The sequence below is a fragment of the Thunnus thynnus genome, chromosome 10 (genome assembly GCF_963924715.1).
Source record: "Thunnus thynnus chromosome 10, fThuThy2.1, whole genome shotgun sequence".
NCBI classification, from domain to species: Eukaryota; Metazoa; Chordata; class Actinopteri; order Scombriformes; family Scombridae; genus Thunnus; species Thunnus thynnus.
In genome coordinates, this window is record NC_089526.1 from 8,026,642 (window position 1) to 8,314,999 (window position 288,358).

At 39.7% G+C, this 288,358-nt stretch overlaps 9 protein-coding genes across 15 annotated transcripts; 8 read left to right on the forward strand and 1 right to left on the reverse strand.

Moving 5' to 3' along the window:
- Positions 1–8,982: 8,982 nt before the first annotated feature.
- On the reverse strand, positions 8,983–20,068 carry LOC137190959 (type-4 ice-structuring protein LS-12-like). Of its 2 annotated transcripts, none has more exons than XM_067600712.1 (2): positions 10,814–11,469; positions 8,983–10,096 (listed from the first exon to the last, which is right to left on the reverse strand). In XM_067600712.1, the coding sequence occupies exons 1-2, from the start codon at positions 10,882–10,884 to the stop codon at positions 9,925–9,927; spliced, it is 243 nt and encodes an 80-aa protein (XP_067456813.1). In that variant the 5' UTR covers positions 10,885–11,469; the 3' UTR covers positions 8,983–9,924. The 2 variants fall into 2 exon arrangements, 1 of the variants encoding a protein (XP_067456813.1); XR_010930328.1 differs by lacking the exon at positions 10,814–11,469 and adding an exon at positions 19,931–20,068 and having other exon boundaries at positions 9,949–10,096.
- rbm8a (RNA binding motif protein 8A) lies at positions 14,440–21,158 on the forward strand. Of its 2 annotated transcripts, none has more exons than XM_067600711.1 (6): positions 14,440–14,557; positions 16,080–16,139; positions 16,238–16,315; positions 18,099–18,235; positions 19,956–20,092; positions 20,348–21,158. In XM_067600711.1, exons 1-6 carry the CDS (start codon positions 14,497–14,499, stop codon positions 20,394–20,396), a joined length of 522 nt encoding a protein of 173 aa, XP_067456812.1. In that variant the 5' UTR covers positions 14,440–14,496; the 3' UTR covers positions 20,397–21,158. The 2 variants fall into 2 exon arrangements, with proteins under 2 accessions (XP_067456812.1, XP_067456811.1); XM_067600710.1 differs by having other exon boundaries at positions 14,443–14,563.
- Positions 21,159–21,491: 333 nt separating this feature from the next.
- Positions 21,492–53,533, forward strand: otud7b (OTU deubiquitinase 7B). 3 transcript variants are annotated; one of them, XM_067600707.1, is made up of 12 exons: positions 21,495–21,708; positions 39,924–40,148; positions 42,278–42,448; positions 43,247–43,474; positions 44,147–44,248; positions 44,624–44,751; positions 46,081–46,187; positions 46,701–46,828; positions 47,471–47,620; positions 48,419–48,536; positions 49,537–49,615; positions 50,634–53,533. In XM_067600707.1, exons 2-12 carry the CDS (start codon positions 40,064–40,066, stop codon positions 52,122–52,124), a joined length of 2,787 nt encoding a protein of 928 aa, XP_067456808.1. In that variant the 5' UTR covers positions 21,495–21,708; positions 39,924–40,063; the 3' UTR covers positions 52,125–53,533. The 3 variants fall into 3 exon arrangements, with proteins under 3 accessions (XP_067456810.1, XP_067456808.1, XP_067456809.1); XM_067600708.1 differs by having other exon boundaries at positions 48,422–48,536; XM_067600709.1 differs by lacking the exon at positions 42,278–42,448 and having other exon boundaries at positions 21,492–21,708.
- A 4,976-nt stretch (positions 53,534–58,509) lies between these two features.
- Positions 58,510–89,403, forward strand: mtmr11 (myotubularin related protein 11). The gene is made up of 17 exons (XM_067600713.1): positions 58,510–59,047; positions 66,601–66,670; positions 74,822–74,958; positions 75,093–75,162; positions 75,735–75,874; positions 76,268–76,352; positions 78,278–78,425; positions 78,885–78,972; positions 79,170–79,258; positions 80,235–80,362; positions 81,163–81,241; positions 81,809–81,879; positions 84,288–84,460; positions 84,744–84,914; positions 85,173–85,391; positions 85,911–86,228; positions 87,811–89,403. The coding sequence occupies exons 1-17, from the start codon at positions 58,991–58,993 to the stop codon at positions 88,261–88,263; spliced, it is 2,496 nt and encodes an 831-aa protein (XP_067456814.1). The 5' UTR covers positions 58,510–58,990; the 3' UTR covers positions 88,264–89,403.
- A 10,548-nt stretch (positions 89,404–99,951) lies between these two features.
- sv2a (synaptic vesicle glycoprotein 2A) lies at positions 99,952–159,223 on the forward strand. Its single transcript, XM_067600715.1, has 13 exons — positions 99,952–100,088; positions 121,554–122,344; positions 132,679–132,859; positions 135,051–135,202; positions 136,891–137,024; positions 138,945–139,034; positions 140,177–140,284; positions 141,019–141,107; positions 143,211–143,375; positions 143,820–143,953; positions 152,910–153,116; positions 154,251–154,410; positions 155,128–159,223. Exons 2-13 carry the CDS (start codon positions 121,735–121,737, stop codon positions 155,309–155,311), a joined length of 2,214 nt encoding a protein of 737 aa, XP_067456816.1. The 5' UTR covers positions 99,952–100,088; positions 121,554–121,734; the 3' UTR covers positions 155,312–159,223.
- Positions 159,224–159,848: 625 nt separating this feature from the next.
- Positions 159,849–161,954, forward strand: bola1 (bolA family member 1). Its single transcript, XM_067600716.1, has 2 exons — positions 159,849–159,955; positions 160,981–161,954. The coding sequence occupies exon 2, from the start codon at positions 161,004–161,006 to the stop codon at positions 161,454–161,456; it is 453 nt and encodes a 150-aa protein (XP_067456817.1). The 5' UTR covers positions 159,849–159,955; positions 160,981–161,003; the 3' UTR covers positions 161,457–161,954.
- A 38,731-nt stretch (positions 161,955–200,685) lies between these two features.
- Positions 200,686–223,713, forward strand: nr2f5 (nuclear receptor subfamily 2, group F, member 5). Its single transcript, XM_067600717.1, has 4 exons — positions 200,686–201,919; positions 213,365–213,645; positions 215,690–215,936; positions 221,502–223,713. The coding sequence occupies exons 1-4, from the start codon at positions 201,553–201,555 to the stop codon at positions 221,819–221,821; spliced, it is 1,215 nt and encodes a 404-aa protein (XP_067456818.1). The 5' UTR covers positions 200,686–201,552; the 3' UTR covers positions 221,822–223,713.
- A 37,252-nt stretch (positions 223,714–260,965) lies between these two features.
- On the forward strand, positions 260,966–275,500 carry il21r.1 (interleukin 21 receptor, tandem duplicate 1). Of its 2 annotated transcripts, none has more exons than XM_067600718.1 (11): positions 260,966–261,139; positions 261,770–261,993; positions 263,701–263,909; positions 264,288–264,367; positions 264,638–264,746; positions 265,581–265,762; positions 266,372–266,508; positions 266,626–266,815; positions 266,935–267,013; positions 268,523–268,616; positions 272,844–275,500. In XM_067600718.1, the coding sequence occupies exons 4-11, from the start codon at positions 264,313–264,315 to the stop codon at positions 273,606–273,608; spliced, it is 1,611 nt and encodes a 536-aa protein (XP_067456819.1). In that variant the 5' UTR covers positions 260,966–261,139; positions 261,770–261,993; positions 263,701–263,909; positions 264,288–264,312; the 3' UTR covers positions 273,609–275,500. The 2 variants fall into 2 exon arrangements, with proteins under 2 accessions (XP_067456819.1, XP_067456820.1); XM_067600719.1 differs by having other exon boundaries at positions 263,842–263,909.
- Positions 275,501–277,871: 2,371 nt separating this feature from the next.
- il21r.2 (interleukin 21 receptor, tandem duplicate 2) lies at positions 277,872–285,316 on the forward strand. Of its 2 annotated transcripts, none has more exons than XM_067600720.1 (9): positions 277,872–279,910; positions 280,138–280,231; positions 281,186–281,333; positions 281,441–281,598; positions 281,889–282,034; positions 282,139–282,301; positions 282,636–282,732; positions 282,826–282,910; positions 284,109–285,316. In XM_067600720.1, the coding sequence occupies exons 2-9, from the start codon at positions 280,162–280,164 to the stop codon at positions 284,658–284,660; spliced, it is 1,419 nt and encodes a 472-aa protein (XP_067456821.1). In that variant the 5' UTR covers positions 277,872–279,910; positions 280,138–280,161; the 3' UTR covers positions 284,661–285,316. The 2 variants fall into 2 exon arrangements, with proteins under 2 accessions (XP_067456821.1, XP_067456822.1); XM_067600721.1 differs by having other exon boundaries at positions 281,186–281,306.
- Positions 285,317–288,358: the final 3,042 nt, after the last annotated feature.

Here is a 288,358-nt window from a genome sequence, read left to right on the forward strand (position 1 = left end):
AATCCCTTGTTAAAATCCTCAAAATAACATCTACTTTATTAAAAAATCCAGAATCTAGGCCTATCTATCATGTGTAGTTGTCCGGCAGATGAAGATATCAGCCGCAAAAATGTCAGTTGGGAAATATGTTGATTGCCATTGTCGAATAAATTAATTAATAGCATATTAAAAAAGCCTAATATTGTGTGACCTAGAGTATGTTGCCAAGACAACTTAAATATATACTTATACAAAAGTTTGTTTTGCTTCCACTGTCAAGACATTAAAAGATTCACTGAGTGTTTGGTGATGTGACTAAGAGTGGCATGAGTGCCAGTGCACACCATAGCATCAGCCCTGCACCTTGGCTCGACAGCAGTTAACATGGCTTGGAAAAGTCTTACCATTTTCTCTCAAGTAACATTACATCTAGCATTGGCACAGTGAAACAATGGATCAGCCCAGAGCTCCATGGTTAAATAACGTGAAATTGATCAGTAACAGGTTTAAAGTGGGCTCGGGGAGACTGCAACAGGTGGAGGTGGTGGCAGAGCTGCAGGCTGCCTGTGTGGCTGCATTAAATTAACAAGGCTATTTGTTTTATTTTATTGTTGTAACCTATATGCTCAGTTCGCAAAGTTTGTGAAGAGTTCATTGTGCTGACCACTTTTAATAAAATACATTTGTTGGCTCATAGTGTTTGTGCTTTTTGTGTTTCATTGCTGTTTAAATGTAGGCTATCATATGTCCAGTAGATGTTCTGTATGGCTGAAATTCTGGGATATTAATGGCCATATTGGCCGCAAAAGTCTAGCGTAAACCTTGTTTGGGACAAAATAAGACATTTTAGTTTGCATCTTGGCTTTCAGAAATTTCAACATTTTTCACCATTTTCAGAAATTTTATGGACCAAATAATTTATTGATTAAATAATCAACAGACTAATCAGTAATAATAAAAAAAAGTTCCAGTCCTACATACATCTTTCTGCACAGTGAAGCTCAAACATCCAACTGAAGGAACATGAAGAAAAGCACATTTTTGAGTGGAGGAGGACTTTAAAAAATGAATTGAATAAAAACTTTTTCAGTTGTCTATATGGACAGACTAAATTTTTCTGCAAGTTTAAAATAACTATATATAACTATATATAAAACTGTATAGCTCTATAAATGAACAAAACTGATAATAGCTTCACTGTGCTGCACCATCAGCTTGTGCCTTGTTGTTACACATAGGGTGAGGGTCAGCGGTGGCCGTAACACTTGTATTGAGTGATTTTTCCAAAAGGAGAACAAACAGAAGGGACCAGCAGCAGTAGCAGAAGCTCTGGACAGCCAGCAGATTTCCACAAGCAGACGGCTCTCAGTCATAAGTGGAAGAGCAGCAGCCTCTTCTATTTAGGATAGTGAGCTATTTAGCCTGACAGCCATTAAATATGAATTAAAAACCACACAGGCCTCTTTGCCTTCGAAAATGTCATTACATATCTTTATGGCAGCTGATTGTTGAATAAGCAGTTTGCAGGGCTCCCCTGAGGGCAAGACTGGGGATGTGGAGTGGAGTGAAGTGGATGGAGGGAGGGGAGGGAGGAAGAAACAGGGGTGGTCAGATGAGTGCTGGAGTGGAGAGATGGATGGAGGAGCAAGGGGGAAAGAGAGGATGAGTGAAGGGATGGCACAACGAAAACAAATGGGGGGAGAGGGAGGTAGGGGTGGATGGCCACGTGTGGAAGAGAGGCATGGAGGATGGAAAGAGCACAGTGAGGGAATAATGAAAAGGCAGGTCTGCCATAACGGATGAGGCCTAATTGCAGCTGAAATGGAATCTACATTACAGGTCCTAACTGAGTGCAGTACTTCAGGGGCCGGGCCCTGAAAGGAGCAAATAATAGCGCTGGCTTGAAGTGGTGCTTCAGGTTCTCTCCAGCAGATGAGGGAGATGTGTAGGGGGTAAATGAGATTGAAGGGGAAGGGGAGTACTTCAGAGAGATACTGTCCTTCTTAATATTTTCAGGGTTGTTAAAAATGTCTCAAAAGGTCAGCGTGTGCCTGGCCACTCATTTTATTGTGCAGTGTTTATGGCGCGGCCAGGAAGCCCCAACCGCTGGGCTGTAATTATCCAAGCTTCACCTCGAAATTGAGACGGCTATTGTTAAAGAAATCGAGACATTACAGTTGGTCTTGTTGTGTTCTTGAATACGCCTTTTGTCTTTGTTGCGCTAATACAGCTAATTTCATTTTTCACTCTTGACAAAGGACATTCAATGAGGTTATTTTCACTAATGCACTCAAGTTTGAATCAGGTAATGAATCAGGCTGTCAAGAGGACCACAAAATGAGAGAAAAAATACATTTACTGTAAATTATTCTTTATATTTTGCATAATTATTTTCAGTCAGTCAAACACCTCCTTGTCCAATGTAGCTGCAACAAAAAAACAGTGCAAAACTATTTGCCATTATTGTCCCCCAAGAATCTGTAATTTGGCCTCATTTTGCAGCTGAACTTTCATTGTTTCACATAAAATGTGGCGGAAGAAGATCAGTCAACAAACCTCTCTCAATATTTTCAGCATCGTCACAAGAATTGGGGATGTAATTGATTGCAAAGACAGAAATTACATACATTTCCTATTCAAATTATACTTTTACTGCTATAATTGTGGGTTGTGCACAGAGTATGTGCTGTGCAAGTGTCAGGTTGTAGCCTAGGGTTAGTGTATGTGTATGGGGGGGGCAATATGTTTGTGAAGTGTGTGTGGAGGGGGATATTTGACGTCAATGAAGGATGACAAATGCTGAAAGAGGATTTAATGTTACCGCTTTGTGCACAATGAATACTGCAGGGCAGTTTGTTCCTCCGATGTTTATCTTTCCAAGATAGAAAATGACCAAGATCCTGATGAGAGGGACACTTCCTGAATCTGTGGGAAGAGTTTCAGATTCGGGTTGGATTGACGGCAGCCTGTTTGTGGAGTGGCTCACCCACTTTGCAAAGAATGTAAATGTCAGCAAGAATGATCCACGCATCCTCATCCTTGATGGACGCCACTTATATAAAACCTAAGAGGCTGTTAATCTGGCAAGAGATTTTGGCATCATCATGATTTCACTACCGCCCCACTGCAGCCATAAAATGCAGCCACTCGACAGGACCTTTTTCAGAAGCCTAAAGATGAGCTACAACAAAGGGGCCGGCCAATGGATGACCAAAAACCCTGGGAAGAGTATGGTTGGGTACAACTGGTCTGGTTTGGTCTGGTCTGGACTGACTAACACTGCAGATTTTGGTGCCACTTAAATGCCTGAGCTGAGCTGAACTGACACTAATCAGCCAGACATTTCTTTATTCTCTGTTAAAGAGCAGCTGTGACTGATAATAAATTGACTCATTTTTAATTGACCTATTTTAGCAACAGCTTAAATTATTTGTCAAAAAATATTTGCTGAACGGTACACTGGAGGGAAGCTTAAAGGACTTGGTTTCAGAAGAGGCAGTTGTGTTTCCTCCATTGCCTAGCAACTATCACCAAGGCCAGGACTCCATTGTTGCTGAGGCTGAGCACCTGAATTGTCTGTTGCCTTTTTTTACTTTTCAAAATTGTAGTGGAATTTCAAGTGGTGTTTCAGCATTAGAGAGAGAGAGAGAGATGGCCTTACTCCCAATTGGAGGGCTATGAAAATTGGGGGAAGCTTCATTTAGTGGTTTCACATCAGGAGCTACGTGCATTTGCAAAAGCCACGCAAACAGCGGAGAAGCGAAGACGATCAGCGCAGTGGCATAGGCAGAAAATGTATTTTTTGGTGGGCCAATACAAAAGTGGGTGTGGCTGTCTTTTCCCATAAAAACTGACTTGGTTAGAAGAAAAAAACAAACATAGACAAACTGAAAAACCATCAGTTCATCCCTCGGGTGCTCTAAAATCTGTTTTTTATTGAAAAAACATCATCAAACAGTTACATAAAATAACATGAATAACAACAGTTCAGATAACTACAGAACGCAAAGACAATCGTTCAAACAACATACAACTATGTGGTTTCAGCAATGCGATGTTATATGTAAAAATAAATAAGTCAGTTGTTTGAGTTCAATTTCAAATGCAAATGGAAAGCTTGTGTTTGTGCAATATGTAGTTTGTAGTGTTAACGTTACAAAAGCCAGCTAGTTGGTGGCAGACAGCTCAGGAAGGTCTGAGTGTCAGAACCAGAGCAACCAATTACATTATGGAGACTTCCTACAACTTTGTCAACAGTTCAGTTTTAATCAGAAGACATATTCAACACATACATCAAATATTGTTACAAAATGTATTTTGATCAAACTTGGCTGGGTCGGCCACTGAGTAATGTAGGTGGGCCAATGCCACCCAGGCCCATTACTGGCTTTGCACCTGGTTCAGGACATTGTGTGTTCAACTGGCGATGGCAAACACTGAACAATTTATATTTCAACCTATACTATATGTGTGTCTGCATGTTTGTGTGTGAGAGAAAGTTGGAGTACAGAGAGAGTGCTAAAGACAGGAACAGAAACTGAGATAAAGAGATGCCTGTAAGGGTTTTTGTGAATTTACAGCAGATCTGTATTTATAGCTTCAGAGTCTGTTGAAATGTACTTTATAAACTGACAGATCGATACAGAGAGATAGAAAGCCACAAACAGAAACAGACAAAGACTGAAGAAAGAGAAAGAGGGAGAGAGAAGTGGAGATACAGAGAGGGGGAAAATGGAGAAAATGTGAATAATATAAACAGAGCAACATGTAGTGGGCAGGACTTCAGTGCTAAAAAGGTTTGTGGGCTAGATTTTTCTCAGTGATGTCACTTTTACACAGTTTCCTTGAATAGCACCTGTGTGCATGGGGGCTGTCTGTCTGTCAGTTCTGAGTAAAAACATAACCCATGCCAGCAAAAACATTTCTATCAGTGTTCTCCACTGGCCAACAGAGGCCAACATCGACTCTGTCGACTTGAACGCTAGGTGTTAGAGATCGGCCCCCTCAAGCCCTGTATTGTCTTAGCCCCAAAAGCAATTTAGGTTTTAGCATATTTTCTGTGAGCCTACCTTTTTTTTTCAAACACTCTTTTTGTGAATTCAAGTGAGTTTATTTTTTTTTTGACAAAGACTGCACTTTCTCTTTGTGCAGTGAAAATTTATCTTTTTTGTGCGTGTGCAATCAACGCCCTTGTGGATGACCCCAGGTGCCTAATTCAGTAATGGTAAGTGCAAATAATTTTACCATCAGATAAATCTGTGTCTCTCATACTGGTTATCTTCGTATTGTTTTGCCTGACACATATTGAGGATATTTGTACCGCCTTTTGAATATTTACTGGGGTTTTTTTCTGTTTATTGCGACAATTTACCTGTAAAACATTTTTCCCCATTATTTTTGACTGTCTGTCAATGTCACCGACTTTCTCTTATTGATTTTCAATTGTACAACTGGTCCATTCTGTCTCAGAATCCCTGTATTTAACATCAAACTGCTGCACATTGATGTGACATCCACACAAATCTGGTTGCTCTTGATCATTCCCATAAAAAGCAATTAAAATACATCAGACTGACACACTGTAGGTCTCTGCACACACAAATACATGCAAAAGCATACACACACACATGCAGATCAGGTTTCATTGTGTCTGCGCAGTCCATACGCACACACACACACAGGGTTGCCTGTGTAGAGGGTCCGGTGAGATAGCAGCACTTTTGGCCGAAGTGCTATCAAGTTTCAGTAAATATTCACATCATTCTGTGCATTTATGTTCAGTAGGAATCAATTTCACACAATGAAATAGTACACAAAGCATAAGTGCAGAGTGGAAAATGCAGAACTAATTGGACACTTTTTTAGGGCAAAAATTGAAAAATAGATTTATTTTATGACAATACAATCCCACTGCTAATAGCTATTTCTTACTCTTAATTCCTTGAATATGAGTTATTATCACATACTTATGTACTGAATGAGTTCAGTACATAAGTATGTGATAATTCAAATATATAGGGTGACTTGGTGGTATAACACCTAAAATTAAAGTGTCTCATCTTATATAAATCATGCATTTAATGTGTTGGTATAATTTGTTCATTGCAATTTGTCCTTCACTGTAATATATGTCCCTCACTGCAATATGTCTCTAGCTAAGCATTAAGATAAGATGGAAGATAGCGCACAGATAAGACACTTTCTCATTGTAGTCATACAACAAAATTATGTTTGGTAACTCTCAGATACCAGCAGCAATAGAAAACAAGATTAAAACAAGATAATAAAAAGGTACTGCACAACAACTTGGTAATATTTACAGTCTTCAATCCTCATTCCTCAACAGCTATGGATGGGAGGGTAGGTGGTGATGGAGACTACAGCTCTGGGGAAGAAGCTGTTCTTAATTCTATTAATTCGGGCTTTGCCACCTGGACCAAGTCCTTCCGGTTCTCGACAGTGCAGCTGGCATACCACACCATGGCACAGTAGCAGGAGATACTCTCTATGGTGCTTTTGTAAAAGCTTAGGAGCTGAGAGGGAAGTTTGGCCTGCTTGAGTTTTCTTAGGAAGAAAAGCTTCTGTTGAACGTTCTTCACCAGGTGGGAGGTGTTAAGGGACCATGAGACCAGGGACCATCTTTTGTTATATGGATTCCTTGGAATTAGATGTTGTTGACATTCAAATTCCACAATGATCTCCTTGGTTTTGTGGTGCTCAGAACCAGAGTATTGTCCGAACACCATTTGACCAGATGTTGGACCTCCTCTCTGTAGTGTGTTCTCTTATTGTCAGATATAAGTCCCACTATAGGGGTGTCATCAGCAAACTTCACTGTAGTGTTAGAAGAGTGGATGGTGGTGCAATCATGGTTGAAGAGAGTGAAGAGGGTTGGACTAAGCACACAGCCCTGCAGTGCACCCATGTCCAAGATTAGAGTCGAGGATTTGTGGTTGCCCATTCTGACATTTTGTGGTCTGTTAATGAGGAAGTCCATAATCCATAAACAGGGTGAAGTGACTAATTCCAGGTTGTTGAGTTTGTCTACCAGTTTATGTGGGATTATAGCATTGAGAGCAGAGCCTAAGTCGACGAATAGCATCCTTACATATGTGTTTGGATGCTCCAGGTGGGACAGGTCTGTGCAATTGAGACTGCATCTGTCGTAGATCTGTTTCCTTGATAAGAAAACTGGTGGCTGTCCAGATCAGTGAGGGTGATGGCCTTAATATGAGATAGTATAAGCCTCTCAAAGCACTTAATAATAACTGGTGTTATGGCAACTAGGTGATAGTCATTAAAGCTTTTAACTGCTGCCTTTTTGGGCACAGGGACGATGGTGGTGGATTTAAGATAGGTGGGGAATACAGCCTGTTGTAGGGAGAGCTTAAAGATGCTGGTGAACACCCCTGCTAATTGGTCAGCATATGACTTCAGTGTGGCCTGACACCCTGTCTGGTCCTACTGCTATGGTGATGTCTGTTTTCATCAGAATGTATCTCACCTGGTGTGACTGTTGGACGAGTACATGCTCCTCCTTAGGTGGGTCTTTTGAGCTCTCATTCTGCTGTTTTGATTGTTCTGTCATTAACCAAATGGCAAAGTGCCAGTGGGAAACAACTGGCTTTAAGTCTTCCCTCAAAAGCTGACTTGAGATGTCCAAAACGCTACTATTAATGTTAGATTATTGATCATTATTAACAACATAAAAACCGTACCTGGAACCTAAAAATTTAATTCACTTTCTTTGCATGTGGAAGAAATGGTGAATTAATGAAGCAGTTTTCAGCTAGGGGGGTTGAGGCACCACAGGGATTTCACTGGAGACGATTGGAGGTGATGAATTCATAGATAAAAAATGCAAAACTTAAATACTTTTATATGTAAAATAATTAGTTTTTGAAGCCCCCTATAGGTTCTTTCTATAAGTAATCAATTAAAACTGCTGGGAAATGAGAGAAAAATCAATATTTGATGAAAAAAATCCACCAATCTGCTTCAAAAATATATGATACAGTTTCAGTAGAGGTTTTAAATTTTTCCCTCATTGCTGCATGAAGTGTAAAGGGAATTAATGTGCTCACAGCATCTTTTCTCTTCACCTTCACCTGATTTATTTCAGCAGCATCACTGATTGACACTGAACTGATTAACACTGACGTCAGCATATAAAAAACACAGTGCAGTGACTGAAAGACAACTCGTCAGTGGCTGCTCTCTCTGTTCAAGCGTGCAGGGTTGTACTGAGCCTTGGATCATATAGTTTGTCCTGGCAGATAACCCTAATGCTGATCCCTGGCCCTGCTTCAAGCCTCTCTGCCTTTACTCAGTCCTTCAGCCTCAGACTTCCTCGAACCCTCCAAAGGTTCACACAAAAATGTTCGTTCCATTTGTCAAGTATAGTACATAGATGACAGTTTATGCTGTTTACACCACGTGGAGGCAAAAGCAAACAAAACATTCAAATGTGATGCACATACACAGATGAAACAGATGATAATTTTATGTTTTATGTTTTATGTTCTGTTTTTAAATATGAAAAATGGTAGATGACAGATAATGAAGCAGTCACATAGAGATAATTGAGGTATTTAAGTGTGTTTCTTTCGAGCATGTCTTCAAGCGCATTTACAGATTGTTTCTTGACAGGCTGCCAACTCTTGTTTCATTTTATCTGTGAGCACAAACAGAAGGCCGCTCAGGACTGCCAGTTCTGCTATGAAAAACATACTCCGGCCTTTAACTGAGAGGTTTGAGGGTATAGAAGTTTGGTTTGAACTATGGGGGTTTTGTTAGAACGCTCCTTCAGTCCTCCCTCGGCTCCACAGGAGGATTTATATCATACATTAGCTCAAGGAGGCCACCTTGAGTATGGCTTGTGTGCTTGGCAACAGAACAGGAAGGAGTATGCAGTGATAAATTAACACTGGAGAAAAGAATGATGCATTTATTGAGAGAGTTTATATATATATGTTCACCTGCCTGAAGAATTTTGTATTTATTTATTTATTTATTTATTTTTTTAGAAAAAGCTCAGTTATTTGACAAAACAGATAAATCTTACATGGCCTTCACTGTCTGGATGAGTCCATGGCAGCATGGGAGACTAGTGATTTTGTTGTTTTGTGTTTAAACTGACAAGTCATTGTCTCCCTCACTGCTTTGAGATACAGCCTTGAACTCAATCATTTTTGTAAAATTTCTCTCAAAATCTGACACTGAGCTCTAATTTCCTAGTTGCATATTAAAATAATCCTTTTGAAAAATCAAATGCTCCAGCTGCCTTCCAAGAAGAGTAAAACCCCCTGATGCTTTACTCTTCTGCACAACAGACATACTGGACTAAACTGGACCAAATAAAGATGTATCCCCATGGAGACAATTTTGGGTGAAAATCAAATGTTAAAGGCATGGTAACTGTTCTTTCAAATACAAGATATATTTTTTATAAATATTTGAACTTACAGTCATTGGCTCAGATAGGATAGCATGCAAAAATACTACCAATCAATATAGCTGAATTTTAGCTGATTTACTGATAGAAAAGTAATAGGTTATTTTTAACTACGTGTATAAAAGATTTTCAACTGGCAGGGTCTGTAGTTAGTGATGTTTTTTCTTTCCCTCCTGTCTGGATGAGACGACAGCATATAGAAAGAAGTCGAATTTGACTGGTAAGAAACACAAATTTGTTGTGAGGTAATTTCTTAAAATTACAGAGCATTTTGGAGCAAATCCCAATAACCCAATGGCCCAGGTAAGAGGTAATGAAATAAATACAATTTATTTCATTTCAACCTTATTACTTGCCCTTTTGCTTTCCATAAATGGATCCCTGTACTCAGAATGCAAATAAAATATAGAAATACTCATACAAGCCAAAATAAAGAATAAGTCAACTCAAACTGATGACTTTCAACCCCTTTAATGATGGCATTTTAAGCATCACATCTCAGATGACTTAAAGACTTGGGCATTGAAGTTGTCGGTCAGTGGCTTGATCTGATCCTCAGTGTTGGTAATGAAGGGCTTGACCTGCTCCTGCAGCTTGGCAGCCTCAGCCTGGACCCTTTCAACCAGAGGCTGGATCTGGGCCCTGCTGTCTTCCATGTAAGTCCTATGATTGTGGAAGGTGGAAAAAGTGAAAAAACAAACAAAAAAAACAATCACTGCTACTGACTCCGACTTGCATTTTAATAAAGAAAGATGAACTAAAACTGTCTTAACTCCATAAAAAACTGCTGTTGGTGACGACTAATTACATGTGGCACTACATCAGACCAATCAGGGTATATGCCGTATGTTTTTATAGTACAAAAACAACCCTCTTACTATCCTAAGCCCATAATGGTGATTGAACTTTAGCCTTATGTTTTACATGTAATTTATCATCGTAATTATGACTCGTTTATCTTGAAAATTGACTTAAAAGTGACACATTTATTGCTTCTAAAGCCACTTTTGTCAGTGGTGGGATTTATCAATTACATGAGATTTTCAGTATTTTTTAATTTCAAATAATATATGTATTTATATGTATATAGCCAGTGAACTTAAGTAAAAAATAAAGGAATAAAGTCAAATTTTCTGTCACTCTCTGCAATTCATCTTAACACACTGTCCATGTATGTTTAGAGTTTATGATTGAATAATTTCACAAGTGTCTTATTCAACTTGCAGCTTACATTGAGAGGAGTTTAGATTCAATTACTAGTTCATGAAACAATGATGGAAGACTAACGGAGTGCAGTTAGTGTAGGTTGGAGGTCAAGCAGTAGATAATGAGGACAGAGCAAGAGAGTAAAGGTAGATGTTTCTGTTGGTTGTTACTTACTGGGCAGTCTTGATCACCTCAAGAACCTTCTCCACCATGTCCTGGGTTGCGCTGGTGATGCTGGTTGACATGTCATTGATGAGCTTAGTAATCCTGTCCACCTCAGCCTGGACATCATGCTTCACCAGTGTCACAATTCCTGCCTCAGTCCTATATCTCCATACCCATTGTCACTTCCCCAGTGGCTCTCTCCCTCTCTCTCCCTGTGTGTGTGATTGTATGAATGGAGACCAAGCCTCAGCCCCAGGTTTCCAATCTACCAGTACTAGTTTCCCCAGGCCTGCTTTCATAAATTGTTCTACTGTCTCCTTACCTCTGTGTGTCTGCACCTGGGTTCACCTGCTCTATCCCCACGTATCTGGCCAGAGACATGAACTTAGCAGACGTTCACCTGCTCAGCGGGCTGAATATTTGGGAGGCTTTTGGTGTGCCCAAAGACATTCTCCTCGATGGAGAGCCAGAATTTTTTAAGCCCCTCACTGCCATCTGGAAGAAGGATCCTGAGTTTGCCTTAGAATTGGTTTCTTTCAGGTGGAAAATCCATTTAAAGCCTGTTTCTGACCCGGTTTCTCCCAGACTCACCATTCCAGCCTCCCATGTTTCCCTGGAGTTGCAGCTCACCAGCCAGCTCCAAGCCTGTGGCCTGTAGCCTGTATATATCATCTGAAAGAAAAAAAAATGTTTACATTCGGATTTAATTTTGTATTTGTATCTGTTTATATTGTTTTTTTTTTTTTAAATTTGTATTTGTATTTTGTATTTTTAGCTTGTAAATTTGCATATACTGTATATTGTGCTTATAGTTTCAATTCTAATAGTTTTGTGTTTTAGTATTATAAAATTTGTATAAACTGTGCTTATAATTTAAATTTTCATAGTTTTATATTTAATTGTTTAATTCTATTTAACAGCTTTATAAAGATTGAATGTTCAACTCGTGTTTTTTGGTCATTCTCAGCAAAATAATGTGTACATACATACAGTATGTAATGTATGAGCCCTGAGTTTATTTTTATTTGCCTTATTTTCTTTTGGTGATGTCAGTGGTTAATCCATGATTGTTTGTCTACTTATCACAGGGTCAGCTCATGAGACAGAGTTACTCACTTGTGCTGACAGAGCCTTGGACCTATATGTACTCTGTCCTATCAGCAGTTGCTCCATACTGTATCTACAATCTACAGCAGGCTGTGAGACGAACATCTGATAAACTCATCACAAACAATAGAATAGTAGATACTGTAGTTCCCATATGTGTCATCATGTGTTTAACTGCCTGTTACTTCATATTTTTAAAACCACCACACTTAATGTCACCGAACAATGTTTCTACACATTTTTAAATGGTTAAAATTCTTGTATTTTATTTGTAATCCTTCTAGTTTTTAAGCACATACTGGTTTCTGTAGACGGGCAGTAGACAAGGTTGGATATTTTGTGTCAGTAATGTCACTCTGGCAACCTACTTAGCCATCTGTTTTTGTACCTCTTGATATTGTACTCCTTGTTCTGGAACAACGAGTACAATAAACTGATTACAGGAAATTCTCATATCTTTAACAGACGTCATGCAAAGTTTAAGTGTCATTAACAAAAATGGCATGATATACTTTTCAGTGTTTAGAATTCTGCTGTGCTGTTATTTTTAGTAGTAATTCCTTTAAAATGACATCTTGAATTCTGCCTTTCAAATCATATTTGAACAGTGAAAGTTGTCTGTACAACAGCTTCAAATAGCTAAAGTCGGTGTGTTTTGTCTGGGCTTCATTATAGCTCCTGTTAAGTCATGATCTTTCTCTAAACCTAACCAGACCTTAAGCACAGTGTTGTCACACCATAAAAGAAAATTATTTTTAACAGTGATTTGTAATGGTTTTGGAAAGCGGCATATTAATGTTACATGCCTATGGGTCATTCTGAAAACACCATCCATCCTATGGGGCGCACTGAAAACACTCATATCATTTTGGGAGTCATTTTAAATAGACCTGTTGTTTTGGTATGAGGATGTGTTGGCTTGCATGCTAGTTCAACATCCATAAGATTAAAGTTCAGGTCAACTCTTATCTTTCCTTAGTGTGCTTTACACTGACTTCAGGCCTAAATAGCATACTTTTGTGTTTAAAAATGGAGATAGTCTTCACACATACATCTAAATGAACTATTTGAGATTTATGACATATGGGGGAATTACAACAAAGATTTTTTTTATGTTGTCATCATCTTCAAGTAATGCAGTTATCTAGAGTTCACTTGAGCTGAACTTTAGTGAACCCATCATATGACAAATCGTGCATACCTACTGATTCTACAGCGTGTGCCCCACTGAAATAAATGCTCAAAGCCTCCAACTCAAGATAAACCGAACCACTGGCTCTCTCTCTGGAAATGGAAGGATGGACATCTTTTTCTTTCTTTTCAATCTATGTTTCTGCATATATTGTTGTTGTTTTTTATTTCAATGGCAATGGGACAAGCAGAGCAGCCTTCTTCCCCAGAAGTTCTGTGGATTCCTCTGCTCAGCTCTGAGATGCAGTCCTACTCACACCGGCCACTAGGCACCAACGTTGTCACGCACCACTATAAGATTCTCAGAAATAGTTGAGTGGAAAGTGAGCCCTGCCATCCAGTGGTGAAACCATTTAAATGTGTGATTTCAAACTGTTGTTCACTGCCTTGAAGGATAGGTTCACATTTTTTTTACATTTTTCCTCCTGTTAATACTGACCGTTAGAAGATCCCCTCTAAAACCTCGTACAATGTAAGTGATGGGGGACAAAATCCACAGCATTCATTTTCAGCAAAAGTGTATTTAACGGTTTATCTGAAGATAATACGTGGCTTCAGCCGTCTGAGTTAGTCAAATAAAGTGGATATCTTCAACAGTCACACCACTCTGGATTTTGTTTGCCCTATCATTGAAAGTGCATTATGAGGGGATCTCTTACTGGCCCGTATGAACAAGAGGAATTATTACAGCAGGAAAAACATGTGTCAATGTTCATCTGGGTGCCTGACTACTGTTTTAGGACAGACTTGAAAAATTGTGAACCCGCCCTTTGATGACAAACAAATCATAATGTGGTGACAAGTATAGTAACAAAAAGAGGGACTTTAGCACTAAAAACACTGTAATGTTGAAAGATATCTAATTGATCTGGTTAATTTGGATGCTAATTTGAAGCTTCATTTCAACTCCATATTAAACTTTTTACATTTTCATACATTTTTGCAAAGAAAGAGGATTTATAGAGGATATTTTTGAGGATTTTGTCCCCCACCACTTACATTGTAAGTACATTATGAAAGGATCTTCTGATGGCCACTATGAACAGGAGGAATGATTATGGCAAGAAAAAACAATTTCAATGTTCATTTTGGGCACCTGACTTTTGTTTTAAGACAGACTTGAAAAATTGTGAACCCATCCTTTGATATTGAAATCATCCTTAGATAATGAGTGACAAGAAAATAAAACACCTAAATGACTAACAGGAGCCTATTTAACATCATAAAAACAGAGTGAAACTATTTGAAACAATCTACAAATCTAAACTGGTTCGTACATAAATGTGATTTATTGTAGTTACTTAATTTTACGCAACCTGGCAACATCCGCCAACCCGGGGCTCTTTTTGCGTACGCACGTTGCGTCGGTCAGCACAGACACACGCAGAGACATCATGGCGGACGTGTTGGATCTTCATGAAGCGGGAGGCGAGGACTTTCCTATGGATGAGGATGGTGATGGTAATAATATTACTTGTGCACATTAGTGGAATATGATTCCTAACCCCGGCTTTCAATTATGTTTAAATATTGAGGTTTACAGCAAACTGGCATTGGCTGAAAATACACCAAACGCCGGACTGCGTGGAACAGGCCTTCGAGATGCTAACATGCTAATGTTAAGCTAACAAACGCTAGCGATTCATTCAAACGCTCTCTCGCTCATGGTTATTAAAAACCTTAAAACTTACTTAAATAAAACATTTCCAGCTTTCATCGGTTAAGGGTTTTCGGATTTATAGTTAAGAACGCTAACGTAATCTGTCAATACAAACATGAGGAAACTGACAAAACAATTAGCGTGTGATTAGCCGCCGTTAGCGCGTTAGTTGAGTGTCCGTAGCTAGTTGTAAGATGCCTTAATGTAATTGCAGAGGACTAATAACTTGTAACTTAGCCATTTCAACATCTATATAGTGTGTTTTAGTGTCGGTTTCATGTCAGCGGCATGGCATGAAATTTATCCATCGAGTTTTAATTGGAGAACAGCAATGCTGGAAGAAATACTCAGATGCTTTACTTAGGAAAAAGTGCCAATAATTTAAAAATACTTCATCGCAGGTAAAAGTCCTGCATGCAAATTTCTATTTAAGTAAAATACATACGTATCAGTAGCTAAATATACTTAAACTATTACAGTGAAAGTATTGGTTTGGTCCCTCTGGCTGATATATTATTATTATATATGACATCATTAGATTATTAATACTGAAGCATCAGTGTGTAAGCAGCATGTTACTGTTTTAGCTGCTGGAGGTGGAGCTAGTTTCAACCACTTTATATACAGTTAGGTAGTTTAGTCCAGTGGTTCCCAACCTAGGGTTTGGGTCCCTCCAAAGGGTCACCAGATAAATCTGAGGGGTCGTGAGATGATTAATGGGAGAGGAAAGAAGAAAAAACAAAATTCTGATACACAAATCTGTTTTTGGACTTTCTCTCTATCTTTGGTTTTATGTGAAATATTTGATCATTTGAACATTGACTGAAATGAAAGCATGTGAGGAGTTTAGAGGGGAAAAAATCAGTATTTGGTGGAGCTGTTAACAACTCAGACATCTGAAATGTGACCCTGACTACACACTGCTTTTTATAAGACGTCAAAAGCCGAAAAGGTTGGAAACCACTGGTTTCATCTTTAACAATGTGTTGAATTTTAAAAGCTTGTTATATTATCCATTGTGTTAAATTGTCATCTGAAAAGTAACTAAAGCTGTAAAATAGATGTTGTTGAGTAGAAAGTACAGTATTTCTCTCAGAAATGTTCTGGAGTGGAAGTATAAAGTAGTATAAAATGGAAATACTCAAAGTACAAGTTCCTCAAAACTGCACTTCAGTACAGTACTTGAGTAAATGTACTCAGTTACTTTTCACCACTGGATAATAGTAGAATAATGTCAGCGATAGCAACCTCTTGGAGTGCAGAGAAGGATGTAATGGCATGTATAGATTCTGACTTCTTCAACTTTCTTTCCCTCAGAGAGCATCCACAAGTTGAAAGAGAAAGCAAAGAAGAGGAAAGGACGAGGCTTTGGCTCAGGTGAGTTACAGATCTTGTGATATTGACTTAGATAATAATTCTGGGTCAATCAGAATTTTTCAGCAGTGCTGAGTATTCTTCTGTTTTGCTGTTTCCAGAGGAAGGAGCCAGATCCAGAATCAAAGAGGACTATGACACTGTGGAGCAGGATGGGGATGAGCCAGGACCTCAGAGATGTAAGTGCTGCTGTTCGTGTTAAAGATGGGATTAAGTTCAATTGGAAACTTATAGAATAAAGTTTAAAGGATATGTTCACAATTTTTCAAGTCTGTAATAAAACAATAGTCTGGTGCCCAAATGAACATTGAAATTGTTTTTTCTTGCCATAATCATTCCTCCTGCTCATAATGATGGAGGCCAAAATCCACACGCATCCTTCTGTGCAAACATGTATTTGTATCTGAAGCTTATATGAAGCTTCAGTCATCCAAATTAGTCAAACCAGATATCTTTCAATGTGTCTTTTTAGTGCAAAGTCCCTCTTTTGGTTACTATACTTTCACCGCAGCTGTACAGGGAAACACAAAGAGGGAATTTGATGCTAAATAGACTGTAAATGTAGCAGATATCCACTTGAGGGATCTTTTAGTAGCCAGTATGAACAGGAGGAATGGATTACAGCGAGGAAAACCTCTGTCAGTGTTCATATGGGCACCTGACTGTTGTTTTAAGACAGACTGGAAAAATTGTGAACCCGTCCTTTAATGACAAACAGGAACCAAGCAAACATGAAAAACAAATCACAATGTGGTGCCATTTCTCCCTTTATCTTGCTTTCTCTGAGTCTCATCACCTGTATTATTAATTAGTTGACTCTTTACAGTAACGTATCTGTCTTGTCACCATTTATTGTTTTTTACCACCATTACTTTCTCAACAATGTTTTAAACCTGGTGTACACAAATAGGGCTCCAACTAACCATTATTGTCATTATCAATTAATCTGTCAATTGTTTTCTTGATTAATCCATTAGCTGTTTGGTCAATAAAATGTCAGAAAATGGTGAGAAATGTTGACCACTGTTTCCCAAAGCTTGAGATTACTTCCTCAAATTTCAAAGTTTGTTCCAACCAACAGTTCACAACCCAAAGACATTTAGTTTACTAACATACAGGACTAGACATTTGAGAATATGGGGGGGGGGGTTCTTAAAAAATGGCTCAAAACAATTAATCAATTATCAAAATCATTGGCAATTAATGTAAAAGTTGGCAACTAATCGATTGATCAACTAATCGTTGCAGCTCTATACATGAACAACCATATCAGTGGTGTTATGAATGATAATGAGATATGTATTGTACCATATTGGCACTATGTCAACACAGCTGCACTAATTCAAAAATTAAATTATATCTGGATAATACAGTTGCTTGAGATTTGCCAGTGATTACTTTTCCATCTGCAGTGCAACGGGGTTCAACCCAAATAACTTTTGGAACAAGCATTTATGTATTGTCACAAAATAATGTGCTTTATATATAAATGATAAAAGGAGAGAATAAGAAACATCCCCAGCAATCAATATAGCGATGCGCTGCTGCCACAGAATATAAGCATCTGTATCCGTGTCAGTGCAGCTCTGAAGCACCAGCAATCTTTGATATTGGCGAATAATTTGTGTGTGTCAGATACCATGAAGGTACGGTACCATGACGGCTTTGCTCTTTTGTTTAGTGTAGCTTTTCAGCGGGCTCCGTAACAGTGCTATGATTATGATATGAATAAATGTAATTGACTTGCATATCAACGCAACAGTTTGATTTCAAGGTATATTACTGACAGCATCAATTGCTATGAATTGCTCGTGTTGATTCTGAAAATGTGTACTGTTGCACTTATACCAAAGAGGAGGCTGTATCTTACTTATCATAATTCTGCTTGGGCTCATTAGACGACGTAGTTGAAATTTCCGCTCGTTTATGACGTATTTGACACCCTGGTGCCTTTCCTTGTAGCTGTGGAGGGCTGGATCCTGTTTGTGACAGGCGTACATGAAGAGGCCACAGAGGAAGACATCCATGACAAGTTCTCAGAGTTTGGAGAAATCAAGAACCTGCATCTCAACCTTGACCGCAGAACAGGCTACCTCAAGGTGAGACAAATAACCATGTGCCAGTTAGCATGTCTGTCAGTTTCACTGTTTCCTTAAGTTCATGGAAGTCACTGTTTCTTAACATTTTTTACTGACTCAGCCTCTGGTTCATTTACTTGCTCTAATAGGTTACTCATGAGGTTTTTTTTAAATACATAAAATAGATATAACCAGTCAAAGTACACCTCATTTTTCAAATAATCCAATGGATGACCCCTTGTATGTTAAAATGTGTGAGCAGCTCTTGTGTTATTTAAAAGTCCAGGTCAAAGAGCCTTTTGATTGAATATCAAATTGCTCTAATCACAAACAACTAGCTTTCTTGTAGGGCTGAACCGTATATTACAGCATCAACATTGCAATGTAGCTGATAAATGATAAACTGGAACACCATTTGTACACTTGATTGGAAAATTAACTTAATTTATGCACATAATTGTTAAACAAATGAAGTAGAAAGAAGCAATTATTTAGTTTTCTAGAAAGAAACCCGAATGGTTACTCTGTTACTAAGTGTGCCCTGCAATTGTTTGTACAACACTTGGCAGCTAGACTAATTTATTTGACCATTTATGGCGACACCACAAAGCCATGTACAAGTTCAAAGCCAGAGAAAAATGCCGTTAATGAGCCAAATGTCTTTTTTTTTTTTAAATGCTTTGGCTGAAACTATGCTGAGACAAGCTCCCAACATCATGTTGTCTCAACCAGAAAATTAAACTGCCCCAGTTTCTCTGAATCACTCTAATTGTTTCTTGAATGATAAATTATTTCCAAATAGAGAAGCAAAATCTCCACATACCCAGTTGAATAATGGAACTTATGTAAGAAGGATAAATATAAAGAATTACATTACAAAAACAGTATTGTTTCATTCTCATCCTTCCTGTCTGGTGGAACGAGTCGTTTGTTGATGTGTGCAAAGCCAGACTGCTTCTAAATTGTGAAAAAGGTCTTTGCTTTGTCATCACGAGTAAACCTTGCTGTTGTTCCTACTTGCTAATGGCTGTTAAACCATAATAAGATGTCTTCATATTTGAACTGCAGTCTCATTGTAACAGACTGTGTTGAAAGTGGAAGAGATGGTTACATGCCAAGAGAGACAGAATGAAACTAATCTGATGTTTTGCAAACATTTGCAGTGTTCAGAATGTATCAGATTTTTTTTAACCCCCCCTATGCTTCGGGCAAGTTGACATTTACATTGACCCTTTTTTTTTTGTTGTAGTTTTTTGCCGCCTAAACATTTGCCTCCACTTTGTTTTAGCCACAAGGTGGCAGCATTGTTTTGATTATGAAGTAAGAACAAAGCCTCTTCAACCCTGAAACTCTTTCTCCAGTCATTTCAGCCGCACACACACATTGATTTTCATCACAGACTGTTTGAAGATTAACGTGATGCAGCAACAATCTCATACATTTAATTGATCGTCTTTTTAACATCTCACATTCACAGACATAAAATGTATTTTGTTGGTTAAGCTTTTAAGCTATGGTTCAAAATATGTTTGCCCAGTAATCTCACACTGTGGTTTCAGAGGGCACATTTATACCAGTCAGCCTAAAGACTATTATTAGGTTATTGAGTGATCACTAGCTATGTTTTGTGTGCTGTGTTTGTTTTTTTGTTTTTTTAAATTGTGAAATACTGCCAAACTTCCAATGCAGTGTTGCCATAGATGTGTAATAACTCACACGGTGTCCTGATAACTGTCCCCAGGGGTATGCTCTTGTGGAGTATGAGACATACAAAGAGGCCCAGGCAGCCATGGAAGGGCTCAACGGTCAGGACATGATGGGCCAGCCTATCAGTGTCGACTGGGGATTTGTCAGAGGCCCCCCCAAGAACAAGAGGAGGTGAGGGTGATGTGTTATCTGTGGAGACAGTGACTCGCTGGTAAAACAGTGTTAATATTTTACATGTCGCACTTTGTCAAACTGCATATTGACTGGACGGACTGTATATTCTGTCAGTACACCTAGTTAGAGATTATTATAATACAGATTGGTGTAGCAATTTGCAGTTTGAGTGTAAGTAAGTGATATATATTTTTCTCAACAACCAAAACAGTATTTTTTTTTTTGGTTAATCCGATGGGTGGTTTTTCACAGGACTGGCGGACGGAGACGCAGCAGAAGTCCAGACAGGAGGCGGCGTTGAGTTTGGCGGTTGCCATTGGACGGAGGTGTCAGTCACTTTGACAGGCGCTTTATAATCTTATCTTCTCATACGAAGATAAATTCAGATTTCTTTTTTTGTACAATATTTTTCAGTAACAGTTGTATGGCATCTAGTTGTACAATTTCAAATATTGAGATGAGGAATAACAAAATAATAAATTAGCTGAACACCAGCTTTAGAATTTTTTTTCTAGTCGTGTCTAGATGGTAACCCTAGATCTGCAAAACACTCGTGAGATTGGCTCTGACCCTGATATTTTACAAGTAGGTCTATCTGCGGACTCACAGTACTCTTCACGACACGGTTGCCGTGTAGTGAAGTGGGTGTGTCTTGTAGTGAAGTGGATGTGTCGTCTGAGTCTGCAAGACTGCAATTAGACCCCTCTCATATTTTTTGTACTGTAACCCTAACCATCTCACTTCTCATGCCTAAACCCAACCAACCGAAGGCAAACGAGTTCTAGCCAATCAGAGGCAGAGTAGGGTGGGTCTTTGCGGAATGCGCGAGAGTTTCGCAAATCGAGGGTTACCACCCAGACATGACCGTTTTTTTTCTCAACGCAACAGACAGTGAAACTGTTTTTACTTTCAACACCAGCTTGTAGGTAGTACATGTTCATGATTTTCATTTTCCCTAAAAATGTTGTTTCAGTTTGCATACTGTTATGTGTATTTTATTGTGCCTGAGTATGTTGTTTTGTTTTATATAACTTGGGGAATATTAAACTTTTTAAAAGGAAAATGTGTGCTCTGTTGTGTGTTTTATTTAGCACTGCTAATGACGTAGGGTTTACATCATCCTGGATGACCTCACCCAGGCATTGGTGCCGCCCCAGCTATTTTGTCAACTCCAAAGCACCTGTCACTCTGGACACAGTGCTACACTCATAGGCTATCTGGGAGAAAAGACCTAACCCTTTTTTTTCTACAGCCAATTGGCAGGCGAATGTTTTGTACTCTGTCATCCTCATTTGTTTAGGGGGACATCAGTCAAAGTCTCTGTGGATGACCATTGGTGCTTATTAAGGTCAATAAAATAGAATCTTCTCTCTGGTTGGCTGCTTCTTTGTGGGGGGCGGGCTTAAAGCTTCGGTTGACGTTGTTGTTGTAAGTGGTGGAGAAATTACTTTGTCGGTGGTGGTCCGGTTTGGGATTTTACATTTAGTTCCACCTACGGAGATGCTGAAAAGTTAGGAATTGCAGGTCTGGGAAACGTATATGCTGTTCGCAAGTTCATACTTGTCGGGAAACTAAATGGGACGATGAAAACAACATCTGCTAGGCCGTTCAAGGTAAGCAGTAAAGGGATAGCCTACTCTAGCGTTAGCGTTAACGTTAGCTCACGTTAGCTGCTGATTAGCCAAGCTTGAAGTAGCCACTTGCTCGCCAAACGTTAATGTTCGGTCTACATACCGAAAAAACAACACTTCTCTGCAATGAGCATTCATGCACACGTTTGACAGTTTGCCAAAGAGATGATTAAATTGTCTATTGCTTGTGAATAAAGTTCCTGGGCTGTGTGTAAACGGTGCGTGTATCCCATGCGTTTGAACGCATCAAATGCGTTTATGTAAGCATGCGTATTGTTCGCTGATATTTTGCCTCAAATCCATAGTAGCAGGCTTAAAGTTAGCATTTAAGACAAGACATCATCAGTAGCATTGAGCTGCATCTACTTGGTCATGGTAAGCAGGTTGGCGAATAGAAATGGTCGCTGAACATGACATTAGCTTTATGAGATGCCAGCCATAGTTGTGCAGTTTAAACGCTAGATTTTAAAGTTTTGCTGAATGGGATGTCATTTCTGTATTTTCCAATTACAAGATATGTTTTTATCATTTATAATTAATTATAAACTTGCTTTCTGAGAGCTGGCCGTCACGATCCAGATTTTATTTAAGGTGCACAAGTGATGTAACATTTGCTTCAAACACCCCGACTTGGAGAAAATTGCCTGTTAACTGTTTGCACTCACTCATGTTTATTTTATAACTTGTATCCAAAACGATTGGTTTCATGTACTGAGTCAAGTCAGAAGCACTTGGCAGTTCTTCCCAAACCTTGCTGCCAGATATGTGTGATTACTGCCAGAGCTGGCTGGTCATTAGGTTCAGTGTTCCTTGCTCGTTTTGAAACTAGGACTTGGGGTTATTTGCCGACATTTCCAACATCACCACTATGAGAGAGGGTTGCGTTACACTTTGCCTTGAATTATTCAGGGCTTGTATTTATGGGCTCTTTTGTTTGCTGGGACACCAGGAGAGACAGTCAACATGAAAAGTAGGACGTAGGTACAAGTTCTTTACTGCACTTGGTGTACAAGGAATGTTTGTTGTCAGCCTGTTGTTAACACATGCAGCAGTAATTAGAAACCTCATCTTACAAGGTTGATGGAATTTCAAGAAGCGAGGTATATTTTAATAAGAACGAGATATGGATCCAGCCCTCCCACCTGTACTCGTTCCTTGCGGTAGCTGTGCAGGGTGATATTTGAAATGCGGTACACACAAGCGACTGCCTCACTAGTTGCAAAGAAGACTGCTGATCAGCAGCAGTGTGGAAAGTTAGGACGAACTACCAGCTTAATCCCACTACAGCTGGTAGGTTTGTCTGTTCTACCACTCATTTTGGCAAGTAATCAGCCATATGCACCTCTGTATAAGGAATTTATTTAAATTGCCCATCAGTTCTCAGGATCTACACTGTGGCTAGAAGATGAAAACGATGTCTATACTCTGATGAACAGTCTCTGTGAGGTTGCACTGTCAGGCTTCATTATGCAAGTCCTCAACACTTCAAGGAACATATTGATGCATACAGCAGCACAGAGAGCACCTCGGGCAAGTATTTTAAGTAGGGTGTAGCATCCTTTCCCATGCAATTCAGACTTCAAACTGGCAGGGTGTAAAAGGAAAAAAAAATCATTTCACAAAATGTTTGGTTTCTTACCACTCAATGCAAGAAAAACACAGTTCAGCCAACATGAGATAGATGATAGGTGCTCGTTTATAAACGCCTGAGTGGATCAGTGGGTGCAAAAAGACCAGCCCATAGATCAATCCATTCACAGCCTGCCTTCAATGACACAGAGCAAGGCAGAGAAGTTATTGCGATTTGATTTTCTTTGGACAATTTGATTTTCGTTGATCCAAATTAAAATTTGCGGCTCGCGCTTTGCAACTTATCGTCCAGAGATCTCGAACAGTATTCAAATGGGCTGCGGTAAACATTTCACAGGAGCCTCGGTTGAAAATGAGATTACACAGGTGACGATCGCTGTAAAATGTTCTCACTGTTTGAAACGGCCTGTGAAATGCAGACTTTTTAATGCCCGTGTAAAGGTTTTGTCATGGAGCGATCATCTTGAAGTTGCAAACTTGGAAGTCCCTGTGGCGATGGGACGATTGCTACATTTTATGTTATGACACATAGCAAATTCATATGATTACACAATGGAGGGTAGAGGAGCAATAAAGTATTATAAGTCTTGGTTTATTGTTTTACAAAGCAGGCAGTTAAACTAGCTTGTCTTTGTGGTGGGAAACATGTTTAGTCTGGCATATTACGTCATTTAAAGGTTTTGTGTTACTATCTTAACTATCTTTCATATCCTTGAAATCCTTAACAGCTATCATACTAACAGCAGTGGCTGTTATGACCGCCCTGGTGTATATAGTGTTTCACTGGGTAACCATGCTGCTTCAGCAGAGCAGAGGGTATGGAAATTTAAATTCGTCTCTCGCCGGGCTCCCCCCAAAACAGCTGCTCACTAGCGTGTATGTGTGTGCATCAGGGATCCAGTGTCAGTTTCATAGCCAGGCCCGTTTGGCTGTGGAGGTATTCCCATAGGATCCCTCAAACACGGTCAGATTAATAAGTAAGCAGATGAGTGCTTCTTCAGGTTAGTAGGACAAACGCATGACTTTTGTGTCAAGTGTACATGTTCCACTCAGTTACGCAGCATATACGCCCAGCTTAGAATAGGCAATAAGGCTCGAGTGAAGTCTAGCACCTGCTTCTGTGAAGATATTTTGCTGTTTTCATTGTTTTCAAGAGGAAGAAGGAGGAAAAAAATGACAGCCATGCATCTGTACTCTAAATGAAACACAGGAGCAAATGAGATTCAAAAGAGAAAACTACCTTCATACCCACACTGCCACAGTGAGACGGGGATCAATAGGTGGCTTGTCTCCGAGAGGCCTCTGTGTCCAGACAGCAACTCATAAAACTCTCTGGAGCCCCACCCTCCCCAGCATGGCTGGTTGCCTGCCAGTCTTGTGACACAGCAACTTAGCCAGTGCCCAGGGCTGTTTGTGTCAGGGTGGAGAGACTTAGAATCGAGGCATCTACCTGGGTGCCAGCAGCTGCTTGTCTTGGAACAGTACGTTGTGGATATTTGGCCGAAGCTGAATGCTTTGGGATTATATTTAGATCATTTACATAGTTTTTTTATACAGTATAAGTGACTGTGAAGTTGGGTGGAACGGCTATATGTGAAAGCATATTGCTTTATGGTATCAACTGAGCAGTCATAATCCCATACAGCATGAGACGCCACTCCCACTAGAGAAGCTATGGTAATGAGAGCTCGCTGTATCAGTTACTTTATGCTCCTCACCCTTTTCTGCTCCACATACAGGGTGGGAAATTACCAAAGATTGTACGTGCTATGTGCTGTCAAGTTTTGTCTGCTTTGTCAGAAATTTTGAATCCAGTAAGCTGTTTATATACAGCTGTTAATATAACATAATAACTTTATTCTAAAAAAAAAAAGACAAGCATTTTTAAATGAATAAACACCATACAAAGGTTTCATGTCAGCAAATGGTATTTTTCAGCTTCCTATATACATTTGTGGCCACTTGTGTGAGTTGCTTTTACTCAGTGCTGTTTTGGCATTTATTGTCATGAATAGTGACTAATGTTGAAGTAATTTCCCTATATTTGATACAGTCTGTTTATTTATGTCTTTTTGAAAATTCCCATCAGTGTACTCTTTACAAAACATCTCTCATAGCTGACAAATTAATTGCATTCAACGTAATATGGGCCAACCCGATTTTGTAATTAAATTACACCAGTCATTTTCCCATAAAGCAGGAAACTGCAGAAAACAACTGTTAGTTGGTGGATTTGAAAGCTAACAGAGGAGGGTTAGTTCGGCTTGTGCGGTTGTCAAAGTGTCTGGCGGATTTGATGAATCCACCAGCTACAGCCAAAGTCGGCCAACGTTTGTTTATGGGGAGATATTTATTACAAAGCATACTAGCAGGTGAATAATGAGATTTCGACACTACTTTCGCCTGCGGACAAAAGTGTAGTTTCCTGTCCAGACTAGAAGACATCAGCCTCTCCCGCCCTGCCCTGTTGATCCAGGACAGCAGGAGTAATCCCACACACAGCCCTGATCAGAAGCCTGTCACCCAGGATGACATCACACAGGGAGTGACGTGAAGTCGCCCTGCTGTGTACAGGGCCTGGCCTGCAGCACGTGGGGATTCACATGAGCATTAGTGCTGCCCGCCTGCAGAGGAGGGTGCTTGTTTAGCCACCGGGCTTTAGATCTATCTGGACTTGGTTGGCTTCACATTCAGGCTGACTTAGCGATAGTAATTCTTGAACATTTGAATTCGTTCTGTCTTGTTACATGCTAGCTGCAAGTCATAGATCTGTTTTGTTTGTAACATTTAAACCTTTTTTTTTTTTTGAAGCTACTTTGTCTCTTACAGCAGTCTTATTTTGTTTTTCGCAGGAGTGGCACAAATGTAGTTAATTCTAAAACAGCACAGCCTAACATCAAGTCTGAGAAATGTCTCGCATTCCTCAAGGGTATAAAATATGCTAATTAAAGCGGTAGTCATCTCGCTTGCCTTCTAAATGTGAATTATGTAATACAAGCACATTGTTTGTACACTAAGCAAAAAGGATATTATGGCATCATTGGCAACACTGAGACAGTATTTATTTCTAGTGTATAGTCAAATCTGTGAAAACGCCTAAGAACAAGGAGAGGTAATATTTGGAAGAATTAGATTTTATGTGTTTTTTGACTCACATTTTGATTCGACTGTCTAGTCTCGCTTGCACAACATTGATAAAAAACTATCAGGAAACTTCTGTGTGTGTTTATGATATTAACTGCGTTATTACATTTTGATGAATACTTATTCAAGGATCAAGTTGCTGATGCTTGTAGTTTTTTTTTTTTTTAAATGTACTTTTTTAGGACAAATTCTGCACAACGACTGCAAGAAAAAAAGCTTTCTGAAACTAAATTGAAGTCTTGTGGTTGTGGTCTCTTGCTTCCATCGCACATCACTTTGTAGATCCTCTTAAACAAAGTGTCCAGCTTTAATGTCTTAGTATACTCTATTCCCTCTCTATTTTACAACACATTTTAATTATATGAATCATCTTAATAACTGTATATTATATTATTATATACGTTGTAATTCACTGTTGAATTTCCCCACTCTTTGCTAATAAATAAGTGGGCAGTGTTCAGATGGATGCAGAGGCTTGCATTTCTTCACAAAGGCCAAAAAATCAATGAAGAGGCCGCCGGGGCAGAATGAGGACTTCTCACCCACAGAGTCTGGAGTTTAGGTTGGCAGCTTTCCGGAATACTGAAACCAACGCATAATGTTCACCAAGCGAAGCAATTTATCCTTCTACCTCCTGAGCTTACTGTTTCTTCAGAGGCAGAACAACACTTTCCCAGTAGCGACTCTTCATGTCTTGTTTTGGGTTTTTTGCACATTACTAAAAACAATAATGCATTGATAGCAGATGAGCTTCCACTTCCCTCACTCAGTTTGAGGATCATGATATATTCATTAAACTTTTCTGCTTTTGGGCTAGTTGTTTCAGGTGTCCACCGCACTTTGTGACACTTTGCACAATGTAAATGTGGTCTCTCTGTGTGTGTGGAATGTGGGAATGCCACTTATGGTCCCCTATAGCCTTCTCCACAGCAGCCTGCTTCATGTGGCTGTTAATTAGCACTCCTTGACTGGTGATTACTGGGCCTGACTGCGGTGACATGCCCCGGGCACAGACTAGGAAACTCTGAGGCCAGCTTTAATAGACTGCCTAATAAACCGTCCCAACAGACTGAGAGAAAGGACTCACAGCTACGCATTATCACAGCATTTTCCTCCTAAAGTGTTACGATATCTATTACTTGTGTGTTTTACTAGAATAAAGTCCTCTAATTTAAAAAAAAAATGCTCTTAAATTTTCAAGACTGAATTAAAGCGGTGTCAGATTTGGGTAAAAGTAGTTTATTTCGTGATTTAGACCCGTGAACTGACATGTCAATGAGAGTTTTGTCACTTCTGAAGAGACAGCATATTATTGAAATATTGTTCAGCCTTGTTTACAGTTATCTCAAGCCAAATTATAGGGATTATGGACCAGTTGCTCTCAAATAAGAGAGTTATTGTTTGGCATTTTTGTCTTTATTTGATAGTCAAAAGATCAGAGAGATGGGAAACATAGGTAGAGAGAGGGGTATGATATGCAGCAAACGTCAAATCTAACGGTTATGTGGTATGCTTCTTAAACAGTAGGCTACCGATGTGCTGCAGAAACATCCTTTTTAAGAGGAAAATGTGTGGGTAGGCCTAGTTATTTTTTAACAAAAAGTTACAGTCATTACTTTATTTATATGGAGAAGAAGATCTGTTTCTGGATAAAGTTTTGTTGTTGAATTCAATTTTGAACAAGCTTTTGTCCACTAATATGTGAGTTTGACATTTTAGGCCGTGGCGTGCTGTGTGTGTGCAGCGTTTTAGGGAACAGTAGACTCAGTGAATTTAAAGATCTCCGCTACATGCACTGCTGCACCATGACATCAGCTATCAGACACTTTAATAAACACTTGTGCTCAGAAGCTAACACTGTCCCATTTCCACAACCAAATTTACACCTTGTCACCCAAGTTTTATGTATCAAATAATTTTTTTTTTGCTGCTCTGTTGAAACTGTACATGTGAACGATTGTGCACTATACTGTGTATAAAATTGTATGAACGTGCACTGGTGACATTTAAGTGCTTATGACAATAAAATTCTTGACTTGTGGGCAAACTGGAAGATGAGTTATCAATGAGCCATCTCAAAACCTGACTGGAGCCTGTCCTGTCTGTAAATGATGACCAGCCCTGACTCTGTATGCTATGTTGTGTTCAGGTCTACTTAACAACCAGAGGTTTTTTGCTTAGCCCATAAGAGAAGTGCAGCCTCAGGAATAAAAATTAGTCTTAAATTGGGCGGTACAGATGACATCACTAATATATGATCTATGGTGAGCTATGAGGCGTTCACCAGGGCGTTTTGTGTCTAAATGTCAGTTGTTAGCTGTTTTGGAACTCTGCACAGTGCAGAGTTTCTATGTTTAAACTCTGATTATGAGCAGATTATTTTTAGACTATCTGAAACAGGAGGTTGCTCTAATTCTGGCAACATAGAGATTAGGTGGTGATTTTCTGTATGCATTGATAGCTGTGCTTACACAGTTGTTACCGCTCTGGTTTAGATGCAGGGATAGATACTCAGAGCAAGTAGTCTAGGGGGAAGGGTCCTTATGAACAATACTAATAATAGATCAAAACCACTTTGTGAATGTCTTTTTGTCTTATCTCTCATGTGAAACATCGACTCCGTGAACTGTTTTCAGATTAGAGGAACTTTAGTCAGCCGCAGTAGCTCTGTCGTAAAGTTCAAACTCACTGTAATCCGAGGTCGACACGTCTTTTGGCTCTAGTACACTCCAAACAATAAAACTGAGGTCAAATTCATTATCTGTGATTAGATCTTGTTTTTCTCCTCTCCTTATTTTGCCTTGAGCTCTCATAGAGAAAAACACTGGCTGCTGAGCTCACATGTATCAGGTTTGGATGTGTCTGAGCCAGCAAGAGGGATAGGGAGGCCGAGAGAGGGAAGTTAGACTTGGCAAATTTTTGTGTGATGACTGGACAGCATTTGGACTAGACCAGCTTCAGTGGCATGGCCTCTGAGAGGGCAGGCATGGTGTGGAATCTCTGACATCAGCTGTGTATGCATTCACGCTGGTGTTTTGTTACGCATTACACACACAAACGCCCACAGCTGGTGGTCAAGCCTTCATCAGGGTTGGAATGTGCATGCTACGTTTCACACTGCAGAAATGTGATCCATCTGAATAAGTGCCATATTCAGTCATATCTCAAAAACATTAAGTCGTATTATAGAGTGAAGTCGAAAACATTTCTGCTTGTTTCTGCAGTTCTTAAAAGCATTTAGGTAGGCTTGACACTTTTTACAGTGTAGGCCGAGGCAAGTTGTGAGAGATAATTAATGCCCTTATTTGGGGAAGATAACCAGTCCTTGCTGCAGCTACATCAGGGTTCTCTGCTCCACTAAAGACAGAAGTTTACTTGGATACATGAATAACAGCTTTTTTTTTTCCTTTTGGCTTGTTTTGATTGGCTTTTTACTCACAAAGCACTTACAGTAATGTAACGAGTGTAGTTTGCTGCAACTTGAGTACTTCACCTGGTTCACTGCCTCTCCTCTGCTCCACCGCACACAAGGAGGGCTCAGCCCCGCCCTCACTGAACCACAGGGAGCAGAGGAGAGTAGCACGACCATAAATGACGGCGAAACGCATCAGAGACACTGAGCTGCAATGAAATGAGTGCACGTAAATTAGGTAAATAACATAAATAAACATAGTATCTACTACGTTTTGCTGTCATTTATGGTTGCGCCTCTCTCTGCTCTCTGTGGTTCAGCGAGGGCGGGGCTTAGCCCTCCGTGTGTGTGTGCTGCACACGCAGTGGAGCAGAGGAGAGACAGTGAACCAGGGGAAGTACTTTAGTTGACAAAAGCTACACCTGTTACATTACTGTAAGTGCAATAAAAGCTTCAGGAGTAAAAAGCCAATAAGAATAATTTATTAATGTGATCCATGCAAACAATAGACAGACCCCAAATATTGCCATAAAGAGTGTGATTTGTGACACAACAAAATAAACGATAGATCATAATATGAAATGATGGAGATTTTTCTATCATCACACGATATATATCGTCATATCGCACAGCCCTAGCAGAGAATAATTCTGCTTCGTACATCACAGAAGTGCCGTCGTTCAGCTTAGGGGAAAGTTTGGGAGAACTGGTTAAAGGGCTTGGTTTTCCACAGCCTTCTTCCCAGCTATAGCTCTCATGTTATGTAATGAGTCAGTGTAGGCTGACTGGGCTCAGTCAGTAACCAGATTACAGCACTACACAGATAAAGACAGCTGAAGGACAGCCATCTCACCACACCTTTGTTTTTCTTCCTCTTTCTGGTCTGGTCTGGTCTGGTCTCTCCTTAAGTCATAAGGTGTTTACAGTGATTGATTGTTCACAGCGGACCCAACCCTATTTCTAGAGCAAAAAAAAAAAAAAAAACTGGCCTCCGACTCACTAACAAGCGCATTAACAAGAAAGAATTTGCTCTGTGTACACAGTTTTTCTGCATGCATCTGTGGTTTTAAGGACAATAAGCTACGCCTATCGCAGACATTCAAAGCACTCACTTACAACACTGACAATATAAGACTGATTGACATTTAAGTGCATCAATCTTGTGACGATTTAAGTATTTCCTGTCTCTCCAAATTCCCCTTAATAGCGGCCAGCTGTGTCCGAAAACGCTGGAAGGTTCTGCTCTCTGTCCCACCACCACTCTGGACCAGAGATGCAGTACTGGAACACTTATCACACCAGCCACATTTCCTTGCCCTGTTTGCTTACCTTATGCACTTTATCTCATTACTCATATGGTTTCGCGAGGCTGAGAGGGTGTGTTACATTCGCTGAGATCACAGGAAAGGTTTATGTGATTGAACTAAAATAGAACCGACACATTTATAGACCTTATCATTCATTATGTCCTGACCATTAAAGGGAAACAGAACAAGTCGGTCGTCCTCATTTGGTGAAGTAGGAGGCGTTTTTTAGTTTTTTCCATCTTGTGCGTGTCTGACAGAACAGATACGTTTCTATTTTAATCTATACAACTGGCCACCTCATCTTGCTTTTCACTGGTGCTATACATTTGTAACTGTGACCTAAAGCGTATTTTTACTCCTCAGGTCTATTTTCTTTCATTTCACGCACTTAACTACAGCAATTGTGTGTTGGGCCAAACCGTAAATCCTTGAGCCTGGCCGCTACAGAATTTTTTGAAGCCAATACTGATATTGGCAGTTGAGAGTTAAAAAAAAATCTGCAAATCTTCATGCAAAAGTTCAGGCACCCCTTGACAAATAACATATTTGGTGATTTTTTTTTTATTTTTTGAAAAGATGTAAACACAGTCTCTTTAAGATATGGAAAAAAAACCCACAATATTTTCAGCAAACATTAATGCAAATTTACTTTTTATGTCATAAACTGAACAAAAATAAAAACATTGTCGTGGCATGTGCAGAAGTTTTGGCACCCTAAGAGTTACGAAGAATCTTTTTTACAAGGTCTCAGACCTTAATCAGCTTGTTAGGCCTGAGGCACGTCAACAATTATCATTAGGAAGTGTCGGCAGGTGCCAGTTTCAAAGCTTTACAACTACTCTGACTGTTCAAACCTTGTACGAGCACTCAGCAACCGTGGGCTCCTCTAACCGGTCGTGTGAGACTCTGAAAATGAACGTTATTGATGCCCACAATGCAGGGGAAGGCTACAAGGAGATGACAAAACGTTGTCAGCTTGCATTTTCCACAGTGCAAAATGTAATTAAAAGATGGCGGTTTAGGGGAACTGTTTAGGTTAAGATGAGATCTGAAAGACCAAGAAAACTCTCAGAGAGAACTGCTCATATGCTGATCAGAAAGGCAAATCAAAACCCCCATTTGACTGCAAAAAAACCTGCAGGAAGATTTAGCAGACTCAGGAGTAGTGATGCACCGTTCCACTGTGCAGCGATGCTTGCACAAACAAGACCTTCATGGAAGAGTCAGTAGAAGAAAACCTTGCGTCCTCATCGTAAACGTCAGACGTATTTTGGAAACAAGTGCTGTGGACGGATGAAGTTAAAATAGAACTCTTTTGCCATAATCAGCAAAGGTATGTTTGGAGAAAAAAAAGGAGCAGCATTTCATGAGAAGAACACCTTGCCAACTGTTAAGCATGGGGGTAGATTTATCATGCTTTGAGGTTGTTTTGCAGTCAGTGGTACAGGAAACATCGCACGGCTGAAGGGAATAATAGATTCCACTAAATACCAGCAAATTTAAGCCAACCGCGATGGGTGGCAAGCAACTGCCCCAACTGCACTATGTTTATGTTTTTTCTTTTTTTTTTTCACGAGGCAAGGCCCTTCTTGTTTTACACTTCAATGCGTAGGTATTGAATGTTTGGCGGCTCGCCTGGTCTGGTCCGTCCGGTCCGGCGGCTCCAGAGGATCCCGTCTGTGCACACAATGTCTCACATGCTGAGTTGTAGCTGGTGGGGCTCTAAGGAGCCTCGTGCAAGCTTCCCGCAGACCTCCTGCAAGCCTCCTGCGGCTAGCGTCCAGGTTAACAAGCTAACCTGGCGCCCAGGCCTCATAACAGAGCTGGGCTCGGGGTGCCGGGGGTTGATGCTGATGCCCTGTAGTTAAAAACACACCTGTATGAATACTTTGTCTCATGTTTAAACACTCCCGGGTCACCGTGCAGCTGAACAGACTGCTGTTTAACCTGCAAGGTAAAGTAGTTTTCCACCAATCATAGAAACTGAAGGCATGTCCAGCCAGACTCCATTCATAAATCCTAGATTTAAGGGGACTCGGCTGTAGGCCAGCGTTGTTTCCTGCCACAACACGATCTAAAGTGTTTTCCGTGTTTGTCAGGTATTGTTGCTTCATTCGGCTGACACTTAATCAGACTAACATACCTTTTCTCACACACACACACACACACACACAAACACACACACACACACACACACACACACACACACACAAAAAGAAAAGTGCTAATACCGCATATGACCGTATACCGTGCTGTTGAGCCACCTAAAATCACCGCAGGGGAAATTCCTTCACTGCAAGCCCAACATGCAAAACAGCCCGAATTAGAATATTGCAGAACTAAAAGCCTTTTGCGAGGAAGAATGGGAGAAAATCCAAAATACAAGAACTGAAAGACTTTTAGCTGGCTGCAAAAAGCGTTTGTGTTATGTGATATCTACCAGAGCGGGTGTTACTAAGTACTGATTATGTAGGGTGCCCAAACTTTTGCACATGCCAAAAAGTAACTATGCATTAATATTTGCTGGCAATATTGTGTTTTTTATATCCCAGAGAGGCTGCTTTTACATCTTTTCAATTAAAAAATCTCCAAAATATTATATATATTATTCGTCAAGGGGTTCCCAAACTTTTGCATACAACTGTAAATATTTTTTACACAACCCATAATGCAAATAAACATTTTTGATGAATAATTGCGACCAAGAAATGTACTGGGTAGTAAGAGATCTTACAATGTCAGCACTGTTTTAAAACATATCTTTAGTATTAGTATTGATATTTATTGGCTGACAGGTGCCTGTAGATACAGACGGATGACTGAAGCGGCTGCTGCTACTCTGCTAACATGCTGCTTTCACCACACAGGTCATTGTTAAGTATCTATTCAGGTGTAGTGTCTTCCTCTTGTTCTTTGACCCAAGCTCCTTTCCCTCTTAATTCTAAAGCAAAGCTCATGTTTCACACCATGAATATAACAACCTTTTAGTGAGCCAACCATGAAGTGCATCCTCCAGTGTAGACAGGTTACAGTTCACGACTGTGTTTTCCTTTTTCATAGAGACCTACTGGTATATTTAGCCTAGTTTACAAGCATGTGGAGAAGCCGGTTCTGCGAAGGTACAACCCTTGACCTGTTAATGTAAATAAAAGTGTAACCTCATCATTACCAAAAAAATCAAAACACAGGACTGGGACCTGCTTTCACTCCTAAATTGACTGACATGTCCTCAAATGCACATAAAACTAAATTGATTTATGATGTTAACTGCTTCCATCTGTAATCTCTGCAAACACAGGAATAAAAAAAGATGCACAGGTTACTTATATAACTCAAACTCTTTCATAATACATGTGGATTTTTACTTACAATTCCCAAACAAATTGCGTAATGAATCTTTAAATTAATTGTCTCATGTTGTTAAATAGTAGCTTCCTTTCAGCACGGTGAAAAGATGTACATAGTCTGAGGTGTTCTCATGATGTAGGTCATACCATATTGAGTGACCTTGCATGAGTAACCTACACAACGAAGCATGACAAAGCATTAAAAGCACTAGCATCTTTTGCACACACAGTAGACTAAAAGGCATACTCTTGCCTTTTTGTGTGTTATACATTTTTATTGTCTGTCTGTCTCCTAATTTTACTTATTTTGGCTTGCTCAGTAGTTGTTAATGGCCTCAATCCAGGTTGATAACAACGCAATGTACTAACACTGCTAAATCCTGTCTGGACTTTATATCAACAAAGATAATGACAACAACAAATTCTTTTCATACGGCACTTTTCATACAAGAAATTCAGTTTAAAATGCTTCACATAAAAAGATTGTAGTGATGAGCTATAGCATGTTTACAATAAAGAATTGGACTAATAGAAATAGGTAAGTAAACTAGTATTAGAGTAGTAATGATGGCAGCCACTCTAGCGTCTTTGCAGACCATATTTAAAAAGGTCTTATTGGTGTATTACTGCTTGGTTATGCAGCTGTTTGACCAAACGGCCAATTGTTTGTTTGTTTTTTACACTTTTCCTCTCTGATCAGCGTTATCTCCTGTGCTACATCTTTAGGAAGTCATTGGCATTCTTGGCTAAGCCGCTGAGTCTGTGCTTGTCTTTTCAGTCAGGGTGGAGAATCTGGTTTGTTGAATCTCCCCCCCAGGAGAGAACGATGCACTTAAACTCCCAACAGCTCAGCTTCTCATTGGTCAACAGTAAAAAGAACAGCGGCCGTACTCAGCTGTTTCTCCCGGTGTGGCCGTAGGTAACATAAGAAGAAGAGTATAAACATGTTTTCTTCATAAATAATCTAAAAGCTGCCAGAGCAAACTTGTGTTCCCAATCCTAGCGGTGAATTGACCCTTTTCGCTCCACCGAGGGCTGATGCAGTGGGCTGTGGTGACCTCTCTGTCTCCCTCAGTGATCCAGGCCATTCTCCCAGCCCTCAGCTCAGCACCCACGTGTTGTCAGCAGCTCCTGTTACGTAAGCCCTCCTGCCAGACAAAAGCTCAGCCATCCCAGACACAAATCACTGACTGCCCCATGTTGGCAGCACCGCCGTTCACGTTAGCCAGTAAAACCACACATAGTCTTACTTTTATCATATCATAGAATTTTCATCTGGCTGCTTAATTGAACATTTTGGCCACCGAACAAAAAAACTCATATTTTGAGGCAATAAAATGTATTTTGACAATACGCATCATCTCCACACGTCATTGCTATTTAGAGGTGGACATCCCCTGCTACTTAATGTGTGTGTTACAGAGTGTATATAGAGATTTTTTTTCTTTCTTCTTCTGTGTAAAGGGTCTTTGAATGCTGTGAAAAGCACTCTATAAATAAAACGTATTATTGTTGTCGTTATTATTATCAGCTTAACTGTAGTTTCCATGCACATTTTTGTATAAAACACATTTCTGAGCTCTGGCTTTTGCTAACATGTGAAATATGTTGAAATTAAATAGCAAGGTACAATATCAGACTTTTTGGTAGAGTTTCCAAATAAAGGAAAGGAACTAACCCTAACCAAGACGTAGAAACAGACTTCCTCAATCTCGTGTAATCTGACTTGTTATTACTCAAATCTTATCTAAAAATAAATAAATACATTCCACTGTGCATACAAATCAATTAAAGCAATTTATAAAGAAGATAAGTGATTTTTTTATGATGATATAGGTTAACCACATACGCTTCATGGGAGCGAGGATACTGGCTTGTTCTTAAAAATAAGCATTTTTTTGAAGGAGAGTCATGTGACGTTGCATCAAATGCATCCGAGTGGGCTCACAGGAATGGCTGATGTTACAGGCTCAGAGTGACAACAGCCAGCCTTTTGTTGGTCTGTGTCGGTACATTCTGTCCACAGCCCTTCACTTTTATCACCCTTTTCATCGTTTTCTGGCTGTAAGTTGATGCGCCCAGGATTTGTCGCCAACAAGCCATTTAATAGTGTTTCTTAGAATAATCAGACCGTTAAATTACCTTTTTATGGGACGCTCTAAAGTAAACAAACGAGGCTTTACATACTAGACCTACATGTGTGAGGAAGGTCTACTGTCACACTCGCCTCTTGCATTTGGATTCACTCATAGAAGACCAGTGTCACAAGTTTTAACGTCTTGTCATCAGCGTTCAGAGCCTCGAGCCTGCAGTTTTGTTCAGTGCTCGTCACTGTTATATCGGACGACATTCTGCAGCCGTGCTTTCTGCTCGCTCTTAATCTTTGTCGCTCGCCCATCTGTGTACTTGTTTTTTTTTTTCAAAGCGGGGGTAAACGTGTTAAAATGTCAATAATGTTATATTTCTATCCTTAACATTAGCGATCCCTTTCACCTGTCCACCAAAACCAGGCAGCATCCAACCTGCCTCCAACCCAGGTCAGGATGAGGGTCAAGAAGGTCATATGACTCACGCTGATGTAACAATAGCTCTGTGACAGCAAAACTCCGGGTTTCTCATTCATTTCAATTAGACGGCTGCACTGGTGTTCTTTGGTGTATGTCAGTCTGATACAGCGGTTGACGCTGGCTTAGCTTTCCTCATGTAGTGCACCGTAAACAAACACAGCGCATTGCTGTGAGTGCACGTATTAGACATGATATCTTGTAGTCCCCTCATAGCTATGTGCTAATTCTACAGTTTACCTTGTAAGCATTGAGACTTACAGTCCTTTTTATTTTTTTAGGATGTCTGGTTTTCTGGTTCCAGTCTCTGAAATGTGAATATTTTCTGGTTTCTTTAGTCCTTTATGATAATAAACTGAATATCTTTGGGTTGTGGATTGTTGGTCAGGACAAAACAAGACATTTTAGGTTGCACCTTGGGCTTTGGGAAACAGTGCTCAACATTTTTCACGATGTTCTGACGTTTTATAGACCAAACAACTCATAGATTAATTTAGAAAATAATCAACAGATTAATGGGTAATGAAAATAATTGTTAGCTGCGGCCCTACTCGAGACAGAAGAGGAAATCATTGCTGCCTTGATAACTTTGTACTTTAGTACTTTGAGTTGTTAAATCCAGCTTCTATGGAGTAGCGTCTGATATCAAACTGGTTCATATTACATCTTACTGGTCCAACACAACCCCTGGTTTTTTTTGAAGCAGTGCTATTGTTGGTCTGAACAAACCGCATCTGTGTCAATCTAAGTCTGTTTAGACACACAGTGGTATTAAACGGTTAAGTGGCCTCAGTTTCACTTCTCTAAGTTGGCGTGTGTGATCAGTAGACCCGAATATCAGAGAATTGACTAACTGCAAGAATGTTAGGAGATCCTGCAGGGGAGACTGCCGAATGCCTGACTTTGCAGAGAACGCTCTAGAAATACTCTGCTGGCTGAGAAAGGCCTTTTGTACTGTTCCTCCCCCCTGTGTGCCTGTGTGGCTTTTAATAATGATGGAGAAACCGAGGGAGGTAGGGGAGAGCGTGAAGCAAGAGAACGATGGAGAGGTGTAAGAAGAGTAGACTCGTGACTCATCAGGCGCAGTGGAAAAGGGTTCACTGAGTCAGAGATGAGGCAGGAACATTGGGTGGTGGATGAGCCATGGGACGGATGGGAATAGATGACTGTAGGTAGATGAAAAAAAAGTCAGTTAAGACCGGATTAGGCAGTTTCTAAAACTTCAAGGTAACATAATGACTGGATGGTTTTACAATCGTGTAATTTAAGCACACACAACACTTTCATCCTTCCTGTGTTGAGTACATTTGGATGTTGTATTTTAGTCAGTATGGGATGAGATTAAGGAAGTACAATATATTCTTCTTCTTCTATTCTAATAGTAGTGATTAATATTCATGGTCATGATATCAAGTAAAAATAGCAGAACTGAGATTTGCATACAGTTTTGCAGCCCTAAGATGTAAGATTATATTTGCCTTTTTGACCAAAGCTCAGTCATAAAGAATATCTGAAAGAGTCCTTCATCATTATCATGTTTGACAATAAACTAACAAAGCAAAAGGGCTGTTGAAGGAAAAAACGTTACAGAACAAGGTTTGGAACTGACTGAATGCGGTTCAAAGCACTGCTGAAAAAGTGAAGTGACGCTTAGAATATCTTTCCTGGTAAAATAAAGGCTTTTAGCTGTAGCTCGGCCTCTATAGGTACGTGTTTTTTTTAGCCAGGGCTACTTTGATTCATGCCTTTTGTCTGGCTGCGTATCGATCGCCCTCTACATCCTTTGTGTCAACAACCCATCGATGCTGACTCTTTTTTTTTTCTCTCGGTCTTGATAATGTTTCTCTATTGATTTCGGTGCTCGACTGATGCCGGTCTTTCGGATCTGCCATTGAAATTTGAAGAGTGAAACTGTCTAATTGATTTCAAAGAGGCATACTTTTCCCTCATCACACTGCTTAAAAATTGACTTTTTAAATGGTCTGTTTAATTACTTTTCCCCATTTTAAATATGTATTTTTTATATTTTATTCTTTTATCTAAGTCTAAAATTGTTCAGTATGATGATATGAACCAAAATCTCAATTCAGCCGCCACAAAAACAGTCAAATATTGTATAAAATCAATTGGAGATAGTCGTATTAGTATCCTGATATGACTATCTCCAATTGATTTAGAATGAAAGCAGCTTTATCTTCGCTGTTTGCTGAAAACTTCACACAAATGACTTACTTTCTTTCATGCCTGGTTTAAGAGTGATATGGTGTCTGCTCAGAACCTTCATGACCTTTTTTTCTGGTGGAAAAAATCTTTTTTTTTTATTTTTTACATATTCATCAGGTCACATCTGAAGGCGGCATTGAACTCTCATTGGTCATGAGTCATCACTGAAATGATGGATCCTGACAGCTTCTCTGAATTTATAACAGATAATTGAAAAGTAGTCACCAAAACAGGATGGAAAGAAACCACACAGTAAAGTTTCCCACAGGACAAACATCGAGACTCAGCCGCAGCTTCCCTGCATGTGTTGTCATTTGACTTTTATCGTGATTCAGTGCAAACCCGAGCAAATACTTTTGTGAAACCAGCTCACTTTGTGTACCACAGCTGTTGTCATGGGTGGGACAAGTGACTGCAAAGGTGTCAAGTTCAAAAGCAACCAGGTCACAACAGGGTAGCTTTTGAAAAGGGGGTTGAGCAAGGTCATTATGTATGTGTGCCTCTCATTCAATGTCTCATTCAAGCTCTAACACTTCCTTTCATCTGTTGTCTTGGGATGTTGATGAGTTTATGCAGGTTTAGTCTTATTTTGTCTGTGTTGTCTTTTCAGGTGTGGCTGGTAGAGTAGTGCGAGGTAGAGGACTGTTACCCCTTGCCCCTTCCCTCGCTGTCCATCTGGGGAGAGCAGAGTCCTTGTTTTTCTTTTTCTCTGCCCGGACGCAACCCGACAACTTGTGAATTCATGATCACATGACTGTGGATATGGACGCAGTCCTGTCCGACTTTGTCCGTTCCACTGGAGCTGAACCAGGATTGGCCAGAGATCTGCTAGAGGGTGAGTTACAGAGTATCTCCTAATACAATTACTATTATCTTTCCAGAATCCTGTCATATGACGGGGTTTTTAACAGGTTCTGTTACACGTTAAATCTCAATATCACCTTTCAATTGTATGGGGAGGTAACTCAGTGAAATGAAATAATAGAGACAGGAAGTTGTATTTAAAGGCCTTTCACATCCTCACGTGGAGGAACACACGTGTCATGTAAATAGTTGTAAAACACTCTATTAAATAATATCTAATTGGATATTAAAAACAGAAATTAATAGAAATATTTAACAAATTATCTAATATGAAAAAATGACAAAATTATATAGTATTTCATTAATTTATATTTAAATGGACAGTATTTTTTAAAAAAATAATTTACAAATGAATATATCAATCCACCAATGAATAGATCAAATAAAAAATAGTCTAAAAATAGATTAATGAATAAATTGAATGAAGAGTGCAGATTTTAATCAGACAACTGGAAGGGCAGCTCCTTTCCTGTTTGCTTTTCCTCTCTCAGCTTTTTCTTTTTCATTTACCATTTCTGTGACACTTTGAGTGTTTGCTCTGGTAAAATGAGGTTCCTCACCTGACGTTTCCACAGCAAAGCTCTTTTGTGTCCATTTAAATATAAATTAATGAAATACTTTTTAATTTTGTCTATTTAGATATGATTAATTCATTTGCAATTGTTTTTATTAATTCTTGTTTTTTATTAACCAGTTAGATATCAATTAATGGAATGCTTTATAATTATTTATATGGCGCCTGCAGTCCTCCAGGATGATTTCACTTAATTAGATCTCTGCTCAAGTTGAAGTTGGGTGGAACTCTTTAAGTTTATGTGAGGTCACCAAACTTAATGAACCAATAAGAATGGAGGAAAAAAGGTCTAACCTCTTCCACCCTAACAGGTACAACAAAACTAATCAGAGGATCCAACAGATGTCAATCAAACACAGTCTGCAAGTGTACGTGTGTACAGACACACTTGCTGGGTTGCTGGGTGAAATTTACTCTGCCCTCACCCCACCCCCTCCCCCAAGGGTAGGGATGGAAACATAAACCGGGGCTAATAAAAGCAGTCCACAAAATTGTAAATTATCCAGTTTTATCAAGCATCGTAACATTAACAAACATTAACCTCTGTCACTGTCCTTGGACAGACTGCAGTCCAACGGCATAATGTGTTATTTTTCTGTGCAGTTACAAGAATATTAACAAAAATCATTTCCTGAATAAGATGTCAGTCCAACCTCCTCTCTCGAACTGGCTTAACATAGGAGCCCTGCGATTTTGTGAGTCAAAATTCAGTCAGATTGAACTCCGTGTGAAGGCGAAAGAGGCAAGTGCGTCTCGCCTCGTTCCACATAGGAATTAATGGGAGGCGAAATCTGGTCTGACTGTGCCATCGGAAGAAATCCAATGAGGCAAATAAGTGAAAACACCTGTGTGTGTGTGGACTATGGGTGATGTGTGTAGAGTCTTTAAATACAGCCGAGAGTGACACATACAGAATATAGAGTAATGATTAATGACATTCATTCATTCACAAGTTAAACTTCAATAGCAAACTTGTTATTTCTTTATGAAATCAACTCATTTCAGTTTTGAGTAAATTTGATCAGCTATTTTTTTAATTAAATCTTTGATAGTTCTGCTCCATAAATAACCCACTAACTAAAATACGAGTGTTTTTTTGTGTGACAGCGGGTGATTTTATGAGCAGCAGCTAAAGTGACCACTGTCTCTGTCAGTGCTTCTTGCTTGTTACTGTTACAGACTATCACTAACAGAGGGAAGGTATAGCTGGACTCAACAGGGCTGCTGTTGCCTAGCAGCAACACAAGTTGCAGATAAGAATATCAGTTAAAAATGTAATGCAATTCAGTGACCGGTCAATGCAGTGTGAGTGAGATGTGCTCCAAATTCAGATATTTACTCAAGCACAGGAATGTGCCAGCGGCCTTTACATACGTAAGATAAGACAGCTTATGGTCGAGTTGACTTATGGTAAATATTTAAACTCATTAAGGATGTGTCATTTACTCGACATAGAAACAAGGTTCAGGTTGTCATGCTGGACTTGTTGGCTCAGATAGATGTTGTTACCATCCTTCTCTCTGTAGGCAAGAACTGGGACTTCACTGCTGCCCTCAGTGACTTTGAGCAGCTACGACAGGTGCATGCTGGGAACCTGACATATTCGTTCACAGAGGAGAGGACATATCTGCCTCCCGAAAAGGAGATGGCCAGAGTAGGACGGCCTATACTCCACCGCCAAGATGAGGTGGTGCAAGGTGAGGCCACCAGCAAGATGTTTTTATGTTGTATAATATAATTTGACAGGTGCTGGGCTCAGTAAGTGATGTTAAATAAGGACACACACTGATGCGAAGCACCGGAAGGCAGGTCCAGACTATTATCATCCAGTAATAGAAGTAACAGTTCACGCATGCAGATATGCTTCATACAGACAAGGAAAGTTAATAGCTCATGTAGTTTTGACACATATGCCACCTGCAGGCAGTAACTACTAACCATTGTAACATTCCCTTTTTTTTTATTTCCCAGATTTCCTTAATATCTGAGTTTGCTTAGATATCAAAGTCTCTTCACAGGTCTTGGGGTGCACATGTGTTGTATAAAACCTGTTGTGGCTCCAGAGGGAGCTGTGCCAAATCTGATTAATTGCCTCAAGTAATGTCACTTGAGTGAGCATCGGTTGGGTTTGAAGACTTCAAGTTTGAAAATGAAAAAAATATTTAGGGTGCGGAGTTAAAAAGAAGTGAGGTTACCAGACCTCTGTAGCCCGCTCTTCATCTCTGCTTTAGGCCGGCAGCACAAAGCTACATTAGCCGCTACCAGCATAACACACCTGAATCTTAGACATCGGCAGTTGAGTTGCATTGTGGGTAATGTAGTGGCCAGGTTTTGACAAGAAAGAAGAACGCGTGGAATACAAAAGGAGATACCTCTGGTTCGGCTGCATTGAAGTGCAATGCTAAATCAGCGGAGCACTCTTTTAACTACAGTTACCTTTATAAAAATGATATACGTAACACCGTTTCTCCACATCCTTTGCAATTGTCTTGCAGCTACAGAAAAGCGTCTGTCAAGGGGCATTTCCCACGCCAGTTCAACCATCGTCTCCCTGGCCCGCTCTCACGTCTCAAGCACTGGAGGTAGCAGTAGTGAGCCACTTCTGGACACACCCCTCTGCACTTTCCAACTACCAGACCTCACCATGTACCGAGATGACTTCCGCGGGTTCATTGAGAGGGACCTCATCGAGCAGTCGATGATGGTGGCCTTGGAGCATGCAGGTAAAAGGAAATGAACACCAACCCCACATAGAGTTTCAAGGTTTTACACCCAGAGGTTGCTGGCAAGAGTGCTGTTTTTATTACAGGACCTCATAGACCTTCTCTGTGTTTGTAGATACGGAGCTACTACATACAGTAGTAGAAAGCACAGTCTGCAACCACTCAGCATATCATCACAATACGCAAACCACAGACATCGTCCCCAGACTTGTTGTCATACATACCAGTGTAGTGAGTCACATATGAAATCACATCACTGGAAAGCATCAACCTCATCACAGAGCAGATAATTCAGTTTTATACGCATAACAGAGAATTTCACAATCACTCATATTGTTAACACACATGCAGATATGTAAAGTGCAGATGTTTGTGCACATCCATATTGTAGTATAAAACAAGGTGGCAATTTGCTTCATTTAAAAAAAAAATGTTATTTGACTGCTAATATAAAAACAAACCTTGATGGGGAATTATATTTACTTACTTTCTATAATAACACTGAATCATGTGACTATTTTCCAACATGGAAATCTAGTGTTGATACAATTGTGTTCCAAACCGCTCTTCATGTTTCCATATGGGAAGTACTACAGTAATTGTTTTGGATTGATACCACGCCATATTTGTAATGTAAACAGGTGAGTAAAAAATGTTCCTATTTACTTGCAGGGCGACTGAACTGGTGGACAAAAGTAGTTCCAAACTGTCAGAGTCTGCTGCCTCTGGCAACAAGCGGAGACGGAAATTGCCTGTTACACGCAGCCTCGCTCGGTGAGTATCACAGACCTTTCAAACAAGACCCCGATACTGTGCAGGTTCACACTCCATTAGCATTCATTAAGAGAGCTTCATTGTTAGCTCAAGCACTAATTGCATTTTACAATGTTGCAGTGCACATTCACTTAGCCTCTGTGGCCCACTTAGGAGCCCTAGCCTAGAAAATGAATAATGCCCTTACTGATGTGCAGGGATTGTTCCAGACGTTGTAGTGAATCACCTGAACGGTAATATTCATGTGATTAATCTGTTAAAAAAGCCTCTGCAACGCGCGCCGTTCTTCCATATTTTATCATTTTCAAGTGCAGTTGTACTCAAGGTTTTGTTAATGTGTGTTAAATGCCCTCAATTTTGTTTTTCTAATTGCAGGTATGTGGGGCTTTCATGACCGGGACCTGATGCTGCGGAAATCCTTGTATGCGCTAATGGATCACGGGTTGGAGAGAGAGGCACTGAAGCGCAGGTGGAGGTGGCAGCAGACCCAGCAGAACAAAGAGGTCTGTTATAGAGGCTGCACATTTCTCTAGGTCATCTTTGTTACTCTGCGATAGCTGTACGAGGGCGGTGGTAGTCTGAGCGTAGCAAAGCTTGTGAACTTGTGATCAATTTGTTGTTGGGTTTGATTCCTTTTAACCGCATGGGAAAACATACAGCGATAATTTTTCAAGTTAATGCCTTTACATGCTTTCTATGCTGCACAACTTCAAAATGTCAAACACACACAGCTCACTATTGTTGATAAGTGTGATACATGCAAATCCAGCTCCTTCAAAGGGGGGGAAACAACAGCAGAGACAGGAAGGACATCACTGGGACAATGTAAACGTTTCTGAATGTGAAACAGTCTCCAGTCATCATAGGCTAGACCCATGGAGATATGATACTATACTTTTCTATACTGTCCTATGAAGAACATTAATTTGCATTGCAGGTTTTGCAGGTTTTAGATATCAAAACCACTTCCATATAGTGTTTACCCTCTTTTGGCATAGCATTAGTTGATTTTGTAGTTTTTCTCTCTTATTTCATACTGGATATTCTGCTTTATTTAACAGTTGATAGTCATTTTTGTCATTTTGTGCATCCTTGATAACAGGCTGATGACCGCATCAAATAGAAACAGTGGTTTAAAGATTGTTTTATCATTACCCTGCAGTTTAAAGTATATTATCTCTAAATCCTGGTATCTCCTCCTCCACCACTAATACTGTTTTGCTGTTGGAGTTGTTTATGCACTATACTTTGCTTTCCGGCAATCTGCAAAGGCAAAATCTTTTATCCCTTTTTTTTTTACAGAACACAATGACATTTCTCTCCGTGAAAGCAAGTGTAACAGCACACTAAGTATGTTAGCTAAAGTGGTTGCAGACACCCACAGAGGAGATGCCACACGAATGACTGCCTAATGTTCACCCGTTCTCCAGCAGCCACCACAGAGGTGTCCTTAAGCAAATCACTTAAACCAGAATCTCTTCAGCAGAGCCGATCAGTGGCCGGCAGCAGACGACTGTGGCTCCACATTTTTTTTATTTTGTGTGTGTGAATGTGTGTAACTGTATGTGAATAGGGTCATTGATTCTGAGGAAAAAAACATGTTAATGAGCGGTTTCTTTCTGTCCATATACGGAGGTTAAGAACATGATATTAATGAGGGTTCTGTTGCTACTGTGCGAACGACACAGGTGTTTGTACAGGCTCTAGTTAAATTTCTTTCCTCAGTTGTCGGCATTTAACCTTGTGGTAAGATGCCATAACGTCAGTGCATGCTTTTGTGACATTTGACACGGCCTCTCTAAATGGCAAATGTGTGTGTCCTTTCTCCTCAGTCTGGTCTGGTGTACACGGAGGAGGAGTGGCAAAAAGAGTGGAATGAACTGTTGAAGCTTGCCTCCAGTGAGCCGAGAATACACTACAGCACCAACGGCACCAACGGGTAAGGTCTGGCTCTGACAATGCGGGGACTGTTAAGCCGACACACTTAGTCACATTCATGTTTTCATTCACAATCAAACAACTGAGCTCACAATCAGAACTAAGTGTCTGAGCACATTTTAGTCAATCTGCCACTTATTGTAACGTATGAGCAAAGGTGCTTCAGTGTTTATTTGTTGGCCGAGCATAAAATCTCAATGGATTTAATATATAAACAAAGCTACTGTACAGTATATAATCCAAACCCTCAAAGTTTGATGTGGTTTTGATTTTTTTTTTGTGCAAAACCACTTTAAATGCAATTGTTTCTCAATACTCTTACCTTCATGTTTATACGAATATTTGTGTTTGTGGTTCACCAAGAAATATATAATCCACAGTTTTTAATAAGTCATAAAGAATCACTTAATAAGACATTAAATTTACACTCTACTTGAAATTTTGATAATCTCTGGTTTGCAACAGCTTAAACAATTGTGTCTCTGTTAACCAAAAGCCGTGTTGTTGTCTTCAGGGGAGAGTCCTCTGACGAACCAGTTTATGAGAGTTTAGAGGAGTTTCACGTCTTCGTCCTGGCTCACGTCCTCAGGAGGCCCATAGTGGTGGTGGCCGACACCATGCTGAGGGACTCTGGAGGAGAGGGTAAATTTTGCCTTAAGTCTCACATTGCTAATTAATCATCGTTCTATTCTATTCAACATAATTTCATCATATATTTCGTCCTCCTTGTGTTTCGCATTGATAAGCTTTTCATATACAGAATTAACACTGCACTTGGCAGAAGATTGATACAATCACTAGAAAGAAATTAAAAGAAAACACTTTTGACTTGTCAGTGATTGATGACTTGCACTAATGAATTAAATACCACACATCAGGTATGTTAAGTAGGTTAAAGCAAACAATATGAACTACTGTGTTTGTCGCATACTGTAACTCTTCAAACACATACATTTTCCCCATAGAAATCTACCTACAGCTTTCCTGAAAGTAAACAGAAACAAATGCCTTAATAGTTTGATAATTATAGTAGCTGTTAATTTTATTTGCACTACTGATACCCTCAAAGGTTGATTTAATGATATCTGAGGAGACAGCACTCTTGGTATAGAATAATTGGCTGGAAATTGATGCAAATGAACTACCAACATTTGATTTATTTATACAGGTGAAAGCCCATTTTTATTTTTTGGCTTAAATCCTCCCAGTGTGCTTTATCAGCTATGGAAACAGTGCTGAGGTCATGCTTTTCAGATGTTTAATGTCCTTTTTACTCTTCTCTAGCTTTTGCTCCCATCCCATTCGGAGGCATCTACCTACCACTGGAAGTGCCAGCTGCCAAGTGCCATCGCTCGCCCCTGGTCCTGGCATATGACCAGGCACACTTTTCTGCACTGGTCTCCATGGAACAGAAGGACAGCTCCAAAGAGCAAGGTAATACCCTGCATCATCCATCACTGTTTTCATCTGAGTATTGATTTTTATTTAGCAGCTTCCTAGTAAGCAGCTAAATTTTACAGTCATATATCACAGTACATCAACTGTGGGTATAATGCTATGCTGATGAGATGTCTTAAAAAAATAATAGTCCTTAATTGAGCTAAATATATTAATGTGTGTAAGGTGCAAAGCCAGAGTTTTCTAGCAAGCACTAGAACCCACTTTCTCACTTCGCAGCTTGCTGCCTTTGCTTGGTGGGGAAGTTCTTTTTTTAATATTGACCTTAGTGGTTTATTTAAGAATGGTGACTAATGGCCGTTGGGCTTTTGAGTATATCCAGTGATCTCTTTAGCTCAGCATTAAGCAAGCAAGCAACTGACCAACATCCAGTATTAAAGTTGAATGATATTTTGATGAAAGTTAAAGTCAAATGTTTGGCATTTCATCAAGAGCTGTTTTTAAATGAGAGTATAATGGATTTAAATAGTAACTCTTTTGAAAAAAAAACACTGAATACTTATGCTCAATCTGATTTTGTTTTTGTTGCTCAAATTACAAGTTTATCCTTGTAAGTCAAGTAACAGTCAGTACCGACATTTACAATCTAAAAATATCAGATGGGACCATCCAAAAACAATACTGGGCAGACACAACAGGCAAAATGTTAAAATAGAAAGTGAGAGAATTGATTGCACTTTGAAATATTTCTGTCTCCAGACAATCCACAGCGCTTGGTTAAAACAATTGGTCTTTTTTTCTAAGAATTTTTTTTTTTTTTTCCATCTCTACCAGCAGTTGTGATTCCTCTCACTGACTCGGAGCACAAAATGCTGCCTCTGCACTTTGCTGTGGACCCTGGGAAAGATTGGGAATGGGGCAAGGATGACACAGACAACGTGATGCTGGCAAGGTATGATCTCCTAAAAAAAAAAAAAAATTTTTTTTACAGATAACATAAATTGAATGTAAATATTAAAGATTTACATCCAGTTTGTCGGGTCAGATGTAGTCATACAACAAACTTAGAAATGCTTTTAAGGGTCGCAAAGAACACTGACTAAAACAAGATTGGCACATGTTCACTACCATGTATATACCCTTATAGACAGCTGTCCCTTTAGGACGTAGTGTCGGTGTGTAGGGATTGACCCCTGACTCCAGATTAGCGACACTCACCGCCAGTGACAATAAGATTAGCTCTAAATACCTTCTATGAATGGACCAAGGGAAGGAACACCAAAATAGCAGTTCAGTAAAAATAACCTTCCACTCTGTTTACCTCAGTTGTTGACACTATGGATGTCTCATTCAGATGAAATGGTGGACAGAGATATTATTACACGGAGTGGCTTTTAACATTGTTTGGAAAAGGTCATTGAGTTCATTCTTTATCCATCATGTCATTTGTTGAGCTTAAAGATATTCAGTTTAAAACAAGATACTGTTGGTGCATTTGCCATTCAGAGCCAAATTACCAGCTACAGCATGTAAATCTACGTTCAGTTTTATTATCGGCCCGTATCAAAGAAGAGGGCCGACATTATACGGTATATCAAGTTAATAACATTTGCCATTATCTCTGGAAACAGCTTAGTTTATTTATAACAGAATACTTGTCTGTATATATGAGTTCAAAGTATGTTAACTTGGTGTAACTCTGCATAGATTTCTGGCATCCTCCGCATATTATTTTGGATACGCATTTTCCTCTCGTATCATGGTTTAGTATCCAGCTCATGACCAGTACCGTCTAACATCACTATTACATTTTAACATGAAATAATAACATCATTCACCCAAACTAAAGCAATTACATTTATACAAGCATGACACTGGTGGGCCTTAGCAGAAAGCAATGGTCCCCTCCCACTAAACTTTGTCTTGTTCCTCTCTTTCCTTCTTCTTCCCAGTGTCGCACTTTCTTTGGAGGCCAAGCTACAGATGCTACACAGCTACATGACGGTCAGCTGGCTGCCCCTGCCCTGTGAGGTAAAGATGGACGTCCACACAGACGTGCTTAGTGATGTTTGCTACTCATTTTGCATGTGACAGATGAAAATTTTAATGACACAACAGGATCCATGTACAAATTTATTGTACATTTTGTTTTTTTAACAATTACAGGCAACATAAGTAAGTGATAAATAGAAAAGGGATTTTTTTTCCAACTTATTTTGAAGGCTGATTGAGTATTTTGAAGTATTTTACAAGCCAAATAGAGTTTTGGAATGAAAAAGAATCTCCAGTGTGTAACATGCGTTTATCAGATTGATGATTAAGTGGTTTGTAAACTATATAACAGCCACTAGTAGTTGGTGTTAATTTCCCACATTGGTTACAGACAAGGGCAAGACCAGCTGTCCCCAGACTGCTGTACAAATTGTAAGTGAAAACAAACTACAGTGGGCCATTCAGGTCATACAGTCACGCCAAGCAAACACTATGACAAAGGTGCTCTTGTATGCCACATGCTAACGCCAGACAGCTTGGAAGGACAAGTTCATGGCTGTTTCATGGTTACGCTGCAGGGAATAGAGGCAATACAGGAATCCCTCTATTAAGATATAATTTAAGGGGATTGTTCAGTTCACCATTGTGCCCAAAGGATAGCTCTATGATGGTGTGTGATTGCTGAAAGATGGAGCATTCTGTAACTGCTCCTTGTCTGAGATCAGAATACTGCGTCATCATGTACGCCATGCCATTTCCAAATACAGTATTCTTTATTTTACAGCTCCTTTAAAGTGTTTGTAGATGAGAAAGCATCTGGAAACTGAGTCATTATGTTTTTCTGCAGTGGTCTACAAAAAATAGCTCTATGAATCACCCTTTTTTCACATCCTCTATATCATTTGCTGTTTTTTTTTGTTTTTTTTTCCCCAATTCCTGAGGGGCATGTACCTTCACTGTTAGAATTTAGTCAGAATGTGAATATATATTTATATATATATTTATATATCTGCATTGTTTTCCCTCTAGCCTGTATTTCTGCTTTGTTTCCTTTCAGCAAGCCCCTTTGGCCCAGCCCGAGTCACCTACTGCGTCGGCAGGAGAGGATGCCCGCACCCCTCCTGACTCAGGAGAGTCAGATAAAGAGTCAGTCAGCAGCAGCTCAAATGGCAACGGAGACACCACCACAGGATCAACGGTCAACGGAGGAGGTTCCTTGGCAAAGAACAGCTCCTCTTCATCATCGAGTTCCTCCAGCAGTGGATCAGCAGGGGCGGGTACAGGAACAGCAGGAAAAGACAAAACCAAGAAGGAGAAGGAGAAGGATAAAGACAAGAAGAGGGCAGACTCCGTGGCCAATAAGCTCGGCAGTTTTGGCAAGAGCCTCGGCAGCAAGCTGAAGAAAAATGTGGGCGGACTGATGACAGGAAAGAACGCTGGAGCTGGAGGTGCCAAGCAGGAGGGTGGGGAGAAGAAGAAGGGCTCATTTAGGGGGAGGAAGGGCAGCAAGGATAGCTCACCTTCAGCCCATGCCTCAGAGGATTCTGGGAAAGGCTCCCCCTCCTCAGGTAGTGAGCGTCTCAATGGAACAGGGAGCAGTATGAGCAGCAGTGGTGGAAGCAGTATTGAGAGTGATACCTACAAATACAGCGCTGATGTCAAGGTCAGCCTTGGCATCATGCGAGCCGCCATGCAAGGTGAGAGGAAATTCATCTTTGCCAGTCTTCTCACTACCAGCAACCGGCAGCCCTTCCAGGAGGAGATGATCCAGCGCTACCTTGCTGATGCAGAGGAGCGCTTCCGGGCTGAGCAAGACCAACAGCGTCGTGAAGCAGAGAGGAAGGGTATCACCAATGGCATCCAGCCACCCAAGAAGGAGACGGTCGGTGGTACAGAGCTGACCTACCGGCCTTACGAGGCCAAAGAGGAGCTCTCAGAGAATCTGTCACCTTCATTTAACCAACTTAAGTCCTCTCCTTTAAGCCCCTCTATGTACTCTGGTGTTGTGCCCATCCCCCGGCCCTCCTTTATAGACCAGCCTCCTGCTACAGCACCCCTCACCCAGCACCTTCATATGCACGGCTACATGGATACTCGGCGCCAGCTCGCTGGTGGCTCTCCAGCGACGTCATACCCTGGCCTCCCCTCGTACGCTACCCTTCCCCGGCACTGCCCCACAACGCAGGGTCCCTCCCATCCTCAATACAATAACTCACAAGGCCCCGCTTCCCTGAGTCCCTCTCGCCTCACACCCTCATATCCCCCTGAGTTCGACCCACCAGACTACCCCGTGTCTGAACCCAGTGGTGGGAGCTACACTAACGGCTTCCGGGACATGCGCTCCAACCTAGACTCTCGGAGTGGACTACCCCCAGTCAGACACTACTCACTGGGCAGTGCCGGCGGTTTGGCCAGCCTTCAGTCTAGCCGCTGTCGGACACCCAGCTGCACCTACTACGGACACCCCGAGACGGGCCACTACTGCTCCTACTGCTACCGGGAAGAGCTGAAGAAGAGGGAGACAGAACCAGCCATCCACAAGTTCTGAATGGACCTTGCCATGGTTTAAATTTGATGAGTGGCCTTTTTCAGCTAAAAAAAAAAACAATAACGGTTGGGGTGAATCAGCCTCGGAACGGACAAGAGAAAGGCACAAGCAGCTCTCTCCCTTTTTAAGCTGTGTCACTTCCTGTTGGAATAAACAACCTCAGAAAGTGGCGCAGAGTCAACACGACACCAGAATAAACAGGGTGGTTTCTGACTGCTGGGGTCACGTTTGACCATAGAATTAACTAACTGCACTTCTGTTACATTTTGCTGTGGCTCTTATGCAGGCGTTGTATATGAGTGTATGTGTGTGTGTGCGTGCGTGCGTGCGTGTGTGTGCGTGTGTGTGTGAGCTGCAGGCTCTCCCCCCCTTATCAGAGTTTAACGCCTAGCTACTGTCTCCTCCTAGTGGAGAGAATGTATATGGCAGGCGCCTTTCATAACACTCATTCACACACATACAGTACATATACATTTATACACTAAGTCAGACTCACACTACTACATACACAGTGATGCAAGCATAAACAAAAAAAAAGGCACGAGTGTCTCCACTCCTTTTGTGGTATGTGATAATGTTTGGATTGGTTAATTAAGGGATGTTTGAGCATTTTGAAATCACACCCGGCTAGGGTGATTTCAGTGTTATACAGATTTTACACTACTGTTACTAAATGCTTGCGTCATATGTACCTCGGGAAACAGCAGAATTAATCCTTGTCAAACTGCTTTTTTTTTTCGTCAGCCACCATTTGCATATTGCAAAATGAAACTACCATGCAATGCTAATGATTAAGCGTTCTGTGGGCTGCCGTGGTGCTAACGTTCAGAATGCAAACACATAAAAAGTCCATGCATTTAAGACAACTGCTCTGCACTGTTAGTAGTTTCTCTCTGGCAAAACAAATAGCACCTAAAAATTCTACATTTTTATCCAATTCATTTAATCTATAAATTGGATTATGAAGATGTCATCCTTTTTTGAAGATAAAGCGCAATCGGTCACATTATCGACCAGGCATTGTTGAACAAAGACGACACTACGATACAATCACACTATGGTATGATAATATTCCCAGAGCCTAATCCAGAGTTTTTCCATATGTTTGTTGGAATGTTTCTGATTCTTAGTTGGGTCTTCCTCTTTCTGTAACAATGGTTGGTGCTGCAGCATTTGATTACTGGCCAAACCAAGCATGCAATACTATACACTACAAACTCAAAATGACTCATCCAGCACAACTGATTTTTTGGAGACAGCTGTCATTTGTGTGTCATGTTGTTAAGTTAAATTATTGAAATGTTACTAAACGCATTTTTTGATATCAGACAGGTGAAGAGTTAGTCACTAAGAGCAAATTAACAGATGTGTTATTAAACGAGTGACATAAAGTTGTTCTAAAGCAGCGACAGTGTCTCCGGTCGTGACATTTGTCTCTTAATTTCTGTTTGCATGATGCAATACGACACATGCACTTCTGTTGCATGTTGATACTCAAAAATAACATTTTGTTGACAAAATCTGGTTTAAGGTATGATTCTTATACTCACTGTTTTGAAATGACAAACCCTATGCGCTCTGATGGTTGAGAAATGTGAAACATATTTCATACAATCTCATGATCACAAAAAAAGGTTAACTTCAAAGTCACACGTTCATTGAGTCGTAACAGATAGGATACTTTAATGCGTACTGGTTTGGTCGCCCATTGCAAATTCTGAAGTTTGAAGTTCTACTGAAGGCAGTTTTATTTGTTTCTGGCATTCGAAACCACCAAAACCAGTTGCTTAAACTCTTTTTTGCACAAATTCAAGCACTTTCCTGATGTCCGTAGATACATAATGTTTTACTGTTTTTTGAAGTGGCCTGACTGTTGTCCTTTGTTCATCTCTGCAGACACTGCCACCTCTGTTCATGGGAAATCAGAGGCACAGGCCAGAAGGGTTTCTCTAAAGGATTCATTTACTGTAGAGCTACATTTTGGTGCCAGTGTCACCATCTAACTCAGTTTCCTAGTTGCCTTTTTTTAGTATTTGTCCTCATGGCATCATAATCCTGTCTGTGTGTTGTGCAAGACGTACATCAAGTACCCACTGCTTGCCTCGTTGCCTGCAGTTTCTACTATTACTACTGCCCCCCAAGATTTAACAAATTATTGTTCTTAAAATTTGTGTTAAAGCTATTTAGATTTCTTTTTTTTAGTAAGGCATATCAACTAGTTGATACTGGCTAATATTCAGTTTGAGTCTTACTTATTATGATCTCATTTCATGTCAAAAATGACTACTTAAACACTTAAATTTGTTATTGAGTCCCTTAAAATGAGCAGTGGTGAGAATTTCTTGTTTTGATTCCTTCTTTTCATTTGTGGTAGCGTGACATCCGTTGCTCTACTCTTGTTGATTTGAATCTGTTCTTTGGCCTAAGTCTATCAGAGAAGCACAATTTTAGTATGCAATTCACTGCCTTGCCCAGTTGAGGGCACTCTTGTTTTGTTTTTCTTTTTACTCAGTGTTACAGTAGGAACTTGCCCTTGTGCCCTACATCCTAAACTACAAACAAAAAGTAACCAAAATGTTGGGGAATCATTTTCAGTAGTGCTAGTTTAACACTATATCGCAATATTATCCACATCACAAAAGCCGATCAAGGAAGGAAGGAGTCTTCTTGATGTGCATTTAAAGTGACACTAGAGTTTTAATGACAATAAAACACTTAAATAACGCTATTTCCCAAAAAAAAAAAAACATTAGCATTTGCTGTGTTTATGTGTGTTGACAGTGTTCATGCACTAGCATTGTAATTCAGATGAGACCTATGAAGTGTTCCCTTACTGTGGGAAGGTGATGCCTGTTTTTAATAATGTGTGTGTGTGTGTGCATACTCTCTTTCCCTCCCTCCAAAGTACGTAATAATTAGCTTACAATTAGCTGACAGGGATGCCTCAGAAACATGTAAAACATCAGACTTAGGCTACAAACACTTTTTTGTATTTAAGAAAAAAACAATGAGAGGTTGTATAAATATGTTCCAAGTTATTTTTGTAAGCCCAAAGTTTTACAGTGTTTTTAAAAGGGTAAGAATGTATATTGTTGGATCTAAAAACAGGTGTGGATGATAAGCTTGTAAGAGACTGGATTTGGGGTAGAATCGGTGTTTACCAGAAAGTGACATTTTGGCTGTCGAAAGCGACTCCCAGACGAGCCTCTCGATACTCGAGGCTGTCTCACTGCAAACTAATTTCCTTAATGCTGACCTAACAAGATACCATTTGAGAATATATATTTATAGTGAGATTTTTTTAATAGGTTTCCTTGTGGAATGTTTAGTTGAGACGATTTTAGGATGTTCTTTCTGACATGGCTAGTTGTCCAGCAGTCTGGCTTTTAGTTGTTTGTTGCTTTTTTTTTTTTTTGATTTGTAAATTTCGTTTACTTTTTTTCTACAGCCACCAATCCGTGCTATGCTAAAACATGACAGTAATGTTCTTGTTGACCCAGCTCGTTTCCTCCAGACCAGAAGAGAAATGGCTCAGAATTTGTTTTGCAACACAACTGACCCGATATATATTTTTATATCTTGTACAATACTGTCATTTCTGTGGGAACAGAATATTCATCATCAGTGACATTAACATGGAATACTTCGAGTTGCATGGGACTGGAACTGTTGCATGTAAATGGCAATCCATTTTACCAAATTTGTGCATTATTTTAACTTGATTTCAGTTGTCCTGGTATTTTGATCTGTTTTTATTTTTTATTGTTTTAATGTTTTGATTTTTTTTTTTTTTTTTTTTTGAGAGGAGAGCCCTAAGGCTGTGTGACAGTGCAATCTGGATAGAAAGAACATCAGATTTTATGTTAGGTTATTATTATTATAATTATTAATTTTTTTTGCACCGTTTGAATAAATTCTCATTGTATTTCAAGAACGCTATGCTTCCTCTGTTCTCTATTTCCTATGAAAACACCTCTTGTTATCTACAGAGTCCTGGATCATTAAAGCAATAACCACATTATCACAGAACTGGGATTTATTCCTTAAAATATATAATGGAAGGTATTCTTGAATAAATTTCTGTAGTGTAATTCTTTTTCAACAAAATGCATATAATAATAATAAAAAGCTGGTTTTACGCACTTTATATTTTTATCCATACATTAAGTATAAGGACTAGCTGGTAGCTTGGATTGGTCAACATTTATTTTACATTTTCTTTATAATTAAAACCCCAAACTCAGCTTGTATAAGGTTTTAGGATGATGGTGTCAGTCATATGTCCTGCCGAAATTATCATCATCACTATTATAGAAAACCTGAGCAGTAGAGACATAAAAAACACTCAGAAACATTTCAATGGCACAGAAATAAATGGAAAGAAAGCTTATCCTTATATTATACTGTTAATACTAGTTATCTGTCATTCTGTATTACCCTAACCTTGTTGCATTATACATTGTTGAATACCTCCAGCTCAGATGATGCAAGGTCCTGTGTCTGGGACTGTTTTATGTATTAGAGAAATCGGAGACCCTTATGTAATATTGAACAGTTTCCCATGTGGTCAAAAATCCAGACCTCTCTATTATAGTTCACAAGGACACTGGCTCCCCACCTGTTCAGCAGGACAGACTGCCGCTCAGGATTATTCAGACTTTCCCTGTTCTAGCTGGAAAGGAATTTTTTTTTTCTGAATTGGTCTCCTGTACTGGTCTTAAAGAGAACCATTGGTGGTTTCTTGCCACGAGTTTGGATGAAGAGAGAAGAGGAGCCAGTCCCCACACAGACTTGCTGAAGGATCATCAAAAGGTACTGCTGAGCCAAAAGAGGCTGTAGATGGTAAATTAACTAGAATATTTTATTTTTCTGGACGGGTTTTGAATGCTGGAAACACCAGAAGGTCAAGAGTTTAACGTGTTTTATGGATGTTGGCTGACTGGATCAGATACTTCCTCAATTTAGACCCTTAAAATTAAGTTTCCTGAGTACAAAGCCAAAGTCATTTCATAATCACCGATTGTGAAAAGCAAAATTGACTCATTCATAAGTGTGTGCATCACAAAAAGCTGTTTCCATGGATGTCATTAAAGGCCAAACAGATCATGCAGGCAACACCGTTGGAGACCAAAGTCAAACGTGAACCACTTTAAACAGATTTGTCAGGTGCGTCAACAAACGACACAGTTATATCAAACGGTAATTTTATATCAGAACAAGACCAGACCAGATAAATGAGCTTGGACACCATAAATCATAAGTTTAAGGAATTTGAAAATAATTATACAGTTTAATATGACTTGCAGTGGTGAAAAATAACCAGTGTTTTCCACAACAACCAGGAAGAAGTATTCAAATCCTTCAGTAAAAGTACCAATACAGCAATGTAAAAATATTCTTATTACAAGTAAAAATAATGCATAAAAATCCTACTTAAGTAAAAGTACATAAGTATTAACAGCAAAATGTACTTATTAGTATTGGTTTGGTCCCTCTGGCTGATATATTATTATATATGACATCATTAGATTATTAATACTGAAGCATGAGTGTGTAAACAGCATGTGACTGCTTACATTACTGTTGTAGCCGCTGGAGGTGGAGCTAGTTTCAACTACTTTATATACAGTTTAGTTTAGTTTAGTCCAGTGGTTCCAAACCTAGGGGTCGGGCCCCTCCAAAGAGTCACCAGATAAATCTGAGGGGTAGTGGGATGATTAATGGGAGAGGGAAAGAAGAAAAAACAAAATTCTGCAACACAAATCTGTTTTCAATTATTTGGACTTTTACTTTCATCTTTGATATTTGTTGAAATATTTGATCATTTGAACATTTATTGAAATGAAACCATGTGAGAAGTTTAAAAGGAAAAATCACTATTTGGTGGAGCTGTTAACACCTCACAGACATCTGAAATGTGACCCCGACTACACACTGCTTTTTTTTATAAGACATCAAAAGCCAAAAAAGACTGGAAACCACTGGTTTCATCTTTAAACTATGTGTTGTATTTTAAAAGCTTGTTATATTATCCGTTGTGTCAAATCTTCATCTGAAAAATAACCAAAGCTGTCAAATAAATGTAGTGGAGTAGAAAGTACAATATGTCCCTCTGAGATGTAGTGGAGTGGAAGTAGAAAGTAGCAGACTCAAGCAAAGTACAAGTACCTCAAAATTATACTGAAATACAACACTTGAGTAAATGTGCTTTCCACCTCTGCTCATAACGAGGGTTTTTACTTTTTAATACTGTAAGTGCATTTTTGCTGAGATTTGCTGACTCTTACTGTCAGTTTGGGGCTTTCAGTGCACTTTTTGATGATCCAGATGTACTGGCCCTTTAAGGAGCTCCACTGCTGCACTTAGCTTTTTTTTTTTTTTTTTTTTTCCACCAGTATGTGTTTCACTATGGCGAACGAATAAACAAATAGAAAGCAATGGGTAGCAAAGCGTCAGTAACGGTGAACACATCTCTCCGCGAGTGACTAACACTAACAGTATTAATAGTCCAGTGACTGATGGTACATTTCAGCTGGGTGTGCTGTTGTTTTTCGTGCGGTCAGGACACAGAGGCTGTCAGTGCGAATAGCGATGAAAAGAGCGAAAATAGTTTGCTTGTCCACACTGAACACCTCTGTTGTTGCAGCCGGTGATACAGGCTAGCCGTTACTGGACTCCGGACCTGTTTTTTTTTTTTTTTTAACGGTTTTTCTTGGATAAAAATGGAAAGAGGAGAACGCTAACAACACGACCGTTACCTGATAATATCACACATTTTTTTTAAAAAAATATTTTCTTTCAGTGGGCTTTATTTCGCTCGTATTTTCTTTTTTTTTTAATTAACTCGAGTTGACCTGTCGTTAAAAATGTTGACTGGATCTAAAACAACGTTCAAAGTCAGACAAATGCTCCCAGATATCAAGGTAAGGTCATGACGATATTTGGCAGGCGTATCATTAAGTTAGGTTAGCTAACTGACGCTAACTAGTTAGCCCTGTTGAGTGTAAGCCTAACCCTAACACTAACTAATTGTATCCCGTTTATACTGCTAAAGACTGAGCTACTAACTTAATTTAGAAATAACAAACTCAGTCTGAGTAATGGCGCTTTAAATTCTATTAGTGGTAATTGTCTTTTGATACGCAGCAGATGTCATTTTCTAAGCTTTTGATGATGAAAATGCAGCTCACGCTAAAGCCAGTTTTCCTTTTATTTGTATAGCTTCCTTTTTTTACATCTGTTGTGGGAGTTTACACTATATTAAAAGCATCAGTGTGTAGAGTGTATGTATTCCAGTTGAGTAATGATTTTCAAGTCATTCAGATGGAAGTTTGTCACATCACATCTTACTGCTTTGCTTTGTAGTACATAACTCAACACTCCTCATGTGATTGAAAACCAAAAGGGTCAGGATGCAGGCAATGTCACAATGCAGGAAACACCAGCCATCATTCATCATGCTGTGCTATAAATGAGTAGTCAGGTAGTTTGCAGTCTGGCTAGATTAGAAACCTGCTGCCCCTGAATGTAGTTATTTCTGTTCACAACTAAGGATGGCAGCTTTGCAGGAGGAAACTAGGCTTTATATGGCTGCTGTTTCCTTTTGTCCGCACAACAGGGAGATACATCATTACTGTAAGAATACATAGCATAATATCATCAGTCTTTGATCCTTCATATGGGATTACATTGTTGTACACTAAGACTAATGGTATTCACACTCATCATCTCTAGAGAACTGTGCATCCAAAAGCTATAGCCAGTTTCAGCTGCTGTAATTTGCCAAAGCTTGAAAAGGTCACATGATACGACAGCTTTGAGAAGCTGACGGTGAAATCCTTGCACTACTGCATCTCAAATGATCAGTAAGATGTTCTTGTTAAGGAGCATCTGAGAGGATAGAGTAGGTGGACTCATTAGTTTGATAGACAGCACAAAGCAATGTGTACGCACAGTATGAATGTGTTCAGAGTAGCCTGTTCCTTTGGGAGCAGTCTCTTGGCACCGTCTTTTTTTGTTGCCTGGCTTTTTGTTTCTCCCTGGTTATTTTCAGCAGCCGCAGGGGGAAAACAAGAACAGATGCCCCTTTACTCTGCCCTGGGGCGAGGCTCGCATGTGGAGTGGGGGTGGGGGGGGTGATGTGCACTACACAACATCTGTCTGTCGCCATGGAGACAGCAGTTGGGTGGTGGAGGAGTTTTGAATTTGATTACCTCAAAACGAGAGGCGCCGAAATCATCACAACCCCCCCTACCAGTGCGTTCCACCACTGTCCAAGTATGAGAATGTGGCTGAACCAAAGATATGGTAATGTAGAGTGGTAAGCTGTGTAGATTATATGCACAGGCCACCCACACACTCATATGGGTTTCCTCTCCATGAGCATGTGTTAAGACTGCTTTGGAAAACTGAATCCAATCAGAGGCTGAATTTGGACCAGATGGTGTTGCAGTCTCCATGTGCTGGTGAATCTTCTCCTCTGTTATCAGAGCGTTGTGCTTAAGCCGTTTTGGCTGATAGAAACTATGAACCTGAGAGGTATGAAGAAAACAACAGCGATTATTTGTTATTTTCATTATCGAAGTATCTACCAATTATTTTCTGGATTCATTGTTTCGGCTATGAAAAGAATGATGCTCACAATTTCCCAGAGGCCACGGTGATGTCTTCAGTTTCCTTGTTTTGTCTAACTTACAGTCTAAAACCTAAAAATATTTAATTCAGTGTCATATGACAAAGAAAAACAGGAAATCATCCCGTTTTGAGAAGCTTGATCCAGAGAATGTTTGGCATTTTTCTTGAAAAATGATTAAAATAGTTGCAGTCCTAAACGCTACATGAGGAAGCTCAGGCCTGCATCTTGACAGGATGGCCGGCATATCCAGGCTTATTTTGGCTGCGTCTATCCCCTTGTGTTCACTCTATCTGCATCTCCCAGCCAGCTTTGAAGCAGTCAGCAGGAAAGGCACACAGCACAAAGCTCCACAGAAGCAAAAAATGCCAGAGGAGGGATCATCTGAGCTCTATTCAGAGTGGCTGAAGATGCAAGCCTGATAGGAGTGGGTCAAAGCAGTACAGACACACCCACACCCATTCCCATAGGACTCAGACATCACATTCGCTACCGGCCCCTGAGTTGCTAGAGCTTCCACCGCTTAAACAGAGCACAACAACAGCTTCTTCTTAATGTCAGAGCAGATTTATGGTCCCATCAGAGGGTGTATCGATCCGGCGTTGGGTGATAATTAACCAGCAGTGTTATTCACTCGCAAAAGAGCCTGGTCTGAAGAGGCTGGGTCGTTTGTCTGTTGTGATAAGTGATAATCTCACTTCTGGGATCTTAGCAGTCAGAGTAAGTGCCTGTCAAATTCATACAAGAGACGATTATGAGGCACTGAGAATGTTCAATATTCAGCATTAGGTTTTCACTTAAGCCATTGAGCTGACACTCATCTGCAGTGATGAGCTGTTAGTGATGGGTTTAGAGACACAAGTGCGCTCCAGAGACCATGAGGCATAAATGCTGCTGTTGTTGATGGACACGCCGGCTGTTGTTGTCGGCATCAGACGTGTTAACTTTGTAGTCGCAGAATGGTCTGTGTAGCCAAAAGAAGAATCCCAGAATATAGCTAATGCAGTACGGTATGAGTTTGGTATGTCAGGGCTCCACTGACAGGCATTACAGTGACTGATGAAAAGCTGATGAAAATGCTGTCAAATCAAATAGTGTGTGGATTTGTACACGCTGGCTGCCCAGACGATGATTCCTACTGACTTTGGCGATCCACTGACTTCTCCTCTAGTGCCACCAGCACGTTGACATATGTGGTTTTGAGTGAAATGTCTCAAAAACTATGAAATTTGGCTCAGACATTCGTGCCCCCTCAGTATGAGTTGTAATAACTTTTAATATCGCACCATCATCAGGTCAAAATTTTCGTTTTTTCGATATTTGGGTTTTTAACAAATGCCCATCAGCCTAGCTGTACTTTGTGTGTATTGATGATTAACCTGATCATCAATCATTAGCATGATAGCATTTTCATTGAGCACATATTTGCATGCTGACACTAGCTTTGCCTATTATCAGCCTCACAGAGTGGCTAGCAAGACTATATACTTTTAATCTTGTTGAATAACTATCGTCATGTAATAATCAAGGCCTCAAACACTGTTTTATTTGGCTTTAAATGACCTTTGAGCCTTCCCTTACCAATGTCACAGTGCATCAGCAACCGCAACAAGCCTGGCTTTACTCTCTGTCAGCACTGCACACTGCATCCGCAAAAATAAAAGGAAGAGATAATGAGGATGCAAACGTTATGAGACAATGATTCACAAATCGTTAAGCAGGGATACCGTGAAAAAGAGCCAGTAATTATCCATTTGTTTTGCGTCTAGAAGTCTGACTGATGGTGTTATAATGAACAACTGAGAGTTTGGGCACTGATGTGAATATTCCCCCGTGTTGCCAAGTGTTTATAATGGAAGGTTTCAGAATGAGAAGTTACAACAGGGAAAGTTATGCTAATTGCTGCAGGCTTTTGCAATAGAACGGGGTTAAAAGCTGGATATAGTGCCATGCAGAAATCCTCGTATTAAATATTAACCACAAGAATTCCCAGTTCATGAAACATTGATTTATTATTTTACTCTATATGTCAAGATCTGTCTGTGGTATTTCTGTGTTTTCTCATATCGAGGCTAAAATGCAGCTTGTGCTGGAATCCACCACACTGCACTAGAAAATAGATTTCCACTGAGGACCTCATTCTGCTGTGAACTGCTGATTACATTCAAGGCAGTTTTTTTTCTTTTGTTTTGCCCTTGGGGGGTTTTTCTTTTCAGCGCATGAATATATTTGATATGAGGTCTTCTGTTTCGACTGTAGCAAATACAGTATTTCTTTACAGATCTGCCGGCTATCCAGAAACGATGAGACGACTCAGTTGATTTTATTTCTCTAGACAAAAAAAAAAAAATCTCAGAATTTATTCTGAATGGAAAAAAGGGGAAACACTTTAAAGCGTGCCACATTTAGCAAAACTGCGTCACGTCCTAAGTTTCCTTCCAAGCCAAATCACAATGTCATATGACTGTCCCCTTTCATGTGAGGAAGTGGAGATCACAATACAAATAAATGGGCTTTGATCCTTCACAGTTCAGTGAACAGTGGCTAAAAGCGAATGTATATTTTAGAAGCCACAAGCAGAGCGTTTCTCAGTAAGAGTAGCTTTCAAAACAGACTCAGTAATTCAGTCTTGTTTGGAATTGAAAATCAAATGCTTGAGACCGTTCTTCTTTTTTTTTTTTAATGCTTTTTTAATGTTAGATTTTTGTCAAAAGAAGTGGCGGCCTCAGATGAAAATAAACTTTCCCTCCAGAAGGTTGTTTGGAAACTGAATTGTAGTGAAGCAACTGTCTAATTATCTTACTAACTAAATATATCAAATTATCTACTCATCTAATCGCGTTGTCAACTGTTCCACGTCAAATCAGATTCTAAGACATGATAGAAGATTCAAATTTTTAGAGATTAAGATGCTATAGAAGATTGCTATTCCTCCATCGTCCCTTCAAAATTCCCATCTCTTTTCCTTGTGAGTTTTGCATGTTGTTTAGGGAGAGAGAAGTATGTTCCAGACCCAGGAACACGCACGCTTACTGCTGAAGTCTGGCCGCAGTAGCAAGGGGAAGCCATGAGCAATGGAAACTGCAATAAGCCTTGGCCACTGTCCCTGAGGATGAAGGGAGGGAAGCAGGGGAGGGCAAAAGTGGGGCAGAGAGGCGGCACAGGGGAGGAAGAGGCAGTTATACAGCGGGGATGCCGAAGCCACACAATGAAAGGCAAATAAGTGAAATGTCAGCAAAAAGCACACACACAGCCCTGGAAATGTGTTTCTTTTTGCGTGATATGTGACTCAGAGACTTCTGAGCAGACTTACTTTGTAAATGTTGTGTTTTAAGTTTATGCCTAGATGTTATCTCATTCCTCTTTTCCTTATCTGTGTCGCCTGGTTTACCTCTGTATTGCAAAACATATAAGTGGAGGAGAACAGCTCAAATCTCAAATGCATTTGCTGTAGCTATTTTTAAACTGTCACATTCACTGAGTCCAGAAATCTTTTTTTTTTTTTTTTTTTTTGCTAGAAGCAGCTCTCTTCTTACCACATTTATCACATTATGTACATAGGCTAGCCTACAGTTGAGTGCCACTGCTACTTGTGCATTGCAGTGTTATCTGTTGAGTTCATTTGACCCTGAGGCACAAGTCTGTCAGTCTTATCGACCTTCAGAGGACAGAGCTAAGGCCCAAGACTTATGAAAGGAATGACAAAACAAGATCTGAATAGCCTCTGATGTTCTTAAAAGAGTATGAGGAATTCAGCTGTGGGTTTTCTGTGGGTGTTGATGGAGAGACAGAGGGAAAGCAAAATACATTTAAAAGCCAGATGTAAAAAAAAAATGAACAATGCTCTGGCAAGCTTAAAGTAAGTCTTGTAAAATGTTTAGTGTCCTGCCTTATAATTAAAAAAGTCTTGTTTTTCTCCAGCGGTTTTTGCCAACACATAGCTTTGGCCTTTAAATATGGTCAGTAAAGTTGTTGGAAGTGTAACCATATTTCAAATGTCTTAGAATAAACACAGCCTAGAAATCAATGTCAGGAAGAAGTCCATGATGTTGGCTAATTCCCTACAGACTTTGGAGTTGGATGTATAGAACCATTTTATTGCAAAATATTGCAGCAAAAAGTATGAAAATACTGAAAAAATGTATAGCTGCAATTATGAGTCGATTAGTTGACCGAAAGAAAATTAATCGTCAACTAATGAGTCCGTTTTTCAGAAAAAAAAATTCCAAATGCTCTGATTCCAGTTTCTTAAATGTGAATATTTCCTGGTTTCCTTAGTCCTCTATGATAATAAACTGAATATCTTTGGTTAGTTTGGTTGGACTGTTAGTTGGGACAAAACATTTTAGGACTTTGGCTTTGGGAAATACTTTTTTTCACAATTTTACAGACCAAATGACTAATTGATCAATCAGAAAAATAAGCAACAGATTAATCGATAATGAAAATAATTGTTAGTTGCAGCCCTAAAAAAATGTTCCATCGAGATAGCATCAGCATCAAAGTGAAAGTCTGTGAGTTTCTCTTTGATGTAGCCACATGTTCTCCAACCCCAGTCTCACATTAAAATGTGTAAAAAATTACTTTTTTGTTTTGCTTTCGCAGACAGAAACTTGACAGTCACATGATGTGGACACAGGCCGCTAGAAAAGAATAGGCCAAAAAAAAAAAAAAGTAGGCATCTCACAATTTTACAGCTGTTATTGTGAAACTAATATGTTTTTCACTGTGGACCAACATAGCTGTTATTATGTGAGACTGAGGCGTGTTCTCACATGCAAAGAAAACAACCATCCATGAAAGTGAGATTTTACTATCTTTTCAAGGAGCAAAGTTCCTCTTTGTTAAACGTTCCTTGTTTTTTTTTTTTATAGAGGGCTTACAACCTTAGAGTCTCAGGTTTTTATGAGCAGGCTGCTAACACAGAATTCACCACCCTGCAAAACTGTTGGCATAACATTAGTGACTTGAGTGGATTCATTGTTATCGCTCACATGTACTTGCTGACTCAAAGAAATAGCTGCTGTGTTGTCGTGATAAAGCCGGTGCCTTAAATGAAACCATGATAAATAGTTTCACTGTGAGCAAAACTCAACCAGAATCGCTGAGGGAGTAGTTTGAAACTGTACAATGTATAGTTTTCTTGGATGTCAACTCAGGGCCTTTTCCTCTATTTCTGTACTACTCTAAAGCTTGTCCGCCACCTGTATAATCATATCGTCCTCTCACATTACAGGCCTCGGCATATTATGGGATTTCTAGCCGATAAATGTAAATGGTCTTCACAAAGGGGGGTTAGTAGCAAAGTTAAGTGGATCCATATGTGCTAGTAAGCACGTCGTCTGATTATAGTAACCCTTGTTGCTCTGTGGGGCTGGATGTTTCTTGTAGAATAGTCTCAAATACACAAGATCTCATGAGTTCCATAGAGGAAAGCAGGAACAAACAGCAACATGGAAACTTCGAATCATGAAGCATTGTGCGGTGGCTTTGTTTCTTTGTCTTTGGAAATGGGTCCACTGAGGCGAGCGAGGCTTTGATGAGAGAAGCAGGCAGCGCCTTGATTAAATATGATCAGGAACAAAGGTGACATAAGGCTCTCTGTGTGTGTGTGCTGTTTAGTCTGTTTCTTTGGGTAAACAATTTGATGATTCTGCGGCATAGGGTTAAAAATAGAACAGTATTCCATTTAAATGAACACTGCTCACATAGTTTTCTGAGTTCTTATGAGACGTGTTTAACAAAATGTTGCATTGTGAAATACTGTGTTTGAATAAACAGCAGCCACTTCTGCAAATAGAGGGATTACATGGTGTTAATGTCAGCTCTGTTTTCCCTTCACAGGAGAGGATGCTGAGTCAGAGCGGGACGAACGCGAGGAGTCGAGATGTGTTTGGATTACGCTGCCTACCAGGTAAGATTGTGCTTTTATGAGCTGATGTATGTGGTCATCTATGAAAGCTTTTTAAATATGAGGGGATGTCGGTGGCATAGTTCTTACTATAATGAAAATATAAATTCTTACCAAAGCTGCCTTATTATAACTTGTTTTTATTGTACTTCTTAAACTTCTACTTTTGACAAAACTATCCATCTTGCAATTAGAAAATAAATAAAAAGTCTACTGTAACAAACAGTTTGCAGCTTAACACAACAAACATGTGAAGGCACTAAATGATATAACACATGGCAGCACAAATTTAAATGGACAACTGCCACTGTTGCTACTGCACTGCTGAAATATCAACACTCAATAACATTTGGCAGAAAAGTGCTACTGCATTCATTGTTCTCTGTGGTTTGACATGCCCATATTGAACTTGTAGCCACACCTGGACCAGGAATGTCACAGCAGGTGCTTTTCCTTGAGATGGTAAAAGATCTGCTGTTGAAAAGCTAACGCGCTGAGCAAAAGTCACATATTTATATCACACAGCCACATATTTCTCCGTTCTCTATTTCTGTGTTTAGCGTCTTCAGGTTAGGCTAACCCATTGTTGCTAACTTTTGAACTCCTTCACTTTTCCAGCACTCGGGGAAACAATACACGTGACTTTTCTTGGTCTTGACAAGCTGCAACATTTTTTAACTGACTCACTGCAGTCTGTACTGTACATTTAGCACCAGATTGACAACTTACTGCTAACCTTTTCCTCTGCTCCACTCGCATTCACCGTCACTTTTCTGCCACTCGCTCTCTCACTCAACCACTCACTCACCCGCGACACACACATATTACGTACTGCCCTATTCCTTAACAGAGCTACGCTACCAAGAGTTTCTTAGGCAACGACACAGACGTTAACTCATGTTTCGGAACAGCGCTGCACAGAGGCTCCCAAATGCTATTGGTTTCCGAGTGAATGGATATTTGATGTTATTTTTGGCATTAAAAAAATATTTTCTTGGCCTGGCGGGGGTTCTCGTTGGCCTGGTGGCCCGCCAGGCCTGTACAATTACAGTGGAAGCACTGGTAGATGCTTACAAAGTGATTACTCAGTTTTAGGCAGTAATTCATTACTTTGTAACAGTAATGTGATTACCTTTTTCAATAACAAGTAGTGTAAGGGATTACAATTTGTAATTCAGTAATTAAATTACAGTTAGGGTCCTCACTACTTTCGACCTTGATATATTTGTTGTCTTTCTGGTAGTTTAATGGAGAGCTGATATGGTGGACAGACTGGTCCAGTATGTGCTAGCTTGGTGTGGAGACACAGTTTGTGGCCACCAAAGACTTGGGAACTGCAATGTTGTCTTCTTTGCATGTTCTGCAACATCTGTAGCTGGCTTGCTAACGTTGAAGAATCACCAACTGGTTTAGTTCAGAGTTTGAGGCTGTGAGACCAATGCAGCTTCACTGACAGGACAGGATTTCGTGCAGTCACTGGGGCTAACATAAGCTAGCTCAGTGTTTCCCACAGAATTAATTGTGGTGAAAAAAAAAAAGATTATTAAATAACTAGCTAACTTAACGTCAACACACACACACACACTGTCTGGAGTTGGACTTGTTCAGTTTTTACACACTTTGTCCTTTTTTTTCAACTTGATTTAATGTTACATCCTTCCTGGGACAACAGGAGGTCCGCTCAAGCCCTGCATGCTTGCTCATAACTTATTTGAAGAGTTCAGTCTCTGACATTGTGTTTAGTACATAGACAGACTAACTTGTCAGAGTCTTCTCTGCGGAGAAAACCGGGGAAAAGCCAACAACCATATATAGCCTACCTCTCCTCTTCTTCTTTTACTGGTGGACTACAAACCAGCCTTAAGGTGCACACCTACTGTACTGGAGTGTATAACATCAGGCTATTCACAGACAAAACCATTGTCATGTGTTTGAGAGAGAGAGAGAGAGAGAGAGAGAGAGAGAGAGAGAGAGAGAGAGCAATGTTGATATTGTGGCAGGCCGCCACAAATAAATGAATGTATGGGAAATCCTGCAGCTGTTGATGGTCAATAAATACCTCCAAACTGTTGGCTGGCTGCTTGTTGAACTACAATGTCATGTTTTCTTTTACGTATTAAAGGGTGTGAAGAACAATTTTATTATTGTATTTATTATGAGAATTGTTCTTAATACTGCAAGTGTTGCTCTCTTGTCTTGATACCCTCAGACTTCTTTCCTTCTCCACGTACCTTGGAAGTAGGTGAATTTATACCATAAATCCTTACTCTCCTTCTACGCGTGTTAAACATAAAAGACGATCCTCCGACTGTGTCTTAACCTGATGCCCCAGATGGTTTGTAACACAGAACCATTTAAGACGTCGTCCTTGGAAACTGTTTGGAAAAGGGCAGCCGCTTTCAAAAAATATTTGGCAGGTAATTGGACGAACCATCTTATCTCGCAAGGCAGCTGGATTCGCAAGATCACGGCCCGACAAGCTGGATTCGCACGTCATGTTGTGATCTCGCAAATCCAGCTGCCTCACAAAAAGTTGTGTCTACCAGAATCCTTCATGGACCACCCTAACCTCAACTGTTCTAACCCCTGCTCCAGAGAGCGTTTTTTTTTTTTTTTTTTCAGCTACATCTACAAAAGGTCAACCCTCTTAATACCAGTGATAATCTGCTGGATAGTAGAGAGCTACAGAAACTCTCTTCTGCTGCTGCTGCTGCAGTAGCGTAGGTTATTTCCTGAGCCTGGCTCATATTCTTGTGTCAGCAACCCCCTACAGTACAGGAGCTTTTAATAAGAATGGCAGCAGACCAGAGGGCCGTGATCTGAGACAGGCTAGTTTTTTTTAACACTGCACATCAATAGTGACTTTCAGCACTCTTCACTAAAGCAGATTATGTGTAAATGAGTGAGTGAGTGTGTTTTAGAGATGGGTTTATGTTTATGAGACGCTCCCTTGATGTTTTCCAGGTTCAGCTCACATCCACCTTATGATTTTCCTTCTTGTTTTTTTTTTTACTTTATCCTTTTTATATATATATATAAATTCTATTTATTTTGTCTTTCTTCTCTAGCTTTCTTTTTAATGAAGCTGGATTTTTTTATTGTCTCAGTAATGTTTTGTTATGACACAGGACGTTGTGGGCTTACACTGAGCTTTCACACATGCAAACATATTCATATACAAACTAAAGTCACACACGTTCATGCATTGCACACATGACTCTTTACACACACACACATACACACACACACACACTTCCTTCCTTATTTCATTCACTTACCCAGCTAATTTGTTTTCCAGCAGTTTTGATCAAATACTTTCCAGACTCTGACTGCTGGTCCTTCACAACACACACAGGGATCCTATTCTTAGCTGTTAACATTTCACTGTGAAATGTCGTCTGCCTTTACTTTTTTTTTTTTTTCCTCCCTGCCAGCTTTCAACTTCATCTCCCATTTCCAACTCCTTCATACTGTTCTCTTACGTCTCTCCTCCTTCACTTTCTTGCTATTTCCCTCTCACTCCATCTTCATTCCAGGCAGATTAGAAACACAGCTGTCCATGAAAACCTGTTTTATATTAAGCAAGAGAAGAAGACAGATGAGCACTGGCAGAAATGCCATGCTTTTTTAAAAAACCGTTATTCTCTTTTTCCATTGAGGTCAATATTAGCTACTCTGTGAGCTAAAATTACTTACTTTTAGTCTGCTGTAAATGTGGCATTTAATCATATTTTGGGCATTTTGTATTTTTAAACAGATTCAGATTTACAGGCAGGGAAATCTGTCCTTTTGGCTCCGTGTACACTCTGCAGAATAAGTGTTGAGACAATTTGTGAGAACAAGTTCACTTTCAGACACAAAGGAGTGGCGAGTCAGTGTTACCGGCTCAAAGGGCTCACGTTGCACCTGTGGACTGTCTCCCTCTCTCTTTTTCCCTTTCTCTCACTCCAACACACACACACTCTACAAAGGGATGGGTCATTTGTCAACCCTGCATAAAAAAAACGTATCAATAACAACAAAGCGATGATGTTGTCGCATGTCAGGGTTATGTCACCGTTAACTTAGATTGCATTAAAAAAACTAGTTGCACCGACAAGTTGAGAACTACCGTGTGGACGACAGAATCCAAAAATACGTTTGCAAAAGTCGTCCAGTTCTCCCAGTAGTTAACGGGCGGTGTTCGGCGTCCCAGCGTTCTCATGTGACACCGGGACACAGGACCGCAGAAACCGAGCCGGTCTGCGGGAGGGCGAACAGGTCAGGACAGCTCAAACAGCCATAGGTAGATCATGTACCTTTTCAATGCTGCGAGGAGGGGGGAGGGGGTATACTGTCCGTGCACACACAATGCCAAGAGGCCAGGACCCCCTTTAGAGCAACTTCACAATCCCCTTTCTCCACAGTCTTATGTTACCGTAGGATTTAAAGCTTGTCAATCAGCTTTATTCCTCGCTGATTGATGGACAAGAGACCGGGGCCTTGATATACTTGGGTTTCAACTTTGATATTGAAAGAGAGATACCTGTTACTTTGAATGGAGGTTTTTGTAGTGTATAGTCCATGACTGGGCAACACAGATAAGACACAGGATTTTATGTGAAATTTACATGGACATATAGTGCACAATATTGTTATTTTTTTCATATATACATGTCTTGTTTGAAATCAAATAGGCCCTATATTAAATGATGAATGTTTTGGTTTGCTGGATAGCAATGGCAGTGTAAGCAGTTTATGGACATGCTAGTGAAAGGGAAAGCAGGACAAGTTTTTGCTTTTGTTCCATCACATTACAAGCTAACCTAACTCGGTTGTCATTTTGAAAATGTAGTCAAACTCGGTGGATGTTGCATCACATGGTGGTTGGTGGTTTTGGGTTGTGCGTACTGTAAACAGAACGACAGAGCAGACTCCTGGACATTTTGTGCTGTGTCAGATTATTAGGAAGGCCCCAGACATCCAGGGCTTTTCTCATCCTCATTTCTACGGAAAATATCCAGCTGACGGTTTGTGGATATAAACACATCTGTACCCTTAGATTTAACCCAACATAAACCATTCCTGGTCTTTACTCATCTCTCTAGTACGTTGAGAAGGGCAGAAAACCTTTTGCTCTGCACGCATCCCAGCTGAAAATGAGGAACAAATGTGGATAAAAACAAATAAAAATGGGCCGAGAGCATGTGGTTCACATCTTCCTCAGCTGTATTTTCTCAGGCTGATCCTTCAGGTCGCTCTCGCCTCATATCCAAGTCAGGGACCACAACATCAATAGAAACAGCTGAAACATTAAAGGGGGAATCAAAATTAAGCTTAATGTGGAAAAAAAAACTGTGTTTACGCCTGGCAGCATATAAGAAATGCCAGAACGTTACAACTGCTTTCACATCGTGTACATTTAAAACATAACGACTACAGTCGGACTGCAAAGAAGCACCTGATTAAACTTCCTCCCGGCACCTCCACTTAACCACTTCTTCAGTATTTAAGTTTAAATTATTTCCTCTACTCTGAAGCAATATCTCAAGTGGGGCTGATGCTTTCTGTCAGTCACATCCTGCATCGTTGCTGCATGTGAGACTCTTCAAATACAGATAAGAAATGCCAGTAAACGCTGGGTTTCAGTGTAATAAAACTATGTTATTCAGCATTTTGCCTCGAGGCACATAGTCTCTTGTTATTTTCGCCCCTCTGCTCCTCAGTTGGTCAAAGCTCCAACCCGACATTCAGTTTTGGCCCGCTGTCCATAACGCTGTCAGAGGGGGGATGTAAGTCATAAAACAATTGAAGAATCTACAGCAAAATCCAGGAATCTGAAATCAAACATTGTGTTTTGTGAGTTTGGTTTTTCTGCATAACTTTTCTTTTGTGTCTTATTATTGTCTACCATATTTGTTATTGCTGTGGAGTTCTTGCGCTCAATAAAAATAATATTTAATCCAAGCTGACTGTGGGGCACACCCAGAGCAAAAGGCGTACCAAAAAAATATCCCAGGCTGACCCAAACATCGCTGGCATATTCACACAAGCAGGAGACAGACCAATAATACATATAACCTAGTTTATAATGTATTAAAATAGTAAAATAGTGCGGCTTTAATCAATACAAAAGTAGCTACAAGTGCAATAATGCTGTGCTAGTAATCTTTCTGGAGATTTCCATGAAGAACATAAAAAAACGTTTTATTTGATTAAGGGACAACTGTCTCGTAAACACTTTCACTTGTTCAACTGACTCATGCTGGGGCTGAACCAGCCACTAGCACAAACTTCTTAACTCTCACTAAAGAGTGCAAAGAGGACCACAACCCTCTGTCCCCTGTCTTTATCTTCATTTCAACTCTCAAATTTTCAGGCCTGCAGGAATGTTTTAGGCTCTGTTGGACCCCGGGGAGACATTGAAACGAGGCATGCAAAGCCATAGATTGTCTTTTTGAAAGACAAGCTCCCAACAAGGGTTTAGTTGTGTTCACTGTGCTAAGCATCTTAAAATCTCTGTAGCTAGTTCATGTGTGGTCGGGTTTAATTGATAAGTCCAGCCAAGGGTTTTCATGCATGGTTTTGGAGACTGAAGGGCATAAGCATAATCATAGAGCACGCCCAAAGACTAAAACTCCTCTTGTGCAATCAGCAAATTATGGTGTTGGAAGCAAAGGCTCCTCTTCCTCTTTCTCTCCCAGCATAAACAAGTGTTTCATGTGTAAAAATGGCTCTTTCCTGTTTGTGCTTTGGTATCCTCCAAAACATTCATTAAGCTAAGAGCAAGGAGCAAGCGTTCTGCAATCCAACATCTCTACTGTCATTTTCTACGTAAGGTCTGTGCTAGTTCCTTCCACATGTGCAGTGAAGGAATTTTGTGTTTCCGAATGTTCAGAATGTGTTGTTTTTTTTTCAGTTTCGAGGAACCAGCAGTCTTTCTCTGTCTTTTTCATGGTATTTTGAGCGACTATGAAAACATTTGCCTCGCCACGTGTCTTGCCAAACTCTTCTCATCACGGACAAAAAGGCCATTTTCTCCACATATACCCCTATCCTGGACTCTGTTGCCATGGAAACCCACAGTCTGGCTGGCAAAGGCTTTGTATTCCTGCAGGAGACTGTTATAAATGTGCCGCCTCACTGCCGTGTTTGTGTGCGTTTTGGTGAAATTGTTTTCCGTTTTTATTTCTTTGAGAGTGTTTATGATCGTCTGTGTTTGTAGGTAAAGAGAATTTTAAGAGTGAAAAAGTTTTGTTTGGAAGCTATTTTCCTGGAATTTAAGACGACTCTTCAACTTTCCTCTCCATTTAACCAAAGATAAGGATCTACCACTCTCAACAATATCAGTAGATTACTAATAAAAGTCCTGCACAGTATGTCAGCCTGTCAAATATTGATAACATTGCAAATTGCCCAGGACAAGGGCTCTGAAAATAGATTTCCAACTGGTTGTGTCTCTGCACATTTCTGAAAATCCAGATGTACAGTTTCAAGATCATCTCAAGTAGCCTATACAGTGGACAATGCTCTCCTTCACTGAGACACTGAGACTTCATTGAGGCCTTCCTACACCCCTCCTACACATAACTGCATCAACAAACTTTGCTTTTAATTGTCACATTTCAAAAACATGGTTAATCATCTGTACATGTTAGATTTCTACTAAAGTATCCACTTAATTCAATTTCTAAAGCCATGCAGTTCATGCTAAATTTTATACTTGTGACACCTACTGTTCCTGAGGTTTAAATTGTCAGTTTTGTGAGTTTTGAAATTCAGCACATGTACTTAATTTTGGTGCTTCACTCGTGTAAGTTAGACAGCATTTACCAGCAAACCAAATGAGCGCCCCTCTACTCTGGCCTGAGGACTTGTAACATAAGCGACGATCGAGGACATACCTTTTTGTGTAAGGGTGTTTGTTACACCCACTCCCAGTAGCCTGCTCCTGAACTTTCAAGCTGTTGTTTCTCCATCAATGCGCTTCCTGTTTTGTATCCTCACCGGAAGCCCCCCCCCCTCTATACACACAGTTATGCAATTTTACACAGATTAGTGGTCAACAATCTTCATAACTAGATATGTACAAAGTTAAAACCCATCGCCTGACATTTACTTAGTTTATTCCATCCAGTAACCTCTGAAATACATCTCTCATGTTTTCCCTTCTAGGTGAGTGTGTACTTCAGAGAGCTGTTATGGTGAGGAAGAAGTTGACCGCCAGGGAAGGAAGAGGTTGGCTGTCTGGGACCCTCTTCTGTACACACTTCAGAGTTGCATTTGTGCCCCAGGACAGTCCCAAACCTGACGTGAGTCCCTCAGAACAGTTGTACTTATTAAAATATATCATATTCTATTACGGTATAAAGGATGACATTGTAAAAATGTTTTATGTAAATTTAATTTGTCCCACATTTGTTTTCTTTTTTTATTCATGATGCAGGACAATGCAGACCCAGTGCTTTTAGGAGATCATGATGTGGCTTTGGCGTCCATAGAGAAGGTTGTGGTTGGTGAGTGAAACTTTATGCACACCTTTTTACTTGCAACCAATAAAGCATATTTTAATTCATACTATGACAGGAGATTTACTGACTAGTAGTACTTTTAGATAGCACTCCTGTTTGGGTCCAATCACAGACTAGTAAACAGTAAGTGATGCCTTTTGCTGAGATACTGTTGAAGCTGCAGCTAATGAGGAACTGATAGTGTACTTACTGTACACCATGTGCTTGACAGTGGAATGAATTCAGAGAACTTCCTGCTTGGTTAACAAGTTTATTTCAAGTTGTACAACTCTATCAGATATCATTTTATTAATAATCTCATTATAATAAATATATGAGGAAGCTGACATGTTGTACAGTTAAAAATGGATCCAGAAGTGACATGGTAGCCCAAACGTGGTGTGATAAATCAAGTAATGAAAGCACACGACTTAGATTTTTGCTATAAGATTAAGATTAAATGGCGTGTCTAATAGAACGTACAGGTTTTTGGCTTCTCTGTAAAGTTAATTAAAACCTACATATTCGAGGTCTCTTTGGTCCCTGACTCATTTGTCTTCCCCCCACCTGTGCTGCAGTGGGCCCAAACAGGACCAAGCTTGTGACCCCAAACTCCTCGCTGAAGTTCACCCCAGAGGAGCTCGTGCTTTACTGTAGGGACCTGCGAGTCGTCTGCTTCCTGTTCGACCGCCTCACTCCTGACGCACAGGTCATAGAGGTGTGTGGCCGTCGTCTCGTTTCTAGGAATTTATTGATCTCATTTAAGCAGGACTAGGTCTGACACAAGGTAAAATACAGATCTTATTAGTGCACAGCTCCAAACACAGTCGCTGTTTTATACCTTCTTATAAGAAATTTCCAAATTCTGCTGCTAGAGAATTGTGTGGTAGGATTAGTGAATATTTGCATGCAATCTCTCAGTATGTGTATTGGCTTAGATTAAAGGCTCTTGTTACTGTTGTACTGTACATCTGTCATGTCAGAGCCTAAAGATATCTCCTAGAGAGGCCAATCTGTACCATAGACCATTGATCTGATGCTGCAGGGCCTCAGTGTTGAAAGCTGATGACCTTTGTCATGTTGATGGGCTCACTGTGGTTTCCCTCCTCAGATGACCTACACCATTGCCAAGACCTACCAGCCTCTCAAACCAGGCTCAGTTTTGTCTTTCCAGAACGCTGCCCTCGGGAGTGTAGGTGAGTAGCTTTAATCTATGCACCCTCATGTATACAACCATCCCTCCCTGCCTGGCACTGATACAGTACCTCATCAGTCTGTCAGTCAGCAGTTTGTCTATCATCCCACAGTCGTGGTTTTACTGTGTGGCCAAGAACATACAGGAATAGTTTAAGAAACGTGGCTCATGTAATTTTGGCTTTATATGTAATTAAGTCCTAAACCAAATAATCTTAACATATGGAGATATCTCAGAAAAGTAATTAAAAAGTTATTTTGGTCAGTATGGCCTTATCTGTTTGTCTGAGTGGATGTTAGTGAAAATGATTGCGACACTGTTATTTAATGTATTTATCTTTTTTTTCTGTGCCTATTTCACTGTAATAAATATTCAAATAAATAACAGCTCAGTGACAGTGAGAAGCCACATGAATCAGAACTGCAGTATGACTTTGTTAGTCATCTGCTGTAGTTGCTCTGTAAAGACTTACAGATTTTCTCCTGGTATGCTTTCGACAAGTCTGTTCTCACTTTGATTGTACACCCAGTCCAGCTCCAGAGACAAAATGTACCCAAAACTGTGATCACTGTTTGTCATTTCCGCATGAATTCAACTCTTGTTTCATCTATTTTTGCATCTGTCTATTTCTGCTTCCTGCTGTTGCATCAATATGTGATGTTACCGTTCAGCTTTTAATACTGGGGAAACTAATAAACAGGAAACTTCATGGTTTCTAAACAGACCATGATGACATATAGAGCTCAAACCCCCTCTGGTTGGCAAGATTAGAAATATTCTCCTCTGTGATGATGGAATAAAAATGCTGTCTTTTAAACCATGTCCAGATGTGTGGAAATCTCTCAGCGGTTTGAAAGTGAGGCTCAGTAAAAGTTTCAAGGGCTGATCTTGACAGCAAATGAAAAGTTCAGTTAATGAAAGATTAAGCCACCATAATTAAGTGTAATATTATGCTTTCAGAGGGTAGGAATTCAACCCTTTTGTTTTTTAATGAAACTCTTTTAAGTTTTAAGAAGTAGGACACACTTTACATCTCACTAATGAAAGTTCTAAACAAGCTGGACCATATAGGGAAATATGAGACTGTCTGTTTGATACATTATGACATGTTAAAGCTATGCTAGACTGACCAGGCCGTGGCTGACTGTCAGCTGTTGGATAAATAATGCAAGCCCCCCCTCTGAACCAAGTCTCTAGATGACCTAAAGCTCAACTCTGCCCAAGGGGTCAAGTGTGTCCGTTGTGTGGTCAGCGCTCTGAAGACGTCACTGCACCACCGTAACCTTTCAAAACATTTCATAACATATTAAGACAAGCAAGCAGATGTGATTTGAAATGTCACAGTCAGTCATGAACATTCATTATATTCACACACATTTTTCTAAAACTGTCGAGGTACAGCTTTGGCTCAGGCGGTAGAACGGGTCGTCCACTAATCGGAAGATCGGCGGTTCAATTCCCAGCTCCTCCAGTCCACGTGTCGAAGTGTCCTTGGGCAAGATATTGAACCCCAAATGTGTGTGAATGATTGGATTCCCTCTGATGGGCAGGTTGGGACCTTGCATGGTAGCCCCTGTACCCATTCAGCGTATGAATGTGTGTCAATGGGTGAATGTAACTCGTAGCGTAAAAAGCCGTTTGAGTGGTCGGAAGACTAGAAAGGCGCTATACAAGTACAGTCCATTTACCATTAACCATTTACCATTTGTATTTAGTAGTTTGAATCACTCTAAAAGTGAATTGGTGTGATTTTACCTTTTTTTAATCTCCCTCTAAACTTAGTTCAGTTCATTACAATGAATAAAAAATCTAATGAAGTGTCTTAAGTGTCAAACATCAAAGCAGCATCCTCACTCAGATATTTTATGCAACTTAAAAACAAACCTCAGCTGAAGTGTGAAAGTGTGAATCACTTTCCTCCACCAGAAATGAAGCAGTTTCTAAGCAACCGTCGCAGAGATGCCCACATGAACTGGTTCGAGTCTGTCTCAGACTGGGAGCAAGAGCTGGAGAGGTGTGGAGCCACCGGCTGGAGAGTCAGCTCAGTTAACGACCGCTTCGAAATGTCCACCAGGTAAATTCACATCTGCATTGAATAGTAACCAAATATGAAATGTTGTAAACATACAACAAGTCTTTTTGTCTGTTCTTTAAATACAAGTTTAAATGTGAAGTACGGTGGTATATCATTTTCTCCAGTATCCTCTCCTCAACATTACCTCCTGACCAGTACATGAAACCATGTGCTTAATTATATCCATCAACAACAAAACTTTTTTTTTTAAGAATGTGTGAACATTTTGTTTGCAGGTCTTTGACAAGAGAAACTGACTGTCAGGAAAGCTAAGCCAAGGCTAAACTCCTATAAAACCACACAAAAGAGACCAGTCAGTATAATCAAAAAATGTGTTCTGAAAGGTGAAAGTTGTTGGCGTATTGAATACAAAAAAAAAATCTCATCCGTCTTTCATGGCTCTGTCATTTTCCTCTTTTTATTCTCTCAATAAAAGCAGCATTTTCTGTTTCCTGTTAGCCTGCCCAGGTTCATCGCGGTTCCGCAGAAGGTTTTAGACACTGAGCTGAAGAAAAGCTTCGCCCACTTCAACGAAGGACGCATCCCAGTGAGTGCACTTAGTATTCACACGCATTTTAATTTACGTGACCTACTATACCACTGCTCCATTTCCAAATAATTCAAAAAAGTGACAGAAAAAGAATACACAAGATATGTACATTTCAGTATCCCTGTCAAGAAGTAGTCCAGCACATTAACCATCCGCAAAATCGTGAGACCGTGTTTTGGTTGTTTTTGTTCCAGCGCTGGTGTTGGCGACACCCCAGAGGCAGCGATCTACTTCGAATGGCCAGCTTCCAGAATAACATCTATCATGAGAAAGACGACATCAGGTGTGTGTGTGTGTTTGATGTTTTTCCAAAAGGAGGTGCATGTGTACCCATCAGTGAAAGCATTTGATTGATGATGATTTATTTCAGTCATTAAGAATAAGTGGTGTTTCTTTCTGCCAGCTGACAGAGCGTTCACAGACCAGCCAAGTTGTCTGTGTGCTCTTTATTAGATCAGTTTACACTTTTGCTTTAATTTAGGCTACCAGAGTGTGAAGTCGCCCATTACAGGTTTAACTGTAGCTTGCTCAAACCACCAGCTGTTTGTGGAAAAATGTTTAGCTCATCTGATGCTGTGACTGCTGTGTGAGAGATCGGAGAGATTACCTATCAGCCATTGAGTCGCTGCATCTGAGTCACCTTTTGCATTCCATAACCTTTCCATACAGAGGATGCAGTGATGTGTTTTATAGTCGTCTGAACACTGGAAACCTAACATCCAAAATAGCCTTTACTAAAACAGCAGCTGGCCACAGACTAAATACAGCAAGACTGTACAGGAGCTTGAGGCTGCAGTTTAAAAAAAAAGCAGCCTAATACAGCGTTAAGCAGACTCGACTTGCTCTAATGAGTTTCTGCTCTTCTTTTTTTTTTTTTTTTTTAATATTGAAAGGGAAACATTAATGCAGATTTAATATAGATAATTAAGATTTTTGTAAAAATCAGTCACTATCAATGAGCATTTTACAGCTTTGCTTTTTTTTTTTTCTCTCCCAACTGAAGCTGAAGATTTAAACCAATTAATTCTGCGGAACCATTACAGTGTGCTCTGGGAAATCCACTCTGATAGATTTTTAAAGGCATTTGACTCCAAACTTTTAAGTCTTGGGAGATTATATCTACTGCCCACAGACGTCATGATTTAAAAATCTACTAAAAGCATCTAAGGCAACTTGATACTTGTACTATTATATACTAGTAATACAAGTTTGTTGCTGGTGTAGAAGTGTATCAACAGCAGGATTTGTTGTTCCCGTAGAAACCTCGAGCTGATCCTGTTCGGTTGCCAGTCCTCTTTGTGTGTGGTGGTGGAGCTGGGCGAGGAACTGCCCTCACCTGCTGACATCCAGCTGGCACACAGCCGCCTGCGCGCCCTCTGTCTGGGAGGTGGGGATAAGACATAAACACACATATTCACACACACGACAACTGAGCAAACATATATTCACATACAGCACAAAACCTTTTGTCATGCATGCGGTCTGATCGATCTATGACTCAGCTTTCTTTACTGCACCTTGGTGTATATTTTAAAATGTATGATTAAATGACTGTTTTGCAGGGGTTTAGTTGAGTCTTCCCACTCATATAGTGGCAGGTTAAAAACAGGCTTTTGTGAGATGGTCTTTATTGTTGTTTTTGTCATTCAGGCACACACAGCACATTCCACGGTTGAGCAAGAACAGAAATGACAAAACCCACGGTCATCTACATCTGCTGACCCATCTCAGACTCAAACGCACGCACAGTTTTACTCTCTACTCTGCCACTCTCTCCTGCACACGAACAATGTTTAAAGGTCACCGATTATCACGGTTCACACATTTGTCAGCTCAGTGTTTTGTCTTTTGTGGGTGAGTGCTTCACGGCTCAGAGGATTGTCCTGTAATAACAGCCACTCAGATGTATTTGGTCAGCTTACAGGCAGTGGGCTTTGAGTCTTCACAACAGCTCGATAGAAAATGAAAATAGACGTCGCAGATTGTATTAAAGGCTAATCCACCCGAGATTATGTGGGTTTTATATTTAGTGTTTGAATTTGTTCAGTTTAGGAGGTAGCTTTTCTTATTTAATAAACATGAATAAGGAGACCGTAGACAGCAGTTTGCTCGACATACTGAAACCTCTTCAGGCTTTCAGACATTTGTAGTGATCGTATCTGACATGTTTTCTCTTTTGGCTTGTAGATATCTCCACATCTGTGACGGTGCCTGATGACAAATGGTTATCTACCCTGGAAGGCACCCACTGGCTAGACTACACCAGGTAACCACTCTGACTAGGCAGTCTTGCAATCCATATCATCCATAACAAAAAAAAAACACCAGGTTCTTCCTAGTCATGGCCTTTCAATGTTGAGTATCTTAAGTCTTTTACAAGTCTGCTGGGGGGAAGGGTTCGGCATTTTTGTGGTTTATTTTTCAGATAGCACACAGATGACAGGAAATTAAGAGGAGAGAGATGCAACGTCAAAGTCTCCGGTTGATCTTAACACCTAAACCACAGTGTGGCCCCATGTATAACACAAGAACTGTGATCACACAGCTTAAAAATCTTTATCAAGTGTTAGATGCAAGAAAAGTCAGTAAACAACTTTAAAGTTTGTAGAAGTGAATGGATGAAAATTAAAGTACTAGATTTATATTGAATTACAGTACACAGATTCATCAGTACTCTTCAGTGTTCTAGTCATGGGGGATCAACATACATACAATTGAGGAATTTTCTCCAGTATTTGCAATATTGTAGTAGTTGCCTGTGTTTGTAATTCATATTTGTAATCAGTGTTATGTGATTCCATTACATATAATCATCCTCACTCTCTGTCTTCAGGTCCTGTCTGAAGAAAGCTTCGGAGGTAGCCTGCCTGCTTCGCGGCGGTCACCTGACTGTGGCACTGCAGGGTGAGTCACGTGACCTCAGCCACCCTGGATCGTATTATTCGATCCATTCATTATTCACAGCACCTCCCTCTCATTAATGCCACATTAGGGCTTGCCCTGAACTAGCTATATATCAGGGACAAGCACACTCCACTGAGCCTACATGCACACTGTCAATAGGCCTTCATACAACATGCTTTTAAGGACACGGTTACACCTGCTGCAGCTGTCGGTTCATTCCAGAGATTAGACGGACTCCATATTAGATATATGAAATGACCTCACGTAAATGATTATAACATGACAATAAAAATGAAAATCATTTGAATATTATTGAAAACTTGTCCATTTTTAACTTTTAATTCAAATCAAACAGCGCTCAGGTATGTAGTTCAGAAGTCCTTATAATGACAAAACTATAATAAAGATACTTACACCTACACAAACAGTATGTGCAACAAAAGTTCACTTTACAAGCATTTAGCATTTACTTACATGATTTCAAAAGAATTATTTGTATCCATACCTGTCCAGGAGAGATGCAGTGATTTTACTCTTTGCCTGGTAGTTTATTGTTCAGCAGACCTGTTTAAAATTCAGTATTGTGATTTGTGATATTGGACTATACAAGTAAAATTGACTTGACAGTAAAGATGTTGAAACATGCAGGTCAATTACTGCTACAGGTACATGGTCCCATCTCCCACAAGGCCAGCTGTAGGGTTGTATTATTAGGTGAAGGCAGGGGTCTTGGTAAAAGGATGGCCGGCTATGAAAACACGATCTTTGGATATGGAACGACACCTATCTGGTGGCAAAGGAGATGTAACTAGCGAGTAAAGTAGGGCAGAACCAATTGTGGATGTAGCTTGGCTCATATCTTCAACAGAACTGTCCCCTCTTGGACCAAATATCCTGATAGTTGCTAGCCGCTCCTTCTCTGGTGTCGCCTGTGATAAGAGGTGCTGAGAGGGTATGGGGATACTCAAAAGCCCCCAGCCTAGCATCACTGTTCGTAGGGGGAGTTTCCCCCTACGAACAAGAGGATCACCTCTATGCAAAGAGGAAGACACTGACTGTTGTGTATTGTGGAGCAGAGGTGTCAATTGATCGCCACCCGGCAGTGAGTTGGATCAGGTGGCGGGAAACGCTGGTAGACAGACAAGGTAAACCCAAACGTGCAGCGAGGGTGACCTTAGAGTGTCTGACTGAGGCTCATGTCCGTAAAGTCTTCAGCTTTCACCTGCAAAGGTCATTGCAGACAGATTAGTTGTGGTGTTGTAGTTCAGACCTCCTGACATTAACATTACTTAGGCTATCAAGAAACGGTAAGTGATGTAAACCAGAAAAAAGGATACAAAAGAAGGGTCATATATAAACAACATTTTGCAATACTCCTTAGATACCATTTTATGACTCATTTCATACACAATAAGCTGTTGTTTGCTTTTAATCATCTGCTCTGTCTGCCTGTCGTGCCTTCATTGACACCCAGAGAGACGGTTCCCAGCACTGCATCACTCAAACAAAGGCTGTTCTGAGTTAAGGTTGTTTCCTGCTCTCTTACTGGTGATTGAATTTCTCTGGAAGTCTGCAGCTGTAAGCGACTTAACATTATACCAGCCCTTATATCGACTGTTCAGCTGAGAGGATCATATATCAGTCGTGTTCTCCTTGTTGCAGCAGCTCTGCCGTTGGCTGGATCAGCAGTAAACATCCCACTGCAGCAATGACTCACTACACTAGCCCAAAAAAAAACTTTGTTGCTCAGTTTTCCTCTCCCTCTCTTTTATCCTGTCTGGCTCTGGGTCTGTGTCTTTTGTCTCCATCATCATGTTTCAGTCTGGCTTATTGTATCATTTTTTTTTCTCTCTCTCACTCTTCTCTATCATAAGAGAAAAGGTGAAAGCATTAGGAGGAATAAGAGCACAATTAAATGGTGATCGTCAGGTAAAAGGTTGTGTATCCCTAAAGTGCCCTAAATTGAAAATCCAATACACAAGTGAAGAACATGTCTCTCTTATTGATAGGGGAGTTATTCATTACACTTTGCAAGAGAAATCAATACCTTAACCCCCTCCAAATGCTAAAATTATTAACTAACATGACTAAGTATTTTTTCTTTCAGAACAATTAGAAAAGTATTCATAATAAGGTCACAACAACAGTGCATTGCATGTAATGTCATATGAGGAAAATGTGTCTAGAACAGCTTTTATACTCACTCACTGTCAACAATGTGCATTTTATATTTCATTTTATACGTAAGCGTGTCTACATAAACCTGACGTTGATGAGTCAAACCAGAGCAACCAGACAAAATAAACAACAGTGATTACCACATCTCCAGCAGTTTGTTGTGAAATACGCTTCAGGTAACGACATATAAATATTGAAGAACTTGTGCTCTCCCTGTTTCGATGTTACAGAAGCGGAGGACCGGGACATGAGCTGCATGGTGTCCAGCCTGGTGCAGGTGATGTGTGACCCCCACTGTCGGACCCAGCACGGTTTCCAGAGCCTGGTGCAGAAGGAGTGGGTGATGTCCGGCCACCGCTTTCACAGCCGCATCAACTACCACCGTGACAACGATAAGGAGGAGGTGAGAAGTCAAGCTTCACACTAAAACCGCACTGTCGCCTTGGATTGCAAGTGAATCTCCTTTCGCTGTGGTGCACAACAGTTCACCAAAAATCATCTTCCTCCTCTATCTCTCTACTCTCCTCTCTGTCTTCTCTTTCCCTCCCATCATATTCTCATCCTCCCTTATACTTCCCTCCTTCTTCATTCCTTCCCTCTCTTACTCATTAAATCACCCCTACCTCTCTCTTAACTTTCTCTTCTTTGCTCCCTACACCCATCCCTCCCTCTCTGCCTTCCTCCAGGCTCCGGTCTTCCTGCTCTTCCTGGACTGTGTTTGGCAGCTGTGGTCCCAGTATCCCTCTCGCTTTCAGCTGACAGATGACTTCCTGTTGGCCCTGCACGACAGCATCCACCTGCCACTCTTCTCCAGCTTCCTGGCCAACTGCCAGCGAGAGAGATGCAAACGCTCCCAGGTACTGGACACCTGAGAGGGACTTTAGTATCTTCTGCTTCTGATTATAAAACTGAAAACATCCACTCTCCTGTGAAATATATTGTTTATTATGACTATCATGCAACTTAACTGTGTCATATTTATAGTAATACTGTATCCAAGCTATTAAAAGTGACATTTTATTACATATTCAAGCCATTACTTTATCATTTACCGCAGACATACAGGTTTAGGGGTATTTCTGGATCTATCTAACCTTGTGTCCTGCTCTGCCCAGAACCTCGGGCAGTCCTACACCCCGGTAAACGGCTGGAGAGATATGCTTCATCCAGATTCTTCCTCAGATCCATCTGACCCTCCTCTGCCCCCTGTTTGGGACTGGGCCCTACAGTACAGCAAGCAGAGACAAGCGCATTTCACCCAACCCGTCCCCCCGACCCCTCCGCTCCAGCCTCTGCTCAATGGAAACCTCAACACCAACCCAGACACACACAGAGTAAGACTGCTGACTCTTTATGTGATGCATCACACCCTCTAGTGGCCATTTCAGCAGTGATATCTTCACGTTAGTATGTTGACACAGTGGAACAGCATCAGGGTGTATGAGGAATAGTTACAGATTCTGTTGTTTACTGAACTGACATCCTTAAATGTCCTGAGTATATGCAACAGTTCACCGCACCCTCTTGTGGTAGTCATAAAACATGCATCTGACTGAAATGGACTTCTTGGAATAGGTTGACAGTAATGCCAGTCAAACTAACCATCAGCTGATATCACTAATTATTAATCTTCCCTTAATTGAAAAGCACAAATCAGTAAAATAATGTAGTTTGATTATTTTTAAATAAAAATCTACATAATCTTTACACTTCATAGAACATGTTTGGGACCCACAGTACAGAACAATAGGTTTTCATTCAGTTCAGTTCCCAAATTACTTTTGCAGGTATCTTTGCCTTAAATTAAACTAACGGTAACTTTTCGCTTTCATCTTCCCTCATCTGCCCACCAGCTGACCGACACCATCCCCGGCTCAGTCTTCCTCCTCTCTCGAGGCACCTTCACCTGTCCTGCTAACCTGCTTCCCTGGCGCAGCAGCAGTTTGGGCGTTTACAAAAAGAGCCACCGGAGGGCGCCGTCCTCCGAGAACGTGCCTGGCCTGGAGAGGCTACTGAAAGCCTGGTCCCTGACTGAGCTTCCCCAGGGCCTCGCTTCCAACTCCGGACCTCAAGGACCACTTGACCCCTACGAGCCTTTACTGCCGCTCCTCATGGGGCCCTGCATGGGCCTGTGGAGGGAGTGCTACCTCCGGGGGGCGCTCCATGCACAGGTATGTGGGAACTTCTTTATACTTCTTATATCATAGATTTTTCTTTATTAGAATTTGTTGTCAATCAGGCATCACATGAACGCTATGGTCAGTTTTTAACTTTTTTGTTAGTAGATACATTGATCTTAAAATGCATTCCAAGATCTCTGAAATGCTTGAAGTTTTTTTTCTTAATGATAGGGCTTATGTTATTTTATGTTTTCATGCTGTCTCCTGAAGAGACTAAACATATAATTAATTCATCCTGTTAACAAGCAGTGTGTAGCCCGCAGCCTGATATAGCTTTTGCCTGGGTGCCACAGAAGTCTATTGTTATCCAATGTTCATTATGAACAACTCCACAACTGCATTTTAGGTTTTTAGAGTCAAGCGATTTCTTCCCAGTTCATACAGTACAGGGTAAAAGTTTCCACGTGACCTAGAGAGCCAGTAAAATGTGAGATTATTTGTCAGTCAAAGTAATAAATGTAAGATATTCATTCAGTATAGATCAGAAAAAATTTGATGCTAATATGTAGGGTTCACTGTAATCAGTCTACAGACTCATCCGACAGACATTAGCTAATTTTAACATTGAAGGGTTATGTGTCTAAGTGGAGATGTGCCATCTAGTTATTGAGTGGGCACCACCCTGCACGAATGTTTTGTTAAATTTGGCCCACAACACTTCCAGAAGGCTCCACATATCCGCTGTGTACAGCCTCATCATGTCCTCTGTGTTACATCCTGTCACATCACGACCGCTCGCTCAATAGATGACGTCGTCTCTTTGATGTGCAGATTAGTCGGAGCCGTTGATCGACAACTCCCAATATGGACATGGGACAGCCTTTGTGATGTTAGCACAACAGCGCATGTAGCAGTGTCCCCATGGAGATGTTGAGAATAGTGAAGGGGTGTGTGGGTGGGTGCAGTCATCTATTTTAAGGGAGCGGTAGAGGAACAAGTAAAACCAAAATCAAACCGCTAAAACAGAACTTCTGGTGGAGCGATTACGGTCAATTCTGTGTTATGTTCTTTTATGTAGTTTTAAAGTGTTTCTCCTACAATTTCACACACCATTCAACTAACCCCTACAGGCCAACAAATCATTTTTTATTCCTTTTTATTCTTAGCAGCATTGACACAAGATACCTATTCATTCAGAAATCACTGACCATTTGTGTTTTGGATCCTCTGCACAAACACCAGTTAGCCTCGGTGTCAGTACCTGGGGACTATTTTTAACTGTGGTTTAACACACCTTTGTTGTTTATTGTAATGAAGGAATATGTCACTCAGTGCGACAGTGTGGCTCACTGATGTGTTTTTTAATAGTTTTTGGACAACAGTGGAGCACTTCAGTACTGTAAAAAGGAATAAGTTATTTCAGACTTTGGCTACACAGACAGTACTTGTTAGTCAGATCAATTCATTGATGGTTTTGGTCTTTTTTTTATGTGATTTGTTGACAATAAGAAAAATACAGAACATAATACATTTTAATGAGGATTTGAGTGATAATTCTTTGATGAGTGCAGTGAGGTTGAATAAGTTAAGTCAGTGACCTCCAAAGAAAAACCGTGTTGCTTTCCATCCTCAGGCGTTCTCGCACCCCATCTCTGCCAACCACCCCCACCCCGTGGAGCGACTAGCCCGGGAGGTGCAGCAGCTCAAAGACAAACTAGAACAAGTGTCCACCGGCACGGATCCTCACCCACCCGCCAAGACAGCTGAGCCCCGGCGGACTGACACCAACATGAACCAGAACACCAACAACGGCACCTTCCTCTTTCCAGCGTCGAGGCCTCAGAGCGCAGGTGCGCCCAGAGCAGCACCCCCCACTACCTCCACCAACCACCAGACCACCAGGGGCCCTCCACCCGCCTCAGCTCCGACATCCAGGCCCAGCCACAAAGACAACGGTGGAAGCAACAAACACACCTTCCTCTTTGGGCACTCCTCAGTAACAGAGGCCCGTCCTGATCAGCGCTACTATCCAGCACCCAATAACGCCAAGCTGCCTAAGAGCAACGGGCCCTCGATAGCTTCCTGAGATCTGATACAGACCTTTCTATCCTATAACTGGGTACTATAACCAAATCACCTGCCTGCACATTATGAAACTGACCATTCCCTGGCTGGTATCATGTACTGAGGAGACCCAGATGTGTTTCCTGTCATTTGATTGACTGTAAGGTGATAAGAAACATGAGACACATTTGGGTGGAGCACAGTTAACTGCAGTAGTATGAAATAATGAGTGCTCTTGACTCTGCTACGTATCATCAGTACTGTATAAAAAAAATGTGACAACAGTTTTGTATATTTGTAAATGTAACAAACTCCTGAATATTCAATATTCCTCTAATGAAATATATCTAACTGCAGTGAAGCAAAGACTTATAAAGAATAAGGGCTGAAGATGCTTAATAATGAAAGGCTCATAAGCACATCTTACAATATATGACAATGCAGTAGAAACTGTCATGACACATTTTTGTAAGTGTCATGTCGCTCTTCAAGGAAGCTGCTAGATTCCATTTTTAGCTTTTTAGAAGGCGTTCTTATCCGAAATGGGTAACAGTGACTGGGCAGGATGTAGATAGTGGTGTCATGCTTTAAGGGCACTTTGACAGGACACAAAGCAGTGAATAGACACGTCAGCTTCCATCGTGTGACCATTCGATCTTTATTATATGTGCAAAAAAGACACATTCATTTCCAGATTTTTATATCTGAGCGTCAAATAGAAAAGTAGAATTTTGTTTAGCACGTGATAATATTCGAAAACCTTCATTTTTTGAACTCCAGGCATCGTGACCAGTGACTTAAATGTGGAATTTAGGGCATGAGAGCTATTTTGGTACTGCTCTCATATCGCCACACTTGCATGAATGCGTGGGGGCAGCAAGAGGCCCAGATTCAGCTCAGTGTTACGTTAGCCATCATGTGTCAGAATACGACCACTGAATATTATTGTAGTATAATTCATTTCCTGCATGACTGAGATCATTTCAGGGCTTTAGTAATATAATCTTACCTAAATGTTTATCTTTTTTCTCATGTTTAAGAATTTTTGACCATTATCGGTCAACTTCTGATGTCATACGTGTAGATGTAGTGTGATTTCTGAATAGTTTTTTTTTTTGACCAAATTAAGTATTATTTTTGAAAATGCCTCCATCATTTTGTGGTGGAATTGGAAAAACACAGATGTTATTCTGCCTTTTGATTAACATTACCTTGAGAAGGTACCAGTGTTGGAAGCAAAGGGAAGCTTATTTCTTCCTGTGTTTACTTTTCATTTGTCAGTTTTTTTTTTCCCCTTTAGTGATGTATCAGTATGCAGCCAGCATTTAGGTCAAGGACTTGGAAGTGTCTGACTGTATTTAAAGCACAGAGGGAAGCGTCTGGTCCCTGCGCCTTTAAGTCCAAACAGGTTGTTCGCATGATGTGGGTGTCAAGTAGATGCACTGGCGTCATTCCCACGGACGAATGAATTTGCACGGATATGTGTTTGAAAAAAAGCATGTTTTTCTAGATTTTTTTTTTTTTTTTAGGTGGGATAACAGTTGACGGATGTATGCCTGATGCTGATCATCTCTCATGTCAAAAAGGTACCTCACTTGATAGCACTATGAATTATTAACTTGTTGTAAATATTCATTACATCAATATCAAGGCACATTGATATCAGCTACAATTTCAGAGCTTTCCAGGTGTGATGCCAATGCATTTGCTTGTCTTCCATGGAAAAACACAAGGTCATCATCGTCCTGTTGCATGGAAGATTCAAATATGATCTTCTGCTACACCTGTTGGTCTGCATCATTGTATAATTTAATGTTTTTTTGGTACGAACTTTACGAACTTAAATTTGCCAGATGTACATATTTTTTTGTATCAGCATGTTTTGATCCTGATAAATAAAAAGTGTTATCAGTTAATAAACTCAACAAATGTGTTTATAATCTGAATGTGTACCACAAAAATTCTCATACACAGCTCACAAACTTTATTTTTTAACAAAATAAATATTTACAATATGATCTGGAACACTTAGAAAGTAGCATGGCACTGTACATTAGAATTAAAATTTAAAATCCAACCATGTCGCATGATATGTACAGTCAGAATAAAACAATTTAAGAATAATGTGCAAAAATGCTCAATACTTTCACAATAAATGTACAAAGTAAGAACTCGCCTGACAGGAAATGTTAAATATACAAAATATCTACTGCACAGTTAAGTCATGTCAAGCTCTGGTTTGTCTCTCCAACTTTCCAACATTATTTTAACTGATCTGTGTTTTTATACAGACGTAGGTAAAAAACCTGCATGCTAATAAAAAAATATGAATGAGGTGCTTTTCTTGATCATTATGTTGTTTCACTACACTTTGGGATAAAATGGACCAAAATATGAGAGACCCCCTCTTCCACATTTTTTATGATGACGTACAAGTTTTCAACCATTTATTGAGATGCATTCTGGCACTTTAAATCTATGGATGTTAGTGTCATGCATTCTCACATTTCACCTGTTTTACCAGACAACAGAGCAAGAGAGACAGAATAAAGTAAGATGGTCATTTTCTATAGTCCAAAAGTCACCACCTAGCTGTCATGGCAGTTCAATAAAACTCAACCAGGTCGTAGTTGAAAAAGCAAATGATTTAAGTCCGACATCATCCCTCCCATGCCGGAGCTTCGAGTTTACCCCCACCGACTCCCGTGCTCCTTCCCCGTAAACTGCTGCTGCTGCAGGATGCTGTAGGGCCCGTTGAAGTACCCGGAGGAGGACGGGCCCAGGCCTCCGAGCTGGCTGAGGGACTTGCACATGGGGCAGGGGTAGTCGGACAGGCCCTCGATGTCCTCGAAGGCCAGGTTGACGATCTGGTCGCAGCAGGGATCGCAGTAAAGGTGGCCGCAGGAGAGGCGCTTCAGACGGGCCTCGAAGGTGATGCAACACTGGCAGTGCGGCAGGTCAGGGCCCAGTGACAGGGAGCCAGTCAGGGAGCTGCTCTCCAAGCTCCCGGCTTGGCTGGAGCTCAGTTTGGTGGGAGACCTGAGAAGGAGGGAAACAGTTACAGTAGGATCCGAGGGCAGAAGTCAGACAAAAGATTATCCTGATAGCTCCCAAAATATTTCATTAAATACAGTACAATGACGTGTACAGGGGTGTAAAGGTGGTAATTAAAGCTACAGTGATAAACTGGCCACTATATCAGCTGATTCCTTATCACAGATTTATTAGTATCTGTGTATGTTGGCCAATAAGTAACAAAGAATTTGTACAGATATGCCAAAGATAGTTTTTTTTAAATGTTTTTTAGAAACTGTGTCTCCATCCATTGCATAGTTTGTCCACCAGAGAGCAGTGGTAAGTTTGTTTTTCAGCTGTAACACTTCCCGCTCAGTACAAATCATGGTCACAATTTAAAGTAATAGAACATTTTGGGGTATCACCCTCAAATATTCAGTAGATTATCTGTTTGCGGTAGAATAATCTGTCAGTTATGTTATTTATTTTAATTGTTTGATCTCTAAAGTATCAGAAAATGTTGAAAAAACCACCACAATGTCCATAAGCCAAAGGAGACATCTTTAGCTTTTCAAAAACGTTATTATTCATTCTACATTTAAATACAACAGGTAAATCAGCAAATCTTCACTTCTGAGAAGCTAAAAACTTGCAAATGTTTAGTGTTTTTGCCTGACAAATGTTCTGAAAATGAACTTTTATATTTTTTATAGTATCATTTTATAGTTTTTATAGTATCATTTTATTCCATGCTGCTCTCCTTTAAAGCATGTTTTGCTTGAAATTCATAGCCAACAAACTCAACTTTCTCAAAAATATGTAGAGCTCAATCAACAATTTTGATAATAAATTAACCTTTTTGTCATTTTCTGAGCAAAAATGCCAAACATGATTTCTGTTGGTAGAATAAAACAAGCATTTTGAATACATCTTCTTAAGCTGTGGTGAATTACAACTGGCATTTTTCACCATTTTCTGACATTTTAATCGATTAATCGAGAAAATACTCAGCTGATTAATAATAATGAGAACATATTTCAAGCCCAAAAACATGATACATCAGCTGTGGGAGACAAACAGAAACAAGCTGCGTGAAAGCTTTTCTGGTGCACGCTTACACAGATTTGATCTTGGTGTAGAGATGTGTTACAGGGAATAACCGGTAAAACAAGACCTAAAAATCACAGTTAGGGTGGATTTGGGTTCTTGCGCCATAGTCAATTGTTAGGTGTTATGTGTCATGCTGACATTCATCTGTCTTTAGATTTAGACTGTATGTTCTGGATTAGATTTTGATACAGGTACAAGCTGTTGATTGGACGTTGGACCCTCCTCATTAATAGCTGCAGTGGACACCTGCTGGAGCAGAACCTTACAGAATACTGTCTGAAGATGAATTAGACATGAAAATCAATTATGTGATTGCATAAAACCTGTACATGTTGATGCTTGCTGCACATTTTCATGAGCAAGAAAATCGTATGTTAATATTCCTGTTCTGTATTCCCATTGGACGCATAATTATACATGACTGTGGTTATAACCTTTGTGGGATTTAAGATACACTGTTTCCATGTTGTGTAACATAAATTGACAACAATGAGGAGAAAATGAATGCAAATAATGACTCAGAAAACCTGTTGTCATAACAACTGTGAGGTGAAGGATGATATTTCCCCTTAATATTAAAAAAAAAAATCTATTGTAGCGGTGTGTTATCACAGCCTGGACTGTAATTTAATCATCTCATGGCCCATTTCAAAAAATGTCCTCAGTGAAACAAAAAAGGATTACACAATTAAGGATTAATAGATTAAAAGCAAGTATGACAGAAAAATAAAGTGGTAAAGCATGAGAATATCATCATAGTAGATTGTGAAAATTGGTTTAAGGTACCTTATAAACTAATTGATTGTCGCCACAGACACTAGGGGAATATTCCAGGAATATATTGGGAATTTTCAGTAGGTGTTAAAAACAGGTTGACAGCCTCCACTCACCTCGTCGACGATGAATCTTTAAAACAGTCGAAGCTGAAAGCTGCTAGGATCCTCCATAGCAGATCCATGCCGGTTCCTCTCATGATAGAATCCAGATTTCATCGACCTGGTTTCTAACGAGCGTCATATTTTAGAAAGCACGACACCACTGAGTCTCTGTTGCCTTTAAATTAAGCACAAAACAAACCCCCCAGCCCCCCCAAAAAAGAAAAAAATCCTGCACCTCCCCCTCCCACGCTGTTTTTTTTTTTTTTTTAAATATGCGAATGAAAAGGATGCGCCGTCATCATCCGCAGGCGTTTGACGGAGGTAAACAAAGCGCTACTTTCATTTCGTGCCGCTGTGCATGTTTGAATCGCTCGGTGTGGTTTCTCTCCGCAGCAACAGCAGCAGAAAGTGGACGCAGAGAGGCGCAGCTGAGCTGTTTCATTTGCATCAATCAGCGAGAGACACACACACGCCTGACCAGACCTCGCCAATGAGCTCAAAGTGGAGCAGGAGGCTGAAATGGCCTCGAAATACATCAAATACTGCTGAGGGTTAAAACATAAAAATGTCTTTTTTTTGTGCCAATATTTCATAACAGAAAAATGATCATAATTATCACACCCATGAGATTTGTATCCTATAATATCCATTTAATTTCTGGTTTTACTGTTATTTTTTAAATCATAAATTAAATTAATTGTTTTTAAATGTATATTTGATTCTGTCCTCTTGTTATTTACCCTTAATCGTTTTATTCTACTGCTGTAGTATTTCTATAGGCATTTACACTCACCGAGCACTTTATTAGGAACACCTGTGAAATCTGGTGCAGTTCAATACAACAGCTCTGCCATAAATTCTACTTTATGAAGCTTAAACATTTTCAGTTTTTGTTGACGCTGTCAGAAAGGTTATCATTCTACTTAAGTGTTCCTAATATTTTTTTCCACGCCATCAATATACATGAGTGGGGCAAAATATTAGGAACGCTTTTCAATATAACGCACTCCAGTACACCACCACCACCACCGACAACAACCTCAATAATAAGCATGAAGTAGAATTATTACCTTTCTGACAATGTCAACAAAAACTGGAAATGTATAAGCTTCGTAAAAGTAGAATTTATAGCAGAGCTGTTGTATTGGATTGCGTTAGATTGCACAGGTGATAATAAAGTATTGGTGAGTTCATTGTTCAATAGTGATTGATATTTGACCTTTGCCAAAACATGTTTCAGTTTCTTTCAAACCACTGTGCAGCTATCATGTCTCAATGTCAATTTATAATGTAGGAAAACTAGAAAAGCAAAGTTTTCTGAAGACAACCTGAGCGTGCTCCTTGAACTGAAAAATAGCGCTTCAATAACAAAGAGTCTAAATGTCTTCAATCAACCAGCTCCAGCTGAAAGGTCAGCGTCTTGGTAATGTCAGCCAGCCATGAAAACTGATGTGCACAAGGATACAGTTTCCTGGATTTTTTTGTGAGATAGTAAACACATTGTTTAGGAAATGACAGCCCTCATTCAGACAATAATATCCCAAAAGGTAAAAAGGTAAAAATCTCTGGTCTGGTTGGATGCATTTTATAGTTCTGGTGCCTCCTTTGTACAATGACAATAAATTTGAATCTAATCTAATCTGATCTAATTGTACCTCTTAGATTTTTATAGTGGCTGGCAGCAGGAGTAGCTGGACATGATGATATTTGTGCACACGGGGTTTGAACTGAGGGAGAATCTGTAAACTGAAAATAGTGAACCAACGTGTCCCAGTTTGTGCCTCTCATGCATTACGAATCACAGAGCATCCCTTTGTGTTAAAAATAAATACTCATCGATGTTTGAAAAACCCAGAAGGTCTTTTAACAACGCTTACTGATGTTCTGAAGGAATTTCCAGAATCCTCAGCGACTCTTACAACCATCTAGATGAAAAAATATTCTGTCTGATGCACAAAAAAAGATTTTTAACCCATTTCTCAAGCGTCTACTCTGTTTCCTATCGAGGTAAACACCTGCTTCTGCTTCTGGAGAAACTGTTAAAAATATTTTTCAAACACAGATGAGTATTTATCTTTTAGCTCAGGTCAATGATTTGTATGTGATGCCAATGCATGAGTGACACAAACTGAGGCTGAGTCTCCCCATCAATTAAGACTTAGAGCTCCAATACATCACTCCTCTGGGTTTTATTTCTACATTTTGAGACAAAGGAAGCTTGTACTTTGCACACTTACTAAACTGATCCCTTATAAAATTGTAGTTTTGGAGTCCTTTGACAGCTGCAGCTAGATATTACTTTTTGCAAACATGACCTGAAGTGACCACCAGGTGGCAACAAAAACCTTCAGTTTGACACAGAAGCTGAAGAGTCACTAATATTTATCATCCATCATTTTGCTCCTTTTAAAACAAGAACTGCACATCTGCCATTAAGGAAAAGAAGACCAAATTTAATCCAACTGTGTATCTGCTGATTATCATTAACACTAGCCAACACATTAAATCCTTACAGTTCCAACAGGAATACCATATGAATACATTATTGTTTGTCAGGGGAACTGATATTAAATGCCACATGGAGGTTGATGAGTCATATTGCATCATGGTTAATACAGAGGAATTAAGGTCAATTATATTGACTTGGCTACGATCTTAATTGAGCTGCTAAACACAAGTACTTGTGTAATTTTATATAAAGCCTCGGTTTTCTCCCGTGATTCATTGAAGCATTTACAACTGCAGATAAGAGCTGGCAGGGGAACATCATTAAATTGGCCCTGACTATGTTATTGTGCCCAGTAAATTTCATCCTGCTTGGAAATTAAACTGTGTGACAACCAGGTGCGACCTTGCTTTTATGAGAAGATGCTGTTTAAAAAAAACAATTAGAGTCAACAGCTGTAGATGCACACACTCTGTAGAGCTGCACTTTGTCTCTGGAGGTATATTTTGGTTTGTTAAGATGATAATGTGGTGTGTCAGGACTTCAGCCGGGCCAGCTGCCGGCTGCTGCAGGGGGAACGTGTGCAGCTGTGTTCATCTGCTCTGTCAGTGGACCAACAGGTTCCTCTGCAGGGCCGAGGATGGAGAGGTGTTGCTTATCTTCCTCTCTCTTTCCTGTCTGTGTGAAATGTCACATGATGATTCAGGATGGTTCATTCATGTCAAAAAAAGTGTGGCAGCCCGAGTCAGTTTATTAAACTGCTGAGGAACTGTGGCAGTAGAGGTTGCTAACGAGCAACAGATTGTTCAGCTGAAACTAACTGCAGGTCGTAGAATATCAATCGAGTCACAGGTCCTCATTTTTGTGACTTACAGTAGGTCTGATTTAACGATCCATAGTGAGCCAAGACCTTTTCTTGCCAACCTCGAATGCCTCAGATGGGAACTTGGCTGAAGAACAAACAAGCGAAACAGTATATTGCATCTAAAACAGCGTCCTTGTAAATCATACAGGTCTAAATAATAAACAAATTAAAAGAATAAATGAGGTTTATCACCTTGGGATAGTTGTTGCTTGTAACACAGGCATCAGTTTGGTTTTCTCATGTCTGACATGATGACTGTCAAAGGCACTGACCTTGTGACCCCAATTTATGGAACCGTCTCTGTCTTCACCACACGCATTGAAAATTATAACACAAAGTAATTTAGCCTTTTAATTAGCCATTTAATGAAAGCTTTTACATCTCTTGTTTGTTACACCTGGTGTCAGGTACTGGGATAAATCCTCTGGTGGTAAGAGTGCGCTGACGCTTCTCCTCCAGCCAACAAAGTGCTCAAGTATAGAGCTGCAATGATTACTTGACTGACAGAAAATTAATTGCCAACTATTTTGATAATTGATCAATCATTTTGAGGCAGTTTTTAGATGAAAGAGCTTCTTAAATGTGAATATTTTCTGGTTTCTTTGATCCTTTATGATAATAAACTGAATATGTTTGTGTTGTGGACTGTTGGTCAGGACAAACCAAGACGTTTGGGCTCTGGGAAAGGGTGATCAGCATTTCTCACCATTTCATGACATTTTATAGGCCAAACAACAAATTGATTAATCGAGAACATAATAAACAGATTAATCAATAATGAAAACACTAGATGTTTACGTTTTTTTCACATAAATCCCACACAGGTGTGCAGAAAGTGACAGAATTTACAATTCATGCAACAATAACAGTAAAAGACTTTTCACAATAACATAACCATGATCATGAAAATACAGAGGAAGATGTCTGTAAAAATGAAAATTAATTAAATTCTGGTCGTTATCAGTGATCAGTTTTCTCATTTCTAGCCGTTGCAGCGGAAATAAAATATATGATGAACAGAGAGAAGCCATCGCTCTTTGATTCCTGTGATCTGGTGCTAAAACCTGACATTTATCTGACATTTTATCTTTTAGATTTCCCAAATATACTCTATACAATCCACACTTCCCTTAACAAAACAGAAAGCCATAATCCTAACAACAAACGCAACACGAGACAAAATCTGACATTTATCATCGATGTAGACTGCCAAAACCCCCCTCGGCTGCTGTTATAGCTGCAGGAAATAAGTGGAAACCACATTAGTGTCCACATGAATATGAAGAATACGCCATCAAACCGGAAAGAGAAAATGCACCCTAGAAATTCATATTAAAAGCTGCTCAAATGAACTGTAATGTACTGCCAACAGAAACCTCAGTTAGTAATATAATTGTAGGCATTTTGTGTCCCATATATACACATCTATAGGCCATTACATCATTAAAGAGCTGTACTGTCTGCAATATGCTTTCAGTCCATATTCCAGTAAAAACCCTGATAAAACATTACAGCCAGACTTTCCATGACAAATAATCTTTCACTTTGTCACTCTAATGCTCTGTTTCATCCCTCTTCATTATCAGACTGAGCAGGACGGAGGATGTCGGCGCTGCTGCCTGCAGATAGCAGCCCCTTCGTCCAGCTGATCAATAGATGACCCAAACAGACAATAGCAGCTGAAAGCCTCGAGCAAGATGAAAGGCCTCATCTGATCTGACTGCTCCTGATGACAATCAGACAGCTGGTGTGTTAGTGGAAATCTGACTGAAAGACCGAAATGCTGAAGGCACACTGGAGGTGTAACACACATATGAATGAGGTCATGTGATTTCAGACCAATCAGAGGCGGTGATATTAATATCCTAAGAGAAAAGAGGGAAGCATACTGTTACTTCCAGGAGGAATGAATGAGTTAGTGTTTATACTGCTGTTTTACCAGTTCTTAATTATTTTCAAATCCTCATTAATGTGCTTTTATGGCTTGTTCTGAGTTTTTTTTTTTGTTTTATTGTTTAGAAATTCTCTGTGAGCATTTATTGCGACACATTTGGAAACAGACCTCTTCTGTACCAGCTGATATATTTCTCCATAGATGCACTTCTCCTGTCATTAGTTTTGCATGTTTTATACATAAACCAAAGTATTGGACGAATTACAACCTTGTCCTGATGATGGTGCTACATGAAAAGTCAGATCCGATCAGAATTATTACAGTTCAGAAAGGAACATGCATTTCTGTACCAAATTTCATGGCAATCCATCTTATAGTTGTTGAGACATTTCACTCAAAACCAAAAGATCTGAACCTGCTGGTGGCACTAGAGGAAAATCGGGGAACATGAAAGTCAACAAATCTTTGAACCAATCCATTTAGATGTGGAGATGTTTTACAGGAAAAGGCAGGGAATCCCCAAAGTTAGTAAAATTCATCCTCTGGGCACCATGAATGTCTGTAGAAAATTTCATGACAATCCATTCAAGAGTTTTTGAAGCATTTCGGTAAAAAAATACAAAACATTCAACCTGCTCGTGATGCTAGAGGAAAAGTCGGGAATATCAAAATCATTAGGATTCATCCTCTGGGGACCATAAATGTACAAAATTTTATGGTAACCCATCTAATAGTTGTAGAGAAATTTCAGTCTGGTGGACCGACAGACTGATTTGACAGTTACCATCCCAACAGAAATGAAAAAATAAATATATAAAATAGTATAAAATAAATATGTCCTGCAATAGTTTGGATAGATAGGTAGATATACTTTTAAAAAAATAGGTATACTTTGCAGATTAATTAATGTGTGTGTGACATGAGAAATCATTAACTCTGCTGACAGGCTTTATTGAAGGCATATATGTTACTTTTATCTTATACTGTCAGTCTATCACATTTCTATTGAAATATAATTTCATCACATCCTTAATAAAATTAATAAGATATGATTCCAGTTGTTTTCCAGGAGAGGCATCATTGTGATATTTTTTTTTCCTTTTTAACATGGACAATTACAGGCACGAGCCTAAGCACGTGCAGTGTGAGGCACGTCTTGCACAGTTCATTGCACCAACCATTTGGTGCATATGGAGCAAATGACAGTCAAACCGAGACACACTCGACACGAGCGTGGAAAGCGCGTTTCCCACCTGGTTGTGTGCACCTTGTAATACATAGTGACCTTGGAATATTTAGACTCACCAATGTCTCAATCACTCAGGAGAAAAACGAATCACCTTCACCGATTTTGGTTTCATACAAACCAGCAAACCCCCCCCCCTCTTCTCTCTGAGGGGAATGGTGTCTGCTGGAAGAGAGGGATGGGAGTGGAGTAGGAGGGGAGGGGGGCGGTGTCTCCATCCAAGAAGGATGCTGTGTAGTAGGTAAAGGGGGCGGAGGGGGGAGGAGGGTGCAGCTCTCTCTCTGCTACTACGTCAGTGTACATCACAGGGGCACACTGGACCTTTTTGCTTTAAGTACTCGGGGTGACTCCCTGCACAGCAAAAAAAGCATATCCTGACCTTCCAACCAAAAGGTAAGGAAATAAATAACACTCTTTAAATGCGTAAATTTATTCTAACCTTCCATTTCAGTGCACGAATTAGCTCTTTATACTCTGCTGCGGCCGTTATTAACCGTGCATGCACGAGCAGGATTACAGAGAGTAATATTTCCGTGTGTTTATGACACAATTCGACATTTATTAATCATTAAAAACATGTTTACAGGAATTTGGTGCGCAACGCGATGACCCCTAAACCTGTACCCAAAGGAAACCAAGGCTTAACTCGGATTATGGATAAGAAAATATAGCTTATTAATTAGAAATATTACAGTCAGATAAGATTTTAAAGACATCTCTGATTGCGTATTTGGGGAAAATGCTCTCGTCGTTCTTGTACTTGTGAGGAGGTTTGTGCGTTAAATAGTGAACATCATCCATCCATCCATCCATCTCAGCGCAGAGGTCTTCTCTGAGGAGGAGGCAGGGAGGGAAGGGTGGGAGGTTACGAGTGTTATGTTTGAATGTCGTTAAACAGCAAAAATGAGCAGCTTGCCATTATCGAGCCAGTTTTGTCTAACTGGCGACGGTTTTGGCATCGATGCCCTTGTCCCTCTTTGTCGTCTGTGTCGCCTTTCCTCATTAGCGCACGGTTATAAATTTGTAGTTCTGTCTTAACCACACTTTTTTTTCTCCTACTATTATAAAAAGTTGTCTTGCTTATGTGCTGTTGCATTGAATATGTGTAAATTTCAGGCTGGATTAACAGTGTCAGTGTGGCTGGGGTGGCCTGTCCTGCGTCGTGCGCCAAAATGACCTTGTAGAAACCCAGCGGGGAGAATGTGACGGAGAAAGAGTGATGAGCAATTTTTTTCCCCTTGATTTCCTCTGTGGTTTGGCGTTGCTTTGCGGTGGTTTATGTCAGTGGTGCTAAAACGACTTTGCCTTGAGAGGGATGTTGTTTGATATCGTGAGAATATCCTATGAATGTTGTGAAATATGGTTTAAAAGGGGAAAATGGTTTTGGAAAATGACTCTGCAGGGATTTATGATCTATTCCCTGTTTGGAGGTAATGCGTTTTACAACTTTGCATGCTAATGTCTTGTCCCCGTGGCAGCCATCATCACAGCTCAGTCAGTTTCTGAGCTATTTGTGCATCCAGCCCTGCATGAAGGGAGCAGCTCCAGTTTCAAACCTGCAGGACAATGTTTTCTTTCATTTTTTTTTCTTTTTTTAAATTTTATTTGACTTATAATTTGCCTCCTAATTAGTCTGTATTAGGCTGCAACATCTTTACCCTGACATTACCTTGTAAAACAGAGGTGTATACTGTATTAAAGGCATCCTGTTTTCATCCAAAAATGCCTACACACCTTTATTTCACATGGCAATAATAGATAAAAAGAATTTCTCTAGTGTATTTAGGACAGGTCTTGCCCTCATCAGGGATCCAGAAGGGATATTTGTAATGAAACAGAGAACCAACAGTAGGTTTTTTTCTTTTTGGTGTAAACTAAAGGTCATGATTGGATCCTAAATAGACTGCAGAGGCATTTCACGCACAACAATTAGTTGTCAGTTTTTAACAAGCTTCCATTTCTGTTGTGTGGTGGTAACTGAGTGCTGGTTGTAATATTTAAATGCAATCCATCCATCAATCCATTTTCTACACTTGTACAGTGTTGTGCTGCAGCTGGAGAAGGTTCAGATGCTTCCTCTGAAGCATCAGGGGGAGAACTTCACGTAAAACCTCAGACCCTCTTAACAGTGATAATCATTGTCATGAAGTTTTCACAGTTTTCAATATAGATTGTAGTTGAACCGTCATTCAACATACAACACTCAAAGCTGTAATTATTGGTGATGGTGTTTGCTCCAACTTTGCAGTGATTCAGTGACTAACAAAGATAGCTGAAAATGGTAAAACCCAAATCTGAGCATCAAAACATGCGCTTTGATGGATTTTGTCTGTGGCTAAAGTTAGAAAAGAATTAGCAACATGTTCACTAATCGAAGACAAGATGAAAGACACATGTGTTAGCTATGTTCTACCCTTCAAAGTTAGTTCACTCAGTTAATGCCCTTGACTTGACATCTTGTTGCTGGTGATGCTGACATTCCCATTTAAATGACTGTTCACACAGCTTATCACACAGGAGCTCCACTTAAAACCAGGAGGAGCTAAGGGAGCTGCTCTGTTTGGTGTTCTCATTTTCTGCCTACTACCCCTGCTGATTGGGCCGTGCTCTGGTCTGCCCGCAGAGATTAGCCCTGTCACAAGTTACAACTCGCCTCTGCCGCGGCTGGGAGAAATGCAATGGTGCCGGATACATTAGCATATTGGATAAAAAAAGCAGGCTGTGCTGCAGTAGAGCACAGCTATCCACCTCAGCTACCCCATCCGGGTGTGGTCATCAGCTGTTTCAATATTTAGATCAATGCTTCAAGGAAACACAGGTTCATTTGTGCTGCATTGTTTTTTTAGAAGATCTGGTTTTGGTTCGTATTGCTGCTGAAACATTCCTCTCTGCTAAAGATTTACTGTGAGACTGAGAGATAATCGATGGCCTTTCCCTTCCCTTCTCCAGATTTGGGGGGGGTTGAAGCACGATTAGTGTCAAGCACATAACTCTCCATTAACAACAGTACTTTTTTTTAGCTGAGAGAAGAGGTGTTGCTCTACTTCTTTTGCGTTTACACACAATTGAATATGATTAATATATGTTGGTTCTGTTTTTTGCCTGTTTTATATTTGTTGATTAATTAACTGCTACTGTAATTATGCAACAAATCATCAGAGATTTTATAGGTCCCATAGCTTCCTAATAAAGGAACTCATAAATAACTGTAAACTCTTAAGATTTCTGAAAAAAAACGACGTAATCTGCCACCAATAAAAAGGCAAATGCAGTGTTCAGGTGGTACACTTGAAAATACTAATTAATTGGTAGCATAATCTTGTAACATTCAGGTAACCGCCCTTTAGCCGGGGCACAGCAGGTCAGCTGAACATTCAAAAATGTAAAATTGTTTTTCTGTGTAGATGTAAATTAAAGTATACAATCTGACAATTAAGCAATAGGCATAGTAAGATTTCCAAAAAAAAAATGTTAGTTTTCCCAGTCATCAATCATTAAGATTTCTGCAGTTCTTTCAAGGAAATTCTACCTTTGCGGGTTCGTTATTAAAAACCGAATAAATTAGTGGATACTTGAAAGAACTGTTTGACATTTTCTTTGTTTGACATTCACTGTCTTGTTGAAAATTAGATGAGATGATCGATACCACTCTCATGTCTGTGCGTTAAGTGAGGAGCTGGTGCCAGGAGGCAGTTAGCCTAGCTTAGCATAAAAACTGGAGGCAGAACACAACTGTGTGTAAAACCACAACATGTCTTATTTGCATTTCAGTTTGCATACAGATTAATTAAACAAGATACAATCTTTTAGTTAATGAGCTTTACAGGTGTATGTAGGTATATTTTGTAACATTGGACAGAGCTAGATTAGCTGTTTGCCCTACTTTTACACTTTATGCTGAGCTAAGCTAACTGCCTCCTGGGTTCAGCTCCATACTGAACACACAAACATGAGAGTGGTATCATCTTATCTCACTCTCAGCAAGAAGTGGCAAGAAAGTGTATTTCTGAAAATGTTGAACTACTCCTTTAATATGTGTAACATCTCAGAATGTTATTGTCTCTCTTTTCCCTGTAATTAGTATTTATTTTGTTAGTCCTTTCAGGAAACTTCCTGAAAAATTATCAAGAAATTGTGAAGCCTGTAAAGTGTTACCAGCTCTACTCTGTTCTAAAACACACTGTTCAGTGGACTGAACTGAATGCAGTAATGAGATAAAACACACTGCAGCTCCAGCAAGGAAACACAAATAGCTTTGATGCACAGAGAAGCAAGAGCAAAGCTTGTAGTGACAACAATTTAATTCAAGCAACCATAAAAAACATTACACTGATTGTTCACTGAGAGAGACGAGCAGCAGCGAAGCATCTGCAGTGGTAATGATATCTGCATAGTGGGTTCTGTAATCTCCCTGTATAATCCCTGCAGCATATTCTTGGGTGTCTGGAAAGAATTCACTTCCTCCATGGAGGAAATGGTGTTGCTCTTCAGTTAATAATTCACTATTATAAAGAACATGTTAACCAAAGTGTATCTGTATCCTCTCAGGCCTCTTTTCTTTTTTCACATCGGTCCACCTCTTTGATTTAGACTGAAATATCTCAACATCTATTGGATGGATTGGCATAAAATTTGGTATAGACGTTCATGGTTCCCCTGATTTTTCCTCAAGTGCCACCATGAGGCTGACATTGTGGTTTTGAGTGAAATGTCTCAACACGTTCATCTTCCTCTCAGGATGAATTGTAATCATTTTGGTGTCCTTTAATTTTTCAATGGTACCATAAAGTCAAAATTTTAATCTATCTTATATTTTGGTTTATTACTAATCAGCCTTCAGCCACAGCTGTACTTCCTGTTGAGTGCTGAAATGTTAGCATGCTAACACGCTAAAGTAAGATGGTGAACATTATACATGCAAATACAGCTTGTTTCTCAAGGGGAAATTTGAGGCAAATTACAAAAACATAAAAAAACAAATAAAAGTACTCATATACAATTAATTTACACATGTAAAGACAATCTAAAAATACAAATATGACAATGTTAGAGAGAGTTAAAATACATAAAGATTAATGGCACATATGCCTTTGTGGTATTGGATATTGTTGGTCGCAGTTTGTTTTTTCATGGGGTTGCCAAAGTTTGAAGACAAAGGAGACACCTTTTGCATGCTAATGTTGGCATGGTGACATTAGTATGTAGCCAAAATACAGCCTCATAATCTTATTAGTCTCAAAACACAGACAAAAGACAAAGTCTAATTATATTTCATTACCTGGGGTTAGTAATGAGCAGTTTGTCAGCTTTCACTTAAATTAATTTAGTCTGCTTCATATTTGTGGATTCTCAGCAGGTCTTTTTCAAACAAACACCTTCAGCTATAGAAATAAATTTTGGCATTTTGCTGCTCACAAACATTTAATTTAACAAAATTAAATTATACAGGAATTACACTCGTGGTGAATGCGAATTAACTAAACAAGAGAAAATGACACCAATGTGAGCTGCTGTGAAAAACTCACGCCGTGCACACAGCTGTGTGTGGTGTTAAGCAAACAGTTTTTATCTACCCTGCTGCAGGTTTTGAACTGCACCTCTCAGCTGCCCTCAGTCTGACTCCTCGTCAGTCCATTTTGCAGTGAGCAAAGCCAAAATGGATGCAGAGAGCTGACGTCACAGTGTTTGACATGGTGTTGCTAGCCGCCGTGGTGCCACCAGGGTGACGGTGCACACTGAGAGCCCAAGCAGGGGAACAATGACGTGACTCATGTTAGGCTGCAAATTTCTCCCAAAGGGGACTTGTGCATGCACAGACCAGCGTTGGGGAGGAGCTATGACCCAGTAAGCCTAACAACCAATCATCACACCCTCCTCTCTGGCTGCTGTTATGTCCTTTAGTCTGGATGAGCCTGAAGCCATGCAGGAACATGGTGCAGCTGAATAAAACTGTCACTTCCTGTGCGACTCTGTTCAGATGTCACACTGTGGTTGGTGCAGATCAGGAGCGACTGGACCCAGGCTGCTGTGAGCAGAGGTTTTATTGCCCCGATACATCACTGCTGAGGGGGACGTGTCAGCTCTGGCACCTCTGTCCTTGTGGCCAGAAAACAAGTGAATAATTGATGCATCCTCCACACGGCCTCAGCAGGACTCCCCTCGAAGCTCAGACCAGAGTAGCTGATAGAAAAGTGATAGATGAGGATGGGTGAAAAATGCCGGTGGATGGGTGAAATAGTAAACACAAGGCAGGAAGATAAGTATAAGCCAGTGCTGAATGTGTATGTGTGTGTGCTTGTACGACAAAAGAATACTAAATATTCCACCTCGCCCTGCTGTCAGAAATAGTCTAGAGGGTATTTCAATTACTTTACCAGGGAGGAAAACCAACTCACACAGGGAGTTGATGTTATTTTGATTAGTGTCGGAAGATAGTATTGATTTAACCTTTAACCCCTCAGACCCAAGGGTTCTTGTTGAAAATGAGCCAATATAAATCATTTTAACAAGAAAATAATTTTTTTCAGAACTGATATCTATTTTCAAAATGTCAGCATCCACAAACATTTAAAGCAATAATATATTTGAAGTCCCACTCAAACTCAAAAATATGTGTGCACAATGATGTATATGCAGAGTTTGACACTGGAAGGCTGTTTTCACATTCATCTGCTGAAAGTTTTCTCTGTGTTCATTGAAAATCAGATATTATGGTGCGGGCTTATAAGCATGATTTGTGACATCACAACTAGTTTAGAAGCCAATCGTGGTCCAATATTCAATTTACACAAGTGTGATGTGGAAACTCGAAGCCTCCAGTTCACAAACACTGAGAATGGACTTTACAGTGAAGTAGGAGACATCTTGTGTCAAACAGTTTAACTTCTGAAATGAAATATATTTTTTAATATTTTAGGCAGATTGCTGAGTTTGTAATTTAGTAAATTGATTGAAATGGATAATTATGGCTTGACAAATATCTTTGTCATGTAATTACCATATAGCCCACTACATTTAACAGATCAACACTCTAATGAATTTGAATGCAAGAATAATAAGTTATTATAATATTTACATCCACAAGAGCTTCCTAAGCTCCCTATAATACATTATTCTTGGATTTTTATGTACTGTAGTTTGAGTTTTTATGCCAGTGACACAGCACTTTAGTGGCATAAAGCACAACATTTCTACCATTAAGAAGAAGTATGCTGGTCTGGTTATGAATGTTTTTTTTGTTCTCAGGTCTCTCTTGAAAAAGAGATCTCAATCTCAATAAGACTACCTGATTAAATAGAAATTAATTAAGAAATTTAAATACTAGGCACGAGGTATATATATGTATATATATATATATATATATATATATATATATATATATATATATATAAACAGTCCACAGGGAACATTCGCTGCCTTGTCTCTCTTTTCCTTTTTGGCAAGCTGATATGAAATGAACATACGGTTGAATGTAATCTCCTCCTGTTGTCTGAGCCCATCATGGCAGCAGACAGTGTGCTTTATTATGAGCGTCGGTGTTTGTTGACTGAGTCTTGTGGGGGGAAATCTTCAAACAGAACAGGCGCGTGGGCTGTGTTGACCCTACCCACAATGCAATGCTTCTGGTGCACTCATGAGAGCAGAAAAGACTCTCCAACTGAGGATATAAGAGGCTGTCTATTGGACAGAGCACGGATTCAGATTTTATTGATGTCTGTGTGCATCAGGAGTATTTTATGTACATCTCATGAGGAATAACATACAGTAGATAAATAGACATCTTTTCCCTTGTTCTCCAGTGGCGAAGGAGTGATCATTTGGAATAGTTAGCAACAGAGAAAGATTTGGATGATTACAATCCATCAATGTGACGCATCTTCATGAAAGGATAAGGCTGGTGATTTTCTATATTTTTCTTATTGTCAACAAATCTGACATGCAGAGCCCGAACAACAATGAAGTGATCTACTTACAAGTATTGTGCATGTGTGCATGCATCCAAAGCCTGATTTATGTTATTCCTCTCTGCCGTAGACCTCCATTGTTGTCTAAAAATGACTAAAAATATGTCAGTGAGCCACAGCGTTGCCCTGGGTGACATGTTCCTTCCCCACAAAGATTTATGGTGACGGTTGTTTGTTTAGAAATGGCTCCAAAGACTAATAACAGCGATCACATTTTCAGTTTCTGGAGAGTAGACCTCTTAACTTTACTCTACAACTTCAGTGCAAAGTACTGTAAAAAGAACTGCATTCCCACGCATGCACATGTGCCGTCTGCCTTACACAGAACTACTGTCTAGATTCTGAAAATATGATCGCTGTTTTTAGTCTCTGTAGCCGTTTCTTAACAAATTTCTGTGACCGTAATCTTTGGGGTGAAGGAACATGTCATCCAGGGAAATGATCTGCTGCTCTGCACATGAGATTTGTTGACAATGAGAAAAATTTTGAAAATCGCCAGCCTTATCCTTTAAACCATATGAGGATAGGAGATAGGATAGGATTTAGAGGCTGGTGGGGTGGAGAAGAGTCAGCAAGTGGTTGATGGAAACTTTCAGTTGAGTCTTCCTGGAAATCTGTGAGGTCAAGGTGGTGATGGGGAGGAGATGGGTTTTGCAATAGTAGTTATAATGATATTTAAAAAACAGCAGCCAGGGACTGATTGATTGACAGAAATACCATCTGTCAGGTAAAGTGATATCAGAATTGTGAACGTAGGGATTTTGACGGCATGGGAAAGCGGAGGTGACGGAGAAAAATACAGCAGGAAATAGCAGACGTTCAGTCACAGAGGATAAAGGCAGATTGTGAGGGAAGAAGTCTTCCTTGCTGAACAAAGCTTCACTGGTGAGACAACACTGCTGCTAAGCAATTAGCATGCATGAGTCACACCGATGTTGTGGCCGAGCTGAAGTGCCCAACTTTTACTTTTGTTGACTTCAGAAGGGACGTCAACCACAACTTTTTCTCTCACCGTCATGATCGCAGCGCTCGGTGTTGCTAAGAAACTGAAAGAGTTTTGTTCTGAATTGACATATAAACAATGAGTCCGAAAAGAAAAAACCTGCCACCCATTCAACCCCAAAAAAAAACACAGATTGAGAATGTAATTTGTAATTCGAAGACCAGCCTGTATTTTGGAATGATATTGAATGTTAGACTTAATTATTTGTTTTTAGTCAAAATGGAAATTAAGTGTTTCAGGAATATTAAATTCAGCATTCATGCTTTCTCTTCAGATCTTTTTTTTTTTTTTTTTTCTATCTATCAGCACGTTGTCTTGATCAGGATTGTGCTGAGCCTCAAGGACAATATATCAGAGGAGAAAATATATATACTGCATGCATCACTGTGAGAAATCAAAGATGTCAGGAGAAATGAATTCGGCACTGCATGACATTACCAGCCATTTGACCACCACTCCCTCTCTCTCTCTTCCTCTCACTCACATGCTGCATTCATCTTTTACCTTTGCATGCATGCATTTCTTTTTCATTCATTCGCTCTCTAGCACACACACTTCTTTGTACACACACACAGATTTAATAATAATACAAGCTATAAATGGTTTGGAGCACACTTAATGTTCTTGAACATCAGTTTGATTATAGTTAAATTTAATAATTTTGCCTCATTATGAAATATGTCGATATCTGTTAAACATTCTTATTCATTCACGTTGCACAGCTTTACTTTACTGTATGTTCCTGTGTCACGGAGAGTGATGCTTTATGCATGAAGTCGTGTGTCTGTGTGTGAGTGTGCATGTGTGAAGGTGTGTTAAACCGCGTGTTGATGAAAGCTGAGGTTATATTTGGAGATAGGAATGACTCATCCTAGCAGCAAACGCAGGGCTGTTAATTGGATGCAACTTTTAATGAATGCGTTTACCCCTGTTTGATCCTGGTTTTCGTTTCCGTAAACTGTTCAACTCGCGCTGCTGCTCCCCCAGCTGTGGTCTAACCTGCTCGCATGTTCACAACAGGAATTTCATCTCTCTGTGACGTGAGAAATTCATATGGAAAAAAAAAAATCTACCTCAAGGCACAGAGAGCTACAGTAATAGAAACATTTCAGAGGCTGTTTCACCCTTTCTGAAGCATGACATAGAGATGAAATGTTTGTTCATATCAGCTCTGATAGTTCATCCTGTATTATGTATGGAGTTATCCACTGAATTACAGTAAATACATAGATCATAGTCAAGATGCCCCTAATCTCTTTTTAGACCAGTATTTTGTTGCACATTTAAGTGTTTCTAAAGATTAATACCAGATTTTTATAAAATCCCAGATTGTTCCTTGTTTGAAAAAGGCCTTTAAACAGTTTTGAGGTTGTTTTTTTCATGCAGTCTTTTACTCATTACAGTATCTGACAGCTCTTATAGCTATTTTTAACATCAGCTGTTTCTGTTTGTACTCTAAAGCAACTTCCCCTCACACCAACCCAGTTGATGAATGTGAAAATAATTTATCGGTTAGTAAAGACGGCTGATGTTCTCCGTGTCGGGCTCATTTGTGTAAAACAACTTAATGTGGTTCTTGATCATTTATGGATGATAAAATGCTGGATATTTCCTTCTTTAAATAGGATAATTCTCCTCCTTAAAGCTGCACTAATCAATATTTTATAAGAACGGTAAATGTAAATGTGAAAGGTGTTGCTTGTAGTGAAGAACTTGCAGAGAATATATTATTATCATCTCTACTGTTCCCCTCAGCTGCACACAGACTTTTGCTGTCTCTCAGCTCGTTTTGGTTTTTACTGCCCACAACTTTACTTTTTTCACTCAGTCACACTGCGCTCATCAATGTCATCTTTAGCAGCAGCAGGCAGCTGTTTAGTGAAGAAGAAAGTTACAGTAGCAACTAGCTGGTGAACACAGTGAAGCATTTAGCAGCTAAAGAGCCAGATATTTTTCTGCCAACAGCTTTAAGAGGTGATAATATGTCATGCAGATTTAATTTCTGTTCATACCAGATATTTTTCAGCTGTAGCATCTCTGTTAATTTTCCAGCTGAAAGAGTGTTTCTTGGGGCTTTTAGATGCTGAAACAAACTAGCAGCGGCGTCACTTGTAGTTTTATAGCACCTAGCTTATTGCCACACACAAACATATCATAATGAGGTCAAAGTGAGGTGTGGAGCTGGTGAACTGGATCAGTGCAGTGTGCCTTTTTTAACCATGTGGACATGAATAATGTTACACTAACTGTGATTAAACGCCAGTGTGGACATACCACTTTCACCTGTTAGATAAAAGTAGAGTTTAGCAATAAACCGCATTTCGTATCATCATTTACAATTTTTCTATCAGTCTTATTTGTTCGTTGGGAACGATAGAGAGAGCAGAAGAAAAGATAGTGACTCTGTCTATCTCATGCTTTCAAGAAAATGAATTGAGCCGTAAGTGTGATGGGGTTTCATCAAAGCTTAGTTTATTCAGAGAACATTTTCAGTGAGCGGAGTGCTTTAAGGGCAACAGTTACGGTGCTGTATATGAACTGTTGAGTGGTTTTCTTTATCCTCATCCATCTTCTCTGAGCCTGTAACCACTTGTCCCTTTTCTCTACCAGAAACTGTCTGCTGCTAAATGGGTCTTGTATTTCCACTAAATAAAATGTCCCGCTCCCATCATTGAGTGCCAAGGCCCGATGTGAAAGGGGAAATCTATTTAGAACTGCTCAGTTTAGCAGATGCTCTTAACGTTTGTGTTTTAATAGTGCAGTAAAACATAATTGTTAAATGCTTAAGGCCATCAGTGCAACTTATGAATGTGGCTGTTATGCAGCGTCTCATCAGAGTCCGACTAATGGTGGTTATAACTCTCTCAGTGTCAGGTGGAAATCTCCAGTGGTCCTCTGAAAGAGAATAATTGAGATGTGGGCAGCCTTCTTATAGAGCTAATGTGATATAATATTCCCTATACACTACTCTACTGAAGAGTGAGACTATGTAGTAGATCAATGAAGCTTACAGTGCGAAATAACATCAATGATACTCAGCCACACTGAGAAATAGGCTTTTTGCTGCATCAGTCACAATCACAGTCACCTTAAATGTCACTATCAGGGATACAATTAAATAATAATAACATCTTTACACTTTAGATAAATAATGACAGAAGGAGAAAAAATATTCTAAAAAGTCAGTTAACCAAAATTACAACATGATATATTTTTTTAGTTTTACTTTTACACCTTATGGTGGTGAAGTTTGAGAAATGTAAATTTCAGAGGCAGATACTGTGTCTCAAAATTTTAGCACCTACAGTATATGCAGTTTTCAAGATGGTGGGATTTGTAAACATGGCAGCCCATAGCTCCTTCATTATCATTCTTTTTACGGTTTTAGGTGCAACTATTGAAGCGTGACAGAATAAAAGTGTCAAAAGGGTTTTTGGATCAGGGGAAGATATCTGAAACTCCTCATCTTTCTATACTTTCCAAAACTGAAAATCTGACAATCATGCTCACTTCCTCTATGGTTTTTAATACTGGACAACTACTTCAGTCACATTTCATGTGTACAACCGAGTGAAACACTATGAATACCTTAGTGGAGAGATTGTCTGTAACTGTGTGCCACTATTCCTGTATGATTCATCATGTCTCGCCCCTCTGTGTGACGGTAGGTTCTTCGCCCCGCCTTTGAGTGTGACAGTTTGGAACAGGTTTAGCCTTTAGACATGTTCTAACTAGTTAATTTGAAGCCTACTGAACCTTTACTGTAGTATTCATTAACATCAGTAGAGGATGTGCAAGGATTATATGAAGTTCAGCAGATCTTGAGGCAATTCTTGCCAATAACATTTATTGAGTTAAGTTAACTCACCTGGGACCTAAAATAAATGAATCTGCCTACTTTTGGTCAATTTCTGGTTGCAGGAAAGCAAAATAAGGCTCAGACTAAGTCAGCAATGGGAAATCTTGCATCATCTTTACCTGGCTCCATCATTCTATTGGGCAATCCTGTATGGTGTAACGACAATAAAGCTGAACCTTCTGATCAGTTTTTCCATCAATATTGGCCCACTTACCAGCAGAGACCACCAGAAAACAAAAAAATCACAAAGATGTTTTTGTTTTCAGTGTCTCCACCATAGAAGATCTGTAAAAGTGTGGTATTATTTGGTGCAGCATGGATTTAAGGTATCTCTAAAACATCATGATTCATTTAGCTTTCACACAATAAGCAATGTTGTACTTTTGCATATTGCTTTATTATCAGAAACACGTAGTGTTAAGGAGAGTAAGAGCCTGGCTACATGAGTGCATCACCTCAGTCATGCTAGTTTGTATTTCAGAGTTTCAGGGCATGTTGCCATCTTTTGTTAGCATGCTTTTAGCCAGTCAGATTGTATGTTGCCCATGTGTTCGTGCTGGTTGTGTGTGTATGAGGCCGTATTTCCCGTCCCTCTGGCGTCTTCTCTGCTCATTAGAAGAAAATGGGATTACATAATTAAGTCTTTCATCAGCAGCAAACGACAGCCAGGGTTTTTGCTCCTTCCCCTCCTGGACTGTTAATTTATTATCAATTTACACTTCAATAGAGATGCCGGAATAGTTTGGAAAAATAATGTGTTTCACAATAATGTAAGCTTATCCATTTTCTTATTACTCCAAAAAGCATATAGCCTTCATTAAAGGCCAGCTGCATACAAAGTTTCTCTTATATGAAATGTATATAAGTTCTATATTGGATAAGCAGTGATATGGGTGATATTTACACTGCAGTGAGAGAGCAGCTGCACATCAGAAACCCTACATATGTGCACGAGGACAGTATTTGTTATTCATGGGCAGCGAGTCAACCAACACCCACTCTCATCTTGTGAAAGGCTAATCAGATGGTGATGGGCTGCCTCATTGCATTCAGATAGGCCTCAAGAGTCTCCTGGTACAAAGGTCGTGACCATGGTGACAAAGGAGGATCAACCAACCGGGCGATTCCTCAGAGGGAAATAGAAAATTGATTAAGTCACTGTGCAAAGATGGTTGCAGATGATGTACAATGTCTGAAGTTAGAGACACAGAAAATACAGTTTTATTGTCTGTCTGTGCACCAAACCCATAGACCAGGTGGCAGTGGTGATACTGCAGACACATAAAGGACAAAAAGACCTGAAATATGAAATCAAGATACAAACCACATATGTTCACAGTTTCAATGACCTTTCCAAACACAAATCCCACAGGAAATCAATGATGGCCATTTTATCCAATTTATGTAACCTTCATAAGACTGCACTCTGACCTCCGATAGTTAAAATTAAAATGTGTGACTACGTCCTTCAACTGCTCCATGTTACTAGAGACAAGTGATGTACAGCAATGATACTGTCAGCTCACAGTTTAGTACAAAAAACAGTATTTACAAAAATTGTAATGAAGACAAACTATGACTGTAGAAATTATTGGATTATTTCTTCCTTCTTGGTATGCAATATGTGATAAAACTGTCTTCAGAGGTTTCACCATTCTTGATTTCTTAGTTGATTTCTGAAAAAAATGTGGCTCTTGTGTTGCTAAATGCTCCACTTTGTCCACCAGCAACTTGTTATCTTTGTCTGTGCTGGTCTGGTAGCCGCCTGCTGCAGCTGGAAATGGCACTGATGAGAACGATGAGAATGAACCAAAACAGTAAAATTACAGGCCAAAACAACATGCTGAAAGATGCTAAAAAGCTTTGTAGAGCTGAGGGGAACTGCAGAGGCAGGTGATATTTCTCTCTCTGAAATGTTAATATGAAGCAGCTTTAAAAATATAATGTCACCCTACCTTTCAAAGCAGTCTGGCAGAACCAACAATTTAACGAGCCCTTGAAAGTTTATGTCCATATTCACTGCAAGGGTCAAAATCCCTGGCTGTGTTGCAACAGCCTTTTTTTTTTTTTTTTTTTTGGACGAACTGACCAAGCAACAGATTGACTCAACAACAGCTGAACACATGAGTCAAAGCTGAACAACTAATACAAAAAAATTTTAATGTGTGATCTTTATCAAACTGACTTTATTATGTATTTTTATCTGCACCCTGTATATCCATAGTGAAGAAATCTACACCTGTTAATGGTACATGGTTGAATCTCCAGGCTGGAACCCTGTGAATTATTCATTGGCGTTATCACAAATGTGCAAGTGAAAACTAAAATGAGCAATTCACAGGGCAAGATCCAGGCTGATGACAAACCACCAAATGTCTTTCACAGCTTTTGCTCATTATGTGATACTGACCTTCAAAGTGAGAAACTGTTGAAACAAAAGAGCTTCAGTTTAGTTTTTTAGATGACCACATAAAAGCAGGATGGATGGGTGGACTACTAAATGATAGATAAATCATAAGAGGTACAATAGATGTGTACTCCAACTTAAGCTCAGTCTGAACCTTAAATCTCTGTCCAATTCATCCAAAGCCTGTGGCCTGAGGGACATTTGTGAGCTCAAAAGCCTGAAAATCCAGCTGTTATTCAGTAACAAATTTATGGCAGTAGTCTTGAACAGAGCTATTAAGTAAAAAAAATCAGCAATACCTGAATCAAAGGCAGTGGTACTGAGGTTCCATTCACTGATGTACACAAAAAATCGATTTAACTCGGGCTGCTTGTTCCCACAGTTCAGCCTGAAGCATTTGTGTCTTTGACCCGCACATGTTAGTCACTGATGCAGTTCAGCAACTTGTAGTTTCTCTGCCTGTGAAGTAATACATCAGCAAATAATACAGTGAGAGATAATGGCTCAATCCAAGTTAGTCGTGTGGCCGTGATTTATGGTCTACTGATTAGTTTATTTCAGATTATGAGATGTAAAACTTCAGATAGGAATTATAATAATAAGTCTCAACACCTGTTGGACAGATTGCCATGAACCAAACATTATCTTCAACATTACTCTCCTGGATAATGTAATGATCTATATGTTTATATTATGACCACCAGTTCCAATGTTTTCAGCTGGGATTTTGGCATGGCGGATGGTTAAGAATACTACAGTACCCATGACCCTCAGCCACCATTCAGAGGGAATCAGAGCAGTAATGAATTCAAAACGCTTTGTTGTTAAAGTTGTAAACAAAACACAGCGCCGTAGCTGCTCAAAAGTAAAACCGCCCTGATTCACTCTGCAGATTGTAAAATCAATTGTCTCATCACCGAGGTCTTTAGCTTTTGCCCGCCATTAGCAGCGTGTATGAATATTATACCTGCTGAGCAGCAGCATGTTGACGTTAGCATCTAGCTCAGATGACTGCTGTGCTTAAATCTGCAGTGCAGAACTTTGCACTTTGCAGTCTGAACGTCTGTTACATTCAAGCCCTTGCCAAATGAGTTTACACAATGCTTATCAAGCCTATCACCGCCAGATAAATCTCTCTGTATTTCACAGTGTAGCCTACTGGAGTTTTTCATCTGGTGTTGGGTTTGACATTCCTGCGCTGGCCGGATGAATGCACATTGTGCATGCTCTATGGGCGGGGCATGCGCACTTCCGGTTAGCTCTTTGCTAATTTCAATGGGGACAAAATAATTTAATTGTGCAGCTCTTCTAGACTTTCCAAATGTTATCGGACAGACAGAATAGATCAAATTCTGATAGTGAAACGGGTCATTTCATGGAGGTTGTGTTATGCTCAAAACAATTTATCCGCCGTTTTACTGCTGCAACAGTAGTGACGGACTAGGCTACGGCGGAGCCTATGACGTAAGCATGTGTCAACAGTGCATTTGTAATTACTCTCACTGCCAGAAGGGGGAGAACAATGTCCCGCACTCCAGCTTTAAGTACAGCCTCACAGAGCTGTTAGCATAGCTGTAGAACATTGTTTCTCACATTGTTGAGTCCTAGTATTCCTCCAGGGAAAATGCCTTATGGGAGCCACAGATCTAATTTTAACATCCTAATTTCTTAATATGCAATTTTGAATATCCATGTGAATATTTGAAATAATCTGAAATGTGATTCCTCAGAATATCATTGCAAACTAAATTAAAAGAATACTTTTAAAGCTATCCATTTTTGACATCTGGTTGCATAATACCACAGCTAAAATGATTACAGTTTATTGACTAATTAAAGACATACTAAAGTAGATTTTTATGTAGTAATCTCTTCTGTACAACGCATGACAAGTAGAGTAAAGGGAGATCTAAGGGAAACACTAACGAGGCCTTCCCCCTATTTCTTGGGTTTTACTTTCAGCTGGCTTTCAGCAAGCGTGTTCTTAGAAACTCAGTTGTCCCAGCAGACCTGTGGGTCATGTGATGTTGGCTTGGCAGTAGTCTGTGTCTGTTCAGCACCCCTGAGGCAACACAAGAAGCTTTCAAACATTCCCTCCCTCCTGCCTTCCCACTGCCGGCTATCCTTCCCTCCTCTTTTCTGGTTACATCTGCTGGTGTTTTTTTTGCTGTAATAAAATCATTGAGGACTTGTTACACTTGTACTAACAAGTTAAACACATTTTAATGAATAGGAACGACAACAATAATAGTGTCACTGAGGTTAGTTTGTAGTTTATCAGCAGTTATCCAGTGTAATTTAATACAACCCCCCATTGTGCCTGATATTAATCACATGGCTCATTGATTTATTGATCACTGCACTGTCAGTGCAGTCTGATTACTTCCTAGACATTGAGACAACTGCTTGTAAATGCCAAGATTTAATAGAGTAAATTCCGATTTAATAGAGAGTCTTTTCCACTAGTTTATGTAACTCAGTGTGATCTGTGATTCAGCATTTCTTTCATCTGCCTTTCTGAAAAAAATAAACACATTCCTGGGGTTTACTTTCCATATTCTAGGACAAATTGGCATCCAGTTTGTCTAGTTGTTTTGTGAACATCCAAAAAACTACAGCTCATATAAAAATGTACCAGTGCAGATACTTGTGCCATTGTAACTTGGTTTTGTCCACATCCATAAAATGCACCAACACATCTGCCATCTCCTGGCATCATTTTTTCAACTTTTTATCTATAATCTTTGCTGTCTAAAAAATCTGCACCAGGGCTATTCAAGTTCAAGAGGTCCACTGAGCAAATATCCACTGCATCAAAAATCCACTAAGGGTGCATTAAATAATGATATTTCAGTACAAATCCCCACAACTGTGTACATGAACAGCATATCTATTACAGTAACAGGAGAAGTGACACCAAGTTTGTAAACTTAAGCGGAGACACTGGTGTAAGTGTTCATTACTGAGTCTGCTGCGGTGTGAGTTCTCCACTCTATTGTTGAAACTGTCGGTCCGGGTCAGGTTGCAGTGAAATTTTGTTCCTTGTCCTGATTAAATTGTTATTCAGTCCGGATCCGGACCGGAGTCCGTCTATTGAGTATATATGGTCTACACTGACTGGTCCTCTTTGTCCTGCTTACAGACATGTTTGAACTAACTGGGACCCCTCGACTTGCCAGTGGGGTTGCCAACGTTTAACCTGCAATGGTCTAAGGCTTATGGGAAATGCTGTTTCTTAAAAGCTGCAACAGTCATATGGCATTAGGTTGTTTTCAAGAGATTACCATCCTTGTTGAAACATATGGAGTTAACATCATCACGTTCTGTTGGGTAGCTTTGTTCCATTTTTTTACTACAAAGTGGGATTTTGAATGAAGTTTTCTTACTTCTGGAACACACAGTATGATAAAGTGATCATCTCTCATTATATTTCAGAGGGAAACAAGGTGTGTGTGCCTCTTATACTCACAATATGACAACATAAAAGGCAATATTGAACCCTATATACTTCAGACTGAAGGACTATTAGATACTAGTAGAATGTAAAATAAGCAGAAAAAGAAAAAAGAAAAGGGAAAGAGGAACATAGGGAGGGAGGATGGCGCACTGCAGTTGTTAATTGACGTTGTTTGAAGTGTAGTTGTTAAACAGTTATCAGCGGATGACTCAGAAGAACTGGATGCTGGCCTGCCTTGCTCCTGCAGAACCTTCTTTGCCCTTGTTATTACTGCAGGCAGCAGAGAATAGGAATATTTTAAACTCTGCATTGCCACACATTTTACTTTAAAAGCTGTGGAATTGCAGGTTTTATGCACCATAGAGTGGAGGGAGGGGCTGTTGTTTCATCTGTCTGTACTGTCTGCAGTTTGATTTTATATTGCTTATTGCAAGAGGCTCTGAGTTTCTCAGATAAACTGTTATGTAAAGCTTCACTGATTGAATAGTGTTGTTTTCCAGGAGGGAAATGTAATGGCGTTTTGTAGTATAAATAGGTAAACTGTATGACAGAGTATGAAAACTTATGTACCAAGTAAGTAACAAAATACAGCACCTTATAGACAGGGTTGGACAATCTGTCTGACATGAGTATTCTGCAGTAAATTCAATGTTTGTGGTCGTGTTGTTCGTTACTGTCAGCTCCCTCAGGCTGAACATTTTCTCTCTCTTCCTCATGCTGAGTTGCTGCTGCAACTGCGCTCTTTAAAGAGACTGTTGGAAGCTACTAGAATGACTTCAGTGTTGGCTACAGCTGCAGTCGATCCCCAAAGACTTCTTCTCCAGGGGCACATCATCTTTGCTTTGTCTCCAGAGCACAGCACATACATGCTGGTGATGTGTTATTGTTGCAGACAAGCCATAAACAATCTTTCATCTTAGAGACATTGCACATATCAGGCAGGGGTTACGGCTTCAATAGACCAGGGTTTGTTTTTCCCAAACTTCTTTGCTTGTGACCCCTTAAAATGGAAGACCTTGTGACCCGTGATCACAGGTTATGGCCTTTGTGAATACTGTCGGTGAGCGTGTCTAGCATTTTACAAAGAAAAAGCAAACATTGGAGAAAAGTAAGAAAAAATAACACATTTTCCTGCAACAGTTTTTTTTCTTTATTCTGTTGACCCCTCAGATTTATCATCGTTAGGAACCAAGACACAAGGGTATTGGGCTGGGTGTTAAACCTTAATGCTCTTTGGCTACAAACTTGACCAAAAGTTTGCATCAAATGCACTGTCAGACTCTTTGATCAGATTAAGTCCTAATTTAAAGTTCTTGTGCAGCTACTTGTGTTAAGAGAACATTAAATATTTGAGAAGTTTGGCTTCTTTTGGTAAATAAAAAAGGGTTTTGTAGAAAAACATATTAAAACAAAAAGTATGTTAGCCAGCCACACTAAGATTTTGTTAATACTCAGTGTAGATGTATATTTTATGTTGATTTTTAAAGGATTAGTTTGACATTTTTTGAAATACTTTTTTTATTTTCTTTCTTTCTGAAACAAAAAATACCACTCTCATATCTGTCTATCTGATTAACTTTGCCAAGAAATAGTTCAAGCAGACAAACCTCCATGAAACCACAAGTTGCTGCTTTTACATTTCTGTTTATGTACAGATTGAACAAATGAGATACAATGTGTTATTAGTGAGACAGAGCTAGGCTATCTGTTTCCCCTTGCTTTCAGTCTTTATGCTAAGCTAAGCTAATTGTCTTCTGGCTGTTGCTTCACACAGACAGACAGAGAGTGGTACCGATCTTCTTATCTAACTCTCGCCAAGACAGCAACTAAATGTATTTTTCAAAATGTAAACATATTCCTTTATGGTGAAAGCACTGCAATTGGTGTTTGGAGAGTATCAAGGAGAGGGTTGCTAATCTAAACTGGTTTATTCACATATACATGCTTTATGTATAAAAGTATAATATGAATATAGATTTTCAAATGCTCACTGAAACACAGATACTAACGATCCTTTCCCTGCTGAGTTTGTTTTTGCCCATTTGTATTGCTCACAGCCTTTTCCTCGGTGCAGCATGTCTCTTTCAGCAAGAGAAACAAGGGCAGCATTACAGTGACAGAAGTGTCGAGGAAAAAAGGCAGGGTGGCCTGCTGATAGACTCACAATTTTTTGTGCTTCGTCTTGTTCTGTCTCTTCTCCTCTCCTCTCCTCTCCTCTCCTCTCTTCTCTTCTCTTCTCTTCTCTTCTCTTCTCTTCTCTTCTCTTCTCTTCTCTTCTCTTCTCTTCTCTTCTCTTAGTAAATATGATGAAAGGGAAGGCAATGGAGACATGAATAAAAAGTAGTGATGAAAGAGGGCAGGAGGAAGGGAGAATGACACAGGATGGAAGAATGGAAGGTGTGATGGTGAAATAAAAAGTGTTGAAATGGCAATCAATTCAATAGGAAAGTAGATATTTTAAACGATAGACCAACAAGACTTCTTCTTAGTTAGTTAGTGTGGTGATTGTTTCATTGATTTGGACTGATCTTTTAAAAAATACCAAGTTTTTTGTCTTTCTTATGTAATGATTATCTCCTAAATTTCACATCAGATCAACATGACGTAACATGTAACACGTTCTGCAGCAACAAATGTCTGGTTTTAACATTAGTTTGAGTTTACAGATTGTAATCACTAGTGGCCTAAGTGTGAATTTGAATGTAACCTTAGCAGCAGTGGCAGTACCTTCTCTACACACTGACCTATAAAGGCCCATATTGCCGCTCTGCTTGTTAATTAGAGACGTCTGTGTCGCAGCATGGTCGTTTATATGTTGGTTCTACGGTGCGCCACTGTAAATGCCACACTGTGATTTGTACTGGACTTAGGAGAGCTATGAGATAACTGCTGTTCAGTCAATATAGGTCACTGAGTTCCTAGACTCAGATGTCAGCTCCTTAAAGCTGTCATGTCCCTTTTTTTCAGCATTAGTGCTGAGCCAGATAATGGGTCCTGCAAATGCCAACACAAAGTGAATGCCAATGGTTCTTTGTGCTTCAGTATTAATTGGCTCTGATCTAGACAGTTTAAAAACGTGCTTACAATTGTTGTTTCCTCCTCAAAGGCACTACACTGCCAGTGTGATAAATCATGCTAACACAAACCCTTTTCTTTGCTTTTCCACAGGATTTGGTATCTGAGTGCACGCTGGCCAAACCCCAACAGCAGCAGTGCAGTGGAGCAGGGAGCTGTCCGCGGTGCTGAATTCATCAGCCAACAGATATCCACATTGCACACTCATGTACTTGGGCCGCTCCTGATACCTCCCGTTCCTAGCAGCAACTGATCACCACCTCCACATCCAAAAATGGACGACGATGGACGCTACAGAGACAGCCGCTCAGATTTCATCCGCGGCGCCAAGGACATTGCCAAAGTGGCCAAGAAGCAGGTTGGCAAGAAGGTGGGGCGAGGCATGGACAAAATGACCGACGAGTACACCAAGCGCTCCTATAAGCGCTTTGAGGAGGAAGATGATGAAGATGACTACGCCGGTGTACCAGGTAACGACGGCGGATATTATCGCAATGACAGCCGGGCCAATGATGACGAAGGTCACAGTGACTCCACCGAGGGACACGATGAGGACGATGAGATCTACGAAGGCGAGTACCAAGGCATCCCCAGGGCCGACTCAGGCAAGGATGGCAGCATGGATGGGGTGACGGCCGCCCAGGCACAGCAGTTCAGGGATCTGTCAGCCTACGAAGGTGAGAGGCGGAAAGACCAGGAGGAGCTGGCCCAGCAGTACGAGACCATCCTGCAGGAGTGTGGCCATGGGAAGTTCCAGTGGACGCTGTACTTCGTTCTGGGGCTGGCGTTGATGGCGGACGGCGTGGAGATCTTTGTGGTCGGCTTCGTGCTGCCCAGTGCAGAGAAGGACATGTGTCTATCTGAGCCCAACAAGGGAATGCTGGGTAAGATTTCCAGATATCACTCTCTTGCCTCCAAACAGAACAAAAATAGACACTTCCTTGTATTTATTTAAAGTGGGAAAACCTTTATAAAACAATTATGAACTCATGGGAGGAAGGATTACACACATGAAAACTCCCCAGTACCAACACAGTCTTGTATGTTTTTGACCACCATCTTCTTTGCCCTTTCTCTGTTTATTTTCGTCTCTATGACTCCTTTGGGAGTTTACGCCACAGCTTCACATTTTATCTCTGTCTTATCTTAGCCGTTACCTTCGCAGCTGATCCCTCAGTAATTGCTTTTCTACAGCCTGGTTGGCAGAGGAACTACAGCTATTTAAGATTCAACTGCCCGTGCAGCTTCTGAACGGCAGTGGAATGTTAAATCGAACCCTCAGCCATTATAAACACAATGTTCTCTGCTTCAGTTCAGCTGTAGACTGTGTGTGTGTGTGTGTGTGTGTGTATGTGTGTGAAGGTGATTTCAGACAGTTTTTTGATAAATGCTCATGTAATCCATTTGTCTACCTCTTGTTTGCCTCCTCATAGTTTATGCATGTGTGTCACTGTGTCTGTGTGTGTTTTTGTATGCTGTAAAGAACTCATGATCATTTCCTGTCCTGAGGGCTAATGTCCAATCAGAGTCCAAACCTGCCTCGTCATCTGTCATTGGCTGCCCAGCAAGGACACCGTGAACAAGGGTCAGAGTTATCCTGAGGGTATATTTTTCAAGTCTGCCAGATATACTTCCATATAGAGTTACAATACACGAAGAGCTAAGAATTTGTTTTATTCCCGCGGATGAAATATAGAGATATTTCTATGCAGCATCATTAGAGCTTGCAAGTGCAAAATAAATGACAAAAATTTATGTAAAACAAGAAAAATGCATGCTACATTTACAGCATGCAAAGTTCACACCCACTCACTGCAGCTTATTGGAAGCAATTTTGGAAATGTAGGAAATATGTCTCACAAAGTGAAATATAATTATGAAATGCCTCCTTAATACAAATAGATAAATCTGTAAATATCACTTTACTCAGGTTTTATATATAGCTAAATCCAAAATACTGATAAATTATATTGATTCAGGTACACATTTAGTTCAGCTGCACTAAAATACTGATTCAAACTTAAAAAATAGAAGTAGATAAAAACAGAGGAATTTGATCAAATTAACTGTTGACCTAAATGAATCCAAATATTAGTGACATAAACTCTACCGTAGCTTGACATAGATTCAGTTCAGTTGCATTATTTAATTCTGATGAATGAAATGAGTGCTAATTACATAATTTCCAGTGCACTGACAGGAATTTGACTGTGCTGCTGCCATGCTGATGTACATTGTTTCCCTGCAGATGGCTGAGTATTGAGTGTATGTACCATTTATAAATGAACATAATGGATTCGATACTTGCTCTGGCTGAAGAAATATTGTTGAATAACACTTACCTAACTGTGGCCTCTATGCGACCTTAACTATTCTCTGCCAGATCAATTCAGATTGATTCTTTTTTCAAGAGGTCACAGTTTGTATTTGCAGATTTTACAAGGTTTTGATTTAGATTTTTTTCTAAACTTTGAAAAAGAAGTTTTCCTGATCAAGAACAGTATGTTCTTTTTCAGCTCTAATACGACTGTCACAACTATGAGTGAGTCAGTGAAGCAGTTCATTCCAGTTTCCTGTCTGATTATTTGGAGCTGTTCCAGTAACAACATACAACAACATACGCACCCTTGCAAGAAAACAGGAATACACACAGTTACATTTGGCGGGCATCCATTCTTTTAATTGGGTATTGGATTGTGTGATTTTCACCATGGTCCATACACAGGACAAGGTATGGATTGCAGTGCTGACAGCCTGTGTGTGGTTGCATGTTGATGTATGTTGGTCTGCTCAAATGTCCATAAGTTGCATGTGTGCAGTGTGTGTGTGTGTGACAGTGTTTGTGTTCATTACAGTGGTGACGAAGACAGTAAAAGCAGCAGCAAGAGCAACAATAACACTGTGGAGAAATACAAAATTACAAGTAAAAGTCCATTCAGATTTTTATTTAAGTAAAAAAATAAGTATTAGCTGTAAAATGTAAAAAAGAAAATCATCCAAAAGCACTCACTGTGAAAAAGTACAGAGTTTATTTTTACTATCTGGGTGAAAATGCTGTATCTTAAATTTGGGGGATTTTCTTATTTTCAGAAAGGAAATGAAACAAACTTATGGCTAGATATTAGGAATGAAGGACATAGAAAACGAATAAAGGAAGAAAAGAAAGGGAGGGAAAGAAATAAGGACAGAAAGAACTAAGAAAAGGACGGACATTTTGGAAAAAGATAAAGTAACGAAAGAAAGAAAGGTTGCAGGAAGAAAACAAGAATGAAAGACAGAAAAACATTGTGTTATTGACTTTGTATGAGCTTCTATTACTTTTTTTTAAATGACGGAAAAAAAGCATCCACACACTTAAATCTGTGCAGGAATCTTTTTAATCAGCAAGCTTTTGGTCTGAGACCTTCTTCAAGGCATTAACAGGTAGCATTCAGTCTTCAAGGTAACTGCAGCTGCCAGATAAATGGTGGAATATAAAGTACAATATCCCTCCCTGAAATGTAGTGGTCGATTGACAGAAAATTAATCGTCAACTGTTTGATACTCTGTTAATCGTTTTAAGTCATTTTTTGAGAAAAAAATGCAAAAAATCTCCTGTTCCAGCTTCTTAAATATGAATATTTTCTGGTTTCATAAGTTGTCCATGATAATAAACTGAATATTTTTGGGTTGTGGACAGTGATCGACATTTTTAACAATTTTTCTTGACATTTTATAGATCAAATGACTAATTGATTAATTGGAAAAATAATCGACTGATGAATTTATAATAAAAAGAATTGTAAGTTGTAGTAGAAAATAGAAACACTCAAGTATAGTACAACTACCTCGTGTTTGTACTCTGTACTTGAGTAAAAATACTTAATTACTCACCACATTTCTCCCTCCCTCCTTTCTCTCTGGCTGGGTTTGTGTCATGCCAGGGGGGAGCCAGTAGGGAGACGCGAGTGTCCCTGATTCTCTTCCCTTTTCCTGGTTATGCAACACGCCTGACTCATCCTAGAGAGCCTCCTTTGCTCAGTCTGCTCTGCATCCCATGATTCCTAGTGTCCTCTCCCTCAACCCCCCACCACCACTCTCCTTCTCATCACGGTCCAAATAGAGCTTCCTCTGCTGTCATAGTGCCAGTTAACCTGACGCACTGTGGTGGACTGATATCATGTGTGTATGTGCATTTATATGTACTGTATATGCAGTGTGCGACAGCGAGCGTCTACATGTGTGAGCAGTAATCGTCTGTGCAATATTAACCCTCTTACAGCAGAAAACAATTTTTATTCAGAGAGAATAATTCAGAGGCAGAAACATGTCACTGCTAGTTTGACAAAACGCCGCCACACACAAAAACTCATCATCTCTGCAATTCTGACATGAACCCTTTGCATTTTTGACATTGTCAGACGTGTTGTAAGTGCATATCATGAATCACGTATTCATGTTTCCAGCAACACAAATATTTAAAATTATGAAAGAATAAGGCTTTCAAATGACAGCATTGATGTTCCTGATGCAGTGTTTTTGCATGTTGAGCCAGAGGAAACACTTTCACAGGGTAGCAGAGAAGCACAGAGTGGTTGTCATTGATTTGCCCTTGTTGTGAAGCTGCAGAGCTTGAATCTGCAGCGTAGTTGGTTTGTCATAATGGTAAGAAGAAACTGGGGTTTGTTACGTACAGCAGCTCTGCCACACTGGAAGCACTGGACAAGTGCTGGATAAGCACAAGTACTTTTAATGTCAAGTAGATTTCACACTGTTGAGCCAGTTGCCTTTAGTGCACTCTTCCTGCTGGGACAATTTTACAGATGAAGGGAAAAAATATCTGGTATTTATGCCTCCCACTGCATAAAAGTTATCTTGATATTTTCAGCCATACCTCTCTAAGATATACCCTTTAGAAGTTTGAAGCTGTAACCTTTACCACTTGTATGGCCTCCTCTAATCATTGTGGCTACACCCCCATTAGCCTGTTTTTTTTTGAGAGATCTATTGCACTGTTTTTTTTTTTTCCTGAGGCTGTATCATAATGTCTCTTTGGACTTTTGATGAACATGGACTCAAGAACTGAGATCAAGGACAAGGAGAGACAGAATGGATGTCAGTGTCTGTTTGATTTATTGCCTCTTGTGGGAGATGCTGGCAGAGGAAACTGTAGGAAAACCAGGTTGGATATTGCAGCCTGATAGATATAATGGACTATTTTTAGCAACAAAAATTTAGTACACATTATTTTAGATGGAAATGAGTGCGTCAGAAAGGAATTAAGCTTGCATAACAGTATTCAGCTAACATCTAGAATAAATATACAAGCTATCAGGCGACAGATGGTTTAATTTAGTGTTTTGATAGAAATGTCAAACATAGAGCTGTGACTTAAAAGGCCTTATTATTATTACATTTTTTTTAATTTCCTGCGTGTTTGAACAGGACTTTTAAAATAATGCTGCCATAATTTGGATTTTTTTGAGGAAAATCTAAAAAAATAATCAACTGCACATTTTCCTTTTCATTAATTTTCTTTTTTTGGGCATAAGCTGATACTCTTATAGACTGTAACACATTAATAAAAGCTTGTCACTAAAATACATTCCTAGATCTACACTCCATGCTACCAATAAGCACCCTTATAATAGATGCATTAAAATACCACATAAACAAGAACTACGAAGAAATAGTAATATTTTTTACTTTAAAATTAGAAGCACAAACAACATGGAGTCTTTAAAAATGTTCCAACACTGAAGGTGGATCAAGCGTGATGATGTTTCTGTCCTTGTGCCAAATAGAGCTATGCTGTATATATGTTATTTCCACCCTTTGGAGGTGTGTTTATCAGCTGCTGCATCATTGCAGCACTCATTGTCACATGTTTAGATCGTTGCTGTAGAGCGCGTACATCATTTGTTTTTTTCAGCTCTCAGTGGTAAGCAGTAAGGAGTGTGATGGCTGACTGGCTAAGTCAACTGATGAGAGCCTGCATTTTCCTCCAGTGCTGGAGAGCCTCAGCCCCCGGCTCATTCAAAAAGCCCTGTGCGCTCTAGCAGGAAGGGGAAAACCGGCTATTAATAGTGGCCCCTTGCCCTGCCCCATCCCTCACCCATGCACACGTACACACAAGCCTGCAGTGGCGCACACATCTTTACATGTTCAACCACACACACACATACACTACCCTGAAGCCTTTGGGAGCTCTGTCACAGCGCAGACTTGCCACCGTCCCCCGTCCCCCCCCCTTTCTCTTTTTTTTTTTCCTTTTTTTTTTTTTTTGCTCGTTCTCTTCCTCTTTCTCCATCCTCCCTTCCCCCCACTTCCTCTCCAAAGTGCAGAGGTGCTCAGCTGTCTGGGTCCTTGTGCTTCTCCTCTCTCTTGTCCTTTCACTCTTTCTCATCTTTCTTTCTCTGTACCATTCATTTTGTCTCAGCTCTATCTGGAAAAAAAAAAACCTTTTACAGTACGTCATAATAGTGGAAAAAAATTCTAGCTGTTCTGTGATATTGCATATTCCCTACACCTTACTGTTAGGCATTTTAATTAATTGGAAGTCACAGTGAATAAATATGAAACTAAAATTGATAGTGAAGGGCAATTAAAAGCCTTACAGCCTTATGAAAACATCTCATATCAAAAGCCAGAAAAGCATTGCAATAGAAACAACATTGTAACCAAGCTCCAGCAGGAAGAAAATCTGTGTGAAATTGCCAAAGAAATATAACATGAAGAAATTTTTGGCAGCTTACTACTGCTGATGATTTAACATACAAAAAAAGCTGATGAGAGCAGGCTCACTGTTGGCAGAATATGTGTCACACTCAAACCTTGTTATGGCCTTTGAAGTCCTTTGTTGCTATTTTCATTACACTGAAAACAGACAAATGCAAATGCCAGGTACACTCAGACGGAAGCAGCAGATTTTTGGATTACAAAAGCTTGTGGCTGCACCCTATACTAGTGTAGGTACTGTCGTGGAAATTGTCTGAAAACGCTGAAGACACATATGAAATAATACACAAAACATTGGGTTGAAGATTAAAAATATTATTGTACAATAAGGAGACAAAGATTTGCATCAGTTCGTCTCAGCGAACAAAAAGCAAACATAATCTTTTATAGTTGCAGAAGGAACAAAGAAATGATCTGTGATTGGTCAAATCATACAAACTTATGGATTACAGCCAATGGCAAAGAACCACGAGGTATACATTTACATGCGCATGTATGTTAGATAAGAGCCACATCTCCCAAAGGCACAGAAAGGGAAGAGCCCCAAGCCATATGTTGCATTTAACCCCTTAACATGTCCTTTTTACTCCAGGACCCAGAACATATATATCTTCTTGGGCATGAAACAGGATGGAGAAGGCCAGTGGAGCCTCTCAACAATAACAAAAGAACATGTCTGTCCAAAAGCACACAGAGAGTCACAGAGAAAATGTAATGATCTCACTTCACATTTGTATATTAAAATGAGCCTTTGGTCTTTCATTACTTTTACAGTACTCTTTTTGTAAGTCTATTTTGATATACAATACCTATAATACTTACCAATGTACAAAAATGTACACTAAAAGGCATTTCACATCAGACAAATCATTGTGCTACTTTTGTTTGGGCATGTCCCCCCTTTTCTCCCCAACTTAGTTTGCAGTAAAATTGCCATTGCAGCCCTTCTTTTTGATAACTCCCACATTTGGTGTCAAGAAGGTGTCGTCAGATGAAAAAAGAAAACAGTACAAGGATCCCTCACCAGACCTTTTTCTCAGAAAACAGCTGCCTGCTGCGGCCGAAAATTACACTGATGATGGTGGTGAAAGTAAACCGAGCTGTGAAACAATGAGCTGAAAGATACTGTAAAGCTCTGTAGAACTGAGGGGAAGTTCAGAACTGGGTGATAATTCGGGTGTCATCTTTCACATACGAGTAGTCATGTGATCCGTTGTTTATATGAAAATACAGTATTTAAGTAATTCTACCTTTTGTTCAGACTGAATCGGTGTAGATTTGTTCCACAGAGGTCACAGATCAGACACTGTTTTGTACCTTTATGGTGAATCATTAAGTACAATTATGTACTCAAGAGGGTCCATTATGTGCCTGTTAACGACATCTGTGAAAAATATACTTTTCAGTGCAAATGTGTACACTTGTGTCTTTACTTAAAAAAACCCCCAAAACCTCTTGAGTTTCAGTCAAACTGTTGCAATTAAAAAAGGGTAAACTCAGGCATTCATCACTTAATCTCTGTGTAATTATCCTAATTGCTGTTATTTAGTGGCCAGATTGCAAAGTCACAAACTGCTATACCTTTGAATATTGATGGCTGCAAGATTTGGCTTTCACTCAGGCTTTGTACTTAGACTCATAATCAATTATTTTGCCCCTCAGATAAATAGAGATGAATTGGCACACAGTTTATCTTTGAGCCAAATGCAGCTGCTAATGCATTGTAGCTCGTCACACAGATCGACGGGCCTGAGCCAGCTGAAGGTGAGACAGAGAGGGAGAGATAGTGATACTGAAAGGTTGACAGGTCAGTACAGCAGTCAGATTCCCAGCCTGCAGCTTAAGTAGTGATACTTATGGTCAACCTGGAAACTGTGATTGTCTATCTGTCTATCTGTCTGTCCTCGCTGTTGCTGCATTGCGGCGAAGGCTATTGAGCCCAGTCATCCTCACTGGCTCGTTGTTGCCACCTCAAAATGTATCGTCAGGAGAAGTGTCTCACAGCTGTCTTTCTGCCCTGTCAGGGTGCGCACACACACATTCTCACACACACACACACTCACGCACGCACAGACACACACACAAAGTGCACATACAGGAAAATAGGAGGACTCACTCATGAACTCATACTCACTCATGAATATTGACAAAAAACACACATAGAAGATGTGGGAAAACACAGCTAAGGAACACACACACACACACACGCATCATGGAAACCAACACATGCACACAAAGAATCTCCTACAATCAATCAAAAAAGGGAGTGAAAGTCACCTTCTTCCCTAATTCAGCACTGCAGTGTTTACACAGACAGACAGACAGACAGAGGACGGAAAGAGGGAATGAGTCACACACACACTTTTACAAATGCCTTAAAAGGTCTTTCATCTAAAAGAAAAGGACACCCCTCTTCATACTCTTATCAGTCAAGAACATCCATCTTTGGCCTTTGCTTTTTCTCCCTCAGCATTTTAATTGTAGCTCACACTATCCGGCGTCCAACTTCATCATCCCAGCAGTTAGCTTGTTAAGACTGTGTGATGGATTATCTGAGCTGATCCAACGGCTCTGTTTAAGCCTGTGTGGGCTTCAGCTCTTGTGCTGCGATTACCACTGTGTGGAAACACAACATCACAATTGTTGCCGCTTTCAGGTAAATAATGTACAGCAAGCTGGTCATCACAACAAATTAAACAGAGGCATGCAGAATACGGCAGATTGGAGTACATTGTCTCACTTTTTATAAAGTAAAGCACATTCACCTGCCCCAAAATTTGCCTTCTTAGTAGTAAACCTACAATAACATCAAATAACAATCAGCTTCTAACCATCAGTCAAACAATAAACGCTTACAGATTAAACTAAAAGTTCTGTTTGACAGTTCATTCTTGATCTTGGAAACAGAAGTTGACAAAACAATCTCAACCGCTGGTCTCCTTATTCACTTATTCCGTATCTTTCCACTGTGTCGAATGTGTTCAACCATCTTCATCAGCAGAAGGAGTTTACTCAGTTGTCATGGAAACTGTAGATGTTCAAACTTTCCATTATTTTTTAGCACTTGACAGGACATGTCATCAGTTGACAGAACAATTGCAACTCAATTGAGATTGAGTTGAAAGCTACGGAACAAGTGGACCTTGAGTTGAGATTGTTTTGCCAATTGATTAGCCATGCGTTCGTCTGTGGTAATGAGGTAGTGATGTCTCATTGGCACAAGATGTTGTCAGTAAAATAGATCTAAAATCAGCAAAATTGACTTGACATCTGTAGTCAAGTAGCGTCCAATCAGGATGGAGTATTTGACAAAGCTGTTGGGTTCAGTGGAGATACACATCTTCATGCTGGACACACTGAGTTCAATTTGCCTGTTCATAAAAATAATATATAATATGATGTTAAATTCCTATCTTAGATCCAGGAAACTGACAAAGTCGTACCAACAGACAAAGATGTCACGAGTGGGCACTGAACACGTGCTCTTTCCTCCTTATTCATTCAGAGTGATCTCACCAATAACTCGTGTCACTGCAGGCTCAGGGAGTGAGAAAGATTGTTGACAGGATGTCAATAAGGCAGCGATTTCAAAACGAGCAACTGGTGCGTGTGTGTGTGTGGGAGCATCATCAGTACCGCAGAGGGAGAGAGAACGCTTCAGAAACAGAGAGAGAGGCTGGCTAGGATAGCGCACGGGATGTGAGTCATGTTAGCGCCTCAAATCACAAGACTGGGTCGACAAAGGTGCTGTTTGTTTCTGTTAGCGGCCTGTCTGCTACGTGGTGGTGATTTTTTGACACGGTAGAGAAGCCACTGCTTATTCAGGCTATACTGTCACAGGTTTATCCTACATATATATATATATATATATCCCCTATAATTCATGCCTGCCTGATTCCATTCCATTTGCATGTTATCCCAGTACTGTCTAATTCCTCTTGTGACCAGCATGTCCTTAGTCCTTCCTGCCACTCCCCCATCACCTGATCCCTGCACACCTGCCCCCCATCTGCTCATTAGCTCCTCAGTATATATACCTCAGTATATATTATTTTATAGTTCTGGTATCTTATGTGAAGCACCTTGTAAAGTGCTATACAAATACATAGATATTATATAGTTATTTTAATGTATAGTTATTATTATTATTGTTATTATTAATATGAAAGTTGGACCCTACCACTCCTCTGCTGTGGTGGTATACAGTTCAGATGATTTTGCTGTATTTCTCTCTCTCTCTCTCTCTGGTTTGTGCTCTATGCAAAATATTTCAGTAGTTCAATAACCGAGCAATTAGCGGATTTACTGGGCATTGTAAATCTAATGAGATTGGAAGTGAGGGCTGGAAGTAATATCAACGAGTTTACTGATGAATAATAACTCATTATCATGCCCTCTTGCTCTCTTCCCATCTTCATTATCTCTTCCCATCACATTATCCTGCCATTATTCTCTCGTCTTTCTCCATTAATTCTTCCCTCTTTCTCCCTCCTCTCTTCAGGTCTGATCGTGTACCTGGGTATGATGGTCGGGGCGTTCGTGTGGGGCGGCCTGGCCGACCGGATTGGCCGGCGGCAGACCCTCCTCATCTCCCTCTCCATCAACAGCGTGTTTGCCTTCTTCTCGTCCTTCGTCCAAGGCTACAGCTCTTTCCTCTTCTGCCGCCTGCTCTCTGGTGTGGGGTAAGGAGACAGATGAGTCACGCAGGCAGGCCGAGCGAGCCAGGCCTGGAAATGAGACAGTCACAACCACCGTGATAGATTAGTTCACTTGACAAACAGAGCAATGCCACATATCAGGGGACAGATAAAAACACAGTGCTTGTATTACTGTTAAAGGAAAAATATCCCCCTCAGATACAGTACTTGGATGTCTTTGATGTTTAATGCATTTCAGGAGCTATTTTGCAAAGTGTTTGAATGTGCTTTTTGGTGTTCCTATATTTTTTCAAACAGCTTTTTTCTACCGGCAATGCTAGTAATGTCATACACTTAAATCAACAGCCTTCACAGAATAAGCCTGAATGAACTGTTTTTGATTAAAGTTGGATGTAAAGGCATGCAGTATAAATGTAACTACTGTAGCGAGCCAACTAGTTTGAAATTAATTATTTGTGGCCTCCTTGCATTATGGTCCCTCCAGGCTATTGTCAGTGGATTTCAGCCTGTGTTGTTGAATGCTGATGGCAATGTCAAAATGTCAGTGAAATGGTAGTCCTCACTCTGATTGTCAGGGTCTGACATCGAAACATGATGGTCACCAGATTTTAGTTGTTTCAGATACAGCAGTTAAATATTAGCTTATCCAACTTTAATCCAATATTTTAATATGAGATCATGTTGTTTTGGCTTCATCAGCTATGCAAAATTTTATGTTTTTATATATATTACAAAATAATTCTTCTCAATTATTAAATTATTCTCATGCATACATTTTTGTTTGTAGAAAAAATGTCAACTGGTGCAGTCTGTGTGCAGTTGTTTTAGCCATGACAGCAGCCCTAGCGATGTTAATGTCAGTCCAGATGAAAATCTCAACAAATATTAGACAGATGGCAGTTACATTGAATTGCAATGAAATGTATGAATACTAGACAATGAATACTAGTTACTTTGGTGATTCCCTGACTTTTCCATCAATGCCACCATGACAGTTTTGGTTTTGAAAGAAATATCTTGACTATTGGATGGATTGCCATTAAATTTGCTACAGACATTCATTTCCCTCTCTCGATGAACTATAACTGTGGTGACTTTTCATAGTCATCAAATCAGAAATATAATTTGTTCAGTAGAAACACCTGCAAAACTAATAACATTCCCATCAGCCTCAGCTGTACATTGTGTTTAGTGCTAATTAACAAATGTTACTATGCTAAAATTGGCTAAACTAATATGTTGAACATTATACCTGCTTTATATTGGCATTTTAGCATTGTCATGTTAGCATTTAGCTCAAAGCACCACTGTGCCTACTGTACGTGCAGCTTCACAGAGCTGCTAGCTTGGCTGTAGACTCTTAATCTGGTTGATAACGCTACTGGGGGCATCAAAGGCAGAAATATTTAAATTCTTCAGATAGTGGCTTTAATGTACAAAGAACAATGACAGAGAAATCTGGCAGTTATTTTTTTTTCTAAATTTACATACTGTATGTAACTGAGAAATTAGAAAACTGCAAAAACTGCAGCTCAGATTTCAGAAAATGCAGCAATCAGGAAAAAAAAGCGTTGATTATTCTTTCCTCTCTGCCTCTCTTACTGTCTTCTGCAATAAAAAAAAAAATCTGCAGGCTGTGAAGCAGTTTCTAAGCCATTCTGGTGAAATGTGCGTGGTGGCCTATTTATTATGGATATTGCTGCCATTTGCAGGGTGGTGAACTTTAAACTTTTCCAAAGTAGTGTCATTGCTTAAGCAGTCACTACTGCTGTGTAACTGCAGAGCTCTGATTCTTAATGTGTTCCCAGCAACAGTATCAGTATCAGATTATAAATTGTTTTGATGGACCATGCACAGAGGCCATAAAGATGGTGCTATCGATTGCAATCGGCTGGGCCATTATTGGTGACTTTTCGAGCTTAAATTTCCTTCTTAATTAACTGCAAGGCTGCAAAAACCTGTTTCTCATATCTGACACTCTCTTCTGCTGCATTTTTACAAAACTCCTTCTCTTAATTTACTCTCTTTCTTCACAACATTTCCTAATTTGTTTTCTTTCCATTTTTGCCACCATTTTAAATTACCGTTGTCTTTTTTCCTTGCTTTCTGCCTTTCATCTGCTCCTGCTCCTCTCTTTTATCTCACCCACCAACCCTCCTCATGCTCTCCTTTTAATTCTCTTTCCTTTTTCATCGCTGCCTTCCTCTTTCCGCAGTATTGGCGGCTCCATCCCCATTGTGTTTTCCTATTACTCTGAGTTCCTGGCCCAGGAGAAACGAGGAGAGCATCTGAGCTGGCTCTGCATGTTCTGGATGATCGGTGGTATCTACGCCTCCGCCATGGCCTGGGCCATCATCCCACACTATGGTGAGAAAAACAAACAAGCAGTTAGATTACTCAGTCAGGAAATCATTATCTTTGTCAATATGTACACCAGTCCATCAGTCAGTTAGAAGAACAGCCTGACATCAATTTTATTTTTCACTACAAAATATGAAGAATCTGTGGTTGTTGCCATTTGATGCATCACTATGCAACAAAGAGAACTGGATTAGTGGTTTTAAACCAGGGTCCAGGGATTTACAGGAGGTTTAAATGTCTGGCAAAACAGGTATTAGCTTAATTTCATCCTGTTTCCTCCAGTCTCTAGCAGCTTCCTTAATAAGGTAAGGCATAACAACATCTGCATAACAACAGCAGCTCTTGCTTTGCTAGAGGAATATCTGGCAATACCAGTCTGAAGGTTTTCACAGCTATACAAGAGTGTAGTTTTAGGGAGGAAAGAGAAGAAGGGGGGGGGGGGGAAGTCTCTGCAGGCCTCATTGTCTTCAAAAGGCACCTGAACAAAGATAAGAATATCTGTGTAATGAGCTTTTGTTCATGCCTGATTCTGCAACACAACCTCCATCTACTGAGAGTCTGTGTTTTAAAGCATGTACACTTACTATAGTTTCAAGTTTAGGATCTCTGTGACCACATCTTCATCACAGCCATCTGGTCTGGGGTTATAGTCAAAAACCCCTTAGTTTTTTATAGATCTGCTAACAATTAACATTAACCTGCCCTGTTTAGCATTTATAAGAAGTATAAAAAGACATAATCAATTGTTTATAACACTCAATAAGATAGTTTAAAACAGATTTAGACACATTTTAAGTGTGTATGTATTTGTCAACAATTCTAACTTCCTAACTCCTTTAACTCTGATGAAGCATCTGTATCTGAGTAGCTCATGAAAGATTGAAAGCACAGTGTAACATGGCTGTCCTCATATTTGATGTTTTATGTATAACTACACATGTCCAAATCCTTACAGTGTGTTATAAAGCATTTATTAAGTGTGTATACATTATACACATTTACATATAATTTACGGGCAGATTCTGTTTATAAATGTATTCAAAACTCATGAAGACATGTTAAAATTACATTCTTGATCTTGGAAATAGTAATTTGACAAAAAACGGTTTTTCTTCCAGTCACATCTCATGTAAAATAAAGTGTTACCATGCAAAAATAGTAAATATAATGTGTCTCCCCAGTTTTTATATTCTCAATTTTTTGTCAAATCTAGTAATGACTGAGATCATGACAAGTCTGAGTCAGAAAAACTAAATGTTGGCTATACTTTGATGTTATTTTCAGTGTAGTATGCTTTGACAAAGACCAACTGAGGTTAAAGAGTTCAATATATTATCAGTGGAGTGCAAGTTCTTTCTCTGTTTCATTAACTTTCTTTTTGTGTGAAGCACTTACCTAGAATTTTAACATGCATCGAGTTCAATTGAATTCATTTCAACCTTATTGATATTCATCTTTACACAAGTGAAAAGAAAATGAGTCACATTGCAAACAACAGTAAAACAGTGTTAAAAAGAGAACATGCATGACAAATTACCGCATTGCAGTTTTTAATCACTGCACTTGAAGGACATGGATGCAACCAGAGCATTACAGTATCAATAGAGGAAGCTTCTTGAACACAGAATTTAAATCTTGCAGCTGCCCCTTAGCTTCTGTCTGCTCTGACACCTCCCCTCACTCTCCTCATTTAGGCTGGAGTTTCCAGATGGGCTCGGCCTACCAGTTCCACAGCTGGCGTGTCTTTGTGTTGGTGTGTGCCTTCCCCTCTGTGGCAGCCATCTCTGCCCTCACCACCATGCCTGAGAGCCCCCGCTTCTACCTGGAGGTCAGCCTCGTCAGCCCTCACCACACTCAGACCTTGTGGAAATATTATTTTAATACATTTTTGACTTTTTGAATGCATAAATAGCCATGAAAACGGAAAGCATCAGTGCACTTGCAAAGTGGAAGATGCTTTGCTGCAGACAAAGTGCTGCTTACACACTTTTCCAGAATATTTTGAATAAATAAATAAATATGTGCATATAAATATATCCTGGGGCAGGCTAAATAGCTCCATTTGCAAGGTAAAATACATAAAGAATTGCTGAAGTTATTTTTTTTTCTTTTACAATGCATTTTGAATACTTTCACACTAAAACTAGACAAGAAAAGGTAGAGGGATAAAACACTGCTCAATGTTTTTTAAATGATTAAAATTTTTAAATGTTTTCAAAATGTTCAATACATGAAGGAATCAGTTGCAGTCTGTGCAGGTGATTTGTTGTCCAAATACAATGTGTAATCAGTTAACAATCCACATCAAGTGAACAAATGTTTCTTTTTTACGCAGTATCTCTGTTTGCTTTCTACATATCCACATTTAACCATAATTGCTGGTATATACAAACGTAAACTCTTACTTCTGTAATCATTTCCTCACTTGTTCCAGCTGTTTTTCACTTTTATGGTTTAACTTCTTGATGTTTCAAGACCCCTGTTGTCACAGACACTCCCTTTGGTCCTCACTGACATCAGGAAGCATCGGTGAATTGTTTAAGTAAATGAAATGTTTGCAGAGTTACAGAGAACACTGGAAATAGACATATAGAAATTGCAAATTGATTATATGAGAGGATTTTGCACATTTTTGAACATTTCCATGCAGATTGCTGCATCATGTTTTTAATTTCATCTTTGGACTTTGAATGAATGAAGCGGAGTTTTAATTGGGTTGAATATCTAGTTCAAGTTCAATTCAGTTGTCTCTCTTTTTGTGACCAAAGTGTTACTGGTTGTTTTTTTCTCTTCAGAGAGTAAAGTGGTTAGACATGAGAATATTACATTTGCTCATGGTTACATAAGATTAGAAAAATAATATAGATGGAAGAAAATAACAATAATAATAACAATTACAAACACAAACATAGACATACAAGTACAGACATATACGTGTATATATCAATATGTATACACACATTGTATATAATGCTGGCACTCTGACAACGAAAGTTATTTAAAGTAAGACTTTAATCCCCCTTCCTTACTCTCCCTTTTTAATTGTCATTCTAACTATATCCATAAGAATACAAATATGGCAGAGTGAGATATCGTTCATAAAATAAAAATTACGCGAAAATATTAAACAAATCTGGCAGATCTGTGCAGAAGAAGTGAATGAGTAACAGTCTCTGCTTCCTCAACTACTCTGGCTGACATGGCCTTAAGCCTCGAGCACTTACACCACATATTGTATGCTCCAGTGAAACTATATACATGTAAGGAAGGAAATTGCTGGAAAAAAAAACAGAGTCTGAGGTTTTCGCATCTTGATTAGCCTTCAACTTCAGCTTGACAAAATGAAAAAAAAATCAAATTGGCAGAATTTCAACAGATTAACATTTTAGGAGTTAATTTATCCAAATGTGTGTCAAAGTGTTTTGTCGTATTGTCACATCCAGTCGCACTTGTCTTAAATCCCAACAAGGGGAAGGCGGAAGTCACCAGTCAGTGCACTTTCTCACATCAAATTGAATCAAAACATCACTCAGTCTTACCCCAAACATGTTAACCAGGAAAACAGAGGCCTCAGAAACTACAGCAAACCACAGAGAGACATTAAAATACTGAACATGACTTTAGACTTCATCACATGCTGGTATCCTTTCAGCCTCCGTGCTGTGTTTTTACATCATATTTCTATAACATAGTGAGTGCTGACTAATATGTAATTGGGAAACGTAATGACACTGTTTTTCTTCTCCAGAATGGGAAACATGATGAGGCGTGGATGATTCTGAAGCAGGTCCATGACACCAACATGAGGGCCAAGGGTTACCCAGAGAGGGTCTTTTCTGTAAGTCTCACTCAAGAATGCCTGTTTATGTCTCAACACTATGTAGGAAATACCATCATCACAGCGGGTGTGTGTGTGCGTGTGCGTCTGCAGGCTTATCACAGAGCAGCAGATTTTGAGCTCTGTGCTGCATAAATTTGCATATTAAGAAGTTAAAACAGATTTTCTTGAAACTACTATAATCTCTTAATGCTTCAAGCAACAGAGTTGATATTAATACTTAAATACGCTGACATAAAATTATTTTATAACCTCTTCTTACTACATTAATGAGTGAAATTAATTAGCATTACTGGCCATGTTGAATATATCATAGAGTTAATGGTTAGACATTAGAGGCAGATCAGGTGCTTCTCATCATATCATTGTTAATGAGATGAAGCCTGTTTATTGTCTCAGGAGTTGTGTGCCTTTACGGGAGAGCTTGTTTCCTATCTGTTGTAAAAAAAAAAAAAAAAAAGTAGTGTGGTGATTCATGAATCAATTTTTAATGATATGGAAGGAATATTAATTCTACTTAGAATAAGTAATATTACAAAAAAACGGTTTGCATATTAAGCAATGAATGAAAACAACTCAGTCAATACATTTGTGTGGTAACTTTTTAGGTCCTTTAATTTTATACTAATTTCCCGGAACTTTTTTGAGCAATATTAAATACTGAGCAATCAGTATTTAATGATTGCTTTTCATGACATTTGACATAAAGGATGGTGCAATTTGGTACAAATTTTAAGTAAAAACAGAAAAAGTGTTAAGTTTAGCTGGTAAGTGCTGATTCATCAAATTTGGGTTCATACATAGTTGTTATTTTTGTTGTTGTTTTCTATCATTTGTACCAAATTGCACCAACCTCTCTGTAAAATGTCCTAAAAATTAACTCTTAAATACCTGCAAATTACATGGAAAATTTCAAGGAAATTAGTATAAAATTAAGGGACCTGTAAAATAAAGTGTCAGCATTTGTGTTTTATATGCCTGATATCACATAAACATAAAAAACCCTTGCTTTATATAAATAAATATTAAGAAAACCTTTCTAATAAACATTCTGCAAAGCACTTTCAAGAAAAAACACAATTTACAATCATTAAACACAGCAATTAAATCTAAATATTGAATGATTGTGCTGTTGTTTCCAGGTGACGACCATCAAAACAGTGAAGCAGATGGATGAACTGGTGAACATGGGAGACAACGCTGCCTGGCATCAGAAATGGAGGCAGAAGCTCACTTCACTTTTCCATCAGGTGACAAACCTTGCAGTTTGTTTTTTATTCCACTAATTCTTATTCTGACTCCAAGAGTAGCTGTTCAAATGAAACAGAGGAACAAGGCAGCACACTGAGGGCAGATCAGGACTAATAAGCAATCTGTGGTTGATAGCAAAGCTGCATGCTTGTGTAAAATTGTTATTTTTTCAGAATTACACCCAACTCATTTGTTTCAGTTGATAAAAACTGTGCTCTTCAGCTTAATAAATGGGAATATAATTAAGAGCTCGCCAAAAATAAACAAGCATTTTGTGACGTTATAGCACTGGGGTGTAACTACCCTCAAAATATTGTGTACACCATCACAAATTGATATCATAATGAGGGAAATCTGTGTTTTATTATAACCAATATTAAATAATATGCAATATACTGTATAACAGCAGGCAACCAAAAGATGTATTTGTTTTTAAGGAAAACACAAACGCCAGTCAGAGCTCAGATTAAATTTTGCAACATTCTGCTCAGCTCTTTGTCTGTGTATTCAGGTACAAGACAAGAGATTTGTCCCTCAGTTTGTGTGCTTCTGCAGCTGTCTTAGTTTGTTTACCCCATGCCTGGAAAGGGATTCTGGGACATGATGTTTATTCCTTGCAGCCGATGGAAAAAAGGCCAGTGTTTGTTTGCTTTATTTCTGATTCTACAATACATATTTATTATTTTCCGTCCGTGTTTCCCCTTTGTCTTTGTGTGTATGTGTGTTCCTTCAGGTGTGGACTAATTTCCAGGCTGTTTTCTCTCCCGAGTACCGCCGCACCACCTACATGATGATGGCTGTATGGTTCTCAATGTCCTTCAGGTAAGATAAGGTTGAAGAACAGTGCACTACTGCAGGTTTTTCTCTGTCATACTTACACAATTCCACTTACTCAGGCAATCAGTCAGTGAAAGCAATTTATTTGCTGCAACCAAAAAGAGCTTGCTAGTGATAATCACAGCAGCATACTGCAACAGTCAGCTAGCAGTGGGTGATCTGAATGCAGAGGAAATGCTCATATGTTCTACATAATCTCCTGCCCAAATGACAAGGCTCAGAATAAAATAAGTAAACAACAGAAATCTAAGGAGTGTTGAATTAAGGGCAACTGGACTTGGTTGTAGTAAGCCACGTCCAGTAGATAACCATGACTTGGATGACTGAGAATCTTCACAGACATAAACAACAGAAAAGCAGAAGCACAAAAGATGGAGATAAAAGCTTTATAAAATTCACATCCTTTCCTTAACTAAAAGTAGTAATACCACATTTTAGATATACAAGTTAAATCTTACATAAGTAAAAGTACTTAAGTATTATCAGCAAAACACTTAACATATGAAAAGTAGAAGTACTTGATGAAGCTACCACCAGCAGCTAGTTAGCTTAACTAAGCGCAAAGACTGGAAACAGCTGGAAACAGCAAGTCTGGCTCTGCCCAGCGGGTACAAAATCTGCCTAGCAGCGTCTCTAAAGTTCACTAATTGACACAATATGTCTTCGTTTCTTCTACTATTACTACTAATTATTGGCTGCAAGCAATAACTTAGTGGAGCGTCAGCTGGTTGCCAAGCAGGCATTCTGAGCCAAGAAATGGTGCAGCACTTAACACCCTGTAAAATGATAAAATGTCGCTTTTACACTTTGGTTTTTGTACAGATTAATCAAATGTGATATAATGTGTTCATTAGTAAGGGCTAGAGCAGATTTTATTGACATTAGACAAAAGGCAGGCTAGCTGTTTCCCCGTTTCCAGTCTTTGTGCTAATCTAAGCTAACCGTCTGCTTGATGTAGCCTTAAGTTAAGTTATCATAGTTAGCGTATGAGAGTTGTATCGTATGACAGCGAATAGCTGCCACACCAGAAAAAGATAAATGGATCAGTATCACGTTATAACAAAATATTTTCACATCATTACAACATACAAACTTATCATGTTATAACAAGAAACTTTTCTTGTTATAACAATATACTAATATACATTACAATGTGATACGTTTGATGTTATACATGAAACTTATATGTTATAACATGACATGTTTCACGTTATAACGACATAAGTTGGTCTCAGGCGGAGGTGGAGTCCATGTGGTGTACTCCGGTTTTGAACTGGCACTCGGACTTATGCAATGAAACTACAGGACGGCTTGATCCTGCACTTTCTCCATCTACTTACGCACAAAATGGTCTGCTGTTCAGTGCTGGTGTGTGGTGTGTGTTAGATAGAAGTGTAGTTCCATCTAAACATGCTGCGGCCATTTCATCCTGTCATGAAGGCTATGGAGAGAGGTTTGTTTTTGTGCACCCCCTGGTTAAGCATTTCTTAAAAGAAATCAGAAGACAGCAACCATTGGCTCTTTTGCGTGTGTGTTAGTGCTTGTGGACTCTGGTGGCTCCTCCACTGTCAGCTGAATAATAATGCCCTTCCAGCTGATCAATGAGAAATGAAGCTATCTCCAGAGGGTCGGATTCATTCGTCCTTCTGTACAGCATGCACCATGCATTTTAAAATCCTTCTTAGTGTACGCATACTTATCATAATATCATCCACTGTGCTCAGTAACAGCAGAATCTTGCTATGTGTCACCCAAGTATGAAGTAGAACTTAAAACAATTCATGTAAATGAGCCATATTCTTCAATTTATCTGCTCTCCGCACACCGTTTCCTCATTCAAACGTGAGTCTCATGTTGTAACAATATAAGTTACCGTGTTATAACATTTCACATTTCACATTGTAAGGCTTATATAAGATTTGCACCATAGTGGACAGACAGAAGATGCTGCAAATACAGTATATATGTATTTGGAATATTCATGTACACAGCAACACTGCTCATGTGCCACTTCATTCATCTTTTCTGAGTAAACTGTTAGATTTGTCTTTTTCTCTCTTCCTCCTCCTCCTCCTCTTCCTCCTCCAGCTACTACGGCCTGACAGTGTGGTTCCCCGACATGATCAAGTACCTGCAGAAACAGGAGTACTCCTCACGCACTAAGGTTTTCGTCAAGGAGAAAGTAGAACATGTCACCTTTAACTTCACCTTGGAAAACCAAGTCCACCGCCAGGGAGAGTACTTCAACGACAAGTGAGTTAGCTGTATTTGCTCATCTTAAATTTGTTTGATCATTTTCCTTTTGTTCCAAGAATATGTCAACAGTTTTTAATATTTTCCATATCCTCAACACTTGTTGGATCAATTTATTTTTTTAAGTGTTAATAATTTGAGGTGGGCGACAACAAACCAGATGAAAAGCAAATATTTTGCTCTGAATATTTCTTTAATTAGAAAAGACAGTAGACACGTTCATGTTTACAAAGTTTATCTTTGATGAATCATTTGACCTTTTGTCTTTTACCTGAACTCTGCATTTGATTTGAGTTGTTAAAATTCAAACAACAATATGTTAATAAACATCCTAACAGGCAGGAAAGGCATGTCTCTCTATCTCTTTGCATTTTCCTTTTCTATTCATTGCCTATTTGCCTCCATTCCTTAATTCCCTCATCCTTCTTGTCTAATTGCTTCCAGGTTTATGAACCTGAAAATGAGGTCTATGGTGTTTGAGGACTCGTTGTTTGAGGAGTGTTACTTCGAGGACATCACCTCCAGCAACACCTTCTTCAAGAACTGCACCTTCATCGCCACCCTCTTCTACAACACAGGTAGGAAACTCACAAGCGCAAACACAGTTAAAGTCCCCCTCCAGTCAAAAAAAGGGTTTTTCTTCTTGTTCCTACAGTTGAATTTTTGAGCTTCTCTGTGTAGAATGATGTATGTGCAGAGTTTGACACTGGAAGGCTGTTTTCACTTTCATCTGCTGAAAGTGGGAAGTTTCTTTGTGCTCATTGAAAATCCGGTTTCAAGGGGTGGGCCTACGAACATGATTTGTGACATCACATCTGGTTTGGAAGCCAATCCTGGTCCAATATTCAATTTACACAAGTGTGATGTGGACTGAGAAAACTGAGAATGGACTTTACAGTGAAGTAGGAGATATCTTGTGTCCAGCAGTTTAACTTCTGAAATTAAATATATTTGTATATTTATAGATTCTGGAATTTTTAATCAGGGAGAAGGAGGAGATGTAATTTTAAGGATTTTAACAAGATAATTGTACTTTTTTTGGTGGAAAAAAACACATCAGGCACAAATAATTATTCCAAGTAGAGTATTTCATGTACATCTTAAAACATGTCTGGAGTGGATCTTTAAGTAGTGTTAAATAGAAAGGTAGGAACCAGTGAACACCATTAGGTAACAAATTACAACTAACATTGTTACAACACAGCTCAACGAGGGACAAACAAGGGGATAACACACATGAGTTGGAACTGGGAAATGTTTATTTTTATGGCAAGTAGATTGCACCTCTATAGCGCTTTTCTACCTAATTGGACAAAGCAATTTTGCCTCTCATTCACCCATTCACACACACACTCACACACACACTCACACAAACACTCTCACACCAACGGTGGTGGAGCTGCCATGCAGTCCTGGCTATCGGGAGCAACTTGGGGTTCAGTGCCTTGCTCAAGGACATTTTGACTCCTGCAGGGAGAGGTCATGAAGTAAGGGAATGCTGTCCGCAGAGGATCATCAGAAAAGACTGAGTTTATGTATTTTGCTCTTAAGATAAACACTTTTCCAGACTTGGCATCACTTGAAATTTTAGTAATACCTAAAAAATAGTGAATAAAATCTATTGTAAAAAATAAAATGTGTTGTAATGTGTTGCTGTGTTTAGGTGCCTCAGGTGATCCCATCTTTCTTTCTCTCTGTCCTTTTTCTCTCTATGCTATTAATAGAGCTTTCACAGATCTCTTTATAAATAACTTCCTTTTATAAGCAGCTGTTGGCACATTTTCACTCCTCTGTGTTTGCTGTCCACAAATGCAATTTTATTAAGAAAATATGTGAGTTCAGTGGTGTCTATTGAATTTCCATCTATTACACCTTCCAGTAAACATATTATTGCCAGTCCTTTAAAATCTATTAGAATCCAATACAATATCCTTGGTGATCTTTTTGTATCATATAATGTTCAGCTTTAGTGCACAGTGTGTTCTCCAACATTTCTTTCCTTTTACTTACATGTAAAACAGCAGCAAAATTTGTTCCAACTGTTTGTCAAAATGGCTCAATTACTTTCTTTTTTCCCCTCCACTGAGTGACTGGCACCACACCAAATGCAGCATTGCAGAGCTGCAATGTCTCCTAGCAACCCAGACTGAATCATCTTTTTTCCCCCTCTTTAAAATTGCAGCACTGTCTCTCATCTCAAACTATACAATTGATTTTTCCCCACTGCAATGACACAAAAGATGTATCTTTGTACATTTTAGAAAAAGGACAGTATCCACTATACATTCAGCAGCTGTGTCCATACAGCCAAAGCTTCCTTTCGCTTTGTTAGTTGTTTGCAGTCTTTACACCTTGTAACTGCTATCAGTGCCGGCCAGGAGTTCCTCATTAGCATGTGAATTAAACTTGTTTGTTTATTAGGACTTAATCTCTCTTTGAGCTCCCTGTTCAGAACTTTAGGCTGCTTGATAGTTGCCATGGTGCACCTTATTATCACAATGCAGCATGATGGGAATAAACCACATGACGAATGCAGTTGGGCTGCACAGGTGTGACATCATGTTAGTCTGTACTGTATGTACTGATCCAGAGGTAATAAAAGGCTGTTCTTTACAGTTTATCAAATTATAGTGTTATTACTGCAAGATGTAAGTAAGTGGGAAGATGGTATTCTTATTCACCTTTACTGCAATAGTGTGACTCTTGGCAGATTATATTGAGCCTCAGATAAAATAAAATAATTAAAATAATAAAATACCTGCAGAGCTGCATGAAATCGTTTGAGATATTGAAGGTGCAAAGAAGCTCAAATGATCACTTGGTCACTTCTCTGCCAACCAAAAGTGAGAATTTATTAACTTATTAGTGTCAACTCAGTCAACTAGTGCCAAGTGTATTTATAAAGCATGAAAACCACCAAAAAATCCACTAACACAAGAATCCTTTTGCATGAAACAAATGGGTGAAACCTCAGGAGGAGCAATAGACAAGGGGGATACAATAGCTACCATGTACAGAGTATACATAAGTATAGTTGTAGAATTAATTGAAGAGCTTCAGGCAAAGTTTAAATAGCCTATATATTTAAATATTTATGGATAAAAAAATGGTATCCTAAAAAAGCAGTCAGTATATTTTCCAAAGAAAGTTGGATTTACTTCAATATAAATACAGTACCTTAGTTGTCAGTACATTTTGAGGCTGTACTTTGCAATGTTGCTGGACTGCACTTTTATTGAAAGGTGTTACTAATATTTTCTCAACCTAATTTACATACAGTATGTGGAGGACCAAACATATTAGCAATGCCTTAATATACTGAAATCCTATCCTAAACTAAACAACAAGCTGCAGCCTCAAAACATACTACACCTATCATCAACATTTAAATGTGTAAAAAGTTTGGATATGGTAACTATGGTATCAAATGACAGTATAGAAGAGTTTTGGCTCTTTTGGTCACTCAGTGTAGTTGTTAGGTTTAATAGCATTTATTATGACAGACCACAAAACCTTCTTTTTTCACAACTTCCTTACAGCAAACTAGAGTCTAGATGTCATGTGAGTCTCTTTCAACAGCTGTGAAGCTGCTACTGAAGTTGAAGCAACAGTTGCTGTATACACAGTGTCTCCCATCTCAGCCTGAAACCTCGTAGCTCCTCCAGAGTTGTTGTAGGCCTCTAGTGGCTGCTTTCTCCACTGCCCATCTGGCACAGACAGATTTACAGCTGTGCCAATATACTGTCCTTTTTTTAATAGACCCCACTGCATTCTGAAGGATATTCAGTACACTTTCCCCTGATTGGTACTTTGCAATAAACATTTTCACTGATTTGTTCGGTATGTTCCTTTGTCCTGATTATGTTCTTTGTGGCAGGAATTTGACTAACTAGCTGTGTGTAGCCAAAAATCACTTGTCACACCTTGATCACACACACAGGTGATCTCCATTTAATACATGACGCAACCTCCGTAAACATTTTTATGCAAAAAATATGATTTGGACATGTGGTTGCAAAAATAAGAAAGCCGAGAACGGCTGTGTTTGCAGTTATGTTTAAATGCTGTCATGTCGAGATCACGAGCTTTGTTATCTCCAGTCATTTATATGAAGAGTTGAAGTCCTGTGCGTAAAGGTTGCCTCTCCCTTGCTTAAAGTTCATTTCTCGAAATGGTCTCTATCTCAGCGGGAGATGAAGACTATCCGGACGATGCAAGCAGCGTTAATATACAGTATGTCCGTATTTGCCTGACCTTGAAATGCGCTTTGCTCATCCTTTTGGTGTTTTCGTTTCTAGCAGCGAAGAATGTAAAGTGTCAGCGCGACTGAATATGTTTCAAAGGTATGCGCATGTATCACATAGGCAACTTGACTTACAACACACCCTTCTTATCTTATCATGCAAAAACATTCTACATAGGCACACAGTATTAAAGATGTCGTACATTACATATTGTATTCAGTGCAGCTTAATTGTGAAACAGGAAATTCAATTCAAGCTCCTGGCGGACGCTGTCCATGGTGCTGATATATCTGTATGGACTACTGTAACATATAGAAGTGTCTTGTAATCCTACGAGGGACATAAAAAGTAGAACTAAAAAACTATAACAACAGAATTCATATAATCACACATGAGTGGAGTGGATTTTGAACACAACGCTGCACACTTTTTTCGTATTCTCAGCTACTTTGTCACACAGCGTGACTGGAAACGGTAGGCTTTAAGTTCCCTTTATTTACACGACGAGTCGAAGAAGCCTAGTGCATTACATCAACAAGTAGCATCTAGGCATTTTCCACTAGGTGTTTTTTTTTTTCTCAATGATTGTAGCACTCCTGACGTCACACACGCATGCCGTCATTTCGATTTAAAATTCTATGACGCAACAGCCCTTTGATGTTTGAGGATGGAAGCGTTACAGCGTTCCAGTTCATTACAGACTGCAGTCCAAGTTTGTGAAAACATACATTTACTCATTTTTCACATTTGTGTTGAGTAGTATAAATCTTAACAACCATACTTGGATAAGACAAGGGGAAATACTGTCAACATGTCAATCTCGATAGTAAGTAGTTGGATCGCCAAAGCTGCTGGTCACCTCTTAATATCTGGTCTGGGGCTTAACTGCCCCACTTCATCCAGGACTAACCTTGCACAACCTGTGCCCCATGGATCACTTCTAGAGGAGTGCGTACCACAAGCCAAGACAGACTTTCAGGTCCGAAGCTACAGTAAACTCAGGTTGTTGTACCAGGAGGCTAGCAACATTTCTATGGGCTTAGACTGTCTGAGTAATGAAGCTAAGCAAAGGAAAAAAGAGCATGACCGCACCTATTCTGTGGTTCACCGGAGTGATTCTGGCAGAAATATGCTTGCACTTCCTCCTCTCTCCTTCTACCTGCTTCACTTTATCTGCCCTGTGAATGAGGGAGACAGGGATGATACCACAACACTTGAACCAGAGACGCCACAACCTGCTAGCAGATGGTCAGCAGGAATTGCAGCAGTTGTTTCCACAGCCCAAGCAAGCATTGCAGCAGTTAATTCCATGACCAGAGCTGCTGTGGTGTACCTGGACCGTGCAGGAATTTTAACTCTCATCACCAGGACCAGAGATGGAGTGGCAATGCTTTTTGCCATTTCTCGAGCAAGAATTGCAGCTGAAACCAGAGCAAGAATTGCAATTGCTTTCCCTAGGGCCCAAGCAGGCATTGCAGCTGTCATTTCCACGGCCCGAGCAGGAATTGTAACTTTTTTCACTATGGCCCAAGCAAGACTTGTGTCCTTTTTGTCCATGGCCCAAGCGAGAATTGCAGCTGAGGCCAGAGCAAGAATTGCAGCTGTTATTCCCAGGGCCCGAGCAGGAATTGTAACTTTTTTCACCATGGCCCAAGCAAGACTTGTGTCCTTTTTGTCCATGGCCCGAGCAAGAATTGCAGCTGAGGCCAGAGCAAGAATTGCAGCTGTTATTCCGAGGGCCCGAGCAGGAATTGTAATGTTTTTCACCATGGCCCAAGCAAGAATTGTGTCCTTTTTGTCCATGGCCCGAGCAAGAATTGCAGCTGAGGCCAGAGCAAGAATTGCAGCTGTTATTCCCAGGGCCCGAGCAGCAATTGTAACGTTTTTCACCATGGCCCAAGCAAGAATTGTGTCCTTTTTGTCCATGGCCCGAGCAAGAATTGCAGCTGAGGCCAGAGCAAGAATTGCAGCTGTTATTCCCAGGGCCCGAGCAGCAATTGTAACGTTTTTCACCATGGCCCAAGCAAGAATTGTGTCCTTTTTGTCCATGGCCCGAGCAAGAATTGCAGCTGTTATTCCCAGGGCCCGAGCAGCAATTGTAATGTTTTTCACCATGGCCCAAGCAAGAATTGTGTCCTTTTTGTCCATGGCCCGAGCAAGAATTGCAGCTGAGGCCAGAGCAAGAATTGCAGCTGTTATTCCCAGGGCCCGAGCAGGAATTGTAACGTTTTTCACCATGGCCCAAGCAAGAATTGTGTCCTTTTTGTCCATGCCCGGAGCAGGAATTGTAATTTTTTTCAACATGGCCATAGCAAGAATGGTAACTGATTTTTCCATAGCCAGAGTAAGAATGGCATCTGTTTTGTCAACAGCCAGAGCAAGAATTGCAGATGGTTTTTCCATGACCAGAGAAGGAAATGCAGATGTTCTTTCCACGGACGGAGCAAGTATTTCAACTTTCTTTCCTGAGCCCAGGGAAGAAATGGAAGGTTTTTTTCCCAGTGACTATGAATTAGAGCCAGAGGAAGAGGGTCTGTTGGTAATTCTGGGTCGTTGGGTCATTTCAGCTCCTTATACACTCTTTAGATATGTTAGAGCTGCTTATTCCAGGCCCCGTAGAAGAATTGCCCCTGCTTTTTCCAGGGCCCGAGCAAGAGTCACAGCTTTTCTGTCCTGGGCACGAGAAAGCTTTATGCGATGATCTCTTGGAAGAAACTGCAACTATTTTTCCACCAATTGAATAAGAGGAGTAGTGTGAATGAAAATATTGAGAACTGGTTAACTTGTAAATGCAGAAACTCTGGGAGATATAGACGTCTTAAGCAAAGACAAACTTGATCGATCAAGGAGACAACAGTTACATATCGAAGTGCCGGTGTTGACACAATGAAATGTCACATCAAGTCTGAAGGAAAAGAATAGAACCAGTTATTCAGGCAGGGCCCAGGCAACCTTGTCCCTAGTTACAACATCACTATAAAATTGTTTACTTTGGCACTGCCTCTATGGCAACAATCATAAAACCAGGTCGGCTTTACAGGGAAGAAGACAGCTGTCTGTCCCTCACCATCTGCTTGTCTAAGGTGCATTTCATACATGGCACATGAATGGAAATTCCTTCACAAGTAGTACTCCAGTTTCCTCCCACTCTATAAATTACGCTATACTTAAAAAAATAAAAAAATAAAAAATATCTGAAAACCTAAAAATTAATGATTTTTAACTCATATAACTAATATTTTTGAATAAATATTTTTAAATAATGGAATTGTCACACTTACAAACTTTCAAATGCACCACCTCAGGCTGCAGATTATGTTTGATGTGAAGTAGTTTTTCTCTTCATTCATCATTAGAAAGGGCAGCATTGCTGTCACTTATTGTGAGTATAAAAAGGGAAATATCATATGTGTTATGTTGTCATGGCAGAAATGATAATAGGTAAGTGTCTCCCCACTTGTCCCCTTTCATTTACCCTTATCCACCCTGCTTGGCTGCTTTAATGTCATTAAGCTGCTGGTAAAGGACCAGTGTGTTGGATTTAGTGGCATTTAGTGATGAGGTAGCAGATTGCAAACAACTGAATACCCTTCCCCTCACCCTCCCCTTCCAAGTATGTAGGAGAACCTACAGTGGCTGCGAAAACACAAAAGGCCCTCTCTATAGCCAGTGTTTGGTTTGTCCGTTCTGGGCTACTGTAGAAACATGATGATGCAACATGTCGGCCCCCGTCGAAGAGGATCCGCTCCCTATGTAGATATAAACGGCTCACTCTAAGGTAATGAAAACACAATGATTCTTATTTTCAGGTGATTATACACTAATTAAAACATAATTATGAATATTATATTCCATTTCTGCTAAGTCTGTTCAGCTAGATGCTACAAAATTCTACACAATGGTCCTTTAATAAAATGTAACACTGTCTGGAGGTGTTTCACATTTAAAGCATTACCAAGAAAGGATTATGTCCCATAAATTGTTGGTAGGCATTTTTTGTATAAAACCTGATTTTCTGAAATAACTAGTCAGACATGGTAGTTGTCGGATAAATGTAGTGGAGTAAAAGGTACAATATTCTCCCTCTGAAATGTATGGTAAAAAGACTTCACTTATATAGCGCCTTTCTAGCATTCCGACCACTCAGAGCGCTTTACACTGCATGTCAGCATTCACCCATTCACACACACATTCATACACAGATGGCACTGATGGCCACCATGCAAGGTGCCAATCTGCTCATCAGGAGGGGGATCTAATGCATTCACACACACTCACACTCACTCACTTTGGGGTTCAGTATCTTGCCCAAGGACACTTCGACATGCTGACTGGAGGAGCCAGGAATCAAACCCCCAATCTTCCGATTAGTGGACAACCCGCTCTACTTCCTGAGCCACAGCCGCCCCCTATAAAGTCTCACCAAATGGAAAAACTCCACAGGAATGCATGGTGGAGTTTACTAATGTCATGTTTCAGGATTTATGGGTATTTAAATTCAAGTTTTTCAGTTACCACTCATTACCTGAGCTACAAGCATCCAAAATAATAACAGCAGATTCATCATCACCGAAAAAACTTTGTAGATAGTGGTGGCATTGACTCGTGGAACATCGGATGTGAGTGCACATTTAAACACAGGATCCAAAAGGCCATTCCAACAATGTATAAATTGCAATCAAAAAGAACAGTTGCATAGATGATGGATGGTGGATGATTTTTTTATACAAAGGAAATATTACACTGAAAATATTACAAATGAAAACACTGGCAGTAAACAGAACTGAATAAATAAAGTAGAGTAGATTCTCATTCTAACTTACATCATTAATGCATCCACAATCTTGGTCATCCTCTGCATCACTACACATAAGAATCTAATATAATGCAATACAAAACATTCAAACAAATCCGTGGAATATTAACAAACAGAATAAAATTTTAAGGGTGAAAAGTCTGTATTTAAACTCACATTCTTTATTTCTTTGTTCATTCACACAACAATGGTTTGGAGGGAAAGGGACTAATTGACTTAGAAGGTGGAGTTTTATAACTTCTTGGGGTGTCTAATCTGGAATGGCAGTCCATGCATTGAGTTAGGTGGTTTGAGGTAAAACTAGGCCTGGAGACTTGTGATTTAACAATCACTATCAGCATCCTTTCTTACCATCCTATCATCATGTTTACTAGTCAACCTTTTTTCCTCTGTTTTAACCCTGCTTCCTTTCTGCCTCCTCTCTCACCACCCTTTGTACCCCCTCCCTCCTCCACCCCCCTCCTTTCTCTCCAGATCTCTTCAAGTATAGGCTGGTCAACTGCAAGCTTATCAACAGCACTTTCCTGCACAACAAAGAGGGCTGCCTGCTCAGTGACGTCAGTGATGAGAATAATGCCTACATGGTCTACTTTGTCAGTTTCCTGGGCACCTTGGCTGTGTTGCCAGGCAACATTGTTTCTGCGCTGCTCATGGACAAGATTGGACGGCTGAGGATGCTAGGTAATATGCTCTGGGCAGCAAGGAGACATGCATATTAATCAGCACCATGTGTATTGAAAGTAAATAAGAATAAGACTTAAGTTTATACATCAGCTTCATTAATGGGCTACTTTGCTCATGTGCAGCCTCTCAGTTTTCTGCCAGTAGAAGACAGAACTTGTACCACCCAACTCTGTGGGATTGCTTAAAACCTGCTGAAAAAGGAAAGGCATACTATGTTACCACTGCACTAATAAGGTTTAAAAAAATGCAGAATAGGTCCGTGACTCCCCCTGTGACCTTATATTTAGAAGTTTGATGTTTTCCAGCTAATGATATGAGTCTCCACTGATGTCCTTCTTATATCCAAGGACATATAGCCTACATGTTAACACATTTTCTGCAGGTATGAATAAGAGTTCTCTATCTGCGGTAGCCCTGTGGTGGACTCTGAGTGGAGTGTTTCTCAGTCTACATGATAGGATAGACTCAAGCCATGCATGTGGTCTAAACTTACTTTTTGAGTCGAAAACTCTGAATTTCATGGAATTTATTGAAGTCAGTCTGCAGAATAAGTTTGATAAATTTCAGATCTGCTGATGAGGATTAAGGTTACGTAAAATGAAACTCTATTGAGTTTTATTTTTTTTTATATGAATAAGCAAAAGCCATCTATGCTCTCATCTTACACAGAGAAAGTGCAGGGATGTGTCAGTTACAAATCTGATTGCAGAGTAATACATGACACCTCGAGGTTTCAGAGTGGAGGGTCATAGCATATGACATCACCATAATCTATAAAAGTAGATCGAATTCACCTTTAGTTAATCAATTAATACTTTGATATGTACTCTAAAGGTTTGCCATTCGTCCAGGTACCCATGTATTGTAAGTATTAATATACTCCCTCAATACAGGTCCCAAAAATATTCAGTTTTGTCTGCATTGTTTAGTTTTGTCTGTAGAATATTTAATGAGTTGGACAGAGAGAGCACTGAAGGTGTTAAAAAGTAAAAAAACAAACAAACAAACAAACAAACAAAAAAAAAACATTACTGATTAATATTCAGTGAAATTATGCAGGATTTCCTTCCTTTCTTCATATGTCACTCTGTCCAATATCTCTCCTTTTTTTCCCCCTTGTCTTATCTCCAGCGGGCTCCAGTGTGATTTCTTGCATCAGCTGTTTCTTCCTGTCCTTTGGCAACAGCGAGTCAGCCATGATTGCTCTGCTCTGCCTGTTCGGGGGAATCAGCATCGCCTCCTGGAATGCCCTGGATGTGCTGACCGTTGAGCTCTACCCATCTGACAAGAGGTAGGCAAATCAGGCATGCCCTGAAATCTGCTTGACACAGTGAAGGCAGGGTCAGTGGTAGTGAATGATGTGTTAAAATTATGTCATAAATGTTGCCCCATCATGATTGGTTGGCTTACTTGGATGGATGACATTGTGGAGGGAAATCATTGGTAGTGCTTATGATGTACAGCATTTAGCTGCCTTGTTGCCATCTAATGGCTTTAGCAGGATGTGCTCTTGCCTGAATGGCAGTGTATGTAAACCCTACTTTGATTTATTCATTGAAATGGAGCCTACCATAAAATAAAATATCACTATTTGTGAGGAATATAATTCAAAATTTTCACCCAAGCAAAAACATGTATCATTCATGTTGCCCTTCTGTATTCAGGAGAAACGCTTGAGACTTTTGATTTAAGAGGATGTAGCTCCACCTTGTGGTTGTATGTATTTACTCTATGATACAGTATTTAACCATAGACTGTGTATAAGGGTTATATATATTATATATATACTGTATTTATATAGAGTCTATGGTGTAAACATAGAGAAAGTTCTTACTAGACTTTCTTAGTAAGGCTGTACCTGATGTACCAAGTAAAAGATGAATGTATTCTTGTTACTATAATACTCAATTTCTTTTCTCATTTGCTTGTTTTATTCTTCCTAAAGCATGATCGAGCAATAGACAAGGAACTGACTCTTGCTCTTTATCTGTCCCCTCTCTTTTCTCAGAACTACAGCATTTGGCTTCCTCAACGCCCTCTGTAAATTAGCAGCGGTGTTAGGCATAAGTATTTTCACCTCCTTCGTTGGTATCACCAAGGCTGTGCCCATCCTCTTTGCCTCGGGAGCGTTGGCGGCAGGCAGTTTTTTGGCCCTCAAACTACCAGAAACGCGGGGCCAGGTGCTGCAATAATGTGGCGCCAACAACTTTCCAGGGGGGCAGAAGAGTTTTCGCCACACTGTGAACGAACAGCTCAAGAGCCCTCCAAATTCTACCCTCTAACCCCTTCCCTACAATAACAGAATCAAGTTTTGTGCACATAACACAATGCAGAAGAGCCACACAGATCTGCTGAGCTGTAAATATTTGGTATTGGTGATTATCTGATAGGTATCCCTCCATGCTATAAAGATTAGTGGAGCTGTGATGAACCATGAATAAACCTCTGGCTGATTTGGACAAATTATTGATGATTGCTCAGAATTGGTTTCAGTGAAAATGTGAGGCAAACATAATGTTAAAATGTTCAGTGAGAGTGAGAAACTTGATTTCCCTGGAATATAATAGTACATTTAGATTCGGTACCCCCCAATATTTGTACATACACCTGGGGTTGGAGGTCAGGGGATGGGGGCTCTTGATGGTGAGCCATGCAAATAGACTCATAGAAATGACCACTAGCCATTGTTGCAGAGTTCTCTGTAGTCACCTCCATTCTTCTGAGCAAATTCAACTCACCTCTCAAGTCTTGAGTAGCTACTTTGCCATTGTTGGACATAGATCAAAAATGCAACATTTTATGCCTTGATTTAAAGCATTTTTGACTTTGCGGGGTAAAACCAAGAAACGACTCTCTTGGCTTTCTCTTTAACAAAGACCTGTCCTCATTATGTATCTCCTGAGGTCTTGTGTTGATGTACAGACTAACTGCCATTTTATAGATTATAGAACATTCCAGGTTTGTTTTTGTTATTGTTAGAATGTGACAAGGCGATCAATCGAGCCCCTTTTCCCTTTAAAAACATTGTTTCTGATCACCTCCAAGCAGTCATGAGACCATTCAAATCAGTAAATGGATACGTTTCCTATGCCAAGTGAATATTTTGTGCTGTCATGATTGCCATTTCATCACAACGATTAAGCTATTTGTTAAAATGTACATTTAAAGCACAACCATTTACTAGTGTGAATGTCCCTAACATTTTCTTGACTTGATGAAAATGTTTAGAAGCTCACACTCAATCATCATTTTTCAATCATACTGTACATCCCTTTGTAAGAAATGCCTTTTTAGTACCTCTCCTCCCAGACTTACAGTATGTTTGTCTCTTATAATTGTGTTTTGGAGGGTGTTATGCATGTCAAAAAGTATGTATGTAAATTTATGAAAACTGAGAGTATAACATGTAAACAGCATTTTGGACATGTTGCATTTCCTTATCAGTTAGTCTGGCTTAAGTTGTCGTAATATTTGGACTTTTCCTACCCACAAAAAGGCAGCACAATGCATTTATTCTGCTGTTGCTAACAGCAACTGAATCTTACCACACTCTTCTTAGAGCACACTCCACAGGATGGGTTCAAAAGGGAAATATTCCTTTATTAACTTAAATAATACTATTACATGTGGAAGAAAAACAGGTAATCAAAAGGATTAAAAAAAAATGTTACACAAAAAAGGCTACACTTTTAGTTTTGATGTTTTAGTGCAGGCGCAAATTGTGTTAAGTGTGTAAGAGATGACAGATAAACTATAATCTAATTGTGTGAACTGAATGTTTATATAAATGTGAGTGTGCTTCTTAGTGCAATATTGAACCTCTGTGCAATATTGAATTTCTGTTTTTTTCTTTTTTTTTTCATCTTTTACCATTTCACATTTGGCAAATTCTGTTTTGATTTGTTAATGGATGTGGGGTAGCTGTCTCATAATGTTAACCTGGTTTTTTGCTCTGGGTTTAAGAAAGTCCAGAAAATTAGAGCACAACAACTGTAGAGTAGTTATTCAAATTGTTGGAAAATACTGCACCCAAAATAAAATAGTGGGTTGCAACAGAGTTGTTCTATTTCATATTTTCCTCATTTGAGATGTGTTTGTCCTTGGAGCACATAACATGTTGAACAATGAGGATTAATTACAGTTGAAAAGGATTATTCTGCTAGTGAGGGTATGCATTTGAAATGCACCGGGACCTTGTGTTAACTTGTGCTTTATTATACAAATGTAGCTAGATATAACATGAGATTCACCGTAGAGAACTCACTGCCAAGGGCTGATTGTCATATGTCCGACACCGATAACAGCACAGAGTGTTGGTGAACGCATCGCCACATTCCCCTGATCTAGAAAAATAAGAGTGATATGTTCACAATTGCATGATTAAAGAAAAACAATCATTAACAAACCAGATTTAAAAAAAAAAAAGTTTTTGTCCAAACTGCCATTTTGTAGGATAGCAGCCATACGTAGACTCAAGACAGTTGAATAAATAGACAACCCATTGCACTAAATGTACACAGTTGTACATGCACAATTGTGAAATGCCTTGAGTTCTTCAAGACATATCCTGATGCAGCCTTGCTAGAGATTTAATGAAGAACAAGGTCAGCGTTTAGCAAGAGCACAATGACCAGAACCTACCAAATGACAAGATTGTGAATATGAGTGCAGTTGTGAACATAGTGGCTTCGAGCTTTACCACAGCCCTCTACCAGGAAAATGACCTGCCCCTTACATTTCACCCCTTCCATCTCACACTAATCTGATTCCAAATTTGACATCTGACCTATAATCCATGAGTGTGCCATGAGTACCACCCTTCATTAATTATTGCCAAATATTTTGTATGGCCTGAGTTTACACATTACACCATCAAATCTCTGTTATAGATATGAATATATGTAAATAAAGATAATTATAATGTAACTAATAAGATAGCTCTTCAAACCTTTTGACCCTTAGAAATATACTATTGAAGTCAGGTTTTCAGCCATTGGTCATGTGATATTTAGCAGTTGGGAAACAAGAACAAATGGACTTAATATGTGATGATGAAAACTTTTCATAACTCACCCATGAGCTGGATATCAAGGGTCCAGGTGCCCTTGTTTTAAAACTGCAAGAAATAATGGCTTCAGAAGCCAAATTGGCCACCGAGTCAGAAAGCAAAATTCCCTCTTAAAAGCACATTGATAGATTATAAATGCACATTAACTGTACAAATATAAAAGCTAAGCAGCATATAAAAGTCAGCAGTCCTATTCTCTGTATGTTGTCCTGTATCACCAATGAAATGAACAACGATGTCAAGATAACTGTTGTATTTGTTCAACATGGAATGCTGTTAAAAAGCTAACCTGTCTCAGTGACTCAGTTCAGGCTCCGTTCAAGTCAAGATTGTCTCTCATAGATACATATCTAAGCTTATGTTACAGGGTTTTTTTGTATAATTATTGTTGCCTGAGCAACAGTCAATCGTGAGTGCAAAAAGTTAACAAAGCAATAAGTGTTTGGGTATTTGTCTCTATTCTCTCCTTTGAAGCTATTGGGAATTGGAGCACATTACTATAAGCTGGCCTTGTCCACTAAAATGCTGAGTGTTGGCTTGATGACACAGGACTTAACAGCTAACATTCGTGTGTACTCTCTAAAACAACCCTAGGCCTTGAGGCTTTTGTCAATAAGATTGCATTGCCATTAATTAAATGTAACAAAGAATTTATCACCTTTGTCATTGTACTGTGCTGTAGAAACTGTAGTTGATTGTTTGTAAGTATAGAAACTGTTTGTGGAATCATAAATATAAAAACAAAAGTTATAAAAAAAAAAGTGTAAATGGACAATGCTGTATGTTGTCTTTGATTTTGTGTATTTTGTAAATGAGAATGAAATATAAGTAAATACATCAATGTTAAATACCGGTTATGAATCATAGTTAGCCTAAATGTGACAACATCAGTTCTGTTTAAAGGTGTGTGAGATTTTTTTCTTATATTTTCTCATTGTTGATTTTTGATCGGGTCTGCACTTTGTTGTGCACCTGACCCTTTAGAATCACAATGGATAACAAAGAACCATGAAGAATAAAAGTTATGAAAAGAGAATATTTGTCTTTTTTTTAACATGTCTATAAATATTGTGGATCATGTTTACAACAGACACACTGCAAACTGTATAAAGCCTGCTGCTACTCAAGAAAGACAATAATCTAAGTTGTACCTTTTGTGGGGAGCTCAGATAAACGCTGGTGTATTTATTTTAGGCTTGCCCACATACAAAACAACTGTAGAGTAAAATACCACAATATATTGCTGATCATATCCACCCTCACTTTACATTACTTTGGAAAAATGTGTCGTGTTGTTTCACTGAATATGACAAGAATCTCTGCTTGCAGTTTTATTTAACTAATTTGCTTACTATTTGGACCAAATTTTATATTCACATATCAAAATTCTTAAGCAAAAAGCCAAACTTTTCAGAGCTGATTGTCCATATCAAACAATACATTTCCTCTATGTCTGAATATACAAACAAAGAAGCTATTAAAACTTATAACTGTATAATATATAACTTATTATAAGCTTTACAAGATATTAATTTGATTTTATTACAACCTTTAGTCCCCCTGGCGTGTTTGTAGACACAAGTTGTATACATAAGCTGCTGTTAACTTGTTGTGTACGTGTTTGTTGTACTAGCTGCTGCTGCCAGCTAGAGATGCTGCTAGAAAACGACACAGCGCTTAAAAACTACAAAACCCAACTGTATTACTACTTCCGGTGAGTTTTGCGTAACGTCGTTAGCAAAGGGACGCAACTGACTTCACTTGCAAGGTGAGTAGACAAATCCATCTTCACTTTAGATAACTAAAGTTTTATCACTTATTATTTGGGTCTACTGTTGAATACATGCGTATGTTAATTATTTATGGAGCTGATCAGCGCTGAGGTTCCCTGACATTGTTTCAGTTTGCATGTAGCTTATGTTTATAATGAAAGCTAACGGCTAATGCTAGAAAGCAACCGCCATGTTATTTAATGTAAAGCTAGAAAGTTTAGTTTAGCAAAGGCTTTAACGTTATTAGAAATAGTGTCACCAACTTAAATCCAGCACCGTAATAATGACTCATGCGATTTCTGCCACAGTCACATAGTTAAGGTTGGTATGACGCATCATTATGGTTCAGCGTTCATTCAAAGATGGTTGGTTGGAGTTATGGTAAAGGAAAAGCAAATCGATGGGAAATGGTCATCGATACAGCACCAATGTGTTGATGTTTTACAGTTGCAGCGCAACCACATCTAACTGCATCATTGAGATCCAGTTATAAAATGCTATACTTGTGTGCAAATATAATGGAAAAACGACCAACTGTCCAAAACAAAAAATGTCTTCACTACACAGTGACATAAATCAGAGAAAAGCAGCAAATCCTCACATTCGAGAAGCTGGAACCAGCAACTGTTTGACATTTTTCTTGATAAATAACTTATATGTCTAATCTATTATCAGGATTCTTGCATATTATTTTTCTGTCCATCAGCCGATTGATCAATCATATTTATGATTAATATCAAGTAGACATTCTCAGAAGTATGTTAGATGTGTACAAAGTAGGACACCAGTAGGCGATTTAAAAGCTGACATCAGTACAGAAGTCTCTCCTCACATTTGGTTATAAATGCAAGATTTAGCATAACATTTTTCACAGCTATTCACAGCTGTTGCTATCTACGAGCTAACCCCCTTCATTAATACACCCGAACGCCTGTTATTAACTAAAGATGGCTGCCAGAACATGAATGTCTCTCATGTAAACTGCACATCACCTAAACTTGTACACATCTGGCTCTCCTAGGTGGTCTCCCGCCACAACTTCTGATGCTGCCCAGTGTCCTCCGCTGTGCTCGGCCCGCCTCCACCAGTCTTGCCTTAACCCGGCCTCTGGCCCACTTCAGACCACACATGGACCCAGACCCCAGCCGACCCGTTGAGAGGACTATCAGAACCAAACTGACCGACTCATTCAAGCCGGACCACTTAGAGGTGCACAATGAGAGCCATATGCACGCCGTGCCCCCCGGTTCTGAATCGCATTTCCGTGTTCTGGTTGTCAGCTCCCAGTTTGAGGGTCTGCCATTGATACAGCGTCACCGTCTGGTTAATGAGGCTTTGAAGGAGGAGTTGAGCAACTGCATTCATGCACTGGCTATCCAGGCAAAGACTCCTGCGCAGTGGGGGAATAACCCCTCCCTGGCTAAGAGTCCACCCTGCATGGGAGGCTCAAGGGGAGATCACACAATGGCGGAGAAACTGAAGGCCGGGCGAGAGTGAAGTGTCAAACTATGAAGCAGTTGTACACTTGCTGTTGGACTGAACTGTGAAGAATGCTGGTGGGTGTTGTAGAAGAGGTATAAAGATGAGTGATTCCTCTTTACACAGTGATATTTGGAGGTATTCTTTAATTTTAATGATACCTTCTTGACTTAATGGCACTCAGGACTCTGTTGCAGATTATAATACAGAAATATGTTTCTATAGTTACTCTTATGCGACACCACTGCTGAACAAATACATTATTATGCTCCTGATCATAGCTCTCAGTCTCTGTGTGAAATGCTAATTTTACTTTCAGAGAAGCCCCTATTGCCTAATAAACAATGGCATTTACTGTGTCATAGAGATGTTTGTGCGTCAGTATGTCTATTTCAGTTCTGATCTGAAAGTATGTCTGTGTGATAGTATCACAGGCCAAAAGTCAAAATGGAAGGTCATGTCTGCATTTCTGCATGTGAATGAAAATAAACAGTGTCCTTAAAAATTGTAAATACATTTTTGGGATTCATGATTGTTGGTCAAACAAGATTACTTAAGTTGGTAAGCAGTTGGTAAGTGGAAAATTATGAGTAGCAGGGATAACACTTGAACCCAGTCATGATGCTCTTTTGTGAAATGCTACAGTAGCAGAATAGTGAAATAAATTAACACAGCAAGATACGGACGGGTGACAAAGTAAAGGAAAAACCAGTACAGGTCTGAATGCTTGACCTCTACAGTGAGGGGATCTGGTGGCTCTGTTATGCTGTGGGGGCATTTTGCTGGCATTGTTTGGGTCACTTTAGAGGGAAGGGTCACTGCAAATCAATACAAATTTGTTCTGAGTGATCACCTTTATCCTATGATGAAACATTTCTATCCTGATGAGATGACAATGTTCCCATCCACAGAGCATGATGGGTCACTGAATGGTTTGATGAGTATGAAAATGATGTGAATCATATGCTATGACCTTTGCAGTCACCAGATCTCAACCCAGTTGAACAGCTATGGGAGATTTTGGACCGACGTGTTAGACAGCGCTCTCAACCACCATCATCAAAACAACAAATGAGGGAATATCTTTTGGAAGAATGGTGCTCATCCCTCCAGTAGAGTTCAGAAACGTGTAGAATCAATACCAAGGCGCACTAAAGCTGTTCTGGTGGCACATGGTGACCCATGGTGACCCATGGTGACCCAACACCTTACTGTTTACTTACTGTTACATGTTTTTCTCATTTAATTTGTCACCCGTCTGTATATGAATATGTTAACTTTATTTGACTGAAACCGTGAGGCCAAGTTTCAAGAATCGAGACTGTCCTCCCAAGAAAAATGACGCAATAGGTCAAAATTTTAGTCACAACGTATTTAGTCGTTTCATTTGGAGTAGGCCTACAACTTGGAAGAAACAGTTCCCCCAACTTTATTTAACCCAGTCTTCAAGCCTCTACGTTGAATGTAACCATCCTTGTAGTATAGGTTATAATCAAAGCAAAAGAAACACCAAACGGTGCCATGAATGTGAAAAGTTCTAATTTTTCTGTACCTTCATTGCATTTAGAATTAAAAAAAAAAGAAAAAAAAAAAAAGTTGATCAATTCAGTCTCATGGTACGTTCCTTTCTTGGTGACTTCAGGTAACCCTTACCTACAATGTGTAAACCCAGTATGTTACTCAGTTGGTGGAATGTATTAAATTTAATTTTCACTAACATCTTTCTGCAAAGCCCTTAGCATCATTATGCCAGTATTGAATATTTGAAAAAAAAAAACAAAAGTTGTGTTTTTTTTTACTTCAAACCATGTCAGATAACAGTATTCTGATATAAATGGTACCAATGGTAACACAAATTGATTTTGCAAAAATCAATTTCAGTGATGTTTGACACAGAGCAATGCCTAATGTAACTCCCATGTGAGATGCCTGTGCTCCTGAGGATAATATCAGTACTACTGGCTCAACACATGAGGGCAGTATGTGAACATATCATGGGACAAAGTGAACTGGGCGGTTGGGCTGATGAATACAAGATGTCTTCATTATTCCCCTGAAAGTTGAACATCCGTTATCGATTCATTTTAAAATTTCTCCTTATGATGGTGCATGTAGTCATACTAAAAGCACAAACTAATGATTAGTAATACAGGATCAATTCCAGGACAAATTTGTGAAAAGTTGAACAACCTAATAATTTATTACCTTAAAAATCTACTTATCAATCTGATAACAAATGCTTTAGTTGACATGACACAAAACACAGAAAAGTAGCCTCTGTAATCAAGAATCAAGGGCCATACAAGTATTTGTCACAATCAACCTATGATCCATTAAATGACTGCCAAATTATATTTATGATTCAGATGACCCTTATTTTGACTTTACTGTGACTGGCTGAGCAAACCAGAGGACAAAAGTACAAAATGTTTGGTAGTTTGCGCTTGTTCCCAGAATGACACACTCTTTACAGTATGTGTGTGCATGTGTATGTGGGTGGGCGTCTATTTCTGTCTTGGGGTTGTATGTGTCACTGTGAAGGTCTTCTTGTCCTTCCCTCAACCCAGATGACGGCCAAGAATCACTCCTCAAGCCTTTGAGAGTGATAAGACAACAAATATACATCAGGAATTATTGGTGGGAGTCTCTATAAACAATGATCTTTTTACCCCAATTATCATTCATCTGCCAGATTAATTTGCCCCAGATATTTTTAAAGAGATTTGTCCACATTCGATGCAACACAAGAATGAGACGACACCAAACAGTCACCGCAGAGGCAAAGAAAACTTTTAATGCTTTGCTGCAATGCTATTCAAAGTTATTGTTAGCTCATAAAGACAGGCCTTCAGTGGAATGCGGTGTCACCTCAAGGTAATGCGTGTTGTCTTCTACAATCATCCTCCGCCTGGAATTGACAGCCTGTCAGGCCTCACAAAAGGCCCCGGTGAGGAGGGTGAACAACTGGTGTCACTGGTTTGGAAAAAGGAAAACAGTAACACAACCACTTTATGACCCTGCTCACCCATTAGAGCCAAAGGCCTAAGGGGGCAAGAAGCAAGGCAGGGCTGGGAAGAAAGCAATAAGCTGGCTGTACTGCCCGGGGACCCGCAGACTGTCTCTGCTGATAAGATTTACGTGTCACAATTCCAGGTGCTGTTATGATGGAGAGGGAAAAGACTTCAAGTCATCTTAGGGTGATGAGGAGGAGTGCAGGGACTTGTCTTGCACTTAAACCACCGGACAGTTTTACATGTGTGAGTAGTACTTCACCTATTTAGTCTGTGGCAGTTATAGCAAAATAACAGGGTCTGTCAGGTCACCTTAATAGACCGTGAATTGTTTTGGCCAAAGGTGGAATGTAACTAATTGCAAGTGCTTTCTCATGTACTTTTATTTTTTTTCAACTATATTATAAAATCAGTAATTTTGCTTTCACTGAACGAAGTAGTAAAGTTTTGGCAAGAAAAGCAGGAATTTCAGAGTAGCCTACAGCTATGCAATTAAGACCTAATCAGAAGAAGACTCCACTTAAGTTTGCTTTAAACCCCACAGGGTTGTCTGTGAGAAAGCTTTCTCACGATGGCCAATACTTTTGAGATCCTCACTCGGAGAGAGGATGTATTCTTACTGAAATGGTTACAATCAGGATGCCACATTTGGCCTTTCACATTGACCCTATGTAACTCTTTGTTGTCTTCAAAAAGGCTGCTTCTCTACTTGAGTAACTTTTTACACAGGTAATCTTCTACTTTAGTAATACTTGTGTCAGTACTTCTACTTAAGAAGGATATTCTTGTAGTTTTTGCACCCTTGAAGTTGTTATGCAGTATGCTGGAGTTGTGGAGATCTGTCAGCGTAATGAAAACTGATTTTTAATAGCAGACTGGCCATTTATGTATATATTTTTAATTGAAGCTATCTAATTAAAAAGCCTATAAAAAGTTTGTACAAATAAGGTTAATTTGAAAGGAGTATTTTAGGCTAATTAAAGCCCAATTATTGTCATCCCCATTTGCAGAGCATGGACACAATAATGTAATTTGATAAAATACAGTAGTTTTGCAATAAAAATGAGCCTCAGCTTAATATTGGCTTATATTGTTCAGTTTTTAGACATTCTGCCAGAAAAGATGAAACTTGCTGTCGGTGTATTGTGGTGTTGATGTAATGGATTGCATTTTATTAAAAGGTATTTCCTTTTAATTTGTCTAGCATTGGTTTAATTGCCCACAGTCACATGCACACACACACACACACACACACACACACACACACACACACACATAGATGTACACTGAAGCTCTTATACCATGTCTAGACTCCAGTGGTGATGGATCTGTCTCCGGGCTCAGGTCTGGCCCATATGGCTTGGAGGGTGCAGCAGGTCAGTGGGAACCCACCTTGGCAGCGCTGCTCCTGCGTCAGAGCCCCGGGACAGATGGTGCCAGGCTGGGCTGGGACCCTGGGCAGGGCAGGGTTCCCGCGATGAACAGCCGCTGATTTACGCTGCGGCTCCGGACCGAGGGCTGTGGTGCAGGGGGCTCCTTCTGCGCAGCTGACCCCTGCTGGTTGCAGGGTCATTCATCGAGAGGGAGGAGGGGGGTGGGGGGTGGGGGGTGGGTACGACAAATGGGTGTCTGAGAAAGGGTGGTGTGGTCATCCCAGGGGACTGGCTTCATCCTCTGGCCCCCTGGTCAGCTGCAGGATCTGTGCAGCATGTGTGTAGGTAGAGCAGCCTGTTAAACACATTTAATTCAAACCCCCACTAGGAACAACAATCATTACATTTATTGTCTTTAATTATAAACCTGATGGTGTTGTACAATATGAATGATTTGTCATTAGCTGTCAGAAGTAGCACCGTTTGGTCCCTGTAATCTTTATTGTTAATTATAGTATATAGTATATAGCATAGCACAGAATAGTACAATAGCAAAACCATTATAGAAAGCAGCTCAAAATCATCAGTCCCAATTACAGTTTAATAAATGAAGAATTGCTTTTAAAAGCTCCCACACTGGTCTAGTGATTAATCTTTAGCTTCATGTTGTAAAAAAAGGCCTCATGTTGAACTTAAGGTGATGGTAATAGGCTATTAAGGCCTTTTAATTGGAAAGCCCCCCCCCCCCCCCACCTTCGCCAACTCTCTCTCACACCACACTGCCAACTAATGAAATGAGTGAATAGCCAGCTTGAAAAGGCAGGACAAAAGCAGAGATAGGGAGAAGACAATATCCTTGTGTGGGAGAATTAGTTACACTCAGTAGTCTAAGTATTCAAAGCGCAGCACAAAAAAAGGGGGCTAGAGAGGGATTAAGAGAAAAGTCCACACAGGTGGGTTGCTGGGAGGGAGGAGGGGTCACATGACAGGACGTTACCTCGTTTGATAAACAACAGCCGGGGCCCACAGGAAGGAGGAAGGGAGTTATTTTATAGGCGGAATTAACTGCTTCACCACATCAGGTATTCATTATGGTAAATCTCCCAGGTGTGCTGTACATGCAAGTAAAGTGAAACATCTTAGGAGGTTGGATTTGATGCAAAGCAACTTGGACTGAAAGATTTGCTGTGGACAGTAGACGTGGGAACTGGCAAGGACCTCACAAATTGATTCCAGTCACAGCTGAAGTGTTATTCTTAGAAATGTTGTTTTAAATTAGATTTTTAAAACAACTTTTTGTTTAAAAAAAAATACAATAGGCTTAACATCTCATAATTATTGTGCACTGTCACTGGGAAGTGGTGCAATTTTAGGTAAACGTCTGTACCTTGTTTTCGGAGATTGTTGAGGCATTAAAAGTTGCTTTTAATAAAAAAATCAAATAAAATTTCAGTAACAGATGCATAACAGCTGTTGCTTGCAGCATGGCAGATAACACACCTATTTGATCAAAACATTAAACTAGGACACCATTTATTTATGGGTATATTTTGTTTCAGTTAGACTGACAACTCTATTAACTACTGATGTGAGAAACAGTCAAGAGTTTAATCCACTCTGGAGAAATTAGATAGTATTAAGTGAAATATAGATTTAAACTGAACAGTCCCGGTGTTTCTTAACACTGATGAGACCTGGGTTGATGTAATCACCTGCAGTCCTGCTGAAATACTTTCCTTAAATTAGTTGTGAAAAAAATACTTTCAAGAGGTTCAAATGTAGGTAGCTGGTTGTAATTTGTTACTTTACCTTCCTCACAAATTATAGAAGTGAAACAAGTGGTTATGTTATAGAGAAAAAACATAGAATAATCAGGCACATGTTGGAAATGTCAATAAAAGTTAATGATGTAGGGAGATACATTATATTGTATGTTTGCTTTCCGATTAATGACAAAATTACGAGGAGAATTGATGACATCTCAAACAATGGCGTTTTGTTTGTTCAGTGTTTACAAGTCAAACAATTCCCTGAATACACACAGTCATCAGACAGCCCCACTGCAGATCTGGTGATCCTGAGTCTTTTCCAAATGACCAAAAAATACACCACTGACAAAAGTTTGTGACGAATCAGCTGACAACAAAGTTGAAAAGTGATTTGTCAAAGAAAGTAACATCTGTATCTTCACTGATGTGTGACAGCCTTTGTGTTAATGTGTTTTTTTGTTCCGCCTGCGCAGCTCAGGCAATCACATGATCACCGCAGTAAGTCATGGGAGTTTTTCCTGGGGGTGTTAAGGCATGGGGCTGGTTAGGCTGGTTTTTGGGCCAGAGTGCACAGGCCAAGGCCTTCGCCCTAAGCCCTAAGCCCTGCACACTCAGTTACTGACACGCATGCAGCTCCCCTTCCCTCCCCTCAAGGGCACTAACCAGAGGAGTGTGCATGTCAAGACAGATGGGTCATAGATAAGGCCTTCTCTCTGGGCTCCTTCTATACCCTCTCTAAACTCCCTCTCAACCTTTTTGCTCAACCTCTGTGATCATTCCACTCCTCCCTACTAGCTTTGAACCTGTGCCTCATTCCTATTGCACCCCGTCCATCTCCGCTCGCTGTCAATCACATCATTTTCTGTGCATGCCATGACCCAGTTTGCACACTTTGGCTAGTTACCCTTTGCCTCCAGCAGCTTTCTCCTCATAAACTTCTTTTGACCTCTTATCAACTTTCATTCAACTTCTCCCAATTTTCAACAACCCTCTTTATGTGTAGCTGAGCTGAACATGCTCCATGTTCCCACTCTTGGTATAATGATTCCCCAGAATCTTTCCTCAGCCTCTCCAGGGCTCCCAGTTGCTCATGGCTGAACCTTGACACATGACTTTCTTTGCCTCCCTTTTTTGTCCTTCTTTAGCACTGCGTCTCAAGGAGGATTACATTCACTTAACCCCCTGGAGTACTCGATACCCTATATGATCATGTTTATACCTCATGCACAGCCTGAAGCTATTATCATATCACCATATTATGTTATTGCTTCACCCCTTGGGTATTACTCAGTGCTGATGTTTTTAGTCGAGAGGTTGTAAGTTATTCAAACACCAGTGTTTAGAATATTTTGTGGGATTTGAATGACAGCCAGAATATAGGAACATGCAGCAGACTTATGAAGCATATGATATTCACATAGCTGCTTTTACAGTCACTGCAGAAAGACCCAGCCGCACTCGTAAACCTCAACTCCGACATGTTTATCATCATAAAACCAAAGGGAGAGTTAACAGAGATTGAGCACTTTTATGGCTGAGCTTCAAATATCATAAAAAACAATTGATTAGCACCAGGTTTTCTCGTGCGGTCAGTGGTGTCACTTTGCACCTGCTGTACCCTGGTTTTTCGATGACACATAAATGTTTGTGTTAGTTATTATTTCTCAGTTTTTAGCGATGTAGGGACGGAAACATTGGTCTGTTGATCAGTTGGTTGGTCCACCATTTTGGTTCAGACTGAAATATCTCAGACTGAAATATCTCAACAACTATTGGATTGCTTTTGGTAATCTTTTTGGTGTTAAGTGAAATATCTCAAGAGGTATTGAATAGATTGCCATACATAAACATACTGTATATCCATGGTGCCCTGAGAATTAATCTTAATAACTCTGGTGATCCCCCAACTTTTCCTCTTGCGGCACGAAAGTTCAAAGTTAATGTTAATTTTTATTATATATTGCAGGATTGCACAATGAAATTCAGTTGCAGCCTCCTCCATGCTACACACATAGACAATGTATTTACAAATATTCAAAATTTTAAATTGGAATAGAATTAAATAATCAATTGGCTATAAAATAGAACAGTATATAAGTATATAAAAGCAGCACTACAGAAGAAATTAATAACAAAAAAAAAGAAAACTATATTATATTTACAAGGAATATACAGTTACAGTTACCAGTGGGTTTGTAACTGGATAAGTTTCCACTTAACTAATGATCCCCTGACTTTTCCCCTGATGCCACCAGCAGTTTGACATTTTTGGTTCAGAGTGAAATGTCTCCACAACTTTTGGATCATGATGAATTGTAATTAGTTTGTTGATCCCTTGACTTGTGCTTAATGTGCTTAACTAAAGACATTCCCATCAGTCTTGTGTTTAGTGCTAATTAGCATGCTAACAAGCTAAGCTAAAATGGTAACATAGACCTACCTGCTGAACATCAGCATGTTAGCACTGTTAATTTGAGCATGTTAGCATTAAGTACAGCCTCACAGAGCTGCTAGTGTGGCTGTAGACATCTAGTCGTGTTTCAGTCTTGTTTCAGTTTGAATCCAAAAGAAAATTGCCAGTTGTTGTTAATCCCCCCAACAACTTGCACTTTTGTATTGATTGTATCCCATTTGCCTCTAAGAGGATGATTCACTGCTGCCCCCCCCCTATAGGGTGTCTTTGAGTCCTATATTAACCCATAAGCGATATTGTTTAGGCTGCTGTTCGGGTCAAAAGGGTCAGCCATACGCAAGGCCAGTAAACACAGGGTTAATCTTGGCTCTTCCAGATGTACCAGCCAACTCAAAGGATCTGCGAAGGCTCCGCTCGGACTTCCACAAAACGTGATCTATTGTTCGTCTGTCAGTAGCGCTGTGATATATTCTATGCTACACTATTGGACAAAACATACCCTGGCGATTATACAAGCAGGGCCATTCGCCCTGCAACAACGCCAGCCCCGGTGACTGTGGACACCAGGCAGCTTGACCCTGGGGTCTCGCGCTTCTTTGTTTCCACTGACCTCTGTTTCTTTTACCCCCCTCTGAACCTAAAACCTCTGTCCTTCCAACTCCCCCTCCTTTCCCTGACTTCTTCTCCCACACACTCTTCACACACATACAAATAAAGAAATGGGCCCCTTCCAGTTTATTTTATTAGCACTTTGAAACCCAGGCCTTTTACAGGGGAGTGGAGGGAAAAATAATAGGAAGGGGCTTTAATTAGGAGAGTTATTAGGCCTCAAATAAAACAACAGGGTCAGGGGGAAGCTCTGGGTCAACTGGGAGTGTGTGGGCTTTGATATGAGGACTTTGTCATCTTTGGGTTCAACCCTTATATCCTCAGAATAGGACAAGGCTCAGGGCAACACTGAAGAGCTTAGTGTCGTTAAGGGATGGGCACACTTTCTCTGGAGTGTGTTTGTAATAGCAGAAGCAGTGCCTTTATGAATGAGTGTGTGAATGAATGAGTTCTACCTCTGATTGAACTTTCTACTATCTGATGGTTTACATTGCAGGAGGATGCATTCGTGCCACATAGAGCGGTATATACAGTTCCACCTGTGTGTCTGTGTATACATATGTGTTTGTTCAGTGCTAGGTGTGCCACCCCCTTCCTTTGTGATCAGCCCATCTGCGGATTGTGACATGGAAGCCCCTGCAATTTCCTTTGCTCAACTCTTTACCGGCTTCCGACTCAGCCATACCTCAGCGTACGATCCCCTTCTCGTGTTCCCTATCCTCCACTTCCCCTTCCCTTCTTCCTCTCCTCCCGAGTGGCCGCTCCCTTCGGCTTTCTCGCTGTTTACCAAACACACCAACCGCCTCCTCCTCCTCCTCCTCCTCCCTCCGTCCTGCCTCACCCCTCCTCCCTCCCTCTTCCCTCGCTCCCGCACATGCATGTCTTTGTTTGCGCTCATCTGAGTAGAAAATAGTTCCCAACTACTGGCGGGGCTGCAGTGTGAGACAGGAGGCCTTAAGTGGTGCTCGCCGGGGGAGAAACAGAGGATCTGGATGCCACTGAATGCTGCTGACGCTCTAACCACCTCCTCTGTGGGTGTAGAGGGGCAAGGGAGGGGGATAAAGGATGAGGAAGAGGAGGGGAATCCCCGGAGCTTGGCACAAAGAGAGACTGCACTGTGATCAGTGGAGGCATATCATCAGAAGCAAAACAAATGGTGAATAGCCTGTGATACTTTATGATTTAAATCTTCTAAAACAACACATTACTGGTCGATTATCATGACATCCACAAGTTACCACCACAGACAAAACAGTCCTCATATTTTTTGAGGGTAGTAATGCAGCATTAAATTGTTGAAGATTATCTCTGTAATTACATCCTCTTTGCCAGTGAGACAGGGAATGCATGTGTTTTCAAAGGAATCATCTCTCGTATAGTTGATGTGAACGTTGTAGCATTGGCCTCCACACATGTGAAAACACATTAGAGATCCCGAGAGATTTAGATTAAAAAACAAACAAAAGGATTGGAGAGCGAGGGCAACGGATTTCCCAGAATTCAATGAGCAGTCAAAAACAATATTTGACACAAAGGGATTAAATCTTTATCTCCCAACTTTTGCATCCATCACAAGGCGACTGCTATAGAGAGACCTGCAAGAGGGAGAAACCAACAGACAGATCAGTGAGACAGATGTGTGTGCGTATTTCAGAGAGAGAGAGAGAGAGTGTGCTGCTGGGTGAGATCTAGGTATTATAAGTGGCTTGCTCCAGGATGACCAAGTAGGTCAAGAGAATCAAGGCGGGAGTAAAGGGGCTCACAAAACTGTGAGGGGAAGGTCAAGCGTGAAATCCCTCCCTCCTTGCCACTGTGACCCCCCAGGGTGGAGCTCTGGACAAGCAGTGAGGCATGTGTATGTATGGTGTAGTTGGTAGTGTAGTGGAGTTAAGATGTGGGTATAAAATGTGGCAGTGATACCAGTCATGTATAGTACATAAATCCATGACCAACAAGTATCAGTGCCCAAAACACCTATTTATTTGTAAAAACTGACACATACCTGTAAGATTACACCAAGAATACTTGCGGGTTTAAGACATATTTTTCAATGATTTCTGATGTAACATTTTTACCTTGCAAGGCAGCTGGCTTTGCAAGATCACAACATTACAAAATTGCACGAGAATTTATCTCGTCGGGCTTCAAGTTATGCGCTAGTGTCCGAACCACCAGTGTTTCGGACCAACCAGCATCCTATGAAGATTCTCTCGCGAACCCAGCTGCCTCACAAGGTAAGACGGTGATAGACGGTGATACACAGTGATAGACAAATGGTTCATTCACCTGCCAAGTATTTTTTGAAATTGCCTGCCATTTTCCAAACAGTTTCCAAGGACGACTTCTCAGATGGTTCTGTGTAACAAACCATCTGGCGCGTCAGGTTAGTAACATTAACCTACAGTAGATTTATTTTGTATGTGTTCATGCATTAACACATTAAGAGATATTGTATTGACTCTTTGGTAGTTGCAGAAAAACAGACTTTGTCTGTACATGCTTGAAAAACAGCCTAACCTCAGGCTCAGTGACAAATTTGTCAAATACAATTGAGAATGGTTCAGTGAACTCACTGACACCCTCAGGAAAGTTTCCAATGTCCAAGCCAAGGCCTTTTGAATGCTCGCAGTTTAGAGTGCTCTCTGTGTCGGCAGGTTGTTTCAAATGCAGACATCAGATGTTTCTGAGGAGAAAACTATCAGACTGACCACATGTTGAGGCAGAAATGCATGAATGTGCAGCAGGTACATCTAATGGAGCACAGATGCTCCAGGTAGGCAGCGTTGGTAAGTGCTCTTAAGATAAAGCAAAAATCCTGCTTCATACAGTTGTGTGCATGCATGTGTGTGTATTTGTGTGTTTAAACCTGTTAGTGTGTGAGTATGCATGTCCATTCAAGTATACTGTTTACACTGTGTATGACAGAATGTGTGCAAATGCTTGCAAGCATATTATTTGCTGTGTCTAAAATGTTGTGTGTCGACGTTGTGCTTGAGGACATTTGCTTTGCATACAAGATCTTTGCATGTTTTATCTTTCACCAACCAAATTATGTTAGCATGTATACCTGCTTCACTCTGTATGTAAAAAAAAAAAAATCATTTGGTTTGTTTGGTACTACTATTACTTTGGTGTCACAGTTGAAAACTAATGGCTTTATAGATGTTGTTACTATTAATACTTTATAGATCGATAACAAGTCATTAAGGTTGTGGAAAAATCCATTTGGTTGGTCTGTCAGCTTAACTTGCTTTGTATTTTTATTTAGCCCTTTAATTCATCGGAAAGACCCATCCGATATTTTGACCACTTGTGGAGAGCATATTGCTTAATAGAAACTAATTTAGTCTTTGATAAAAGGTCATGAGTTTAACATTTTTAGTGTTATAATGTTTTCATAATGTGTTAACCCAAGGGTTGTCCTTATTATTGGTTTATTACAAATGCATGAAGCAATCATAAATCACTTACTAACATTAATAAAGTGATTATTTATAAATCATAAGCATGTTATATGATTTATCTCATTTTTATCTCTGTGTATATAAAAATGTATCTATCTGTGTGTTGCTTAAAGTGTGTTCAAGTGTGGTGTGTGTGTCTATGTGTGTGTGTGTGTGTGTGTGTGTGTGTGACAGAGAAAGAGATAGAGAGAGTGAGAAAGTGAAGGATTCCTACTTGTGCGCCCTGCAGTCTGATGGCTCATCCTGTCACACCCTGTTGCCTTCATGTCACTGCTGCACAGTGGCTGCTTTTCTCGACCTCTCTCCACCTCAGTGCCCGACAGCAGTGACACTCCCACCACCACTCACTCACCACTTCTGTTAAATGGTAGCAAGTGTCTCTCTTTCTCCAAAGACTTAAAGTATGAAGTTAATTTAAGCTTTGGTACCAATAATATACATTCTTCATGAACTGGTTTTCCACTCTTTCTTGGTTTAAGGCCTTAAATGTAAATTCATCATAAATGTAATATTGTGGTTTCAATTGCTGGAGCCCCTTTCTTGTTTTGACAATTTTTCTTATCCTCCTATAAGGCCTGGTCTCATAAGCATTTAAAGGAGCAAAATTTTGTATCCAAATCAGTTCATTTTATTGGATTTGCTGCAATTAGTGCATTCACATCTTTGTGTCGAATTCAAATTAAAGGACCAGTGTGCAAGATTTAGTGGCATCTAGTATGAGGTTGCAGATTGCAACCGAATGAATACACCTCCCCTCACCATCCCCTTCCAAGCATTTAGGAGAACCTAAATGGCCGCGAAAAATGGGAAAGGCCCTCTCTAGAGTGTTTGGTTTGTCCGTTCTAGGCTTCCATAGAAACATGGCGGTGCAACATGGCGGTGCAGCATGGCGGCCTCTGTGGAAAGGGACCTATAAAGGTACCGAAAAAACAACTATTCTTATTTTCAGGTGATTATACACTATTTAAGACATACTTATGAATATTATATTCTATTTCTGCAAAGTCTGTTCCAATAGATACCACTGAATTCTACACACCGGACCTGTAAACCTTGAAACACATATTTGTGCCTCTGACCAATAGCAAGCTATCTTGACAATGCTGACCTTAGAGGCAACAGAGAGCTGGAGAGCCCAAAATGGAGGAAGCTGTAGTAGCTTATTAGCTGTGTTGCACCATATTTAACCTCCTCTGGTACAAATACAACACTTGAATAAACTGTGGGAACTTATTGTCCCATTACTATTGTGTTCTTTAGCATGAGTTTGACAGTTTGAACTCCTCTCTTTGCCAATCCATTTGACTGCCAGGAATATCCAAATAAATAATGGAGATGGTGAGCAGTTACTCAGCAAAGTTTGGTTAACATTCACCTCACATATCTGGTGTCTTGTTACAGTAAGAACTCAACAATTAGTGACCAGAGAGATTTTTGCCCCTTGTCAATACCTCTCCATTAAAATAAATTATGTATAATCCTAAGAACTAAATGCTAGGAGTAAGCAACACAATACAGTATAAATAGGAAGGACCTCTGGGAGCTATTGTGACCGACAAGCGCTAGCATGTCCTGGCTGGCTAGCATATTAGCAGTTAGCAGCCAGCCACAGTAGTTCACCAACTACCCCTTCAAGTAGTCACTATGCCCCTTGAACCAAATATCTTGCAAAGACATGCAGCTCAACTTTCATGCTGTGCCACTTTCTGGTGTGATCATTAGATTTTGAGATATTTGTAATCAGATTGTTGTTCAGCTATCTAAAATATTTCTTGTAAATGTAAGGTTTTGCAGTCTCAGAATCAAAGGTACAAAATGGTAAATGAGCTGCAATTATATGTAGCTCCTTTCTTCCGATCACTCAAAGCACTTTACACTACATGCTAACATTCACACACACACACTCACACACTGATGGCACAGCCTTCAGGAGCAATTTGGGGTTCAGTATCTTGCTCAAGGACACCTCAACATGTGGACTGGAGGAGCTGGGGATCGAACTGCTGATCTTCTGATTATTGGACAACCTGCTCCACCATCTGAGCCACAGCTGCCTGTAAAAGTTTTTATCAATATCCAGAGGGAAGTCTACTGGACAGAGACAGAGAGTCCAGTTTCTCTACTGACATTAGCGTCTGGAGACCAGAACGCAATGCAGACTCAGATTGCAGACACTGTTGATTATTTGATATAAGATAAGTTGCAGTTTTCATCAGTTTTACAAAGTTACAAATCCATTCACAGGGTTCACAAACTTTAGTAGACCTAGTTGGATGGGGTGAAGAAAAAACAACATCATAAAATGCAAATGGAGTGCATTTACATCCAAAGATGACAAGGGTATCTGCAGTTGATCTTCACATTTTGAGAACAGCAGCTGTTTTAGCATGTGATCATAATAATGTTACATTTTATATCACTTTGACATTCACAAGCTTTGCCTTTTGTATTTAGACCAATCCAGGTTCTCAGGATAGGGGCTCTGTAAAAGGAAACATTTGATCAGGATTCAAATGAGATCATGACTAAAAGTCATGGGGCCTGGATGATTGAGGAAGTATATGCCGATTATGAGCAGCATGAAGAACGTTTTCCTCTCATTTCACCAATGCAACTAAATGAAAATGACCAACTTTCTCATTCTGAGTCAGCGGGTCATTAATTAACTACAGAAAACTTAATTTCTCTTCATTAGCTTGAGGTAATTCAGCTTCTCAGCGCTTAATTGCTAAACTAGCCAATACATGCTGTTCTCTTTGACAGTAATACATCATCATCACAAAGACAGACATTACATAAGAGCAGAGAGATTGATTTCCCCTGTGAGGAAAGGTGTTGCATTGCTTTAGGCTTAGATAATGAGTGACCAGTAACCTATATTAGCCTGTGAGCGACAACTTGTAAGTGATGACTTACAGGTTTTCTTTAACACCCGAACAAGAGAACAATGCAGCTGTCAAAGAAAAATGTCCAACTGAATTTTGTTGGTTTTTGCTCCTTCAATTGAAAGCTTACGAGGCTGTTAATTTGTAAAATACATTTCATGACCCTTTGGGCATTTGGAACGCACTGAATAATTTCCAAAGCAGGTAAAAGAGAAGTGGTTTTCATATGTCAACAGCCATAAGCTGTGTGTGAGGTGAGGTGGAGTGAGATGAGCAGGCTGCTGTGTGTTCCAACAGTAATGTGAACTTTTGGCAGAATGATGGAAAATAAAGGTTACAAAAAGGAATACATTACGCCTGTCACTTGAAAAACTACAATTTGATCATCATTATCACATTTCCTATAATATCTGGTGCATGCTTCATGCAGAAATGACTGTGACCCAGTGTGTGTAGTACAAAAGCATATAAGGCAGGGGCCAGCAATTAAGTTCAACCATGGGCCAGATTTGTCATTGTTGTTAAATGAGGGTGCCCCTGTTAATTTAGGAATGTAATTGATGGATAAAAAATTTACTCTTAGGCAAGAAGAAACAACTTAAATGTTACACATATAGCCTAAATATGTAAATAAAATAAGTGCTGTACATGATGATAAAACAACTGTATAAAATAGTAAGTTCTCAAGTCTAAAATGATATTGTTGAATTAGTTCTGCAGAAATATATAACCAAAGTTACCCCAAAAATGTAAGTATTGTTGCCATGGTTACAACTGGTTAATATGCCTGCTCCAAATTAAACAACAAAATAGGTTGTTTGGTCCATGCACTCCAGGACTTCACTCTGTAAGGTCATCTGGTTTGTCACTTTAACATAAATACATGTTGTTGTCGTTTTTGGGCTGTTTCTTTTCTTTTGAGGACAGTCTCCACCTTACTCACTGATTTGTGGTTAAACTGTATCTTAATTGACACCTGCCAACCAAGTATTTGCCATGGCTACAGTATATCGTCCGAACAAGTCTGAAGGCAAAATTGCTCCTCTTAAAGTTGCACTGTAAAGCTGGCCTTCATTAAATGGGACAAGATGCCCTAATTGTACAATGTAATATAATGTTGCGCACTTTTGGACAGTATCTCCGCAAAGGTATTCATGATGTTGCACAAAAAATTAAGGAAGTAGTTGTTTGAAGAATGAAAAAAGAGAGCTTGGAGGAGAAGTTCAAATCCTGCACACTCTCTCACCTCCACACACCTGGCCAATCGTGGGGATAAAGTAAGTGTGATTAACAGTTTTGTAAAGTGACAACAATTGTTGGACACAGCTTTCCCAATTCCAGTGACCAACAAGCACTTCAGTTGAAGCCTACTGATGCCTTTAGAGCAATGAACCACTTGGACATTCTCCTCCTTTTTATTCTTGACTTACGGGGGCTTTCTAGTTGAGGTACAGCAGATATATGTAACAGAGAGTGACAACAACACACATATGCATTGTTTACAGTAGAAGTAGTTGACAACAACAGCTTATCTGAAAAATGTGTTTCCATTAGCCTTTATTGCCATATTTTGCAGCATGAAAGCTGGTGGATGGAAACATATTTAAAGTAAAACTACAGTTGAGTACAACTTAGGTTTTATATTGGTATTATATCATGGTTATAATAACATTATACTAACAGAAGAGATTGCTGATATTTTGAAATTGCTAAAAATAGGTCATACAACTTTAGTCAATTTAGTCAAATTTATTTGAAACGGGAAATTAAAGGCGCACTGTATTTATCACCCAACCTGTCCGTGGTAAATATCTACCACAGCTTAGAGCCTGACCTCCTGGTTCAAATTTGACCTATTGTACCAAGTCATGCACATTCAAAATTTTCCTGGATTGTTAGCAACATGAGGAGGTTTTACCTCCAGTTAAAGTTGTAGCTTATCTGTTATAGCTACATGTACAAATCATCTGACCACTCATGCTTGTCTCCCTGTTGGATATATGTAAATCGATTTCACAGTGTTGATGACTACAGAGCAATGAAAAATGAAGTAAATCGAACTTTTCCTCTAAATTTGGATGTATTTGGGTGAAAGAAATGGAAATAGAAGTATTGGCATTGTTGGATGTAGGAAGCTGAATTTCAATACCTCTAAATTCGTGAGTGCAGCTGAAGTACAGTATGCAGGTATCTATAATGTGTGAGGTTCACAAGTGTCCAGCCTCTTTGCTACAGAGCCATCTTGTTCTCAGTAACGGACGGAAACATCACGGGAATTAATCATAACACAGTCTGTCAGACAACTGACACCCTACATGCACACAGTCCAGTGAGAGAGTGAAAGTGTCTACACGTGTATTAGTGAGCGGGAGGCGGGCCTGTTGGCAGAGCGGGTCAGCAGGCAGAAAGGCGGTGGGCCGAGCTGGGAGCCGCAGCCTCTCCCGGGGGTCAGGGCAGAGAGGATGAAACCTGTCATTAGGGAGGTGAGGGGAAGAAAGCTCTCAGCGGGGGAGGGCATTGTCCTGGGGGCGGGCGGGTGGGACGGCTCTTTAGTGCCTCAAATAACACGGCCCCCGGCAGCCATTGTTGCGGAGTGAAAGGGCCCAATGGGGGGGTCACAGGGGTGAGGGGGCAATTCTGAACAGTGGTCAGTGGGAGAAAGGAGTCCGTGGGTGAGGAGGGGAGAGAGATGGTGAGTGGGTGGGGGGAGGGGGCTTTTATACAGTTGTTTTCCTCCTCTTTGTTGACGGCTCATCCAGAACCATGTTCCTATGGTTTTCTGAAACTTCAATGGATTAATCAGGTGTGTGGATACATGTGTGTGCTTAAGAACCAAGCATCAAATAGCAACAATATGCATGTGCAATGTGCCTTTATGCACGTTTTTTATACAAATTACATGTGTTTATGTATCTCTTTTTGCAGGTTTGTAGGAGTGTGTGGCTTCGGATTGCAGTGGGGGTGTATGAGCGTGCAGGTTGAATAGCAAAGGTTGACATCTATGCCAGAGCTCAGTGCAGAGTCAGGACCTTTCACTCATCCAAGTGTTTTAAGGTGACGGGTCACAAAGATAATGGGGAACCCGAGAGAAAAGACTAAAGACCAAAGCTTTCCTCTTTACTGGAGATCGTGGACGGAGCCTTTGACGGCCTGTCACACCTCTGAGCACCAGACAACAAATAGGACACAATATATCTAGATGACAGCTTAAGTTAGTGATTTCATTTGCAACCAATGCTCCTCCAGGTTTAGGAATAGTGAGAAAGGGTTTGTGCGTGGGGTTGTGAATGAATGAATTATTAAATAAAATAATAGCAAATGTTTCTGGAGTTGAAAAAAATGTGCTTATTTCCTCAAATTTTGACCCGTATTTTTGAAAAATTGACAGACATGTTTGAATTTGACAGGTTTCATTTGTCCCCTGATCTTTCAAGTCATTAAACACTGAAATGGAGATGCAAAATGTTTAAGTTTTAAAGGCTAAACATCAAAATTGAGGTTAGTTTTTAAAGACAGCAGCTCATACGCAGGTCTTAAAGGCTTTCATTTTTCAAAATCCTGCTTGTGTGGTTTCCATTTTTCCAGTTTGTTTGACAACAAAATTTAAAATATTTCTTTAAACTCTTTCCCCAAAATGACATGTAGTCCTGGTAGTTCTGTTTGTATCCAAAGAGCCAGTTCTGTGCTAATGATGTATACTTTACATAATACACCAAAGCTGTTCCCACAGCCAGACCACCTAATAAACTGATAAACTGGACCAATTACTGACTCCATTAGAGGGCTTTCATCCAATCCCAAAGCACTGATGACTTTAGAGGGCCAATAAAACTGCTAGGTTGTGACCTTAACGTTAAGGGACCTTAACAGAACGAGAGGGGACAGACAGGGGTCAACAACATCTCACACTTGTCACACCCCAGTGTGAAAGTGTGTTTACATCTCATTTCTGTATCAGCACTGCTCACGCTTTTGGAGAGGAGGCAAATTGAATTGTTAAAATGTAAAAGATGTAGCAAGGTAATACAAAATATGTATTTTTTAGAAAACTTTTTATGTATTTTATGTTTTGATCCATTTGATTAGGGATTCATTTATCATTTTTGTTGTTATTTTAAAGCCTAAATGCTTTTAAATTTAACATTTTGAATTTCCGCTTGTAAAACATGATTGGTTAAATTCAAAACTATCAAGAACAAATGGCATACAAAGACAGTTATAAAGTCAAAATCCTAGATATACTTTTAAGACTCAGAATTCTTTAAAAAACAAACAACATACATTTAATATTTTATTTTAACCTGACAGTGAAAAAAGCAAGAAAAGGACGATAACAATGGTTTGTGTATTGCAGTTGTGTATTAAGATAAGGAAGCCATGCATCAGTGATAACATTAGTGAGGTGAAGAAATCAGCAGCAGGCCTCACTGAGAGGCCCAAACTGTTACAACTTGCATTAGAAGTGAAAATGGAGGGAAGAAGAGAGAGGGAGAGGAGGAGGAGGAGGAGGAGGAGGAGGAGGAGGAGGAGGAGAGGCAGGCCTAATCACTTTCCCTGCTGACTTCACAGGAGGGAGGAAGGTAAAGATCACAGCTCCACCAGCACATTGCAGCCGTCCTCCTCTCCTCCCTCCTCTCCTCCCGGCCTTTTGATGGAGGGCCCGGGGTGCCTGCTTCTCTCCCTCTGCCCACTGGGCTATTGAAGGAGTGATGGATGGCTTCATAAGGAGACAAGATCCATCTCTCATTCACAAACTCTCTCTCTCTCTGTTTAAATGACTCTTTCATTTTCTGTCCATCTCTCACCATCTCATTTCAGTTTCTCTCTGATGTCGGTGATAACATCTTTTGTTATTTCCCGTACTTTCCGTTGGTCAACTGCCTCTTTCTGTCTTTCTTTCTTTTCTTCTTCCTCGTGGATGGAGGAATGTTTCCCTCTCTGTCTCATTCCCTCTCTCTGTCTGCCTGAGGCTGGGGACAGATGTGGAGGCCTTCCTTTCCCAGCATTCCCTGGGGAGAGTAGGGACAGGTCTTAACACCCTTTTGCAGAGGGGAGGAGGGCTACGGAGAAGGGAGGGCAGTTTGTTGTCCGAAGGGTCATGTATTGGGAGTCAAGTGATGCATAAGTAATGCTTTGTTTGGACTGATCTGGGGAAAGGAATTTACTGGATTTGCCTGTAATTGGGTTATTTTCCTTTGAAATGGCTTATGAAACAAAGATTGGGGAGGTGAAAAAGGTCAGTGCATCATGGGAACCATTATAAAAGTCTGTAAAGTTGTCAAAAACATCAGATTTCATAATGATGTCTTAATGAGAATACTAGACAATTACGCAAAAAGTCTTTGAATCCTCAAATCTTGAGTTATGATGTGAGAAACTAACTTGATCCTGTCCAGACTGGTTCTTATAATCTGTCTTGGATGATCTGATTGCTACCACACAGTTGAAAATTAAGCTGTGCACACATCTGAGATGCATTCGATATGTTTACATGCAGTCAAGTTACTGAAATCAGATAACACCAAAATCAGACATGCACTGTAGGTTTATCCAGATTTTTTTGTCTTTTGATTGTTTATTTTTTAAGCATTTGGGTTGGTTTGGTTTTGTTCTGTCATAAAACAACATACACATAACACACTTATCCAAATATACAAAAAGACACAGACTGAATATTAAACATGGATATGCAGGAACAAAACAAAATGAAACAAACTATAAACAGCATATAAAACAATTACTTCATCTGACATCTGGTAATTTTTTTAACCATAGCGTTACCAAATACATTTAACTAGAAACACACCTAACTAGCTTACTATTGTAACTCTATTGCAGATAACATGAAGAAATCTGATTTCTCATGTAGTGAGAGTATGTTGTCCAGTAGCCATGTACTTAATTTCTGATGCACATTTTATATCATTTACATATATTAGGAATAGTAATAGTAGAGTCCAAAGATTGATCCCTGTGGAACACCATTCCTGGATCTGATAAAGCACTATTGAGATCTACACAATGAATATGATTACTTAGGTAAGATTTCAACCACTGACAGTGCAGTGAGAGAGCACAGCTTTTCCTTACCGTGTTAAGGTGTCTGCAGCAGTGGAAAAGTCTTTGTTATGTACATGCTCACATGTAAAAAGCTGATTAGAAACCTGGTGACATACATACATGCAATACCTCTAAAGGAAAAATCTAAAAACAATCTACCCTGATTACAGAAACCATGTTTCTCATTTGCATTATGTTGAAGAAATCAAGTTACTGTAGAAAGCTGCCAGTAACCCGCCTACTTAAAGTGCATGTAGTGTAGACACACTAATTGGGGATTTAAACCACATTTGAAGATGGTCAGGGTATACTAATAACCCCATTGATAGTGTCATATAAATGTATACATTTCCTGAACAAACTGGACCACATCTGTCTTCTCCCTGTGAATAAATTACACATTTGCACACTTGTCACACAACAAAAATCAGACCATGACAACATCAATCAACACGTACAACAACGTGTTGTTGCTTTTTCTTCTCCACACTTGGCTTAATAATTTAATAATTTCTCTACCTCTATTTTTAAACTGTAAAAAGTTCCTCTAGCATCATACAAATAAAATCTAATCTTGAGCAAATGTTAGCATGCTAACATGTTCTCAATGACAACGCTAACATGCTGATGTTTTGCAGATATATTTTGCACCATCTTAACCATCTTTTGCAGGTATTTGGTCATAAACCAAGGTGTTGGACTGATTCAAATTTTGACCTGATGATTGCACAAGATGAAAAGTCAGGATGATTCATCCTCTGGGCATCACTCCATCCAATAGTTTTTGAGATATTTCAGTCTGGACCGTTGAGGTGATGGACTTTTGACTGCCACCCTTAGAGTCTTGCAGATATTGTGATTCAAAAGCTTGTCCACAGTGTCATTTAATTGATTTTGTTAAGAGAAGCTTTGTCAAAGTCTCTTTGTGCCTTTAATTGAATCCTGAGCATAGAAGGAAAATCTAGACATTAAAGGTGTCATATAGTCTGTCTCACAGACAGGTTATATCTTGACAGAAGTATCAAGGCCTAACCAGGATCTTAAGACATCTTAAGCCTTTTCCACCACCAGCGGCCTGCTGGTTATCTGCTCTTTTCCTCCTCAGGCTGTCGGAGTGACAGCACATTGTGGTCGCGCTGTGAGGAGCCATTCAGGCCTCGCGGCCTCCACAGCACGGGCGTGAAAATCGGCTACATTTAATCAGCCATGGTGGAGGATTTAAAGAAAGGGATCAAGAGAGTTTTGTCTTAATGGATTGGCCACAGTTTAGGGGTTCAGCACACCGAGTTATACCTGGCACATCACTTGTTAACAATATAACTTGAACCACATGGCACTTCCCTGAGACGTACTCACTTGGATGTTTCTTCCACATCCAAAAATATAAAATGTGTTGGTTCTGATATTTTTTCTGTTATTTTTTAAGATTTGAGAGCCAACTGAATGTGTGCAATTAGACCAAAAGATGATTTTGATTGATTCATCAGTCAATTATTTCATCCATGTTCACAAAACAGAAAATTAAGGAATAAGTCATCTATTGTGTATTGGGAGTACATCAAGTGACTCGCACATACAATGGTCCAATTCTTTCAGTCAGTCTGTACATTAGAATTTCAAGCTTACGGCCATGGCAATTCTTACCAATACAGTAAGGCCATACAAGACGGAGGCGACATTCAGAAAAGGGCCAGTGCAGTCAAACAAAGCACTAAATCAAGTGGCTTGACACATGCTCACCAGACAGTTTGCCGTTTGTCACAGCGCCTGAATGGAACTAAAAGCAAAGTTGTGGACGCATCGGGGTGATCGGCATTGCTCAGATACTGCACAAGAGACCTTTTCAGACAGCTGCAACACTGATTACATTGTGTGAAGGCCAATCAAAGGGGAAAATGACGAGAGCAGTCATGCCGGACACACACAATGCACAAATGGCAGCGGTCAGATGGTGGAGGAGAGAGGTGGTGCTCCGGGGATTTTAAAGACGCATTTTAGGATAAAGGGTCAGACGTATGGGAAACTCTCTCACACGCCTGACATACAGTATATCACGAAGAGCCTCATCAACATCTTATCTGATTGAGTTTGATTCCACAAGTGAAATTAAATATTACAACTACTCTCCATCAGTTTAAAAGTGGCATTATAGAAATAAACAAGCTACAGTTTGATGTAAAATCTGTTGAGCTGAGGAATCAGTTCATTTCATTACGTCAGACTTTAAGATGTAACTGCAATATTTTAAAATCTTAAGTCTTTCATCAGCAAAGAACTTTTAAATGTTTCAAAAACCAGACTGAAGATGATCAAACTTTTGCAACCAGGGCATCTAAATTTTGCAGCAATTTATTAAGTTTAGAAATTAAAGACTGGGACTCGTCTGACTATATCTTATTATAAGAGACACCTGAAAACTAATTTCTGTAACTTAAGTTATTTGTGACTGTAGTTGGGTTTTTTTCATTTAGTTAGATGTCCTGACATTCTTAAAATTCAACATCAATATGAAGAAAAATATTTGTTCATGACATTTTAAGCAGCTTTGAAAGAGAACTATGATGAAATGTATTACATTTTTCATTAAAGAATAAAAACTAAATGATAATGTGAACGATGGATGAATGGGAAAATGATCTAAAAGCTGTTTCAATATGACTCGCAAACTTCTGTGGAATCACACATCGCAGCTCCTGATCACAACAGTATCCTCTGCCTCCCAAAACCATCTTTTGTTCAGAAGTTGATTTAGTCGCATCACCTGTTGCACTACCATTAAAAATAAGCATCTTGCATTCAGTCACATTCTGTCTCTGTCAGTAATGTTATCTGATATTACTGGTTCTTAGAATAAACTGATTTATAGACTAAATTCATCTGCAGTCCTTTTTTTTTCTCAAACAAAACAGCTGCAACAGCAAACAGACTAGCATGCCAACATTTTTAGAAAGGTAAACTAATGTAACATTACCAAGTGCTTGTAAATGTAACATTATTGTCGCTCTCAGTTGGAGAGGACAGGTAGCTGCAGTAATAACGGAGACAACAACTGGATTTACTGAGTGATATAGTGAACAAGTAAACAGCCCACTTTTCCACTAACCTCATAAAAGCTACACCTGTAACCATGGTAACGGTACACAACAAAGATGGCGACAGCTGTTGCCTCAAAACACTTGGAAGACATTTGAAATTCAACAAAAATGAGATGAAAATTTTACTGCCGAAAACTTGACTGAAATGTCCACAATTGTTGACTGAAATTGGCCAAAACCTCCCAAAGATCAATGACTAGAATTTGACAAAAACTAGTATGAACACTGCTCGAACACCACAAACATACACAACCACTGTATTTGAGTGGAAGCCAAACAAAACCAAATTATATACAAAAATAGACACCATTAAGGATAAGTGAGCAAATGTTGTTTTTTTTTTAATAATTAGGGTGAATTGACCTTTTAAATATTACATAATGACTACTGTCTGTCAGTTGTCATGAACATCATGCAACAGATCAACCCAAATTAAACTCCTTCAACTAAACCCAGTCATACCATCTTTATCTGAAACATCTGTTGGCAGTGACAAAATATGTAGAGTGCTGAATCACACTGAAATATGGGCCAACTCTAAGTTACAGAAATGAGTTTGTAAACACTTTCAAGTGTAAAGATTACTATGAACAAGTGTTCAAGTTACATTAATTATACCTTATCATCAGCATATACAGTATTTTATTACTGCCACATCTCTGCCATTTGAGAATATAGTTTGGTTGGAGATTTGGGGGGCAGGTGAAACTCCGCTCACACAAGAAATGTTATTTACAGAGACGCAAAACACACACAGACACCACATAAACACAGTGTCAGGGGGCAAATGACAGAAACACATGGCTGTGACACTCTCGCTCTCTCTCTGAGTCTTTCTTCGGTCTCTTTCTCTCTGTTGATGAGGACAATGAAGATGATTGTGACGATGATGATGATGATGATGGTATAATGATAACAACTGCTGGCTGTTATGTTGGTATTTGCCCCTTCACTAAAAACCCTCAAAGCTTTAACAGCTCTGTTGTGTCTTAGCTATGTGAATGATGCAATGAAAGGATTTGAAAAGTCAAAGCTATTTTCTCTATCTCTATGTTTCTCTCTAACACACACACACATACGTGCACACACACACACACACACACACACACACACACACACAAGTACAATAACACACACACACGCATATCTGCTACCTACATATCAGGAATCATTTTGATCATTTGCCTCACGGGAACCAAAGAGTGTTTGGCCTCAAGGCGTCCCAAATGGGAATCAGTGTGTGTGTATGTGTGTGTGTGTGTGTGTGTGTTTCTACTATGTTTGTGTGTGTGCGTGCCCGTTCATGTGTGGGAGGGCTGCTAGAACAGGGGATTTTTTGTGTTGGGGAAGAGAGAGGCTTGGGCACTTCATCTTCTCTTCTGTGCACTGCCAAAAAGGGCAGAGGTCAAAAGTCAGGGCGATTGGAGAATTCCGCGCTGCATGCCGACAGATCGGGTTTCAAGGGTGGGGGAGGGTCATGGATCGCCCTGGAGGGATAGGTGCCTGTGCGTGTGTTTGTGAGCATGTCTGTGTGCATGGGTACATACGTACGTGCTGTGAGCGTGCGTGTGCGTGCGCTCGCCTCGGCGTGCACATCTACGTGTTTATGTGTGAGCTTGTTCGGGCAGCCCTTTTTTTAAAAACATCTCATTGCAGCTTTAGTGCTCAGAGCATTTGGAACTTTCTCTTGATGTTTACTGCTTTGTGGGAGTCGTTTGGAGGAGACTCACCCATCATAAGGCAACACCTAAACTCCCCTGACCTTCAATGTCACATCATCCGCAGTTTTAAGACATCTATTCCAAAAATGCTTCAGATCCATTTTGGGTTGTTCATCAGTCAGGAGCTCTTAAATATGATGTGTGTGTGGGTTTTTTTTTACCTAGTAATTGTCAGACTTTACTTTTAAGCTATCAGTCAACTTATTTGCAATGTGGTTTTTTTTTAACGATGGGTAATTCTTGTTAGGATGAAGCACCTTAGATGTTCAGATAATACTGTATTCTGCCTTTTGTGGCCAAAACCTTTGGAGACAAAGTCAGTTTAAACAGGGCCAGGGGATCAAAGCTTAAGCCTCCTTAACTGAGCAGGAAGACAAGATAGTCATATCTTAGTGGTGTGCACTGTAGATTATGTTCCTTGAGTTGTTTTTAAGACAAACCGGTTTCAAAGAGGATGGATGAAACTTGTATTAGACATTGGTTAGAACCATTTTTGACATTAAGGTTTATACAAAGCTGCATTCTCAACTGAGAAAAACCAAGAATCCTTGGAGAGGTTACTGATTAAACGAGTCTCAAATCTTTTCATAACTTCACCACCTCACTCAGAGAAGAGTTGAAACTGTCGACTCAACCGCAATCAATCCAGGGAGACACATCCGGGGTTTAAACATTTAGCAGAAGGTGCAGTCATTCAAATGGTTTGAGATGCAAAGGAGTACAGACCTCAGCGACTAGCAGCTCCCATTGTGGCCTTTGTAACCGATCATTAATGAACATGTGCTCCTGGCCTCCGGTGGCTCCCGGGGAGCCCGGACTGATAACCACAGCTGTGTTTCTATTGTGCTTACCCGCGGTGCCGAAAAATAACACCCTGACTCTGGCTATGTGCTGGAATTTATTGTATTTACTTTCCAAGGCGTTAAAGAAGCAAAGTTTGAAAAAAAAAAGAACTGCAGTGGTCCAGCATGCAGGAAACACTAAGAGGGATAACGAGAGCGCTTTTATGAAACTGAACAACAGGGAAGGATTTATGTTGGCGCGATGCAAGTTTCTTTGGGGATGATAATGTAACATGAAAATCTAAAGGGAAGGCAGTGTAATCTCTGTAAGGAATTGCCTTGTTAAGTGTTTCACTCTTGAGACAAAAGACAAATAATAAATGATAGCCTTGTTCATGAGTCATGTCTTGTGGATTTTAATTACACTTAATATCAGATTTAAGTCTTTGAGATTTCAGAAAACTGTATAAAGGGTGTAAAATTCATAATTTCAATTATTATTTTCACCTGAATACACACCACTTTTGATTTCTGATAGCTCTTTTCAGACAGCTGAATTCGTTTCAAAGCACGTCCGAAAGAATTTTAACAAACGCTGAAATTACGTTACAATAAAAGTTCTTAGTCATCTGTTTCAATGTGACAAAGAAAACTGCCCAAATTCCCTCATGACACTTGCCTTGGCCTTACATTCTGCACTGCCTCACAATATATGAATTGTGGATTTATTCCTTTGGCACTCTGCGGTTTTTGTGGTTTTTGTGGTGGGCAGAGGAAGTGCCATCATTTGACTTTGACAGCAGCGTCCAGAACAAGTAGTCCTCTCTCTGCCATGTTCACTGTTTCCAGGGAAGAAAGAAACCGGGGTCAAAGAATCAATGAAATCACACAGGACAAATATTGTACACAAGTGCTGTATGCAAATTAATTTAACCCCTTAACGAACCAGCCGGGGGGCATTGGTCATTACAAACTCATGCTGTGCAGCCAAGCTTTGTTTAAACTCGCAGAAATGTATTTTAAATGCTAGAGGAGATCCTGAAGTTTTGAATCATACTGAATATATCGGGCTGAAATTTGGGGAAAACAAACAGGGGAAACAAAAAGGGGAGGACTGTATGTTAAGGAGCTGAATATTCTCTCCACAATCAACAGACATTCATAGTTTTTTACGTGACAGATATGTATCTACCAGTATGTTTTATATCACACACTGGCCAGTCCTTATGCACCACGTGTATGTGTATATGTGTGAACATATATTTAGAACTTCCACAATCAAAATCTCCATCAGTTTTACACTTCTAAAAAAGTTTTACACAGGGCTTTTGTTTCACAGTAATGCACTGTTGCACACATATGCTCACACCAGCACCTGTGCTCATGTTTAAAAGCATGAACATGTTACACTCCCCCCCGTGCCTTTACATATTCTCCTACATAGGAAGCTGACACTCTAAAAATGCCTGTACACTCAAGTCTTTTTATGGTATCAGATCCCTTACTGCCCATTTCATGATTCACTGTAGTCTTTCTTTTTTTCTTTTTTGATGGCCAGGGATCATTAAAGAGTGCAAACGAGTCATTGATGGATTGGATGGAGCTGTCTAAACGTGGGGTTTGACCTCCCTGCCCCTCCCTTTTTCCACTCCCCAGGCTGTTTGAGCAGAGTGTTTGGATCAGGACCGGCTCTCAGGGCCTAATGGAGGCAACTCATTTTCGAGGGGGCTCATATCTTTGATGGCGAGTTTGTTAACAATGCGTCCTTTCTGTGATTGGGTAAGAATTGGCCAGCAGGGTTCCAGTGAGAGGGGAAAATGTAAACGGGGGATTAGCCGGACTAATGGCCCCAACTTGTCGTTGATGTTAATTAGCGTTAATTAGGACCCCCTTCATTTTAGCAGGTTGGACTTAAAGGTGGGGGCGATCCACTTGTGTTTTTGCAAATGTCCTGTCATGTTTGTGTCATGTTTGTGCACACATGGTCAAATTCTCATGCACACTTTTCCACACTTGCACACACAAGCCGAAGCACTCTCTCTCGTTAATTTCAGCATCTCATCGATGCTAGGCACTTGTACACTGACGGCTTCCTTCTGTTTGTTCTTTGCTCGTTGTCAGAGGCCATTTGCTCTCGCCACAATGACTCCCTTTCACTGGGTTTGATCTTTGCAGCTATTCAGCCTCCTCTTTTCTTGTGGTCAAGAGAAGAAACCACCATTCCACCTCGACTCTTTGCACAGCCCTAAAGCTAAAACGTACCCTCTCCCCCTCGCCCCGATGTGTGTGTGTTTGTGTGTCCACTGATCCAGGGGAATGACAGTGGAAGGATTTAGGATCTTTTTGCTTCCAAGGTTCCTCCGCTGAGACATCATCAGCCACTTTGTTGGGTCGGTTAACCCCGTATTGTCCCGGAGGCCCCTTAGAGCTCCGATGCCATTCAGCTTGCTAGTATCTCTCCCCCCCTCTGCTTGTGGTGGCAGCTTTGTGTAACACGTACATGTGCACACTGATGCGCATACACACTCATTCAGGAAACGGGTGACACTCACATATGCACACAAACGTAGAGAGGGCATGTCCCGCACGCTACCTGAGGCTTGTTTATACTTTGACATGCACGGCCACCCTTTTCCAACGGGCTCACTCTCAGGCTTGACGTCCCAGCAGGATTCAGTGGTGTGAAATGGGGGGCCCACAGTTTGCTGCTGGTGGGAGTTAAGAGAGAAGAAGAAGGGGGGGGGGGCGCTTCTCTCAGGCCAACACCTGGTATCACTTTATTAACCCTCGGCTGTCTTGACCCCTGAGAGCCAAGGAACAGCAGGGCCAAAGGGGGCCGCAAGGGAGTGAGGGGTGGGGGTGGAAGAGGAGAAGGGGTGCAAAGGGTGTATGGACGTCACTGCGCAGCCTTTGAAGGGGGAAGCGATGCCCCCACATTGGAGCCCCTGCGATGACTTTACCAGTACCCTGACCCCCCTTGACCCTGACACCCCCCTCTGCCCAACCCAAAAAACTACCCCTCTCTTACTGCAGCTGCTGGTTCCCATTGGCCCACCATGGGCCGCTGTGACGGAGTGGAAGAAGGAATGGACAGAGAGAAGGAGAGAGAACGAAAGAAAGGAGAGGAGAGAGGAGACCGGGAGAAGGATGGGGGAGTCAGTGAGAAGGGGGCCATGCAAAAGGTCAACTGTTGGTCAGAGGTTTTTATTGGGAGTGCGGGAGGGAGGGAGCGGGAGTGGGAGAATGCATTAAAGACCACCGTCTGAGATTTTAACTGCAGGGAGGGGAATTTGGCCTTTTTCCACCCCTACACACGTTTAGCAGTTAGAGGACAGGCTCTGAGTAGACCTGTGTGCTAGCAGCGTAATGTTTAAGTACAGAGAAGTTAAGTGAAGTGACGCCCCTAGGCACTGCAGGGTCATTTCAACTTGAACAGATTTAGTGCATGATTTTGGATGATTGTATACTGCATGTTGACTGGTGCTCCAGAGCAACCAGACAGCAAAGTTGAGTATCAGCACAGAGAATATCCTCACATCACATGCATTGCTTATTCAGGGTATTGAAGATCTCTTGGGTCATGTAATTACAGTCGGATGGTAAGCTTGTGGAAATTCCATCAGAGGGACGTCATAGTGGAGGATTAGTGCTGATCCAATCAGAGGTTACGATCAGTCCGAGGCAAGTCTGAAAACCCTATATGAGCCTCCGATTAGTTGCTGGCACAGTCAATTGGGATTCATGATCCACAAATAGATTCTGTAAGAACAAGTTAGCTCTTCTGACCTTTCATTAAAATTGCCATCAAGATGCTTGCTGACCAGTTGTCAATCTCACCTGCACTTCAGACAACTGATGGACAGTCAAAGATATAGGACTGCAACTTACTTATCATTTTCATTATGGACTATTATATTTCTGATTAACTGATTTATCATTAAGTTTATAAAATACCAGGAAATAGTAAAGGAAATGGGAAAGGAAATAGTAAAAAAATCCCCAAAGCTGCTGAATCTGCTGAAGGAGGAAAGTTTCTTTATGCTCACCTTAAAACTGAGTTTAAAACGTATAAGCCAACTTCCACACATCCAGACTCATTAGAAGACTGTTAACCTTATCATGCTGCAAATAGTCTTTTTACATTTAAGTTATTGTGTCACTTCATGGTCACATGCAGCATCTACAACAATGAAGCCTCATATGATGATTTATAATTAAGCAATTAAAATTCTGGAGAGGAAACTTATAAGATCACATTACTGCCATGTTCTTAAGAAATTAAATATGTAAAGTTTTGTTTTGTTTTTTAATTAAATTTGCAAACCTTAAACTCATCTATAAATGCATGAATAGCCAGGCTCCTCAGGTGCTCGGTGACCTGGTGGTACCTCTCAAGGTTTCTCATCTACTGAGAACTGTAAGGTGCTCTTTTGTAAATCCTCATTTGGACAGATGGCTTTTTTCTGTTCGGGGCATCAACATGTGGAACTCTTTACCCACAGAACTTAAAATGGATCATGACTGGGAACATTTTAAACTCAAACTGAAACAGTTTGGGACGGACGTTGCAAACTAACTTAGGCGATAAATGCTGTGGTATGTGGGATAAGTTCATGCTATGTACTTCTCCCTGTGAGCATGATTTTGTGAAATCACAACTAGTGCAATCGTGGTCCAAAATGCATCTTACACAAGTGCGATGTGGAAACTTCAAACATCCAATGCATATACACTGAGAATGGACTTTAAAGTGAAGTTGGAGACATCTTCTGTCCAGCAGTTAATACAATATTTGCATATTCATAGAAGGAGTAGATGTAATTTTAAGAATTTTTTACTTTTTTGTGGAAAAACCCAATCAGACACAAATTATAATTCAAAGCAGAATATTTTTACATGTCTTAAAACATGTCTGGAGGGGATCTTTAATTTACAATTATTTGATACAGAGTAAAGGCGCATTTGAGAAGCTGAAATCAGCAAATGTTTGGTATTTTTGCTTGATATATGACTAGGTTCACAATTTGCCTCAAAACAATAGTCAGGTGTCCAAATGAACATTGAAACAAGTTTTGCTTGCTGTTCATACTGACCATTAGAAGATCCTTCTAAGTGATGGGAGACAAAAGTGTTTTTAAAAGTTTATCTGAAGATAATATGAAGCTTCAGCTGTCCGAATTCATTAAATAGAGTGGATATCTTCCACAGTTACAGTCTTTTTTGTAAATAATTCCCCCTGTGTTTCGACGGACAGTGTTTTCCTTTTCAGTTGCAGTGGAAGGATTGTAACAAAAAGAGGGAATTCTGCACTAAAAAGACAGTCATTTTGAACAATATTGACTTGATCTGACTAATTTGGACAGCTGAAGCCTCATATTAGCTTCAAATAAACTTAAATACATTGTTGCACAGCTGTGGATTTTGTTCCACATTACTTACATTGAAGTTGCATTATGAAGGGATCTCTTAATGGCCAGTATGATTGGGAGGAATGATTACAGCAAGAAAAACACGTGTCAGTGTTCACATGGGCACCTGACTGTTGTTTTAGGACAGGCTTGGAATATTGCGAAATATTGTGAACCTATCCTTTAATTTGCATTTGGCTATTTGGTTCGCCTATTAATTTTCTGTCAATGACCTTATTAGCAGTCAACTAATTCCTTCAGCAATGTATACAAAAGTTTAACCTAATTTATGCATTTTGTGATAAAAAAAAATGCCGTATTGGTTCCAGGCACTTTTAGCCAACTCCAGACAGATCTGGAGATCGTTCAACCCACTCAGGAGCCACTTGGAGATGAATCAAAACTCACTATCTCTCTGCACTGAACTCCCTTGTTGCCTAATTTTTTACTGGCTTTCTTATCACAACCAGAGCTCAAACAAAGATGACATCTGTCTGAAGACACAAGTCCTCTATGAGATACACAGCGCTCTTAATGTCAGAGCTTCTCTCTGCAGGGGAACAGATTACAGGCTTTCTCTGGGTCGTGTTGGGCATCCATCCAGACTCCAGTCCACGACCAGGAAGACATTGTGAAAAACAAGGTTATCTCCTGACTCAACCCCTGCAGTGCAGCGTCAACACTGTTCTGCTGCAGCTTGCCTCGACCGGCAAGTCACAAGGGCTCAGCCTTCAGCCAGGGTCCAGAGGTTAATTTATTGCCTGATCTCATGACCGCAGTTCGGAGTAAAAATGGCAGTAAACGTTGCGTTATGAAGGTGGAGGAGGAGGAAGGGTGGAGAATCAGAGTCTGGCTAGAGTATGTTGCTTGGTTAAGTGCATTGGTCACAGTCTAAATGTCTGACAGTTTATAATCAGGTCTGTTTGACCACAACTGACCCAACAAGACAGTATGTCTCCACTGTGGCAAGAGGAAATGAAATGATGATTGGATTCATGTAGGTGAATTGTTCTTGTTTTCTAAAATACCGAATGAAGAGATAAAATGATGATTAGATAGATAGATAGATAGATAGATAGATAGATAGATAGATAGATAGATAGATAGAGAGATAGATAGGTAGACAGACAGATGATAGATCTTACACTTTCACCTTTCTCCCTTTTTTCTCCCTCTGTACTGCTTCCTCTCTTTCTTCTTTCTTTCTTTCCCTCTTTCTCTGTCTCTCTTTCTCTCTGTAGGCATCTTTTTATGGAAGTGACATTCCTGGAGTGGTCGAAACAGAAGCCCTTGTTTAGAGGCGAAACCCTCCCACCCTATACCCTTTTTTCATCTTCCTAGTTTTGGAGCCCTGGGTCAAAGGTCGAGACCCCCTCCAGCTTCAGAGACATGTCAGGTCATGCAAGCCACATAGCATTCCCTGTATAGCCCCCACAACCGCACCCTGCCTCCCCTTCACCCTTAGCAAAAGGCCTGCTGCCTCTTAACAGCGACAAACCCCCTTACACAAGAGGTGTGAGAGTATGTACGGCTGAGTAAGCGTGTGTGTGACATTTTGAGAGATAGTGAGTACTAGCGATCACTTGAGGATTTTATGTTGTCGAAGCTATTTTTTTTTTGTCCGACAACCAGTGTTATTAATGCAAACTTTCACTCCAAGTTATATATTATAATATATAAGATTTCAAATGAGGGTCCAATCTTACTGGAGGCATGACTGTAAAGTTGTGTGTTTTTTTAACACTGGCTGTTGGATTTCCTACGACAAAACGGATCTGAAATTAGATAAATAAATACAATTACTCCTTACAAATTGTTTTGAATGTTCTGACACTGTGATGAATCTAAATGGAAAAAGTAAATAAACATAAGATGCGGGGTTGCATAATTAATTGGCGATGTGTATTGATGATGTTTTTTTTTTAAATCTGGAAAAGGTTATACTGCATGAAATGATAAAGTGGTGTTTCATAGTTTCATCTGTCATGATTCTAAGCCATCGTTCACTGCCTTTGTGAGACATACGCAAGCACTTCCATGAAATAATGCAAAAATAGGAAATAAACGCCAATAAATTAAAGTGGAGCTGAATTAAAACTGTCAGGAAGCAATTAGGAAAACACCATAATTCCTCCAAATGGGGGCCAAAGTTGAACAGATAGCAAAATACGTGTTAAATGAAAATAACCAATTTTGGGAGTGTATCGCTGCCAAATGTTAAAGGTCACGAGACTCGACGGGGCCTTCGCTCGTGTCCTCTTCGCTTAGTCAGCAAATGGAACCAGCGCCATAATCCCACAAGAAAACCAGATGAAAAATGGGTTTGAGATGCACAAACAGGGCTGAGATGTAGTGCAGAAAAAGGGTGACCCCTTCCGAACAGATAAACAAATAACTAAATAAATCCTGGGGACACTGGGGGTGAGGGAAGCTACCCCCGAGGGGTCAGAGCAGGAACAGATAAATCTCCCTTAAAGACGCCATGCCTTTCCACAGTTAACCTCTTAATCAACCCCAATCGGCCAAAGGAAACAGCGCTGACTTTCAAAACTATCAGCTCTGTGTCTCTGCAGTGAGTAAACACCCTTGCACATTTGCGCAGTGTAAACCGCTGCTGTGTGCATTGAAAGTTGGGACCATTCACTCCTGCGTGATGAGTTTAAAGTGCTTTACAATATAGAAAGTTCCCCGAAGTTAACCTTGTGTCTATGAAGGAGATTTTTGTCAACCATGAATTTAGGTAACATGCCATTCATTTGTTTTTCACGTGTCTTTTTGTTGGTTTCCTCGAAACCACAATTTTCTTCTTCCTTGTCTGTCCATCAGCGAGCGTCTCTGAAGCAGTACGTCAGCGATTAACCTCCAGTGAGCACAAGAGCATCCAGATAGTATCTGTTCACAGGTCATGCAACACACTGGCTGCAGACGTAAACCGTGCAAGACCTCCTAACAAACATGTCATTCTTAGCTTTGAATTTCTATTTCGGTAGCACGCTCAGGTTACATACCTGGTCACTTGATGGCTCCTTTCCTCAATGGGATCATATTTAGCATCGCCTGAACTGGAGCGTTGCATTGTGGGCGCTAGTGTTGTCAGGCTGTCCATAAATTAACAAGTAAACCAGTGGCCCCTGCATTTCCTAGGCCATCCTGTGCGGTCATGTTTACCACCCCTTGCCCCCACCCTGACACCCTCGTGTGTCAGAGGCTCCTGCACCAGTTGGTCCAGCCATCCATCACTAAGCATCAGACAGAAGTGGCAACCAGTTCTGTGCATTTGTTTAATATACTTTTAGGTATAATAACATAAGAGAGATGATTGGACAGTTCAGGTAGTGTCAGGTGAATCATCACAGAGAAGATGTTAAATTCAGTCCGAGTACTATCGCCTCATTGTTTCAACCCTGTGGAACATTTTTACGGCACTACGTGGCCTTCGACACCCGTGCATGTATGAAACAAACCTTGCAAGAGCTGTTTGACCCAAGTTCGCTCGGCACGCACAGGTTATGATCTTGCATTTGAACGAGGGGGGTTTGAAAGTGGTTTTTGAAACGCACATTTTCATCCTCAAACATATGTTTTATAACAAAACATCTTATAGGATAAGTGGGATGAGGCTTCAGCAGTTTGATTTATCCAAATCAAATAGGTACACTTCAAAATCACACTCTTTTTAACGCAAAATTCCCTTCCTTTTTGTTTCCCCCGGACAGTGTTTCCTTGCTGATGTGCTGATAACTTTGGATAATACCCACTTGACTTCCACTAATACAGACTGCTGCTCCAAATGTTCACACAACAAGGAAAGTGTATTTTGTTCCACCTCACTTACATCACATTCCTGAGAGATTTGTCCTCACCCAGTAGGAACAATTACAGCAAGCAAAAACTGTTTCACTGTAAATATAGGCATGTGAGCGAGCGGAAAACAATGTGAACTTATCCTTGCACATGACATAGACCTCAAGATGTAAATTATTCTATTTCTAGCCATCATGTTGTAGGAGCAGGTGTCTTTTTTTTTTCAACAGTACTGTACAAAAAGTACAAAATAAAATCACAGCATGTTCGAAAAAGCAAAGTCATGTTCTTAAATATTTGAACAGCAGAAACAAATACTCTTTTCCTTTATTAAGTACTATTTTGATTCTGAAGGACAACATTGTGTTTCATGCGATTTTTTGCTTCACTTCGTGAGGAGTTGAGAAAGAAAAAAATACCTTTATGTCCCAAAAAAAGAAGTGACTTAATCCATGTCAGTGTGGGTTTTGTCTTTATTTAGTGGGTGGAAATCACATACATTACTAAACCTCAGCTTGATCCTCATTTAATTAGCCCTTCTAGGTGAAATCCTGGTCAAATTCATCATAAGCCTCGGCTGTATAGAATTACACTCTAATTATTAGGCCCCAAACCCTGAGGTGCCCTTGGTCACTTGCCTACAGCTTGTGGAATCTCCTAATAGCGAGTCACTGGGCTAATTGGAAGACAGGTAAGGTTACATGTGACAGCAATTAAGCCGAGCTCAGGGCCAACTTTATGGCCTCCGGCGAGCCCAGAGCTGCACTCAGGACCCCTAAGTGAGGTTTTTTCCTTTCTTTCCCTTTTGGTAGAAGCAAAGTTGAGAATTACAGTTCCCCCCTTTTTTTTTGTCTATAGCGGACATATTGTTATGTAAGTAGTCTATCAGTCACTCTTGTTTTGTCTTCAGCTGCTCATGTTGCGCTCTGGTTATACAAATTTGAGCGAAATAGGACTTATTAATGATCCGTTTCGTACTTTTCTTCTTTATTTTGAAAATGATTACGATATCTAGCATTATATTAAGAGCATAAACACATGTAGGGATGAGTTTTAATTGCCATAAATAGATTGTTTAGACCAAAACAGGGAAGAAAATAGAGAATAACTACCATGACGTTTGTTAATGTATATACGTATCATATTTGAAACATATTTATTATTTACTATGGAGATTATAGTTATTAGAAGTTATAGTTATAAGTATAGGGATTAGAAGTGGAAATGTCTCGTGAAGCAACAATAAATCACCAAAATTGTTTATACGCGTTAATAAACAGATTTTAAGTTAAATGAAAACACATTTTTTTTCATACATCGCTCATGTCGTTGAGAGGGGAAGTGTGAGAGCATGTCTAAATACACTTTTTTTCAAACCTCGGTCCCATGCAGCACGGGGCGGTGGGACACTCGACCCCCTGGCAGCGGTGTTGTTGGAATTACCTTCACATGACAAATCAAGACCCTATCTGGGAAAATAATCAGGTCCCCGCTGCTCTCGGCGTGAAAAACCCCATTAGAGAACAACACTCTCACTGTTAATTACCGCAATGGCCTTTTGTGCGCTGGCAGAGACTGTATAACACAACAAACCGACAAAATCAACACTTTCTCAACTGGTAAACGATTTAGGGAGTTTGGCGCGGTGAGAAGTTTGGCACCTTTTGTTGTTGTTGACTTTGTGGAGCAGAGAGAGATGTTTCGCCACAAAATATGTGACCTTTTTTTGTAATTTTTAAATGTTTATTGTTCTGCACGGTTTTTTTGTTAGGTTTACTTTTGGTTTAGTTTAGGCTAAAAGTTTGAACGATAGACGTGGTAAAATGGGATTTTAATTAAACCGTTACGTAAGAAAACATCAGTAACACGCACTGGACAGCTGACTCAAGATTGATTACAAGGCAGTGCTACATGGTGAATAAAATGGTTGGTAAAATGTGACCTTCAGTCTTTGCAAAGAGGACAAAACAATAAATAAGAAATAACATTTTCATAAAAAACATGAGTCGTTATTTAATGTCTAAACTGGTGCTTCTTTTCCTAGAATCAGTTCAGGCCTACACACATAATTTCTTGCATCTTAAAGATCCTCCCACATATGTTTTAAGACATATAAACAGACTCTGCTTTTAATAACGTGTGTCTAAAATGTTTTTTTTTTCCATTATAAAATCTCAGTTACTCAATAAAACATTCTTACATATTCTACTTCTTTCTCATTGAAAACGCAGAGTCTATAAATATGCAAATATTGTTCATTTCAAAAGTTGCGTGTACTTTACATACATCATCCTTCAGAGTGGAGGTCAAACATCCAAGTGGAGTAACAATAAGCACAACACTTTTTTTCTTTTTGAGCGCAGTAGGACTTTAAATCCCCTCAATCCTCCTCATGAAGATTTACATGAGAACTTAAAAGATATCAAGTCAATTTAAAAGATAAACCTGAAAGTGTATGTTTACATATCTCTACCGAATATGCAACACACGTTCAACACAATTTAACTCTGTGAAGCTACTCTTTTACTATATATTAACCGCAGTTTTATCATGTCTGGACGCGCAAGATTTGATTTTCAATGGGACACTAATGTAGCCTACTTTTAAGTATCACAACAACCGCTCCTGTCAGTCAAACCCATCCTAATCGACCGCCGTCCAATCAGAGAGCTGCTTACTTTTTACCAGACTTTTGGGGCCAATCGCGACCGGCCCTTTATCTCCCACCGCTCCCGCTGAGGGGAGGGGATGTGACCTTATTTGGCAGTTATGACCGTATATGGAGCGCCGCCAGGGGGGGCAGCTGTACGAGGAAGACTGCTAGTGACACTTTCCCCAAATTGTAGCTTTGACTCCGAAAGACTGGACAGACAGTAGAAGGGTGAAGCGATACACTCGAGCGCCAAAGAGCGTCCTGCGCGTAAACTGTCTCTGCTTCAGCTCGCCTACACGGACGATCATTCAAAACAGCTCCGAGGATATTTAGGTTGTGTGCTGGGTAAATAAATATAAATATCGGAGCGCACACTGACGTCGCTTTCCAAAACCTCACCGCGGCGCGCAAGAACAAGAGGATTGCCTACTCCTCGGGACTGCGCTTTATATCGTTTCCAAGAGCTTGATGGGACTAAATAAACCATTCACCGAAGAACGTGAAATGTGGTCAGTATTAAATCGATCTTGTCATTCAAGAGGCTGAATTTATCTTGATTTTTCCACATTTTCAGTATTGAGCGTGGTGTAGACTGGAGCGACCTGCTTAGAGGCGAAATATTGTTGTCTGTTATTTTCAGCGTTATTTACCCTCTTACAAATTCTAGAGGCAAGCAAATAGTCAGACAACATTTGATTTTTCCAGTCTACACGCTGTCGCATTGGACTGACTTTTCCAAGAGGTCTCACTCTGAAGAACAACGTGTTTATGGATTGCTGCGCAGCAAGGAGCACCGGGAGTTGTAGGCTACGCTCTAATTCATCGATCATGATGATTCCTCGCTGTTGCTGTAAACTTTGATAGATGTTTACAGAAAGAACTCAGTAATATAGAAAAAAACGGTTTAAATATAAGCTCAGAGAAGCTTAGATTGACCTCTGGAGGAAGTGGGAAGCGCCTCTTCGCCCTCCCTTGTTTTTTTCTCCCCAAGACGTCAGGACGGATCCCTATCACTCTCTGACTCTCCTTCTGTGATTTAAACAAAGACCAAAGTGTTTGGGGATAGCATGGCAATGGTAGTAAACCAGTGGCCAGAGAACATTTCTGCAGATCCGGGGTCCCAGCTCCAGATTTGCGGACAGGAGCCCGGCGGGGCACCGGGGACTCCCAACGGTTCCACCCCGGGGAACGACACACTTTCCGGGGACAAGATCCCCAATGTGGACTGCATGGTGTGCGGGGACAAGTCCAGTGGAAAGCATTACGGTCAGTTCACCTGCGAGGGATGCAAAAGCTTCTTTAAGCGCTCAGTGAGGCGGAACCTCACTTACACCTGCCGGGGGAACCGAGACTGTCCCATCGACCAGCACCACCGGAACCAGTGTCAGTACTGCCGACTGAAGAAGTGCCTCAAAGTCGGTATGAGGAGAGAAGGTAAGGCCGGGACTGTCCTCTGTTGGTGTGTGATGGATGTCAATGTGAGCAAGTGGCACCAGATACATTTGTTTACAAAATGTGTTGCTGTGCGTAAAGTTGTGCGTAATGTCGTTCACTGTAAAATATCAATCAAAAACACCAACTGTAAAAGATTTTACAGTTTTAAAACAAGTGCCTCTAAACATTTGCTGATGTTCTTGTTTTCAGTGTAGTTCTACTTGGTTCATTAATTTAAAAAAACAAAACAAAACAACATCTTTGCAACAAAGAGTGAAGCAGATTGTGACAAGAAAACATAATTTAAGAAAAATCTGGACATAAACTGGTTTGGATTGAAGAGTATATTTCACCACATGGACAGATTTCCTCCACTACTACATTTCAAGACGAAACGCAATACTCTTTCACTTTGACATGTGAGATGACGGATTACAAACTACCAACGACAAAAGCCCCAATGAGATATTTTGTGCGTGAACCTCTGTGTCATGTAGTGAAATGCCTGTTGATCTGTGCGTCTATATTTAACCTTTCTACCAGCCACTGTTGTTATGGGTAAATAATCAGTCACCACCTGCGGTACCACAATGCTTATTTCACATTCATTTACCAAATCTAAACCGTTCATCCCGTTGCTGCTCTGCAAAATCCCTCTTTTGTAGTTCAGTTTTAATTATGCTGTTTGCTCACCGACACCCAGAGCCGCTATAAGAGGATGCCGCTACATTTGTTGTATTGTGTTGGATTAACAACGGGTCAGTTAGTGCCAAAGAGGAGCAGTGGAAACGTGTTGGTGAAGAGGAGCGCTTCCTTATTAATCATCATTCAGCAACGACACCCCGGTCATTAGAGATGCGATGGTACATAGTTTCTAATGTGAACCAAATGAACCCAAAATATTGTTTTCCTAAGTATTGTTTTGACAGCGTGACTAATGGGTTACATTTTTTTGTTGTTTTGGTTTATGTGAGTTGGCTTGGATTACTGAACTCCAACCATCAAGACATAAATTTAGAGGTGACAGTTTATAGGATCAAAGGCAGTATGGGGAGCTTGTGTCTACATGATTTTTGGTATAATCTCTTCAAAAAATTGATAAAAATGCCAAGAGCAGCAGCATGTACTCCACAAACTATGCTCACACCTTTCTGAACAGAGAACAGGTGAGCCACATGCAAAAAGGCTTTAACTGTCTCGTGGGAGCAAATAAAAGTGCAACTTTTCACCAAATTATGACCTTAGATGTCACCAAAAGTCTGAATCTTTAATGATGTCACACTTCGCCCCTTTTATTTTCCCTCTCAGAGGACGGATTAGGGGTCAGCAGCAGCATCCCTGCTCAAGGACACCTCGGCAGGGGGACACTGAAGGACAGACAGTGACTCCACAACGGCCCAGCCGTCCTTTGTTCTCTGCCTGAGCCAAACTACTATAAATGCAGAGATGGTGGAAATACCCGTCCTTAGAGCCTGAGATGAGATGATCCCTCAAGGGTTCCCGCTAGCGCACCGCTATGCCTCTCTCTCTCACTGTGTGTGTGTGTGTGTGTGTGTGTGTGCGCGTGTATGAATGTGTGCGCATTGTACACACAGTCTTACCTCATGTAAAATACCCGCAAGCCACACCAACTCGGTCATGCTCCTTTCCGACTGAATGAACCCGAGGAAATCGCCTGACGCGCTGCAGCGTGTTTACTGCAAAAAAAATCCATCTGATAAAGTTTGGTAGTGAGACTTAAAATTAAAGTTTGAATTTTAGCGTTTGAACAGGTGAAAAGATGTCAACAGAGGAGAAAACATTCGAATCAACTCATCTCAGTTGTCTTTTTTTTTTTTTTTTTTGGAGGTAAATCAACACTACGTTGAAATGAAATTCCTGAAAAGTTAATTTGCATGCACCGCCAGTGGTAAATCATTTAACTTCTTAAAACTAAAACTAATTAAAGTAAATGCTTTATTTAAATTGACTTTTTTTTTGCAGTGCCAAGCTGACAGCTCTGAGACGTTAGAAAGCTTATAGTCCTGAAGGATTGCGTCAGAAGGAATTAGTTTTTGCCATTTAGATGACATAACATCATGATGTTGTGCATATAGGCTGTAAACTAGTCTACAAAGCAAAAAAGATTCTTTTTTACAAGTAATTTGTCTATTGACATCAAGTTAAATTGCTTACTTTTCCTTTCAACTCAATTTCAGTTAATTCCAAAAGTTTTTTTAAAAGTGAGTGGCTCGTTAAAATAAGGCCAAATAACAGGGAGGTAGAAAATTCTTAAATTTGAGTTGAAAAGATGGTAAATTATCTCCAGAATATTTTAAGAAAAATGAAGGTTTTAAGAGTCGTCATGTGATGACTACCTGATATAAACAGTGTTTTTGCAGCGCTGGCTTAGAGTTCTGCGCAAAACGCTTAAATGTGGAGCAGGACAATTTACATTGGTTGAGCTCATCTGTTAGTGCATGTGAGGTCAGCGGGATTAAACGGTGTCCTTAAATCCTCTTTGTCGACTGACTCCTGTTTATCAGTGATCATTTGTCTACTTAGGGACATTTTTTTGTTGTTGTTGAGACACATGCACTGTCTTGCTGCAACTTCAGACGTTGGATCAGTAGATCTGAAAATCAGAATTAAAAATGAGAAATGTCATAAGTAGTGAGCTGAAAGTCATCATTTTAGCATGAATAATATGTATTATGACTTGTTTCAAATTTAATTAATCACAGTTGATGTTTTGAAGTGGTAAAAAAAACAAGGCAGATGCTGTAAACTCTCTACAAGGACATATTTGTCTTATTTTATTTTTAAAATACATCCTGGCATCTTTATTTTATCCTAACATCTACAATAAATTAAACTCTCCTGCATCCTAGAATTCAGAAATTGAGGGTGTCAACCAAAAAAGCAGCAGGACTGTTAAAGCACACAACTGCTATCATTGTCCCCAGAGGTCATACATAAGTCATATTTCCTCTACATTGTTCAACAGGTTCACCTAAGGTTGTCAAGGGGACACGATGTTTGTTCTCAGTTACGATCCAGGTGAAATATGCGTTTGATGTTCCCTCGATACGTCTTCAAAAGTTTTAAGATAGTGAGAATAAGTGAAAATGCAAGTCATTTAGCGAAAAGAGTTTGTCATGTTTTGGCATTTAGAAACCTTTTTACATGTTCCAGCACTGCATAGAGGTCATAAGGTAATTCACATCCTGACAGAGTAAGAACAAAACCTGAGGGAAAGTCCTGGAAGATGGAACAACTTATTTTATTATGATTATTTGTAAGTGTTGACGGGTTTTGTTCACAGATGAGGGGTATAAACCTGTCAGGCTGTGTGAAGATTATGTTTTTGGATAACTGAGCCTTTGCTGTTGATAACCTCAGTTTGCATCATCTGATCTATAACTCCATCATTTCCTCATCGATAAAATTAGCGAGATAAAGTTTGGTTTCGGTTATAAAAAATTTCAGCATCCTTCAATATCACTAACACTGCTGCAGGACTTTTCTGTTACGACTAAATTAATAATCTCCTGCCTGTGAAGACATGCTAAAAGTTTCATGAGTGGACCGCTTCAGGTTTAGAGGATTTTCGCTTTCAACTGTGTGTTTCTTTTTGTTTCCAAAGGGGACGTTTGACCTCTTTCGGTAGACTGCTGTGTAGGACATAATATCATTTGTTGGAGACTTTTATCCGGAGCACCTTTCAGCACCGTGACAGTAAACATTTCTGCGCCAGCCTCAGTGGGAATCAAACCCTTAAAACCTTGGCAGCGTTAGTGTCATTGTCTAACCACGCAGCTACACAAAAAACCTCCACTTGTTTCTCTGTCAGTGTAGTTTCTAGACTGAATAGGAAGCGGAGCGGCAAAGAGAATCGGCCTGACAGTTCCTTTGAACTGGAGTGAATGTTTTAATTTTGAAACACCCCACAAGGACGAGCTACCGACTTCACTGAGAACACAAAGACGTGTGGTAGTTTACTGCTGATTAATGCATGCATCCATGACGATAATGTCTGTTGTGAACGTCTTGAATCTGACGCCTGGGCAGCTGTGTGCACGTCACACACACACACACACACACACACACACACACACAGACACGCTAGTAGAGTTAATAGAGTGCACTGGAAATAAATTGTCTGAACAACCATTTGTAGCACAGGAATCTGTAATACCCAAACACTAACATGCACAGCGGGATGTGCTGCTTCCTCCTCTGACCCATATTGCACTCCGACAAAACAGCAGCGGAAAATATAGGTCAACCAAAACTAAAACATTAATAACAGAAAGGCTCAAGTCATAGTCCAAATGTGTGAACTGGCTGGGGCCTCACCAGTGGGTAAATACCCCACAGGAGCACTAAAAGTGTAACAGACAGTGTATTGACTAATCCATACTCCACAGTGGGCTTGTAACAGCGGGCAATTTAACACCAAAAAACTGCAGTCTGGTCCCCTTTGGCTCTGAAATCCTTCGCTTATCCCAGTAATTTAACTATTGACAAATTCAAATACTTAACCCTTGTCACCACACTAGCAGGCTAAGTCATTATCAGAGGCCTCTTAGATGGAAATGGCTCCCATTGACATATCGCTCAGTGCTACCCAGCCTCCATTAATGTAATACATCGGAGCCCGTGAGTTATCCTCAAGGCTAACTTGAATATTGCAGAAAGGCATGTGGGTGAATAGATGAACGATGCTGATTTTAATGCGTTTAGACACATCAAGGTGAGGAGGCTGTACAACATATAATGACCTCCTCCCTATAAAGACATTTTTAATGCTTTTTTTTCCCCCTGCACATCCTACATCAGGGAATGTAAATGTGACCTTCAGATGCATTCAGTCAACCCCTCTTAACATACCAACTCTGGAGTGTTTTGCTTGTGACTTTAAGTAGCTCAACCTGTTTTTGTGTGTCACTCGGGTCACTTGTAAGAACATACAGAGTTGACACAGAGGTACAGAATTTGTCAGTCACTGTCAGGAACATTTAACCCCATGTGTCTTTCCTCCACTCCAGCACTGTGGGGAGTCCAGGCACATGTATATTTTAGGCATTTAGCTGATGATCTTATCCATGCTCACTCATTGGAAATGTAGTAGTGCAGAAGGAAAATGAGCACAAGAAGACACAAAGCACTCATAACAGCTGCAACAAACTTTTCTTGTTTGTCCCCATTTGGAATCAAGCAAAAAAAAAGTATAAAATTTTGTATTTACATTTTGATAAAGATGGAATATTGGCCAGTCGTTTCCTCCACGTCTGATATTACGGACTTTCCTCCTTGACCACACGAATCATTAAAGAGTCACCGAAATTCCCCCACTTTCCCACTTAACCCCTGGTGGTATTTAGCCACGCAGATACTGTTGTTTTGGTTTAATTTGTTCAAGTCTGGAGGTCTGCCATTGACATTCCTGCTCTTGCCTCAAGACAATAGAAACTATGTGCATGGCTAGATAACACTAGGTGTACTCGGAAAATATGTTATTATTTTGCCAAAAAGAATTCATTGTTTCACCCCAGAATTTTGTTCCTGTCTGGTGGAAAAGCTGCTGAAATAGCATGATATGAAGCTAAAACATTTAATCATAGTACGGACCAATGATGTGTCATGAATAGTCTATTAATATGTCGTGTAGTAACATTGTTGTAACATCATTTTACATGTTTTATATCTAAACATCAGGAGGTCCCAGGCAGTTGCCCACCTTGCCTAATGGTAAAGTCCGCCCCTGCATGCACGTTGGTTTGCAGCTGTATGGTTTGATTCTAAAAAAAAGGCATTTTGCAGCTGACTTTTTCAAGAGGAATTTTTCTACACTTTGAACACCAGAAACAAAAATCCATTCACCTCTTCTGTATCAGCATGGCAGCAGAAGTCTCAGTCGCAGATACCTCATAATCTCAAACAAAATGAAACCAAAACTAAAGGCATGACCGGCTACCACTGGGGATAAATGGGAAGACATGTTTTGGGTGAACTGTTCCTTTAAATAATATTAAGTAAAGTTGTCTTTGTGTGTACTGTGTGATGATAATACTAGTTGAAGAAATAGAAGAGAGCCAGGCAATGATCTGTTTAAAAACATATGTACATGCAGCTTGATGCAGACGTGTCTTCTCCAAAAGCTAATCTCACAGGAATGACATGAAGTTAGTGGTGGGTGGGTGGGTGGGAGGGGGGGGGGGGGGGGGCTGTAAGTGTAAATAAGGATAAATAAAGGATAAATAAATAAGGATAGCGTGAATCAGAGTCACTGAGTACAGGGTGAATTTGGTTTACTAATTAATTCAGGAACTGCCTCATCAAAGAGAGACTGAGGCAACAGCATCCACACAGCAAAAGCTATCAAACTTCCTCACACAATGCTGCTTCCTCCTCCTCCTCCTCCTCCTCCTCTTCTGCCCTCCATGTCTCTGTCTCTCTCTGTCTGTGTCACTGTTTTCCTTCCCTGCTCCTGCACTGCCTCCGGTTTTCTGCGCTCTTGTTCTGTTGTGTCTTTCACGTTCGCTGCATACCTCCACTCTTTCATGTTCGGCACACAACTGGGGATGGAGTCGGTCCTCGTTCGGTGTGCAGATGGTTTGTTCTCAATTCTCTCTCAGTAGATGAGAAGAAAGAGTGTTTTAAGTTTGTCATGCGCGACACTTTTATATGAACAAATATCCATTTTGATACGCTCTGTCTCTCTGACTGATTTACACACACACAATATTAATTCAATGCATACAGAGTTTAGGAAGGCCTGCAATACCCCTCAATGGTACTCAACAATTTGCAGCAGCCTTGAAATTTTAAGTGTCAATATTTTTCTATGAACAATGGATCACATGGCTACAAGAAATCTGAAAGGTGCCACTCGTAGTGACAAACTTACAGATGATTATCAGCTGAATGCAGTTCCCCTGAACTCTATGGAGCTTCATTATCGACTTGAAGGTCATTGTTTTGGTTTTCTGGCTGCAACTTTATTGTTTCGGTTCAGTGACGCGGCTCTCGTAGCGTCGTTTTTGGCTGCAGCAGGCGCTAAAAACCGATAAGACGCTACTTTCCCAGCACCAAACAACAGAAAGACAAAGTTAGCGACTAGCTGATGAACATAGTCGAGCATATAGCAGCCAAAGAGCAAGATTACAAGTTAGTGGAGACCAAAACCAGACGTAGAAGGAGAGAATATCAGCATAACGTTCATCAGGTGAACAGAAACATGACTCCAAATAAATGCTAATGTTGCTCCATATCTGCTGGATGTGTAAATAGGCAAGTGTTTGCTAAAAAGGTGATAATATGTCAGAGTTGTGTTTACAGCTTTTTTTCCGCTGCCCCTGAGTGGCCCAAAAAAAAATGCACAACTGCACTATTATTCACTCACTTTACAACAGTATAAAGATGTATCGTGAGAATTTTCAGGTTTTTTTTCTGGCAGCAGAAAATGTTTCTGTAGAATAAGTAGAAAAATAACTAGAGGCTGTTCTTGCACAACAGCACACAGTGGGACAAATACTGTGGACCATGGACTCTCAGTCCGCAGTATCTGTACATGTTATATCCATTTCATAGAAAAAAAGTACAAAACCATTAGCTAAATAATTAAAGCTTATAAAATAATAAAAACATAAGATTTTAAGGTGTCATGGCAATTTCCTTGTTATTCAACAAAAGCAAAGAACTTTTTTTCCATTAAGTAACATCACTGTCGTCTCTGTCTGCCAGTCTCTTTATCTCTAACTCTCTCCTGGTTTACACATTAGCTCCTCTCTCTCCTATCTCACTCTCTTTGGAGCATTGCCCTGCCGCAGAGCAGTGACCTGCAGGTTAAGGTTCAGGGCCAAAATAAAACTGAGCCACATGGATATTACCTCGGTGTCACATCACACGCTGACCTCTGAGTTAGATCACGCTCATGTATACATCTACAGTATATGCACACACACACACATATATAGAGACACTGGCAGAACACGATATCTCTCCTTTACCTCCCAAATGTCTTTTCAGCAGATGAGACTTTTAGCTTTTTAGCTCGACAGTGTGTTTGATGGCTGCAGATTTTTCTAATCTTGTAAATGTCCCTCATACACACACACACACACACATACACACACACACACACATGCAGTTGAGCTGTGGCACTATTTGACATGGACACACATCAGACGCAGGTTCATGTGAGGTAACGTGTTTATTTTTCGTTCGCCAGTGGAAGCTTTAGAAATGGAAAAGCTACTTATTAAACGCAACTATTAGACTGAGCCGAATCTATAATGCGTCTGTGTCGCCCCGGCACTGTGACCTTTTAGTCCAAATGTTGATAGGCCTTAATTGTATTTAGCTGCTGTAATTCCACTAACAGTCTGACCCAGAGGCTAATCCAGGGCAGCCAGGCAGCGAACCATGCACTCTGCCAGCTGCCATTTGCTGAAGTGGCATTTTAAAAGTCGCAGCTGAAATCTCCCATGGTACCTCTGTCTGCATGCTCTTTCCTCCTCTCCCACTTTCCCGTGCCCTAATTTCATGTCCCAGCTACATGAGATGCTATTTAGTTTTTTTGTTGTTGTGCTTTTTATGCCCTCAGTTGGGTATCAGAATATATATAAGAATATTTTTTGTATATCTTTTATATATAATATCTTAAATAAAGTTTTCTAGCTTTTTTTTTTACCGTATTGTCAGATGACGCGCTCAGTCAATTACATTAAACTAAGGCACAGTGTACCAATTAAAAAGCAGGAAGCAGATTATGGCAGACACCCAAATCTGACTTTATGCTCTCATCCCCCTTTTATTCTCCATCTCTCTGTCTCTGACCCTGGTTTCCTTTTTTTCTCTTATCCTCAGGCATCTGTTTGCTTTCTCTCTCTGTCTCTCTCTTCCTCTCTCTCTCTCTCTCTTCCTCTCCCTCTCTCTGTCTGTCTGTCTAATCTAATCTCATTTCTGTCTCTCTCACTCTCTCCCTCGCTGCCCTCCTTTACGTCAAGATACTGCGTCTCTCTGTCTCTACACTTGTCTCTCTTTCTCTATTCCTTTGGACCTTTCCATAATCACCCCTCTCTCCTTCTCTGTCTCTCCGTTTCTGTCTCTCTGTTCGTCAGTCTCGTCAGCCAGCTGTAGGCGAGGAAAAACAGAGAGCGATGTGTCTCAGTCAGACGTACTCAAGTGCTCTGCCTCTCAGCCACGAGTGACCCCCACAATGAGGCTTTTGAAAAGTCAAGTGGATCAAGTAGATTTGCCACCATCTGCAGGATTAACCACTAATCAATATGAGAGCAGATTAATAACCGTGAATTCACAAAATCAGAGACATGACAAGCAGCGGGGTCCCAACAGGTCGTGGAATTTGTGCAATGTTATTGGATCTTAATGAATTTGATTAATTCCACATTGAAGTCAGGGTCAATGTGTTTTACAACTTGCTCAATGCATTAGTAAGACGCCCAAAAATAGTTTTTGGTGAGCTAAAATACATTAACAAGCCAGGACAGGATGACAGTTTTAGGTCATGGCAGTGCTCTGACTTAGATATGGACAGTCAGGGAAGTCTTTCACAAGCCTGCATTACAATAACATTACTGACTGGCAGCAAGAGCACTGTATGATTTAGCAGTCTTTCACATCACACTCAAGGCAAACCTCCGAGTGCTGTGACTGAAAACATATTTGGCCAGATAATCTTTGTGGAAATTGTGACGCCTTGTTCCTCGGACCACTTTCACCCCTGCTCCTCAAAGCTGTGTTTTATTCCCCTTCGTTTGTGAAAATCCCACAGAAAAGACAGACACGTGTGGCTAATCTGACAGCCGTTCTCTGCAAAGCAAGACAAGAGCTGTTGGAGAAGGACAAGGAATGTCCCATTGTGCAACCTTGTCTTTGTGACAGGCAACACCTCTGAGCTCAGCCCAGCGAGACTGCGCTGTTTGCCAAAGGAGACTACATTCTTTTCCGGGAACACGGGTTGACACAAGTTCACAGGGAAAACTAGTATTTTGAGGTCAACACCTTTTGTGCAGAGGTGGGTTTTTTTTTTTTTTTTTTCTGCGCAGAGGACAGGCTAGAATTAAAGGCATTTTTTTATAACACTCTTGAGTGATCTGACCTCTCGTTTCTCAGACGCACCGTGGTACGTTCAATTGACACAGCTGCTGTGTCTGAGGTGACAGGTGATGCGGAGTTGAAAAGCATTTTCCAAACCCCTCCTCCTCCCTTTTCTTTCACCCCTCTCTCCACCTCTTACCTCCACCTGTCTCTTTATGTAAACCACCGCTCTCTATCTGAAGCCTCATCTCAGGCTATATTCAAACATATTGAACTGTGCACCTTTTTTTTTTCTTCTCTTTACCTCTCCCCTCTCTCTCTCTCTCTGCTCTCAATCTCCCTTTTCTCAACTTATCAGCTCTCACTCTCTCCTTCTCCACCTTATCTCGCCATTTCACCCTTTTACCTCATTTTTTTTCCTCACGTGGCCCCCCCTTTGCATTTTCATTGCCTCTCTTGCCTTTCTCTCTCCCCTGTCCCCCCTTCTCTCTCTCTCTCTCTCTCTCTCTCTCTGTGTAATAGTAGATGGAGTTATTAGTCAGACAGTGGGGATGACTGAACAGGTGTTTTCCAAATGGGCCTTTGAGCACTCGCCGCATCATCATCGCTTTGCACAGAGGGTTGTGTGTGTGTGTGTGTGTGTGCTTGTGTGTGTGTGTGCTTGTGTGTGTGTGTGTGTGTGTGTGTGTGTGTGTGTGTGTGTACAAGAGCATGGCCTCTGTGTGCCCTTTTCGCCTCAGGCTGAGCCATTTGCCAGCAGAGGGAGGAGGGGAGATGTTACCGTATGTATTCATGTGTGGAATGCCTATGTGTCTATGCATATGTGGGCGCATAACATATGTAGGTGTGAAGAAGTGTTATATCTTTACCAGCTGCTGCTTGTCATTACTCATTGATGCACAACAGCAGTGGAGAATGGCCTTGGCCTGGCCACTTTCCACTGCTCCACTGAAAAGACAAGCGCTGACAAATTTAGGAGTCACAGAAATGTTCTTGTCTCTACACTTTTCACCCCTTCGCCCCCATTCTGCAGCCCACCCACCCGACACATTTGACATGCCCAATTTGCTTCTTTCTTTTCTGTCTTCGTCTCCTCTTCCTTTCTATTCCTCCTGCAGGCTTTCTCTTTTCATGCATGCCGTGCAGGGACCATTTGGATTTGGACCAGGTTTAGGTGTATTGCATAATGTTACAGCAGGCCTCATAAATCATAAGTTTAATAGCAACCTAGTGACAGAAATTTACTGTCTGTTAAAAGTTATCAGCTGGAGTGAGATGAAGACATGTGCGAAGAAAAGAAAAAGACAGAAACACCGGGAAATGTCACAAATTCATGAATTAAAGATTCAAATTTATGCAGCTGAATTCTGACCCTCACCCTGTCTTGTTTTCAATCAGCTGTACAACGAGGACGTACATCAAACTCCCAGAGCAGCCCAGGACAGTACCTGACCAATGGCACCGACCCGTACAACGGCCAGCCCTACCTATCCGGCTTCATTTCTCTGCTGCTGCGTGCAGAGCCTTACCCCACGTCTCGCTACGGGGCCCAGTGCATGCAGGGAAACAACCTGATGGGCATCGAGAACATCTGCGAGCTGGCGGCCAGGCTTCTGTTCAGCGCTGTTGAGTGGGCAAAGAACATCCCTTTCTTCCCTGATCTGCAGCTCATGGATCAGGTGAGTCTTTGCCACTTTGATGCACAACTAGAATTTACATTACACTTAGAAAATACCCAACCGGCAACTCTTTAATAAAGGATGCAAAGAAAAAATAAAGAGACAGGGGATTTGTATAGAAACTTAAACAGCAAACAATATTATGTGCCATTATGAAATTCTAACATCAATCCAAAAACAGCACATTATATGCACATGAGCTGCACATAAATGTAATGAATAAATACATAACTGTATTATCTCACTCTTCAGCCCTAAGTCTACTTTTATAGGAAATGTAGGGGCAGGAAACTAAACATGAGGGCATAAGAAACAAGTCTTCAGCCACACTAGCAGCTCACTGGAGCTGTACTGACAGCATTGCTTTGAGCTAAATGCTAACATCAGCATGCTAGTACACTCAAAGTGACAATGCTAACATGCTAATATTTACCCTTTTCACCATCTTGGTTTAGCCTGTTAGCATGCTAATACTTACTACTTAACATGGTATTATACTTGCCATTAATTTTGCAAGTATTTAGTCATGAACCAAAGTATTGGAAAATTTTAAATTTAGACCCGACGACGCCAGATGAGACGTCTTTCATCCATCCCATATTTCAGTCTGTAAATGGTGGACTGACAGCCCAACGTTGCCACCCGTAGAGCGAGGCCGCTAGTATGGCTAAAAATAATTGTTTTAATTGCGCCACTGAATGAAAACCAAAGAATGAAATATTGTGGTTTTGTCAGCTATGATTTTTTTTTTTGCGATTTCACAACATTTCAGCCTCTGCTTAAGATCTTTAAATGATAATTTCTTCGCTGTCATGTAAAAAGGAATCAGTTGTGTTTACTGTAAGCAAAGATATATCTTTCTCTCTCAGTAAGTGCTTCAGTATTGCACCATTGGTTCTCTGCTTTGTATAAACCTACTCTTTCACGGGTCATGTTAGGTTGCATACCTCAATAGTTTCAACTTGTGACTGCTGTTCCTCACATATAACTTTTTAAGGCTATTCCCCTCGGCAGTTTACATAATTTTGCAGTTTTATAAAGTATGATGTCTAATTTTCACAGATGATTTGGAGCTTTTTCTATTGCAGTGGTGATTGCACAATTTATCTCATAGTGGACAAATAATGCTAACTGACGTTGAACTCCTTATGACCCTGTTTAGCTTTGCAATATGCTTTGACATCAGAGTTCAAATCCTTTTCCATGAAACGTTTACATTATTTTGTTAACACGTATTCAGATCAGTATGTTTCCAGTAAGCATATTAAAACATATTCATTTGCTTAACACAGGTAACACAGGTTGTCACATCCTCTTGTAATCTTTATGACCTTTAAAACTGATAATAAGTACTTCAATATATTGGCTCTTCCTTACAATCAATTTATGACAGTTACTGTATGTGCTCTCTGTTAGTTGTCTGCTGTGTGTTTGGTTTGTATAGCCTATGCTTCCTCCTTCCTGCAGATGAATTTGTGCATTCATTGAACCTCCTGTCCTGTTTGCATTTGCGGTAATCTCTGATAATGTGACCAAATGATGACCATCTCCATATGTGCTTTTGTTTATTGGATGTGCAAAGCATCTTGTGTCTTACACTTAGAAATAACATGTATGTGTTGCTATCAGATCACAGTTCATGTGACTCATGTCAATGCCAAGTATAAATGGAGTCTAAAGCCTTTTTGTAGAGGTCACTTAGAGAGTGCAAGCCTCTGCAAATGTTGAACATTTCTTCAGCTCCCTGTTTTTATTACTTACTTCATACATTTTGAAAACATAATTCCTTTCAGATTTAAATTTAAATTGATTTCAAACACACCTTTATCGTAACCACACCTGTCATATTTGGAGCAGATTCTTTTTATTCATATGTTAGCATTAAAAAACAACAATTGTCTCATAGTAAATATTCCAAATCTGCAAAAAAAAAGCAACTAAGTGTCATGGAAATCCAATTTTTTGAGGTTTCCTGCTGACAGATGGAGAAGAGTGAAAATAAATTCCTTCCTGTAATAACCGCTCCATTCTTCCTACATCCTAGGTGGCGCTGCTGCGCATGTCATGGAGCGAGCTCTTCGTCCTCAACGCTGCCCAGTGCTCCATGCCTCTTCATGTGGCCCCTCTGCTGGCGGCGGCCGGCCTGCATGCCTCGCCCATGTCAGCCGAACGCGTGGTGGCCTTCATGGACCACATCCGTGTCTTCCAGGAGCAGGTGGAGAAGCTGAAGGCCCTGCAGGTCGACACGGCTGAATATTCCTGCCTCAAGTCCATTGTGCTCTTCACATCTGGTGAGTTTTGAATGAAGCGTGTGTGTACAGGGGAGAAGAGAGCGGTTTATTCAAGTCACAGGGGAAACTGCGTGAGATTTCAATGGTGCCTTGTTTCCGTAAAGTAAAGTTGAAACAGGATGTTAGAGCAGGATATAACTGGGGGGTGGTGGCTCGAGAGCGGGTGATCGAAAGTTTAAAAAATTTTTGCACATTATCTTGAGCTGCTAGAAATTCATCACCCAAAAATGCGAGATCTAGTGGCTGATTGTTTGTACAGTTCTACTCATACCTGATTTGTATTCTGTTAAGCCAAAGCAAACTGATCCATGCTGTGTAAAAATGTTCTCTGTCTGGAGAGAAAGGCCACATTTTCATGTTTACTCAAAAACGTCTCATGGATTGGAACGTTAACAGATTGTATGGTAGATAAGTCAAGCAAAGTTTAATATGACAGACTGATATCACAACGAATCCTCAACCGGGCCAAAAAAAACAGGAAAAACTTGAATATTGGGGGAGAGACCAAAGGAGAGGAAATTCAGAGAGTGAATCCCGCCAGACAGCTGACAATGCAAATTGATGTTGCAGGGGAAAAATTAGTTACAAAACATGTAAACAGATGTAACAGTTCATGGTAAAATAAAGCTTAATAATAGTATCATTATAAGTCCAATTTTGGTATAATAAATTGAATACAAGTTAAAAAAAAAATCCTGTCCTTTCACTTGTTTTTTTTTTCCTCTACACAATCTCAGACTCACAAAGCCTTTCTCCTGTGAGTAACTTTTGCTAAGGCAGACAGGGAAACATTACAGTAGCAGGTGGGTGAGCCGACTTCCGTTGGCACAGGATCATTCTGTTAATTGGTTTATACATGTCAACAGGGACACTTAATCATAGCATATCAAAGCTCATGTAAACAGCTTAACCTAAATTAGAGAAACGGCCAAAAGGAGGCAGAACTCCTGCAGATAACAAATATTCCTTATTTATCAGGGTGAGATAGAGCCATTGAATGCAATAATAAATAATACATGTGAATGAATGCTATTTGGCTATTTTGTTGTTATCAAGTATCATTAGTATCTTTATTATATAATAACAATATGTTACTTGTATAGATATTAAGAACTCAAAAGGAAATTATAAATATTTCCTTACAGTATATTGCTGTTGCCATGTTGTACAAAGTTGTTGCTGTTACTAGGAGACATGAAAATACTCAGATCTATCCAGTAAGCTGTTTAAAAAAAGATTTAAGCTCAAAGCTAAATGATTAAAAATAAATAAAGAAAGAAAAAAACTAAATTAGATTCAGCGTGTTGGATTCTGTAACTGAAGCTCCTCTCAGACATTACCTCATTATTACTTTACTTACTTTTACGTCAAAATCATGACAGCAGTTTCACTTGATCAATTGGACCTCCAGCTGTAACGTCTCCATAACACTTTCAAAAGTCTGAACTAAATGATGTCAGATTAAAAGATTCAGCTGCACAGGGGAGAAATCAAACGCACATCATGTATTATGTTATTGAGAGAAAAAATGTATTACTCAATAATTATCTCCTTCACATAAGAAAATACTCCAATAAACCAGCTAACACCATAAATTAGCCAATTTAAAGTTGTCAACGTGGTTCTTCTCATGCCAGATCGGTGTTTAAAATTGTTTTTACCCCTTAAGGTGATTGAATCATCAATCTCCGTCTCTATATTTAATCATTCAAATAAGATCGAGACGGTTTTAGCTCAAAGAAACATTCCTTCCTTCTTTTGTGTTGAAATCCAGCTTACGGACACATGAAGCCAACATCAACTGTACTTAACCCACAACCTTTTCACCTCCACTGAGCCTGACCGAGATGTGACCTCTAACGCTGCAGCAGATATTGTCTCATTGGCTCCATATGTAAATGCTGCTGCTACAGTCTATGGTCCTCCCTCTAGTCAGTCATGGTCTCTGCCCTCCATGAATTTCACTGTAATTCGATCGCTCTCTCATAATAGGCTGTTATTGACCCTGTGAGGAGCTGCTCGTATCTCACTTAAATCACTTTTTCTTTTTTTTTTTTGCTGGACTTGATGATGAGCTTTTACCTGAAGCTTTTATCTTTATCTTTAGGTGCTTCTTTGCTAAACTGATTGCACTAGATATTGATGACTGAGTGTCTGACGCCCATGTAGTTCATTGTTCACAATGTTTTGTGAGAGACTGATAAAGAAAATAATTTCTTGATTAAATTTCTTGACTAAATTATAGCAAACAAACTGCAGTAAACTCATCAGATTAATTGATTAGTTGATAGACAGTAAATTTATTGGCAACTTTTTTGATAATCAACCAATTGTTTTACTCTTTTTTATATAATATCTTTGGTTTTTGACTGTTGATCAGACAAAACAAAGATATTTGAAGATGTCACCATGGTATCTAGGAAGTTAAAATAGGCATTTTATGAAGAAAAAGTAACTGATAATGAAAACAGTTATTAGTTGCAATTCTAACATAGACACACATATGCTATCTGGGTCCACCTATCCGTATGTTTATCTCCTCCTAACAAAAAGGAAGCCAAGCAGCCATGATCTGCTAAAATTGCCTGTGACAGAAAAGGTTGACATCGCCTGTAATCTTATATTTTCAGATGATGGTAATTTCTTAGCTGAATTATACCACTCTCTTCATCACTGGCTCAGTATATTACAAAGAAAAGGCTTTTACGCTTTCATAGATTTGTCTTTTGACAGCTGTTTGTATCCGATGCTCTTTACAAAACCAGGAGACTTGAGCCTCACGCTCTTATGCTGCTGCATTATGTTCTCCCCACTGAGCTACAGATAAGATTGAATCAAAATATAACAGCTTTACATTTTGGGGAAACCCATGTGATAGTTTTGATACTGCTTATACACAAACCCTGTTGAGGTTTATCCCAACAGTCGCTAGACTCCAGTGCCAGCCAAAATACTGTCACATCTGGGATACTTCACTGAGAGATCATGCCTTGTGACCCAAGGGGAAACGGATGGTGAAGAAGCTAACACTGAGATGTCTCTTGTCCTTGTTTTTTTTTTTTTTTATTGCATTCCCTCTTTTCTCTCTTGCACGGCTTGTCAGATTCATTCTGCATGTACCTAGCGTCTCTCCTCCGTGTATGTGGGTGGCTTTGGAGCCACCTCTGCCTTCTCTTCCTTGCTTTCATCAGCCATCTCTCCTTCATGATCCCATTTATTATTGAAACCAGTCATCCACCCCTCCTCCCTGAACGCTCCCAAAACCCAACCCCAAGCCCAGCCCAGGCCCCGGGACCCCTGCCCCCACTGCGGGAGTTGAATTATGTATGGTGGGTTTCAGTGAGACGAAGGATTCACCACAGCCCCGGCCATGACCTACATAACCCCTTTAGCCCTGAGCATCCCATGTGACTTCCTTGTATGCGGGCAGATGTACCCACTTGTACACACGTCACAAAAAAAACTGCACATCTTGCCAAAAGACTCCTGAAGACAATACATTTAGTCAAACGTGCAGATATTAACAGAAATTTGAATGTAATGGAGACAGACATGCACACACGCACACACTAAACTGACCCGTTAATAAACCTGACTCTTGCAGACCCGGTAGGATGAGCTAACAAGCTCAGACAAACACCAATCGTCTCTCACCTCCCTCTGGGTCCCCTCCCTCCTCTCCCCCTGTGAAGCCTAGTCCCATCAAGCCACATCAGAGAACGGGCATCTCAGTCCTGCCACCCTGATCCCTCACCCCCACTGACCTGGTGTGTGCCCAAGGACCAGACAAAAGAACAGGGCGGTTGGCGTGGAAGGGTGCCGCCAGAGCTGTCGCTTCGACACGCGAAGTGGTTTCAGTCGCACAGATCCCAATCAGGCAGTGACTGCCTTGTCACGCAGAACCCAAAATGGCGGCCTAACAAAAAAAAGCTGTCCAGCCCCCCAACCCCACCCCCCCCAAGAGGAGGGAAATACAGCCAAAGTGGGAGCAATTATTCATCCAGAATGATGAGAATAGTGGCCACTGGGGGCGGGGAGGGTTTGACACGCTCGATTAAAATATGAGGTAAATTAAATTTTTTTGTTGTGCGGAACTGAGGCCCAGCAGGGCAGGGTTTACTCAGGGGACAGATCAAAGTGTGAGATGACAAAGGGGACCTACGATGCAAGGTGACAGGTTAAAACCTACGGGCCAGTGCTTTTAGACTAAAAGAATGCGCTTGAGAAGAAATTGCCCTCATCGAAACCCTGTCCACCAAATGAGGGTTCATTCAGGGGGCAGAGTCAAAGAGCACTCCCAGTGAATGTACAGTATGTGGCAGAGTACAGTAGAATGTGTCTTTGTTTTGAGTTCACACATCTCTGACCTCCTTCACTAAATCCCCCGTGTTCTCTCCTGCACATAGAGGGTGCGAAAAGTATCGCACACAATGTTACACACTCTCGCAGTTGTGCGAGACTCTTGCCAAGGCGGGGGGATGGTAGGAGGGGAGGTGTGAGGAGGTGGAAGACAGAACATGACTTCCAGCTGAGGGGAAAAGGAACGCGGTACTGTGCTGTGAACACAGACCACAGGGGTGTAGTAGATATGTATCTCTGCAGTGACAACCTCGATTGCCTTTAGTTTGAGTAAAATTTCTCTGACTTAAGGAATTTGAAAGAAACAAAATAATAACTGTCAGCTCTTTATTACATTTTATTACCCCTCCGTGTCATCTTTGTCATTCTCCTTGTCATTTCTTTAAGTCAACTAAATTTTATTATATAATCAGGTCAAGACTTCAACTTTAGCCATCCACATTGAGTGTGCAGAACATACAATATTGAAATTTAGAGTTTGAGTTCATGCAACATCCAAGCCGCAATATCTAACTGGTTAAAAATTGTTCTTCATGCAAATCAGCCAAAGCAATCTCAATCTGATAACATCCCAGTACAACAGACATGACAGTCATGCATGACAAATGGGAAGCGCTTCTTGGATATGGCAGCGGTGTAACACAAAACAGGTGCTCTTGTTGCATGGGTAGGCGATCAATTTACCCCCTTAAACATCAAGGCGCATCGTAGCCACTTTAATAAAGGCATTTTAACTTTTGTACTTTGACGAAAACAGTGTGCAAAATTTGTTGTTTGTGCCATGTGGTGTGTCATAGAATAAGATTACTTATTCTACATCTAGGATGCTTCACAAGGCATTAATGGAAATATTAAGATTCCAACATTTTTTGGCCTCTCTCACCAAGTTCAACCGTGTCTGTTTTGTGCTCAGTGACCCTTGATTATTGACATTCCTGATCCCGGAGGTCTGTCTCTGGCCCCCTCTTACTGATCTCCTTTGGTTAATGTTCAACATCTAGATAATTCACTTTGTCAAATCACAGCAGGAATTTAAGGCACCATGATCACCTAATTTGACTCACTCAAAATAGTTTGACTCCAGCATTAACCTGTCTACCCCTCATCATCTGCACCTCCCCACAGAGTCCTTTTGGACACCATAATAAATACTTTTTTGATCCATTGATAAACTATAAATCTTTACATTCTCTTCCATCCCTCTAGATGCTATGGGGCTGTCAGACGTTGCCCACGTGGAGAGCATCCAGGAGAAGTCCCAGTGCGCTCTGGAGGAGTACGTAAGGAACCAGTACCCCAGCCAGCCAAACCGTTTCGGACGCCTCCTCCTCCGCCTGCCCTCACTGCGCATTGTCTCCTCTCCGGTCATTGAGCAGCTGTTTTTCGTGCGCCTGGTAGGCAAGACACCCATCGAGACACTGCTTCGTGACATGCTGCTCTCGGGCTCCAGCTACAATTGGCCTTACATGCCCACCGTGCAGCGTGAGCGGCCTATCTCCCTCCACTACAACGAGAACGGGCCCTGAGGTGGAGGGACAAGACGAAGGAGAAGCTGCGGGAGAAATTCAGGCTGAACATCCATCTGACTACTCATCTATTCATCCTTCCTTCCCTTCATTCTCTGCGTTCAACTTCTCAACTTTCCCAGAGGAAGCATCTCCCTCACCATTCCGCTCAAATACCCAGTCTGACGATGTAATACGTTATCGTCTCCGGTTACACAAGCCAGCCAAACATTCACCGTGGCCGATGCAGAGACTTGGTGGCCCGTTGCAGTCTACATTTGAGATGTGGCACGAGATGGACAGGTTGGTAGAACGGGTTATTGCGCAGTTCACCAGCAGGTCTGTTGGACTCACTTCAGATGTCAGTCTCAAACCCCGTGCAGGGGCAGCTAAGGACAAAACATTTACACCTTTACTGTCGGTGCTATGCCTACATTTACATAGGCTGTGTACAAGCATCCCAGTATGGCGAATACTGAGCAAGGGCTTTGCCAATAGGACTCTACAACCAAGAGCAAAGGGCCCGTTGTATATTTACCAATTTTTGAAAAGAAAACCAGAAGCCATTAAAAAAAAGACAAATGCCAAAATGTCTTGGACTTTTGCAGAGGACATGTTTTATTGTGTGTGTTTGTATTAGCACTGTTTATATGGAGAAAAACTCATGATTGTGTCCATATGTACAGCATATCATTGATTCATAGGCATCTATAGCATATTAGGGTTCAATGGGAAAAGCTCAGGTTCAAAGGGTGGGTAGAGAGACAGACATGCCAATATCAATATGAGAACAAAAAGACAAACCCAGCTAAATTTACACTTAACAGCAGACTGTGCCAAAGCGAAAAAAATGCATATTGTTTGGAATATTTTTGTGGTAGTGTTGGTGATGAAAAAATGTAATGTTTGGTTTGTCTATAATTTGACTATATAGGTCTCAGGGGAAGAGAAGGAATTTTAAAAAATACAAATAAAAGCTTAGGCACTTGCATTGTAAAGTAGTCAAAACCGACACTTATTCACTCCTTAAAATCACAGCACTGGTAGATTCTTGCTACCCTTACGCCATTCAATCGATCTACCTTTTTACTTATTCAAAAGGCCCATCATAACTCCTTACATAATGTTATCACAGGAGTGACACGATTCATCCCCATCATTGTTTTTTAGTTGTAATTGTCAAGAATGGACCTTTTGGACTTTGGGGTGGGAGGGGAGCATTTTACAAAACTAGCTGTACTTGCCTTAGAACAAAGATTTTGTCACTGAGCATTTATCTTATGACTGTGCCATAATCTCTTGTTACCTGTTATAACAGGTATTATGTCCTGTCAGGAGAGGAAATGAACTCACACAATGTAAAAATGATTGATGTGCACATTAAAGTCATAGAAATGTGATGCAAAATACAGAGATTTTTAATGCATCAATAGACAATGTCAAGAAAAACATCAGCACTTTCATTTTTTGGACCTCGCGCGAGTTCTTTTCCACTTCCTGATGATATTGTCATGTAGGGAAAACCCCCTCGACTCATGTCATTTGAGCTTATCGTACCGATACCGTAGAGAAATGTATCACTAACCTCTGAAAACCTCAGTCTATGTTACAATATTATCCCAGTTGGACTTATGACTGTGACTTAGCTTAGGACTGTTTTAAATTGTTTCGTTTTTTTTCTTCCCCTTGGTGGAAGCAAGTTTGATTTGACAACCTGTCTCACATTTCCAACATGGTACTGTGGTATCAAAATCAAGTATTGGTATTGGAAAAGCCATCTGGGACCTTAGAAAGCTGTCTGTTGATAAATGAATTCACAGAAAGTTTGAATGAGTTTGTTTTTATCCCCTCTACTTTTGTTTGGAAATATGGACTATCCATTAATTGAAATAAAATTCTGTTGTTCACAGTGAGTTTGTTCACAGTGAGTTTTCTGTTGTCTTTTACTGTCATATAATTAGAACTCATTGGGATTTTACACACAAAGTTCAGCTAACTCAACACGAGGAGTACAACTCAGCCTATGAAAACAGTCACAGTTCTGTGGCTATAGAGGGGCTGTCCAAAGTGTGACAAAGTAACCCTGATGATGTCATTGAGCCCAAGCCAAGTTATCCCTTGATGACATCATCTGGGTTATCTTCACCTGGGTTTGAGACTTTGAGAAGTTTGAACAGAAAGCCTGAGTTATAAACTGGACGGGTAGAGATTGAAAGAAGTCGCCATTTAAGAGGCAGGGAAGATCTAATGAAAAACACTATTGAGTTGCATTTTGGGAAATGTAGGATCCAATGTTTTTGGTGCTTCACCTATACCAGTGACTATCTGAGTCTCTGCTGTTTTGACCAATCAGTTATTTTATACAACATTAACATTTTTAAAATGTTTAAAATGAGTACTTTAGTGCAACTGTTTTAGAAATTATGTTTATATGCAACTAATTTTTAACAGCAAATACATTTTGAAGGAAATGTAATGCCACCTGAACTTAGTTTTCCTTTAACATAATGAAAACATTTTGTTAATTAACGTTGCAACAGCAAGTTGCAAAAATGTTAATATTGAACGTATGAGGGAAACGTATTTCTTTTTTTTCCCCCCACCTAAATATCCACTCTTGCGGTACAAGATCTGCTGGTTATAACTACAGCATCATTTAATTTTTAATATGGTATGTTTAGGCACTGGCAACGCATGGTTAAGGTTCAAGTCAAGTCAAATTTTACTTATATTATCCCAATATCATAAACAACATCCTCATCATGCAACATCCTCTAACCTTGGACCTTTGATTGGAATAAGAAAATAAACCCAAAAACCTCTTTAATGGGGAAAAAAAGTTTAAAAAGGTTAGGGAAAGATCATGGTCTTCAACATAGACGTATTTTTAGGAGGTCGCGTTTTTTTGTGATGTTATTGACTTCATTGTGTTGCAGTTTGCATAATGATAATCTAGCACTATTATTGTTTTTTTTTAACATTTAAACAAAAGTATATAACAGTTTTTGCAAAATATACAAGAAATAGGTTTTAGCCAAGTTATTTAATTTTGCCGCAATACCAAAAAAATGTGTTTTCCTTATCATTGAATGCATAATGTTCATCCAGTAGGAAATGTTCTTCTGATTCTAATTGTCTGGAGTTGATCTGTGATGCAATCTTTAGATTATATTTGCCCATCTATCCATACAGTAGTAGCAGGGTATTTTCACATTTTAACCACTGACACCAATAAAATACTTCCACCTCAGACCGTTGAAGATAGATAGCTCTGCTGCTCATTTACAGATATTTCTTTTTCCAAAGAGCACTTTGATTCAATGGAGGAAAGAGGCACATGTTCCAATCAATACTGTGGATCAATCAATGATTTTAAACCAAGTGGGGGTTTCCCCTTGCTCATGCTGGGATGCAGCCCAAATGTTGATACAGGCCTGCTTGGTGTGTGACAGAAAGTAAACAAACACCCTCATCCAATGTGTATGTGTGTGTGTGTGTGTGTGTGTGCACATATGTGGGAGACAGAGAGAGAGAGAGAAAGAACACACATGGTCTTTGACCTTTGGGTTCAAGGTATGTCACTAGGTGTGTGTGTACGTGCACGTGTTCAAGTTTGGGTAAATATAGCTTCTAGTAGCTCTCGGTGTTAGCAGTCAGACAGAGACCAAAGGAGAAAAACGGTAGAACAAAGACAAAAAAATAGACAAGTACAGGTTCCTGCCTTTAGTCGCTCAAACATCATGTCAAGTTCTTCTCAACCCCAGTCCCTCCCTCTCACCTTCACACACACACACACACACACACACACACACACACACAAAAAACATACTCCCTCCACATGGTAACCTCGTGCCCTTTACACCCAACCTCCCCTCCCCCAATTTCTCAGTCCCCACCTTCTATCCTTACCGCCCACCGCCATCCCGCCTCTCGTGCAAACCCGTTGTGTGTGTGTGTGTGTGTGTGTGTGTGTGTATGAAGAGTAGCCGATTGACTTATGCCTTCATTTCAGAGCTGTCACTCCTGGCCAAACACCATGACCCCTCAACCTCCATTTTGGAGGCGCGCTTTTTTTTTTCTTTCCCTCACCATATGAATATAAAAAACACATGTGGCCCAAAGGTGTGTGTGTGTGTGTGTGTGTGTGTGTGTGTGTGTGTGTGTGTGTGTGTGTGTGCATGTTTATGTGTACAGGTAAATCAAACTGACATAGCTCCTTTGAATGGCAGGAGCTGAATTACTTTTGCACTTCAATTTTGCACACCTGCCATTTATGGCAAACACTGGACTCAGCATAAACCATAAAAGCAAAATACATTGCTTCAAGATACAAATCAGAGCCATTAAATATCAGAACTGAACCTACATAACCAGATGCTGCAATTACAGGTTATTTCTTTGCAGGTTAAACAGCATAATACAAACATGTGGTTATTACAGTAACGTATGTTGTAGGTTAATATGTGAAAATTCACAGCATTTACAACAGATTTAATGCTATGTTGGAACAGCTTGTGTTTATTTTTCAATATTAAAAAACAGATCCAGGAGGTTTTTAAAGTATCATTTGCAATGTAACCACTATGACTGTAAATTAATCATTTTTATCACAGAATCCGGACGTTTTTATGATAACAGAATCATGGGTGCAACCTGAGGATTTTACTCCTCTAATTGAAACCTCTCCTCCTGGCTACTCCTTTTTTCACCAACCTAGACTTTTGGGGAGGGGGTAGAGGTAACTGTTTTCCTCAGAAATAATTTAAATCTTTCTTGTATTGACTTAGGGTTGTTTTCCTCCTTTGAGGCGCTTCCATTTGTATTTAGGGGAATACCCAGTGTCCGTGCCTTCTAGTTTACCCCCCAAATCTTCTTTTGGCTTTATAAACAAATTCTCAGAGCGCCTATTAATAATCCTACCCAGATATGACATGTTTTTAATTCTAAGTGATTTTAATATTCATGTCTGCTGCACCTCTAACAGTCCAAGTGCTGAATTTTTTATCCCTGATTGATTCTTTTAATGTATCTTTCTCACCAACCGGGCCCACTCATTGTCAGGGCCATACTCTTGACCTGTTTTATTTTATGGTCTTACATATCTGACTTGTCATGTTCTGATCCTTGTATTTCCAATAACTGTTGTATAGGTTTTAATTTGGTTTTACCTCGTTGTTTTAGCTGCTCACGTACACAGTTATGATCTAGAGTTTTTAATTCTACCTCTGCCGGTATTTTTTAGTAAAGCTTTTAACACTATTCCTTGTGAGATGGTGCCCTTTCACTATCATCTGCAATTCCATGCATGATGAAACTGCACCATTTAAAACCAGGAAAACTAATACATGTCCCAGCCATGGATAAATGAAAACATTTGTGCTTTCAAATGGAAATGTCGTAAAGCGGAGTGTCAGTGGAAGGCGTCAAAGCTCCCTGGCCACCATGAGGACATTTAGGCTCTGATGAAGCTCTTTAATGCTGAGGTTAAAAGCTTGCGATATGCCTACTTTTCCCATCTCATTGGATCTAATTTTTCTAATCCCAAGGTGCTTTTTAACATTGTAAACCATGTCACTGATGCTCCCCCTTGTCCCTACTCCTGAAACTGCAATGAGTTTTTAAACTTTTTTGCTCAAAATATCTCCCTCATTTGTCAGAGTACTATCTCACCCGTAGATCCCCCATCAGTTTGTTTAAACGCTAGGCCTGATACTTGTTTTGAGCTCTTCAACCTTGTCTCTCAACCTACACTGTTAACGAAATGAAGGATCTTCTCCTCTCCTCTGGACATTCTCCATTCTTCTCGATTTCTCCTTTTATACAGAACATTTTAAATAGCTCCCTTTCTTCAGGCACTGTGCCCCACTATTTCAAAAATGTTCCTGTTCAACCCCTTAAAGAAACCCACCCTCAATTCAAATTATTTCAACAATTTTAAAGCTATCCCTAAACTTCCTTTTTTAGCTAGTGTCCTGGAGAAGATGGTTGTTAATAAACTTTTAGCCTTTATGAATGATAACTCTATGTTTGAATCAGCTTTTAGAGCTCACCACAGTACAGAAGCTGCTCTTCTTAAGGTAATGAATGACTTGCTTTTAGTTGCTGACGCTGGACGTCCCTCCATTTTGGTACTCCTAGTTCTCAGTGCAACGTTTGACGCAGTTGATCACATCATCCTCTTGTCCCGTTGAGAGCAATGGATGGACATCAGTGGCACAGCCCCTTGAATGGTTTAAGTCATACCTTACAGACAGAACTTTCTGTGTTGGTATTGCTAAGTCTAGGTCTTCCACCTCTAGGCTGCATTGTGGGGTTCCTCAGGGTTCAGCTCTTGGCTCTTGGCTCTTGGGACATCTCTTAAGATCACACAACATCAGTTTCCATATTTACACCGATGATACCCAGGTGTACCTCAGCTGTGACCCCGATAATTTCAATTAAGTTTTTTCACGCATAAACTGTCTTGAGGACTTTCATAAATGGATGGCTGAAAATTTCCACTAATTCAACTCAAAGAGATACTTCTTATGGGCACTGACTCCTCCTACACTCAAATTACAAACATACTACGTTCATACTCTCATCTTATTTCTCTGCAGTGTAGAAACCATGGTGTTTTAATTGACAGCAACCTCATTTTGAACAGCCACATCAAATTCGTCATACAGTCATGCTTTTTTCAACTGTTTTATTGATGGTGCTATTGTTCTTATTGATTTTACAATGAACACTTCCATGATTCCTCTTGTTTGTTGTTTTTATCCTGTACAGTACCTTGTAAACTTTGTTTTTTAAAAGGTGCTATACATATATAGTTTATTATTATCATTATTATTATTGTTGTTGTTGTTGTTGTTGTTTCATGTTTACAAACTTATTTAGAGGGACTCTGGCATAACCAGCAGCTCATTTGTGATTTCTCTGCATTTTTCCCCCCACACCTTATATTAATGGAAAGATATTCTGAGCTGTTATCATAGCAACGTGACGAAGACTTATTGCATAGGAACAGAAAATCTGGGTGAAAAAGCAGTTTAAACAAACCTGATCCTTTAAAAAAAACATTTTTATGTCAAAAGAATAAGAAACAATGAGCTTTAAATACTTTCAAAGTTTAATGATTTCTATGCTATACATGGAATTAAAAATAAAACCTGACTGCAATGACACCCGTAGGTGTCATATGTGTTTTTTTAAGCAGATGACATTTATTTAGATGACGTTATTTTGGAAGTCTGCACAATATTTCACCCCATGACACAAGAGTTCTTCACCAACCCAAGTCAATTAGGTTGCAGTGTGATGCACACATTTACACATGCAGGACAGAAACAATGCATCCATCTGATCCGTCTGTAGGTAGGCGGCCATACCAATCAGGTCCCAGCTAGAGGTCGAGATGACAAACACAATAAGGCAGCAGATTCATCACCCCGTGTGCTCTGACAGTAATTGTCCTGGGTCCATGTCGCAGTCCCCCTGTTAAAAATAAAAGGGATGCTCCTTTGACAGAGATGACATCGGCGCCAGTCACATGCATTTATGCCAGACACCTCCTGTATTTGTTATGACACACTTTCAATTTAGCAAAAGGGCCCCTGCGAAGATGAACAGTGCCCTACGTGGGAGGAAGGCTTGTGAAATCAGGTCGCTGTGGGTGTAATTTAGACTTTGGTAGAGGAGGCGAGACATGTGGATGGATTTTGTTTAATAAAAAGGCATGTTTTGTCCTGTTGCTAAATGTGAATGTTAGGAGTACAAGGGCGAGCTAGACGTCCATCTCTGGGGGATACGGCAGCCCAGATCGATAGGTGGGATGTCAGATTGAATTGAGGTCACTCTTTGTCTCCCCGAAGAGGTCCCACTTACTGGCTCACCGTCAAAATGTAGAGACATATTAAGTGAAAGCAAGGGTGTGGAGGGGGAGGAGGCTGGACAGTTGTATCGCTGATCCTTGTCTTGTCAAAGCAGCATGGTTTTCTGTTCTGCAACATGTTCATTCTCAGTTGCTCTGAGAAAAGATGTGCTCTTGACACTGACAGAGTCTGTTCTTTGAGGGATCAATAACCTGATGAGATGTGATGAGGGTGTTGTTGCTCAATTCTATCTAAATGTTAAACGGACTGACTGTGGAGTTTTTCTGCTCAGCTGAAAAAAATATGCACATCTGCGATAGTGAATATAATGGCAGGTAGATTCACCGCAGTGTGGGGCTGAAATGATTGGTTGATTAATCAATCATTTGTCAGACAGAAACGGTATTGATTGCAATTCTGATAATTGTTTTAGTGATTTATCAAGTAACAAGAGGTTACAGCCACACTGTGGACCAAAATGTGTTTTTGATGTTTTGCTGTAAACGTAATAATAATTGACCATATGGATGGTGTCAGAATAAAAGTGTTACATATTATAAGTGTTTATCATGTTGTGACCATCAAAGTGTTATGACGTGTGTGGCTGATTTGTGTGAGGATGGTTTAAGCAGAAAATTTGACTTCCTGGTGGCACTAGAGGAAAAGTCTAGGAACCAACAAAGTCAGCAGGCTTTATCCTCTGGGAACCATGGTTGACGGTAATAAATTTCATAGCAATCCATCCGACAGCTGTTGAGATATTTCAGTCTGAACCAAAGTGATCAACAGCCTGATATTGTCATCCCTAAAGCCACGCCGCTGCCTTTTAGCAGAGCTAAAAATACTAAGTATTAAAAATGTTAAAAGTTTCCTCTGTTAGCTGTCATTCTACAGTGTCAAATCAATACTAATTAAACGTCAATACTAGTATGTTTTCATATTAACAATGGATAAAATGAGTATGTTTAATGTGAAAGGAATTGCTTGTGGTGACAAACAGAAAATGATCACCTGACTCTGCAGTTCCCATCAGTTCTACTGAGCCTCAGCACCCTTCGGCTCATTGTTTTGGATTTTCAGCCTGCAATTTTCAGCAGTAGCAGGCAGCTGTTTTCAGCTAAAAGCTCTAAAAAACCCCACTGTATGCTACCTACTCAGCAGCAAACATCAGCCAGACAAAGTTAGCAGCTAGCAGGCGAATATAGTGGAACCTTTAGCAGCCAAGGAGGCATTAGTAGGGACCAAAACAAAGCTAAAAGGAGAGCGAATATTGGATTTACATTCACTAGGTGACCAAAACACAACTTAAAATGAAGGCTAATGTTGCTCCATGTCTGCCGGATGTGTAAATACTTACATGTTCACCATATCAACTTTATAACTTTGTAATATGTCAGTGTTGTGTTTACGACTTGTTCTGCCGCTCCCAATAGGCAAAATCATTTAATACTGACATTAATCCTTACTAACTGAACTTCTGAAATCAGCAATCCGCAGACATGTGTTTTATTGGCCTGAGTGTTATTAAATGGCTCCAATTAAGTGATCGTTTTCAGCTTCTTTGCTGCTGTGTCTTTGCAGTACAAAATACTCAGAATCCATCTTTAGCCTCAGTGGCTTTTAAAATCCATAACTTTTTATGGCTTGTAGAACAAGACAAAGCCAAAGTTCATTTTGAGTTTCATTGATTTCCTCTTGTGTTTTTTCTTTCTCTCTATGATTTATATCTGAATGCGAGACAAAAGAGCCCGGCCTGAAACTCTTTACCAAGCACGCCCTCTTGACACTTGATATATAGAGCAATGCATCTCCAAAGCTAATATTATAATGAATTGGATCTGTGTCTACGTGTGTGGCCCAACAGTGGACTGTTTGTGAAGATGTCCCAAAAGCAATACCCCAGTTTCCAGAATCAACAGACCCCCATTTAGCATTCCCAGATCCCTTGAAATGAAACGTTCATTTTTCCATAACTGTCATCTCCGGCAAAGCATTGCGGGGGAATTGGATCTGTCTCTGCACAGCCCCTCTCCACTCAGATCTCATCAAGCGTGGGTTGGAGTCACCCCTCTCCCACGGAAATTGCTCTGAACGGCAGGAAAATGTACATCATTGAGGTGCTGACCAAAAATGGCATTGGCTCCTTTCATATACAGACACCACCCCCACCAGCGTTCCTCTTATAAATCCTTAAAGAGGGCCCTGACTCCAATGTATGGTAACACCATCAATATTGATGTGGGAGAAAGTTCTTCCAAAGCCGCCTCAGTCACAGAACATTAATATTGATAGTGTTGTGCACCAGCCCGGACGCTCGGTGTGACTCTAAAATGGTAATGGCATCTGGTCTGGGGGTTAGAGGCCAATATCATTGCTGAATATGGACATGGCTGTTTAGCTGCAAGCAGGACAGGGGGCCATGCCAATCATCGTGTCCTCTTCGTCAACCTTACCATATCTGGGGTCACTGAGAAACTATGACTCTCACTTCATTTGATTTTATTCTTCTGACAAACTTTTCCCAGGATAGGTCCAGTGAGATTAAAGATGCTATTCATGGGAGACCACAAGAATCATTTTCAAATCATTTTTTGTGTTTTTCCTTTTGCAACAATGTTGATTTTTTATTTTTTATTTTTTGTCTTCTTTGAAGGTGGGTGACATTCAGGTTTTGTGGTTAGTTTATTCCTTGGATTGTGGGAGCACTGAATTGCAAAATGTTTGACTCAATGACTCAGCAAAGACAGAGACAAAGTAATCATTGTCTATATTTTTGTCGTTTTTCCAAAAAAAACAAAAACAAAACTTCTTTATTGTCTATGTTCTCCACAACAAAGTCAAGTAAAAAGGTTGTACATTGTTAAAAAAAAAAAAAAAAAAAAACACCAAAGGGAATCACCTCATGTATTGGTCTTTTAGAGGAATTTATTCACAATCAATAAGCTGACAAATCTGCTGATTCGTTTCGGCACAAAGCCTCTCTCAGAGCATGTCTCTGAGGAAGGCTTTATGCCGAAATGCTGCTTTTTTTTTTAAAGGCAGAGAACCCAGATGAATTTCAGTGCAGCAGAAGTGCACCTGATTCCTCGTAAGAACAAAGTAATTATTTGTTGCATATAAAAATGCCACAATATATTCTATATATCTACATTGTCTGTAAATGTTACAACATAAGATCATTATAAGTCACTGGGTCTTTAGAAGTCAAGAACATATGATACCAGGTGACCTAATTTAATCACTCTTTTTTATTATTTTATCACCCTTATACTGTTTAATTGACTAAACAACTAAGACATGCATGCTTCATTTGACTTTGATGCATTGACCTGAAGTGGAGAGTACAGCCTGCATTTTATGAACAGTTAAACCATCAGCCCTAATGATATCATGGCTCCATCGTTGTGGTGTCCTCCGCTTGTGCAAACACGTGATTACACTGAAGTTTTTTTCTGGGTCAGTAAGTTAAATATTTCAGATGGTTTATTTTTAGCGCCGTCTGTTTCCACTTTGTGTATTCTCTGAACATTTGTGTGTGTGTGTGTGTGTGTGTGTGCGCGCATGCACACATTAGTGCATCTCTCTCACTAACTGTGATATCTGCAGGCTGCATTTGACCCACTAAGTCATCTTCACATGGCCCCTGGGGTTTATCAATTGAGTGGTGTGTGCAGAAGGGACCATTATAATTGGTTACCAATGACTGTTAACACTTCCAACAGTATACAGGTCCTGTGTTTGTTGTTTTGACAGTAAAAAGGTTTTATCCTCAGATGTGAAGGCAGTATCTCAGTTGTGTGTCACCGCATGATTGTTTTCAAATAGCTCAATTTTAGCTGCTTTTCTTTACAAATCAATAACTCTTAGAAACAGCATACAGTTCCTTAGGAAGCTATTGTATGTGTATCAAATGCATATTAATTACAAATCTTCTTTTATGACTCTTTATTATGTTGCTTCCATCTAATTAATCTAATGGAAAAATAATTGCCCTGCACCACAAGTTCAAACATACAGTCTGCTTAAAGCGGTGGGGGGAACTAAACCACATTAGATCACTTGTACATGGCATTAAACTGTCAGGGTGCAAAGAGGGCATTGTAATTGCCGCATAGATGAGTGGTCATTGAACTGTAAAAAGCAGACAAGTTTTCCACAGATTATGAGAAACAGACTGATTGGGAACTGCCCAGGGCAAAGGTCCCATGATAGTTTTTGATCTTACCACATATGTGGAATCAATGCAGGGCTCTGTTGTTGACCTTAACCGTTCTCTGCAAAACATACCGCTGTTCTGTTTCCTAAAGACAGCACTCCTACAGTATCCCTGCTCATCCCCTGCTTTGCTGCTCCCTTCTCCCTTGCTCATTTAACCTCTCCTTGATTTTCTTCAGCTTGTTGTAGTTCCTTTGATGATCTGGAAACTTTGAGCGTGTTTAAAGTAAGCTCTTTGGCAAATGAAACCAAGGAACTCTGCAGCACATATTTTTGCTGCTTTATCTATTCTTTATCTGTAAATATTTATTACATTGTGTGATAATGTTCCAGGAAAAGAGTCTAGTTTTTGCAGCTGCTGAGTTGCTGGGACTGACAGCTTTTTCAGATTTTTGCAAATTTATTTTGCTCACTTCTTATTAAAAGTATTGTTGTTTTTGAGAGATAATCTTCACCAGATAAATTACAACACTGGTTGCCTATTCAAGGTCTTACAACCATCTGCTATTTTTACCTTTTTTCTGACAAATTATGTCTTGAGGTCTTATGAACAATGATTGTCTATAGTGTTGTTTTTTTACTGCAAAAATGTGTATGATTTCACTACAAACACTGGAGATTGAAGTTTCTGTTCCATCTTCTACCAAATGTCAACATTGGTCTCTCTGAACCAAATGAAGGTGATCTTTCTGTAACCTTAACTAATTAGTTTTAGTTAAGCAGGCCTTAAGCATAAATGTGGCCAATCAGAAAATGCTCATATGAGCCATGTGTTGAACTGTCATATGAGTTTTGGAATTTGCTGATAAATAGGGAGCTCTTGACATTTTGTTGAACTAGCCTGTCAAGTAGTGGTCCTCTTGAATCGAAACCAAGATTTATAAAAGTGGTGAAAGTTATTGAAATTAAACTATGAAACACACTATTGTCTGCAAGTACTGAACAGCTGATGTGGCAAAAATAAGTGAAAATTGTTTTCGGGAGAAAACTTGGCAGATAAGTAACTTTAGTTACTAATCATACAAATGTTAATTACTTGTTTTTTCATTCACAATCTTGGCAACTCATTAAGCTGAGTAAAATGAGATGTCTTCACTCTATCATCTTGACTTTCTCAGGGGTTTACATAGAAATCGTTTTGCTCCTACTCTTGTTGTCCTGGTGCTTACAGTGTCAGCTTGTGAAATTTCAAAGCTTAAAAATGTAAAGTGGAGCCATCCTGACTATCTGTTTCATAACTGATATTATATGAAGTGATTTATTTATGGACAGACACAAAACAAAATCCAAGGGACAATTTCAAACACGGTCCCAAGATGTTAAAAGACAAAGAAACAAAACAACACAACAACAATAGAACACTGCAATCCAAAAAAATAAAACCGCAATTTAAATAAAAAATAATAACGGCCACAACAAGGACAATTTGACTGTGAAATAAAAATTAGACCCATGCTACAAACACTGTGAAATACTGTAAGTCCACATGGACAAAACAGAGAAAATAAAGATGCCTCATCTTGAAAGTCCCCTTTCTAAACTAGTTCTATCCTAGCATTTCATCTGTTAACAGGCTTGCAGCCGTTCCAGGCGATGCCACAGGGCTCCATTGTGCCTCTGCCAAGCTGTGACAGGGTCCCGTCCAACTTCTCACCTACAGCATTGTCCGCCTGGGGAGCTCAGTGCAGAGTAATTGGGAGCCGAGATTCCAGGACAAGTTTCTTTTTGTCCATTTTGTGGGAATCACTGACCCGAACGTGTGAGGTCACAGCTGCGGTAATTGGTGCTGTGTATACGTGTGTATGTGTGTGTGTGTGTGTGTGTGTACAGTAAAATATGTGTACCATTGTTCTGCATTGCACAGGTTGCGTATGAACAGTATTAGCAATGAGTGTACTTGTGCTATTTATGTGAAGTGTTTGTGTGTCTCTGATGAACAGTTTTCAGTGTTTACAAGTGAAAGTCTGTCCCAGAGTTGCCTCTTCTGTCCCTGAGCTACAAAGGCAGGAGCTCTACAAACTGAGCCCCTTTGTTGGCCACATGAGATTTTAAAAGAAGAAACAACTACCAATAAAGTAAATTTGTTCCACTAACAAAAAGGTGCCACACTATTTACCACACAATCATGGCTTTATTTCTTTATTTCTTCAGAAGAATAAGTTTTCAGACTATAAGAAATGATCCTATCAGGTAAGGGGAAGTTCAAATATTCAGCTCTTATCCCAAACTGCTTCCTCTCCACTTGCACAGTGTTGCTCTGCGTGAAGTCACACTCGCAGCAGTGAAGGGCACTCCAGATTAAGGTTAAGGGTATAAATAAACACGTAAACTGTGGGATGCACTCACAACTCTTCACCATAACCAGGAAAAAAAAAGACGTCACATCGGATACTGATATACGCCTTGCTCATTCAGCTTTTATGTGTTGTTTCTCAGGAAATGTGTAACACCCCCAAATAATTATCAATGAACAGATGGTACATTCTATTTTTGTTGTTGTAGGATTTTTTTGTTGCATACATATATGATAGCCTGATAAGCAGATTGAGCTGCTGTTTTTTTTTGTTTTTTTGCCTTAACCAATTCATATCAGTGATATAAGTAATGTATCTATCCCTTGAAAATGAAGCTGCTGTAGGGGGGTTTCAAGGAGCAGTTAACGTGTTTTTCCCAATAATCAAAAAATATACAGATTTAAGAATTTTTGTATTTCTGTAAATTGAATTATAATGACCTGTGCAGCTGCATCCACCTAATCCATGTTTGTTGCCATTTCTGTCACTATTTTTTTATGGATGTATCGAGTGCTAGCTAGCTATGTAGTAAGATGATGTCCCTGATCCTAACCCCACCTACTAAGCTCTGATTGGTCAGTTGGTTTCTAATCGGGAGAAACAGCCATCAATGGGCACAACACTAGACCTGATTGAATTGCTGAACACTTGTAATTTCATTTTTGCTCCATTTTGTCTAAACCTTGCAATAAAAGTCAGTGTAAGAAAAATGAAAGTGACTGACAAAGGAGCACTTATGATTTTCTTCCTCTCTAGAAAATGTTTCTATCTTATTTAAATGTTTTTGTAATGTGTTGTATGCTGATTAAGGCCACAAGCCAAAACGCTTTGGTCAAACAATAAAGTTGTTCTTTATACTACAAATGTTGCTTTTAACCTCTTCTTTCTTTCACTCTCTGACATGTGTGCTTCCATTCAGGAGTAGTGGAGTTTGATAAGTCAGTACTGGTTTTGGATGGCTCTTTGCGTGTCTCTTATTATCCTAATGGAAACACGCAAAGAGACAAAATGAACAGCAAGGGGGTGTAGAGAATGACATTGACCTTTTCACTGCAGATATATTCAGAGACTCAATTAAACGTACCCTGTAGACCTTTCTAGTAAACAAACAAAAGTTATGCTTACATTCAGGGATTCTTACCAAAACGCATCGTTTTATCCTTGAAGTCTATCATTTGCAAAGCTGATATTTTAAACATTTTAGATTTTGCACTTTTTACAGTACATCCATGCTTGCTTGTAGTTTTCTTAATCAGCTCCTTTATTGGTACATTACTGCCATCAACTGTCGATCAGTGAAAAAGGAAAAATGAAACGGGGATCCACCAGCGCTGCTAGTGGTCAAATACTGCACAAGGTAACTTCAACTAAATGTCCACACCTTGGTGGAGCTTGAAATTCGATATGTGTGACAATACACACAGCAAGGAATGCTAGCTCTTTGGTACAAGTATTGTGGTCATTATGGTAATACTGAATTTGACTGTGTTCACATCCATCAACAAACACAAAAAAGACACTGGAAACCATTTAACTTTGTGTTTTCAGTGCTGAACCTGAAAGGAACAGAATATCACAAATGAAACGTTAACACAGAGATCAATTAAAATGCATCTGTATTGTTGCATTAAAAACAAGAAAGGTGGTTGTAAAAGTGACAAAAATCAGGACACTAATTCAGCCATTTGGTTAGAATCAAGTTTAAAAATGATACCAACATGCAATGAAAACCAGATAAGTGGTAAACAGAAAAATGTAGCTTGTCAGTGTAATCTTCTTGGAGCTGGAAACAGTGACCTCCATTTGGCCCTAGAGGTGAAACCTCATCCCAGGTCGTGATAGGTGGCACTGACACCAGCCTCCCCCCAACTGACCACCTGTCAGTCTACACCCACTCTGGGAGTCCACTGCCTGGTTTCCACAACAGTTGTTTCCACCAACAAGGCCCCAAGATGTGGCCACCACCTGTCATGACCTCGGGGAACGCTGACTGTAACACTTTTTAAAAATCAATCCCTGTTTTCCTTTTGAACAGAATAGTTACTTGTAGTGTGGGAGTGAGTGTAGAAATTAACAGCTTGAATTCAGCAACATTTTGCTCTTGCACTCTAGTGGTTCAGCATGATCTGTCCAAAATCCTTCATTGAGAGATAGAGGCATGATTTCCCAGACGTAGACTAATCCTCTTTACATTACTGGACCTGGGATTAACAGGGGATATTGACAAGGGTTTGACCCACGTCTGGGACAATTTACTCAGAGCTGTCAACAAAGTTCAGACGCCGGTCATTGCCATTGACAGACAAGCTGGGTGTTCTGATGTGCATTTGTGTCTTTTTTTATCAGGTTGAGGGATGCTGGTTTGGTTTATAATATTTTTTTTCTCTCTTCCTGGGGAGCAAAGTGCCTGAACTCTTTACTCTCGTCAAGAGGAGGGATCAGTCAGGTAATCAATTATTATTATATCACATGTGATCAACTTTCAATGATGAGTCATATCAATAGGGTCTCTGCTTCAAATGATTAAAAGTGAAAGGACAATTTCCGTTGCAATTTGTTCATCAGAGCAAAATGTTTGGCCATTAGGTTCCAGTCAGTGATAATTAACTAGGACCGGGTGTTAAATTGGTACTGAACGGAGGAGCAAAAATTTAACTCTAATCATGTTCTCAGTATGGTATTTTTACAATGGAAAATGAAAAAAATGAAAATGAAGTATACTTAAAATTGCCTGTATGTATAATAGAGCTACAGTACATAATGTTTAAGTGTTGTACAGATGGGGGACACAGGTGGTGCTACCCTAGTACTATTTGCTAAAACTGGCTGGTAGTGAAATCCACGACCACTGAAAGATGTCTGATAACAACAAACCAAATGTCACTTTCTTTCTCAGATGTAAGAGAGTTATTCCCAACCTTGGGGTCAGAGCCCCAACATGGGGTTGCAGGATAAATCTAAATTATTGCTATTTTTTACTTCTACTGAATTACAGGGATTTTTTTCTGCCTAAGGCCTTTAAAAAATAAAGAAGGAAATCACATTCTTTGAAAGGAAAATAGATAAAACCGGCCAAGAAGGGTCACAAGTAGATGTTTTGTTTTAAGAGTTCACAACCCAAAAAGGTTGGAAACCAGTAGGACAGTATTATGTTTATGGACATATTACTCATAACTGGGCAAAAGTGAAAACACTCGGAAAGAAAGGGAGGGAGCCATTAGATGCAAAAAAAAGATAAAAAATTTAATATGCTCAATATGTGCACAAGTACAGGCACTAACAAACAGATGAAGAAAAGGCTTGCAATGTGTGTCAATCACAGTTCTTTTCCTCAGGCGACATCACATGGGAAAAAGTGAAAAAAAATGGTGGACAGTAGTGCAACAGCAATGAAATCAGTTTTTAGCCTGTCACAGGTCACAAAACAGAAAATAAGTTTTAAAAAAAAGTACATTTTCAGATGTCTACAGACACATTAATGTGGTGTTAGGACACATTTGTTTCTTGTATACAAATGTCAAAAGCATATATACTTATTGGTGTTAGTGTATGGTATGGATCTGGGACACACTGTCAGTCTATGAACAACACAGGGTCTCCTGGCCATTCCTCCAGGGACAGCTCTGTGACCTTTTCACTTACAATGTGTGTGGTAGCAGAAGTAACACAACTTGTTCTGGCAGAACTCTGCGATGCCCTCTAGGCTGGACACCAGCATGTGGTCCATGTGTGACAAACACACACACACACACACACACAAACAAACACACACAGACGCACTGTCCCTGTGATCTCTGGCTGATACACCCTGTGACCTAAGAGGGGAGCAGTGTTAATGCAGAGTTATGAAACAACAAGGGATCAATGGGAAATCCTCTTTTCATCCCACGCGGCTTTCTTAATAACCGTCAGCATGTGTCTGAAATGCAAATATCCTTATGTTTATCATTCTGAGTAATGGATTCAACTCTGTCAGACTCTCGATGAGCAATAGTGTAATCAAAGGGTATGAGACAGAACGAGACAATATAGACTTTCAGCTCTCTCTATCCTCTGTCATTAGGTCAGAACATTGTTTACATATATATGGATTGGTGAGGACACCGCCACACTAATCCATTTGTGTCTGTACATATCATTCTTATTAATTTTTCAGAGGGAGTTGTTACAGTAATTGTTTGGATGGAGGTACTAATGTTTTTCCATCTCGTAGTCATCAACAGACTACAAAACACAGATAAATGAGAGATTGGTGCAACATTGAGATGTAAGTAGGTTTTCTAGGTCCTATTCTAATAATAAACCTTAACAGAAATGAATGTACTTTTTTAAAATGTATGTCAATTTCCTAATGGATCATTGTGTGCCTTTAAAGATATTACTGGTATTATGTAAGTAGGTTAAGATACTAGATGGATGGATGGATCTAGTCAATGACTGAGTTTCCTACAGTGTCTAAATATCTGCGTTGTTGTTGGAAGAGCTTCAAAGAACTGAATTCACACATTGCTTCTTCATTGCTTCACATTGCAGTCTAAACCATATGATGTAGACTACTGCTCAGTAATCCATAAAGTTCCAGATCTCAATTGGTGTTGAGTCTCAAGTAAAAAAAAAAAATCAATACATATGGATTTAGCGAGACATAATTAGCTTAGCACACTAGCAGTTTGTGGCTTTGTGAGCGAGGATGTTGTCACACAATATTTGTACATAGCTGTCTGCATAACACTCATCGGTCAACAATCATGTTTAATTCATACTACCTCTATTATTTCCTTATTATTTCTCCTACCAGTTTTAAGCCACTGGAAAAAAAAGTTCCAGTCTAAGCTTTAAGAGTAAAACCAACATCGATGAGCAGTGTTGAATTTATAAATGTTAATACTGTAATATGACAATATAGAAAAAACAAGCTTATGCAAGGGCATACTTTTTCCTCTGAAATTCTGCCCTTATGTTTTGTAATACATCAAATCATACATTAATTTTTCAAATGATCATTACCACAAAATGCAAATTATAAATTCGGTAAGAAATCCTACCTTAGAGTTGCTCGTTAATGCCTCTATGAAATCATTCTCGGACATAACATTGTGTCTGTGTCATCAGTTTGTCAGAGTTTCTAATTTCCATTTACTTCAACGAACTGCAGCCCTTTGGCTCTTCACTTTGAGGTTTAACTCAACCAAGGACATTATTTCTGCTTCCAGAGCAGCTATGCCTCAGAGAAATGTTTGTATAACCAAGATGCCAATCTGCCCCTCGACAATTACCGTCAAGATGCCCTTGACCCCCAGCTGCTTGGCTGGGGCTGCTCAGCAGCCCACAGTCGCTGGCTCTGGTTGTAGTGAGCAGCTCCCTGGAGTGAATGTGTGTAAATGTACAACTGTGAGGTATGGTGGTGCTGGAAATGAGCATGCGTGCCTGGAAAGCTACTCTATGGATAAAGGTTAAAAAATTCTTTAACACTGACAACTGACTTACTATTTCCTTTTAGGGTCCATTTGTAGAAATGCGGACTTCCACTCCTGGCACTTTTCTTCCTCCTGTTGTACCTGTGGGATATGAATAAATCATTAGAGGAAAGTCTTTATTTCACCAACTAGCTGAATGTGAAACCCAGGTTACTCTTCATCTGAAAGAGGAAGGTGAGTGGGTGGTTTTGTTCCATAAGAGGAGCCGTTTAATGCGTTTCTGTTGCTATGAAATGTTTCTTTTGCTTGATGTGTGAAGTGTATCAAACAAAAGGGAGGAGAGCACACACCACTCTGTTACTTAGAGGAATTCAATTTTCATACATTTATGAGGAATTTTTTTAATATAAAATATTCATATTCAGATTTCAGACGTCTCTAATGCATTTCTACTATACTGTATTTACAGCGGCGGTATTGTACAACATTTAGGTGTAAATAGACTTTTCCTTTGAATATTATGGAAAGTGGGATACTATAACTGGTGACCCATTCAATACCCTTTTTTTCTAGCAGCATAACTGCCCCATTCTTCATCTTTTTCAGAGTATCATCTCAGCAGCGTCCAGTCAGATTTGGGATTAAAACTCACCATAATTCTAAAGACAAACGAGGTGAAAAAAAACAGAAATTGGAAGGTAAATCTAACCTCTTTGCTGTGGCATGTTGACATCTTGAGTCAGTCCTAAATCAGATTTGACAACATAGGTGTGGCCTGAGAGTGCAGGGTACAGCTATGAAATCTCCTCCAAAATATTCTTTATTCCTCTTACTTCACACCCGAGGACATCTTTTCCCGCAGCCTTAAAACGAGTAAGAGCAAAACAAATTCTACTAATGTGCTTCATACCGAAAAAAAAAAACAGTAATATGCCTTTGTTTTTATTTTTGCTCTAACCTCAGCCATCATCGCCCCTGTCTTTTCTCCATCCGTCTGTCAGCTGAGCACAAGACAGAAGCGGGATCATTATGGGATGTGGTGACCTGTCCGTGACCCCAAAGTGCATTCTGCTGTGCCCTCCTGGGTGTGCCACAGTGGGGGTGGTTAAAGAGCTAGCGCAACTTCTGACATGTCTGGTGGTGTGTTATGTTATATGCAAAAGTGTGTGTATTTTTGCATGCATGTGTCGGTGTGTTTACATGACACACCTTTAGGTTCTGCATGTTACTTTTCTACATGATTGCAAAGCCCCGTGGATTAGCATGCGCCAGCTAAAAAAAGGCATGTGGGGTGAAGGGCAAGGTTAACAAGTATGCTCAGAGGATCAATATTTGTGTGTGTGTGTGTGTGTGTGTGTGTGTGTGTATGGGGGTGTTTTTGTGCTTTTACGTGTATGCAAAATTTCACAACAGTGGAATTGTTATGAGTGGATTTGTGTACGCTACCGTGATGATGATGGAATTGCGTGGTAACATATGGCAGGGTGTGAGAGCCGGTTGTGAGTTGGTATTGTGTGTGTCTTTGTGTGTGTGTGTGCGTGTATGTATATGTGTGTGTGAGTGTGTGAGTGTGAGAGAGAGAGCATCATTCTGTGGGCTAGCTGCTGCGGTTCATAGCTCCCAGGGAGATCCGTGACCGAAGATCCTCAAGTTTAGGGTTCATCTTCAGTTCAGAGAGAGGTTAACGGCCGGTCAGCGGGCCACTGTAAGAGCAACCTCATTCTCTCTCTCTGTCTCTCTAATAGCAACCCACCCCCAGCATACGCACACACACACACACACACACACACACACACACACACACACACACACACATACACACACTCTCCCTTTCTTTACATATAGCTCTCTAAAACTCTTCCCCTTTCTCTTTCACTCAGCTGATCTTTTGCCTTCTGTTTGACCCAGGTTGTGGAGCAATCAGGTGGCAAACCGAGTCTATAAAAATGAATCACTGTATTATTTTTTTTCCACTCTTACTCTAACATTCATATTATCATCTTTGCTTAAATGAATCCGAATCTGAATAAAATATTATCATCCGTCGGAAGCCAATGAAAATTTGTTTCTGATGTGGCTCACATATAAGTAAATAAACAGTGAAAATATAAACATGTAAAAAAAAAGACAGATATGACAAAAAAGAAAGATATGACAAATATGACAAATTCCTTCACTGTTTTTGCAGCAGCTCTTTAATAAATTGAGTGATTTGTTTGGTCCTTTGATATGTTTTTTTCTCTGATTTGCCCTTTTCAGCACATAAGGCGAAGTGGTTGCCACTGAAAGCCAAAGGTTTTGATTTGTTGGCTTGAATTGACTCAACGTTAATCCTTTTTTTTTTTTTTTCAGGTCATTTATCCACATCATATAAATGAACCTGAAAGCTTTTGTTTTGGTTTTATGATTGGAATTTTGATGAGGACATACAGTCCTTTTCTGCTTGACTAGCGTGTGCCGTGAGCCTGATGACCGTTATGTCGGCAAAATTTAATCAGAAACCCCTTTGTCTCTCATTACAGAAAAACGATGACCTATTTCAGTAGCTGACCTCAAACAAAGTGGTGCCGAGAGTGTTGGGACTGGATTTGAGAGCCTTATTTGTAAGGGGAATGCTACGCAAAGTGACAGACCTAAGCAGACTGACAACATTAAAACCAAACAACAGAACGAACCGCAAATCATGTAGAGAAACATTGAATTGTGTCATGTTGCATGTGGTCTAACACAGCTTCAATTTTCAGTGTAATATTAGTAGTTGTTGTGTTCTTGTTGTTCAAAACATCAAAGGCTGACCATATCCTGAATTTCCCAAATGCCAACTTTCAAAAGACATTCCATTTCCATCTCTATTTTGCAAATATGGAGGTATTATGCTAATGTTGTCAGGAAATGCAGTCTCAGATAAACGCCATGTCATGTCTGGCATATGTATAACTAACTGCTTTATTTAACTTTATTATTTCTAAGCAGCTGTTTCCTGTCTGACCTGACAGTGGAGCTAAATACATCTAGCTAAGACCAAAACACAGTGTGATGGAAACGTTTTTTAAAGGATTTTGTTCGAACATATCCACTATTTTAAAAATGGTTGCAGCTTACTCACTTTAATTGACCAGATGTTTTATTTCAGAGAAATTAATTAACTCAATTTGAATGTAAAGCCTTTTGGAGATTAACTTTTAATTTCCTGATGTTTTATGTGTCATACGGTCATTTTTTGGATAAGACAACCTCCACTGTGTTGCTCTTGGGTGGGAATTTTATTGTCCACCCCCCCTCCGCCGCCACCACCACCACCACCTCCTCCCTGCCTGTCTGCTCTGATGTGGCCCAGCTTGTTAAGCCAGCCCATTGGCTTTGATCCAAGAGGGATAATGCCAGATTGAAGGGGTGAGAGGCAGGGTAAGAGTTTACCACATGATACAGCCGGGACGTGACATAGGACAAAACAAACCAGTCACACTTTATTGGCTTGGTTAAGCTGAGACACCTTGACTCTAAATATGTGGCACTGTCTGACTAGTTGAAAGAAGAGATGAAGAGATAAAACACTGAATTTAGAACAGCATGTCTGCCACACGTACAGTATATATAGTAGTTAATATTAAAAATAGACAATTATTTTTCAGCTGATAATATACTTGACGCTTGATTCAGTTTTGTCTTTTTTGCCAAGACTTTTTGAGATCTCATCATGCTTACTCTTCTTGTTTTTAAATGTAAATAAAAATTCTAATATATTTGACAAGATAGTGGGTGTGGGAAAGGGGTTTGGAGGTTGTGGATTATCAGCTGTATCCTACATTTTTTAAGATGAACTAAATAACGTACTTCATGTAATTTTAACTGAAAATGCATATATACGTTTTTGAAAATGAACTTTTCAAACTGCATACTAAAGCATTCAAATAGTGTATCCACAGGGAAATATAGAGGGTTATTTGAAAGAGTGAAATGCGGCTCTATGTGTAGAGGCAGATTTTTTTGCATAGTTAGACCAAACTATGGGCTCAGCAAAGGCACCTGGCGATGGCAATGAAACCATCTTATCTGAACACAAGCTCTGCTGCCTCTGCTCTTTGGCTCCCACTGCGATATTGTATTGCTGAGTCTCACTTTGCATGAGAAATCGAAGTGCCGTCCCGTTCTTTATGGCCGCTGCCCGCGACCTTTGTCAACCCAGCGAATTAACCTAGAGGCGTATCAGCTGCGCTGGCCCTTTTCTCCTACAGCCTGTCCTATTAACTGAGTGAGGAGCACGGTGCGGGTCACACTTAAGTAACCTTATCTTGTAATTGGGTTCAAGGTTAAGTGACCCTGGAGCATGGAGGTCCGGGGGTTAAGGTCACAATGTCAGGCAGAAGGGGGAGCTTTTAATCACTGATGGGGCTGGAAATCAAGGCCCGGGCTTCTGCTATCTGGCTAGGCCGGACCCGCCCACCCCCATCACCTCCAGCCTCACCCTCATTCACCCACATCCCACATGAAACTGTCCATGCAGGCTGGAACAGGGTGGGGTTTAGGGGTTGAATGGAGCAGTTGCCAGGCAACCCATATTCAAGCCAAGGTCTTGCAAGCTTTTAACCTTAGCACAAATCGATATAGACAGCAATTGGGCTAATATTCATCGAGCAGATGGGAAAATTAGGCGCAAGTCTGCCTGCAGGAGATAGAGGAGAGACACGCTGTTGGCCTAATGGTCATAGCATCACTCAGACTCCTCTAATTGAATGTATGCACAGCAAGGGAAAAACTCTGAATAGTGAGGAAAGGATGACAGGGAAATAGCTGTGACAAGCTTTTTAGTGAAGCAACATCTCGTCAGGCTGTCGCACTTCCTCTCCAATGATATCCTTCTTTTCATCATGCATACAATGTTTAACTTTTTCTCTCATCACTTCTTATTTTCTTTTCTTCTTGCTCTCTGTCCTGCCTTTATAGCCTATCATCTCTCTCTTTCTTCTTTTGTTCTTTACTATCAATTTTCCGTATCTCCCCTTTTAAGAGGGATTACTCCTTTTGTTGTAATACGCTCAAATGGTTCTTTGTATCCAGATAAAAATGCATGGTTTTTGATAATACACACATATCAACAAGAATTAGTAATGATGCTTAACTGCAGCAGTGTATTGAAGTATAGTGTAAAACAAAGAGCTGCTGATTTAAATTAGCTTAAAGTGAAATTTTGCCAAATTTGTATAGTGATTACCAATTTAATAAAAACATAGTTTCGCATTTCTTAGGGCGCTCCAAAGTATAACCCTAACTGTTCAAACATCTCATCTCTTTTAATTTTCACAACTACCCTCCCTCCCTCCCTCGTTCTCTCCCTCCCTCTCTCACTCCATGTCTTTTAGAGAGGGAGATGGATGACCACTGGTGGAGGGGTTCAGGCAGCATGACCCATAGACCTATCCATTGCCAAGGGCGAGGAAATAGCCCAGATTAAAGAGCTTGTAAATAATGGCCCATAAACATCTGCCTGTTAGCCCGGCCAATCCATCTCAGTCTCCCATCTGGTCCTCTCTTTCTCTCGCACTCTCCTGCTTTTGATTTCCTCATTGCAAACGGTCCACAGGGCAAATGCATCATCAGACCAAAGTCAGTCATATTCCAACACAAACAAACACTGAGATTGACCCTCAGGTCGTATACAGTTCAAATCCCCACCAGTCACAGCATCCATGACTCAACCCAAAGACAACAATGGAGAGCATTAGCTTTGTTTTCTTTCCTTGGGTTTCCTTCCATTTATTAGACCCTCAGTGTATATTGCTTTGTTAGATTAGCATATGGCAAATGTGAGTACATGTACGTATTTATGTACAACTACAGCCATGAATTCCCCTAATTATTTTTGCATGATTACAGCTGTTTTTTAGTGCACCCTCCTCTTTGGCAGAGACAAACCTTCACTGGGGCTCTTGTTAGCAGGGCCTCATTAGAACCCCGCCCTAATTAGTGATTAGGCGTTGTTAATGCCGGGCTCCCAACATCTGCTCCGAGAACTGGCCATTTGCACTCTCTCTGATCTCCTCCCACAGCGATGTAGTCTGGCTCGAGCTGTGTGAATCGACCCCTGGCACCGGTATTACTGTAACCACCTCAGTCGTGGCCCGACTGCAGGTGGCAAATTAGCCCAAACAAAGGGCCGATTGCAAGCAGACTGAGGCTGAGATCTCGCCAAAAAAGCCTCATGCGCAGTAAATGCTTCAGCTTTCATTTTACATCCAAGGATTAAACAGCTTTACTGCTGCAAAATTGCAATTGCATAAGCATTTCAAAACTTTTTCACTTGTCACTGTTTTCACTTCATCTTTCGGCTATTTTATGCTGAGCAGTTAACGTGTGTTGGCTTCCCAGTGTTTTATATCCGGGTGTGAGCCGGACCTGAAAGCAGCTAGTAAAAGTTGCACAAACTGGGGTGTTGATTCTCAGCAGGATCAGCAGTACTATTAACCACATTTTCTGTAAATATTTTTTTGTAACTGTTTTGAAAAGTTTATTATTATTATTATTGTTATTATTATTGTTATTTATATTTTGATCATTTCAAAATATCTAATATCTAACCACATACTAATCAAAAGTATGTACAAAGTTGTAGCTTAATGGCAAGTATGTGTTATGACATTTAGATACATGGAGGCACATAAAATCTGTAACATCTTACATCTATACTGTCTTCATGTGCATACTCATACCTTATGCACTCAATGTGCTTACCTTGGCAAAGTAGCTCCTTGGTGTTGGAAGGGAGAGTGTGGAAGTAATTGTTATCTGCAGCGCATGCAAAATTGAAAATGAGTGAAATGCAAGCTAGGAGAATCACCAAATAATGTATTGATCCCAATGAACTTCTTAATTGTAAAAGTAGCAATCTTGTCCTTTTTGAAATAGCTCAGCAGACGGTGACCACTGACATGTGAGTTAGTGGTACATGTCATGTAGATCGAGCATCAACTTGTTAGTATTAAATCTTTGCAAAAACATGTCTCTCTTTCCTAAAGAGAGAGTATTTTTTGAGTACCCAAAGCTTTCTACAGCTTAGTCCTCTGTGCCACAGACCTCCATTGTTGTCCAAAAAGTATGAAGAAGTATGTGAACATGGGCTCTGTAGTTTATTTTGAGTCAATCCCTCACATACTGTCCTGCTGTTGTAAATACTCATTAGAGCACAAAATCTGACGCTGAAAATGGCCTCCAATAAATGCACTGTTTGCTCCTGTTTGAGTAAGGTTGGCTTAAAAACTGCAGTGCTCAGCTGTTTAAGATAGTGACACATTTCTAAAAATGAAATGATATTTTTGTGACAGTTTATTTGACTTTAATAGTAAAAATTAATGGGTATACGGCTGTGACCCACTGTTAGACAGTATTGGGAGATTGACTAGTGCATTGTTGTTGTTTTTTTTTACTTTTCATGGGATTTGTTGACAATTTGAAGCATACAGAACATTGCCTGTCTGTACACTGTGGATATGACCAGTGTTATCACATGCTGGGCTTAAGGAAATAACAAGAAAAGGTATCAAAAAATGTGTCATTAACCTTGGATTGGGCTGAGTGTACCCTGTTATTATAATGAGAGAATGCAAACAATATTGACGTGAATCTAAAAATTCCTCTCATGATTTTGAAATCTCAGCAACACAGTTTGTACATAATGGGTGGATCAAGGAAAATTGGAAAAATGCCACTGCTAAGATTAAAAAACATGATGTAAAACATCAGCCACATTTTATTCAGAACAGGGCTGAAATGAAGAACTTTACTTCTTAACAAAGTTTCACAAACACTTGTTTGTAAAGGTAGTCTGTTGAGAGGTTGCAGTCACTCATCATTTTAGTCACTGACACTCAATGCCACAACAGCACACACACACACACTAGCCTCAACAAGACCTATATGTTTGAATGAGCAGCAGGTAAGTAGATTTTCCAGGCAGGTGAGCTGCAACTAAAGCTTCATGATCTCATATCACTGAGAGGGACACTGGCCTTCACTTCTTAAATAAGCCCTCTAACCTCACACTGTCAAAATGACTGATATACCATCTTAGTGCTGGATCTCACTCAAGGTAAAGTGTCCGGTGAATAGCACCTTATGTGTCTTGCTTTTATGCATCTCAAAATTGCAGCACATCCTACTCTAGATTGTTTTTACTTTAAATGGAGTCACACAATTTTTCAATCTGAAACCTTTTTCCCCTAAAATCCCATCTCCTCGCTTCGCTTTTTAAGTCATGCTTAGCTTCAATTTATGAGCTGCCATTTTGACCTAGTGAGTGACCCCACACCTTAAACACATTCCATTGGAGCCAACAAATTTATTTGGCAGATAAATCATTGTTTACCAAATGCTGGTGGAAGTGCAAGGTCAATGGTGTGGAAGGGGATAAAAATGAAATCACAGAGATAGTGGGTCAAGCTGAGTGCCAACGTCAATGTCTTCTGAGTTGGTGCTTACACACAACTTAGAGATTTGAGACACACATTGTTTGCATGCATTTACCTAAATGAGATGCACATGGAGGAGCGGGTCAAGGTCAGTGTCCTCTTACAGAACTGAGCTTCATACAACAGAGAATAATCTATCATGATTTGACCGTGTGCAGAAAAATATCTTCACATTACCGTAATATAGGTTGGTCAGTTGATCAATCCTCCGAAGCTCCAGCCAAGTTTGGCCCGTTCCCTCTCCTTCCATTCTCCAGACACTGACATGACAGCTAAATACTATGCACTCATTTTAGTAGTAATAATACCAAAACCTGTGCAAACAGTTACTTCCTTAATGAATGAGTTTGGCTGTGTGTATGGACAGGAACAGGAGATTAATAGTTTATGCACAGTGACTATCGTGCTAAATATTTCATTGTTTTTGAAAAAAATTGGCAGATTGGAGTATAAGGTGGTCAAATACTTGGCAAAATTCTTTTTATCTTCATAGGCAGATGACAATATTGAAAGAAGGTCAAAGAGAGAGAAATAAATGAAACAACCAATCCATTACCTATACCCACTTATCATGTACGGTGTTGCAAGATACGTTTATAATGAACAATTGCGCAAAACTGTAAATTGTGTTCAACATTTTGATTTTGTTAACATCCAATGCCAATGTTTTTTAAACAAAATAAACTTAGACTTAAACAAAATCTGCACATTGCAAATGCAATATGGCTAAAGTTAGGGAACAACTGTGGTTATGGCAAATAAACAATAGCTATGGTATGTTTAGGGTTAAGATTGTGGTCTCAGTTAATAAGGGCCAAAGTCTGGTCTCCTGCATGAGAGTCAGACAGACACTTCCATCCATCACCCCGACCTCCACACCCTTAATTTCCAAATCGCTATATAAAGGGTAAAGTATGTCTTGCGTTGGCACTGAATGTTGGCATTGGCCGTAAATCCTGTTGCATAATCGTCCAATATGGAGTTATTCCTATAGTGCTAGATTTAGAGGAGGGGCACACAGGTTGCTAGTCTATCACAGGGCTTGCACATATAGTATATTCAGCCAAAGTCAAATTTACACCAGCAGGCACATAAGACTCAAAAATACACCTACATGTCTTTGGACCGAGGAACTTCTCACAGTGTGACAGTGTTAACGACTGCACCCTGTTTCCCAAAAGCATCTTAAGGCTAAGATCTTAGCCCATGAAGTTAATTTAGGACTAAGATCATCTTAACTTGAAGATGCTTTTGGGAAACGGGGTGCTATTCTCATGCGCTATGAAGGAAAAGAGGCAAAAAAATAAATATAAAGATTTACATCTGTTCCAAATCTGAACTGAAGGTTACATACTCAGCACATAACACGGCTATTTTAAATTTATTGACAGCAGATCAAGTAAAAGACTCATGTTACTTATTCATACATGCAACCGTTCTTAGCCTTTTATATGCATGTGTACAGAGACACATAATATAAGCAACTATAGTTACTACCTTTGGTTGAGGAGCCCTATGATGCCCCTTGTCCTGGTAGTCTAGGGGTTGAAGATGCTGACCTTGCAGATCGAGTCTGGCTGGGGACCTTTGCTGATCTCCACTCTCTCTCTTCTTTCATTAAAAGAAGATGAAAAGTTAGTTGACAGCATTAAAAGGCCACTATCAGGCATACATGCTTTTTCCTCTGATGTTATTTTGGAGGGACCTCATGAGCACAGCACTTCTCATGACAGACTGCATAATAATATCACAACCCCTATTTTTTCATTCGAGCACTGTGGAGCGGCTAGTGTTAAAAAAATGATTGTCTTTCAGGGACATAATGACAAAATTGATGAACACCCAACCACATACTCACATACAGTACAACAGGACACATGTTGTGCTATGGATTATATATTGCACACATAATTTACACCTGTGTGATAACGACAAGATACATTTGTTGTTGACACTCATATATATGCTCTGATCAAATACTACAAGGATGAATGAAATGAAATGTGCAGCCAACTTATCTAATTCTTCATGGGTGGCGGTTTAAGAGGGGATCACCAGGGGATGCTAATTTGATTTGTCTGACCAATCGGCCAATAGGGCAGCTTATCCATGACCTCTGAACCTATGAGTTTTCCAGTTGGCTGATCAGGGCGAGAACCTTCACTTGACCCCCTCAGCCTGTATGGTAATGTCATTTATGGGGTGGGGGCGCTGATCAGGGAGAAAGACGTCGACTGGGGCAACGCCACCCAAGCTCAAGGCCAGTAGCCACTCTCAATCTTGTCATGTATGAATATAACCACTGTCTTAGAAAAACACTAACAAAGAGAACTAAGATGAAAACCATGTAGGCTATATCATTTTAAAAATACATGTACCTACATTTTTTATCCCACATGTATCACTTTCAATTTCAGGCATGTCTAAAATGATGTTGACATGTACTTTGACATAGAATCTGATAAAATCTCCTTCAACCCTTTGTGCTTTTTTGCAGACCAGTATTCTTAGGAATTACGTACATACTATGTCGGATGTACGTATGAGTGTGTCCATCATGCAAGAGACCCGATTCTGAGAACTGCCCAATAATAACCCTGTTGTTGTCTGGCTTTGCGCTTTTGTCGAGTACATGAACAGTCTTTTGTCATCACTGGGTTATCAAGTAGATAACTCCCATCATGGATGTTTCAATGAGTCAGGCCTAGAACTAACTCCACCAATTAAGCAGATTTGCCATGAATACCTGCACTTATATTTGCATCTAGTTCACAACATGATCTCTTATCTCTGAAATCTAATAGAAAAAAATCCTCTTAGTATACTGTTACACTGTTATTTATTATCAATCTGCGATGTTAAATGTCTTCTAGGTGGTAATTTATGAACTTCGTCTTCTGTTTCTATTTCAGTTAGAGGTCCTTCCATCTATATATCTATCTATATCTATATCTATATCTATATCTATCTATATATATACACATATACAGTATACTTTCACTCAAGAGACACACCCACGCGTACATGTGTTAGAGGATGTGAATAATCCTATGCCAGGTATCGTTGATGATAGTAGGTAGACAGTAAAAGGGATTTCCTGGTCAGACTCCAAAGCCCTGTGAAAGCATGCAGGGCTTTACATGGAAGTGCTGCGATCAGAGGACTGGAGCTCAATTAGCTACTGTTGTGGGTGGGGGCGGAGAGCGAGCAGAGGTCCAAATCCTCTCTTGCAGGCCCAGCTGGAGGGATTAAGACTGGTTCCTGTCCCGTGGCTGACCTCTTCAAAGCCTGCGCAGATGTCCTGTTCCCCCCTCCGTACACCCACTTCTCACCAAGACACACACACCCCCCCCCCCCCACACACACACACACACACAAAAGCCCTCTCTCCTCGAACTCTCTCTTGACCCCACAACAAAAACAAAGCACTCAGGTGACATCTCTTATCCCAAGAGCACTTGCCCGCTCTTTGAATTGATATCTGTGGTATCTCATCTCCTCTGTCGTACATCTTTCTCTCTCTGTCTTGGTCCCTCTGTCTGCCCTCTGGTCCTGAGAGGGCTCCCTCCAGGTGTCGGCTGTCCTTTGACACTGAGCGTGGTCAGATTTCTGAATGACCTTAGCATGGAAATGAGTCTGTTAATCTCAATATGCTGCTGCCCTTTGGTTGCAGTGTGTTTTCAAATAGGGAACCAAGGTCAAGAGGCACCAGCAAAGACACTGAACGCAAGATTTTGAATGACACATCTCAATCAAAATAGGAAATAAACACTTTATATGGAGATTGCCAAGAGGTCCTTTGAGGTCGGTAGTGGTCCTTTAAGGTTATGACCCTTTTTTAGAGCTACAAGTCATGTCTTGGTCAAAATAAAGGCCACCCAATCAGTTTCACTTGAGGCTAAAAAGAGCATGATGGACAATGAATGGATTAAATCACTCTAGGGGGCACAATCCAAGCTTACTTTCAATCAGTAAAGACCCTCACAGATCTTCTGAGAATAATCCAAATTTGAGATTAGGTGTTACGATAATTATTGTCTGTATTTGTGCCTTTTTTGGTGGGCCCAAAAAGACGCATCAGTGGATACTGAGGTAACACGGGACTGTGGCTCTCCTGCTGCAGACCTGCACTCTGTGGAAAGAAAGTTTCCACATCAGTAACAGCATGAATTAACACAAAGTTATTGAGCACTATAAACAATTACAAAGATTTTTACATTTAAAAAGTCAATTTCTTTGCCTGATTCCAAACCGCGTGATAAAAGTAATGATAAAGTAAAAACAAAATGAAAATTCAGTCATATTAACAGGCCATCAAGTTCCAGCCTGTTGCCTAAACTAATTTTTCTGTAACTTCATAATTTTAGTAAGCAATAATACATGATGAGGTGCCTCTACATAGAAAAATAACAGATGACATGGAGGCAAAGGCCACCACAGCACAAAGCAGAATGATGTTTTCTCCACCTATTCTGTTACTTTTCATCAGAGTGTACACCTAACCCCAGTTTGTGCCTCTCATGTATTACCATTATGTTTGCAGCACATTTTTTCAAAAAACAAATAACTGGTGATCTTTGAAAAACCCAGAAGGTCGTTAAAAACAACAATAACCGCTGTTCTGAGGGTATTTCCAGGGTCCTCAGGGACTTCTAACTGGATAAAAACATTCTGTCTGCTGCACAAAAAAAGATTTTTAACCCATTTCTCAAGTTGTGCTACCGTCTCCTAATCCAAACAAAGATAGCAGCTGGAACTGACATGCCTGTGCTCTCATTTTTATTATCACTCGTCTATGTACATGTTACACTGTATTATAACATTATTATTATACTGTATTATAACTGTAAATAACATGTCTATATTTTGTTTTGTGTCATACAATACGAGCAAGGAAATATGTCATTTACAGCTATATGGGATGGGAATTATTTAGTTGTAAGTTTTTAGTTTTTCATCCAGATGGTTAGAAGTCTTTGAGGATTCTGGAAATACCTTCAGAAAGGCGATGAATGTTGTTAAACAACCTTCTGGGTTTTTCAAGAACATCTATTTCTCATAAGACAGATTCTTTGGTCTGTCACTCGGGTGTAATGACAATAGGCCTACGTGAGAGGCACAAAGTGGGCTAGCTTGAGGTTTCTTTTTAACCTTTAGTTAGGTCTGTTTTGACAATGAGAGTTAGCCTAACTATTTGCAAGAACCAACTGTAGCATGTTTTGCTATGGATACCTGTAGGTTATTGCAGGTTGAACACTGATTAATAATGTTTGATAAACTTTTTTACCAGTATTTTGTTTAAGGTGGCCTGTTTACAAGATTTTAATGGACACCGGCCAAATCAGAAACAACTTTATGCTGAAATTCGTTGGTCAAAGTCGTTAATAAGTCAGATATCAAAGAATGTTTCTTGTGGTCATTTGAACAAAGTGTCAAGATGTAGATGATGTCTGTATGTTTTGAGCGCCTGTAAGTTCTTTGAAGCATCTTTTCCATCTTATCAGTAATCAGCTCCTCATCTCTCCTGCTCGTCCTCCACTCTGTCCATCTTCTATTTTCACTGTCACTTCAACATTCATCGCCTCTGTGCTCCATCCCTCCATCTCTGCGCTCTTCCTCTTTCCTTCCATCTCTCCCTCCCCTCCCTCATTACCCCCCACCTCAGCGCAAGGCTGTCAGAGTTTTAGGGATCCGGTGAGCTGTGAAATCGCACAAATTGCTGTTGCTTTGCGTCTGGCCCAGCAACAGAGGGGGGAGATAGACAGAGAAGGGGAGAGAAAGAGAGAGAGAGAGAGAGAGATTTTATGCTTCAACACTTCTAAACCTGAATCACCCCCATCCCCTCCCCCCCTCCCTCCCTGCCCCTTCTTCCCTTATTCACTCAGACATGGACAAGCACACGCACAGCTGTAGGACTACATATCTACCCACTACAACCCAAATACCTTCCCCCAGCACACACACATACGCATAGTCAACTTCTTCACCCCCACCATCACCACCACCTCTGAACATGTAACCGCACCACCGCCCTCGCCACCCTCACGGTAAAGACACCTCCACCACTTTGCTTCAGTGTGCGGGTCACTTCACAGAACAACTCGATGAGAGCCTGCAGCCCTCGAGAGGGATAAAAACCCCTTCTCAACCTGAGGAGAGCTGTTTCAGCCACCTCTACTATAAAAGAGCAAAGCCCTCCTCCCCCCAACACACCACACTCACCATGCCCCCTGGAACACCCTAAGAGGTATGACAAAAACTTGCAAAAGGTCACAAACATACATGTTGTGACTGTTTTTGCACTCTTTATGATTTGTGTTTTTTCTGTTCAGCTAACAAGTAGGTGTCACAGAGCATGGATTACTGACATAAGTTCTGCAGGAGGAACTGCTTCACTTGTTTTCACATTTCAAAATGTCTCTCAATAGTAGTCATTGTTCTTGCATATTTACTGTGTCTATATGTATCTATATTTTTATAATTATCATAGTACAGATTGTGGAGGGCAGTGAAATACTCCAGGTCCAGCGTTTCATAAAATAAATTTGACCTCAAGACGTGATGGGCACATTGATAAAGGAAAGTAAATGAAGCAAACACAAACATGGAAATACAAAGCCAAACTGAGAAAATCATAGTTTTCCAGTTGAAATCTATTTGATTACCATAAAATAAACATGCTAATTAAAGTGCTTGGGAAACTGCACCGAAAGCTTTTCTCATTACTCACTGAGGAAAAGTCATGAATTAGGTATTCTGTTTTTGAAAGGACATTTTTGCACTGCAAATATTCTACAGCTCACTTTATGTGCCAAATACAGCAAAGCTTGAGGAATTTGTCTTGTTGATCATCTGCCAAATAAATACATACTGAGTCACTGGTACGGGGATAAAAGGACTGATACACATTTCAAAGAATCACTGCAAAATAAAATCATGATAGAGAGTGGTAACTCCACTCTATGTGTGTACAGAAAGACATATCAGTAGCCACCCGGCTGTCCAAATACTTAGATGGTGTAGCAAAATCATCTATACTGCCCTCCAGTGGAGAAATTCATCGACTGCTCCACACTGAGGTTCTGCACTGCAGCCTCACACCAAACTTAATTAAGTTGAAATATCTACTTTGGGATGGGGATGAATTGTAAAATTAGTCATTTTGTTCTTTATTTTTTACTTTATTTGTTTGCTTATTAGCAGAACATTGTTTATGTATAGATGACATACTGTATGAGGATGAATTAAAGAGAATGATCTCATCTGGAGGTTTTTAGAAATTAAAGCCTCAGACTTTAGGGGAATTTGTAATGCTATACATTCTGAATAAGACCACATCAAAAATTTTAATAAAGCTACCAAAGTGGTATAACAATAGTGTTTACTAGAGTAGAGACTAGCGTACATACTGTGTTACTCAGTTCTGTATTAAGTGTCACAAAAACACTTGAAACCCTTAAAATATAGATCTTTTTTTTTTATCCCTTTTTCAGATCCCTTTTTTGTTTTTTTACAAAATATACTTACAACTTGTTGTTATTTGTTATTGTTAATACCATCAAATAAGAGTAATATCTTTTCTTTAGTAACTCACTGCTTTACATGGGCTACGTTCTCTAATAATTGCCCCTCAAACAACTCTACTGGAACAGGTTGGATTTAGTTCCTTGCTCAAGGGCATTTTGTCTAATTCTTGTTTCCATTACACAAGACAAGGCAATACATTGATGTTTTTTGTTTGACTTAAAAGAAGTAAAAGACCTCTGTTCACATTTTAACTCAATAGATATAGAAAGAACAATTTGTACTAAACTACAAATGTAAAACTGAATAATACGGTTCATTTCATCAGGAAATTGGCACGTTAGGCCATGATAACTCGGGGAACACTTCTGAATACAGCTGCAACTATTCAGTTGATAACACTTGTTTGGTCATTTCAGAGATGCCTCCAAACAATGTGTTTGTATTGCATTGAATTTTTGGCAGCCTCTTCACACACTAAATAGGCTGCATTACGAAGGGTTAATTTGTTTAAACCAGTAAGTGAAGTTGACTTTAACTACATCCCCTGCATTGGATCAGTTCCCTGATTTGCTTCAAGTCTGAGCAAGTTTCAGTCGGGAGCTGCTTCCTACGAGATCACAGCCTTAAACTGTAAGTATTTTAATGCTGTAACGGGTCTAATTACTTCATATGCTGTGGAGGAATTTAAAATACATCAATACATCATATTTAATGAGCTTTTTGTATTATGTCTGTTAAACTTCACTGCATGTAAAAAATGAAAACATTTTAACGAAATAGCCTACAGGCATTGCATCTGTAGGCCTATAAAATATGAATGAAATAGGCTAATACAGTAACCTATAAGGTAAATACAACAACAGAAATAAAATGTGAAATATAAAAATTGTGTAAGAACAACATTTAATTCCACATGATTTTGATCATTCCTCCTGTTCATACTGGCTATTAAGTAATGTGGACCAAAATCCACAGTGTGTCCACACAGTCATTTTGTGCAAAAATGTATATAAAAGTAGATCTGAAGCTTATATGAGGCTTCAGCAGGTTGAGTTAGTCATATCAAGTTGATATCTGCCACATTTACAGTCTTTTTAGCATAAAATTCCCTTTGCGTTTCCTCAGACAGAGTTTCCCTGTTGAGCTGCAATGGAATATAGTATAGTATAGTAACAAAATATAGTATAATGCCAAAAAGAAGGACTTTGGCGCTAAAAAAGACTGTAATGTTGAAAGATATCTACTTTATTTGACTAATTTGGATGGCTGAGGCTTCATATTAGCTTCAGATAAACTTTTAAATACATTTTGCACAGAAGGATGACTGTGGATTTTGGAGGTGCATTTTGAAGGGATCTTCTAATTGTCAGTATGTATGAACAGGAGGGATGATTATTGCAAGAAAAACCTTTGTCAATTTGGGTTCTGACTGTTGTTTTAAGACAGGCTTGAAAATTTGCGAACCCATCCTTTAAGTTGCACTAATAAGATTCCACCACAGGTTGACGTTGTATTTACAGAAATACAGCAAAAAGTACAGCAAGCTGGGGTACTTACCACGTTTGAATTGTATTTTGGTAAAGAAAGAAAAAAAATCTACATTTATTTGCTCCCAATACAAATATCTCGTTTGCTGTGAAACGAGGTGCAACTAGCAGTTAATGAGACATTTAACAGAGAGTTAGGAAGCTAATGTTTAACTGTTTAACGTCACAGTATATTCAAAGAGCAGTTCTTGTTGAAAATGCATATGATCATCATACGAATGTCACATGGCCAAGAAGAACAATGAAACAATGAAATGAGTCATTTAAAATTGAGGTTGGAGGATATGGTTTTTACTGCTTCTGTGTGATACCTGTGACGTTACCTTCAACAGTCGTATTCAACAAACAGTTAAACATTAACTTCCTAACTCTGTTAAAGTTAACTGCTAGTAGCACCTCATTTCAGAGCAAACCGGATATCTGTACTGGGAGCGAATAAATGTTGATTTTGACGATTCAAACGTGGTAAGTACCCTTTAACTTTAGGCAACTTCTTTGTGTACTTTTTGCTGTATTTGTGTATACAGATGTTCATCAACTACAGCATCAACCTGTGGTGGAAACTCATTAGTGCAACTTAACCCTCCTAACGTGTTAGAAAAGGGTTTACACCTTTAGTGTTCGCAGGTCAGATTTGACCGGTGTTTGAATTCATTAACAAGCACTGAAAAAAACACTAATTATCAACCAGTAAAATGTTTTATCTGCTAAGTGACTTATTATTCATCAATAACCATAATATGTATATATACTTACTTTGATATTTTATGTACTTTAGACATCATTTAACTTACAATGTAGAAATACTTTTTAGTTTAAAATAGGCACAATGTATCTATTTTATTGCTCATGATGAACAGAACAGGCAAATAAGACCATGAGATGATCTGATAAACAAAATAATTCCCTTGTCTATTACACATTAAAACTGTGCATGTTGTGCCAGGTGTGTGGTGAGATTTGAGAAATAAAGCACGAGAAAACCCCAGCCTACATACTGCTATACAGCCGGGGAACAGGAGATGTGTATCTATGTCTGTGGGCTGGTTTTGGGGACAAATTTCAAAAAGTCAGTTTCGAAAAGTTTATCTGGAGCTAATATGAAGCTTCAGCCATCCAAATTAGTCAAATCAAGCATATGTCTTTCAACGTTACAGTCTTTTTAGTGCCAAAGTCCCCTTATTTGTTACTATACTATATTATATTCCACCACAGCTCAACAGGGAAACACTGTCTGAGGAAACACAAAGAAGGAATTATATGCTAAAAAGACTTGATATGACTAACTCAGACTGCTGAAGCCTCATATAAGCTTCAGATCTATCTTTATATACATTTTTGCACAAAAATGGATTTGGAACCTCTTTCAGTGTTCATATGGGCACCTGACTGCTGTTTTAAGACACATTTGAATACCTGTCCTTTAATCTCAGAGGTGAAAAATAACAATTACAAGTTAAAATACAGTTAAGAAATAGCAGTATTTCATTAAGTTCAATTTTGTGACACTTCATTGCATTACATTACATTTCGTAACAATGATACCGAAACCTATTCCACACCTGCAATATCATCCGTCCTCCGTGTGACACCTGTTACTCATTGACATTGCAAGACGCGATTTTTTTTTCCCCCCTAGGATGGCGATGTGATGACCCGCCCTACTCTGCCTCTGTTTGGCTTACCCTGATATTCTTACCCTAACCCTAACCAATCCCACTCCTCATGTCTAAACCTAACCAACCCAACCAATGAAGGCAAAGTGCGCTAGCCAATCAGAGGCAGCGTAGAACGGTCATGACTTCGCCATCCTAGGAAAAAAAATAATAAATCGCGTCTTGTGACAGTGAGTCACAGGTGTCACACGGAGGCAGTAAAAACCCATTTCTCTAACCTGAACTCGTTTCTTGGCCACGTGACATTCTAGTGACAGATTCTGCATATTCTGCAAGAGATGCACGATGTGAAAAACGAAACGAGCAAGAAGTGATTACGGACTTCCCCAGTGACTGCATGCTTTGGTAATATTGTGCTTCTATATTCCCGTTACTGAAATTAGGTCTATACTGTGTGTGTGTGTGTGTGTGTGTGTGTGTGTGTGTGTGTGTGTGTGTATGTGTGCGTGTGTGTGTGTGTGTGTGTGTGTGTGCGTGCGTGTGTGCGTGTGTGTGTGTGTGTGGTTCAGGTATTCCTCACGTTGTGGGCACGTAAATCTGTTTACACAGTCATATTGTGGGGACTCGCATCCCTTATGGGGTTAAAAAGTAAGTCCCCTTAACGTGCTTTAAAGTAAAGGTCAGTTTAGGGTTATGTTAAGGCTAGGGTTAGGCATGTGGTGATTAAGGTTAGGGTAAGTCTCCAGGAAATTAATTTAAGTCCATGTGATGTCCCCGGAAGTGTGACATTATATAGACAAAACATTTAAAACAAATTAATATAATTTGCTGTAGTTTTTATGTGCTTAGCAGACTCTCAATACATGCTTTTTTGTAGGTTTGTAGCACCCGTGAACCTGTTGGAATTACTCAAAGCTTGACATCCATTTTTAATAGAAATGTTGCTGGCCTGATATATCAACCTGTCCTGTCTTCCCTTCACATGAAGACATTGTTCACTCTGTTCAACATTGTTCTATCTCTGTCTTGAAACAGAGCACCTTGAAACATCAGTGCCTTCAACAGTCTCCGCAGAGTGCAAAGGCGGCATTTCTCCAATGTCGTCAATTCATGTGGAGCTTGAGGAATGTAGATCTCCCTGTCCTCAGTCGACTATGGACTAAGGTGTGCTAGAACTGTCCCCAGCCTAGTCTTCATCAAATAGCAGATGTGTGAGAAGAGGATTGGAGTCTGTTGAGGGCAGAGTACAATGAACGAAGGTATAACTCTATAGCAAATATTTGTCCTCCTTTTTTAAAGTTTCATCTAATGCCATCCTGGCTGGAACTCGAAATTACAATCACATTACTGCTAACAATATGTCTCTGTCATCATCTATTACCAGTGTACTTTAATATTGTTCTCATAATATTAAAACTGCCTTTGACAGCATTGCATGTTGGCAATATTAAGTGATAGAGAGGTCAAGGCAAGTCAGTTTTTATTGATAAAGCCCAGTATCACAAATTACAAATTTGCCTCAGGGGGCTTTACAATCTGTACAGCATACAACATCCTCCAACCTTAGACCCTCGATTTGAATAAAATAAGGTCAATTTTGTGAAAAATGTGAAATTCTGTTTCGTGATTTCAGTAGGCTGCACTCAGTATTCTCTGGTTAATTAAACTGGCTGCAATATTATGTTTGGTTCACACATAAGAGTGAGAGTCATCTTGAGAACTCACAGTGAAATGATCTGAGCAAAAGAAATGTTCTCTCAGATGGAGATTGACTGCACAATAGGTGTGATAAACATTAGTTGGGCTGCAGCAGGTTGCAGCAAGTTAAGCCATATGTACAGTGACCTCTGGTGGCAGTGATGTGATCCTACAAGACACAGCAGCTGTGTCTGCACCTAAAAGTTATGATGCAGCCCTGTTGTAAGAGTGGACTTGGGCCCCTGCTCTTTAAAAGGTAGTGTAATACAACAACACTACATTAAGCCAAGCTGCAGTTTATTAATCCTCATGGGGAAATTAGTCCACTGTATTTAACGCATCCTAACCAGCAGCCACACTGCAGCACACCAGTGCCTTGCTGAAGTGCAATAGCAAGCATATCTCCACAAAGGTAATATTTATACTTCAGCCATTGTGCCTTTGCTTTGTACTATTAACCTGTCACAAAGCACTAAAGATGCTACGTGTTACATGATAGGATGACATTTGGCTTTTACTAATGTTGCCACAATGACATTAAACACTATCCGCCTACACACTTACATAGGAATTTGAATCACACAGAGGCCCACCATTTGTACAATAAAAAAAAAAGAAAAAAGAAACTATTATAGTTAAAATAGCACATTTTAGTCACACTCTTGGTGCAGAACATGCACATCCAGCATCAAATTATACAACTAGAGGTAATAACATTTAACTCTAGGATGACATTTAAGACAGACAATTTACGTCTTTACAATGAGCAGTAGGATCATGACTCATTTAGCTTCAATACGCTCTGCTGGAAACTACTGAAAACCCCTGATAAACTGTTTATGTAGATATGTAGGTGTATGATAAGGGTCTTTTGAAAGGTATCTCAAAAACATCTCTGGTGTCAGTGTCTTGGATCATCTCAGTACTGAAACATGAATTGGTCATGTTTTGAGTAAAGGTTCAAAATGATCTGAGCAAGGCGGTGCTTTGTGATAATTAAGACATTTTATGACAGTCAGTAGAAACACAGACTACATGGAGAAGAAGACATTGCTAAAAGTTCTTCAGTATCTCTGTATATCTCTGTAATTTCCTTTAATCTAAGTGTATTTTAGTATTTGTTCTTTAAAACAATCTATTGAATTTGCATTTTACTTTTTTTTTTTTTTTTAAATCAGGTGACAAATGTAATGACTGAATTATTTTATAAGAGATCATTTGTTTCCTGTTGCATTTTTTCTGTCTGGTTAACTACTGCATATTCATAGCAACAGTGTGGATGTGGTGGGAAGGCACCACACAGACACCGCTCAAAAGGGTCTGAAACCACATCCTTAGTCACGCCACTGATGATGACGCCTTCGCTGTGACAAACTCTGAAAATTGTTCCACTAAACATTCTCACACAGACATCAGTGCATCATTATCTCGGCTTGCTTATTGACGGATAAAGTGGCAGAATTTTAAATCAAAAAAGGTAAGATTGTTCAATCTTTAAATCGATTAGATTTTAGAACCAAAAATGTTCACAAGATTTTAAGATGTTTTTAAGAAATATACTGTTATCCATTTAACTGCCTTTTAAGAATGACCTGTATCTTTTGATGCTCCTTTTATGAATATGTTGAATTATTGATACCAATAATGATGTTTACTCCATGTTAGACTGTGGATAGATTTCTGAGCCTTTTATTTGATTATTAACTAACCTTTATCCCAATTTGCCACCAAATCCTAGAGGAAGGCAGAATCTCAAAAAGGCAGACACCAAGAAATACATTTCTATCGGTTGTTCAAGTACAGTGATTGTGTCTATATTTAGTTTCAGCTGCATTGTTTCCTATTTTCTAACCAGTGGCTGATAACAGTGGGTCGTCCCCATGGCTCTAATGTTCTTATTGATGCTGTGGGACCTGACTTTTTTCATTCAGGGCGGTAAGTCAAATTATCTGATCACTATCTCTTTTTTTGTGGTAAAAATGAATGTGTAAAGGAAATTTCCCACTTGAAATGCTCCATTTAGGAGCATTTAAGATAAGTACGTTCGTATCGTACTTTTGTACATTGTTGATGACTGTGCCTTTGAAAATGTGTTTCTCAACCTGATTGAGATTAAATAAATAATTGAATGTGTTGAACTAGAGCATTGTCATTAAATTCAGTAAATGCAACTTTACACAACTTACTTTTTTTTTTCTGCTGCAGTCACATTGTGCGAAGTCACTTGTTCAACGGACTACGATGTTTCACTGAATTGTTCCTGTGGTTCTGACTCTGTGCTGACAGAGCCTGTCCACCTCACAGTCAACTGCAGGTACAAGATGTTGTCTGTGTCACTGTTAGTTACATTGCTTTATTTTGGTATATAATACTGTATGTGCCTTCATCATGGCAACACTACCTTTAATTCAAATAGTAACCTGGGAGTTAGCTGTTGATTTAGCCCCCTTGAAAATAAACATAATCATAACAAGGATCACCATGTTGGGTAATTTTGAATATTTGACTCTAATATCAGTAACATTTTGATAGATATAATGTTGTCAGTCATTACTGCCTTGTGGGCAACTTTTGAAAATGGGGTTGCTTCAGAAAGACTGTTTCGATGAACAGGTTTTTGACCCTTAATGTGCACTTGGTAGCCCATCAGAAATTGCCAATAATGTTTTCAATATGAACATCCTGCACTGATGTAATAATATCTAATTTATATCATGTTTCATTGTTATTGGTGTAAAGAGTAAGCCCAACTGATACTGGATTTTTAGACCAATAAATGTAAATCTAATGAGATATTGGGCTTTTTAAAATAGTTACAGTCTTTTTAATAATGGTTGTTAAAGAAATGTGACCAAGATATGTACTGTACTGATATGTACTACTTACTGTACATTTTAAAGTTGAAAAATACATTTGTATGTGCTTTCTGGTGGACAAACTGTAACTGCACTGCAAAAAGCAATTGCTTTAGTCTCTCCAATATATTTTGCTCTCAAGAAACAAGAATGTGACTTGAAGCCTTCCATATTCCACACTACATCGGTTTTGCTCTGAAACTATCATATGGCAAATGCAACCTTTGGTGCTTAGGTGTTGGCTGATGTCACAGGGCATTATTGATCATAACACTCCTTCCTGTTTCTTGTAGTGATGGAGATCTTGAGGCTATTGACAGCTGTCAAATCACACCGCTTCAATCCTGGTGCGAGATGTTGCCAGAGGGTTTAAGTGATGTTGCAGTAGTTGAAACCATGTGTACTGCAACAGTCAGTCAACAAGGCAGTCAAGTAATAATGAGTGAGCCATCCAGATGGGCGCTGAGTAGTGTTGGTAAGTTAAACTCATAATAACTAGGCTATTTGAAGTTTCACTATGTGTCATTCCCTCTGAACAGACAGCAAAAAGGAGGATAGCAGAAATGAAATGAAAAGGAGGATAGCAGAAACGAAATAAGGTCACAGACAATAGAGTTTTCCAAAATATGGTAACAGTATGATTACATAACTTATGACGATACTGGTAGCATCAAATTATGTATATAAAATTTGTTTTTAAAAAGTTAAATGTTCATTTGTCTTTACCCTTATAAGATAAGCACTTTTTTTTACACATTTGAGTCACTTGTTACACTCTAAACAGTTTTCCCACCTGTTAAAAAAGCCAACCTGTTACCAAAAGTCTTCATATATGACTGTACATTATACCATTTTATGTTTTGTTTGAAAGTTCAGAAAATCCAGAGATGACAAGAATCATGCTGGCAATTTTCCCAGCTTAACCAAAATGTTGTGTGGCAGCAAACATGCAGCCATCTGGCTTACCCTCCAGATAAAGACAAAAGCTAAAAATAATTTTCAACTGCCACTTCTGGTGTAGAGCATTATTGGCATACACGTATTTTCAACTTCATAATGATCCCTTGGGTCTCTACTTTCACAGTGAAACGTCCGCCACCTTTCAATGTTAATGTGACAAACACTGACAGCCTCTACAACATCACGTGGGACAACAAAAACGACGAAGGAGAGTGTTTCACATATAGGGTGCGCATAAGAGAAAGCAAAGACTTGTCAAAGGTAAAAACACAAAAACTGAAAATTGGACTTGTCATGCTGTTGGAGTACAATACTGTTGTTTTTCTCTGCTGACAATTCCCATGCAAATCTGTTCTGTTTTTGATTCCTCTCTGATAGGATCCAGCTTTTTCCAGTTTATTGGACCAAAAGTATATTTCACTAGACCACAAGAAACTGCAACCACTTACCAACTATACTGTGGATGTTCAGGCCAAATATTGTCCTGAGAATCTCTATCAGGGTCCATGGAGCGAGTGGAGTTCCACTGCAGAGTGGAGGACTGCAGGAACTTCTAAAGAGACTGAGGGTAGAGGAGCATTTCTGCACTGATCCTTCACACTAACATTTCAGAAACAGGAAGTGTAAAGTTTGTTTATCATATAATGTCATTTGGTACCTATTTCATGTGTTATGTCTCCTGTACAGGAATTAAAGGATGGTGGATTTACGTCCTCCTGGTCATCATTCTTGTTGCAGTCCTCTTGCTGGGTTATTCACAAAAACCGTGAGTACTGTAGACACTTGAATTACTTTCTTTTTCTCCAAGTATGATAATTTAACCCCATTCCTTTTTTAAACCATGTGTAATTCTAGTGGGATTTGTTGGTGTTGCAATCTACTTGCTGAGTTACCTGCAAAACTTAAAGAACTTTTAATCAACAATTGAATACCCCACATTTCATTTACCAAACACAGAAGGGTTCGCCACTTGAAAATGTTTACTAGCTCGAAAGCCTTACTTGTCTCTTTTGAAACTGGTGATCCACTAGTAGCTTTTACAGAAACCAGCAACAAATATATCAGGACTGAAACAACTATTAATCATCATTGAACTAAAACATGTTAATAGTGTTTAATGTTAAATTTCCTTTTGACTTCATGCATAATCTGCATTTATTGCACAGACAAATAATTTAGCAGAGTGACAGCAAATTAAGACTTAAGGTCAGCAAAACTTTGTCTTCCAGTAAATGATTAGCAAAGCTTTTCACTGCTTCGTTGTACACTTTCCTGGCATCACCTCCCACATATAGAGAAACCACTATTGTGCTGTACGTGCAGCTACACATTGCACTGAAATGGCTAGCAGACATAGGAAGTCATGCAGAGCATCAGTGTCAGAGAACCGAGAACACCTCATTTATTAAGCGCTCACAGTTACAGTAGAAAAACACAAGTAAAGCACAAGCATAAAAGAACATGAACCCAAGTGACAGAGTACAAAGAAGGATCCTTTATCTATCTTTTTGTTTTCAAGAGATGCTCTATAGCGTTGTGGAGAGTATATTCAGTGTCTTTAAAAATAGACAGAGTTTCCCTGTATAGAACATTACTATACAAAGCATCTAATGATTTTGTTAGCAGCCTACAGCTGTCTCTGCTGTTCTAACAACAATAGGCAACTTGTTTTTGTTACCAGGCTACCAGACAGAGAACACAAGGATGCTCTCGATCAGGCTGGCCAATTTTTTTTTTTTCCAGAACATTTTGAACCTTTTACATTTCTTTTAAGAAATAGTCTCTGATTGGCTTCCTTAAATATGGCATTACAACATTTTAGACTTCAGCTGAGTATATATTTCTTACTTATTCAAAACTATTGTTTTTTGCTGAAATGAACTGCAAACTAATACACAACTGTCACAATGGGGGCAAGAACAATGTGAGCAATAAGATGAATTTCTCAATTACATTTGAAACATTCAGGATATAAGTCAGTATATAAGCTGGATGGACTGTGTGCTGCAACGTCCCCCGTCCGACTGGGGACCTTTGTTGCATCTCTCCCTCACTTGTTTTCTTTTCATCTATCTACCGGCACTACTGCATCTAACAAAGGCTTTCACCCCACCCCCCTCAATTTTCACAACACACCAAACCACTGAAATCTCACACACCAAAAACGAAAAACAGTTCATCAAAAGTGCTACAGCTCCTATGAATTAGAAATGTCACATCATTTTTCATTCTCTATTTCCCTTCTCGTTGTAAAATAATTTTCTATTGGTTTCAGGTTTTGGCTGAGAAAACTCCAGCAGATCATAGACATCCCAAGGGCAAATGACTTTTTCAAGCCCCTCTACCACAACTATGGAGGGAACTTTAAGGTAAGACAAAAAAAAACAAAATCAGCCCATGGGGTTTTGTGTAATTTCCAAATCGGCCCAGCAGGTGTTGCCCAAGAGGGGACTTTCAGCACATCTGGACCTGCTCAGTGGGACTTTCCCCGTGACTTCACATTTAAGGGCCTTCATGTCATGAATGACTCAAGTCTGCAGGGGCTTCAAGAGGCTTTTCGTTTTCATCTGTATGACATATTGTGGGTAGATATTTGTATATGACAGCCAGACCTGTTCCACCTCAGTGGAAAATACCCCCAGAACGTAGATCTTTGATGTGTCATTGTGTGAGGCTAAAAATAGCTTGTTTTTCACTTGATAGGGGCACAGAGTGAAAACTATGTGGTTCACATTTTTATAGTCTTTTTACAGAAAACTGATGTTTTTTTATGTTTTATCTTTATTATCTTTTCCATCACCTTTTCATGTTTTCCCCTAATCATCTTTCTGTTTTTTTGACATCTAGGAACAAAGTCAAACTTTTTAATGAAACATACTCCCTATTCTTCATGCTCATTAATTATATGTCAATGCTAATGAAGTGCTGATTAGATATCTTCATGTCTGTGTGGGCAGACATGAGAAACCTAAAACATGTCTAAATGTCTATGAGATAAAAATCATTCTAAAATCTTTCCTGGTCTGAAGGTCATGCTCAGTTTTAGTGGAGTGAAATGAACAATAAATGCCACTAGGGTCACTCGTTTGATCATCATATGTATATTACTTGTGATTCTCAGAAATTCATTTGAATATTTCAAACACCAAGTCATTTTTACAATATCATCACATCACCTAAAATTATTGTGATATTTTATAGGTCACTACCAGTGTTACTGTAATTTCACTACTTTTGGCGGTAAATAGTAATCTAACCAATTACTTTTTCAAATTAAATAATGCAATTACTGAAGTTTAAATGGGCTTGTTACTTGCTACTTCTGTCTTACATGTAAATAGTGGACCGAAAACACAAACACAACATCATCTGACCTTACTGTGTCTCAGAGCCGACCTCTGGAGTTATAACGCTATATATATATTGTAATTAATACCTGTTACTGAACTGCAGCTGCTATTGCTGTTGAGTTGTGGATCAGGGGTAAAACCCGGAGTGGATTTTTGAATAGTCTTTCTTTTATGTTTGTGAAACTGGATTGAACTGAACTGATCTGGGGTTCTGGGGAAAACAAAATGGATGCTTTACCAAGTGGATTGAACTCTGAGATTTTTGGACGAGTTACACTTTTGCGTTAAAAGTAATGCAAAAGTTACTTCCCTAGTAACTAATTACTTTTTATATGCAGTAATTGGTAAAGTCATTCAATTACTTTTTGAGAGAGGTAACTAGTAACTAGTAAGTGTAACTAATTACTAATTTCCAGTAACTTGCCCAACACTGGTCACTACTTAAAAGCTCAACCAACCTGTTATCCTGACATCTGTTTGTAGTTCCACACATAAGTCAGCAGAGTGTGCACCTGTAGCAAATAACAGAAGGAACATACTCTACTTTGGGAGGGGAGGTACACGAGAGATTCCTACTTGGTTTGCACTGCTGTACCTTTGTTACAACATAGTGTAAACTTTGCCAAATGAAGAGCATGTGTGACATAAATAATTTCAAAATACTTTATCATGATTATAAACAAGGCAAGCTGGTTTACAAACATAAAAATACATATTTATTTGCTATTTGTTTTACATACAGGCAATTTAAAATGCACTCCTAATGGCATTACCTTAAAGAAAACATATAGGATGTGTGAGGGGGGTCATTGATAATTGCATATACCTTTTTTGAGAACTTATTTCATAAACTTAAGAGCAAAAAATGAAATACTTTCAATAAAAGAGGTATAAAATGTTGACAATAACATACAATCTACTCTAAAGGAGTTTAGTTTAGGTACAGATGGCTGCTGATGATGTTTTCACAATGGCATCTGTATTTTCATCTCAGTCTGAAATTTAGTCATTAATTTTTGTACTAAATACTTTGAAATACTCCTCAAGGCAATTTACATTTAATTTACATTTAAAAAACACCAGTCCTTTATCATAAAGAGTAGTTTCTTATGAAACTAGATTCAGTTTAAATTTGTTAGTTTACAAATATGCAACCTCTATAAAGCCTGTCTTTCTTGTTGACTCTTTCTAGCAGTGTATCCACTTAAATTAGATCATCAAATCTGATGCAATAATAAGTGATAGGTTGTGTTTAAAAAAAACAGTGAAACAACACATCTGTTGTGTAGCTTTGTTACAGATGTGACGTTCTTTTTGTGCAATCCTTGCTAGAGATCTTACCTGCTGTATTTTCTGCACTGTATATATCATCTTCAGGATCACTGCAACAGACTGAAGCAGCTCTTTTAGAAATCATTGTTCTAGTTTGACTGCGCTATCTTAGACGTGTGGTACAGACTACTGGCATTTTCTCAGCACATCAGAAACAATTCAATGATGCTGAGCTCCATACCTCAGGATGTGGTGGCCTTTGCGTAAAAAAAAAGTGATTCATGCTTATCTGGCCATCACCTAGCTGCATGGAGGCTCAAGGTGGCTGCAGAAGACTTGTATATTGACGTAAAGCCACATAGATTTGTGTGGGTTGAGTCATAGCTTTAAAAGTGCAACCAAGTTTTGAAGCAAAAAAAAAAAAACACAGTTATACCTGTTATTAGCACAACTCAATCATGGTTAGTGTAGAGAATTCACATGAGCTCTTCTTACAATATGGAGTTGGAGTTACAGTTGGAGTTCCTTGCAGTTTTCCCATGTTATGCTGGTGGTTCACTTAATTCTCATTTGACTTCTAGACTCAGACAATTCTCTAAAAATGACAATATTTTCAATGCAAGGTCAGCCCACTGTATTCTTACTTCAAAATATACATTAAACAAAAGTTTAGACACTATTATTAATTAGATACTATAGCCTTACTTCAGGCACCTCATGCAGTATTTCCTACACTGTATTATCATGTTGCACCTGTGCTGGGCTAATGTTTTAGATGTATGGCCTTTTACAGTAGTAGCTAAAGGTCCATATGTATCCTAATGAAGCCCATGAAACCCCCCAAGTAAAAATAAATTTAGGTACTTGCCCGAGTGTCTCAACTGCACTTCAGATGAGCTGTATCAGTGGTTAAGCACAACGGAAAAAAAGATCAGATAAAGCGTGAATGTACAAATAGAGGATATTTTGATGAACACACTTATGGCAAAATGTTGATGAAGGTTGTATGAGTTAGCCTGCGTGGTCAAATGCCAGACCCTTAAACAGTCAGTTCAATCAAACCATTGTGGTGCTTTGAGCTAAATGCTAATGTCAGTATGCTAACATGCTCACAGTGATATGCTGATGAAGGGAGGGATATTGTCTACCATGTTCCCCAGTTTATCATGTTAGCATGCTAATATTTGCCTAGCACTTAACACAAAGGACAGCTGAGGCAGATGGGAATTAGTTTTGCAGATAGTTATTTTGTCTTAATCAAAATATTTAACAAACTGGTATTTGTTAACCTGATGATTGTGCTCGAGGAAAAGTCAGGTGATTAAGTTAGTTATTAGGATTCATCCTCTGGGGGCCATGAATGAAAAGTCATGGCAATTCATTCAGTAGTTGTTGACATGTTTCAGTCTGAACCAAACCATCAGACTGACATTGACATCTAGAACCTGGTCAAATAAAACAAAACTATCTTATCATTAGAGGTTAGTGAGGAAATATGTGAAATTACCCTTCTAAGGGTCAGTTAATATAAGGGGTTTATAATAAAAAACATAATACAGTAAAAAGTGTATGAAACCTACTTTTACATTAAACATAAAGAGTGGAAACAGGGGCAACAGCAAGACTGGCTCAGACCAAACGTAACAAAATCCTGCCACCAACACCTCTAAAGCTTTCTAATTATGTATTGTTTCTTTAATCCATACAAAAACCTAAAAGTTACAGTTTTATGGGGAGTTACATTCTGGAGCAAATTCTAGTGGTCTCCCCGTTTCCAGTGTTTTCGCTAAGCTAAGCTAATTTAGTGCACAGACATGAGAGTGCTATTGAGCTTCTGATCTAACTCTTGGCAAGAAAGTGAATAAGCGTATTTCCCAAAATGTCAAAAGTGTTTGTTTGAACATTCATAGGCCAGTGTTGTCATTTAGTTGTGCCAGTACTCAAAATCAGTGTCTTCCATTTGCTATCTTATAGGATTGGGTGAATCCTGTATTCAGCGAGTATGATTACCGTGGAGTCAACACACATGTCGAGATTATAACCGAGAAGCAGCACGACGTCCTTCACTGGAACAATGAGAAACAAAGCTACAGCGAGGACAAGGAGATGAAACAAGGTGGTTGTTTCCTCCATATCCTGCAACCTCACTGCAACTCGCTGCCGCACTTCCAGGACGGTCGCAGTTCGCAGGGTACTGGCCACTCCACTGGACACATCTCTATCCATACTGTAACCCTGTCTGGAGAGGAAGAGTTTGAGGAGGAAGTCATGTCACAGAGCTCTGTAAACACCCTCAGAAGTTACCAAGATGGAGGAAGTTTTGCTTCATATGATGGAGACAACAGAGAGCATGCTGGCTATGATTTAGAGCCTCCGATGTCCAGGATGGATAGACAAAATGAGATATTACCAGAGCTTGAAAACCAAATATCCAATGACCCATCAGTGGGAAATATAAACTTTCAGCCACATGCCCATTTCAATGAACCAGAGAGGGTATCACTTGACTCATTTGCCTCAAACGAACAGTCAGAAGATGGCTACCCACACGTGGACTTGGACACCATTGACAGTGGATTTGGGGAGTGCAGCAGCCCTGGGACAGCAGAGCACAGAGACTCAGATTTATTTCATGAGCACAAAAACTCTAATTCTAACTACGTTAAACAGTGGATGATATGTAGCACTATTCAAGAGGACTCAAGCAACCCAGAGAACAAACTCCATGAAACACAGTGATCACCAAAGCTGCTTTACTCCCACAATTACAGTTTGTAGTGCTGTTGGACTTAAAACATGGACATTATTGTTGACATTTCTAGCACGGATAATTTCAAAGTAAATAGGATGTGTCTGATTGGCATAAAATCCTGTATATTTTTTTTTTATCTTGAAATGTTTTAGTTGTGCACTTTGTACGTATATAGTCAGGTTTCATTGTTTAAAAAGATGTTGCCTTTTTTTGTTTTTAAGAGACAGTCCGAGGAGAAAAATAAATTCGGTTGGACAGGGAGGAATGACATGTATGAAGTCTGAAGAGTGCCACCACAGTAATATTTTTCAGTGTTAAATTATAATGAAATCAATCGATCAATTATAAATTCATCATTTAAAGACAGAATAGGGAAATATAATCATCAACTTACAAATGTACAGGGTTTTTTAAATGTCTCTTACTGTGAGTTATTAATGCATCATATGAATGCTAATTCAATTAATTAAGTTATATTAACTTTTATAAATGTATAAATCAATTAATAGATTGTAATGATGCACTGAGAAAGTCTTAGAACTATTCTGATGGGACACTCCGGACTCCATAGATATGCAACATGTGATCAAAATGTTGTATATTTGATTTATACAGCTGGAGGATGTTTTTTCGTTATTTGTATATACAGATTCATTTTCTCATGGTCATGCATGCTTCATTAGCTTGTACTGTAGCACCAGGATGCATGCTGCATCTTATCAAGATCCAGTTTTCTGATAATGTTTCCTTACGCATGCAGTCTTTTAGTAACCACTGTAACCATCCGTTCTGTTTTGCGCAATGTCAGTAAAAAGAGTAAACATGGACAAAATTTTATCATCTGTAAACACGATAGAATGATTGTCTCTGACCTTGACACCATTTGTTGGAACGAAGTGGACAAACATGCCAGACAAGCCTTTACAAACCATTCTTTCACCTTGAGTAGAGAATGTTTGCGGAGCACATTTGTTCTCTTTCACCAAATGGTATATTTGACATTATATAGTTACTGAACATAAACAATGGTGGAATTGCAACCATAGTATTTTACCAATTTACTGGGAAAAACTCTATTTTGACTCTAAAATCTTTTTCTTTTCTGGTCCCATATTGTTTATTTCTCCGATTCTGGGTGAATGTTGTCAAGACAACTCTTCAGGATATTTAATTAGAGCTTTAAGGTTCATATTTGTTAGGCTTTGATAAACATAATTAACAGATAATATCTAACAGTGGGTTTTTCCTATTGAAAAGGCTCTTGATGGTCGCTGTGGTGGGAGGGGGAAGTGTGGCTCTTTACTTTCAAGTCCAGAGTTTCCCTGCCAGACAATGGTCTCAATGTGTTCCTTGTTAAAGTACAAGTATGTTTGTTTATTCCATACCAACCTTGCTGTTGTGTCTACACTTTCCACAACCATGCAGTCCATGTACTGTGGATTAAAGCTATATTAACATAGTGTAGTCTGTAAGTAAGGTGACATGTTTTATATTGTATTGGCTCTGTACTCCAGCACATTGGATTGACATATAACAGGGGGTATGAGGTTGTAGTGCTGACTTTCAGCTTTCAGAGTGATGGCAGGTTTCTGTTAGTCATGTTTTGAATTTTAGTGGCTCATCATCATGCATTTGTTTCTTCAAGGCAACAGCAAAATATGAAAATGGCTAACAAGGCAAACGTCAACTAATTGTCAGAGGACAGGATACACATTCAGACAGTTTTAGCTTTAGTAAAAGATGAAAAGTGTAAATGTAGCTTGGCTGTGAATGCACATTGTCTCATAATCTGGTGTCTGTCTGCTTCCTTGCTTATCTCAAGCTTGACCTTCTGATTTAGTTTTGTAAAGTTTTTCTGTCAATAAAAAGTCAAATCAAAGTGCTGCCATTTTGTCTTCCAATACCAGCTGTAGACTTCAAACTGGAGATGGACTAAAGTCATAAAATGAGGACTTGAGACTTGGACTTGCCCTCCCTATGACTTGACTTGAAAGCTAGTCAAGTCATAGGGAAAGAGAAAGATTACATCACGTTTTGAGATGGTCAAATAAGTAGGACAGCCCCAGGCAGGCCTCATGTAGTCACACAACATGAATATTTACAGAAATGATTAGAATGTTCAAATGCAGTGTCTGTTTAATGATCACCATTCAGGGACCTGAAACACTTCCATTTTGGTTGTGAAGACATGACTTGTACCAAAAGACTTTAAAAATCGTTGTTATTTTTTGGTTTTAGCATGTCAGCTATGAAGAATATGAATATGATCACTCCTCAAAAGCTTGCCAGGTTCTCACCAAATCAATCTCTGAACTGTTCATGTTGCCCTGAAGGAACTCCAAGAACATTGTTTTAACTGGAATGACTGCTGCTATTACATGGAAGCAACCGCGCTCCCTCTCCCTCAATATGCTGCAATGGTATCTAACAATTCTTGACATATTTGCAAGAAGACATTATGCAAAACAGTATACAGTATATTATCTCCAGAAAACATTGCTAAAGAGAAATAAGTGGGTATTGTATAAGGTAACATTTTGATGACATTACAGTACATATACAGTATATGGGATGATTGTAAAGCCTAGTCCATTCTTTATAATATCGGTCCATTGTTCAGGAAGAGTTGAATTGGGTTTTTATGTTGAGTTAGCAGATGCTTCCATACATGGCATGAGGGCTCTCTGAACGGTTTGATGAGTTTGAAAATAATTTAAATCACATGCTATGGCCTTTACAGTCACCAGCTGTCAACTTAATTCAATTGTCGATTTTATGGGGTGGCCATGGCCACCTCTAAAATCTCAGTGGCCACCCCAGATCTGATAGGTCATTGGTCAAGTTCATCAACACAATAAGGTGAGACAAACAATGGCCAATCAATGATGACAGCTGATCAGCTGATTCCTTCTACCATAATAGACTGAGGCTGTGAGAGCTGATCTCACAAAAAAAACAGGCCTCAAAATCCAAAGTATGCTGGCCATCAGGACTCAGGTCACAGTGACCACAAGCTGAGCTAACGCCATAATATTGCTGACAACTGTTTTTAATATGTTTTGCACAGGTAAGAAAAGTATAATGGGACTGTTATGGTGACAAAATAAAGTAAACTCCTGTAAGTGTTGTGGACACTGGTTGGGGTCGCATACAATGTGAAATTGAATGTAGCCTACAAATGGGGCCAGGATGTGCTGGAGACATCTCTGCACAGCGCCCTATTCCACCGGGAGCGTGTGAGAAGCGAAGCGTCTTCACTGTGGGGAAGCCTTACGCCGTTCAAAGTCAGTTGCACTCCTACTACAGTAATTATAGCAGCCTAGTCAAAGCTAATAAAGTCCCTAAAGGCTACCGTAATTACTGCAGTAGCAGGGCAACTAAACTGCCCAATTTTGTTAACTTGCTCAGCTTTCGTTGATTTGGTTATTTACATATGAGTAGAGAATGTTTGCGGAGCACATTTGTTCTCTTTCACCAAATGGCATATTTGACATTATATAGTTACTGAACATAAACAATGGTGGGATTGCAATCATAGTATTTTACCAATTTACTGGAAAAAACTAACTCTATTTTGACTCTAAAACCTTTTTCTTTTCTGGTCCCATATTGTTTATTTCTCCGATTCTGGGTGAATGTTGTCATGACAACTCTTCGGGATATTTAATTAGAGCTTTAAGGTTCATATTTATTAGGCTTTGATAAACGTAATTAACAGATAATATCTAACAGTGGGTTTTTCCTATTGAAAAGGCTTCTGATGGTAGTTGTAGTGGGAGGGGGAAGTGTGGCTCTTTACTTTCAAGTCCAGAGTTTCCCTGCCAGACAAGTACAAGTATGTTTGTTTATTCCACACCAACCTTGCTGTTGTGTCTACACTTTCCACAACCATGCAGTCCATGTACTGTGGATTAAAGCTATATTAACATAGTGTAGTCTGTAAGTAAGGTAAGTCCCTAAAGGAATTACTAGCAGCAGTAGCAGGGCAACTAAACTGCCCAATTTTGTTAACTCAGCTTTCGTTGATTTGGTCATTTTCCTTGATTTTTGTGTGTTACTATGGTTAAGTGGGCTACGTAGTTAAATGGTTTCTTTATTCGTCTGTTTTAATTGCGTTTATTGTTGATATACGACCAGGCGTCTCCACGGGATGTTTTATTTTGAAAATTGACCGCATTCTCAATGCTGTTTCTGACTTCCTGCCCAGCTCGATCTGCTCTGTGCTGCTTGGCGCGGCATCCGTGAAAAATAGACGAGGCATCTCCATTGACTAGAGTGGCCGCGATCAGTTCCGGCAGCCGCGTCGGAGCCGGAACGCGGCGCACACGCGCCCGGTGGTATTTAGGGGTTAGCGTTTCGTCAGCAATTAGAATATGTAATTCGGAGTCTAATGTGTGTTAATAGACACTGAGTAAGAAACATCTATAGAACACAAGAGAGTTTTACTCATGCAGATAAGAAAATATGTTTATGATTGTGTATGCTCAGTGTTGTTTGTGTGTAGAAAATGTACAATTTAGACACTTGTAGCATTGTGTATGGGATGTTTATAGTAAGTGAACTCCATTGAAAACTTTAAAGCAGGATGGTAAACTAAAGTTATTACAGTGAAGTTCACAGTTCAGAGATAGTAGAGCTTATATAAGCTGAGTTAATGCCACAATGATATGAATAACATTGCTGACAACTGTCTTAAATATGTTTTTCACAGGTAACCCCTGTGAATAAATGTGTTGCACCACTTTGGACTCAGAGCTTCATCCTGAACCTGTAACATATTTACTCCATTACAGGGAAACAGCTCTTAGAGAATGTGTAGCCTATCCTGAACATAATTACTGATTGAAAACTAGGCATGTTTAAATAACCACTGCTTCCCAGAGACTGTGATAGGTGTAAATGGAAAATGTAATGTACATGGAATAGAAAACTGAATATAGTGGTATCTGTGTGTTAGTGCTGTTCTAGGTTGTAATATTAAATTTAGTTGTCGGGGATGGTCAGCATGGCACCTTTAGTTTAATGCTGTATTATAAAATGTAAAAACACTATCTAGGCCTTGAGTACAAACATTACAATGGATGCTAACATGAATTTATCTGTGCATAGGTTGAAGCAACGTAATGCATTTAACATCTGTATTTACACATTTTGATCACCTGCCATTCATTAAGGTTCGCAATGCCATGGCCACCTTGCACTAACTCTGTGTCTCATCTTGGCCACCCCAGTCAAACTGTCCTGGATAGACCCCTGCATTCATGGCATATTTTGGACTGACATGTTAGATTAAAACACCAAATGAGGGAATATCTTTTGAACAGTTAAAAGGATAAATTCTCACTTATTTAAGTCTGTCTTAAAACAGACCCATTTTTAGATGGGCAACTGACTGGTTTTTAAATGGGCAACTGGTTGGTTTTCCTTGCTGTAACCATTCTTCCTGTTCATACTTGACTTGAAAGATCCCCTTCAAATGACCTTTCAGTGTAAGTGATGGGGGCCAAAATCTACAGTGTGTCCATATAGTCATTTTGTGCAAAAATGCATTTAAACATTTATCTGAAGCTTATATGAGGCTTCGGCAGACTGAGTTAGTCATATCAAGTAGATATCTGCCACATTTAGTCTTTTTATGCACTCTCTATTTAGCATTTATAAGAAGTATGTAAACGTATGTATGTAAACATTTAATAAATGGCCACACTATAATGTAGTTGTAAGCAGATGTAATTGTTTAATGTATTTGTCAACAGCAATCATCCTCCTGTTTTGTTATAGCTGCTCATAAATACATTATAGTGTGTTATAAACCATTTATTGAATGTTTATATACTGTTTATAAATGCCAAATAGTGTAACTTAAAGTGTTCATCCTTCCAACGGAGCAGCTTTTGGGCTTGACCACAAAATAAATGTATTTTAACAAAATATGTCACCATTTACAACATAATCATAATTATAATCCATCAAAACAAAAAAAAGCTTATCCACAGTGACATGAAATGATTCCTCACCCATTCCATTAAAGTATTATCACAAGGACAATATTTTACTCAGGCTATACCAAATGATATGAAAGACACAGAAACAAATTTAGTCTAAAAGAGAATGAACACAAGTAAGAGCACGTGCCCAAAACTAAACCAAATAGGTGAAAGACGGAAAAAAAAAAATTAGGCTTGTGACGAGGTTTGACTTCCTGTGATGCAACCAGTGATAAGTAAAACCTCAGTTCCATCTTTCATTCACTGTCTGAGACATCAACAGAACCAGGGCAGCCCCCAAGGTAATAGCACTTTCCATCATAGCAGTAATGGTATTAGTGCAAATTTTCTTGTTTTTTTCAAATAATTTAAACTTGAGCTATATGGTTACTGTATATTTCTGCCTGTCATATTCATGTCACAGGCTTATTTTATAGAATAATGGATTATTAAATGTATTGTATTATAGAAGTAAAGAGAATAAGAAATTTTAAGATGATAGGAGGAAATGTTTTATTCATATCCACAGAGTGATACTCATATCCGTGGAGACATGACGTGTCCGCAGCTCCTGTTTGTGTGTTGGTTCTCCAGCGTCCTTGCAGTGACCCACTGCATGACAGGTACTTCTCACTCACTTCCTTCTGCGCTATTTGTGGGTAAGGTTTTAATGAGGCAGCTTGTGGCATATCTCATCTTGTGGCTTGTATTTGTGTGATCAAATTCTTTCCTTTTTATGATTGATTGTGCTTAGATGTCACATTCCGGTAATCAACCACAGTAGGAGGTTTAAGGGAAATGTTTAACTATAGAAATGTCAAGAGGTATTTCATATCATCTGATTATTATTTTAGCTATTTGTCATCTGTGATTAACCTGAACATTTGAGTAATATTTTGATTACTCCACTGGTGGAAAGTAACTATTTCTATTGTAGACTACATTCTATTCAAATAATGTAGGTTTCACTTAGCTCCATGATGGCTACAATTAGTGGTTACTTTACAAATTAGCATTTTACATAAAAAATATTGGTAAAGATTAAAATAGTGGTTAATTTACTCTCTAAACTTCTCAGATGTTTTCATTTAAAATAACTATTCAAGGTTCGAAAAGAAGTAAAATCATCAAATGTGTCATAAAAAAGCAAAGATTAGAGAAAGGTTTAACATATCAAAACAAATTTGTGTAGCAGTACTTTGTTTGTTCTTCTTTCATACCCCATTAATAATATTACGACCACTCAGATTTATCTTGTGACCTGTGGAAGGGGCCCAGCCCCTGGATTGGGAAACCAATCTGTATAGAAAGTAGTTTAAAATAACTCCACCTGGACCTGCTTCAACAATAAAAGTAACAATCATCAGTAACAAACTAATGATGTAACATAAAATAATATAATACTCACAGGAGGCACTTTTCTGATACTATAAGTATATTTTGATGATAAATATCTGAACTTTGAACTTAAAATTATCAGAATATTTCTTCCACCACTGGATTACTTAGTATTTGAGTAAGTCATGTCATAATGTTATTGTGTATGTAACAGTTATCTTTTCTTCCCACTTTCACAGTTGATGGATATTCATGTACGTGTGACTATTGGCACACAGTTACTTGCATCTTGAACATCACTGCTAATCCTGTCGGACAGTCCAACACCACCTATCACCTGGAATTCAAACCAAGCTTGGGGCAAATGCACTCCTTCGAGGATTATATGTATAAATGAAAATGTTAAATTCTTCCTACAGAAATTAATGTCTGTGTTTGTACCAAAAAGATGCACCAAATGTTAATGTTCTGTTGTTGTTTTTTTGAATCTTTAGGCACTGTGAGAATTGTCTGGCCATAAATCACAGTTACAGCTGTGTCTGTAAAAGAAGCCCTCAGTCACCTTTTGCCTCTGAAGATTCCTATGACATAGACCTTTGTCATGAATCTGGCTGTAAGAAATTGGCAGAGGGTTTTATGCCAGCACAGAACAGTAAGTATGAATTGACTGTGATTCATACTGATTGTATGTGTCTGGATGACTTGTGTGTATGTTGATGTTTGTGTTCCATGACATGAATGTATATGCGGCTGTGTATTTGATGGTACATCCATAAAACGATAAAACTTCAACAAATTTGAATATTTCAAAAGGACAGTACCTTTATCATTCAGTAGAGAGTGTGAATAACAAACATTAGGTAATGTTTTTACAAAATGTACTGTGTGTATTAGAAAGATTTTCATATATGTAAATATGATTTGATGAATGTTTGTGATCAGTTCAGCTGACACCCCCACATCAAGCTGATGTCCAACAAACACCAGAGACTTTCAACATCACTTGGAAAAGTGGGTATGAAGACCACATGTTTCTCCGCAAAGACCTTGAATACAGTCTCCTACTTCAAACACCTCAAGGCAACAAGGTAAGCTCTTGTCATAAATAGCCATCCTTTGAAATCTTTTTTGCTGGAATAATATCTCATAGTAATTGTTGTTGTTTTTTTTTACCTTTTCAACCGTTCCCCAGGAACTTCATTCTGAAGAAAGGTCTGAGTGGATTCAAAAATCACAACTCATACCAGGTGCTACATATTGCATTAAAGTGAGATCTAAACCTAGTCCTAAAGTTTATAATTGGATCTGGAGTAAATGGAGTCCACAAACATGCTGGGAAACTGAAGCAAGAGAAGGTAAATGCCCCCTTTTCTTTAGTACAAAAGTTTCATGGCACTGACTGTCAACATTGAATCTAAATGTACTGATATAAAAGTACATTTGAAGCCTGCTTTCTGCGGTATGTGTGAGGTCTTATTGTCCCACTGTACTGCATGCCTCAGTGTCATCAAGAACAATAGTTATATATTTTTTTGAATGATATGAGTCAAAGTCTGAAAACCCACAAGACTCTTTCTAATCATCATCACCTTCAAAGAATTATACAGACAATTCAGCCACCTAGTAGACTTCCTGCCATGTCTGTGCTATGAATCACTAATTCAGTATTATTTCATGAAACTTTCTCAGAACAAGAAAATATATTTGTCATTTTGACCCAATCTCTGGGCCCAGTGTGTGTGGTTGTTGGAGTCCTGCTGTTTGTATTCTCCAATCCTGCTGCAAGGTAATTCATTTGTACTGTTAAACATTGGAGAAAGGGTTATTTAAGGTAAAAATGTGGATTGATCTTTCTGATTTTTCGTTAATTGTATTGCAGAATGAAGATAAAAACATTGTCCCACACACCATCACCAGCTCCTTTCTTCCAGCCTCTATTCAAACAACATGAAGGCAACCTCCAGGTGAGGTGGTAATACAATGTTGTCTTGTCCGTTCTTTTCCTTGTTGTCTTATTTTAGGAAACTAAGTCAACTGGACTTTTAATGACAACATTAACAACAGCAACTACTTTAGGTATTGTGTATAGTGTAGTCAGTGACCATGTTAAAGAATAGGCTCATAGTTTTTCCCAAGTCTGTCCTAAAACAATAGTCCAGTTTTTCTTACTGTTATCAATTCCTCCTGTTCATACCGATCATTAGAGGATCACCTCCAAATGCACTTTCAATCTAAGTGATGGAGGACAAACCACAGTCCTCTGTTACGTTCATCTGAAGCTAATATGAAGCTTCAGCAGTACAAATTAGTCAAATGAGGCAACAATTCTCTAAGCTACAGTGTTTTTAGCGCCAAATTCGCTCTTTTTGTTACAATCCTTCCACTGTCAGCTGAGACACAGAGAGATTTGTTGTTTTTTTTTACTAAAAAGACTGTACCTGTGGAAGATATCCACTTTATTTAACTAACTCAGATGGCTGAAACCTCATAATATCTTCAGATAAACATTTAAATACGTTTTTGCTCAAAACGAGGACTGTGGATTTTGTCCCACATCACTTACATTGTGAACACATTTGGAGGGGATCTTCTAATGGTCAGTAAGAACAGGAGGAATGAGTACAGCAAGAAAAACCTGTTTCAATGTTTATATGAGCACCTGACTACAGTTTTAAGTCTGACTTGAAAAACTTTGAACCTATCCTTTAAGTCCTCGAAGATGTTTTGGTTTTAACTTTATTTTGTTCAAATTTCAACTTTAGAACAGCGGAACTATCCTTGTGCAACAATAAACAGAATTACACATAAGGATACAACATAAAGCAAAGCACAATACAAGCAGCATAAGTAATCATTTCCTCAGTGTCCACTAGAACAGCGTTTATAGCTTTTATACATCAATAACTGTATATTTTAGTCAAGGACATATATGAGGAAGAAGGGCGCCCTCTAGCATCCTAGTTACCAAAATGATATCTGTATGGGAATTATCAGCATGGTTTAAAAATGTCCATTGTTTCAATAGTGAAAAACATATAGTAGTTAGTAGTTTTCACATTAGGTATCAGTATGTTTACTGTTTGTGTTGTGTATGTGCTGCGGTGGAAATGAGTCACGCAACATTATCATTCCTAACATGTCTAAATGCTACTGAATTCACAGGAATGGCTCTCACCTCAAGGCAAATTTGTACTAACATATAAAACTGAGGAGATCTTAACAAACGCTGTTGTGACGGTTGTACCAAAACCCATCACAAAGGACCCAGAAGAGAACCAGGACTTCCACAACAACCCCACAGTAACACAACTGGCCTTCACTCAGTGTCAAAACTCCTATGTAGGCTTACCTGGGGTGCATGAGGCCTCCCCTCCTTTAACTGTGGTCTGTGCAGGAAACACTTCTTACACTCAGCTCCCTTGCCCCGTGTGGGGGTTTGGTATTGGAGAAGTAGAAGCTGTTGTCTCCTCTCCACCTGACGATTTCTTAGAAATCAGCTGTGCCGACTCTGGTTGCAGCTGCGAGGATCTGACCCAAATCTCTGAGTGTAGTTTACCAAACAGTCCAGTTGATCACAATCCACCACCATCTAGTGATTACTGTATCCTCAACAAAACAGCAGAAGGTGTTGTTCCTGTTTTAGTATCCAAAAAAAACAGCCCAAATGTTCCATCTGATTTGCCACAAGAGGATGACAGCGTAAAATCTGAATGATTGTAGGAGAAAGGTGACACTGATTGTAATGGCTGTAAATTGCATTTAAGGAATGGGTCAAATGGGTTTACATGCACACACACATTACTGTATTCTGCTATCTGTTCTAGATAGAACTTCTTACTAAGCAAGTGCAGGTTTTGTGTGGTTTTATGGCTTGAATTCCCTACAACATCTATGAACCTCATGAATGTGTTTTTGTAAAGCAAAAAATAAACACAGCACAGTTCAGCACATGTGGTAGGCTTCTGCTTTGGCTAGCATGAATATGTTGCACTTGATGCCTTTGCCATATTGACTGTAAACTATGGTGACATGTAAATGTGTGTGAATTTCAAATCAGCTTTCAATGATATATTTTTTTTTAATTAGTCAAGTCAAGCTTATTATTTTGCCTTGTTTACACAATGTGTTTATTTGCTTTCACTTTTTAATGAATAATAAGTAATTAAAGGGGCATTAAGTAATCTCAAAATGGTTTGTAATGGTTTTAGAGAGATGTTTAGATCTTTGCTGGACCATTGTCCATCACTGAATTGTTGAATTGTGTAGTGGAAACTATAGACATATTGCCTATAGGTGAGGCCAGTTAGCACTGCTCCTAAAGTAAATGGGAAGTGTCAAATACTCAAGATGTATCTCCCTACAAGGATCAATAAAGCACAATTTCAATGTTAAAGCGTCTCTATTAATTTCTTCATAAATGAGAGCAAGTATGGGCATCAGTGAGACATACTAGTGCCCACTGAAAAGGAAGTGGCTATACTTTGTGTACTTGCATATTCATGGTCATTTCAGAAAAGTAGAGTAAAGCTTTAATGTCCTAGAATATTCATGTGACTCATAGACAGCAGTCAATCATAAATACATAAACAAACATAGCAATGAATAAAAACAATAATTAATACAAAAAACCCACCAGTTCACAGGCTAACTCTTATGTCACTGTTATCATCACTGACATTTTGCTGACAAGGTAAAATACTTGACAAAACAATCTTACCATTTAGCAGCTGCAGAACAGCTGTGATCTGTGAGGCAGGTTTCATTATTTCACATCGTCTTCATCAACAAATGGAGTCTGCCCAGAAGTAATGGAAATTAAGATGCTCAAAGTTTCATTTTCTCATGAGTCTTATTATTATCATTATTATTATTATCTTCCATGTTTGCCTAAAGGTTAATTTCATAATCTTTTTCCAGCTGAGCCCAGCCCACATCAAACCAGCGAGAGAGGCACAAACCCAGATAGCAAAATTGCTGTGGCCCAGATCCAGCCCACACCTGACACTTTCTGCACTTTCATCCGGCCCACATATCGCACGGAATGATGGCACTTGGCGGTCCGCTCCTGTTTCCCAGATCTGGGCCACAAGCAAGCTGTAAGTCAACCAAGAACAAACCAGATAAACCAGAACTGGCCCACATCATCCAGAATACAAATACCTGAGAGCACTGCATCTTTACCAAAAAAGGCCCACATTTGATTTGGGATATTTGGGCCATATTTGCTATTTTACATGTGGCCCGTTTCAGGCTCACATGCATTTTGTGCGGGCCAGAAGAAGGCCAGCAGTGCCTGAAGTGGCTCACTTCCATATGCTATCTGGGGACAACAACTATTCTCACTTTGGAAGAAAAGTGTGTCCACGTGGGACCCTAAGCTACTTGATACTTTTACTCCACTACATTTCAGCGGAAAAATATTGCACTTACTAGTTCCTTTTCAAAAAGATTTTTGTCAACTTATAAACTTTGATGCATTTTTATTGATTAAAGTGCCCAAAATTATTGGCTATAAAATTATTAAAATTAGCTCCACACAAGCTGCCACGACATTTAAACTCTCCTAGTACCTTTATGCATTAATCATAATAATACATTGACATATAATATCATAACACCATTCTGCATTACAGGTACTTTAACTTGTGGTAACCTTAATCCCACTGCCTGGGTAACCGTAGACCCCAGAGGTATACTTTTTGTCATATTTCACAGGTGCTTTATTCTATAATTCCAATTCTTCATGACTTGTTCCTAATCAATTTGTTCCTTATGACTTCATATCATTGTTTTCTGTTTCTGTTTTAATTAGTGCTTTTTAAAAATATGACTGTACTGGGGCCCTGGGTGACCCCAGTCAAAAGCACCCAATTCCGCCTATGCAGTTTTAATAGATAGAATTATTGTAAGTTCATGTTTGCTATGAGTCCTAATTTAAAGTATCACACACTATCAGCGGGGGTAGTCCTTTGTCAATCATTTTGAAGGCTTTGTGGAAAGATTGCACTTGCGATAAAAGCTGCAATTTGTATTAAAGAAAAATATTTATTTCTGTTTTACAGGATATGCAAATGAACTGTAACTTTCCTAAAATAATAATAATCTGTTTTTTTTTTTTCAGATGACATTAATTACATAACTAATAATGTTTTGAGAAGAAATAAGTTTACATTTTGCTATGATGATTGTTTCTTTATTCTTGCGGTCCCCAGGGACCCCGGTCGGTAGTCCTATGCATTGTATGTTAAATATGTTGGTAGGATGAGGGTTGAGTAGATAACAATATCCTGACAATACTACTGTCTAATACTGTACTTTTAATCAAGCAAAGTTTTGATGTTTGAACAGTCACACTGGCACGCACCAAAACCTGCATACTGGCATGCACCTGTTTATTATGCTCAAACTAGTTGTAAGTTTTCCGGCAGCTGCAAGCATTTAGAAACTAAAATGTGACTGAGTAATGTCTGCAGAGTATTTTGTGTTGTTTGGTCACTCAATGATATGTGAGTAAAACAGAGAGAGCACGGCTGTCATCTTAACTTATATCTTAACAGTATCACATCAGTGAGCAATAATGAGTAATAAAAACAGCCAAAACCCGTCTAGTTTGCCCCAAAGTTTCCGCGATGAAGACGAGGCTCTGGCTGTGGAAAATGCCATCAGGGCAACTATAAACAGTGATGAACAGGATCTGATCATGATCGGAAATAAACTGTGAGGCTGTTAATGGGGCTAATAATGAAATGAAAAGCAAGTCTCAAGTAAAGTCTTGTGGTGAGCAGTGATGGAAGAAGTGTTCAGATCCTTTAGTTAGGTAAAAGTATCAATACAGCAATAAAAAATACTAAATGCAGTAAAAAATACTCTATAACAAGTAAAGGCCTGCATGAAAAATCCTACTAAGGTAAAAGTAAGTAAGTTAACACAACTGAGCACCTGTGACAGTGGAATTTATAGTTGTAGAAGATAGTCACACATGTGTATCAGTAAATTTGAAGTCAGATAAAAATGCTTTTGGAGTTGTAAACTTGTAGAATATTTTTTTCTCTCCCACAAATACAACACAACAGTTATACTTTCTCAAATTCTTCATTGCAGGCGCACAAATCTCTTTCTACAAATCACAAATTAAGAAACTCATATGCTCGCATTTTTGCTACGGTTGCTGCAGTGAACACAACCGTATCAAATAATGTTGTGGACAAAATTTGCACATCCACAAATCAGTATGTGAATTCATGCAATAAGAGTTGACTTTTCTCACAAATACATTTTTTTTTCTTGGATATTTATCTAGAACAAACACAGGTCAATAACTACAACTGCTTGAATCTGCCGTTATGAGTCCCAAATGTTTTTTGGTCACAAATGACAAGTTCCACACGCTCTCATTTTTGCACCACATATCT

Coding starts and splice junctions, on each gene's coding strand:
- nr2f5 (XM_067600717.1), top strand. CDS start 201,553: ATGGCAATGGTAGTAAACCAGTGGCCAGAGAACATTTCTGCAGATCCG. Junction 201,920..213,364: donor AGTCGGTATGAGGAGAGAAG/GTAAGGCCGGGA, acceptor GTTTTCAATCAG/CTGTACAACGAGGACGTACA. Junction 213,646..215,689: donor ATCTGCAGCTCATGGATCAG/GTGAGTCTTTGC, acceptor CCTACATCCTAG/GTGGCGCTGCTGCGCATGTC.
- il21r.1 (XM_067600718.1), top strand. CDS start 264,313: ATGGCTCTAATGTTCTTATTGATGCTGTGGGACCTGACTTTTTTCATT. Junction 264,747..265,580: donor CACCTCACAGTCAACTGCAG/GTACAAGATGTT, acceptor TGTTTCTTGTAG/TGATGGAGATCTTGAGGCTA. Junction 266,816..266,934: donor AACTTCTAAAGAGACTGAGG/GTAGAGGAGCAT, acceptor TCTCCTGTACAG/GAATTAAAGGATGGTGGATT.
- bola1 (XM_067600716.1), top strand. CDS start 161,004: ATGCTGCCCAGTGTCCTCCGCTGTGCTCGGCCCGCCTCCACCAGTCTT.
- sv2a (XM_067600715.1), top strand. CDS start 121,735: ATGGACGACGATGGACGCTACAGAGACAGCCGCTCAGATTTCATCCGC. Junction 140,285..141,018: donor TCACTTCACTTTTCCATCAG/GTGACAAACCTT, acceptor GTGTTCCTTCAG/GTGTGGACTAATTTCCAGGC. Junction 143,376..143,819: donor GGAGAGTACTTCAACGACAA/GTGAGTTAGCTG, acceptor AATTGCTTCCAG/GTTTATGAACCTGAAAATGA.
- il21r.2 (XM_067600720.1), top strand. CDS start 280,162: ATGACGTGTCCGCAGCTCCTGTTTGTGTGTTGGTTCTCCAGCGTCCTT. Junction 281,599..281,888: donor TTTTATGCCAGCACAGAACA/GTAAGTATGAAT, acceptor GTTTGTGATCAG/TTCAGCTGACACCCCCACAT. Junction 282,035..282,138: donor AAACACCTCAAGGCAACAAG/GTAAGCTCTTGT, acceptor ACCGTTCCCCAG/GAACTTCATTCTGAAGAAAG.
- otud7b (XM_067600707.1), top strand. CDS start 40,064: ATGACTGTGGATATGGACGCAGTCCTGTCCGACTTTGTCCGTTCCACT. Junction 40,149..42,277: donor GGCCAGAGATCTGCTAGAGG/GTGAGTTACAGA, acceptor TTCTCTCTGTAG/GCAAGAACTGGGACTTCACT. Junction 43,475..44,146: donor GGTGGCCTTGGAGCATGCAG/GTAAAAGGAAAT, acceptor ATTTACTTGCAG/GGCGACTGAACTGGTGGACA.
- LOC137190959 (XM_067600712.1), bottom strand. CDS start 10,884: ATGTCAACCAGCATCACCAGCGCAACCCAGGACATGGTGGAGAAGGTT. Junction 10,097..10,813: donor GAGGTGATCAAGACTGCCCA/GTAAGTAACAAC, acceptor CCACAATCATAG/GACTTACATGGAAGACAGCA.
- rbm8a (XM_067600710.1), top strand. CDS start 14,497: ATGGCGGACGTGTTGGATCTTCATGAAGCGGGAGGCGAGGACTTTCCT. Junction 14,564..16,079: donor TATGGATGAGGATGGTGATG/GTAATAATATTA, acceptor TCTTTCCCTCAG/AGAGCATCCACAAGTTGAAA. Junction 16,316..18,098: donor TGAGCCAGGACCTCAGAGAT/GTAAGTGCTGCT, acceptor CTTTCCTTGTAG/CTGTGGAGGGCTGGATCCTG.
- mtmr11 (XM_067600713.1), top strand. CDS start 58,991: ATGTTGACTGGATCTAAAACAACGTTCAAAGTCAGACAAATGCTCCCA. Junction 59,048..66,600: donor AAATGCTCCCAGATATCAAG/GTAAGGTCATGA, acceptor TTCCCTTCACAG/GAGAGGATGCTGAGTCAGAG. Junction 79,259..80,234: donor CATGAGAAAGACGACATCAG/GTGTGTGTGTGT, acceptor TTGTTCCCGTAG/AAACCTCGAGCTGATCCTGT.